Raw genomic sequence first — 288,358 nt, forward strand, 5'->3', positions numbered from 1 at the left:
TGGAAACAGACTTTTGCAAAGAGCTGGAAGGATGGTTTGAGAGGGCTGAGCAAATCCGAATGGAACAGGGGCCGATTTCAGGGGGTGGCAGCAGCCCTGGAACGGAAAGATTTTTAATATCCAGACTCCGAGGTGGCAGCCCGGGGTCGAGGGACATAGAATTAAGATTTCTACAAGAAGAAGAAGTATGGCACAAAGGCACGGAGAAACTCAGAATGGAGAGGATGAACATCTTGGAGCTCGATGCAGGGTTTGTTGTGGTTGCAACCTGGATCTGTGGACATTTAGAAGAATATAATAGGAGATTCGGTTCTGGTGAAAGACAGGAGAAGATAATGGACAGAAGGGGAGTGGGTTGAACTAATTAATGTATAATATAGATGGTCTGCCATGGCATCCGAAATCGGAGTGTGAAGTCTGTTAATTATAAGTTTATTTTATATAAGTAAGGAGATATTGAATTTAAGTTAAAAGCAGCATGATAAATGATAGAAGAAATAAGTTTAGCTGTAAGAATATTTGGTTAAGTTTTAGGTTACAATGCAAAGATTAAGATAAAGGTGTTTTTGTGTTTTTAAGTAAAGTTAAATTTTTATAGAGAAAAGTTGTTAAGCAAATAGTGTATTGTTTTAAAACCGAAGGTGTATAGGCGGGGGAAGTCAAACGTCAAGATTTGGAACTAGAATTTTTTTTTTTTCAGTAAGGTATACAGATAAGAAGAAGAATCCTGACATTATATGTATTTGTATTTGTTTTGATATTTGTAGGTGTGGGGGTTGGGTTTGTGTTATTTTGTGAAAATGTCAATAAATTCTGCTTAAAAAAAAATAAAATGTAATTTTGTGTTGTGAACCACCCTGAGATCTATGGACGAAGGGCAGTATACAAATTTAATAAATAATAATAATAATATATCCTTTTGGGTATATCTTTAATCCATGCACGATGGCCAAAATACAATCCTAAATTGAGAATATGAATATGCTCAATGTGTGTAAATGTATGCAAAACTATCACATATTGGTAGACACAAAAACTCAATCATGTAAATAGAACAAGATCTAAATAGATGAGGAATGCATACTAAATATAACCATAGACTGGGAACGCAGCCCTCTTCAGGGAGCCCTCATTATGGATGGGCCAATCAGTCGATTTCATTTTCTCTCAATTTTGCATTTTTCAAGTCTCAAATTCACTTCTCCACATTTTCACACCAGCTTGTGAACTTTTTTGGGGGGAAAGTCCTCATGAAAATTCATCAGCATTTAATGCAAATTTCTCCTAATAGTTGGTATGCAATTTTGACTAATATATACATTTTGCAAAACAATTTCTCCTAAAAGGGAGTTCAGTGTTATTTTCACTGATATGTGCATTTTTATGGATGTTGTAACCCCAGTAAATGCAATTCACATTAGGTTGGTGTCAAGTATTATCTCTTCCTGACTCCTCGCAATGCACAAGATACTCACCTTCACTTGTGCTGCTATTGCCACTTCTTAGATCTTGTTGCAAATGTGGAGAAGAGCCAAAGGGGAAAGAGAAGGCCGCTTGCATGTCCCGTATGGCAGGTGTTGTTGTGCATGTCCCACCAGCCCCGGAATAACCCAAGACCTTATTTCCAGGCATGAACTAAAACATCTATTTCCATGAGCTGAAAGGTGACAGAAATGGCGATGAAGCCTGTGTGTTTCGACCTACATTCTCTCCTTGCCGTTGCCATCCCTCATGTGTTTAGTTTTGCTTTTGGAAAGCCCGGCAAGGGCTTTAGAAATGTAAAGTTCTAAAACAAGGTGAAGATGTGGGACTATTTAAAAGGGCTCAGTTCAATGGTAGAGCACCTGCTTTCTATGCAGAAGGTCCAAGGTTCAATCTCCCAGCATCTCCAGGTAGAGATGAGAGAAGCTCTCATCTGAAATCCACTGACAATCAGTTGATAATACTGAGTTGAATGAACCAGTAGGTCTGGCTATCAGGCAACAAACTGGACACTTAACTTGGTTTAAAGTTTAAATTTAAATTCTGGTTCATAGTACCACTTAACATCTGGGGGGGGGGAGATATAAAATGCCACAAACTTAGGCATCTCATATGGAAAAAACTAAAATGTACAATAAAACAAAGTGGCATGAAATAATAAGACGTTAATGTTTACAGGAAATAATTCAGCAGAATAAGAATAATTTCTCTTAAACCCTAAATCTGTAAAAGTTTGACATCTCAAACTTTTATGTTCTATGAGACAAAAACCTCCTCTAGCAATACACATTCAACACCAATAAGTATAAACTGTTAAATCATAAACAAGATCTTTTTAACAATGACACAACAAAGTAATTCCTACGTACACAGATTTACATTCAAAAGTACGTATGTTGAAATTAAGCCAATCCTAACAGTAAAAGCTATTTAAAAACTAATATTGGTGAACAAAACCTTTTAAAGAATCACCGCCTCACTTTTGTTTAGGAGGAATTTGCTTCCATGACACCTCTATTTCAGATTTGAGGCGATCATCTCTTTGCTTGAGATACAAGCCTTATACATTGCCAGAAATGAGATATTGTGTGAAAACCAAATCATGGCACAATGGACTGGAAATTTTAGATTAATAAACCTCTTTCTGTGGAAAACTAAATAACTTTTACAGTTTTATCTGGGGCTATTCGTTTCTTTGAAGATTTATGGTTCTTCCCACTGATAGGCATCCTATGTCTCACTTTTTCAGATTAAAGAAAGATGATTTTAAACAGGCTTCTGAGTGGCATAATCTGGAATCAGCAATGATCTAGGCTTTCCTATTAGAGAGAGAGAGGGCGAGGGAGAGAGAGAGCGCCAAGTTAAATAAGAATACCCTTGACGGCTCACGTCAGAACAATTTGAGGAAGATCTGCATATGCTTAAATAAATCTAGTAACTTGTTATCAATAGGATGCCAATATGCTTGCCCAATGTTTTCATCAGGCAGGCCTCAGCAGCGACACATCCTTTACGAGGAATTAAAGCTCCTCTTGCTTAAGGCTGCTTTAATTGATTGATGCTCAAAGTTTGGAAACTAAAATCCCATCCTGCTATTACAAAGCTCCTTTAACCAAGCCTTTCCCTTTGAAAGCAGGATGCTCAATTGAAAGTGGCAGCCCACGTTTTTAGGTTTCAGGCAGCTCTGTCATCCTACAAGGAATGTGCCTGCCACTTCACACGATAGGTTGAGCTGAAAGACATGTACTTTGAATCAGGGAATCAATAGAACACTTAATGGACAATTAGGAGAACAGCTGTAGGACTGTCAGAGACCCATCTGTACACTACTCAAACAGCCTCTGCCTGGACAGGGCACGGAAAACAAAGTATACTGCTGCAGGGCATTAGCTTCTATTACAAAACATCACTTTCATTCCCCATTGAATGTTAATATAGTGCTCTCTCTCGCCCGCTCTCTTCTTTTCCCCCATTACAAATTTTAACACATGTAGAAAATTATGGAAATTGCCCGGGCCATTTGTCAACTTATATCATGTGAATTGATCAATAAATTTTACCACTTTGTTGTTAATGTAGATAAATTTTGGCATTTAATTAAGCAATCGCAAAAATGTGGCCGCTTTCAATTTCAGCAGATGCTACCTTTGCATCTCGAATGCGGGAGCCGCGCAGGAAAAGGCAAGCCAGTTGCTAAATATTTATAGACAACATGACAATACAGGAAAGAGTTATCATCGGTGATTTTGATGCAGAAACAATTAACATGGTTAGAAAAGGAGCCCATGTGTGATGATGAAGTGAAATGATTCTTCTAGGAAATATATTATCATGATGTCTGAAACCGGGGGATGGGGGAGACGGGACGACAACACTCATGCTCCAATGCACATTGCATGCAACACACTAATGAACCCGTGACATTTTTTTTAAAACCTTTCTTATTTCCTACAAAAATAAAATGGGTAGTATGCATGTACGCTCATATGCACATATGCAAAAATAAATGTAACATCTACATGAATCCATATAACTATAATGCTGTGATTCAAAGAGCTTCTCTAGGCATACCAAATGGATTTCTTGTATAGTTGAGCCTGTGCCATGTTGGTTGCTGTTTTTGAAACTCCTGCTAGGTTCATAGGTGAATTGATGTGGGTGAGTGGTTGACAGTTGGTCTAAGGGCAGTCTAAAGTCCCCTTTGGGCCATGGAAGCGGAAGTGCTTTCCTGCCTTCTTCTTTCTCCCTCCCTCCTCGGTGGGCAGTGTTGCCTTCACACTGCCTCCATCTCAGCCGGTCCAGGGCAGGGCATGTACAGGTGTCCCTTCGCCAGCCACGAGAAGGAAGAGGAGGTGGCACCCCAGCTCCAAAGACCTGGTCTTGGTCTGGCTTGCCTCCCTGTGGCTCCAGCCTCGATGAGGGAGCCTGTCTTGGGGGGGGGGCTGGTTGCGTCTCCTCAGAAATTTGCGACCAGGGCCACGGCCCCCATGGAATCACAACATTATTGGATCATTTTTGACAAATATGTTGAAGTGTCACTGTCACCTGAGTAACAGACTGACAAAAAGCATATGAGCTACTCTCTAGGTCAGGGGTTGGCAAGGTTTACCTCATCTGGGCCGGTTCACTCTAGCAGAGATCCCTCCGTGGGTCAGATTGTGCATGCGCACACGTGCGCCCCCCGCGATTTCCAGCGCCTGTATCTGTGCAGATGCGATTTCCGGCATCTGTGTCTGCACAGACATGATTTTCAGCGTATGTGCATGTTCAGGGGCAGCTCATGGGCTGGTTAAACAACCCCCATGGGCCGCTTGTGGCCCATGAGCCTTAGGTTGTCTACCCCTGCTCTAGGTAGTTGCACATAGGTGATAAAACTGGCATGAAATTATGGAGAAGTCTGGCTGAATAAAAGATCCTGATTACTGCAAGTAGATATTAAGAGTCTGAATTATTCACGCACCCATTCACACATACATTTTCCGACATTTTCATTCAGCTGGAAACAACAGGGTCTATGTATCAATAAGCCAAATGATGAACGTGAGTTACCATCTAGAGTGTGTGGTCTTTATCACTGGTTTGTCTTTACCTCCTAACCCACTGGGTTGCTGAAGTGCAAATCTGAGCCCAGATTAGATCACCAGATTAACACAGGAAACTTTCTGTGCAAGTCACCACTTCAAAAGCAAAAAACACCACCACCACACCATTAAATTAACTTGCTTGGTTGGGGATTTGTATGCATCTCTTCACCTCTTTGAAGATGAGCCCTGAAAACTTGCAAAGCACACACAGATGTGGTCAGACAATAGGCAACACAAATGAACATTTTAGGACTTCTTGATGGCCCCAGGGACCATAAGATGAACTCCTGCCTTTGTCAGCCAGAGGCCCTAAACATAGCACTCAGCAGTATGGGCTGACATGATTAACTGCAGTAGCTCATGGGAGTGGGTAAGGAAATTGTCTGCCTCTTGGTGCATTTGCTGGTGCCTCTAGAGAAGGAAAGGGCTTAAAATCACACTGTGGTCTTTATCATGATCACCCGGGACAAGTAGATTCCCCACACAGCCTGTATCCTTTCCACACAGCATTGCCAGTTAGAGGACAAAGGAACGGACAGGATCAATTTCCATTTGAAGAGCAGAGATATTCTTCATCAATGAAATCTGGTTGGGCTTCTGCATTCATAATCCTTCTGCAGAATTTTCCAAGTAACACGCTTTTGTATATTGTGGGTGACCAGAGTGATCTTCAGTGGACAAATGAAGCTGATCCCTTCTCATGGATATAGAAAGGGGTGAGGAGATTATACAGAGGACAAAGTTATTCACCTCTCCCTGCACACTCTGTACAAGGACAAGGGGTGGGATAGGAACCACCAAGCACATTTTCAATAGCTACTGGAAAGCCTGGTCTTAGCTTAATTGTATGTCCATGTACAGGGCTTTTGCACAGGCAGAAGTCTTGAGCGTTAACAGATAACACCAGAGGCAGAGCAGCATTGATAGCCATGCCAGGGCTAAAGGAAAGGGAGAGAGGAAGAAAGGAAGGAAGGAAGGAAGGAAGGAAGGGAGGGAGAGGAGGCTTCCTTCCTTCCTTCCTTCCTTCCTTCCTTCCTTCCTTTCTCCCTATTTGTTGATCTTGGATAAATTATTTCTTGATGGCAAAAGTTAAATAAAAGTTATTGCTAAATTGTCATCCAAAACTGGTGAGGACTGCCTCTTTCTTTCCAATCCTAATCAATTTATGCATTTCTACAGCCAAGTGATGGATGCCTAGACAGAGTCGGGTCTGCTATGATACCAGATTTTTTGTATGGCCAGAGTGAGCTTCTTTTGAAACAAAATTCTACTGTTCTTCAAAGGGAAAAAGTGGACTTGGTGCAATTCACACTTTGCATTAATGCTGGTCTTTTAATTTTTACAACATAGGTAGGTCCAGACCTGTGGTTCCCAACATGGGGCACACGCCCCACAGGGGGGGCAATTTGATTTTTAAGGAGGGCAATTTGAGAATGACTTATTAACAGTTAATGGCCTTTAGTCTTCCTCCACGTGAATAGTTCACTTTTTGAATAATAAGGATTTTATGTCACAGGAAGTGGGGGGCATGAGGATTTTAGAGATGCTTAGGTGGGACATAGCCACAAAATGGTTGGGAACCACTGGTCTAAACAAAACAAACATGAAACACATGGGACTGTCTAATACTGACCCCAAACTATGGGTCCATCTAGTCCAGCAGGTCTCCAAGGTCTAAGGCACAGGCAGGGGTTTTTCCCAGCCCCTACTAGCCAACATGCTTAAGGCAAGATTCACCGAACTAACTGCATCAGCAGAAGCCCTGTGCAATTGCTTCCACTTGTGCAAAGAGGCTGTCTTCTGCCCTCCATATGCCCTCCACACTGCCTGAAATTGGCTCTGGGGAAGTCAGGAGAACCCCCGGAATAGCACTGGGGAGAGAGGGGAATCATTCCACTGGACAAACTGATATGCATGCACAGATGGAATGTTTATTTACTGTATTTATATTCCAGCTTTTTTTCCAAGGAGCTCAAGGTGGCGTACATTGTTTTCTTCCTCATTTAACTCTCACAACAACCCTGTGAGGTAGTTGGTTGCTAAGGTGATACTGGAAGGAATTTTTTTATTTTTTATTTTGTTTTGACTATGGCAGACCAACACGGCTACCTACCTGTACCTGTGAGGTAGGTTAGGCTGAGAGGAAGTGACTGACCCAAGGTCACTCAGTGAGTGTCATGGCCACGTGGGGACTTGAACACTGGTCTCCCAGGTCCTAGTCCACTTAATATCCCTTTACCTTATTTCTCTAACCACTATGCCAACATTTATAATAGTGCAATGTTGAATTCCACTCTTAGTGACTGAGATTTAAATCTGCATGCATTGTAAGTGAAGCAATAAGTGAAGCAATAAGAATGAACAGTTTAGCATCAGTTAAGTGAGGTTTACAGATTAGAGCCACTTCCAGGCAGTACCACTTACCACTTTTATTGAGAAAAGAAATGGGAAAGTGGGTTCTAGAGAATATGCGAAGAAGATTGTTTTGGGAACATGTACAATTAGGGAAGGAAATTTGGAAAGGAAATTTCCAACACCCCAGGACATTGTGATATTTGGGGAAACGGCCATTGGAAAAAGCTAGATTTGAGCTCCCCAGCCATCTGGGAAGAGCATCACATAATTGTCCCATTCCTGGATCACTGGGAGTGGTCTTTGTGGCCCAGCACAGACGTGTGTGTGATGGGGGAGGCGGGGAAGGATGGGAAGCTTTAGGAAGCTTCTGCCCCAAGTGAGACACTCTTTCTGCTGGGTGGAGGGCTGTGTCTGTAGGCAGAGCTGTGAGCCAATCTGCCTCCCAGGCGACAGGGCTTTGGGGGCAAAAGCAGCACCAGGCTAAATCCTTAGAGGGGAGAGGTAGGGTACTTAATTTCTAACTTGCTGTGATTCTGAAGGATCACAACCAATGGATCTTCACTTTTCTTTTAATTTTTAGTACAGGGCACTTATTTATATGATTTATTAGAGGTGCTCCATTGAGACATGGAAGCATTTTCCTAATAAACCGAGAGGTTAGCACCATTGTTTTCAGTACAACTGACCCTTGGCTTTGCTGTAAAACCAGGATCATTAGAAATGGTCCATTGATTATACTGGAGCATTTCTAATGAACCAAAGGGTCAACTCTATGGAAATAATGTAAAATATCCAGATTCATGATGAAAAACTCCATTGAAATGCATGAAACGTTTCTAATAAATCTAGATTTTAGTGGAGCTCAGCCCTGAGCCCATTAAAACGTTATGAAAAAAATAGTCACTGAGCATGCATCTTAAGTACTTCTTCCTACGTTAATCTCTCATTTATTTTAAAATGTGCTGTAAAAATAGCAAAAGGCACCCATGAAAATTTGTTAAAAGTTTGCCTATTTCCCCCCACTTATACATATGAGCATCATTTAGAAAAGAGTTCTATTCCTAGTCCAAAAATCTTGTGTTTAAAAAAGCATTTTTTAAAGAAATATTTTCTTTGCCTGGTATCACAATCTGTGCAAAAAGAAAGAAAGGAAGGAGGGGGGATTTATATAGTCCATAAATTTTGAAGCTATAAGCATCTACTTCACTGAATGCCTCCATTATCACAGCTAGCCCTAGAGGGCAACCTGCCTGCCCCCCCCCCATGGTATTGGCTTTCCACAGTTATTCGCATATTCTGCTAGCGGTTAACTGTACCAAAGCTCCAAAGTTCATAAAGTAAATATTTACAAAGTAAAGCAAAATGACAGCTTTGGGGTGTTGAAGTGCTCACTACCCATCCCACAAACTCCTAAGAACTGGTAGTTTTCGTGGTTTTTTTAATCTGATTTTTTTGCATCTGATGGCATCTTCAGTGCCATTTTGATTTTTCCAAATGTTGCAATTTTCCTGCTGGCAATATTATCCCAAACAGTCAGGGGCCACTTTGCCCATGTGATTACACTATGATACCAATTACTTTTGGTTTCATGATAACCATGACGCCAAGGGGAGTTTCAGTAAACAGGTGAAGACCTTATTGTTTTCGGATATGTTTTAAATTCTTAGACTCTTGTTAAGAATGCTTTTAACAAAGTAATTAGGCCAAGTCTTCCTGCCCTCATTCTGAATGGGCATCAGGAAACTACTACTCTGCAGTAAGCACTTTCGCCCTTGTTTTCACAACCCAAAAGAAATCACCAAACATGGTGCCATTTCAGTTTTCAGTGGGATAAACAAAAATAAGGTGCATGCAGATTCACAGCAAAGCTTACAGTGTAATTTATACATGGCTGCTTGGGGCGGAGCAGGGTGGGGGAGTCCCATTGGGTTAAACAGGGATTTACACCAGGTCAATGGGATATATATATTGATATATTCGGGATTAAACTGCAAAACAACAACAAAAACCCAAAACACTTTTTTGCACCTCACCATAACAAGAAATATGGGTGCTACAGTGAAGTCTTCTCTAAACAGGGAACCTTGTGTAGGAAGGCAAAGATAAGATAGAGAAGAAAAGGTATGATATTGCTCCATACAGATTATATGCCTTAGGATTTCACAACCTAAGCCAAACTACCATTTCTTGTTTTAAGAGATCAGTATGCCTGGATGTTAACTAGAAGGCTGGTGGTTCGAGCCCACTCAGGGATGGCTGTGGGCAGGATTCCTGCATTGCAGGGGGTTAGGCCAGAGGACTCTCGGGGTCCCTTTCGACTCTCTGATTCTAATTTTCTTCACAGGAAGTTACACATTGTGCTAATTACCTTACTGGCAATCATCTTATTCATTTTTCAAAATTAAATACCTGGTGTGTGGGGATTGTGATCAGCACTGCAGTTTGAGGGGAGAGGAGGTTTAAGCCTGCCCTCCCTGGCTGTGATCTCCTCCACCTCATATGGAAACGAGGGAAAACCCATTAGCGCACATTGGGGGCAATTTTTACCAGCACTGCATCTGAAGAGGGATGTTACATCTCCCCATCTCATGTGCTGCACGTACTGATCACAATTCACCTATGCCTAGTACAACACTGAAAAAACTAACGATATGATTACTAATTCTGTCATAACATATACTTAGGTCCTTACTCTATCTCTTAACAAGCCATAGATTCAAAACTTTAGTTCCCTTTAGATTATGGCTCACTAGTTGACAAAAATCAGAAACACGGCTTTGAATATTGGCAGTGTTGAAAAGAAATACCTCCATAGTAATTTCTACTGAACATGTTCAAGGGAGAATTCTGACAGAATGTGTTGGTCAATACCCATTGGAAATCTATTTCTTCTCTAGGGCAGAGAAAACTTCCATTTTGTAAGACATGAACGCTAAATCTCATGGGAGCTACATTTACCACACAAACATAAAAGGAGAGTTGACCTTGACAGAAGTTTGACCTTGATTCTCTACTCAAGGAGCTAATTGCTTTATTGTGAGTTTAGTTCTGTAAAATGTTTTTTTTTAGAACTACTTAGGCATTAACCCATAGTCTCAGCCAACACACTTCTGTTAATTCTGTTAAGACTTCAAAGATACTGTCCAGGATGAAAACCATTATTATGAGTCTTTCTATGTACATCATATAAGGCCCATTTTCAATCCCTTACAATGTGTGAAATTACTGAGAATTCAAAGAACAGCCATTTCTGTGTTGGTCAGAAAAGCACTTAAGAGTTCCAGGGTTGGGTAAAGGAAAAAAGTTCTTGTGCACAGCATAAGTTAGGATATAAATAAATAGAAATACCCTCTGCAGAAATTAATTAATGTCAAAGAAAGGACAGAGTCAAACAACCTTGAAATGTCTTAACTGGGGCAGATTATTCCACAGTTGCACTATGGGTGTCAATACTAGACCCCCTTCCCCCCAAAGTAACTTATCACTTTTGCTAAAGGATGATGGAGAATGAAGTAAAGGAGAAAAAATTGCAATACTAGGTGACTTCAATTGCTCTCACATAGACACAGAAAATGTGTGTTCCAGTCATAACAACATGGATGAATGTTTTAGATTTTCTAAATGACTGTCCCCTCAAAGAGTTGGTCATGGAACCAACCAGAGAGGAGGTGGCACTGGACTTAAACTGAAATGGCACCAGGACCCAATGTGAGACCTAAGTGCTGAGAGACAACCAACTAAAAACAGGGACTACAGTGCTATAAAATTAAATATATATGCAAGTGGACAATTGCCAAGGGAGTCCCATGCAGTCACATTTGACATTGAAACAGGAAACTTCCAAAATAAAAATAAAAATGGGAGTAGTAAAAAGGATGTGTACATTTGTGTGATGATTTGATTGCTAAATTCTACTCAGGAACTTGTTGGGTGGGGAGGATTTGTCAAAAGCTTTTTTCTTTTTCTTTTTGAAATCCAAATGTATAATGCATATAACAAAAATTAGAAATTTAAACTGAACGAGGTTGGGAAAGGTTTCCCCCTATTTCATGCCTCATGTCCTCTTTGGAGCAACATGGCTATAACTTTCTACACTTGTGAACAAGGCATATATTTAGTCTATAAGGCCCATTGCATTAAAAGAAAAACCTCATAAAGTATCTATTCTAATAAGACCTACAAAGCAACTTTCAGGTCTGTTGCATCTTCAATGATTATATGGCTTTGCATTATATTTTAAATCACAAGAGCCAAGTCCTAGGGGCTAAAGGGTCTTTGCCCCCCACCAAAAATAAAATATTTGAGGGGCATCCGCCCCCCCCCCCAGTTGATGGCCATTCAAATGGTGTGTGTGCACCACATCATGTCATTGATTCTGTGGGGTGGGGCTTATCTGCCCCCCCCCATATTTTATTTGAGTTGGCACCCCTGCTTTAAATACATATTCAGCACAATGTGCTTAAAACTGTCCAGAAATCACACTGGACCTCTTCTACAAGGCTGCTAGAGGGCTCAGTATGGTTTGTGTGGTGCAGTTTTATAGCAGAGGGCTTTATATGGGTCCCTTTGTTAATAGCCAAGGAGACGGCTTGCAGCACAGATGTTGGACAACACCTAACTGTTTAAACATAGGAAGAAATGTTCGCTGTTTCAGTGGTTGTTGGATAATAGCTCTGCTGCTCACATCAGCTGTGCATACCCAAATGTGTGTGTGTGTGTAAAAGCATATTAATAGAATTCTATCTCAACAGATTTAATTCTTAAATGCTACACATACTTGTTTAATCTCTCATTTTAAAAGTAGGAAAGGTTAGATTATAACATCAGTTTAGCTCTCTTTGAAGCAGGTAATAATTAAGTTGATTCACTGTTGCAATTACTGTCAAATCCCCCTTAATTACCAGAGATTTTATAGCAGCTTCATTATACGTCTGCTGTAATGCATTGTGGCCCTAAGGAGAAGGAGTTGCAGGAAATTCTGCATAGCATGTATAATTCTAAGCTGCAGTTAAAACTCCCCATGAAAGCCTCTGCACTAAATTTATCTTTTCCTTTTCCTTTCCTTTAGTGTTTCTTCCCATTATTTCAAGTAGTTTAGCTGAAGTAACACCACTAAAATATCTACCTAACTTTCTAAGTGAGAATTGATCCCTTTTCCTAGATATTAGAAATAAAATTGGAGAATGAGCAAATGGGCAGTGAATAATTTCCTGTGGAAATCTCCATACCAAAAAAAAAAGAGCAATACTAGCTTGAAATTAGAAAGACAAAGATTGGTGCTTTTGATTACATGCGTACTGCAGGTGTCTCCCCCGCCCCGCCAGGTTCCACGTTCAATCAATCCCAAGTATTTCCAGGTAAGGCTGGAAAAGAGCCTGCCTGAAATCCTGGAGAGCCACTGCCAGTCAGTGCAGGCATATTGAGCTACATGGACCAATGGTCTGACTTGGTGTGCTGTTTGCTACTGTTAAAACAGGGATGAGGAACCTGAGGCAACCCAGGTAATGCTGAACTGCATCTCCCATCAGCCCTGACATGGGTCTAATGGGAGGTGGAGTCTAGCAACAACTGGAAGACCACAGATTCGCAACTCCTTCATTAAGAGAAGATTAATTTACATGAAAAATACAGACACGATGTGCTTGTGGGTCAAGTGGATCCATGTAAAAGATTACATTGCATTGTTTTCATCCCCTAGATGATAGCTTAGTCCAAATGTACAAACACTCTGTGTGTGAGAGAGAGCAAACTTAAACTAGTCTCCAAAACACACAAATTCAGTGACATAAAACTTTATTATAATGCAGTTAACTTCTCCATACAGAAACTACAAAACTGGGAGAGGGGAAGAGAGAAAAACCTAGGATTTATGCTAAGACAAGCAATAAAGCATAGGTTCCTAGGACAGAAGTGATACGGATGAAATTTTCTCGCAGATTTCTTAAGCCCGAGTTGTCGTTAAATTGATTTCTTTTTTGTTTCCCTATCTTTACCACATTTTATGCTGAACAATCCGAAATAGCTATTCCTCCATCCCAAAACACACACACACACACACACACACACACACACTCCCCCGTAAAGTATCTTAACAAGGCTGCGGGTTTGGATTTGGCTGGGAGGTGCATTGGAGAAATAAATGCAGCACAGTTGCAAACCAGGTTCTTAATGGAATTGCTAGGCTAGATGACACTGCCCTTTTCTGTTTAGTTTTATTATTTATTTATTACATTTATATACCACCTTTATGTTCCAAGGGTCTCAAGGTGGTGTACATGGTTTTCTCTCCCCCCCCCATTTCATCCTCACAACAACATTGTGAGGTAGGTTAGGCTAAGAGATGGCAACTGACCCAAGGTCACCCAGTGAGTTTCATGGCTTACTGGGAATCTGAACCCTGCTCTCTCAGTTCCTAGCCCAACTCTCTAACCATTACAACACCCTGGGTCCCAATAGTTTTTAAAACCCTTGACACCATTCCTGGCCAATATTGACAACTGAATTTACCGATTGCAACCTTATTCAGACACCATGAGCTCCATTTGTCTGTGTTACCAAGGTGAGTCACATGTGTACCAAACCACAGCAATTGTGCTTCAGTTTTCTTTCCCCGCATGTTATCTTAAAAGCTGCAGTCCTACACCTAGCTACCCATTGAAGTTTTCAGAAACACACATAGGGTTATCCCGGAAGCATGGAAAAAAATTACATTATCATTCTAGTACACATGTATGACACCACAATTCTATACAGGTTTGCCCAGAGGTAAGCCCAACTGAGTTCAATGGGACTTACTCTGAGATAAAGATGTATAGGAATGCAGCCTAAGGGACCCAGCTAGCAGCTCCCCTGACGCAGCTTATGAAATTCATTTTGAACTCTTATGTATGCCAACCCAGGACAAGTGCGTTGTTTTTTTGTTTTAACATAGCTCATTTGAGAATGATCTTTCAGATTAGACTAAAGGTGTTGCAAGAACACAAGGGGAACCTCTTTTCCTCTGACATGCTGGAGGACAGGATGTGTCTCTTTGCAACCTGGCCTCCCCATTAAACTTTTGCCAAAACAAGAAAGCTCACATGTCGCAGATTAGTTTCCGCAGGGAAAATCTTTACAAATCTGAGCCAGCAAAGTGAGCTTGCAAAAGTTCAAAATTGGGGAGTGAATAATGTGTCGCCTTGTAATGAAGGAATTTACTTCCCAGCATACATTAGATCCAGAAAGGGCTTCAGTGTCACAGACACCCTTGGCAGCTGTGTTACCAGTAAAGGAGCTGGCTTTGTACAGCAGTAGAGTTATTAAATTTCTCCAGAGACCATGACTCATTAATCAAATATTCATACATCTCTGTAAATACATGCGAAACAGAGAACAGCTTCAGAGTGGAGCATCCCAGCACAAAACCTCTTTCATGTAGGGCTGACAAAAAAAAATCCTAAGAACAAGGGGTCGTGCTGTACATTCCTGGTGCGCTATGTACCCCAATCCCTAAAAAGAGAATCCAAGTAATCTAACCAATAAGTTACAAAATTAACATTTCTCTGCTATTGCTTCATACCATCTTTCTTTTTTAGAAAAAAAAGGAAGACAGAATCAATTCTACTGTTCTTTGTTTACTAGGCAAGTAACTCCACCCCACCTGCCACCCCCCCCCCCAAAAAAAAACTGGATGGAGAAATCCAGGCCATGCTCCTATTAAAACAAGCATTCTCATTCACATGAAAAAATAACACCCCACTGTTTTAAGCTGTGGAGCTCAGAAAGCTCTGTGCAAAGGGGTTCAGATTGCTATCATTTGCAAATGCTACATTTTGCTTCACTTCCACTGATCCAATTCTAGGTTTGTTTGCCTGTCGAGTTGAGAGACTGGGTACAAACACTCGAGTCCTATGCAGGCTTTCCACACAGGGAGATTAAAAAAACAACCACCCTGCACCTGTACTGTAGGAACAATTGCTTTGGCTTTGAGATCTACTCAACCAACTGCCTGAATCAGAAAATTTGGGATCTGCTTGTAACGTGTCACGGCCATGAAAGACTATAAGCAAAGGTCTATCACTCAGAGGGGATATGCCTCTATGTAGAAAACTGCTTGACTTATCCTTGATGGAAAAGGGGCACTTTAACAGCTTTAATCAAACTTTCTGAGAGTACTCATAGCATTGCCCCGCTGCATAGACCGACCAAAAGCAACCTTTTCCAACCTGATGCCTTCCAGAAGTTATGGACTACAACTCCCATCATCTCTTATCACATCGGATCGGCTGGCTGGGGCCTAGTCCAAAACATCTGGAGAGCTCAAGTTTCGCAAAGGCCTCCTTACAGGGATTTGTTGTTTTTCTTCTGGACTCCCAATCCACCAGTGAATTCCAGAATTCCAACTGGCCTGTTTCAAGAAGTTAATGCAAATGCTGCTGGAGTAGCTGTCACAAGAAGCTTTGGATGGTGGGTGGGGGGTGGGATTACATCAAAGTGGTGTTTGTGGGCACTTACTGGTATTATATGTACAAACCCAGCTTACAGATTTCCTGCATCAGATGTCAATGTGCTACATTTTCCTTCTATATGTCCACAATATGAAAAGATAAGGTAGTATTTAGAGTCCCCCTCCAAAAGCAGCTTAGGGCCACAGACACATTGGTTCAGCATTCAGGGCACAGAGTGAAGCAATGCTTCCTTGGCTATATGGAAAAGCTTGGCAGGGGGTGGGGGAACAGTGTTCCTACATGATGATTTATCTTGACGATCATAACTTAAGCAAAAGGGGAGGGCTGGAACTGATTGGCAAGGTTTTCAGGATATAACAGGGATTTTAAAACTCCCCCAGGAGTTTACATTAAATTAAAGAGGTGAGCTTCTGCGCAGGATCTGCGGACAACAAATGCAAAGATGAATATGGGCAGGATCTTTCCGAGGCTACTGTCAACCCTTTGGCTTTGTACAGGAAGAACTACTGTTTCTGCAAAGACCGAGTTAAGCTTTTCAATGAGGGTTGTGATCCCTATTTTAAAATTTTGTTCTCTCCCTTGGAAGGAACAGCTTCATGGCCTATTTAATGGGCAAGAAGTGGTTTCACTGGGAACACCAATGCCTGCCCCAAACTGGTCAGGCTACTAATAAGAGTTCCTCTTTGCACCATTCTTAGAGTTAAGCTATGTTACCTATGCCTCTCAATAAGGTTCTGGTCATTTTAATCCTAGCTGTGTCCACATCTTCATTCAACATATCATGGCATGAAACTAGGGTGTTGATTTATAAGATGCCTTTAAAAAAGAAAAAAAAGAAAAACACCAGGCAAACTGCTGGGTATGTGATAATGAATGCTAGGATGGTTTGTGTTTGAAAGCAGCAGCAGCAACAACAGTAACGACACAAATTAATTGCAGAGATTTCAAGGAGATAATGCAGCAGAGGTAACGAGAATCACCATGTAATTAACGTGGTTTCAAATTAAAGTCCCCTGTAGTTACTGAAAAACATTAATTTATAGTAACTTAGTAATTTAACTTGTCAGTACTGTAACACAAACTTTTAGGACAATCTGTGAATGTCCCAAAGCTAGGATGGGGGCCAGAGCAGGCAGTGACATGATGCAAAACTGACATTCCAAGTTACATGGGAATGCATTGGAGTGTGCTAACCCAGAGAAATATTACAGTAGTTTAGTCAACTTGAACATTAAGCAGAATGGAAAAGATTAATACCAACCTCACCCCAATAGTAGTGCTATTAAGCTTGGTGATCTGATCTGTAAAATTTCAAGACCTTTTGTCAGTTGTTGTGAAGAGATAGAATTATGGCACACCTTGTTTTGGCTACAAGCTGACAGAACAATGTCTAGTTCAAGTGCTCTACATGACAGAGGAGAAAATGTCGTTGATGGTTCTTAAAAGAATGATATTTTAGAATGTTGTGTTTTCTTGATAGAGTGTATAAGGTCTCACTTTCAAAACCTAAGTTGAAAGTCTTACTGATCTGCCATAGAGAACTTTGCTCCTTCATAAACTACAATCTAGTTAAGTTTTATTCCTTTTGGGGGCTAGTCAAATGGCAAAAGTTAAGTTCGTTCTTAAAAAAAAAAAAAAGCAACCGAAGGTATAGAATAAGATAAAGGGAATATGAATGACTTTAGTAGTTTAGAGGCATAGGAGGAGGCAGAAATGCACAAATGGTCTTTTGTACTATTTAGTGAAAAATATACAACTGTATATACAGATATACTACAATTAATACACTACCGTTATTTTCATGTACCAATAAAAAGTTTGTGCATTAGATTTGCTTACTAGAGAATAAGTCACATTTAACACAATGGAACTTACTTCCACAAAAGATTGCACTGCATGACTCCCAAACATTTTGCCACTGAATGAGCCATCATTCTACTTACAAGTTTCCCATTTAGCTGCATTGGGCACAGTTTCAAACAAGTTTGGTGCTATGTCTATAAATTGTCCTTTTGTCATCCTTGTAAAAAGGAGGTACAGTGAGCTTATTATTCAGACAAGACAACTGTAGCAGAATGTTGGGTTACAACAAACAGAACCAATAGCCAGGCCATTTTACATAGCTTGTTTCTTTAGAAAGCAGGGGGGAAATCATCCCAGGAAAAACGATACATTTTTAAAATGAAGGCATGAGCAGTTAATATTTTCACATTTAATAAAGCAACAGTTTTCTTCCCAATATTATTTGTGTGTTGCGCTGAAATTAAGCCTGCTGTTAGAGATTTACATGCTAAGTGACTGGTACTTCTAAATGTACATCAGTGGCTAGAGCTATCACAAACCAGATCATCATCCCCTTGCGTGTCTGCTGTTAACTTCTCACCCTGCAGTTATACGCTTTGATTTACAAGCTACAGTGTTAATATTATAAGCATCCAAATTGTATTTGGAGACAGGAAACAAAACACACAGCACCCGTGTAATAACTGTTTGTGTCTACAATGATTGGTTGCAGATTATTATTGGTAACGTACCTTTTCAAATTGTGGGAGAAGCCAATACTGTATTAGCTCGTCTTATTAAGGTTCCACTATGATCTTAATGACTAGCCATTATAAGGTAATATTGCTAAGCAGCACCTTAATACACTTACATAGCTCAGCTTTCACAATTGCATCCATATTACTGGTTGTTGTTTTTTAAGTAGATGCACATTTGAGCAAGATGCGCACTGGAGGTGGTACTTCATGATTATGTTATTAAACATTATGGGAGTTCAGACAGAGTAACACTAATATTTTTATTTGCTGACTCTTTATCCACATTAATCTTAAATTAAGACAACATCCTAAGTACTTCTTCTCAACGGATTTGAATCCATACTGCAAACTCACCATATAAGTTACCTCACATGTCCGGCTGCCTTTTAGTGGGTTGAATGAAGTTCACCACAGATACTCTGAATCAGGGATCCCCAAAAATATGAAACAAAAACCAAGCCTCAAAAATTGATTTGAATAGGGAATGTTTAGATTACACAGCAAACCATAAAGAGAAAGTAACTCTGGCACATAATCTTCAAATATTCTGCCATATTTGAACTGAAACCATGATTTATTCCTTTACCAGCACATCATTTCATTATTCATCAACTATCAAAGAAAATAATCAATTTACAAAGGGTGTTTTAAAAAACAACATGTTGGCAAAATCTGAAACCTGAAGAATGCAACACATGTACTTTCAAAGGGAAACTGTTATCTTACAGTTCTTTGGAACTGCCACCGCAGGTAAGACTGTGGGATGGCGAGCTTGGTGGACAAATCCAAACCTCTAGAGAGTAAGTCAGCTGCTGAGACCAGGCCAACAACGCCTTTACAGATGTTGGTGTTGCTTTCAGGGCAGGAAGGTACCCCGAGACTTCACACGCAAAAAGACTACTGCTTCCCATCAAGCACAATGCAAACTGATAAACCACAGCTAGATGTACACCTAGGAGCATACATCTGCTTCAGGTAGGGCCACCTCTTGCACCACTGTGGGCTCGCTATGAGAAGGGCTGTCCAAACGATAGTTAAAATATCCCAACTAGATGCCACTTCATACATGAGATGGGATTTGGGGGGGGGGCGGGACTTGCTTCACCTTTCTGCTACTCCCTCAGGCAATTCAGACAGGTAAAGTACAGTACGTATTAGCCCATGTGTGAATCTTCAGCACCTGGAATTCACTGCTAGGAGGTGCAATGGCTTCACTTGAGCCACAGCTAGAAACTCTGCTCTGTCTCCCCTGCCCTGAGAAATGTTGAGAGTAACTATGCAAAGCAGGGTCTTCTTTGTTGTGGTGCCTAGAGTGTGGGATTCTCTTCCAAGAGAGTTTTTTTGTTCTTCCCCCACCTCCCCAACTTTTTGGGATTTAGAAAACGCATTGGTGGAATTGATCATCAGTAGCAGACCTGGATAACTGTATTGCTTTATTTCTATCTTTCTGTGAATTGATGCTTTCGGTTAAGTTATCTAATTGTTTTATCTGTTGTTTTTAATATTAAATGTTAAGCCAAACTATTGATCCTGACAGGTGGAAAGATGGGAGCATAAATATTTCAAATGAATAAATACAATAAAATGTCCTCACAGCAAGACAAAGTCCTCAGTACTAAAACATTTCAACTTTTTGTTTTCATCCTCAGAGAAAAGGGTTCTCTCTTCCAGGACTGGACTCATCAGAAAATCATAGTCTCTAGAATGCCCATTTACAAAGGTAAACAAAGGGTAGTTCTCCTTAGATGAGGATTTCAGGATCTACAATTAAACACAGGATCAGAGAAAAACACTGATTAGAAGACAAAAAAATTGCACTGCTCTTATTCCAACTATGTGTACGTTGACAACTGAGCATTCATTTTTAACACCAAGCAGAAAACACTGCACAAAGGACATGCAAATAATCCCAAATAAATATTTTTCATGTCTGTGGCACACTTCCAAATGCCACATCTCCCAATCAGAGATGTGTGCACACTAGATCTGTACCTAGAACACCCATTTATTTGCATGGTAGAATTACACCCAAAGTGCAACAAATGATAAACAAATCATACCCAGTCAGCTCTCTTGTATAACATCTAAAACCTAGTAAGTTCAAAGCCAAGCTTCACACCAGCTCTTTGAACTGCTATAATTTTAAGCAGCTAAATAACGTATATGGTTACAGCACCATATTAAAAAGCCACGTTAGTCTACAGATTAATCTACATGAGAGACTGGTCAAATCAGAAATTCAAAAATAGTTCTAATTCCACATTTAATCCAAAACAATTTTTAAAAATGTTTAAGCAGAATGAGGTATTAAACAACAACAGTCAGGAGCGGGAAAACCATGCTTGCAGTAAAATCAAATTCCACATTTTTTTACTGTGCTCTGCCGTTTTATACTTTTTTCTACCCCCATTTAATTACATCCTTCTGATAGTATTGTGAAAGAGAAGGGCAAAGAGAACTGAGACACTATCAGTGATGAGCAGAGGAGAGAAGGAAAAAGGAGGCTCGTGTGAAAGGGGAACATTTTAGGAAGGTAGTGCAGGGCAACAGATCTCAAGGGACAAGATAATTGGATACAACCTTTTATCATTTGGCTATTGGATCAATTCAGCCCACATCAGTAACAGAAGTTCACGGCATTCTGATGGCTGTTTGGTAGCCTGTGAAATTAGCTGGCAGGCCTTCCCCTCCTAATTGACAGGTGTCTTGCAACATGACAGCCACCACCATGACTAAGTAAAAGCGGCTCCCCACTTACTCAGTGTCTGATGAGTTTCTTCCCATTATAGATGAAAATATATGTATCCACACACACACACACACACACACACACATATACACACACATAATTTTGCAAGGAGGATATACATTAGTCTAGTGGCTTCATGTTAAATTTGTATGGAGGACACTAGATATAAAAAACCACATGATTCCGTAAATACTGACTGTTAAGGGAATGTAAGGAAACTCAGACCACAGAACTGTGGAAATGATTGCACTAATTTTTTACCCTTCTTAAATCTTTGACACTCAAGACCTACAAGATCGAAATGTGATACAGGAGCTGTGAAGGGCATTGATGGGCTGAAACCCATTTACCAAATGAAGGCCCTCCTTGGTCTGCTTTTTGAGCTATCTTCAGACATTGCCTATATATTTCCAAATTCACATTTAGCCATGAGCTAGAAACTTGCTTGAGAGAGAAAAAAAGATTGCTATCAAAATTCACACCAAATTATCAGATTCTCACAAAATGAAACAGTGTACGCATGTACATGAAAAAAAATACACAGCCATGGCCATTTCAAAGGAGATGAGACTTTTAAAATATCTGGTTCTGTACCACTGCTTGAACAATTCCCCACTTAGGAAGACAATCACACATAACTAGTATACCTCCCTGCTGATACAGGGGCTGACTTCTTTTCAAAAGAATGATGTGGGAATTATTCCTGTAGAAGCATACACATGAAAAATGATACAATGTAATCAGAATCAAAATGATGTTGATTCCCAAGAAAAGTAATTTTGATTGAGGCAGTCTTCTGTACAGAGAATTCTAATCTCCAGAATTCTTAAGAAACAGTGCAATGTATTTAGTGGCTACAAATGTGAGCTATGAGCCAAGAAGTCTAGTTCAAATGCGATTTCTGTCGTGAACCCTATAGCCTTGGACAAGCCACTCTCTAAGCCTTCCCCTCTTCAGAATGCCTCTTACTTTCTAGGATTATTAAATCTGCAGCATATTTTTTCTCTCTCTCTTTTTATGAAGGTTGTGAGCAAAGCTTGGGCCTCCAACATCTATGAATTGTTCAGAAGGTAGATTCAATTATCAAGCAAAATAAAGGAATGGCCAGAAGCAAACTGTGGCTTACTATGAACTGGTGCTGGTGCCTGCTAGTCAATCATGCCTGCTCCATCCTGCCAGCATCTCCAGGAGAAACAAACCACAAAGCTTGGCTTAGCATTACATGCAAACTCAGCAGTGTGCACCAGCGTGTCATTCATTCATGACAAGCCATGGTTTATTTCTGACCATGGCTCACTGCTAGATGCAAACAAGGCCAACAAGTCAATATGACATGGGTTCTTTCTAGATCTTTACTTTTTATTTTTTATCTTCACACTTCCACTTCATAGTACCTAGCAGCTTTAACAGTGCAAATCAGAGTTCAATGGGACTTGCACAGTATAAATAGGACTGCACACTAAGTGCTGTAAGAGTGGTACTAGGAAAGCCTTCTATGCCATCTTTCAGACAATAATTTGTTAAACCACCATAGTGTTAAATGTCTATCGTACTTTTGAGCAAGGCAACGATTTATGTCAGCTTGATGAAAACAAACAGATGAGTAGGTGGGAGTGAGCACGAACAATTAAGGGAAAGTGGTTGTGTTACTGTGCACATATAGTGGCTGTTCCCTTTTTATGTGTTAAATGTAACAATTTTATTTCCTTTTTCTTAGTTTATATCGGATGTAATAAACAACCCTGTGTTTGCTTGTATCTAGGATGTGCTTACTTTCACAGTAAATTCTAAATGGTGCTAACACATAGTAATAATATTTTATCTGTAAATGTAGCAAACATACTTACACTAACAAATAATAATGCACAATTTAGTTTGATTTAATATTTCCATTTAAAGTCATCCCCAAGGAATTGATTGCCTTTTAAAAGATTCTTTTTGTGTAGAAGATCATTCAATGTCTGAAGCTTTCCGCATAAATATTTTCGTTTAAATGCTGCCACCTAGTGGGACAATCCTATACTTGGTCTTGATATAATTGAGAAGGGGGAAATTATCTCAGAGTTAATTTAACTTCTACAATACACATATGCATGCATTGCAAGATCATTTACCCCATGTAATTCAAGTTATACTTGGTCAGTGATCCCCCCCAACTGCCTTTTAAGATGCAGATTATTTTAAAGAAAGGCCATTTTCTCTGGTGATGGGCATATCTGCTGAAAATACTCTTGTGTAAGTAGTTACTGAATCATCTACTTAAGATATTTCTTTATCTAGACTTTACAATTCAATTGTGCTGATGTAATGGGATCACAAAAGACTTCTGATGGGCTTATATATTTATCTTTGCCAGTACATATCAGTGGCTCAAGCCTTGATAATACATCTTGATATTTAAGATGTTCCAAAATAAAATAATATAAAAGTAAAGGACGACAAGGTGAAGTATCAGTTTCATCATGTGGATGCTTACCTTTGTTATTTCTTCAGAAGCCCTTTCAAAGGCTTGCACATTTGGACAATATAACCCTATAGTGCAGCTAGGATCCATTTTTTTAAAAGACATCTTCTTTGGAGAAGGGCAGTGGAATGACTGTAATTATAAGCGGGAGAAAGCACAAGAGAAAATGATTGATATAAGATACAATTACTCATCCTGTTTCCGAATGTTTCATAAAATATTTCCATGAAATTGACTGAGTTTTACCAGTTCAATTAACAAAAAGTACTTTTACATGGTAAAAATGAGAGCTGCTAAAGTCAACTAAATGTTCAAAAAAATCCAAAATTTCCTATTTTTTTCAAGTGGAAAAACATGGGTGTTGCAAGAAAAGGAATTTGGCATAATTTGCAGGTATTTTCAGACAGTGTTGTTTCTTCCTTATTTTTGACACTTCTAAAGCAACAATCACACTTTTCTCTGCACATTTGAATCTGCAAAATGCAAGTCATGAAGGATATTAAGTGACTGTTTCCAGCGGAGGAACTTTATAAAAAGAGAAGTTGACCATTTCATGACCCAGCTGACTTTTTCAGGCCAGCACACAGGCTTTACCTGCAAATAACCACAGGAACAGTCTCTTGCATTGCCAAAGACCGGGAAAGAAAACTTTCTGAAAACCTGGAGACCTACTGCCAGCATCTACTAGCAATAACAATTCCCTGATGGCTGCTCTTGTCTCCCTATTGTTTTGCAGAAATTTGCAAGGGCTTAGAAGAACTAGATGAAGTAATTTTTCATTATACTTCCTTTCCACTAACAAATCTTTTCCATTGCAATGCACTTTTTATTAGTGAGATTCCAACATAATAGATCTACTTTTCTTCAATACAGAGAAAAGTAACCTAGTAGACTATTTTATCCACTTTAGAAAAATAATTCTTATTTTTGAAATTCAGTGATACAATACATTAAACAGAAGTTTCCCAACACACACACACACACACACACACACACACACAAAAGGGGATGGCTCAGCAGCATTTGAAAAGCAGTGCGGCACATCCAGAGTTTTATCTCAATGCTTAGAAAATACACTCTACATGCATAGAACAGCGGTCAGGCTCTTCCAAACAAATAGATTCTGTAGGTTGACTGCAGACTGGATTGATTTTCAACTTAGCCTGGACAGTTTATCAATTCTGAAAACATATGATATGGAGAAATCTAGCAGAACTGTTACCTACAATAAGAAAGCAATTTCTGTTAGTTTTTGACACCCCTAGACAAGGACAGATTATTATTACATGCACTCAACATTAAGGTCTGATCCACAATTCAGTTGTTAAACGAGTGCTTCTTGCAATGTGAGACCACCCAAATCGGCATGTTCTTGTTATGCCGCATATGTTCAGGTAGCCATTTTACCTCGGACACCAGGAAGAATCAGACACTGCTGTTATAAAAAAACGATTATTGAAGAACTGAGCAAACAGATATTACTTTAATAAGAAATTGTTTCCATAAACTATAGTCAACTATAATTCACAGACATCTCTCTATTCCTTTCTCTCTCGACCTGCTGTAACCTAACTTCTCATTCCTTAACTTCTCATCTAGGACTGCTACCTGCTAAAAGTCTTTTAACAACACTACAATGGATATATATATGTGCAAATCTATTTTATTCACTACTAGATCTGAGGATTACACACAAGCTAAAAAGTATTTGCACAATTTAATCCAGATGGAAAAATTCCTGAGCCTGACTGGCAGCAGCTAAACTGTGCACAATTACTGTAAATTGCTCAAGTGGGGTGATAGGAAAGTCCCTTTTGAGTAGATGAGTTGCGCAGACTGTAGGAGTGACTAGGATCTTCATCAGTGCTAGCTCCAAAGCTCTGATTCACACTGCAGCCACTACATTTTAAACACAGCATGGGTGGGGCTGTTGTGCCCTGTCTGTTTGTGAGTTGCTCAAACAGATTTCAAGTTTACCCCCTTGACTGAGGTCTGGAAACTTGCTTTAAAAAAACATGAAGAGGAGAACCTACTGCCCACCAGATGTTGTTGGACTATAGTTCCCATCAACTCTAACCAAGCTGGCTGATGGAAACTGTGGAGTTCAGTATCTGGATGGCCACAGGTTCAACACTCCTGTGCTCCTGAGACCTGGGTTCCTGGGACGCAGACTAGCTGTAAATTGGGGTAGCTGCTAATGGTAGCAAGTACTGAAGCAATTTTTTTTTGGGGGGGGGTTCTTTCTTTGTGCATCATGGTCCATGTTCAGCCTTTGTCATGGGGAAAAGTAAAAGTCTGGAGAAAAAAGCAGATAGCACAGTGGCATGCTGCCTTCTGTTGCATTCAAGTATCATAGGTTTGCATTGCAAGTCAACTTGGGTCAAGTAAAGGCATTCATAATCTCAGAAGGTTTTCCATCTACATGCTTTCAGCTCCGTAAACAGTCCCAGGGGCATAGCAGAGGCATTGCACTCCCCAATGTTTTGTGTGTGGCCGCCATCTAAATCATAGGAACTTAGGAAACTGCTAGGCCACTGGTCCAAACATTTCAGTATTGTCTGCACTGACTGGCAGAGACTCGTCAAGATTCCAGGCAGGTAACATTCCCAGCCCTACCCAGAGATCCCAGTGGTTGAATCTGGGACCTTCTGCATGCCAAGCTGATACCTGCCACAGACATACAGCCCTTCCCCTAGTTCCAAGCCTGGAAAAGTCGTAGGGACCCCCCCACACACATGTGCAGCATCTAGTCTGAGCATAGAGCTGTTCATGTATGAACCACACACACAACTGAGAGAACTCTCCTTCCCAAAGCAGTGAAGCTGGACATTCAGCACTTGAAATTCCTGTAAGTGGGAGGGGAGTAACAAGGAGTGAGGTTATGCTACTCCCGTTGCAAAAGCACCAAAACTAGACTTTGGTTGTCTCAAAGCAAAAATCTGACACACAAACAAATTCACAGGTTATGTATTCCACTGTATACAAAATATCAGCAATGGTTCATTTTTTAGTTTATTCCTTTTTGTGATTCTATGTTGAAAGAAAGAAAGAAAGAAAGAAAGAGAAATGATCTAAGTAATTAGTGTTTGGTTCATATATGAAGCAAACAGTGCTGGCTCTTTATCCATCCTACCTCGAGGGGGAAATCCTTTACGCTGACATCTACAAAAGACTGGCAGTAATGAGGATCCATGTAAATCAAACTGTCATCTACAAGGACAAAACAAAAGACAAGTAATTCAAAAAACACCTTATTATTACACTGCTTACAATCCAATTTCTATGCAGAACCGTGGGGGGAAAGGACACCCCCAGCAAGTAACTGCCTGCCAGGCTGATATTCATTGACTGAAGCGTAGGTTTTCACAGGACAGATTAACTTTTGCATAATCAAATATGCTTGTAGAAGCAGAATTTTGATAAAGTGATGAGACTGTCATTTAATTTTTGGAGATAAAATTACTTTTACAAACACACAATTATATTTCAGGAGTTTGCATATGAAAAATGCATTGTACTCCCTCATCATGACAGGAAGAACATATTTGCTTGTCATTTGGTCATCAACTTGTACCATTTAAACTACTAACGGGTAAATATATAACCAAGATCTGCCAGGTAGTGAGCAGTGAAAGGCTCAGAGAGTTTGATGAAACAGATAAATTATGCCTTGTTTGTGCAACAAAGAAAATTAAATGTACATTTTACAGAATCCAATTACCATATAGGGCAAATGACAAATGACTGGACTTTGGTGAGTCTGATTAATAAAGTACTCATTTTGCTATTTTAATCATTCCACTTCCCAGGGGGTTTCTATTAACTCCAAAGCTTGGCGGGTAGGAAGGGGTGGGGAGGAGAGAAGAGAAGAGGTATACCACACTGAAAAAGACATACCTTATTAAAATACTAACCTTGAAATCCAGCAAAGTAATATGACTGCTTAGGTTTGCCACCAATAATACCAATGCAGTATTCAAGACTCAAAATCCCCTGTCATCACGATAAATAAATGGGGCGGGGAAGAGAGGCAGGATTACCACACAGTAGACTTAATTCAATGCTGGCTAATTTTGTTCAGTACAAGCTGCTTACAAGAGGAAAGCAGAGCTGTATCATTTACCTAAGAATGGCATTCAGAGAAAGTGTGGGGCAGAGGTGAACTGAGCAACCTGTGGGCTGCCTGAATCCCTTGGCCTGGCAGTCCCTGACGTCTCTGGTCGCTCCACCCCTTCCATCTCATGGTGTTCTGCTGGGAAGCAGAAGGCTACAAAAGGGTTGATCTGCTTGGACTGCACTTTCCAAAGGCATCCTCACCGCCCCAGGGAGGAAGTGGCGTCCTCCCCACCTTGGCACAGAGAAAGCACAGCACTTTGGGGTTGCAGGAATCATGGATAAGCCATTCCAGAATACTAACAGCAATGGTGAAAACACCCAGGCACTGAGCCACAATGGGGAGGGAAGGAGCAAACAAGCCTGGCACTCGGGGTGAGTTTGAGACCAAGGAGCATTTGAGAGAGTGGTGTAAGCCTGCTGTGGGATAAAGAATCTAAAGGTTCTCATTTCAAAGGGCTGCATGCTAATGTGCCTGACAAAACCTGTGCAGGTTCCCTGGCATCTACAACTACTTTGACAAGAAAAATCAAACCCATCCTCGTTTTCATTCAACTGGTGCTATCCAATGTGTGTCCATGTACATATGGAGCATGACACTTGTCCTTCCAGACATTGACAAGAAAGCAAATGAGAAGGAAATCCTAACTTGGAGCAGGCTAAACAAATAGCTGCCATATTGTCATTTTATTTCATCTAGCACAGCCTCTGAACCCCTGACTAACCAAGTAGACTTTGCTTCTTAAGAGTACTTGGCGAAAATAGAAGCAGGGCTGGTCCCCTTTTCTTCCCTTTAGGCACAGCTTCCAGTAAATCAGAAGAGCATTTTTACAGGCCCAGGTAAAGTTTTTTTTCTCATAGAGAGGACTAGAAGTGTGTAAAAAAGGCAAGAGGATAGGACAATTTCCAAACTGAGAGATTACAATGAACCTTCTATAGTCCAGCAGCCAATATGGGTACAACAAGCTGCAGCAGCTGATGTTATACTACCCAGTGTCTGAACAAGCTTATTAATTTTGATATCCGAGTGTTTTACAGAAAAAGAGGGTCACAAGAGCACAGACTGAAGGGATGGCACACTATTGCTGATATTTGAAATAGTCATCTTTAGGGCTTCCATGACAGTCTTAAATTGATTATTAGCACCACTGAGACAGAAAACGGATACTGTTAATGTAAATGCCACTAATCAGCTGCTTAAGTGTGGGGAACAGATGAAGATCCTAGGTAACATTTTAAAATCAAGGATGCATGGGGGTGCTCACTGAATGAACCACCAATACAGGTGAAATCAGATCGGTCTTTATTCTGAATTACTGCATCAGCAAGACAGCCATTTAGGGACTGGAATAGTTATAACTGGTTTAACATTGAATATCCTAGCCCTGCAATTATGTCTGCATACTGAAATTTCAAATTTCTGAAGTCAAACTTTATGATCTACTACCGTAAAAATCATAAATACTTTTAATAGATTGAAGATTTCCATCCTTAACTGTCTTTTTATACCATCTAGTGTTACTTTCTGAAAAGTGACACTGAAACTCGTTTCATACCTTCACAAACTCTAGGTATTCCATGTTGGTTCTTTCTCCTCCAAGCCTCACGGGAATTAATATGATGACAGATTTGGCATCCGGTTTTTCAGAATCCGTGAAAGAGCACTGTGTATCGATAACATCGGACTTGTAAACTTGAATGAGGCAACATGAAATATAAGGGAGATTAAAAAATGCATTTTCAAACACATGCTGAATAAACCAAACAAAAAACAAGGTATCTGTTGATTCTAAGGGGGATAGGAGGGAACTGGCACTGTTTGGCCCTCCTCATGGATTCTTGCATCCTCCCACTGAGGGCCAGAAACACAAGCGTGTGAGTGTGCATGCCTAGGTGCAGAAACCAGAGATGCCACAAGCCCTGCACTGCACGAAACCCAACTGCTGTAACATGAACTGATGGGACTGGTGCTTCTTGGCTCACTAGTCATGAATAGGTTTCCACTGCTGTGTCAATATAGCGTGAAGTCCACCCACGCACTGCACCGAGAGCCTCTTGGAGTCCAACAGAAGACAGCACTTTGCTGATTTACAGCATATCTATTCAGTAGTGTGTTGCATTGAATTCAGCGGGGTTCACTCCCAGGCAAATGGGGTTAGGCTCGCCATCTCTCCCTCCTAGGCCACACTGATGCAGATATGTCAAAGCAAGGAATTTCTAGAGGGTTCTGTTAGTCTACTGGAGCATAAACAGCAATTTGTCTTGTGGCAGCTTCAAGACAACCACACTGTATTATGGCATAGTCATGAAACCTGATGCTGTAATGAAATCTGCAAGTCTTTTAAGGTACCACAAGAACTTTTCCTAAGAAAGAAAGCAGCTGAGCCTAGGCAAACCATAGGCATACCTGGTTTGGACATGTCCCACAGACCTTCTAGCTGCTGCTAACATTGTCCTGTTCCAGGGGGTGGAAGGTGCATGGAAGAGAGGGATATTCAAGGCTACTAGCCAGGGTGACTATGCTCTACCTCCAGAGCTGGAGGAAGCAACGCTTCTGAATACCACTTGCTGGAAACCATGGGGGGGAAGTGTTGCCCTTGTGCTCCGTTCCACGCCCTGGCCTCTCACAGGCATCTGGTTGGCCACTGTGAGAACAGGATGCTGGACCAGACGGGCCACTGGCCTGATCCAGAAGGCTATTTTTATGCTCTTACAGCCTGGGTATATCACAGCTTTGGGGCGACCACTCACAGCAGCATCTCTACAAGAAGCGTACTGTTACGCATCTCCCTCTGGTACTCCAGCAAAAGCATTAATATCCAACCTTGCCTGGAATACATAATCAGAGCATTTATGCTGCTTTCATCCAATAAGGAAGCTGAGATTGTGTTTGCTTTATTGCCTGCCTGATATATTTGAGTATTCAATGCAAAGTGAAAACATTCATTATTACTCAAGGGCAGAAGGAAATTAATTTTTTGCATTGATCTAATAGCACAGGAGAGAGAAGATGGCTTTCTTAAACTATACTTTTAATTACTCGGATTTTTTTTCCGTAGAGAAAAAGAATTAATATATCACTTAAAATGGTTTGTGCATGTTGAGAAAGAAGAATGAGTCCAAAACCCTGAGTCAATAAGTTCAGAGGACTTGCTCACAGCAGATGCTACATAAGTGCACAATCCTCTGGTCATATTAGAAAAGAAAAGGCATCAATATTTCAGCATTAGAAAATGTTACTCAAACAAACATTTAAGAGTCAGTGCAGCAACACTGATCCCCAGGAATTCAGTAATTATCATTTGTGATTTACCCTGCACCAACAATATACAATAACACCTTAGAGTAAAACAACAAGAAGCTTTTTGCCCCATGGAGCTTACAATCTAACCCAAATGCTTAATATTAATATTATTTACATATGAAATTTTGCAATATGTAACTTTGTTTGTAAAGTGCTTGATCAGAAGAATGTCAGTGGGTTCTGTTTGCATTGGGGGACTCCCCCACCCAAGCAAAAATAATAATAATCTGGTTGAGAATAAGTAGGTCCTCTGTAATGTTGAGGTCAGGAAGCTATCATGAGGAGTACAAACTGAAATGTTCCTATCCATTTGCAAAATGGATCAAACTCTATGTTTGGTTCAAACTCTTATGTTTTTAGCATCACAAAGAAATGCAAGATTTAACTCTCGCATTGGTCAAGAATACTGCCCAAAATACTCCACTTACCTGTACAGTCTTGAGCAACATAGACAGTTATTCCTTGTAACTCAGGGTCTCTTGACTCTTCGACAGCTTTTCTAAATACAAACAGGCTTACTTTAGGTTCACAATGCACAGAATTAAGGCGCAGAATCATAACTTTGGAGTTGGAAGCAATCCCAAGGATCATCTAGTCCAACCCCCTTCAATGAAATAATCTCAACACATCGTCCCTCATCCAATTTGAAACCCCACCGGACCCTGCTTAGCTTTGCAAATGTGCTAGCAGTTTTATTAGGACACAATCCTCAAATCACCTACTCCAGAGAAATAGACTAGGCAGGAGCATTGAAAAGCACAACCTTAATCTGCCACAAAGATGTACAAGTATAGACTGCAAAATGTGGAAAGCAAGGAAATCAAAACCAAGGAAAACCACGCCAGTCTGTTTTTCATTACGCTTACTTCCAATTAGCAGGTAGCTAATTCACCAAGTTGAAACTGTTTTAGTATAGTTCCCAGCTCGTTTTACTAAAGAAGAAATGCTGAAAAATCTGAGTTAGGGAAACTGCACACATATTTGTTGAAATGTGTGAAGAAAGCTAATTGCCCACTATAATGTGCCAGCATGTTACAAACCTGTTATGATAAAGAGTACACACAGTGGAAATCTGCCATCAGTCATAACCAACCACATACACACGTGGTAAAATAGATTTGGGAGCATGTTATAGTACACAAAGACATAATGGGTTGTCCCTCCACAAGATCTGGCAGAGGGTTTCTGCTGGGGAAAGGGGGCAAAGGCTTTTCTTCACCCTTCATCCTGATTTCCCCCTTGTCCCCGAATCTTCCACCATCACATCTCATACTGTTCTGGAGGGTCCATCAACCCTCCACAAAAGCTTTTCCAGGAGCACAAGGAAAGGACTGTACATCATTACTAGTCTGGATCCAACCCAATCTGTACAGTGGTACCTCGACTTACGACGATAATGCGTTCCAAACGCGCCCTCGTAGGTCAAATTTTTCGTAAGTCGAAAGGCGCTATCTCCGAAGGGAAAGAAATTTCGTGAGTCGAGAAAACCGCATTAAAAAACTCGTAAGTCGAGGTATTGCGCCGCCGCTTTCCCTTCGTAAGTCGAAAAATTCGGATGCGGCGGCCATTTTTTTTCTTCCGGAACTCATTCGGAAATCAAAAACGTCGTAAGTCGAGGAGCTTGTAAGTCGAGGTAGCACTGTTTATGTAATCATTGTATGACCTTAGCTCAAAAGTTAAACGCACAAACCTGTTTACTCAGAAGTAAGGCCCACCAGTTTCAGTGGGATGGGAAATACTCCCATGCAAGTATGCATATTGTTATTGCCCCCAAAGGTTAGCTACTCATGGCCTCAGAGCATTTTGTAGAACAATCAGCTCCAAGTCGTATGGGGGATCCAAGTGGGTGGGGAAGGGGTGTACCATGAAGAGATAAGGTAGCTATACAATGGATACATTTCTGGAGGTATTCGTTTACAGAAAATATTCAAGTTGAACATGAAAACCTTAGAAGCTTCTTTTTCGAAAAGTGTAATGTGAAATTCTAGGAAAATATTAGTAAGTTTTCCGTGTCAATTCCAATTATTTATCTCTGCAAATTCAACTGGATACATAAATAACCTTCACCTCTCAAGACACTGCATTATTTCCCAGTAGTCTCATTCAAGGTGAATATTCTTGCTATACAAGCAGCACGTGACTCCTGCATCTATATAAATGTAAAAATTTACATCTGCACTTTGGCCTCTTGTGCTTAGAAGGTTTAATGATTCAATTTATGACCATATTGGGACCCACCTAGAACATAAGACTATAAAAATACAAAATCAATGGTGTCCAAAAAAATGGCACATAAAGGCACCCTGTACTGAGAAATCTGACTTTCAGCTTTTTTCTTTTTTTCAATCTAGGCTGAATGTCACAGACCCTTTACTTTTACTATTATGTAATTATAATATTAATAGTCCCATACACTTACAATTTCAAAAGAATTTGATGTGTGCAAAGAAATGCTGAAAACATCAATTTTAAACTCTGACAGTTCATTACACTATCAGTACATTACAGCCCCCAGGTTACAGTATTAAAAAAAGAAGTAGTAGTCTATAATGTTATGCATGTTCCAAGGTTAAAAGAGTTGTTGGTTTTTAGAACATTTCATTCAAGATACCCTATGAGAAGTCTAGGTTTGGGACAAATCTTTGCAGTCTAGAATAGCCCAACGGCAATGTTTCAGAATTAAAAGAAACTTTGAACAGAGACCAGTCTTGAAATATGCACTACTGCTTCCTTTCTTCTTTCTGGAACACATCCTATGAATTTGAATCACTAATGACAAGGATATATAGCTAAAGCTTTAATTGTTACTTTCTAATTAGCTGACAATCTCAAGACAGTGCTAAAATGAGCTCTCTCTCCATTGGATACATTAGTGAAAGACAATTTAGTTTGTTTTTACCTCAAAAGGTGTGCTACAACAGCTGGCCCATACCAATCTCCAGCTATTTTCCCAGACTTGTTTCCATATTCTGTTAGGCGATGCAAGCCAAAATTTGCAAGTGGAGAATCACCAAACCACGATATTATTTTTCGATGAAAGTGTTCATCCCTCCTGTCTCTGTTTCCCCAGTTCCCCCTTGGGGCTTGTTTGTGGTGGCTTGACTGGTTCCTGAATTCTTTCTCTCCTGTATGTGATGCTTCAAGGGACGCAGTGATCTTTTTTACGGTGTGACTTGTCCATGATTCAGAGTCTGAATTTTCAATGACAAATGCATCTGGCCATGTCCAGTCTGTGACAGACACAGCATATATTTAATGGTTTGCCTGCTAGCAAACAATTTAAAGATTTTTTTATTCGTTTTAAATTATATATTGAAAAATTAAAGACGTTTAAAGTTGTCTGTTCTCTACACCAAACAACAGAGATTTAGCATCAGCCAGACTATCCCAGAGTTTCCGAATAAAAGTACAACAACACTGATTTTATAATGGCTCCATCACAACATAGAAATCTTTTCACACAGAACAGGATGAATTAAGAAATGTCATTGAATTACACCAAACTTAACTGCTAACTTTTTCAGTTTTATTGTATTTCAGTTTTCCAAGAATTAAGCACGGTTTCCAAGAAGTTAGAATAAATTTTAGTTTAAACTGAATTGTTTTAATTTGTATTTAAAATTATTAAATGAGCAATTTCCTCAAAATGCTTTTACAACTAGGTTGTGAAACTCATTGCCACAAGATATTGCCTTAGCAAGATTTAGGAACAGGCTACATCTCCCTCAAATGCTAAATAAGAAACAAAAGTCAAGGTATCTTTGGGGTAAAAAACATTAGAAGAGCAACATATTTTTCATGCTTGCCAAATACAGGCATTAGAAAGTTGCATCCATTTTGGAAAAGGATTGCATAATTATGGTTTTTACAGAGTTTCACAACATCCACCGATACATCCCCCACACTATTCTTAAAAAATCATTCAAAATAAAAACCAAATAAGCATTGTATGTAACTACTGAATTTGAAAGGCTAACACTCTGGATAACTCAGTTGGTAGAACATAAGTATATTAATCTCAGGGTTGTGGGTTAGACCCTTACGTTGGGCAATAAATTCCAGCACTGCAGGAGTTTGGGCGAGAAGACCCTCGTGGCCCCTTGGAACTCTACAATTATAACACACTTCATTCTCATAAGCACACATGACCCAATTCCTGTGGTTACCTATTCCCTCAAATCAAAAACTAAAAGTCAACTGAATAGGCCAAAAATCTGGGAAACTTGCCTCTCCCAAGAAAGTGAAGAATAAGTCCTTGTGCTAGAAGCATCTGGCCAGTCCTCAGGGTACAGCCCCAGCCACAGTCTGTTGTTAAAGCTGAGCCCTTGATTTGAGGAAATTCTTCTCTGTATGTCAGCCATATTCTGGAAATGAAATCTTTACGGAACTCTTCCACGTTTCTTGAAATCCCCTCGTCTGTTATATCATAATTTGACCCATTTGGTGACGTGTCACTTGACTCTTATAAGAGAGAGACATAACAAGCTTCTTTAAAAAAAAAAAAGTTTACTAGTACTTGTTTTAAATAAGTGACCAGCTGCAAAATCTTGTACAATTTATCAGAATTGTTAACAGTACAAAGCATACTGTGAGAAATCTCTACAAAATAATAAAACAAAAATTGTAACTTTAGCTTACAGGTATTTGCCATAGGGAATGAATATACAGCTAGAGGCTTCACTCCATAGGGAGTAAAGGTAAAGCCAGTGTCTTTAGGTCAGAATATTTAAAGGAAATGTCAAAGAAAAAATTATATAAAAATCAGAAGGCAAACAGAAGCAGTTGCCACTTTGGATTGGTTTTTGTTATATCATTCTCCCATATTACAGAAACAATTAACCTGCATACAACTTTTGCAGAAAGGAAAACTGAAGAAAATACGGTAACTGACATTAACGCAGGGCTGTAATTGACATATAAGCACAATGTTGCCTAGACACAGATGAATTGGCACAGGATTTTACAAAGCCCTGTTTGCCCAGTCTGCACATGCTCACAAGCCACTATAAAGAATTTGAGGCCTATGCATGCCTCTCATTCCCTACCCAACCCTCCAGCTGCACTCATCAAGGTCCTTAACAAAGTAGAGAGGATCTGAGATGTATATGCTGGCTTCACACAGACTAGATTGTGTTAGTAGCTGTCTGTACAACTTTGGGTGCGTTGGAAGTAAGGGTACAGAGCTTGAATATGTCCTATGAAGATCCTTCACACACTGGCGGAGGAAGAGGAGTGCGGAGAGAGCGCAACGCCCCCAGCAGCGCGATCCCGGTGGGGTGCCATCATGGCTGCCCCCCCCAGGTGCCACGCCCCCACAGGCAGGGCGTCAGGCCCCCAGGATGCGTGCCATACCCCTGGGACGCACCAGCCACGCCCCCGCCTGCTCTCCGCCACTGCCTTCACATATGGAATGTAAGACTTTTCCAGCAGCCACTTACGGCAAGTGAGAAGCAGTAATATATATGCATCAATGTCCGTTTGGACTGAAGAGCAATTTACATGCTTGCAGCACATACCTTCAGTCTTGAAATGGTAGCATTTTCCCAGCAAAAAGACAGGAGAATTTCTGCTAAAGTAAGTTTTTGTTTTCAACACCCAGCCTGTAAAGAAGAAGAAAAGCAAAATAAGACATTTAGAAATGATCTCCAGGCCAACTTTAATGAAGTTCACAGAAAGCAAGGAAGAAAATAAGCAGTCTCAGCTTTTATTAAAAACAATTTCTTCTGCTTTGAACAACACAAATAGGGTTTAAGTTATTCCTGTGCTAAATTTGTTAAATAGTTTATGTTGATGTCTGCACTTTTAAAAAAGCATACATAGAAAGTTTCACTTTCCAGGCAGGAGTAACAACTAGTGGAAACACAGTACTGTATTGAGAAATAAATACAATCTTGTTTGATATTGGTAGTATATAAATGTTTCAAATAACTAAACAAACATTTATACAAAATTTCTATCTAGCCCATTTCATCCCTCTGAAAGGCAACTCTCAAAGCAATCAAATACAAAAACATATTCAGTCCTCAACATGGTCATGGGAACTTGTGGGCAGGGGGTGCTCACACTGACTCAGCCCTGACATAGAGGAAGGAAAGACTAAATGGGGCTGAAAAACAACTAGATTAAAGGGTAAAGGCACATTAAAAATAGGGACCAGAAATCCAGGGCAAACAATAAAAATTAAACAGCAACAGAATTAAAGGCTGGTTGTTGTTTTTTTAAAGTCTTCTAATAGTTATGTCTTTTGAGTTTCTCGTTACCGAGAGCAGAAACCTGACAAAAACCTAGCAGAATATTTTAAGCTTTCTTTAAGCTTTAATGGTTTGGAATTAAAAAACAACAGTTGCTCTTTTGGTTATTTCCGCAGAAAGTTTCATAAATATTTTATTTTCTCATGCCATCCTCTTCTTCCCCTTTTCTAGCATCTTCCTCGTGGACTATGATATCAGAAAAGATTTGCATCTGTCATGGATAGCTGATTACATGGAATTCACAGAATGGGGAAATACACTGATTTATCCCCAGCTATTGCTGACTATTTAAGTGCAAGTGATTCTTTTAAAAGTAAGAAAGGAGTAGGTGTCCAAAGAGGTGGAGAAAATTACGAAAGGAAAAAATTGTCAACTGATGGAGAAGTAACACAGCCGCTTTCTTAATCATGGCTATGGCAGATTCATACGTCATCAACCTCCCAGCCTGCAAGATGGCAAGTAGGTCTATCTACAAATGCCTTCCAAGGGAAAGGCTGGGTTTCACAAGCTAAATCATCAGTCTTCAGCTGGGACCTATCACCAGGTCATGGCCTGATTTAAGACAGGTCATACTACCAACATACAAATACTGGTATATGGTAAAAAAAAAAAAAGAAATTATTTCTCATATACATATTTGGGTTGAAAGTGGGTTCTGGGTCCAAAAACATTGAAGACTACTCAGCTAAACCATGTTTTAACCATACAGTTGAGATCTTAAGTAAGAATACAGCAACAATATTTCATTAGCACTAAACATACCCTAGTTGCTATCTTACTGGCTTGATTCAGACACAGTACTAAACTGTGATTCATGCATTTCCTCCTCTGACACTGCTACAATGAGATCAAAAGCTCTCTTTTCAATCGATGGCAGTCTAGCATTACACCCAAACCCAACACTGTGGTTAATCTTTATTGGTTTATGAAGTTCGTTTATGAAAACAAGCCAACTTCATAAACCATGGCTTATAGCTGGCTTGTTTCCATAAACTACAGTGGTGCCCCGCTAGACGAATGCCTCGCTAGACGAAAAACTCGCTAGACGAACGGCATTCGCTAGCAGAAGGCTGCCCCGCAAGACGAAAAAGTAAATGGGGCTGCCTCGCAAGACAATTTTTTTTTTTTTAGCGAAAACTAGCAGTTTACATTGGTGCTTCGCAAGACGAAAAAATCGCTCTACGAAGACACTCACAGAACGAATTATTTTCGTCTAGCGAGGCACCACTGTACAGGTAAAATAGTTTGCTTTGGACATAATGCTAAACAAATAGAAGTGCTAGAAATAGCTAAAAATAGAAGTGAATGCTTCCCATCTCCTTTCTGCAGCTGCACTGAGAGAAGAGAGATGAGGAGGAAGTTGACAAACCCAAGTCTCTTTCACATAATGCAAAATGGCTTAGCATTACATCTGAAAGAGTCCACTGGGCCTCAAGAATTCAAAAAACGACTCATGCTCTCTCTTGTGCAAATTTCCACTTCCTTCCCTTGTAGTATTAGCTTTACATCTGCACCAGCACTAACAACAGTTAACATTAACTGGGAACAGCAAACCAGCTTCAGTCATTTGAGACAATGCACAATCCATTTTCAAAGACGAGGTTGCATTCTTCCATTAATTGTTTTAAGCAATGCAATTTATCATGTTTCACTTACTGTATTTCATATTATGCCATGCAGACATAAACTTTGATTTTATTTTTTCTACTTCATCTGTCCCTGTGGCCTCCATGTTCAGATTCAAGAGGAAAAGCCATCACTGTCTCAAAAGACACTAATCTGTGCTACTGCAAAAGGAAAAGGAATAAACACATCCATGAACACTCGGGGCATAGCTAAGCATGCTTGTGTTATTAGGTGGTTAAACATATTGTGACTAGGAAGAGCAATAAAATCTCAGAATCCTCCACTTGCAGAGAGAAAAGCAATTGTAACTTCTATGAATAAATAATAAAAACATTTTGTTCCAAATATACAACAGTAAAATTATCATCCAATGCTAAATAAAACATAATGTCCTCCAAATGCTCTCTATTTCACAGTAAACTGTCCTGTGTACATAGAATACATTGGTGTACATCTGAGAACACCTAAACACTAATTGGAAGACAGAGAAAAATATTTGAATTGCTGCAAAAGGGACACAGTTTTATATTATGTCTATTCTGTTCAGAAGCAGGACTCTAGGCTCATGAATATTAATGCTCTATTTAAGAGAGTTGGGTTCTATCCCAGTCCAAAATGTATTAAAAGAGAAGAAATCTGGGTTGCAAACAAAAAAGAGGTCTATGCTTAAAAATAAAAATAAATTACCAAAACCAAGTCTCCTGTAATATGTTAGATTATTCTTGCAAAAGAGCTACTTTAAAAATTCACTAGAAAATTTATATGTTGCATGGCTGTCAATTATAAAATGAAGAATACAAGTAAAGTTCAGATGTGCTGGCTCATTGAAATCTGTATTAAGGCAATACCTTTAACAGGCTAACCAAAATGTCACCAAATAGTGTGCCAAGTCAAGCCATATGATATTGAGTGTTTGATGTAAGATTACCATGAAAGCATGTAACAGAACTTAACAGGTATTTCAATTACATTATGTATAGTGGCCTTACATTATACATTCTATATCATAGAGTGGGTGATTATATATATATATATATATATATATATATATATATATATATATAATAATAATAATATGTTTTCTGGGTCTGTATTGACGTTAATGAGAAAGGAAGAAAAACACCAAAGAATGAGGGCAGTGAGGGCTGCCATTCATACATGCTCTCTGTTAGTTGAAAAAGCATGAAATGAGTTTTAATCATGGAAATTTTACTTCAAATTGATTGGGGAATTGTCTATTTGTAGTGTACTGTTTAAATAATTTCAATGGCTTGTATATGGTTCACATTGTTTGTTATTATATAATGACCATGATACGTCAGGTTTCTATTTGCTTGTTCACATACTATACTAATCTATTCATTTGACTTTGTCTTTTTACTGCTAGTAACGATATTGCTGTGATATGGATTTTGGTTGGATACAGATGGAGCAACCATTGTTGAGTGTTAACCTTCCTTTTTACTTCTGTAAATATTTGCATTGGAAAACAGCTAAGCAAACAAAACAAGGTTAGCAAAGCAAGAATTTCTTCACAAGATTAGTACTTCATTTTGAACAGACATCTTATTACATAAACAATGCTGCATGGATATAAGTGTATCAGCATTCATTTTAACAATCACAGGTTGTGTTTACATAACTTCAGAAAGAAGGAGTTAGTTTGCATATGCTCCATCAGATTTTATGTCAGTGTAAATGGCAGAAGAAAAGCAGCTTCTGGGGGTCTGATTTCTTTCATTGCCTTCTTAAGATCAAGGACATTCATAAAGCTAAAATTGATCTGCAAGTCTGCAGCTCTGAAAGTTTTCCCTGGCTATTTCAGGGATAAAATAAGCCCAAGTAACCTATTAAGAGTCACCAATATGGTGCCCTCCAGATATTAATAATAATAATAATAACAACAACAATTTTATTATTTATACCCCTGTTGTCAGCCCCAAGCATGGCCAATAGCAAGGAATGATGGGATTTTGAATCCAACAACATCTAGAGGGCATTACATTAACTAGCCCTGCCCTAGTTGAATCTCAAAGAACACTATTTTTATTTCTTATGCAACGACAAGCTATCAATCCAAAGCACTCTTTGAAATCTTCCCATATGGAACATACAAAATATAAATTATTGAGACAATATAGGAAACTACATTAGAGCTTATTCAATTGCCATACTGATGACAATCAGCAAGATTCTAAATTCATTTGGGTGGTTTTGTGCATAATGTTTCCAACTCTTCAAACAATGTTTTGGAGAATTGGAAACAAGCCTGTAATGTAGTGGCTAACGATGGAACGCTTCCCTCTTTTCAGTAAGAAAGTGAGGCAAAAGTTTCCTTAGTGCCTGGACATCATGTATGATACAGCAGCCAAACCCGCAACTCCTTGCAGCTCTTTTGAGCTCCAGATTTGAAGCTAGGGAGGGCACAAGAAGACAGTCCTTGACTATGTGCAGGGGCGCAGGGTGAAGTGACAAGGAAAGGGGAAGAGTCCTTAAAATCACAATTTTAGCTTGGCTAACAGGGCTAGCCAAAAATTATAAATTAATTTTTAGATACCAGAAAACTCAAAGCTGCTTCCAAGACTCTGTTGTTTGAAAGCACTGAATCATTTGCAGGCTAAGATCATGGAGAATAAGGAGAAAGCATGTTAGAGGACAGGGGCTTCCCTTGGGGACTGAATGTGTGTGTTAAGGAGAAAGATTGGGACTAGATGTAGAAGGGAAAGACTCAGGATAAAAGGGTGTGCAATGCTGGTCTGATGGGGATGCGTATATTAAGCAGGACAAATTTCTCCAGAGGTAGCTTTAACCAATTTAGATTTTTCTGAAGACAAGAGGTTATTCTCACATCATACTGCCCTGAGCCATTAGTAAAAAATAAGTTCACACCTTTAGCAGATGAAAAAGAGCAGACTGTCACTGCCAAGGTGTCCTAAATGGGGTTGGCACACATTCACACTGTTTCTTTTAGAAAGCTGTTTAAAAAACCACTAAGTTCACAATCCTGTACCTACATACCTGAAGTAACACCCACTGAACTCCATGCGACTTCCTCATGTGCCGACATGCACAGGGCTGCAGCCTAAGTATCAATAAGCAACCAAACTGAATGGATTTTACTACTTAGGTATGACATTTGTATGCCACCCTATAACATAAAGTTGCTTGGGTGGCTTATATACTTAAATACTTATTTATATTTATATATTATATACTTAAATAAGTATAAACAAACAAACGTACAAACCCTGAAATACTAAGTTCTCTAAACAGCTGTAGTCTGAAACGCCTTGTTTCGACAGATGTCAGACCAAAATGGTAATCTGTGGCATCTCAGCACCCAGATGGAGCAACTGAGGGAGGTCCTTGGCTTGCAGGTGGGACAAGATAAATTTGCGAACGGAAACCTTATTCAGGGACGTGCCTTTTTTGCCATGACCCAAAATGTGCCCTTATTGCAAAACCTCCAGATAAAGTACAAAAAGCAGAGGCCGTTATTTCCCAAAATCACTGGGTAATATAGGATGAAATGGCTGTGTATGTCTCTCAACGTCCCATTTAAAAAATCCCCTCCTTCTTCAACAAGACAGGGATGCTCCCCGTCCGTTACCAAGCCCCAAAGGATTTCCAGAGGAAACCCAAAGACACACTAGGGACAGGGTCCCCCTGCCTTGAAATGCTAGTCCGCCCACTGAAAGCGGCCCCGAGGAACCCGAAATCCTCATTTCCCCAACCCGACCCCAAAAGTTCACGCTCACCAAGGACGCCGGAGTCACAAGGAGACGAGAAAGGGGAGGGGGGATGGCCCTCCTGTTTTAAAACTCTTTTTCTTTTTTTTAAACTTTCCGATCTTCACCACCGACTCTTTTGACCCACTCCGGCTACCATAAGCGCCAGTCGGCGCCGTTACCAATCCCCCAGTGGCGCCGCTTCCGGGACTGGGGGAGGAAACCAAATCTGCCTACACAGCAGAGGGTCACCACCGGCACGAGCGGGGGGCGGGAATTCAAAACTGCGACTCTTCTCATTTGCTAGCTGCCCAGACACTACAAGTCCCAGAATGCACTGCTCCCGCGGCGTAAGAGGGTTCCCCTGCGCTGAGAAAGAAGTGCGCTCTGGGAGATGTAGTCTCCGAAGTTTGAAGAACTTTGGGAGTTCAGACCCAGAGCAAACGAAACCGTTGGACACCTCAATTTCCTAGTATTTTCTTCTTTGGCCAATAATAATAATAATGATAATGAATAATGATTATAATGATAATGATACCCCGCCCATCCGGCTGGGTTGCCCCAGCCACCCTGTACCCTTTGAATACTGTACAAAATAAATTCTTCTCCTTCTAACTTAACCACGTATTTTATTTCCTAATAAAGCAGATGACAACCCTAAAAATACTTTGCAACTAGCCATAGAGTGCTTGCACCCTGTCTTCGGCCCGTCAGTTATATGAGGATTAAGCTGTAGCCAGGTAAACGTTGCGTAGGCCTATCTCTATATGCAAACAACTACCAGCTTAACATCCATTTTCTAAATAAGAATACACTGTGACTGTTAAGTATTAAAATTAAGTGCATTTTCATAATTTATGTATGCAGGGCTTTTTTTCAGTTCCGGCACCTCTCAGGTGGGCACCATTGCCATTCTAAGAGAATGAGGGAGGCATTCATGGTGAGTTCTAGCACCTTTTTTTCTAGAAAAATAGCTCAGTACGAATGTATGTATAAATATGTATGTACAGTATGTAGAAATAAGAGAAAACATAACCTCCAGTCAACTCTACAGTGTATTTCACACACACACACATATATATACATTTAAAATCATTATAATGTATAAATCACTTTAAAATGATAAAATAAAAGTAAAATATTATCAGAAATTTCTAAGATATAACGAAAACTAACTGTATAAAACTGTGCCCCTCAAAGGTCAGTACTGCACCCCTCTGATGTCTGTGCCCTAGATAGCTGCCTAGCTGGCCTAATGGTAACTGAGACCCACACAGAAAGATTTGCTTTTCTTGTAGTTGTCCTGCACTGACCCAAGTAGCCTTGGACACAGGGAGAATTTGGACTTGATATTATTTAGCAGATATAACTAGTCGCCAGCAGATGGCCCTCTTAATGTAAGGTTCTAATTAATTTGCATAATGTAGATCCTCCCAATCAATGGAAAGGCTGTTTTATTTAAAGTTTCTGAGAGAAAAAGGTAAGTTACAGAAAGCAAAACAGGCATGTGTATACCAGTAGTTCATGGGTCTTCATCTGGGTCGGAAGCCACTACCAGGCCATAATGTAAGGTGGATCTCAAGCAGCAGCACCATACAAATGTATGGTAAAGAAAAAAATCAAGAAATGAGCCTCCAGATCCAGAAATGTCTTAAAAGTGGGTCAGAAAAAGTTGAAAACCAATGTACTAATTGAAAGATAAAACCAAATAAAAGCATACGTTAAAAAACTTAGCAGCCACATTTGTCTGTATTATTTTAAAAACATACGTCAGGCATGGTACCCACATAATTATAATTTCAATTTGGCCAGGTTTCCCACTTCACAATAATATGTATGCCTTACTACACTATGCACCATATTTTAACTATAATTCTTCTAATGGTATCTTCATCCAAAATTATTTTATACCTTTGCACTATGTGTGTCTTATTTAAAGATACACTTGTGGTTGCTCACTGCTTTTAAGCTAAAATATCTACCTTTGGAATTTCTTTCTCATTTCCACTTAACATAGGGAGACACCCATTGCAGAACTGGCTTTTTCTTTGTTTTGATTATAGAACACTTTTGTGTTTAGAAATTGAAACTCACAATTTTGAAAAGAGGTAAATATCCTGCAAATGCAGTCAGGTTGTTTGTGGCCAATTACAGTTACTACACAGTCATTTACTTTATAACCATTGGTTTAAAAGCTAACATAAATAACTGTATATACTTTGTAACAATTCCTCCTTTCCAAAAATAACATCGCCCATGACAATGAAATGGCCAAAATAACTGCACCTTGACTGAAGATCTTCAACTTGCAGGATAAAAATGTAACGATAACCATAACTGGTCCTCTATTGAAATACCAAGGTCAAATAAATGCTGGAGTAGCTCATAATCAGACCAAGATTTGTGATAAAAGAAGTAACTGAATTATAAGGAAAGTGAATGATTAAGGAAAGTATTAACTTGCAAGTTTTCTAAGAGCTATATTCTTACTGTGAAGAGTCAAAGTCTTTAAAGTCAGCATGCTTGCGCCCTTCATTCTCAGCTAAGTTTGTCATGTGGCCCCCAAAAGATTATCGATTATGAAGTGTGAGACCGAAAAGGGTTCTTCACCCCAGGTTAAGATGTATAGTATATATAAGCTAATACAGTAAACATTTAAAATGCAAAAAGAACAAATCCACATATGTAATTGTGTTCTTTGGAACTCTGTTAGAAAGGATAAATTCTTCCAGTTAAATAGGGTCAGTGGCCCATTCAGTGATTGCACTAATTTAATGTTCCTTGTTGATGGGTATTCATTTCTATTCACAGTGCTGCACTTAGTGCTATCTGCATCCAGGCCCAAACAGGGAAGGGGGGTGTCATATGGGCCACTTGGCCCAGACCTCCGATTCCAAAGGGGGCCTCGGTCAGCATATTCACAATCGCTGACCATTATTTAAATGTAAATACTTAAAATAATCCTTTTCCCTATGTATTTTTTAAAAAGCACTATTGTATATCTATACTTTCCATTTTGTCTTTATATGCAGATACAGTTCAAGCGTTGAAATAGAAAAGGGGGGGGGGGCTCATTATCTACCTGGCCTGGGCCTCTGCCTGGCTCTGCAAGGGCCTGTCTGCATCTAAATGCAGTCATTTCCCCCTTCCTTTTACAACAGCACTTTTTGGTTAGTGTCTGATTATGCAAACATTTTAATAGTTCACATAGATATTTTTCCATATCAGTATACAGCTACTACTTGCTTTCAGGTCATTTTTGTCAGGTGAATAAATACTTGCGCAATGTTTCACCTCAATCTGCAGTCTAATTTTCCCTTTTAATTTGAAACTCAGTCTTCACTACACAGCAGGGTGGGAAACACGTGGCCCTCCATCTGTTGGACTACAACTCTCATTCACCCTGACCATTAACCATGCTGGCTGGGGCTGATGCATAGCTGTCAACTTTTTCCTTTTCTTGTGAGGAATCCTATTTGGAATAAGGGAATTTCCCTTAAAAAAGAGGGGAAAGTTGACAGCTATGGGCTGATGTGAGTTTGAGTCTAACAACTTCTGGACAGACAAAAGTTTCCCATTTCTGCCCTACAGTATTCACAGTTTTATAATTTGGCAGAGCCGGCCCACTCATGAGGCAAGTTGGGGCCACCACCTCAGGCAGCAGGAACCACAGGGGCAGCAGATCTGGCCTCCAAGGAATGCATCACTTCCTGCCGTGGTGGTGGCAACAGCTGTTGTGCGCTCCTTGGAGGCTGGATCTGCCATCTCAGCAGCTCCTTGCAATGGCATCTCTGCAGCACCCTCTTGGTGAATAGGAGGAGCTGCTGGTCTCCTCTCTCACTTGTTCCCAATATACATTTTCTTCCTGGGTGTGGAGGCACCATTTTGTGGTTCGCCTCAGGTGCCAAAATGTCTTGGGCTGGTCCTGTAACTAGATGTCCTAGCAGTGCTCCCTGTATTTCATAAGCATCTACATGCATGCACCTGCATACACATGCACAAAGAAATACACACACCTTGATATTAAATTCTGTCTTTCCCAAAGCGTAGATCATTAGCTGCAAGCCATTTCCTCAATTTCCAGATAGTGACAGATATAATAAACGTTCATATTAACAACTAACCTCATAGGAAGCTAATGGTCAGAAGTCAATTGTTTAGAAGCATCCTGTACATGAGGAAATGGGAAAACAAAAGGGGCAATACTAAGTCACAGTTTTGTCTAGAATTCTGTGGAGCCAAATAGGAAGTTGCATGGAAGCCAATGAAGTTCTTACTTCAGAAAAGTTCTATAAAGCAGTATTGAAATGAAATGAATAAATAGCATTCGTGTATACATGTGCTTTCCCTTGATTCTCTCTTCCTCTCCATTGAGGATGAATTCTCCCACCCACCCAGAGGTGTGCCTGGCATCTTCTTCATTATAGTTTCCATCAAATGGAGAATATGCACCTCTTTATCCTGGGCTTTGCCAACTGAGATATGTGGTTTTTTAATCCACCCTATTTGTGCAACTTTGGACTCCCAGCTCCCATCAGCCTCAGTCTGTATGGCCAGTGCTCAGGGATAATGGGAACTGGAGTCCAGCAACACAGGTTCCCTGCCAGAGACACCACATAATATACCGTATTTTCCCATCTATAGGACGCCCCCATGTATAAGACCCCCCCCCATTTTGGGGGATTAAATTTTAAGAAAATGAGGGGAGATGGCCCAAAGTTGTTGAGCCTCTCCCCCCAGGCAGCTGCGGGCTGGAAACACTCCCTAGATCATTTCCTGCACACAACGGCATTGGGGGAATTTGAGCTCCGGCCAGCCATCTGGTGGGCAGGAATGCAACCTTCCCTGATGCCGCCGCGTGCAGGAAACGACTCAGGGAGTGCCCACTGTGCACAGTGGCATCGAGGGAAGTTGCGCTCCTGCCAATGAGCTGGCTGACGACGGGAAGATTCTCCCTCCCATGCAGCTGCGGGCAGGAAACACCCCCCCCCCCAGATCACTCCCTGCTCACTGCGGCATGGGGGAAGCCATGCTCCCGCCAACCGGATGTCTGGCGGCCCCCCGCTTCTCCCCTGCCCCCATGCCACTATCTGTGTATTAGATGACCCCTGTTTTTATGTGATTTTTGAGTAAAAAATCCTTGTCCAATACATGGAAAAATACGGTAGGTTAATTGTCATATGCTCCCATTATGTAAATATTGTCTTTAAGAGGACATGCAAAAGAGTACCTGAGTGATGCAGTGATAAAGCAAAAAGAAGAGACTGAGTGATACAGGGCCTAGGTGACAAATGCTCCAATAGCAGCCTTTTTTGAGCAATGCAGAACAATAATTATTTAGGACTAATTAACTTGATGCTATAGTATATAGGAATTCTGTAAATAATTAAACAAATGTACATATGCAGATAAGCAGGTTTTATAATGAAGAGAGAAAGGTTAGAAAACAGGTGGAATGTACCGGTAGCTGGGGAATCACAGTGGGGCAAGTATGTGGGACTTTATAGCTCTCAGAAATGCTGCCTGTCAGCACTGGAGAGACAAGATTTGTTGTTCATGCGAATTTTAGTGGATAGTGTTATTTGAAGCGTATGAGGAGCAGGGAGGCAACTCTGGCCCTTTTCATATACTAATTCAGTTTTTCCTTCACTTCCTTTGGTTAATGTTCCATGCACTGAAAATTTTTGAGTCAGACAGTCTGTGATATCTGTTGGTCTTCCTTACAAGGTCATGTATACATATCAACTAGCCTCACCCATCTGTTATGATTTAAGTTCATTGGCACAGATGTACTGTAGTAGCTTGTTACTGAGCTGCAGCTATATTGGAAAATGTAACCTGAAATACTCCCCCCCCCTCCCCGTTTGCTTGTTGAGATTCAGTGAAGTGAAAGATTTTATTTAGCTTTTTACAGTAGTTGTATAGAGAAGGTCCTTCAATCTACATTGTAGAACACTGGGTAAACAAGTAGTAGTAGTTGTAGTATCAGCAGCAGCAGCAGCAGCCTAACTAGAGTTAGAATTTAAAAGGTATACAAATTATGTACTTTAGAGGCTGACATACACTTATTTATGCTGTTTTCATCATATATTGGATAAGAATGTTGAGATTATTTGTTACTGCCCATGATTCTCAGCATTTCTCTACATTGTAATTTGCAAAAAATGATTTTTAGTGCTTGTAACAATTTTCTGGTGAAATAAAAATAAAAGGTAGCTTTATCCTGAGACTTCTCTGTGCATTTTTCCAATGCAGCATGTGCCAGGGTCATACTGTTATTAGATCCTCAACTCATGAATGTTACTCACCAACCTCAGGATTTATTGAGACGTGTTGCATTTAAAACTGATACATACTCTTGATTTTGCTTGTCTGGGGGTTCCAGGCCAAGAACAAAGGCAATGTTTCAATGTCACTCACCCACATAACAGGTTGAGCAAACCATCAGAAGTCTAGCAGGTAAGCAAGTGCAAACTGAAGACCAAGGCATGCATCTGGTATGGTAGGTCATTCTGTATTTTAAATTTGTGAAACAAGCAATTAGCCTGTCCAGGAAGTCAGGACAGAGTGAAGACAGACACACCATAAATGCAATGAATAAGAAATGAACATTCCCTGCCCTGAAAACAAATGCCCCAGCATGCAGCAAATGGGTGTTCAAGCCACTTCCATCAGACTTTACAATATCTATCTTCATCCTTAGAATCCAAGATCACAGATGATAGAGCAAGATGGGGGACAAATGCAACAGGCAAAGTGTTAGGCACTGCATAATTTCTGCAGTGAGGGGCATCAAAGGTAGCACTCCTGTGTAAATAGCCTCTTGTGACTCCAAGTGCTCTTACAATCCCAGATGTAGGCATTGCTTGAGCTTACGCAGGCAGTGGTAAGATACAGGATTTTTTTGACATGCTCAGAGTTACTCTTCACATTCTCAGGACTGAGTCATAGCACTGAAAACAGACTGTGTGGCTATTCAGGTCCTTAGGAAGGCCAGAATAGTTAGATGACTAGAAAAGGAAGCCAAGGCAATCTGCTTGTAAGTAAAGTAATAATGTACAATTCCATTAAACTGTCTGCTCCACAGAGGGCGAAAATGAATACATTTAGATTACAGTCTCAGAAGGCTAGAAATAGAAATAAGATGGTTTTTTTTAAAAAAGCAGAAAAGAGTCAGATTAATTAATAGTGCCTATTCTGGACACTTCCCATATTACTATTAATAGTTTCCTTTTAGAAATGTAATTGTTCACCACGTGCTCAGCATGCAGTATTAAAATTATATTATGCCTGATACATTTTGTAATTTGATTTTAAAAGCATCAAAAATAATTATTTACCAATTTCTTCTTCCTTAACTACTGTGATTGTTATATACTGCACACATATTAATATGATACCGGCTACATTTACATACAAGTCGCAAGATTAGGCTACAATTTTAAAACACAACTCACCTGAGTGAGTGTTGGTTTCACTGCTACATTGCAATTATATGCAGGTCTGCTCAGAAGTAAGTCCCACTGGGTTCAATGAGACCTACTCCCAGGTAAATGTGTATAAAATTGTGCCCTTAACAACAATTTATTGATCACCTTCTAAACAACCGTCTCAAGGCAATTTACACTGAAGGTAATTAAAAGCTGTTAAAAATACATAAAGAATAAATACATTTGAAACAAGCCTAAACTGTACAAAGTAGACCCTTGCAAAACACCTATTTATCCAGCTGGGAAATCTGGTTGGAACCAAAATATCTTCAATTGTTTCAGGAAAGTGCAGATATTGAGTGCCTATCATATCTTGACAGGAATACCGTTCCACAAAATAGCGGCAGCCACACTAAAAACCCTGCAAAGCAGGCTTCTGAGCTCTTCAGAAAACCACTGCAGAGTGTATAAAACAACCTGGGCCTGAGCTGCATAAATCTTACTCCTATTCATATGTTGCAGATAAAGGGAATGTTTTTAAAAATGGAAGGAAAACAAGGACAGAAAAGAAAGCAGGGAATGTTTCAGTGTGAGCCTAGAAGTTTACATCTTGCCCACTACGTCTTTGTTTAGTCTGCTTTTCCAAGATATAACATTTATTTTAAAATGTTAGCTTTCAGATACAGTGAGTTATACAACCTGAACACCTTAGCATATATTATAACAAGACTTTGGCCAACATACCTATTTGGTTTAAATTTACTGGAAGAGGCTTTGTGTGAATCTGTTGTGCTAAAATCATGCGGATAGTGCTAGCTTCTAGGATTTGTGACTAACATGACACCTAAGTTGGAAGTTATGGTACATTGGGCCTCAAATTCTGCACAGTAGTCTAAACAGTGCAATCCTATACATCAAAAGTCCCACTGAGTTTATCAATTCTTCCAGATGTATGTAGACGTGTTTAGGATTGTAGTCTAAATAATGTGGCAATCAATAGATTGAAAACAGGGCTGTTGCAGACCAGGTCTCAAAACAGCTTGTTAGAAATGAGGACTGTGGATTATTTATTTTTGTAGCCTATTATCACAAACAAGACACATTTTTCTGCTGACAGCATAATTTTGTTTCACTTTCCTAAGAAAAAAGAATAGGTTGGCTCTTTTAAGTTTTAACATGGGCCACAAGGGCCAAGGTATTGGTTATTTAAATGATCCCAGAGTGGGGACAGCACACTCATATATACATAGCAAAATATGACAAAATACTTGATAAGCACCAAATTAATGAGTCACTACAGTGTTGCATGAAATAGCTGTTTTTTGTTTTACTGTTGGCAGCATTACAGTACTGAAATCATATGTGCTTCATACTAGCAAATAATGAAGGCAGCCCTGTGCCTAACTCCATATATTTTAGCAATTTAATTTTATAGATTTATCCCCATGTGAAATACTGTGTGCTTTAATGGAATTATTCAGTGTGCACTGTTAATACCAAGTCAAATCAAAGCAGGACTGAAACCTAGCAATCAAGACAGGATATGACAAAGCAGAGGAAATGAGATAAGCAACATTTCAAAGCAATTTACTGTATTAATGAAAACTGAGCACTGACATTTTAAATGTGAGATATTTCAATGTGAATATAAAATAATAATTAACAATTAATGAAAAAAAGTTTAAATTTGTTACCAGATCAAATATATAAACTAAGTAACACCGCAGCATTTATTATATGGACTTCGTATAGGAATAATATTATGGAATAAACATCTGTTGTTTTCTGCAGATTGTAACCTTCTGTTTTACAATCAGAAGCACCTCTAGCTACCTTATAGAAGCAGAACAAATAATACAAGTCACATATACGAATACCAGTTTTGCAGTTGTTTGTCCTGATAATTTAAGATCAGTCAATAACCCTCTCTCCTGCAGTGACAAATTCCAGATACCATACTCCTCAAAATTCAACACAAGGCACTTCTGTTCTGCGAAGCTACCTGCCATCCTTTTAAACTGTAGGACCATTCTAAACATCCAGGGATGTCCTGAGCCTTGTACCTGGCAGCCATGGGCGTAGCCAGGATTATTGTGGGAGGTGGGCAGGACTTTTGTTGGGGGTGTGTGTGTGTGGAATCGACATGATTGGTCCGTTACTTAAGTATTTCTATTCTTTTACGTATTTATCTACTTGCACTGGCATGCTTTCCAACTGAAGGCTCCCCCCTTGGCTATGCCCATGCGGGCAGCTACTGAATTTCTCAACTTCCATGAATTATAGTAAGGCTGCGATTTCAGTGGAGCAGGCTCTCTGACATTTCAGTTAATGCCAGTGATGCTGTCAGCCAGGGCAGAACTTTGGGACACATGTACAGGACCCCAACATAGAAGAATGAGCAGGGCAGGCCTGTACAGAGCTTGCCTGATGCCGAGGGTGGGTGTCTTGTTAGAATCAAATTATAAACTCAAAAAAGCATCCAGTCCTTGGCAAGGCCCCCAGCTGGCTTAGACCTCCGAGGCCCAGTGCAAGTGTACCTGTCTGTCTCCCCTTCTGTACAGCTGGGAGCAAGGGGTTCCCAAATGGCTGGCTTACCACACTGTAAAGTAAGTGATTACCATCTAAAGAAAAGGACTCATAAAGAGCATTAAGGCCAAATTCCCTAACTGTACCACTGATTTATGGACAGTAAATGTGATAATTCCTTTGCATTGATTTTGGGGACAGGACAACCCCTACCATTTTCCTTTCCCCTCCTTATAGTGATGAAGAAGAGCATGTACAGGTGATACTCAAAAAATTAGAATATTGTGGAAAAGTTCATTTATTTCAGGAATTCAACTTAAAATGTGAAACTAACATATGAGATAGACTCATGACATGCAAAGCTAGAGATGTCAAGCCTTTATTTGTCATAATTGTGATGATTGTGGCGTACAGCTGATGAAAACCCCAAATTCACAATCTCAGAAAATTAGAATATTAAATGAAATCATCAAAACAAGGATTGCAAATAGAACAATAGTGGACCTCTGAAAAGTAGAAGCATGCATATATACTCAGTACTTGGTTTGGGCCCCTTTTGCATCCATTACTGTCGCAATGCGGCGTGGCATGGATGCTATCAGGCTATGGCACTGCTGAGGTGTTATGGAAGACCAGGATGCTTCAATAGCGGCCTTCAGCTCTTCTGCATTGCTCGGTCTCATATCTCTCATCTTTCTCTTGACAATGCCCCATAGATTCTCCATGGGGTTCAGGTCAGGTGAGTTTGCTGTCCAATCAAGCACAGCAATCCCATGGGCATTAAACCAGGTTTTGGTACTTTTGGCAGTGTGGGCAGATGCCAAGTCCTGCAGGAAAATGAAGTCAGCATCCCCATAAACTCTGCGGAAGAAAGCATGAAATGCTCCAAAATCTCCTGGTAGATGGCTGCGTTGACCCTGGACTTAATGAAGCACAGTGGACCAACACCAGCAGATGACATGGCTCCCCAAATCAACACAGACTGTGGAAACTTCACACTGGACTTCAAGCATCTGGCATTGTGTGCCTCCCCATTCTTCCTCCAGACTCTGGGTCCTTGGTTTCCAAATGAGATGCAAAAGTTGCTCTCATCAGAAAAGAGGACATGAGACCACTGAACAACAGACCAGTTCTTTTTTTTTTCTGTAGCCCAGGTAAGATGCTTCTGACGTTGTTTCTTGTTCCGGAGTGGCTTGACAAGAGGAATACGACACCTGAAGCCCATCTCCAGGATCCGTCTGTGTGTGGTGGCTCTGGATGCACTAACTCCAGCCTCAGTCCACTCCTTGTGAAAGTCCCCAATACATTTGAATGGTCCTTTCCTGACAATCCTCTCCAGGCTGCGGTCATCCCTGCTGCTTGTGCACCTTTTTCTTCCACGTTTTCCCCTTCTGCAGTTACCTTTTGAGGCTTTCCCTCCTTATGGAGGGTCTCAATGATGGTTTTCTGCACAGCTGTCAGGTCAGCAGCCTTCCCCATGATTGTGATTCCTACTGACCCAGACTGGGAGACCATTTAAAGGCTCAGGAACCCTTTGCAGGTGTTATGGATTGAGTAGCTACTGCACCTTTTCACAATATTCTAATTTTCTGACATTGTGAATTTGGGGTTTTCATCAGCTGGACGCCACAATCATGACAAATAAAGGCTTGACATCTCTCGCTTTGCATGTCATGAGTCTATCTCATATGTTAGTTTCACCTTTTAAGTTGAATTCCTGAAATAAATGATTTTTTTCACGATATTCTAATTTTTCGAGTATCACCTGTATTTGTTTGTTTGTCATATTTATGGTGGAACCTAAAGGCTGTTTTCCCCCTTCAAATCACATAATTCTAAAATAAAATGACCCCAATCAGGCCTGGGTCTGATCAGTGCTTGCACCAGAAATTGCCTGGGAACCCAATGTACACCACCTTGAGTTCCATAATGGAAGAAATGTGGAATATAAATATATAACCCTAATAACAATAACTTCTCTGTTATCTAGGGCAGCTTTCTGCAGAAAGCAAGGATGCAGACAGTTAAAATCACAGTGGAATAAAGAGAGCCCTTTCACTTTCTGTTCTATCAGACTTCAGTCACTGAAGGGAGGCTGCAAAGATGTAATGGTAACCAAACACTTCACGTGGTCCTCCTCATCGATGGTAAGCTAAGCTTGAAAAGCATGAAAAGTCTGGCGAGGAAAGGGAGCTAGGGGGTTGGACTAGATGACCCTAGTGGTCCCTTCCAACTCTACGATTCTATGTAAGGAAGAGGTGGGTGGTTTGGGAAAAGTCAGGAATAACAAGTAGATGTTTGTCCCAAGTGGGGTCAACAGCAGAGTTACTGAGAAAGGGGAAGTGGCAGAGGGAACTGGGCAAATCCCCCCTCTATATTATGATTATGCAGCACTGGCCCTTATGACACAAAACCAAAGCCACTCCCGAAAAGAGGCGCAGCTTAGAACGTGGCGAAAAACAAACCAACGAAACTTCAGTATTCATGCTTGTTTTAAAGTTTCCAGCCTTAAAACCCCCAAACCTGAGATAGCGTGCAACTAGTCAAAATAACACAAGACTCGCCAGGCACCAACCATTTCATTTTTAATGACGGGCGGGGGCGGGGGGAAGATGGGTCCCCTCTCAATCCTCCTTCCACGCCTCCGCAGGTTCTTTTTGGACGCGAGTTTCCACAACCCCACAAACCCGGATCCCTTCCTCCCTCCGTCTTCCTTATGGGCGGAGCAGGAGCCCGAAAGCCCGGCCAGGAATTCAAGAGGGAGGCTCCCAGCTTTTGGAAGCGGAATCACGGCTCTGCCCCCGCCCTTTGCCCCATCTCTTTCCCTGGAGCTGGGCGGAGGCGCGCCCTCCCTTCCCCTCTCTGCCGTCGATGACTCGTCCCCTTCGCGAGGCGGAATGAGCCCGGATCCCAGCCACTCCCCCCGCCCACGAGAGATTTGGGGGCGAGCGGGACCACCCCTCCTCAGCCTCTCCTCCTCCCGTTTGCCTTTGCCGGGCCATATATACACGACGAGAGGCGCACTCTCCCCTTTTCCCTTGGAAAGGGACGCCTAGCGCCGGCGGGCGGGGACGCGCAACGACGTGTGGGCTGCGCGGCGCTCCTGAGCATTACGGCGCCCATTCCTGGCTCCTTTGACTTGTTCTCCAGCGGCGGCGGCGGCGGCGGCGGCGAGGGAAGCTGGAAGCGCTTTTGCTTTTGTCGATCCTGAGCAGCCATGGCCGAGCGCCGCGCCTTCGCTCAGAAGATCAGCAGGTAAGGCGGGCGGCGCGCAGGCGGCGCGACCAACCTGCGGGCCTCGCGGGCTTTGCTGCCGGAGGAGCTGCAACTTGGGTTCTGTAGGCGAAGCGCCAGGGGCCTAAGATGCCGCCTGTCTCCGCGCGCCTCTCCCCGAGGCAGCCTGCGGGTGGCCGGGTTGCGCTTGGGGCGGGGAAGTGCTCGCCCGGCGGGTGCTGCTGCGCGCTCCTGGCTGGCCCTGGTCCTGCGAGCAGTCACACCCTCTAGGTCCTCGGGTGCCCCGCGTTTCCCTCCGCGCCAGCCCGGAGGCTGGGAGCATTGTGTGCTCGCGTGTTATCGCAAAGGGCGTTACGCTCTCTGCGTGACCCCGATCTGCAGGCACCTTCTGTCTGCCGAACACCCTGCGCTCCGGCGAGTGGGCGGGGCGCCTGGTGGAGTTTCTCCCAGATCTGGCAGAAAAAGCGTGCGAGGGTTGTCCCAGGGCTTTGCCATACTCTGCGTTCTGCGTCGGAGGGAGGTGGCTGCATTGTGTGATTGCGCCGTGCTTTGTGAGCTGCTTGCAAGTGCACGGTAGCAAACCGCAAGCATGCTGTTCGTTTATGCGCTGGCTTAAGAGCTGACATGCATGCATTGTCCTTTCCCCCCCTCTTTATCTTTGCATTCGGTGAATCGTGTGCAGGGCCCTTTTGCCATGCATTGTTCTCCAGATTCGTGTAGCAGGCTGGTGTATTTTACTCCCACTGTCCTTATGCCTGTGAATTGTCTTTCTCAGAGTGTGGTTCTAAGCTGCCTACTGTGCTTGATCTGGTGAGGTGCGCCATGGCTTTGCATTCAAGGTTGTGATGTATGTGCCTGAGGGAGCTGGTGATGCATGTGTTATACACAAAGGGGAATCTGGGATGGGTTCTTGGTCATGTGCAGAACACACAATGATGTTTTCTTGTCTGCTATACAGCATGGCACGCATATCTCATTCCACGGAATAAGGTGGAGAGCAGAACTCAGGTCTGATGTTCAGGGGATGCAAAACCCTCTGATTTTTTTTTGCTGTCTTGCAACTGTCAACCTGCTCCGGAATTATAGGGTCCCTTTCCTTAAGTTCTTTCTTCACTGGAAGGAATGCTCTTTCTCCATGTAAGATATGTAGAAGTTCAGACTCTTAGAATAAATTCCAGGTTCTGCATTATTCATTTTTTGCTCCTCTCCTTTTAGAGAGACTTGCCTTTTTAAAGTAAAGAACAAGCCTTTGATTTGAGAAAGAAGTTCTCCCAAAAATATTCCTGCCATTTTTTCTTTAACAATATTGCCTGCCTTTATGAAATGATGTTAAGCTACTATTTCCATCCAATGTGTTGGCCCAGTCTGGTATTCTCCAAAGCTAAACACAGTTCACAAAGCAGAAAACCCCCAAACTCTGGATGTTTCTTAGTATTGGGTTTTCACATCTTGGACAGGGGGAGGCTTCTTTGCAAATCACTGTGGATTGATGCTAGGTTGGTCAGGACTGATGAAAGCACATTTTACGTGCCCCCAAGTTTTTCTTGCAGGGATGCCAACTTAAATAAACCCCACCCCACATAATTGATCACAAGATGCAATGTGCACACACCATTAGAATGGCAATGCCCACCAAGGGGGGGCTCGGTCCCCTCAAATATTTTATTGGGAGGGTTTGAAGGGAACTCAGCCCCTAGGAGATGGCTCCTATGCTTCCATGGGACATTAATTTGGCACCTTCCATTTTTTGTTTCCACTGCTTAGTGATTACCATTTTGTTTAGGGAATCTTTTAATTTTTCTTGTATTTTTCTGAGTTTTAATCTCTCTGCCATATATGGGTCTATTTTTCATTGAAAAATGCTTTATCCAATTTATTATAACTCAGGTACATTGCTAGCCACTTTATTTTATAGTGACTAAGGTATATAAAGTTTAGGTATATAAACTTTAATGAATTCAAATCTTGGAGAACTTGTTAAGGACAATTATAGGAAAAACTAGCAACAGAATTCACATACAAGGGTAGACAAAACAACTGGGTAGACAAAACAATAAAAATGAGGGAATAGCTGTACTTGTTCAAAAACCGAAAGGATTTAATCTTCAAATCTGAGTTCTTTCTTAGTTGTGACTATAAATGTGTCAAGGTCTTGATTTCCTGCTAGCTTCCCTGCAAGATGGTAAAGAGTTTGTATATTCTTCACTTTCTTTTTTATGAGGAAATACTTTCTATATACCTGAGGGGTCATTTTAGTGAAGTCCAGTTTGCAAGTTAGATTTAGTCCAAGGAAAGTGTTGCAGTGAGCAGTATATTGGGGTGGGTATTTATATGGAGTAGTCGTGCCACTGCCATATTCTCTATGCTAAAGTTCACTACTCCACCTATACACAGTGTGCTGCCTCAGAAACTTTACAGCTGTTCCATCTGTGCTTCTTTGAACTACTGGTATGTTATTGACACATTTACAGTGCATTCCTTTGCATATTTACTCAGAGGTGAATCCCTTTCTCTTGACTAAGTGTGTTTTAGACCACAAAAGTGGCATCATACCACTTTAACAGTCCTGGCTTCTCCTGGGAATTGTACTTTGAACAATTCCCAGAACCCTTAACAGAGACCCTTCTTCCTTTTACAGAGGTACAATTCTCAGAGTTCCCTGTGTTAAATGAATAGAGCTCATGTGGCCTAGATTACAGCTGTAAATTGAGTAATGGGGAGATTTTAAGGATAATAATTCTCCCTACATGCATGTATGTTTGGGTAGGTGATGCTAATCCACATTATTGGCTTTCAGTTCATGACTAAGGAAATAGTAATAATTCCAGATTAAAGGATTATGACATTGTTCACTGCTCCCTTAGCTTTCCCCACCCTGCTAGATATTATTCAGGCACCCCCAAACTCAGGTCTCCAGCTGTTTTGGGACTACAACTCCCATCATCCCTAGCTAACAGAGTCAGTGGTCAGGGATGATGGCAATTGTAGTCCCAGAACAGCTGGAGGTCTGAGTTTGGGGATGCCTGTTACATGTGTGACCAGTAACACAATGTTGCAGAGTAAATTGCACTTTTTTCCAGTTCACCATGCCCTCTTCCAAAACATCCATTCCACCCCCTCCTCAGATATCCTGTGGCTACTGAGCATGCTCATTTCTCTTTGCGCTGCTTTGGTGGGGGGGGGGTGTTGTCCCAATATCCCCCCTAGACTTACTTACTTTCTTTTACTAAATATTTTTGTATTCCTGCAGACTGTTAGGTTCCCCCAAGCATTTTTTTTAAAAAAATCTATCTCTTGTTTCTCATGGTCTTTGTTTGGGCTACAACACTCCCCAGCTGAGTTCCCTATTAGAGGGACAGATAGTGATAAAGGATTGGGGGTATGATGCAATTAAGAAAAAGCTTCCTCCCTGGTGCATTTTGCCATGGGAGATGATTGTTCCATGGGAGCAACTCTAAAGGAAAGTGAGTTCCATTTGAAATCAAATAGATTTCCACTTAGGCTCCCAAGCAACTTATTATTAGTCTCTCTCTTCCTCACCTTCCCCAACAACTGGAAATAACCACTGTGTTTAAGAATCTGGGGACCACAGGTTGCAATTCTAAGCATGCATACCAAAGAGGAAGTCCCATTGAAATCAATTAATATGTTTGCAGTGATGGAACTTTATTTCATTCCTCACCAGGGGAACGAAAAGAATCTGTTTTGCTTATTAGAATCACAGTGATTGATCAAGTGCTCTTGCTAATACTCTTGACTACTTCTCTTAAGTAGTGGCTGCATCAGATTGACATTGACCGGTTCAATTGTAGCTATTCAGAAGGCAGGAGCCAGAAGAATGTTACTTTCACCCCTTGTGAATGGCAGGCCCTGGCAGCAGTGACTGAATCTATTCATGGCAGAGGACCACTCCAAAAGAAAAATGGGGGGGGGGGGAGAGAGAAGAAGAGTGTCAGCCTTTCTTGTCCTTATCTTTGTTTATAGGGAAAGGGGAAATGCTGGAAGAGACCAGAAGTGATGAACTGTCTGTTTTTTTTGATCCCTGTGTATTTACTTTGCAACAGCAACAATAAGAGAAATATATTCAGGTATATCCGTAAGAAGTGGCGATGCATCAGCAGGTAGAAGGCTCTACAACCAATTTTGGAATTTATTTTCATGCATTTTATTTTTTTCATTTATGAATTGCTTCCCATGAAAACACCCTGAAGTGTTTAATAATTAAAAAACATCAGTAATAAAGACATATACAAAGCATTTTCAAATCCAGTTCAGATGCAGACTGGGATAAGAACCTCTTTATAGAAGGCTTGCTGAAAAAGAAAGGTTTTCAGTACGCCCTAATAGGAGGGTGCTGCACTAAAGGCCTGATACATACTGGTAAGGATTTCTGTTTCAGCACTGAATCCCCCTCTTAAACATGGTGCCTTAAAACATCTTTGAGACTCCTGGTGAAAACTGTTTATTCAAGTTTTTTTTTGTTTTTGTTTTAAAAACAATCATTTAGAAGCCATGAAAAGTTTTCATTGTTTTTGAAATACTGATATCTCAGAAGTTGAAATTTTAAGTCTTAGGCCCCATGCAAGCCATTTATAGTCTCAGGTTTTCTTCACGCTGTGAACAGCTGCTCATGTTGTACAATTAAACCATTCCGCAAAAAACTTAGATATTCTCGGTAGTAAAATTAGATTCTTATGGGTCTGAACAACAGTTCAAAATGCAAAGCCTTTCTGTCACATTGTGTTGCTTGGTTCTTATGTAAAGTGGCAAAATTCACAATGATTTTTAGCGGTGGTAAGGTCTCACTGCAGTCTGCAACTGGTTATATGTTGGCTCAGTGCAAAGCCTGAATTGCTTTTCTTTTTGGCCGCTTGTTCAGCTGATGTAACCAAAAAGAGAGCTTTATTACATTTCTTTTTACTTCTTAAGAGCTACTTTTCACATAACTTTTTAAAAACTTGGGCGTACTTGAAAGCCACATCTGTACCTACGGATATATGGAAAATGTAATTTGGAAAACACTAGGTCAGAAATCCAAAGGTCTTACGGGTGTCAATGGCTCAGTTGCTCAGAGGTTACAGACTCCACTGTTGGCTCTTTGGGGCCAGGTGAAACAAAGATCCCATGATCTATGGGCAACTTTGAGCAAAACTGAGGAATGATGGACGGTATTTTGATGAAAATATTGCTGGTGCAGATTGGGCCAACATTGTCAGGGCTTTTCACAAGAAACAGCTTATAGCTGGCTGCTATAGAACAGGAATGATGGGGAGTGTAGTCTGTAACAGTGGAGGGCACCGTGTTGGCTGTCCCTGAAAAACAATATACAATATACCTTGGTTCTCAAACTTAATCCGTTCCAAAACCAAAGTGTTCCAAAACCAAGGCACGCTTTCCCATAGAAAGTAATGCAAAATGGATTAATCCGTTCCAGACTTTTAAAAACAACCCCTAAAACAGCAATTTAACATGAATTTTACTATCTATCTAATGAGACCGTTGATCCATAAAAAGTAAACAATAAACAATGTACTGCAGTCACAAAATCAATCAGTAGCTGAACTGGGTTCCACACAGTCACAAAACAAAATAACCCACAACAAAACAACCCCCCCCCCCGCAGAAACAAAATAAATAGCAAAAACAAACAGACCTCAGCGTAACTTTCAAAACGGATGTGTAGCACTCAAATTGGAAGCATAACACTCAAAACGGAGCACATTCGGCTTCCAAAAAAAGTTCACAAGCAGGAACACTTACTTCTGGGTTTGCAGTGTTTGGGTTCCAAGTTGTTTGAGTACCAATGCATTTGAGAACCAAGGTAACACTGTAATCATAATTCTAAACATAGTGCACATACTTGAATTGTGCATATAAAGACAATAGGGGTGTTTTGTTTTTGTTTTTTTAAAAAAACACCTTTCATTTTTTAAAAATACTGAGAGTCTGCAGGTGCAGACTTTCAAAAGCAGTTTCCAAAATTTACATTTGGTCTTTTTTGGTCTGAATTTTGCATATTCTCTCAATAAACCTTTGTTTCAGAAAAAACCCTCTCTGCACATAATGATCTCATTGAATCACAAATGTGGTAGAATATTTGGTTAATTATTTTTCTCCTTTGTGACAGTCTTTGAAAACTAATTCCATATCCTTTGGTAACATAAACAGTTCCATCATTTGATAATATTAGAAGCTACGTTTTCTCATGGTGAAGGATTGTCAGTTTGTGGCTTGTGGTTGCATCCTGGTAACAATTTGTAGACAAATTCCAGAGGCTTAATTTTTTCCCGGCTGCCCATGAATTCCTAGAAATGAATATATGCATCCCACAATAAAAGGTTACACACATTCCATTAATAGACTCAAAGTGCTTTTAAGGCAAATGGCTGTAAAGTTAACTCATTCAGGGTTTGCCCACTTTTTGGGCCAGTGGGCACATTTTGAATTTTGAGAGAGTGCTGAGGGTACCAGTCACAAAATAGCTGCTGCTGGGATGGGGGGGGGGGGCGGACAGTTGTGGCCCAACATGAAATGGCTGCCATGAGGGGCATGACATAACACAAAGTGAGAGAAAAAGCCACTTTTTTTGCTGACTTCCTTGAACTGCAAAAATGAGAGGAGGTCAACCAAATGCATAGCTAGTGAGCTCTCTTTGTTGGTGGGTCTGAAGCCTAGTTTAGTATATGAGCAGGAATGGGGAAGCAACAGCCCTCCAGATTTTGTTGGACCACAACTTCCATCATATCTGACCATTGGTGATGCTGACTGGGGCTGTTGGGCATTGTAGTTCAACACCTGGAGGCTGCAGTTTCTCCATCTTACCTAAAGGAATAATACAGAAGAATTTGCCACCACCTTTCTTCACTGCTGAAATACATGGAATTTCAGTTTACAGCCAGACTCTGTTAAAGAAAAGGAGGTCTCCCTGTGAACAAGATCTAACATATGATAGTGAGAGTTGGATGAACCAAAATCTACTACTCCTTATAGTTACTAGATACCATGCTGTTGCAGACAGTTCTATTCAGGGGGCTAAGGAAACATCTGCCCTCCCTATGAGGACACAGCAATGAAGAACACAAGAAGAGCCCTTGTACCCCATCTCACTGATCATCCTGTTTTCTCACAGATCAGATGTCTCCAGGAAGCTCACATATAGGGTGTGAAGGCAACAGTCTTTCCTGCTCTTGTGTCTGTACCCCATCTTTGAAACTTGGAAGTTCTCCTTGGTTACTGTGGGGAAATAGCCACTGATAGGTCCATAATAATAACAGCCCTGAACTCCTGTATAGCTATTTCAAGTGTTCAGAGTGCTTCTCAAACATGTATTCATTATCCACACAACAACCAGTGATGGGGGACCTTTGGCCCTCCAGATGTTGATCTCCAACTCCAGTCAGCCACCATCTGCACAGTCAGGGATTTATCAAATCCTATTTTAAACCCATCTGAGCTTAAGGGCCATTACCACATCTTGTAACAATGAATTTTATACATGTAAATATGATTTTAATGAAATATTGCTCCTGTTTGTCAGTGCTGCATCTCCTGCCAATTTCAATGGGTAACCATGAGTTCTTGTGTTATGAACATACTTCTTACTCTTAACAATTTATCTCCTGTACTCACTCATGTCTATTCTCTTTCTGGTAAACAATTACCTCCATTGCTGGCCTAGCATTTCTTTTACATTGCTGGCTTCTTTGATGATCCCCGTGATGAAGGTGTTGTCAATTTCATGCTTTAAAGGCTTTTAAAGCCTCCTCTCAAACATCTGATGGACTCTGAAGAGGCTATCAAACTCTGGCAGTCTGTATGCTGATTATTAAGATTTAAAGCAGCGATGGTTTGGAGAGGCAGTGCAAGAATTTATGGACCCATGTTACTTGGTAACTAATCCTTCATAGGTCCTATGCCTAGTCTTGTTTCTGCATAGGGCTTTGCGTAGTCAGACATTTTCTTAGTGAGGGCTTTGGGTCAAACTACAGAAGAAGGGCTTGTGATCTGTACAGTACAAGTTATTTACAAGTTTGCAGTGCATATATTTATTTCATGGACAAGAGGGTAATCCTTGCCTTCATGTTATCAATGAAAGGTAATACTTTAGCATTCAGAAGGAAATTACTTTCTGAATCATGAGGTAAAGTGAAAATGTGTAAAGAGCAATCCACCCCACCTCTGCCACGTCAATTTGGGAGGAGGTTTGGATTACTGTAGGCTGAGGTGTCCCTCATCCTAGCTCTCATGCCTTAGCTGGCCTTCTGTTGTCCACTAAATGTGAGTGTGGGAGCCAATGGAAAGCCCTGAAAATGGGACATTTTGAGAGACGGGGTAGAGTTAAGCCAGTCTTGCTACCATTGTAATAGCATTGGGGATCAGGGCTCATCCTGCCTTCCAGCCACCATGAACAGATGTGACTGTGGTTCCAACTCTTTCCAAAGCTCTGCCATCAGGAAAAGGGAGTTAGGATTTCTCTCACCATATTGCTTGCTACTCCTTGGAAGCTTCAGAAGTGGGAAGGTCTGTAGGACAAGAATGGGCTGGGCTCTCCTGACTGATTTAAAACAAACAGAAACTAAACCACTAAAGCACTGTCATTTAATATGAAGAAAGACCCTGATAAATTTAAATAAATACAGAAGAACATTTCTACTCTCTGTTCCCCATCTGTTTTCCCTCTCTAATTTTCTTCCATATTATCTTCTTGGTGTAAACTGAGTTGTTGGGGGTTGATACAGGCTCATGTACCGGTAGTTCAGTTGATAATCTAAAACCTTTAAAGAATAAATTAACAAAAAATAAAAATAATGAAATTTGACTTGCATACATACAATCTAATACATGCAAAGGCCACATGGCAATGTATTATGGATGGAGCCCTAATGCTCTGCAAATATTGGCATTTTTAAAATGCTGTCACTAAAAGCAGTGTTCTATCACATTTTGAATAAAATTACCTTTTAATTCTAGAACTGTGGCAGCTGAAGTCCGGAAGCAGATTTCAGGACAATATGGTGGATCACCGCAGCTTCTCAAGAACCTTAATATTGGAGGCAGCATTTCCCATCACACAACTGTAAGTAATTTTTTATATGCATAAGAAAGCTGAACTGGTGCAGAACACAAACTGCTTTAATCTGGCTTTCCTGTATGTAAAAGCAAGCACGCTTGCTGGTTTCTAGATTGCACTCTTAGCTATGGATGCTGATTGTGTGGATACCCAAATCTGTCTTCAAGTGTGAAGGGCATGTCCAAGAAAACCGAGGGCATACCCTTTTGCAATACTTGGAATTGGCAAGGAGGTTTGGCCCTTTTCTGAGTACCTTAAAGGAGCATATCTGTACCCAGTTTCTAAATTTGGTCTTCAAATGTGGTGGGCATGTCTAGGAAACGAATGTGCCTGGATGTATTATTAATTACACAAAGGAGACTGGGATGTGTGAGTTCTTGTGCCAGATTTTGTGTATGTAGCGTCCCCGAGAACAGCAGCATAACTAGGGTGAGCAATATGGATTTTTGCCCAGATGCAGCTACTTGCAGTAGGGTGTGGGATTTGCTCGGCTGCAGAGTTGGATACCGCTCAGAATACAAAACTGGCCAGGTAAAGCTCTCTTTTAAGAGATACATATAAAGGGTTGCATTCAAGAGTTCTTTCTGCATATTCAAGACACCTGGGATAGCTCAGTCGATAGAGCACGAGTCTTTAATCTCAAGGTCATTGGCTTGAGGCCCAGGCTGGGCAAAATATCTCTGCATTGGACTCGACCCTCGTGGGCCCTTCCAACTCAGCAAAGTCTAAGATTCTAAGGCATCTCCCCTGTATTCTGACATTCCCCTCCTCCTGCTGATGCAGCCACTATGTCTGTGTCTAGCAGAATTTTGGAGAGCTGCAGGGACTGCAGTGGGAAGAAGTAACAGGTAAAATCCTGTTGGACTTCCTCTTTCTTAATTCTGGATGCTTCCCTTCCATAGTTAAGTGTTTTTGCTATATTTTTGTGGATACAAACTTAGGGATGTATCCAGCATCGCATGAACGGAGTTCTGCTTCCACAATGAGACTTCCCTTTCATAACCTTTCCCAGTGTGCACCCAAATCTGTACTAGAGTGTTTCCTGGCCCTTTATAGCAAATCTTGACGATGCACTGGGAGCTGCAGAGGAGAGAAGGGAAAAGCTGCTTTGCACAATTGGAAGTATGTGAACGACAACACTGAATCCCTTATCAATCCCCATGCATGACATCAGTCTCTACTAAAATATTTAAGATATTGGAAACAACTTTTGATTGTGTAATTATACCTACACAAATTTCACAATAGCTACATGTTTCTTGGATATTATTAATCTAAAAAGATTAAAAACAAGCAGCTGGTTCTTCAAGATGTTCTGAACTAACTTTAGATTAAACAGGATTGGCTGTGAGGAAGAGTTGGAGATGTATTTTAAAAATTAAAAATAGCTGCATATTCAAGAGAGTGTTGCTAGTTTCCAGAATGCCAGCACTGTTGGTTTGCTGCCTCACTTCCTCGGAAAATTAACAGGAGGAGATAGCTAATGTACCCCTGACATTTCTTGTTGAGATATTCAGCAATAAATATTAAGATAGAGCCAAGGAGGATTTAGGAGAATGGAAAACAGTGTTGTTAAACTCACCCCAAGCTGTTATAGGTGCTAGTTCACATCTTGAATACTCCCACTTAAAAGTATTCCCAATGAATGTGGTGGCAGCAATGCAGCATAAGGTTTTTGCATTGCAGCCAGTTGCCTCCCAGCGCGGAGTACCTTTAATTATTGGCAATTGTGTTGTGTATTCACGCTCAGCTCGTGCAATCTATGACAGGGCAGTAACTCTAATGAATTATCTGACTATGCAGTGATACGCTAGACTGCAAATCACCTGACAGGTAATGTAAAAGTCATGTTGAAATTAAATAAAAGGTAGTGCATTTGTTAAATCTTGTTTCATTTAAATATGAAAAGGTCAACGACTCTTACTCTTTCCTTTCATTTCTGAGACATTTCTTTGAACGTTTGCCATTGCCCAATGGGGCACTAGAATTAGAGCAAGATTTATCAAGAGGGCTGGTGAGAATTCATTCTGCCATCTTGTGGCACCGTCTAGAAAAAGAAACCGCTCTCTCCTTTCTGTACACCTCCAACAGCTATACTGATAGAGAAAAGATCAGTTGACTGGATGAGTGAGACCCAGTTAGGTCTGCAAGACAGATAGCAATCACATCCCTAGGCATTTCTGCAACAAGCACAACCTGTGGAGATAGAAGCCTTGCTGACTGATCATGAATTAATTAAATAACAAAAGTCCTTATCAGGACTAGATCTTTCAGCACTGATGTAAAATATTTTTTGCACTCAGCTTAGACAAATCTTTATAAGATAGTTCCAGTTTAAATGCATCAGTAAAAGCAAATATGCTTCTTATGAACACACGCTTGCCATTCAGAATACTGCTGATTGCTGAAAGATAGGATACAGCCAATCTGCATATTTAATCTTTGCTGGTTAGTTATATATTCAATGTGTGTGTGCATTGCATATAAGCAGGTCGGTTAATTTCACCTTTAGGCAAGCATCCTCATTTCTGAGCTACCAGAGAAAAATAGGAGGCATATTTTCTATGTCTTCTTCATACTAAGTTTCCTTCCAGCTCCTAGAACAGGTTTTTCACTCCATGGCTGTCTCCCTCTGTGCCTTGCCTGACATTTCATTTTCAGAAGAAAAAAACCCTCAGAATTTTGGAATTGTGACAGCTTTTTCTCATCAGCTGAGTTCTTCAACCATTTTAAATTGCCAAGAAACTAGCACTGTTAAACCTAAAGGCACAAATTTATGAGTTGGCTGCTCAGAATAAAAATTAAAGTGCTTTGATAACACAGTCTTCTAGACCTCATTCCATACTTCCATGGCTTGTTTGGTTGGCAAACTCCTGCTGAATGTGCAGTCCAGAGACAATGATGACTGGTTACATTTTTCTTCCATGCTGCCTTCCAAAGGGCTCTATCATATGAGATAGTGACTGACTCAGAGTCAACTAGTCTTCGTCATGGATATGCAGGAATGCAACCCTGAGCTTCCTCTCCACTGAAGTTCAACACTGTATGTAGACCTTCCCAACCTGGACTTTAATTCAGCTGAACCCCATCCATCATGGCAAGCGGCCAGGGGAGATGGGAATTGCTGTTCTTTTAACAATGTGGAGGGCACCAGGTTGGAGAAGTCTGATCTGTCACATGCCTAGGTCTATTGCTGTCCTTCCAGAAATACTTATGGAGACTTGGAGGAGGAGTTTCAACAGCCCCCAAGTGAAAAGTTACTAGCATTATTGTCTTTGTGGTTAATAGTGGCTGTGTGGTTTTTTGTTTTGTGATGGTCTTTGGCTCATTTATATGTTTTGTTTTTTCTTACGTTGCGTTGCTTGGGTTGTTTAAGATTATAATGCTGAATTTACTGAACAGGTGGTGACCATTTCGTGCGTGGGTTCTGTTCCTGCCCCCATGTATGTTGGTGGAGCACGTCTAAGCTCCACCGTTAACCCTTCTTTCATGTCCAAAGGGACCCTTGTGTTAGCAATCGCGCATCAATTGGACGTGCCTAAAATGGTCGCTGCCTCTATTTTGATCTGTATGTTGCCTAAGGTAATTTTTAAAGCAATTACTAAATGAAGTTACAAATTTATACTTGTCATGTTTATCAGTCCTACTGTTTTAGTGCAGGCAAGACCAGAGTCTCACTAGAAAAACTTAAATGCCCTTATTTCTCTGGGAAAAATGGAATTTAGCACATGAGAATCTATGCCTTTAAGAAAAACAAATCCAGTTAAAAAGCGAGAATTCTAGAGGAATTCTGGCAGGGTAAATGGATGTTCATCAACTTACCGTATTTTTCGCTCCATAGGACGCACTGGACCATAGGGCGCACCTCATTTTTAGAGGAGGAAACCCAGGAAAAAAACATTTTTCTGGTTTTCCTCCTCTAAAAGCCCTGTTTGTTTGTTGTTATTTTTTTGAGGATCAGCTAAAAGTTTTGCAGCTTTTTTGCAAAGGGAAAAGCCCTGGCTTTTTTGAGGATCAGCTGAAAGTTTTGCAGCTGTTTTTGCAAAGGCAAAAGGCCTTTTTTTAGGATCAGCTAAAGGCTTTGCAGCTTTTTTGCAAAGGGAAAAGCCCTGGTTTGTTTGTTTTTTGGTTTTTTTTGAGGATCAGCTAAAGGTTTTGCAGCTTTTTTTGCAAAGGGAGAAAAGCAAAGCTCCTTTTGCAAAGGGGGAAAAACAAAGAGGAAAAGCCCCATTTTTATGGGGTTTAACTCACATTTCTGAAAAATCTTAAGGAAAAGGAGCCATTTCTACTGTTTCCAGACAGATAATCTAATCAGCCAGTCACATGTCCTGGGGAAACAAACAACCTCCCTCTGCAGCACATTCAACAAAGGAGGGCGGGGCTGAAAGGGAGCCGGGACTCTTATCTCTCTCCCGATCTATTTCTGATCAGCTGCTGAGCGGGGTCCTTTCAACACTCCCTTTTCTCTTTGTAAAATAAAAAGCACAATCTGCTTTTGGCTCCTGGGCAATTCAGCTCCAGGGACCACCACTCGCTCCATAAGACGCACAGGTATTTCTCCTTACTTTTTAGGAGGAAAAAAGTGCGTCTTATGGAGCAAAAAATACGGTAATTTTACTGTATTCCCTGCTGTCATTTTGTTTTCTTAGAAAAAGCCTTCAGTAAAAGGTGTTCTTAGCATCATTTACCAAAGCATTAGGAAATCCCACCACACCCAGGAACATTCTCCTGTATATTAAAAGCGGTTAGTAACGTTTCCTCCTGTGTGTTAATCCCCACAGCCCCACTGTGGTGAGGTTCTTATAAGTTACCAGTTTCCTTTCTTCACAGTAACTCCTATGAGTTTACCAGGGAGATCTTCAAAGGCTACACCTTTTCCCATTTGGAAGCAGCTGAATACTGTATCTTACATTTATCAATGTTATGCAGATAATATAGACACAAGTGTCTTTTCTAGCCTTGGCTACATGGCCACTTAAATAAACACCTGAAATTTGATTTGCCTTCCTGTAAATGTATGAGTAGACAGCAGCTGTAGGGTTAAATTTACTGTCTGTCTTCGCTGCTTAAGAACTTTATCTGTCTTTGAATATAGTAGAGCAGACTTTGATCTTCTTCATCTAATGCCTTAGATTTCCCCCCTCCTTCCCTTGCATGGCAGCACAAATGCTGTCTTGCTGATTGAGCCAAGTAGGTCAAGCACCCATTGTTGTTATTTCTCTTTGACTGGCATGTTTGCTATTGTTCTTTAATAGAGAACGAAACATGATTTCAAGGGTCTGAAAGCCACTGGTAAATAGAAAGATTTCCACTCCCAAATTTTGTTCTTTTTCTGTGTCAGCACAGGTCCCTTGTATGGGTAAGAGCACACTTAGGTGCTTTCACAATTAGCAGTTTAATCCTTGGCATTTCAAATTCAAAGGATTTTGGTTGCAGAACTAGAAAATACTTTTTCTTGGCACCTTTAGAGAGCTGTTGCCAAATCAGCATAGGATTAGAATAGAACAGATAGTCACATGACCCAACTCCGTATAGGGTAGTTCCTTATGTTCATACACACTGTTTGAAGATACTTGCATTTTCAGTATGAGTTTGTTACTAGATATTGGAGATTTTGTGATATGTGCAAATTCCATCAAAGATAACTCACCCTAGGCATCACCGTATAGGACTTTTGTAATAGTAACTTGGAAACTTGGAAAGCTGCAGGGCAGTTACTTTTAAAAAACACTCCTGTTTGATTTAAATCTCAGTTGTGCATAAGGTATAAATTTAAAAAGTGAAGACAACTCATTTTTAAAAAGTAAATATTTTATTTTTTAAAAAAGCTTGGTTTAGAATGAAATCTGTTATATGTTGTCGGTTTTTTGTTTGTTTGTTTGTTTTTGGCACAGATTCCAGTATTCTGTGAATGCCCCTTTTTGCTACAATGCATTAGGAATGATCAACACAGAATAAAAGTCACTGAAAATAGAATGCAGGTTGGAGCGTTTGAGATGTTCACAGAACAAAAGGCTCTTAGACCTGCTCTTTTGATTCACTTGCAGCACATTTGGTTCCGTCTTGACAAAATAGCTTGTGCATCAAATCCCAAGACACTTTAAAAATGAAACTGCACTAAGAAATACAACAGTGTTGTATAGATGGAATAACAGATAGACATGCTTAGCTAACACATTGCTCATGTTGTAGCAGATGATACTGCAGAGATACAGGTAGGAGAGCAAATGGAAACAAGTGTTGGCTGGCTGAGGGAAGCACTAAAATACTGCAAAATACTGTGTTTGACATCCAGGGAAGGACAAAGTCGATAGGAAGCAGAGTTTTATTTTCGAGCTAGTAAGGGGACATAACAGTGAAGAATAACAGAGCCTTAAAGACAAAACGCTTGAGCGTCCTTGTAACAGTCCAGTTATAAACATTTGAGACAGGGTTTTATAATGCAAGCACTCACAACCTTAACTCTACCTGTGCACACTTCCCAACGGAGCCGGGTGAAGGATAATAGTTTATATAAACTCAATCTATCAAGCTGGTATCTTACTTTAGTTAAGGGCTGTGTGCTCATTTATATAGATATAATATACAGGTATGTATATCTTTAGGATGGCAGTTCCCTCATAAGAGGTGTGAACCGCTGAAGAAGGCAGAATGTTTATTGCCAAAGGTAGTCATGATGAGTGGCTCTTTGTTCTGGTGCTGCTGATGGAGCTCTTTCCCAGTTATTTTAATACAGCTGTAGAAAAATACACAGAGCCAGTCTGGTGTGCCTGCACAGCCCTGATGTCGTTGCTCCCCTGTCCACATCCACGTAAGCTGTAGTGACTGGTGTTGGTGGGGTGGCTCCACAGCTCTGCCACACCACACCATCCACTGGTGACCATTGCCTAATACATGTGTGGGGGAAATAAGTTGGAATCAGTTGTCAGTTAAAGTTCAACATGATCTTGGCTGTCAACATGACCTCCAGTGCTAGGCTATTGCAAAGTTATACCTGATAGATGTCCCTCTTCAACCCTATGAAAGTCTCCTCTGAAATAAGTCCTATTTAGTGTGTTAAGACTTGATCTCAGGTAAGCGAGTGTAGGATTTCAGCCTTAGGAGTTTAGGAAATTTCCAAACTTAATGGCCGTCGCTTCTGTATTTTGTAATTCTTGCCCAGCTTGTTTACCTTGTGGTAACTGTACCTTGGCTAGTTAATTTTACTGTACCTCGACTAGTTAATTTTAACGAGGACAACTTGAAGGTGTTCCAACTACTCCAGTTTCTTCCTAGGGGTGCTATATAGAAATACTTTGACATTTAAACCAGGCTTTTCAAGAAAGGAGAACTAAGCTTTCAAGGCAGCTTGTTCGCATGTCTAGGCTAAATTGTGTTTACACTTACAATTTAAATGCATTTTTGCCCTGCTCTTTGCAATACAGTGGTACATTGGTTGTCTAATTTAATCCGTTCTGGGAGTCCGTTTGACTTCTGGAACTGTTCGAAAACCAAGGCACAACTTCCAATTGGCTGCAGGAGCTTCCTGCACTCAATCAGAAGCCGCGTCAGACGTTCAGCTTCCAAAAAACGTTTGCAAACCAGAACACTTAAAACTCCCAGGTTTGCGGTGTTCAGGAGCCAAGCCATTTGACAACCAAGGTACCAATGTACAAAGTGTGTACTGAGATTCAAACTGATAGAGCTGCAGAAGGGTTTGCCCAATTGTATGCTGGCAGGGTGGCACCTTGTCTCCTGTAGTTTCTGAAACTTTTGTTGAGTTAGATGTTTAGCCAGAAACACAAAGCATACTTAATAGTATTGCAGGAAGTTAATGCACCAAACAAATAACAATTGTTTGAAATATAAAGTAAAATGTTACTTACAGAAATAACAAACTATTTTCCATAGCAAGAATCAGAATGTTGTCAAAACTTACATCCTATCTGAAACAATATTTGGTAGGGATAAATTTGCTGTGTTCACTGATGATAATAAAGACCAGAAATGGTTAGACGTTATTGATGCTATAACTATTCTCCATGATCCATTGACAGAATGTTAACAAAAATAGGGTGTGGTTGGAATTGCATAACAAGAGAATGACTAATTTTGAAGATCAAAACAGAAGAAAAAATACTTAAGAGGAAGAAATTGTTGACCACAACTCATTATCTGAGTTCATGTGACCTTTGGGTGTGTAGTAGCTACAAAAGAAAATATTTTAAAATATTCTGTCTCTTGGTGAGGCTGGTAGGTTGTATGCATCTGCTGTGATGTTCAAAAGCCAACTTTTGGCATACCTTCATAAATGCTTATTTTCGGTGGCATCCTAAGAGCTGGATTTTCTGATGTATGACAGCGGATGCACTGTTGATTGTATAATGACATAGGTGAGCGTGTGCCAGATTTTCTTGTAGCAGGAAATGTTGGTATGAATAGGCCCTGCAACTGAAACTATGAGAATCTAACTCATAGAATCAATTTAACCTTCTTCTTCTTCTTCTATAGCTTGCCTGGGAGCATTGTTGCCTCTAACACATTAGTCTTGTTTCTCTGCTTTTATATGGGCTTTCAATTTTTACAGTGAAAATAATGATACCTTCCCCAATGTTCCTTTGAAAAAGCACTTGAAAGCTTGACTGGCACAATATCCCATGTCCTGATATGGCTTATTGAGGAAAGGTCATAACATTGTTTTCTTAATAGGAGCTGGCAACCTGTTCATCAGGAGGGCGGTGCCAACAAACCCCTTATAGCCAGAAAGGAGATAGGTTGACCTTCCAAAGCTTGCTTTCTCCGCCTCTCCACCATAAAAAGCCAGAGTTTAAAATAATGCGTTTGTCTTTCATCTGCCAATAAGCTGACACAAACTAGTTCCTCTTCATAACCAAGAATTTATGTTTTGCCTGTTTACTCAGGTGTTAGGCAGTATTTCTGACTGCACAGATGGCGAGGCTAATGTTGGCTTCTGGGTTTGACATTTATGTTTGTTTACATCTTCATGCTATAATAGTCAACTGAAGAGGTGTAGGCACAAAAATGTGAATGCCTTACCTGATTCTGGATGATGACGAGCTCCTGTACCAATTGTTGACATCAGTTCTCATTATGAAGTTCCTGGAATTTTTTTTACTTCCATTTCATAAAAGGAAAGACATTACTTGAATAAGGACGTTTGTGAACACACTGAACCTAAAATAGAAACATTGTTTTAACTCTTATTGTTCTAACATTATTGCTCTAATCATGTCTACATCGGCTCCCAGTACTTTCCCCCCACAAACAGTTCTAGCCTTTTTGAGTCATACTCTCTTTCCCTGTAAGCAAATCAAAAATTGAATATGTGCATTTTATATACTGTGTCCTCTCCAGATGTTTTGACCTACAATTTCCACCAGTGGCCAATGCCATACTGGCTGGTGAGGGTGAATAATGGAAGTTGTGGTCCAAAACATCTGGAGGGTACCAGATCAGATCAGGGCAGTCTGTACAATGTCATGAGAACATATGCATTGTAGTGTATAAAGCAGTGGTGGGAGGGGCTGCACTGCTTAGCTGACCTCCTGTCACTGCCATTGGTCTGGCATATCAGGAGCATGAAGGGAGAGCTTGGCATGATGCAAATGCACTAACAGGAGCTCTGGATTGGCGCTGCTGCTGCGTTTGCACCCCACCAGCCTTGCTGCCTCCTCACCCCTTGCCTTCCCAGCACACTGCAGGAATGGCAGTGTTGGGAGGTCAGGTAAGAAGCTGAGCAAGCCTCTACTGCTCTCAGCCTATCATTCTTCACCTATCATATTTTGTTGTAAAATAAGGCACCCTATATATGGTAGTTTTCTTGGCAGGAATTGATTCAAATTGATGGAGAAATAATAAATACAGTTGCCCAATGATCACTGTGATGCGTGATGATAATTTATACTTTATTTTGTGAAGGATGACGGTGTGCTAGGAGGGGCAGCCAGTCTTTAATTAGAAATATCTTTTCCTCTTTTAGTGAAGATAGAGGATTAGAAAAAAACAAATACAGCACATTCCCTGCCACATCAGTTTGTACTCAGTTTAAAAGTTTGTCCCGTTTATTTTCTTCCCTGTCTGTGCAGCTGATTATCTCTGTGTTTCTTTCACATACAGTTTAACACTTAGGTCTTCGTAGGATTGTAGGTTACCCTTTTGCTTTGCAGCACCACAGTGACACACCAATTTTGTGCTTTCCCTCCAGCTTTCTTAAACGTCAGAACCTAGCAATTTACAGGGCTGGGATGCTACTGATTATGGTGATCACATGTTGTGGAGAGGGAGGGAGAGTGTTCCTGTTGGGAGTAATGTTTTTGCATGGGAAAAGAGGGGGGCGGGCATTTCAGATGTTGAAATCACATGGTGAATTTGGGCAAAGGCAACAGAATCTATCCCACAGGAAATGTATGTCACCATATCACCAGTTCAGAATGAATATATCCATTCAGTGTTTCTGGGAGGCAGGGCAAATGTTGTTGTTTTTTTCACTTCAAGCACATCAGCAGCTTACTCTCTAGTCTCAGATGACCAAGAATTGGCACCTAAAAGTATTTTTAGCATTCTAATCTTTGACATGATTGAACTGGAAATATTGTATTTACAGAACTCCTGACCTTCTGGCCTCTCTCCTTAGGGAGTGTATCTATTGCCTCTATTCTTCTCTCTTTAAAGTGTTGCACTGAAGCTGCTCCTATAAAGTGTTTGTCTGTCTCAAATCTCTTAGAGACCAGTGCTATGCTTATTTGAGAATATGGTCACACTAAATCTTGATTTATGTAAACAAATGCAGAGGCCGCATTTTGACATCATGGTTGACAGAATGTGAATGGAGCTAGGAATGTGTTGGGTTTGTGCTCTCTGCCATCCCATTCTCATTGACAAACTGTGCCTACGGGTTAAGTATGGTTTGTGTGAAACAAGCCAACTTGAATTGTCTGTTTGGAGGAAAAAAACAGAAGCTTCCAAGCTGCTCCTTGCAGCCATGCCCAGAGCACTATGGTTTAGCATGACATTCAAGCACAGTTGCAGATTGGTATATCAAACCCCTTGACCTAGGACCAAATCCTGACTTTCTAAGGGGCAACCAAACTTTATGCATTGTTTGGTCAGCCATCCCTTCTTGGCTTAAGGTGATTCTCTTCAGAATTCCAGCATCATATGAAGAGTATTGCTGTTTCCCACATTCACTGCTTGACCGTGACTGGGAGGTCTGTATTGTTTATATTGTTTATTTATATGTGTATTCGGCTTTGTAGGGTTTATGTTGAAGTCTTCAGCCACTCAATAACCAGCCTATCAATCTGAACCATTTTGCTTGATCACCTTTCCCCCTTTGTTTTGCAAAAAGCTAGTTTACTAATTCAGACTTAACTTTGCAGCCCTGTATGAGAAGGAAGGTCAGATCAAAGGCTTTGAATTGCATTTGGAATTGATTTTGAAAGTAATGGAGGTGCTGCCTTGGAGGCTTTGCTAAATGCTGACATAGCAGCTAAGGTAGTACTCAGGTTTTCATGACTTGGTGATGCCTAAGGGTGGAAATGTCTCTCTCCTGAGTCACCTTGATGATTTTTGTCTAGGCTTGTAGTATAATGGAAAGCGACACAGTCCCAGAAATAAAAGTATCAAACCAGTGCATTTGCAGCACTCAGTGAAAATTTGCTAGAAATGGATTGAGTGTGGCATTGCTTTGTTTCAAGAAAAGGAAAGACTCAGAATAAGAAGGCATTTATTTTTGGCCTACTCCTGTAATACTGTACTTAAGTTCCATAGAGTTTGTTTTGGAACAGAATGTAGGGTTTGGGTCAGCAGAACCTGGGCATGTGCAACATAAGAAGATGCCTTATAAAGAATCTGACCATCGGCCCATCAAACTTAGTAATGTCTACTCTGACTGGCAGCTGCACTCTAGCATTTCAGCATTTCAGGTGGAGGCCTTTCCCAGGTGGGGATTGAACCTGGGACCTTGTGCATTCAAAAAGCATGTGCTCTGCCACTGAGCTACAGCCTTTCCTGTGAACAGAATTTGTTTAATTCACTTCTATGCAACCCTTCAGTAGAAATATTCTCAGGGTGCCTCACATACTTCACAAAAGTGAAAGATTAAAGCAACAACGAAGCTAAATAGGTTAAGGCAGTGAATAAAACAAGCAATAGTAAAAACAAAAACAAAAAACCATCACTGTTTAGATTTCTGAGTAGGTGGCAGTCAAATCTCCCTAGGAAGACAGTTCCATTGAGGAGGTGATGCAAGTTCCCACCCCAGTCATATCACCTGGATGAGGGTTTCCGATAATGATTCTTAGGGAGATTGGTGTGGAAGTAGGCATTCCTTCAGGTACTTAGACCCAATTCCTGGGCCAAAGAGTAATCTCCCTGTAGCTGTCTTGTGAATATTATGTTCCAATTGGCATGACCCTCGTGAAGTTTGGACCATCTGTTTCCTTTCACCAGTCAGAAGATGATACTGTATTATAGTGCACACCAAGTGTTGGACCAGGACCTCCAGATTCCTTGCATAATTGTAGCCCGTGTTTCCTCTGTCCCCAGAATGAGCCATTAAGTTATGATGATGATGGGCGCGAGCTTCAATAAAATTAGGTGCTGGCTTTCACAGGGTCTGTTATCCATCATGAGCCAGGCATAATAATAAGACTTGAGAATATTCAAAGAGTTCTGTATATGTGTATTATTACCCCCAGATTGCAGACAGGGGTGGGACTGTGACTGAGAGGATAATGGTCTGTGAAAGGTCACCTAGCAAATTCATGGCTGATCGGAGACCTGAACCAACTACTCCCCAGCTCATATCTCACTCCTCTTAGCCACTGTGCTACATCACACCACATTTGGGAGGAGAGGAAAGGACTCCTGGAACTAGACACATTAGCCTCTATAAGAAGAGTAAACTCTGACACTGGAAACCCTTTATTCGGTGAGGCTGATCCACCGTCTGCTGAATCCTCTGCTCTGACATTGCACTGCTCCTGCTGGTAGACTACTTTAAAAAAATCTCTTAAATTCACAAGAAAGTGGGAAGCTGGGGCTCATCAACCTGGGAAGGTAGCCCATCCTGGAGAAGGAAGACTCTTATCCTAAACCTCTGCTGCCTTGTGGGATATCTTCCAAAGAAGAAAAGGCTGAGGAATAAAGCCTACTACAAAAATCCAGAGGGGAGTGCCTAAGTTGGTGCCTTGTACCCCTCCTTTCAGCAACTTCTGCAGCCAAGCCGGTGCCAAACGTATTGCTCTGCTTGCCTTTGGGCCACATCAGCAAGGCCAAATGGTGTGTGTGTCTTGTTTTCTGGGCAGCCCAGGACCTCCATACATACTGCCCAGGCTAGATGCTTGCATGATGCATCTTCAGAACAGACTCTGAGATTTTAATTTGCTGCTGTTGATATCCCATCTTCTAGTCCATGTGCTTTTATGGGGATGACTATTGAGCCTAGCAAGGACTTGATGGTCTACATGGCTGTCTGGCTGTTTTCTGTGGGGTGGTGGCTGAGGGCTCTTACTACAGGAGATAAATGTTTTTCCCAGTGAGGGAACAAAGCAGTTACCATCTGGATGTGTCTGTATTTGTGATTTTGGCCTGGAAACCTTAACATCTAATGAAATTGGCAGTCCTGTGTATTGCTGGGCAGTCTTAGATATTGATATTTTTCAGCTGCAGAGGAAAACAAATATGCAGTGCGGGAAATTAAGTACAGATATATTTATTTTAAAATAGCCAAATGTTGACACTTTAGTATAACTTTTCTTTATCTTCATAGGTGCCTCTCACCGAGCCTGTGGATCCAGTGGATTTGGAAGAATACCTCCTTACGCATCCACTTGCAGTGGATTGCGGCCCTTTGAGAGACTTGCTTGAATTTCCTTCTGACGATATTGAAGTTATCTACAGTCCTCGAGAATGCAGAACGCTTGTGTCAGCAGTACCTGAAGAGAGGTAAGGGCTAGCCAACAGGTATGGGGTTGGGAGATGGCCTGGCTGAAGCCATTAACAGGAGCTGGACTTTTTTATCCCCATATTCTTCTCTTCCTTCACCATTCAAAACCATACACTGGAGCCAGGGCAGCTTTGAGAGCAAAGAAAGCACAAGTTATACAGGTACAGAGAGATAGCAGTGGTGGCAGAATCAGAGTGTGGGGCTTCGGAGAAGGGAACTGTATCCCTTGAAATTCTAGGTTGACCTGAGAAGCAAAGGGAAAGACAGTGAATTGACTGTAAGTCTAAAAAGCAGAGGCTCTGTGTCACATGTAACTTATGGCATAAAGGAGGAGGAAGTACATTAATAAACATTGAATGAAGGAAAGTGGGGCAACCTGTATGCACTTGTGATGACTGGAAATGTAGTAGATGTTTACAGAATGCAAGCTATATTTATTACAGTGGTACCTTGCTTCCCGAACTTAATACGTTCCAAGAGTCCATTCAACTCCTGAAACCATTCAAAAACCAAGGCGTGGCTTCCGATTGGCTGCGGGAACTTCATGCACTCAAGCAGAAGCTGCGCTGGACGTTCGGCTTCCGAAAAACTGGACAAACTGGAACACTTACTTCCAGGATTGCGGTGTTTGGGAGCCAATTTGTTAGGCAACTAAGCCGTTTGGGAACCAAGGTTCCACTGTACTGGGGTATTAAATGGTAGTTTGGCCTGTCAGTCTAAAATGAAGAAAGATGTTTGTGATTTGAAGAGACTATTTAGAGCTATTTTCCCTCTCTATAGTGAAATGGACCCTCACGTGAGGGATTGCGTAAGAAGTTACACAGAAGACTGGGCCATTGTGAACAGAAAGTAAGTTGTGTATTTAAAGTTATATATTTGAAGAGATGCCCTTCAACTGTGATTGTTGAGGGGAGGGGGACTGATTTTCAGAATGCAGTTGCTGTAGCTATCAATAATTATTCAGAGCCGATGTAAGACCGTACTGCTATTTTACAGTTATCACTTTTAGGCAGGTGCCCTTAAGGATAACTTCCTGAAAAGGGGGATACAACTTTCTGAATGCGTTGGAGGGAATAATGGAGAAAGCATGGGTCACCTATTCATATTCTTTCCACCCCACCTTTTTTTTTGCTGTGGATACTTACAGGAAGCAAGTTAGATGAAAGAGCTTGCCGTATGCAGTCGAGAGATTGTTTGCAATGGAGCAGTTCAGCAGTCAGTGGGATGATTCATAAATCGTGTCAGAATAGAGCCTTTTTGTGCGAGACTAAAGTATATGCCAAGCTCACTGTCCTCCCAGAGCTTTTGTAATCATCTGGTAAAACCACCATTAACTACTACTCAAAGGATTTATATAATTAGGTAGAAAAGAAAATGCCAAGATGAGGAATAAAAAGAAGAAGAAAATAATAATAGTGGAAAAGGTTGATAACAAGAAATGGAAGGTGGTAGGAAATAACCCTCTTTCGATGGTGCAGGAGTGTCAATTTCTCTGTGTCCAGGTTCAGATTATCATTCACAACTTTATGAACTGTGGTTTATGAGTCCAGGAATAGGCATTGGGGCAGAGGGCTCTTCGCTCACCCCTCCTCCCCTCCCCTTGTGTGACAACTTTGTGACACTTGATCCCTGGCTTTGTGTTAAGCCACAGTTCCCTTTATATCTGAACTGGGGAAATTCTGGCTGAACGTCAGTTAACAAACCAGGCTAGCAGGTCAGTTTCAGAAGGAGGTAGACAAGATGGTGTTTGCCAGTTTTGGCAGCCGCTGTTTCTCATCTAGTTCTGCCTTTATAGTCGAGCAGAATATTTGTACACTGCCTAGAGAAATTTTGCCCTCCATGCTGGCTGGGACTGAGGGGAAGTTGTATTCCAGTACATCTGAAGGGCACCAGGAAGGTGAAGGCTGACACAGAGCGACACTGATAAATATGGAATGTTTTAAAAGTAAAATTATCTAGTAGCAATGTTAAATATGTTAATGTTATTGGGCCTTCTCAGGCATATCAGGCAATCCTAGCCAGACAGCCCTATTACGAGCAATCTATTCAATTTGGCAACCCCTTGTGTTCCATGTCATGTCTGGTTCCACCCATAAGCTTTTTGTCACCCACCCTTCTTTGCAGTCAGAATGGAGACTGCAGTGAGACGGGAGAGTGCTGTCAGCTTCTCAGGAGACCAGAATAATGTACATATTTCCCAAGAGTAGTCCAATGATACCCTCTTCAGATGTGCAGGTGAAAAAGAGAAGGTAGAAGGGCAGAGAGGTGTCACTTACCCATCAAGATCACATACAGACAGAATAATTTTAATTTGGCTTCTGGGAAAATGGTAACACCAACACCTTGGGCTAGATAATAGGCTAGAATGATTGCAATATTGCAACTGCCTTGATTGTCAGAACGCATATGGGTTTATCCCAATATAGCCAGCACTGCTGACAGACACTATTGTCTGCTATAATAATGGTGGATCCTGAACATTTACCTTTGGAGCATTCTGATTTATATAGTAGAGCAGGGTGTGAGAATTTGTGTTCCTCCAGATGTTATTGGACTTCAACTCCATTAAGCCCCATCAAGCATGGCCAGTAGTCAGGAGTGATGGGAGTTGTAATTCAGCAACATACATAGTAGGCATGGAAACCTTTGGTGCTCCAGATGTTGCTGGACTACAACTCCCATCACCCCTAGCAAGCACAGCCAGGGATGATGGGAGTTGTAGTCCAGCAATATCTGGAGAGCCAGAGATTACCCTCACCTGCTCCAAAGTATCAACAGCCTTTGTCAGATGATATGTACCAATATTACTGAGAGCCAGTTCATGCACAATGCCTGTGTAGATAGATTAGACATTTTTAATGGTGTGGAGAAAGTGAGCCGATCTCATAAAAAAAAGAATTATATGGGCCTTTGGTCTCGTCCACCAGGGCTCTTCCTGTATTCTGATTAAAAGCCATTGAGTTGCGATGATAGAATACGGTAGATGGACTAAACATCAAATTGATACAGTAGCCTTTATAATAGTCAAAGATAGTGGTTCCCAATTGGTGGTCCATGGAACCCAGGGGGTCTGTGGCACCATTCACGTAACAAAAACTACCATAGAGGTATCACAAATTTCAAAAGTAGAGGGTCCATGGTCTTGGCTTTTGAAAAACGGGGTCCGCAGTAGTTAGATAATTGGGAACCACTGGTCAAGGAGACCCTGAAAGCAGCCACGCTAAAACAAGCAAATAAAACAAAAGAAATTGGATTGCTTTTAAAAAATATTTGGTGATTTAATGAGGTGAAGGATACAGTCTACAGTCGTACCTCGTGTTATGAACGCTGTGTGTTGCGTTCAACACGGGTTACGGACGCACCGAACCTGGAAGTACCGGAACGGGTTACTTCTGGGTTCAGCGGTTCGCGCATGCGCAGACATGCAAAATGACGTCATGCGCAGAAGCACTGAATTGCGTCGCGCACATGCGCAGAAGCGGCACTTCAGGATGCAGACCTTTCAGGTTACGAACGGGGCTCTGGAATGGATCCCGTTCGTAACCAGAGGTAAGGTACCACTGTACTAGGACAAATTGTTTGCATTTAGCTACATCATAGTACACTTCAGGTATTCCATTGCTGATCGACGGTGCTTATGCTTATATGGTCACAGCAGCAGTAGTTTCTTACTGCAACCAGGAAAAGTAACAAATATGAGTTGATTTTTAAGGCTGCAAGTCTAAATATCCTACACTGGAATCAACACCTGCAGTCAAAGAAGAGAAAATGCTGTTTTCAAAAATTCCTGTTACAGAACATGATGGACAGCATGATGCTGTCTAGAGTAGCAAAAATTATTTTCTGGGGAGGGCATTAAGCTTTCAGATGTTGCTCGCCATTTCTGCTTGGTTATGTAGAGGAGAGACATTGCTTAATACGATCTGTTTTTGAATAGATATCACAAACTGGGAACAGGATTTAACCCCAACACATTAGACAAACAGAAGGAGAGGCAAAAAGGCCTACCCAAACAGATATTTGAGTCTGATGAAGCTCCGGATGGCAACAATTACCAGGATGAACAAGTAGGTGCTTTATGAAGCCTGCATCTTTAAAAAAAAATCACTGTGTTAAAAATACATGTGACATTTTCCATATTTCACTTTACATGCTTCGTTTAATTTCTTCAATCTCAGGATGATCTGAAAAGACGGTCCATGTCAATCGATGACACACCACGTGGCAGTTGGGCTTGCAGTATTTTTGACTTGAAAAACTCCCTCCCGGATGCTTTGCTTCCAAATCTTCTGGATCGGACCCCAAATGAAGAAATCGACCATCAAAATGATGAACAGAGAAAGTCCAGCAGACACAAGGAACTTTTTGCGTTGCATCCAGCCCCAGATGAGGTATTGTGAGGTTAACTGAGACCAGTTAATACTAGCACAAAGCACACACAAGTGCCAGGTCCACCTCTGTAGCCAGATAGTGAGTGCTGGTCTGTTATAGTAGGAATATATATATATTTGACTTGAATTTCAGAAGTCATTAAAATGAGATGGGGAGGGAGAAGAGAGAGGCAAAATAGCATGAAGATCTGCCATAACTTGTTGGGTTTGTAGGCCTGTAGGGCCATAGCCGTCTTAAGTAGGATGAATTTGATGAGTCTACTTTGTTTATGACTAATGTTGAATACCAGTCCTAGGTTTTCGACAGTGGTGTTTGCCAGCTCTTGTAGAAAGTATAGAAAGGAGTGGAGGAGCCAAAGATTTTAAAGGGATTGACCCTAAGATTGTATTTGCTTTTGTTTCCATGCGACTGCTGCCAAAGCAACATGTGATTAAAGCACAAATCTGGATTTTTGGATCATCGCTTTCCAAGGAATTTTCTTACAGAACTCCAATCCGTTATTCAGTAGCTCTCCTAAATTAAACCCCTTCAGTGTTATTTATAGTTGCAGAAAAAGCCACACGCTGTTAAGCTTGAAGATTAAATTGTATTGAATAGGAGGGGAGGAAATCTACTTTGCCTTCTTTAGCCATTTAACAATACACTTTGTTTGTGGAAGGAGTGCATGCATTACCTGATGGATTTGTGCCCGATTGCAGGAAGAACCAATAGAAAGACTGGGCATCCCTGAAATCCCGAAGGAACACTTTGGTCAGAGGCTTCTTGTGAAGTGTTTGTCTTTAAAGTAAGTAATAAGGTGGTTATTTTTTAAAAATATATATGCATGCTTACATTTGATCTGTCAGATCAATGCACCTTGTATGATAATAATTGGAACTGATAGAACTACCAAGACACAATTAATTTTGCAAATTCTACATTGAGCACCTTAATGTGCAAAGAGGGCAGTAAGTCAATTAAATATTCCCATCGTACATTAAAAACGCTGGAAATAATTATAAAATAAGCTTGCTACAATATTCAAACTTAGCCATGCTTTTGTAAAATGGTATGTACTATTGAATCATAGAATTGTAGAGTTGGAAGGGGCCATGAGGGTAATTTAGTTCAATCCCCTGCAAAGCAGGGAACTTTTGCCCAACATGGGGGTCAAACCCACGGCCCTGAGATTTAAGAGTCTCATGCTCTGCCAATTGAGCTACAAAGCAACAAGCCCGTACATTAAAGTGGTATTGAGTGGAAGAAAGTGAAGTGCTAATTTAATGAAGGGATGTGGGATTTTGAGGTCCATTAAAATGAATAAATAAAGATGGGGCCAGATGTATTTCCCCTGGGAGAAAATTTAACAGGATCATCACCCCTTGAAAGGTCCTATTGCTAGTGCTCACCAATTTTGATGGGAGGCCTACTAATTGAACTTGCACCTTTGAGGGTGATGTTAAGGCCCGGGTAAGTTTGTATGAGTTCAGGTCGTCTTTAATGTAACCTGTCCCTAAACTGTAGGGCTTTAAAAGTCAACACTAGCACTTTCAATTGATCCAGAAACACGCAGGCAGCCAATGCAATTGGTATAATAAAGATGTAATGTCTGCAAAGTCTTACTTCATAGCAGAGACAATTCTTTCCCTCATCCTGTTTATATCTGGCTTTTATCCCACAAACAAAGGACAGTTGGCTAAAAACAATATGATTGATGTAGCCTTTTTTTTTTTTGAGATGAGATTTTACACCACCAGTCAGATAACAGATTCAGTAAGACAAAGTTGAGTCTTTAAATCCATGGCTGCCTCTTTAAGACTTGAGACTTGAGGCAGTTAGCAAAGCTTTCACTGGGGAGAAGAGAAACCTGTTAAACAAGTTTAATGAAGTGGAGCTCCTGAATGTAGGGTTACCTGCAGCTGGTTCATTGCCTATAACTCTTCTCTAATAACACGAGGTAAAATTTTACTGGTATTCCCTTAGAGAAATAAAGCACAAAACTGATTTTCCACATGGCTGTATTCATCTTGTGTGTCCTCACTTAGGTCAACCCTTCTTGTTAGGGAGCTCCAGTTAGACTAGAGTGCCTCTCGTAACTGAGATATATGTTGGAATTGCCTCCTAGAGGAGAGCTGCTTTTAAGTCCTGACACTAATCCAGATGATTCCATGGCATAGCCTTTTACAGGCTGTTGTACCAGAATGCAGTTCCCAGGAGAACTCTTGTGCAGTGAATGGCTATATAAAAAATTACAGCAGTTAATTAAGATTTTCCTTTTACAGAAATCTCTTCATATTAGATCTGAGGAAATGGTGTTTGTCTTAATTGTACAGAGTTCATGTTTATCTTGTGCTTTTTTTTTTTTTTAAAGAAAGAATGAGAATTGTGTTTAGTGCCTGGAAGGACAAATATGTACATAGTTTTAATAGTTTTAGGGACTTTAAGCCCACATACTCAAAACTGAATTCTGATGTTTTATTTGCTTCTGAGATGCTAGTCCTGCATCATTTAACAAAGTCCATTATAAATGAAGTAATATAAAAATACAATAATTAGCTATAATAATAGCATTTATTATAAAACAACAAAGAACATTACAGGTATTGATCAACAAACTAGCAGTAACAAGACAGTGAAGAGTCATACACACCACCAGATTCTTCCAGGTGTTAGAGAAAAATATCCCAGACAAGGTCAGAGTATATCACAATGTCTAAAATTTGTCATAAATGCAAGGGTGTTCTGCCATCTGTTCAAAAAATTGTGGTGAGCAATTATTGAAATAAATGGGACTTGCTTTTGAGCAGAAGTGTTTTGAAGGCAGTCTTTATTAGCTAATAGCCATTATGTAACTGGCAATAGGTACCATTAGTGGTAAGAGAGGGACAGTTTTGAGACTTACGGTTCTTTTCTTTGTTCTCTGCTGCCAGTGATAGAAAGATAGAAGCCATGGTGAACAGCTGATTGATACAAAAGACACAATCTCATTGATCTCCATGGAGTAAATTCATTAATTCTGGTATTGGCAGCTTTGGAGAGCCGCATTTAAACGAGATAAAGCTATTTGTGATTAACACCCTGCTCCTAAACACTTTATGCAGAAGGACTGTTGATTTTAGCTCAACAGTTGCAAATAATGGGCTTAGGGTAGGGCTTTGACCCAGTTTGCTGACCATTCCCATTCACGCCTAAGTGCTAAACAACTTCTCCCACTGATTTTATTAGAAGTCTGTTTAAGATTATGACCTGAGATCTCGTAATACACAGCAGATTTTAAAAGGTTCATGAATAGCAATATACAAAAGTGCATAAGCTGCTTCTACGCAATCAAACTGGCTGACAACCTGTTTTAAACACCAGCATATTTCGGATGAGGTACATCAGCTGGTGCTGCTGATTAGGCCCCATGCAGGATCTGATCAGGGGAACTTGTCGCAGGTTGGGGTTTTGCTGGACTGCCTCTAGATGGCACAACTGTTAAGTAGAGTCAGCAGTATGTGTTTCCCAGAAGTTGTGAACTGCCCTGTGATCTTCCGATGAAGGGCGGCATACAAATTCAAAAAATCATCATCGCCATCATCTGACAATTGGTTTGTCTAGTGCAGTATTGTCAAAAGTGGCAGATAGTGACTCTCCAGGGCTTCAGACAGGAATCTTTCTGAGTCATACCATGCCGGGATTGAACCTGTGCCCTTTTTGTATGCAGAACATGTATTTTACCCCAGAGCTATGGCATCCTAAAGATATTTTTTAGGGAGCCACACAGCTGCAGTAGTGCAGTTTCAGTTGGGAAATAACCTTGTTGCTGTTTGGTTGTGTATAAAACTGAAAAATCGTAAGAAATAGAGCTAAACTTTCTTTCTCCTTTAAGATTTGAAATTGAAATAGAGCCGATTTTTGCAAGTTTGGCATTGTACGACGTTAAGGAAAAGAAAAAGGTGAGTTATCTGCTTGATGCTTGCTTCCTTTGCATGGTGTTTGAACCGCATGCAGCAAGACGTAGGTGGTAACAGCACCTCTCTGCTTAAGAGCACTTGAAGTCTTCACTGGAATACTGTGTTTTTCATCCCTGTTATTCAAAATTACATTGAGAAACAGAAAGTAGAACAGAAGGAGGTGAAAGTACTAAAAATAGCAAACCCTGTAAAGAGTGGTAGATGTTGCTGGATACAATAAACTATTCTACAGGTTGCCTGATTATTTTGTTTATTTAGTTACATTATTTAGGATATTTCTAGAATGCCCTTTTTTAAAAAAAAGAGCTCAGGGTGGTATACATCAGCCCAAATAGGCAAAACGCAGTGAACATAACTAAAAACATCTGATTCCAGCAGGGAGAGTGAAACTTGATGCGCCCCTGAGTTTGTTCCACTTCTATATTTTTTATGATTGCAATAGAAAAATAAATGAATTAAACCAAATAAAGTTCAGGAAGCAATGTAAAACAGCAAGGAAGTGAAGAAATAATGAGAAGCAGCAAATGGAGAGGGAGGGCTTGTGTGTTTTTTTTAATGCCTCAGTGGATGAAAAGAAAACATGAAGAAAGCAAATGAAGACAACGTAACACAATGCAAAGAAGGAAGAGTACAAAGAGAAATAATGAAAGAAAACTTAACTGAATATAAGGGAAACAGTGAGAACTTTTTTTGGGGGGGGGAGCGAACTGCTCCGTCAAGGCAGGAGGAAAAGTCTGAGGAGATTCAGCCTGCCTCCCACAATTCTTTGCTCCTGCCTCAGTCACGTGCAGAGGAACTACACAATACCATTTTAAGAAGCTAGATTTATGGATGGAAAGTTCCCACTTCAATCCAAATTATATTTCCTTTTGAGAGGGCTTCATTGACATACCTGACAGCTGTTGGGTACTAGTATCTGCTATTTTGGGCCTGAGGTGAGAAGGGTGTTGGAGCAGGACCATTCATCCTTGCCAAAAAGAGGATCTATCTGTCTATCTCTAGGTTGCCTCTAGAGGGTGATGATGATGTTCCCCATAGCTGCATTCAGCTATCTCAAATTAGCAAAGCTATACTGGAATGCTTTCCACTCTGTTAGGGAGGTCCCTAGTTAGGGAGGAAGGCTGGGGCTCTCTTGTCATACTTGATGGAAGGCAATGAAGGATGTACCAAGGAGAGGGTGATGAGTGGAGAAGTGGATCCGTGGCTGTGCATGCTGTTTTGAGTTTATTGGTTTCAAAGCCATTGCCTTGCTTATTTGTTTGAAAGCTTATACTTCTCTACAGTATCATTGTTGGGCTGCAGAAGTTTTTTTGTGTGGTGGTGGTTTATTTTTAAATAAGCCCAAATCATACTGGGACAAATAGCTATATTGCCTGTTAAGAAATGAACAATTCAGCTAGCTAATAGGTTTTTTTTCTGCTGTTAAAAGCTAACCACAGTTGGCATGAAAGTGAAATTAACATATGTGCGCTAACATTTTTAAAAAACATTTTGTGTGTGTGTGTGTGTGTGTGTGTGTGTGTGTAGCCTTTGGATATGTTTCAGTGTAATTAGCTATTGTTTTCTTTTAGATTTCAGAGAACTTCTACTTTGATTTAAACTCTGAACAAATGAAAGGGATGCTGCGTCCTCATGTCCCACCTGCTGCCATAACCACGCTGGCCCGGTCAGCCATTTTTTCTATTACATATCCCTCTCAGGATGTCTTTCTGGTAATAAAGGTAAGAAATATTTATTTTCCTTTATGAATCTTTAACTTGGAAAAGTGTATTTTCTCTTGCCACGAATAAGCTAAAGTTTCTGTGCCCATATAACAATATATTAACAAAAACATACCATCTGGTTGCATTTTGCTGGTACTGTGTTTGTTTATTTTAGCCTTCCTCAAAAGGGAAAACTGAAAGGAAAGCCACAAATCTTGTAAAAATCAGATTCCAGCATGATCCTGCTTAGTGTTGCCATTTCCTTTATCTGACTGAATTTAGTCATTCTCAAATTGAAGAGTTCAATCTCCAGCAGTTTGATTTTTGATACTAAGAAATAGACTCTGCCTGAAGACAATGCTTGCTTTGACCTTTCTTGCCTTAGGCTTGTAACATTTCTGAACTCGGAAAGCAGATAGGGCAATAGAACTATGCCTTAGCCTGAGGGGTGGGGAGGCACTTCAGATAGGCACTATGCAATAGAATTTTTGAAGAAGGAAAAAAAAAGCTTCCTAATGCCATGGGAAATATGTTAAGATTGAGATTCACGTTGCATTGTCCCAAATTGCTGAAGCAAGAGGGAAGCCTCATTGACAGCAGCGTTAAGAGGAGTTTCTGTTCTCAAATTTTGCACACGTCTCATTGCATACCTTCTGAAGCCAGAATCTGCATATATTCACAGTAGTTGATTTTTACAAGAAAAGAGAAAAAGATTAACACCATGCAATCTACCTAAAAGAGCTTGCACTTGCACATTAATGCTTGTAAACTCAATGAGATGAGCCTAGCTAGCAGTCATTTGTTGAAAATAGTGCTAAGTTTTTGGTCTGTGAGAAGGAAAAGGACATGAGCAAGATAAATAAGCCAGAAAAATAGCTTGTCATATGTCACAGGCCAGGTGTCATCATATATTGTGCTCCTTTTTAGATCATTCCCCTGCCAGTTACCCGGTAGTTTGTGAAATGGCTGTTTGCAATGTAATCTGGGCCCAAATGAGATTTGGGCAGTGTGAGAAGAATTATTTTTTAAAGAAAATTTCCTGCTTCCAAAACCCAACCACACTAGCTATGACATCCTATGCAACCTTCCTCAACCCATTTCCTTGGTTCCTGGGGATAATGGGAATTGCATTCCAGAACACCTGAAGGATACCAGGTTGAGGTTAGCTGATCTGCATACAGGTGCTTAGCTGCCCAGCAAATGTTTGAAACTGTCAGCCTTGTGCTTTTGAAAGAGCGGGAGGAGGGACTTTGGTTCCAAGCCAACCTTAACCCTCACCCCGCCCCATCCACCCCAATTGAGAAGATGTAGAACTCGGGCTAAGTTTAGCACCTTCCACCTCCTCACAGATTATCAGTATTGTCCAAACTGATGGTGGGTGCCTACCTTTTTGAGTCATAGAAACATGCCTATGTGCTAGGTGAAGACACCCAGTAGTATAAATTGCTCATGCAGCAACCTTTTGCATAAGTATTTCCAGATCCAGCAAGAGTAGCACATGGAAAAACCTGTTTCCATGGCCATATCATTGTATCAGATTAGGGTGAATGAATATATGAATATGGTTAGTTGCTGGGAACAAGCGTATTTCCTTAATGTTGTCCCCCCCTCCCCCGCCCTCCTGCCTCTTCCTTCAGCTTGTTTGCTCTCGTCATCCACATATGATATCTATGAAGGAGTGAACTTTTCTTGTTTATAGCAGAGCCTGGGTTTCCCCACCAGCAATGCGATAAGAAAGCCTCTCTAAATGAATGCCATGTTATTAACCTCTCTCGGTGACATTTGAATTGAGCTGTGCAAAAGGATTTTTAGAAATATAAATGCCAAAAGATAAGAAACTATCTGGGTAAAACTGTCCATCATAAACTCTCTGCCTTGCTTCAAGGCTTGATTCTTTCACTTAAAGAGAGACAGCTAAATAAAACATTTATGGAGAATGTTCACAGCTCCCCTACATGTTTTCCCCCAAATTCTCCTTGAAGAAAGTAATAATACTTTCAGAAAGTCTTGCTTAGCTGTGTCTCCTTTTTAAATTTCCATATATATTCAACAGTAAATTAGTTAGGTAGCTATATGTAGCCACAATGGCAGCACCCACACAGAAGATGTAGGTGGAGGTATCAGCAGGCTTTGGGAAAATATCAAGATTTGCAGAAGTACAAAAACGGAGGGGGGGGGGCAACCAATGAGGATTGAACATGCTCAGTGGCTACGGAGTGCTGGCCAACTGCTTGGTGGGGATAATGGAATGGAGTGGCAGGAAACTTGAACAGGAAGACTCCACACTGCATTTTTTTTCTTCTTCCCTTGTCTGGTCTCACTTGTAATTAGATGTTCCAGTGCATGGCACATTCAACAACAATGCCTTGGTTTGGCTTTCAACCAATCAAAGCCCCAAAGCCAAAACTTTAGGCAGGGGCTCCTCTGTGACTTCTGCAGGGGCATTAAATATGCAGTTGAAATTGAAATCTGGTTGTTCCTGCCTGCACATACATAGCTGAAGCCTCTCTTTACCTTTTATAGTTGCAATTTATCTTGCTGGTGCAAAAGAGGAAGGGCAGTCTACCTGATGGTGTGGGTGGGTGTCTGGGTGGGCGGGTAGCTTAAACTGTGCTGGCTAGTCAGTTCATTGTGTATGTGTGTGATGTACATATCTCCAACATCATGCTTGCCTCTTCCTTTCCTTCTTCAATCCCATCCCACTTCCCATCCCCACAGCTGGAAAAGGTACTACAACAGGGAGATATTGGGGAGTGTGCAGAGCCATATATGATTTTAAAAGAAGCAGATGCTGCAAAGGTAAGCAGTTTTCAATGGGTTTCAACCTAAATGCAGGTGGTGTCTTTTTTTTAATAGTTCTGAAGCCCTTAAAACAGTTGCAAGTTTCTCATATTTTTTAAAAAATCATACGTTATTGAAACAGTACTTCCTTCTATTGAAAATCCAGCATTTATTTATAGCAGAGGAAGTATGAATAAATTCAGAAATGTTTCAATTTTGTAAGTTTTGGTATTTTACCTCTGCAGAACAAGGAAAAGCTAGAAAAACTGAAAAGTCAATCAGAACAATTTTGCCAAAGGCTTGGCAGATATCGGATGCCTTTTGCATGGACGGCCATTCATTTAATGAACATAGTCAGCAGTGCTGGAAGTTTGGAGAGGGACTCTACAGAAGTGGAAATTGCTGCAGGAGGTAGGTATCTAGATAATTACAAAGTGATTCTTAATCTTAACACAAACTGAATCATGTCATTTACGCTTTTGAAACAGTATGTTTAAAATGGCTACTTCTATTTTGAAGAAAAACCAGCTGCAGGGCCTTGATCCAGAACATCTTTCTGTTTTGGACTGGGGCTTTCTAGCAGCTTTTCCTTCAAAATAAAAGTGGCCCGTTCCAGGGGGTGGTACAGTTCTATAGAAGATGGTAGTATGTGTGCCATTCCTAACTTTGGAGTCTTCTCTAATTGAATGTCAGGGGCTAACATTCTCTGCTGCTTTCAGCGGCTCTCCTTCCTTGTCCCATTCTTCTGCCACGCTGCTCTATGTATCTTCTACGGCCTCCTCTTATTTATCAATCATGCTTTCTTGCTATCTCTTTTAAAGTTTTGTTTAAAGCTGCTGCTTCAGTAAAAGCTTTTCCTGGGTTGCCATTAGCCTCCCCTGTTTTGCCCCATCTTTGTGGCACCTTGAATTTCGCTCAGTCCTTGGAGAAAGGATGCCACATTTTCGATGGATCACTACTCTGATCCAACAAAATAGTTATTTTGGTGTTGTTGTTGTTTTTTGAATGCCTCAGGGTTTGCATTTGGGCCTGGTGCACAATATGTTTTATCAGCTTGCTTTGCCTATTTTTTTCCCTTGCCCAAGCCTCGGTAATGGGGTGAAAGGAAAAAGGACAAGCCTGTAATAACAAATAGGTTTATCTTTCAAGGATTTTCCTCGTAAACCATCTGTTATGCTCTCTAGAACTAAGTCTGAGAGAGTGTTTCAGGCTGATGAGCATTTTCCAAAGGAGTGGATTAATCGTTGTGAGCCGCACAGCTCATCTGAAACCACTGTTCAGCATCTTCCTCATCCCCTCCACCCTCCCAAAACTGCCAACTTCATCATTTTTTGCAGTAGGAGAAAAACATAATTCTCCACATGATAAAGACTTTCATAATAGGCACAAGGCACTGGGGTATGGTTGATGTGAGAGGAGCAGAGGTATTCAGCTGTGCTTCATTGTTTCCTAATGCCTCAGGAGTGTGATTGTCTTAGCATTAACCACCCATTCTGTCTTGCTTTTCTCATGATTTCAAGCAACTGCCGTTCTCCTCACATGCTGGCTCCTAAAACAAATGTAGTTATTTGACTTTATTTTGGCTCTGGTTTTTTCCTGCTTTCTTTCTTAAAGAGCGCAAAGGGTCGTGGTCAGAGAGGAGGAATTCTAGCATTGTCGGCAGACGTTCCTTGGAAAGGACGACGAGTGGGGATGAGGCCTGCAACCTGACTAACTTTAGACCAGCTACCCTCACGGTGACAAACTTCTTTAAACAGGTATTACACGATTCATTCTCACGGTAACATTACATCACTGTCTTCACACTTTAGGGATTGGCACAGGAGTTTTTAGCCGTAGACTAGTGGTTCCCAAACTTTTCCCTTTGTGAACCACTTGAAAATTGCTGATGGCCGTGGAATACCACTTAATGATTTTCGTTCCAGTTGCAGAAGTTGTAATGCTCTGTGCTAGATGCAGTATGCTTTTAAATAGCAATTTTATTGCTTCTCGCATTGTATTACAATTCAACTATTTTAAAGCAATAAGTTTCGTAACACTGAGCTTTCAGAACGGACAGGCTAAAAATCCAAAATAAATAAGAGAAGTTTATAACCAGGGTCAGTGAATCACTTAGTCGGGTTCTTGGGATGGTGCAAAGCAGTGTTTGAAACTCCCATTGTTCTAGGCGCATTTTGCAACAGGGAATTTAATTAGCCCGAGCAGTTTCTGAGCTCTGGGTGCAGTACTGTGCCTAAGATTTCAGATTTAAACTGCAGCTTGGAAGGAAATGAGGACCTTTTTCTGCCTCTCCACTTCCAGCTACTCTGAAGACTAGAGAAGAGACCCTCTTAAGAATATTAGGGGAGTGGGTAGGGGGAGGATTAGACCATGTGAAAAATGAACATAATATTTCAGCTGCAGTTCATTCATTTTCAGCTTTGTATTCTTGTTATTAAAAAAACACCTAGACATTCCGTTGTTGCACCCACAACCTAGGTTTAAGGTGCCATTTAGCTCCTAGCTTTTGTATCTCAGTTTCTAACACTGGTGCAAGGATACAGGTAAATTTGAACCGCGTGTTATGGGCAACAAGTAAAGGGTATTGGGAGAAGATATGCCAGCTCACAAAAATTCAGGACATTTTAGATAGGCTCTGCAGAGATTATGCAAAATTGGTGCTTCTTTATGTCAACACCACAATACCAGCAAAGGTGGTCAGCACCTTGGTCTTCTGATCTGGAAGAACCCAGATTAATACTCCCACTACACCTTGGCTTTTGCCAAAGAGGCAGATTAAGAGATTTATAAAACAAGGACTTGGAGATTCTGGGTCATGCCAGGATTCCCATAAGCAGCATGCTAGGATTAAGAAAGAGAAATCTAGAATATTTGTGTGCATTTCTAGTTGAAAGTTCAGATGCAGTTTTCAAAACTGTTTCTATATTAACAAAGAACTGAGAATACCGTATTTTAACACCAAGATTATGTTGGCAACTGTTAAATAAAGTATATCAACCAAGGTTTTTATTTTTACTTAACTAGCACTCTTGTTAGCTGCTGAAGTAATTACATTTGACCTAAATTCTATATTCTCAGCATTATATTCTAATTCCCACCATCCCATAACAGTGCATTATACTGGAAATCCCCTTTAATCATGTGCACTGTCTAGTAGGTTGCAGGGAATGAAATTGTTCACACTGGGCAATTTTTCCATTACTAGCAAATAGCAAACTAATTAGCAACTTGACTAGCATAAGCTGCAGTGGTTCAGGGCAGTGTGACACAAGCTCATTTCTGATGAGAAAAGTAGAGCAGATATTTCTGCCCTGCAACCTGGGAACCTCAGCCCTTCATTATTATCACTTAAGTTTGCCACTTTGCACCGGTCTAGAGAAAACAGATTGGATGCACCGGTCTCTAGAAAACAGATTTCATGCATAGAAAGGGCTGCAGGGCCCAGCCATGAGTTTGTTGTGGATGTCTGCAAGGGAAGCCTAGTTGTGCATGGCCACAGCTTGAATAGAGGTCTACCCATGTAAGCTGTTGCCTACCGGCACCAACAGTTAACATAGGATGGGGCTAGGGGAAGCTGCACAACCTTGAGGTGGACTTTAATAGCATATGTCCTTTCTATGTGTAGAACACATAGGAAGCTGCCTTCAGACTAGTGGTCCATCTACCTCCATATGGTCTACACTGGCTGGCAGCTGCTCTCCAAAGGGCATTACCAGGCTTCCCTGGAGATACTGGGGCTTGAAACTGGGACCCACTGCATGCAAAGCAGAGAGCTGTGGCCCTTCCCCTATGATTCACGTGCAAAGGGAGTATGAATGGCCTGTAGCAAAACTATTGGTGTTCTTACCTTCAATCAAGATGGATATCATACTGCAGCTTTTAAGACCAGTGCAGTCTAAATGAACACCCAGTGAAATCTTTCTGTAATGTGGTCTGATTATTGCAATGTAAAGGAAGAAATACTGTAGTTTTGCTGCTAGAGACTCTGCAGTGCATTTGTAGGCTCTATGGTTCTGATGTTCTTCCTGGACAGATAGGAGTATAACTACTAAGTCAAAGGAAGTTGCTCTGATCAGTTGAATAGAAAAGTCAGAGCTATATGCCTTGCTTAGCTTTTAAAATGAGAATAAAATGAACATTAGTGGTTCCCTCCATCCTGAAATCATTCTGACCTTTTTTTTTTATAATTGGAGGCCTACTGTAATTACTCCTGATTGCAATTAAAAAGAGAATCTCATCTAGTTATCGATATATTATAATTTAAATAGAGAAGAGCTATTTAAACAATTCATCACAAACATAACACTTTAGTGGTTATTTGATTATAAAGGCAGTTCTTTGAAAACTTGGAATATAATGAAAGGCAACAAAGAATGCAAAAGGAAATGTTTTTTTCTACCTAAGAACACAGTTGAAAGTTACTGCATGCTTTTATTTTTGATTAACAATAGGAAGGTGACCGCCTGAGTGATGAAGACCTGTACAAGTTTCTTGCGGATATGAGAAGGCCATCTTCTGTTCTACGGAGGTTGAGACCTATCACAGGTATTTTTGGTGATCTTTCTGAGAAGGCTGAGGCCTTTTTTGGTTTAGTAGCCACTGGCACCTTGAATGGCTTCAATTTTGGTTCTGTATCTGCTTAAGTATTTGTTATTCAGTAACAGTATGTGGGTCCAGTAACCCATTTTATAACGCATGGGTAGCTTCCATTAGATTAAAACATTGGACAGAGAGCTAATTCCTTATTTTTCCATAGCTCATCAGTGCTGAACTAGAAAAGTAATATTACAAATTAATCTCATTTTTCCCCACTATTCCTCTGAAACTGTTGTTTCTGTGGCTGGCTCCCTTTGTTTGTTTGTTTTTGGATCTGAACGACTCAGATTTGGGCCCCCAGGAGGAACAAAGTCTGAGAGGTCTTATGAGTCATTCTTGATAGCAGCCTTCTTGAGCAGACTCATTCTTGAGTCATTCTTGATTATTTTTCCAACAATGCCTTAAGCAAGTAAAACCCCTTCTGGGGATTGACAATCCTAACCTCCCAGTATATTATTTGCTATCGCATCACATTGCTTCTTTTGGAAAATAATTGTGAATATTTAATTTCTTGCCTTTTGACTATTAAACTCAAATAGGTATTACAAGTAAAGCCCCCAAACTGATCAGATCATAAAACATTTTTACTAACCTTTTGACACAAGGCTGGGTGTTGATCTTGGAAAGTTATTTCTCCTCTTCTTTCTGACTTAGCACCTGGCTGTGGCAGGCTGCTAGATAGACCAGTGATCAGATAGGCTGCTAGTGGATCCGTGATCAGACTCGACATAAGGCCTGTGTTCCTAATAAAAACATATACGAGCAAGTGGTCTTTCAGAAAGAGCGAAACTCTTACTTTTTTAATGCAGAACAAGACAAATATTTAAAGGCACACTTTTAAAATAAATAAATAAATAAAAAGAAGGGTGTTAACACTGTTTTCTTGCCACTGTATCCTGATGCCTGCCTACCTATGCAAAGCAGCATTAGAACTTTGTGGCTAAAAGGGGAAAAAAGGGCCATATTTTGTAAAGTTTTCCTGATTCACCACCTGGTGATGATTGTTACTCATCATGGGCAGCCAGGCAAATGGTTGCTTACCAGATTGGTTATACTGCTAATTTTTCTCCACATAGCTCAGTTGAAGATAGACATTTCTCCAGCCCCAGAAAACCCACATTATTGTCTAACGCCAGAGTTGCTGCAAGTCAAACTTTACCCTGATAGCAGAGTACGACCAACAAGAGAGATCCTGGAGTTTCCTGCAAGGGATGTTTATATTCCAAATACAACATACAGGTAAGAGTGGAATTTAAATTTTAATTAGTTTACATGGTACTCTCTTTCATCTAGATGTAGTGATTGAGGCAGATCACACAGAGATTGCTAAGTCTGTTCAGGATAATCACACTTTCAGTAATCAGGTAATTGCTCGGAGAACAAAGAGTCTTCAGGGGAGGCTTTTTAATTTCTCGTTTAGTAAATCCGTTATAGCCTGTATCCTCTGGATTTTGTTTTCATATTTCTGGAAGCTGATTAAAGTTACCTGTCAGGGAGGTTCCCCCCCCGGAACGACAGGAAAGCTTTGGGAAATATAGAGAAGTGGCTCCTCTTCTCAGCAGCAGTGATACTGGCTCGGATTCCCCGAATTCCAGCGAGGGGGACGAAAAAGGGGGGGAAGCTAAGAGCACAGTTTCACAGCGGCAGCTTAGAGCTGAGAACTGGGACAGAGGTCAAAATCTTTCGTTGGCTGACAAGAGAAGGGGAGGGGGACGAAGGGGCTGGAAATTTCCCAGGATGCTTTGCTGGAAGGGGAATAGGAGGAGCCCAGTGCGGGCATCTGATTTGAAATGAACAGACGTGTTTTAGCTTCGCTCTTGTAAATAGCTTGCTCAATAAATTAGCTTAGTTCTTTGAAGCTGCCTGCCTCCGGAGCGTTCTTTCTCATGAGCATCAATCAAGCCCTACCTGACAGCATGCCCGCACTCCTTGCCTGTTGCTTGTGAGAGTTATCTTTTGGATCGGCTGTGAAGAGGCAAAATGAGCTCGGAGGAGGCGCGATTGCTTGCTGCTGGGGAGCAGCTGAACGCTCTCCAGAGACGTGTGGAGGCTTTGGAGACATTAATTGGGCAAAGAGACGAGGAGCTGAAAGGAACCCGGCAGCAATTGGCAGCGGTCCAGGCACGGAACGGTGAGCTGGAGGGCCATGTGAAACTGCTCAATGCCCGGTTGGAGGAGCGACGGCAATTGGAGCAGCATGGGCAGCCAGGGGCCGTGGGGAGGAAGCTGAGCGGATTGGTGAGCAGATTTGGGGGCAACCCCAGTGAATATTTGGATTTTAAGACTGAGATGCAGTATGCCTTGAAACTGCAGGAGGGGGATTTCACCCACGACAGGGAGAGGATTGCGTACGTAATTACTCATCTGGAGGCGGGGGCCAAGGCGTGGGTTCGGCCTTTAATAGCCTCAAAGAATAAATGTTTGGAAGATGTCACGCAATTTTTTCAAGCTATGGATGCGATGTATGTGTCTTCGGTCCAGAAGGACGTGGCTCAGCAGGAGCTGCTGACGCTTAAGCAGGGAGCCATGACGGTGCGCGATTATTGGGCCCGATTCTCGATGCTGATCCATAGCGTGGGATGGGACTTGATGGGAGAACAGACTCAAGCTATGTTCATGGGGGGCCTCAATGAAGAGGTGAAGGACGAGCTGGCCCGTTGCCCGCGCCCTCAGGACATGAATGAACTGGCGCGAGTCTGCCTCTCCATTGGGGTCAGGTTGGAGGAGTGCGCTCGGCTGAAGGGGGCGCAAAGGGCGGAGCGTTACTTCAGCAACCGCGTTCCAGGCGGTGGTGGGAATGTACAAAGGATACAGTCTCAGCCAGAGCCCATGGAGATTGGAGGAGCACCGGCCAAGCTGCTGCAGGCGCCAGGGAGCGGGCGAAAGGTGGAAAGCAAGGCTCCTAAGACGGGACTCAGGTGCTATGTGTGTTCCCAGACAGGACATTTTGCTCGGGCGTGTCCCCAGAGGAGGGGATGGCAGGGCATGGCGGGGACGGTTCAGCCTGAACAGGTCAAGGCGGATCCGCAGGGAAACGAGGCAGCCTGGCTGGAGAGAGGAGGGGCCAGCAGTCAGGCGGAACAGCAGTGAAAGTGCCCCGACCAGAGGCGCCCAAGCCTAGCATCGTGGTCAGAGTGACTCTCGAGCTCCCTAATGGCCATCCATTGGAGGTCCAGGCCTTGTTAGACTCGGGGGCAAGTGCGGATTTTTTCAGTAGGGATTTCGCGCTGGAGCACCAGCTGCATTTGCTCCCGTTGGACTTTCCCCTCCAGGTGTCGACGATTGATGGGAGAAAGCTGCTGGGGGGTGAAATCACCCATCAAACCCCGCCGATGCGCATGAAAATTGGGGGGCATGCGGAGGTCATAGCGTTTAACGTCACAACCTTGGCAGGGCCGCCCATCGTGTTGGGAATGAGCTGGCTAAACCGACATGACCCTGTGGTGGCCTGGCATCAGAGGTCCTTGACGTTTGGTTCCGCCCACTGCGTGGAACACTGTCTGGGTGGGAGGAGCAGCGAGAGCCGGAAGGTGGTGGCGGCGGCAGTCCAAGTCGAAAAGAGGGGCCAGTTGCCAGAGATTTACGCGGAATTTACCGAGGTGTTCAGTGAAAGGGAGGCTGACCGTTTGCCCCCCCACAGGTCCTACGACTGTCAAATCAACTTGGTGCCAGGGGCGAGGTTGCCGACGGGGAAGCTGTACGCTATGTCGGACAAGGAGATGGAAGACCTCAAGGAGTTTATCGACAAGAATCTGGAGCGTGGTTTCATACGAGAATCGCGAGCAGTGGGAGGTAGTCCCGTTTTCTTCGTGGGTAAGAGGGACTCCTCCCAGCCTAGGTTGGTCGTGGACTTCAGAAGGATCAACTCCCTGACGCAGCCGGTGACGTTTCCCATGCCGCGGATTGACGATCTGCTGACGAGGGTGCGCAAGGGCAAGATTTTCACCAAGTTGGACTTACGGGGAGCCTACAATTTGATCCGAGTGAGAGAGGGGGACGAATGGAAGACAACCATGTTTACCCCCCTGGGCAGTTATGAATATTTAGTGATGCCCTTCGGATTACAAGCGGGAAGCGCCTGTTTCCAGGCCTTCATGCACCACGTGCTGGGTCCCCTCTTGTACAAGAGTTGTGTCTGCTATTTGGACGACGTGCTCATCTACTCAAGCAATGAGGAGGAGCATGTGCGGCACGTTGAGGTGCTGAGGAGACTGCAGGAGCATCGATTGTACGCTAAGCTGGAGAAGTGTCAGTTTCACGCCAAGGAAGTGGACTTTCTGGGCTATCGCTTGACCGACAGAGGTCTGGCCATGGACGGGGAGAAGGTGAAGGCGGTGTTGGAGTGGAAGAGCCCCAGGAACAAAAAAGATGTGCAAAGGTTCCTTGGTTTCAGCAACTTCTACCGCAAGTTCATCCCTAACTTTGCCAAGGTAGCGGGGCCCATAACTGACTGCTTAAGTGGCAAGAAGAAGTTCATGTGGTCAGAGGAGGCCCAAAGGGCTTTCGAGCGTCTGAAGCAGGTGTTTGCATCGGAAGAACAGCTGATGCATGTGAACGCACGAGCTCCGCTCAGGGTGGAGACAGATGCGTCTGATCGAGCAATTGGTGCAGTGCTTTTGCAGCAGGACAATGCAGGTGATTGGAGGCCGTGTGCCTTTTTCTCTAGGAAGCTGAACAAGTCAGAGCGTAACTACACGGTGTGGGACAAGGAGCTGTTGGCCATTTATGCCGCTTTCAAGCAATGGAGGCACTTTTTGGTGGGGGCCAAGCATCAGATACAGGTCTGCACCGACCACAAAAACTTGGAATATTGGCGCACGGCGAGAGTGTTGAACCAACGGCAAATTCGTTGGGCGGAGTTTTTTGCTGACTTCTACTTCAAGATCCAGTACGTTCCGGGGGAGCAGAACGTCAGAGCGGACGCCCTGTCACGGAAGCCCGAGTACCTGGAGGATGAGGGTCCTCCGGAGCCAAGGCACATTTTCAACCAGCAGCAGTGGGCCTGCGGGGGGATTCTGGATCTCCGGGGGGAGATTGCCAGACTGATCAAAAATGACAGCTTTGCCAACAAGCAACTTCAAGACATCAAGGGGGGTAACTCGAAAGGGGATTTCGTTGAGAAGGAGGGGTTACTCTATCGCAGGGGTGTGTTATATGTACCTGAGGGGGAGTTGAGGGCCAAGGTACTTAAGCAGGTCCATGACACGCCCACGGCAGGACATTTTGGTCAGCGCAAGACCATGGACCTGGTCACGAGGGACTTTTGGTGGCCAGGAGTGGGGGAGGACGTGAAGGAGTATGTGCAGGGGTGTGACATGTGTCAAAGGGCCAAGGGGGAGAGGGCGGCACCAGCGGGGCTTCTGGAACCGTTACCCACACCCAATGGGCCTTGGGAGGTAATTTCGGTGGATTTTATCACTGATTTGCCGCGTTCCCAGGGGCAGACGGCAGTATTGGTGGTGGTGGACTTGTTCACCAAGATGTGTCATTTCGTGGCATGCCCAAGGGCCGTCTCGGCGGAGGAAACAGCCAAGTTGTTTCTCAAGCATGTATTTCGCTTGCACGGTCTGCCCTTGCGGGTGATTTCGGACCGTGGACGGCAATTCACCTCTCGGTTTTGGCGCAAGCTCATGGACTTGCTGCAAGTAGAGGTGGCGCTATCCACGGCCAGGCACCCTCAGACCAATGGCCAGGCAGAAAGGGCAAATGGGGTGTTGCAGCAATATCTGCGTTGCTATGTGAATCAGAGGCAGACGGACTGGGTGGACAAGTTGCCACTGGCCGAGTTTGCATATAACAACGCAGAGCACGTCACCACGGGGATGAGTCCTTTCATGGCCAATTATGGGAGACATCCAAGGGCCTTTCCGGGAAGGGAGGAGGAGGTCTTAGAGGTGCCAGCGGCACAGGAGCTGGTGGGAGAAATGGTGAGAGTACACCAGCAGCTGGTGGAAACATTGGAGAAGGCCAAGGAGGACTACAAGAGGGATGCAGACAGGCACAGAAGGGAAGGGGAAAGCATCCAGGTAGGTGATCGAGTATGGCTGTCTTCGAGAGGTCTGCCCATAAGGGAAGGGTGCAAGAAGTTGGCGCACCGCAGGCTGGGTCCGTTTGAGGTTATCCAGCAAGTCAATCCCGTCACCTTCCGGCTGCGGTTGCCGGAGGTTATGCGGATTCATCCGGTGTTTCATAGGGCACTCCTATCCAAATACAGGGAGGGGAGTCGCTTCCATGGGGGGGCCCAGGGGGAGGTGCCAATCCCGAGGTTGGGAGAGGAGGAAACGTGCAACGAGGTCACCGAAATCCTGGACTCCAGGTGGAAGGGAGGTAATCTGGAATATTTGGTGGCTTGGGAGGGGCAGCCGGAGTCGGAGAATGCGTGGGTCCCAGCTGATACCATCACGGAGGAGTATCTGATACACGAGTTCCATGCATTGTTCCCGCACAAGCCCAGACTGATGCGGAGTGCTTTGGAGGAGGTTTTTGCCCCCACTGACGACAGCGAGGAGGAGTTCTGGGGTTTCAGATCGGGGGGTAGGTCAGACAGTGAGGAGGAGGAGGTAACAGGTGGGATACCCGCAGGGTTTGAGGACATCTTCGCTCCTACTGATGATGAAGAGGAGGAGGACTTCCGGGGTTTTCCCGCGTCCCCCTCCAGTCGGGAGGAGAGGGAGTTGGGAGAGACGGGAGGAGGCGCAGAAGGTGAAGATAAGAGCCCGACCTCGGGGGAGGAGGGGGGCTTTGAGGGGGGGGTGGATGTCAGGGAGGTTCCCCCCCCGGAACGACAGGAAAGCTTTGGGAAATATAGAGAAGTGGCTCCTCTTCTCAGCAGCAGTGATACTGGCTCGGATTCCCCGAATTCCAGCGAGGGGGACGAAAAAGGGGGGGGAAGCTAAGAGCACAGTTTCACAGCGGCAGCTTAGAACTGAGAACTGGGACAGAGGTCAAAATCTTTCGTTGGCTGACAAGAGAAGGGGAGGGGGACGAAGGGGCTGGAAATTTCCCAGGATGCTTTGCTGGAAGGGGAATAGGAGGAGCCCAGTGCGGGCATCTGATTTGAAATGAACAGACGTGTTTTAGCTTCGCTCTTGTAAATAGCTTGCTCAATAAATTAGCTTAGTTCTTTGAAGCTGCCTGCCTCCGGAGCGTTCTTTCTCATGAGCATCAATCAAGCCCTACCTGACAGTTACCACTTCTTAGTTTAGTGCATGTTCAGAGGATTACATAAGATATACTAGTTCACAGACTGGTTGTTATCCTGTTGTTCATACAATCTGGTAAAAAATGAAGTAAATGTAGATGCCCTAAGTCTTTTAATGTTCTTCTGTTGTTGTATTCATCTTTGCTTTGTTTAATTCTAAATTTTATCTGTCATGTTCTCATAATTGGTATTTAGAATTTTATATTTTAAAAATTCATCCATTTTCCTAATTTATCTGACTGTGGCTACAATCTTATGCTCTTAAGCCCTGTTGAATCCATAAGGACACAGGCTTGTACCTAGTGCAGGGCTAAGTAACTGTCCCATCAGCATAAGGATTTACACTTGGATAACAAGACTCTCACCTTCTCCCGCCATATGTGCCACCACTCTCCCCAAAACCCCAGAGGGTTGGAGAAATCCCCAGAACAGTTTTAGTGTGCATGGGGGGGGGGAGAGAAAGGGGAGGACAGTCCCATTGCACAAGTGGAATTACTTACACTCACGAGAGGTTGTTGTTGTTGTTGTTGTTCAGTCGTTCAGTCGTGTCCGACTCTTCGTGACCCCATGGACCAGAGCACGCCAGGCACGCCTATCCTTCACTGCCTCTCGCAGTTTGGCCAAACACATGTTAGTAGCTTCGAGAACACTGTCCAACCATCTCATCCTCTGTCGTCCCCTTCTCCTTGTAACCTCTCCACGAGAGGTTACTTACCGGTAATGCTGCATTGAATATAGATCCTGAGATTCCCTTTCAGGTGTCCGCCCTTGAGGTGGTAGAATAGATGTTGGATTGTTCGGCATAAGATTATTTCACCTGATAGTTTATATGAAAATACGTACATCAAACTCTTCCCTCAAGTAGCATATATAATGCTGTGTAATATGGACATTTCCTTCCCAATATATTAGCCCTCTAGACAAGTATCTGATTCCATCTTTGCGAGAGTTTCTTTCCTTTCACAGTTGCTCCCCACTGAACTTTCAGAATCAATACACTCCGCAATCATCTGACTCCTTCCTTGGAAGTCCTTCTTTCTTCTGTTTAGCTGATCTAGTGCTAGGGTAGTCTGAAGCAGCTTTTTTCATTTGGGGAACCTCTTGTAACAAGAAAACTGAGGCCAGATTCACATTTAGCCACTTGCACATAGGAGACGTCTCTGTGGTCTGCTCTGGTCTGATGCCATTTGCAAGAATACCTGGATGGAGGTATATCATAAGAGCAGGGTAAAGCACATGGTTTCATGGCATGCCACCATCCATTTTGGTTATTGATGCTATAAAAATCAAGACTGAACTTCAGTTTATTAGGCACTGTGAAGTTACACCATCTATAATTGTTTCTTTACATTGGGATGATATCGTTTTGTAAACAAGGTTATTAAGCCTCTCCAGAGCTGACATGCTTCCAAAAGCTTTGCTGCATAATTTACTGCAGGGATGGGGAAGCTATGGCCCTCCAGATGTGGTTGGATTTCAGCTTCCATTATTATTATTATTATTATTATTATTATTATTATTATTAAAATTCTATACCACCATTCATCCAAAGATCACAGGGTGGTTTACAATATAAGAACCAATATAAATACATAACATTATTCCTGACCATTGGTCATGCTGACTGGCCCAATGGAAATCGGAGTCTTAACAATATTGGAAGTTGGAATGGAAGAGGTTCTCCAAATCTGATTTACCGCAGCACAAAACTCTAGGCCTAAAAAACAAACAAGCAACAACCCCCAGTAGCTTAACTGAGCTGAAAAGTGATTTCTCCCAAATTTGGTTTTATGTGGAGAGTCTTAATTTTATTCAATAGATGAAGGCTGGAAAGAGTTATATTTCTGAAAACTGTATTTAGCCATCACATATGAATAACTGAAAATTGTTTTATCGCAGAAAGAGCTTTCTCTAAAACCTGACTGTTCTTCTGGGAACAGGCCAAATTTCTTGTTTCTCAAGGAGAAATTTAATTAACTTCAATGCCAAATCAGGAAGAGAATTTGGAAGGCAATTCCATGTCTCTTTTCAACTAAGTATATTTTTAGGGATTAGGGCAGAGGGATAATAATTGTGGTCAGCCAACCATCAGGGAGTGTGCAATAAATCAAGGCAGGTAAAAGTCTTCCCAAGGACACAGTGCTACCAAATAATATATGTATAAAACAGTCATGTAATCTTTACACAGTGCCTTGTTGTATAACTGGGATGAAAGATACTTTGCTTTTTCTTGGAGAGGTGGTGGGCCACTGAAGAGGGAAATCTATCTCTAAAAGTGATGGGTGTGGATCCTTATTTTACATTACTAAAAAGTGAAAATTTCCTTATTAGAAATGGGTCATCAGTTTGCTAACGAAAATGATAGCAGATTTGTTTATTTAGCAAATGTCATTGAGCCAAGCAGAGGATGAGCGTAAAGATTTTCAAAGCTTTGAGGCCTGTAGCAGATCTAATATGAATTTGCAATAATGACATTTTATTTGAGGTACTCCACAGCAGCTGTGGAGATACTTTACTGTGTCTTCAGTAATAAAATTCAAAGGGTTAAATACTGGATTTCAAAAGAAGAAGAAGAAATAGAGACACAGCTGCATGCCTGCATTAAGTGTAACATGTAAAAGAGAGATTAAACTTGACAGTTCTCCCAACTACATGGTAGGAGGAAAGGGGAGAACACAACCCTAATACTTTGCTCGAGCTCATTGATTCTTGTCCACATGGCTTAGCTTGATGTGCAAGTGGCGTCATTTCCTTTCCCTTCTCTCAGCAGAGGCTAGTGCAAGGAATTGTGGGACTGGGAGGCTGCAATCACCATAGTGGTACCCTAAATTCTGGAGGGGTGAATGGCAGACATTCTTCTATAGAGAAGATGCTAAGGGGGTGCACTTTCTATGTCACTAGGGTGAGGGCAGCTACTAGGCAAGAATCGAATTTTACACTTCACTTGAATGAAATCCAGAATGGAGCCGATTTATTTTGTGCCATCCAGTTCAGTGGAATCTCTTGTATAGGTAGAGGTGTGTACCAGCTATAGTAGGTCACAGGTGTTATGTAGTAAAAAGCATGCCTGTTCTCCCTCAACTTCAGCCTTCATTCAAAGAGACAGGCCTTGCTCCCCCTAAGCTGTGAACTGCATTGCACCCTGTTTATTTTATTCCACAGAGATCCATGAAAGCTGTTGATTTGAACAGAGAACAGTGACATTTTCCTCTAAAGGGCAAAGCCTTCCCCTATGCCTATGGTGACATTGAGATCCGCGGTTATACCTCCCTAAATGTGTCCTGAAAGCAGTAGCTTATTTTCTGCTATCAAAATGAAGTGGCTGAATTCTCTTCTATGGTGATACAGGCTGGGCCAGGCTAGGAAAACCAGGTGGGCTGGTGAGCTGCTGTCCTGTGCATCATATTTCCTTTCTGCCCCAAGATTTCTCCTTGCCACACTTCTTCCCTGCAATGTTGGCTTCTCCTGACTCTCCTGTAGTACAAGTTCTGCTGCTGAGAGAAAGGAGGGAAGGTAGGGAAGCTCAAGCCCAACCTGGGGCAAGCTTTTTCCTTCCCTTCTTCCTTCCCATTGGTATGGTAAACATCTTCAGATATAGCTATCCTTAGGAAAGCTAAGGAAAGCTTGCTAGCAGTGGGTTTCGAGAGCCAGTAACAATCCTAAAAAACTGGCTGCATTTGTCTGTTTCCATTACTCTGCCCATCTTTTGACCATACTGTGTTTTTGTATATGGTCGCCACAGAAACAAAATATATCATTAAGGTACAATGGAATTCTTTTGTCTGAGTACTGAAAAGTGCCTTCATTTGGCTCTGACAGAGGTAACGTGTGCTTTATTAGATAGACTCCAAATGGCTATGCTCAGTCAACATTTTCAAAATCTGTAGAATGTATCATCAGTTTGGTTGATTTGATAAAATAGGGTCTTCCTTTCTGAGGCTTCCAATAGAGTACTCTCTTTTTCCTTTCCAGTTTTCCTCTTGAACTTGACTTGATGTATTTTCCATTCAAGTTTGTTTCTTCACATGCAGTGTGCCACCAACCACCTGAAGATGAAATTATAAGCACCATTTAATTGATAGTGACAACACTGTAGTACAATCATATGGACTAAGGCAGGGGTCAGCAAACTTTCAGCAGGGGGCCGGTCCACTGTCCCTCAGACCTTGTAGGGGCCAGACTATATTTTTTAAAAAATAAATAAAATGAATGAATTCCTATGCCCCCACAAATAATCCAGAGATGCATTTTAAATAAAAGCACACATTCTGCTCATGTAAAAATACACTGATTCCCAGACCGTCCGCGGGCCACATTTAGAAGGCGATTGGGCCGCATCCGGCCCCCAGGCCTTAGTTGGGGGACCCCTGGACTAAGGGCATGCTTCATAGACCCCCTTTAGGCACCAGAAGGGGCTTCCATCTGTGGAGGGGGATTTCTCACATTTCTTCTCATGCTGTGTTTGATGTCACTTCTCAAAATGCTTGGTAGCATCAACAGTAGCTGCCTGGTATGAGGAGTTGCTTATCGGGGGGAAGGGAACTCAGAAGAACTGTACATCTATGAAGCTTGTCATAACATCCCCCAGATTGGGTCACAAATACTCAATGTCCACCACCCCTCTCTCTAAGAACATAGGAAGCTGCCCTATGCTGAGTTGTCTACATTGGCATTGCCTCTCCAGAGTTTCAGTAGGAGATATTCTCAGCTCTACCTGGAAATGCCAGGGATTGAATTTGGTATCTTCTGCATACAATGGCCCCTACCCCCCCTCTCTCTTTTTAAAGGACTCCTTCTATTTTAACTTAATTACCCAGTGTCGGGTTTAAAAAAAACCCACAGCACTCCTATCTCAAACACTTATATTCTCTGTAAAACTGACACTCAGAAGTGAACTTTATATGGTTTCATAGTTATCTACATTTATTAGCAGAAGTAAAATAAATAGGATTGAACTGCAAATGAATTAAAATAACTTACTGATTCATGCTGCAAATTTGAATTTTCCACATTGGAGGGGGCAGAAAAGGGAATTTCAGAATAACATTTTTGCCTGGTTTAAGGAGAAAGTGTATAGAATACCAGCACTTCTTGCGGATTTACTTGGAGGTGCTCTACAGGAAATCATGCCACCAATTTATTATTCCTGTGTGCTACGCTCTCTCTTTTTAGATCTTTGCCAGATCACTTCACTTTTTAGTTTTATTTCTGTTCCCTAAAGTTCTGCCTAATGTTCAGTTGGGGACTAGAAATATATGGGAGGGAAACTCTAAACCAAGGATGGGGGAACCTGTGCCACTGCAGATGTTCTTGGTCTCCAACACCCAGCCAGCATGGCCAATAGAGAGGATGGGAGTTGCACCAACATCTGGAGGGCCACAGGTTATCCATCCCTGCTCTAGAGAGTGAGTCACATGTTCAGAGATTGATGAGATGTAGCCTTCCAAGATAGTACAGAATGCATATGGAAAATTACACAACTGGATACTCCTCCATATTAAATATACAGTTATAAAATACCATATTGGGGCAAAAGGTTAGAGTGTCTATGACATGCTAGCTACTGAGTGCAGATAAGTTTGTTTCTAAACAAGTTTGATCACTCAGATTTGCAGTCCCTCACCCAACATACACAGTTGTTCTTCAGAATTTGCTTCTGGTTCCTAATGCTTCATTTTTCAGAACAGGGAATATATAAGTTTTGTAGACAAAGTTGCAGCTATATCTTCCACAACGTATCCCCCCCCCCCCGATTTATGAGGAGAAGCTAAAGCAGCAGCTTGTACTGAAAAAGAGTACCTGAATGGTTTTCTGGACAGTTGACTTTTCTTTCAGTGTTGCTGTTGTGATCTTTTGTAGAGAACTTCACTTCTTTCTGTTCAGGCAGAACATTAGGGATATTCCCAGTAATCCTGGAGAGAAGAGCAGTGTAGTCTGTTTCTGAACCTCCCATTGTGAATGTGTATTCAATATAACGTTGGTTAGCTCTTGAGTCCTCCAGCTCAATACGCAGGATGTGGTCACCTTGGTTTACAATGGAATAGATCTTTTGTAGGCCCAGCCAAAATTCTCCTGAAAATGCAAGTTGCACAGACTGAACTATTAGGGTAGGCTGATAGCAAGACATAAGCAAGTTAGAGTTACTAATTTGGTTAATTAAGCAGACAACCTGAGTCTTGGGAACCCTTGAACTTTTCAGATAATCTCTCTTGGAGATCTCTCTTTTTTGTTTACAACTTTTAGATTATGCACTAATGATCAATTAAAACGGGAAACTAAAACTAAATATGAATAGAATGGAACTTTGCAGCTTGCCAGAGTCTGCCAGGGATAATGCAAGGCATACTTTACAAAAGTGTGTGAATGAATCTCTCTGATAAGTGAAGCGAGTGGCATATATAAAATTTAATTGCAATGGAAATGGAGTGTCAGCCATGAGAAAGGAATGCACTCTTAATAGGCATTTAGGTAGTGTCATTTACCACAGCACATTTAAATTGAACATTCTAAGTGAATTACATGGAGTGCAAAACTAAGCATGTTTTCTTAGAAGTAAGTGTACATTGGATTCTACTTTTAAAAAATAGTTGTATTTTCTTCTACCTTTTTCCCAGAATAACTACATTAAGGCACCTTTTCACTAAAGTTGTTGGTATCCTGGGCCAATGGAGTCATTCCAAGTTGGCAAAGATAAATGAGAGAGGACATTATTTGAACAAGAAATAGCGGAAAAGATAAAACGTACCCTTTTAAAACAAACATGTGATTTTGCATTTATGTTTCAGATTTCACCACCAGGCAAACTTTATACAGTGTAATGATGAAATCTCAGTTTCAACTTTGATTTTGCTGCTGTGGGAAAGTATTACCAATTTTCTCCCCAAGTCAGCGATTCTTAAAGCTCTGATTTCAAAAGTATTGAAAACTTCACCTTATGAACTCTTTTTTTTTTAAAGGAAGATTCGCTCTTGAACCACATGTTGGCTTCCTGTGTCATGTGAACCAGGTTCTTGAGCTTTATGTAGGGGGCAGTGAAGGAGCATCAGTATTTTTTAACGAAGACCATTATTGTAAAAACAAAAAATGCATAATTTCATATTGGGAGCAATATTGTTGTGGGGACTTTCATACATCATAGACAATCCAATCTCATGTCATAAATGGAGCTACCATAGTTTCCAATTAATATAAGAAGGACTGAAAATACCTGTAACAAGCTATGGGAATGCCAAACCAATTTGTAGCTATATTAGGAGAAAATGAAATTGCACAGAGCTTGTTTGTGTCTTCAGTGCAAATTATATAACACAGGTCCCAGCTGGGGGGAAACAGGGGGATGGCACTTTAACAGCTTTTTGAGCTAATCTACATGTGCAGTTTTTCCTTAAGAAGACCTTGTGATTGTTCAGAGATTTTTTGCAGTGTCGCACATGCTAAATTTATTTGGATATTCCCTACCTCTTTTTGGAACAAATTGTCCATGAGTTCAAGTGAACTGTAAAACCATCAAACTCATGGTGGGCCACATTTTGTGGAAATATTTTCTATGTAATGAATTTTAGGGCAGGGGTGGGAAACCCCTGGCCCTCCAGATGTTGCTGAATGATATTTGGGACTGATGGTAGTTGGAATCCAGTAACATTTGGATGGAATCCAAATAGCACTCTCGTTTAAGAAGAGAGTCTTTGATGTTAGACATGTCTGCTCTACATATCAAATAACAGCTACTAAAGCCCATAATTTACTGATAACAGCATTTCCTTAGCATGTTTAACATCCTGAGCTCAGTCCCCAGCAGTTTTTAGTAATAAGGATCTTGGATGGCAATAGTAGGAAATGGCTCTTTGCCTGAGATCTTGGAGACCCATTGCTGGATGGGCCAGTGATTTGACTCTGTATTATTCAACTTCATGTAAGTAATATAATAATAGGTGTTTTGAGACATCCCTAGATGCTAGGGGTAGAATTGAAGGCTATTCTATCACAACTGTTCTGTTAGCACAAACATTTCTGCATTCCAGGCAGAATGATCTCCCCTCTCCTCTGCTTGCACACTATTCTGGGATTTCTCCTGACCCCCCAGAGCAGATTGAGGAGGAGGAGGAGGAGGCCCATTATGCCATGAGTTCTTTCACTGGCTTCCACTAGCGCACCAGGTTAGTTTAATCCAGCTCCAGGCGTATAAAATTTACTTTGCAATCTTGAAATTACTGTTTTGCAAGTAATGACAATGAAGCCAATTAAACTACTTATGGACTAAAATATTTCAGGACTTCACTAGGTGATTTCAGGATAATTGCTAATATATGTTGCTCCCTGTCCTGGTGGCCAAACAGGGTTGCCACTTCAGTTCTTGCCCCCCTTTAGCACTTCTGTAGAAGCAGCTTGGAACATACCTTTAGCAAAGTGTGCTGGATGATGTGTCTGTTAGCATGCACCATGTGTCCCAAGTGGATGATTAACCAGTGCAAATAAGGGTGGTTTCTTTCTGCCTGGTCCTCTGATGGGATGATTGGCTGGTTAAGTTTAGAAACCAGGGTTTTGTTTCATCGGAAGCCCATTGAGCTTTATGTTGACCCAGTGCTATTCATTGTGTGATATGCATGAAAACTGCCTGTTGTATCAGTCACTACATGGCAACTTTTCCACTGTATACTATGAAGTTTAATTCTAATATGATGTAAAGGTTCTTGAGTATTTTCTGGCCTCATTTGGTCCAATATTTTCTGCAAATAACATTGAGATAATAGAAATACCTTTTTGTATGCACTGCTATGTTTACAGATCTTTAGTACTTTAGTATAGTATTTTAGACACCTAGAAAGTGCCTCCTTACATACTTCCTCACTCAACTTGGAAAGTTTTTGAAGTAACAAAAGTAGGAAGCAGGCACTACCTCTTGATAATGGCACAGCAGCTGTCAGTGCTGCTTTGCCAGTGCCAGGAAAAAGCTTCACACTAAGAACACTGAGGTGAGTCTTGTGCCTGCAAAAGGGTGCAGTAAATTGTGAAAGTTGAAGAGGGTGATTCTGTGAAATGGGCAGGATGAGTCCTGCCCTTCTTGCATTGCATTGCATTGCATTGCATTGCATTGCATTGCATTGCATTGCATTGCATTGCATGGAACTGCAGCTGTTGCCCTGCTAACCTCTGCTTGTGTTATATGGTTATAGTGGGATGAGGGCAGGCTAGAAGAAGGTAGTGATTGGGATTGTCAAGCGGTGCATAAATCAACTAAATTCTTGCATTCATCCACATGAACTGTACATCTCATCTGCATCAGTCATATGCCTGATAGACTCAGTCTACGGTTTTAAGCCCTAAGCAAAAATGTTCTGTACATGTAAACATGAAGGTGGATATGTATCGGAAGTGCAGGGTATATTATTCTTAATCTACATTGTGTATGTATTTCAAACATCTGAGTGGTGGATGTATTAGGATCTATCCATAAAACCCAGTTTTGACAGGTTGTCCATTCCGATTAACTTCTTTTCTGTTAACCCATCCTGTATGTGCTTTTAGCAAACTGGTGTTTAGAGGGGCATCCTGCCTTTGATGCTCTGTGGGTTAAAGTCACATTAATACCCAATCCAAGGGTAGTTTAAATCTCAGTCTGTTCACCATGCACCAATTCAGACCAAAACAATGGGGTGAAGAAAGCTAACCTGTTTAAAACATGCCCAAAATAGCATCCCTTATTCTCCCAAAGGTATTTTTCACTTACTTTAATGTGTTGGTGTTTGCATAAACCACAGTCAACTACTATTTTAGCACATAAAAATGCTTAATTATTTAGGGAAATGTAAGAGAATGTATTTACCATCCAGGTTGCCAAATCCATTCATATAGTTCTCCCAGGTTTGGTTGAAATCTAGTGATCCATCAAATCTGTTTTGAATAACTGTCCATGCACTTTCTGTGTATGAAAAAAGATAAACAAAGTAGAAATATTACCTGCTTTATTGCCCCCCCCTCCCCAGTTTTGGACTGCAGCAAACATAGGCCCAGTTCATATTGTGCCCCCAATGAATGCTTTTTTATGCAGTTAAATATAGAAAAAAAGCAGGGGTGTGCGCACATGCGCGCACACACAATATTTGTAAAGTATTCATTGAATTTACTCCCATGTGAATTTTCATGGATGGGTGTGAAAGTTGTCCATGCCACTTGTCCACTGCTGGAAGAGGTTTAGTTGTGATGATTATTCAGTCGTGGCATCCTCATCTGACCCAGTTGGAACATAAATAATTGATCCTACTGACTGCACCATTTTTTAATTTGGTAATCCTAGTTAACTATTGACCAACTGTAGTTAAACTGGTACTGAGCTAGATGGGCCAGTAGTCTGACTGAGTATAAGGTAACTTCCTATGTTTCACTAATGGAACACTTAACATCATTCAGGGCAGAAAATGAAGTCCATAATGATTTTTAGCAGGAGAATTAGATGGTCCCTGGTGTAGCTGGACTTACCTGCTTTCATTTCACAGTAGACGTTAAAAGCCTCAGATCCTCTGGGTTTAATAGAATAAATGCCACTAGATCTTTCACCTCTGCTGTATATCCACATGCAATCAGTAGCATTTCCTAAGAACAACAATATTTTAAAAGTTACAAATGCATGACTAAAGTTGTGCAGGGTGAGTTTAAGGCACACTGAAATGCACTCAGTATTGTGGCAGGGACTTGGGTGATGATATTGTATGAAAGAATGCTGTGAATCATTCCTTTGATTGTTATTATTTTTAATATGTCACATTATCTCATCCAGTTGGTGAGCACTGACAAAATGGTAGTCAAAATGGGTACTGAGAAACAAGAAGGAAGTACTGGCATGCTTGGGGGAAACTTGTGGCTTGTAGAAATAAGCTTTTAAAAATAAAACAATCCTAAATGGACAAACTCCATCTAAGCAGCCAAATGAGCATGTTCATTAACAACAGAATGAACAGCGACTCTTGAAAAAATAATTGAGAGCAGGGAGTGGGGAGGAGAAAGAGTAGAATGTCCTACTTGTAGAGAATGGATGACTGGAAGCCTGAACAGGAGCTTTCCTTTTTTGGAGGGAGGATGCACTGCAACATGTTGTGGAAGGCCACACTTGTTTTTCCAACAACAGTAGTAAAGAGAATTTAACAGTGTGGCGTTCAAAGATGTATACCCATAGAAAAATGTATACTAGAACAGTATTCACAGATGACAGTGTACACAAGGATTACTTGTTACCTTTGTAATCTTGAACTTTAGCTGTTGTATTAAGTTTAGTTTGCCTTCTTTCATTTTCTTCTCTCAAGGGGAATAAAGTCTTTGTGTTGTCTTGAAAACCAGGGCTGCTTAGCTGGAGAGAGAGAAAATTATTTATTATTGTTATTATTATTAATCTGTTTATTGTTAGTAAAGTTCGTCATTCATCTACTGATATTTTGGAGCCCAGGTATATTGAGATGACAAAATGGGGAGTAGTGGTTTACTGATGGTAGAGACCTCTTATCTTTACAAGAGAATTCCTGAGAATGAAGCATTCCCCCTCCCCATTACCTTTCTACAGTCATGTGTGGGGCATGCCCAATTTCTTTTACCACAAAAGTATTCTCCATGATGGGAAGATTGTTAGCTGAAGGAAGTGTTTTCAGAATTTTTCAAGTTGAAATACAATAAGGAAATGTAATTTTTCCATTCCAATCCTGGAGCTACATTGGGAATACAAAGCGAAGACACATAGTGTCCACAAATTATCTTAGAGCATGATGGAAATATATTGAAATTATTAAATCTTCATATAAAATTAGTTATTCCCTGTCCACTTTGCTGTTTATTCAGTAGTTTGTACTTTTTCCATTAGTTCTTTATTTCTCCCAATTTCTGCACCCTGTACCTCTTTCTCAGTTCGCAGCTGTCTCAAAAATCACCTAATATCACTGAAAGGGCTGCCCTGAATTGGAGGAGGTAATTGGTAAAGCAGCAATGTTACCTTCTCTTCCAGGTCTTCTATTTGTTCTTGTTGTTTGCCAATTTGAACATGCTGCGCTTGAACTATTTTGAGAAGGGATCTGAGGTGGTTGTCCTGCTGCTCAACGAAGTTCTGCAGGGAGAGCATAAACAATGGCTTGGTTTCAAAGGACCATGAAACAGAAGGAGAGAATTTAATAGTGCAGGTCCATGAACTCTCAAGCAAGCTCTGGCTGATATATTCCTGCAGTGCAGAGTCAGTGTTTTACAGCATGAGATATATGCAGAGTATGGAGGATCTAGGCCAAGGATGGGGAATTTGTTGCCTTCCAGATTTTGGTGGACTACAACTTGCATCAGCCATGCTGGCTGTGGCTGAGAGATATTGGAGTTTATTTCATAAAATGTGTATACTGCTTTATTGTAGAAAAAACTCTCAAAGCAGCTTGTGAGTAAGTTCACCAACATCTGAAGGGTCACAGGTTTTCCATCCCTGATTTGGATTTGTAACTTATGTGCTCTAAAGGTAAAGGTACCCCGGCGGTTAGGTCCAGTCGCAGACGACTCTGGGGTTGCGTGCCCATCTCGCTCTATAGGCTGAGGGAGCCGGCGTTTGTCCGCAGACAGCTTCCGGGTCATGTGGCCAGCATGACTAAGCCGCTTCTGGTGAACCAGAGCAGCACACGGAAACACCGCTTATCTTCCCGCTGGAGCGGTACCTATTTATCTACTTGCACTTTTTGGCATGCTTTTGAACTGCTAGGTGGGCAGAAGCTGGGACCGAGCAACGGGAGCTCACCCCGTCGTGGGGATTCAGACCGCCGACCTTCTGATCGGCAAGCCCTAAGCTCTGTGGTTTAGACCACAGTGCTACCCGTGTCCCACATGTGCTCTAGTAGGCTACCAAAAGAGAGTTTATGTAAAATATTGCTGATAGAAGAGCTTCTTTGGATTTAGGGTCCTTGTAGGAGGCTTTCCACTGGGAGAAGGGCACCTCTCAGTGCAAGCCAATTTCACCAAAGTCTTACCATGCTAAACAGAAGTAGAAGGTATATCCTCAATCTTATTTGGAGGGATGGTTTTGTATAGTCAAATCATGCAACAATCCTGTTTTGCTTCATAATCTATGGATCCTGTACTCTGTCCTTAAAAAATGATGGATTAAGAGCTGGTTTCTTGGAACTGAAGCAAAGCTACTGTCTGGTGGCTGGGACTTGCTTTTATTATCTGTTTTGGCATCCCACCCTACCCCCACTCCCTATAAAAGCAGTCATTTTCCTAGAAAGGACCTTTGATATCCAAAGGGAAGTTTAAGGAATTCAGTCTTTGAGAATTCCAGTACAAACACACCTGATGCATCCCTCTCATACTGGTGGGTGCACCACTGCTGGCCATCATGGAGAAACTCTTAATTAATTCCTACCCTTTGAGTCCTGATTGTCTACTATTTCCTTTCCCCTGGCTGGCTGGAAGAATTCATAAGCCAGTTCCTTCTACTTCAGCAACAACTCATACAAACCTGACCATCTTGTACAAAGTCACTCAGTGAACTGTCATCAGAGAGGCCCTGCTCCAACTGCTCTTAGTAGTTGTGCCATATCTTGGAAACATCCTGCCCCCCAAAATGTATGCTTTGTGCTTGTGCTTTTATTGTTTGGGCAGCAGCTGAACACCATTTCATTTTCCTAGGCTTTTTGCTTATAATTATTTCATGATATTTTGCCGCTTTGCTGATGTTGCTTTTGGCAATTGGTTGATACATTATCAATTGCAGCTGTGTTGCTTGTTGTGTTGCTTGTGGAATTGTTATTTTTAAAGCAGCAGTCTGTTTTAAATTTTGTAAGGACAAGCTGTGAAAAGTACAAATATTTAAAAATAAATGAGCCTTTCCTATGTCATAGTCTTACGTTATGAAAGGGAAGCGGTTCCAGCCACCCAGGGTACTCTGATTATCCTCCTTTACGGACTGTCCAGAAAAAAAATTCTAGGTGCAAAAGCATGTGGCTTACATGTTTAGAACACTGACCATCCCTGGCCTTTCTTAAAATAATTCATCTTGTTGTGTTGCTTTTTGGTAAAGCACAGAGCATACTTGAGCCATTGTTTAGTTCTCTAGATATTCCGTGCAGTTTGCTGTTGATCCAAAACTATCCTCCTTAAAAAAAAACTAATTTAAAAATAAAAAAGTCATGAAGTATCCTTGTACCACAAGGATACGTTTTACATAAACGCATAACAAATGTTTAGAAACAAATTTACAATAAAGAACCAGTTGTTACTTTCTTGATAACTACGTTCATTTCATTCCTCAAAATACATTGATGTGGCTTTCCTGGAAATGTTTGAAGTGGAAAACATTCCTGTGCAAAAACAAGGGTAGTTTGCATCGGAAATGTTTGCACTGGAAAACCCAGCCAGATGGACGGGGTATAAATAATAAAATTATCATCATCATAGCAGGGGTATCCAACATGGTGCCTGCAGATATTGTTGGTCTCCTAACTGCCATCAGCCCCAGCAAGTATAGCCAATAGTCAAGGTGATGGGAGTTAGAGTCTAGCAACATCTGGAGAGTACCGCTCTAAGGCATCAGAACATTTTCCTATACTGCAGTGTACTTTCCAATACCCTTATACTTGAACACAAATTGACCTGATTTGCAAAGGAATTTTTGGCTATTCCTTCCCCAAAGAGTGATCTAATTTAGCATCTTATTTTTTTAACATTTTAGCATCTTAATTTTATTTACCACTGGAAAACAAAGCAAAACTGTATGAAACAGCCGCTAGATAAAGTCTATCTTACATCACTGATATTAATGCAACAAGGTCATCATTGACTTTGGAGCTTTGGATTCTATCAGTAGCCCGAAAACCATTTCAGGTGACTTTGGCAATATTAAATCTATTCCATACCTGCTACTTACTTTAAGTGATGCAATTTCTTCAGGCTCCTGATTTTCAATCTGGGTCTGAAACAATTTGGTTATTTTTTCTTCCAGCTTCCCTACTTTATCCTGAAGCTGAATCTTCTCCTGTGAAAGTATTTCTATCTTGGAATTTAGCTCCACAGAGATGTTCCTTATCTCTTCGTTATTGACTTGCAATATGGAAGTAGCGTTTTTTAGCTGTTCCTCGTCTTCTTTTATCTCATTGGCTTGTTTCGAGATCTCATTAAAAGATTGGTCAAAAAGGTGAAGTTTCTGAAAGATGTCATCCATTTGACCTTTGGTCTTGATGGCAAAGTCTTTAAGGCCACGCCCAAGCTGGAGCAGCCCGGTGGCTAGTAATTGCACATCATGTAACATAGCAAACCTTGGCTCAGGAGGTTCTGGTACAAAGGAAAACTCATCTCCATCTATTCTAGTTGCAGCGACTAGAGAAATTACAAAGAGTAATGCTAGTATTGTTTTCATTTTCTTTCTGCTTATGATAGCCTCTGGAAAATAAAAGTGTTCCCAAGCTGCTGTTAGTCTTTCTATGTGATAGTTTTTGCAACTTAGTTTGCCTATAAATATATGCTGCTCAGACCTGAAAAATCAAGTTGAGGTAGTTGATCATTAAACTTAAATGAGTGTAACCTGTGTCCTCGTTAGGCTTTTTGGACATCGAAACAGACAAACCCACCTGACGATCCATTTATGACAGACTTTTTTCTGATCAGCTGTGAGGAGAGATGAGCTGGAGGCAGTATTTAAGTGGTGAGGCTTCTAGTCAATGACTGCCTAGCCCTCCTATAAAACTTGACCAGTTGCTCAAGGACCTTGCTGAGACAACTTGTATGTTTTGGCCTCAGCTACAGGAGTGAAGGGACACGGGTGGCGCTGTGGGTTAAACCACAGAGCCTAGGGCTTGCTGATCAGAAGGTCGGCGGCTCAAATCCCCACGACGGGGTGAGCTCCCATTGCTTGGTCCCAGTTCCTGCTAGCCTAGCAGTTCGAAAGCACGTCAAAGTGCAAGTAGATAAATAGGTACCGCTCTGGCGGGAAGGTAAATGTTGTTTCCGTGTGCTGCTCTGGTTCACCAGAAGCGGCTTAGTCATGCTTGCCACATGACCCGGAAGGTGTACGCCGGCTCCCTCAGCCAGTAACGCGAGATGAGCACCACAACCCCAGAGTCAGACACGACTGGACCTAATGGTCAGGAGTACTGTGCATGGTACTGAACCTCCACCTTGATCTCTGTCAATGGTGCATAGTCTTGTTTTGCCCTGGCTGCCTGGGGAGCCTGGAACTACTGATCTCTTCTTGCTTGGCCCATCATTTCTTCTTGGTGGTTGGTATCCCTGTGGATCACAGTAAAGGCTGAAAAGGGAGAATAGATGGAAATTATAAAGGGGGCCACCATGTTGTTCAAACAGAAGTGATTTCCTCCATAATTTAGGACACAATTGAACCCCAAAGGGGATATAAAGCTGTAAGGGATTTATAAGACTCTGAAAAGTTTGTACACTATAAGAAGCTTGTGCCTATGACAAATATACCATGCACTGGCAAAATGCTATATGAGGAGTGTAGAGTTTAAAAGAGATAATTCATTGCAAAGACAACGAAAGACACATAGCCTGGAAGGGAGAAAGAGGATCACTTCCAGGATCGTTATGAGAAAGTATGATGGCATTTGTCCTATTGGATGCAAGTTGTGGAGTTTTAACTCTTTCTTTCTCTACCTCTTGCAACACTGTCAACCCCAGGGCAGGATTCTATTTGCTGAGCTTTTTAAAGCAAATAGATGCATGTTGAACAGAAGGAGAAACTTTTAACCTTCTAACCAAAACAGTTTCACTTTGGATGGAAAGGTTCCTCACCTGTACTTGAGAGAAAATATCACCAAAGAAGAGTGCAAAGGGCACAAGTCCTTTTTTTTTTAATGGCCAGTACCAATATGAGTCCCCAGAAGAACACTGTGTTTAATATAGGGATCACACAGCTTGGCTTCGCAAATACATTTAAATCCCTCTCTAAAGCTACTAATAACACTTAATGAAAATTTTATGAGAAAAGTACATTTTAAAGTAAATTTTCATATCCATTTTTATTTGAAAAAGCACATTGAGGAGCAAATGTATTCATGCCAGAACGAGGTAATTTAGGAGAGCCACAAAAAGGGGGGGGGGGAGAAATCTTTCAGCAGCCGCCTACAGAAATAATAAAGAGAACATTGATTAAGCAAGATGACCAATGGGGATGAAATTCCGGCGCTTAATTCAGCATGAAGGTCTTCCTTTGAAACAGAAAGAATGCCCTATCTGCTCACTTCAGCTTGCTGCAGTGTATGGAACGCAGAAAGATAATGTGGCTCTATAGCCCACCATTCTGTGTAGCACAAGAACAGTGCAAAGTCTGTTAGGTTTGATACAAAGGTATGTCTACTACTGACAACAGAAGGTGCCTTCCTCTGACAGTGGGAGATTCTGTCTTTTTGGAGAATATGAGCCTTTGGAAGCAACCCATTGATAATAGATTGTTGTGGTGGAGCAGCATCATGAGTCAGCTAAGTTGTGGCTTAGTGGAATATGGAATATGGTATATACCAAACCATTGGTGGAGGATCTGTAGCCAGCGATCCAGTGGTGTTCTGTGTTTGGGAGTTTGTGAAAAGCCAAATGGTAAAACTTAGACGCGTCATGTCAAAATGGGCAAAGATATATTGAGAAATAATGCGTTCTGACTCTCGTTTTCCCTTGCTGTTTGCAGGCTACTTCTCTTACATTATTTTTATTTGCATTTTTTATGTTTCAGAATTGTAAGAAAGCAGGCAGAGAAGATGCAGTAATGTGCATCCTTGGCCTCACACAACACACTGCTACATTGCTCCAAAGTTTATAACTGATGCCCAAGACACTTTGGTATATCTTCATTGTTGTATGATGCGGCATTCATTATGTAATATTCCTTTATTTTACAGAAACCTTCTGTATGTCTATCCTCAAAGCCTTAATTTTGCTAACCGTCAAGGATCTGCTCGGAACATCACTGTAAAAGTCCAATTTATGTTTGGGGAGGATCCAAGTAACGCAATGCCGGTATGGTGTGTGTGTGTGTGTGTGTATGTTTGTGTTTGCTTTTGACTGGTGCCCCGATTGTTTTTAAGGTGTTGGATGCGTGCTACATGTGGCGTTCTGTGGATCTAGCCTGAGTAGTCTGCTTGGGACTCAATGTTGCTTCCTACCCTCTCTGCAGGCCCAACAGGAATAGAGCACAGTTCATATTAAATTTAAATATTTATGACATGTTATTTTATGACATCTTGTGTCCTCCAATTTATTTATTAATTGAAAAAAATCATACCCCACTTTTTCAGAAGTCTTCTCTACAAAGTGGCTTCCACAGCATCTAAGATTGTTTTATACACATTATAATATACAAATAAAAGATAAGAATTGGAGGGAAAATGCTCCATGCATTTCAAATGAGAAAAGCAGCATTAAAATCCAAGGACCCACAGCACAAAATCCTCAAGATAATGTTACCCACTAACACTGGTGAGGAAAGAGCTGTCTTCACAGGTCTTTTATACATTGTAAAGGACCCTCAACTGGACAGTCTCACAATTGAGTGACCATTGCTGAGAAAACTTCTTTTATGGAGGCCATCATCATGAGCCCCTACACAAGCCTGATCTAACCTTCCAAACTTCATGGTGCGTTTGGGCTTGTGCTTATGTAGTTCTTGCTATTTCTTTTCTATGATGCTCATACAACCAACATTGCTTAATATGCAGTAGAGAAATGGAATCGCCTCTCTCATGAAATCGTAGCAACCATCATTCCAGCCAAATCACCTCCTGCCCGTTTCCCATTTGTAATCATTGTTTAAACTGACGTGCGTCATAATTATATAAAATGCAGTCAACCAGTAGAGGTTCTGTTGTTCATTTTGCCTTGGCAAAATTGACCGACATTTCACTGACGTTGGTAAAGGCTCTTGGCTCTTAGCCTAACTTCCAGAACTCAGAAGCAATGCTAAATCATCTTGTTTTATTTCCTTTTGCAGGTAATATTTGGAAAATCCAGCTGTGCTGAATTTTCAAAAGAAGCATATACAGCTGTTGTGTATCATAACAGGTAAAATGTAAAAGACATCATGTGACACTATGTGCATAATGCAATTAAAACCAGAAGCAAGACAGTTGATTATAAGTATAAAGCAAAACAGTATTGATCCTATGATTGGCAGCTGGTGCAAAACATGGCATTTAGATTTCTTTTAGAATCTTATGGGGATATATACTTTTAAAATAGGAGTATTGTACTATCATGCACAAAATATTTTGGATGAAGAATCTGACATTTTTGTTTCATTGAAATTTACGCTTTGGAATGCCAAATTCAAAAAGTCCTGGCAATAGATAACCTTGCAATATGGTCTGTCTTCTAAAAGGCACTGAGCTTGCTTGCTTGCTTGTTTGTTTGTTTATTTATTAAATCAGATATTCAGTACATCTAAAAATTAAATCCTGCAGTTGGTGGACATTCCATTCATAAATGGAACTTGACCCAGTGCTCAGTTTATTTGTGTTTAAAGTTTATTTCATTTGTGAGGAATATTTTTTTCTTGTAATTATGTCCAGAATTTTTGTCTTCCTCTTCAAGCTATTAATAGTGGAATATATTGGATGGAGCCCAATGAAGGGTAAAAGTGGTTTAGGACTGAGGCCAAAGTGCCCAAATCCTATTAAGGTTTAAAGTGTCCAAATCTCATTTATATGTTATTTGGCTTTTTCAGGGATTTGTCATTCTTTTGACTTTCAAATCGCATGCAGCTTGATCCTGGTAGCATGCCAAAACATTCTAGCAAAACACTTAGAAAAAGGGTCAATAAATTTTGGCTGGTTTAGGTAGCCAAAGGGCTGAGCAAACAGCAAAAATTGGAGGCTCCCAGGACCCTGTCGCTCCCCACTGGGAGCAGGGGAAGGCTTCAAAGGTGCTCATCTGCACAATGTGAGACTGGCTGAGCTCCAGTCTTGACAGAAGAATTTGGGTTCATCTATTTTCTACTGCATTTCTGAACATTTGCACTTTTTCCAAAGTGGTGTTCATCACATTTACAGCTCTCTTCCTTGAGCTCGTAGCTGATGCTGTTGGGGAGCAGGGCAAGGAATTTTCCAGACTGCTGTGATACGCTTTGAAGGTGCTCAAAGCACTTCTGACATTATCTGAGTCATGAGTACATTTATCTAACTGTAATGCAGTGTTATTTTTTTTTAAAAAAAAAGTACTGTACTGGTTTACCATTTCTCAAGCTTGTCCCTGTCTGTAACTCGCTAAGAGAGAACAAACAGGCCATTAAATATTAAAAGAATAGCATTCCTGTATCATTAAACCAAGATTTGATCGTGCAAATTTGCCTCTTATCTTAGAACTGCTAAATTCATCTGAAGGTCTTAATAGAATTTGGTTTTCTGGAATTAGGAAACTAAGTGGAAATTATTAATTCTTCTTTTTTTCCTTTATGTTTCTTGCATCAGAAGATTCTGTTTACACGCAGAGGAGCAGCAGGTTGTATTCTAGGTTTCAAAAGCTTTATACTTACAGATTATTTTTTTTATCTCAAAACAGATCTCCTGATTTTCACGAAGAAATCAAGATTAAACTCCCTGCTACTTTAACTGACCACCACCACCTGCTTTTCACTTTTTATCATGTCAGTTGCCAACAAAAACAAAATACTCCTCTGGAGACGCCTGTTGGATACACGGTAAAAACACACAGAGAAACAAACCATTTATCCCACAAATCTTCTCTCTCCCTTTTATTCCCCACTCCTTTCATTTTTCATCTGGGAGCAGGAAGGGAGGAGGAGAGCCACAGAATATTTTTTTATTTTGTTTGGTTCAGGTTATTTCTGTATTCTAGTAATTTCTGTCTCTTTGATGTCACTGAGAGCTCAGCGTTATGTGACTAGGTTGAAAGTGACCACCCAATGTGGTACTCAGAATTGGAAACAAGAACAGAGGCAAGCTGCTGGTAGACAGAAAGATATATTCTTGTGGATTGCAAATAATACAATTTGGGTTTATTCTGAGTTTCGTTCTATAAAAATGAACCTTTGTGTTCCCACTTTTGTTTGAAGCGTTCCTTTCATGCTTTCCATTTTCTAGTCTTATATTTCCTTCCGCCTCTTCCTTTTAGAGCAGTGGTAGGGAACCTGTTTCAAACCAAGGGCCACATTACCTCATGGACAGCCTTCGGGGGGGGGGGTGCATGCATGGGGCCAGGGCCAAATGTTTCTGGAGCAACAGGTGTTTCTTGCCTTTGTCCAGTAGACTCCGTTCCAGCCCAGCAAAAATCAGAGCACCATACAGGCATTATCACCATTCAGAGACTAATATGAGCAACGCAAAGGCACTTAAGAGGGATGCAGGGCAGGGCCAGTGAGGGGCACTGCCTGGGGAAAGGGTGTGTGGCCTGGGGAGAGCCTGGGGGCCTCTGGGATTGTGGCCCACAACCCTGTTTTGGAGAAAGAATTGGAGCATATACCACTCAACACAAAGTCCATGCACTCTTGAAACCAAATCCTTGTGATTCTGATAGTGTGTTGTTCTTATCCTGTACCTTCAGATAAGTTTTATTATTATTACATTGGATGAATTGGACATACCCTGTGTACAGATGAGATATTTTGCCTTCTTTCCCCTGTTACAGTGGATACCAATGCTTCAGAATGGACGGTTGAAAACCGGTCAGTTCCTTCTCCCTGTTTCGCTAGAGAAACCACCTCAGGCATACTCTGTGCTCTCTCCAGAGGTCAGTAGTTCCTTGTGCTAATGACAATTTAAGCAGTAGGCATCTGAAATATTCTGATCCCTTACTTAGACAGCAAGCTTTAAAAGATGTTCATATCTTCCATGTCTAATACTGAATGGAGTGCCTGCTTTTGCTAGACCTATCTGTAATTGATATTTCTGCTTTGTCATTGTAATCAGACTCCTGAATGCTTTTATTATTTGCTTCCTCCCCAACCTCAGGTGCCCCTGCCTGGAATGAAGTGGGTAGATAATCATAAGGGAGTTTTTAATGTAGAAATAGTTGCTGTGTCATCTATTCATACACAGGTATGTATTAATAGCAGTCCCTACATGAGAAAGGCTTGAATCCAATCTAGATATAAATGGATATAATTTCTCCTATCTCTCTCACACACAGAGAAATGTGTTTTTCGTTTAGATAGAAGATATAATTCGCTTTTAAAGTAACGCGGCTTAGTATATTTTGTTGGGACTTTTGTCTATGCAGGACCCTTACCTTGACAAGTTCTTTGCCCTTGTTCATGCCTTGGATGAACACATGTTCCCTGTGCGGATAGGCGACATGAGAATTATGGAAAACAACTTGGAGAACGAACTGAAGAGCAGCATTTTGGCACTGAATTCCTCTCAGCTGGAGCCTGTGGTGCGATTTCTCCATCTCTTGCTTGACAAGCTGATCCTCTTGGTTGTACGACCTCCTATAATTGCTGGCCAAATAGGTATTTTATTTAGGCTTGGGTTTTTAAAAACATGATAGACCTTGGAGTGAACCCTCCCTGCTGCATTAATTCACCCACACTTTAAACTGCCATAATCACATGTAGATGTTTTGTTCTTCGTGGACATGTTCAATGATGTTTTCATTGTTCACCTGTAACATTTGGGGGCCATCATTGATTGGAAGTCTTGATGAATGGAATTGGGAGATGTTTGGAGTTCACCATGTATGTGTTTCTGTGTTACTCTCAATAGAGTACGCCAGAGCTGGCTTGACCTTCAGTGCCTTTTCCTTTGTACTGTAGTGCGGATAATTTAAATTACTATGAAGTCATCCCAGGGACAACAGTGTAGTATATTTGGCCAGTTATGATACATGTAACACTTCCTCATCCATCTCAATACCTTTTCATATGTATCCCTTATGCATACTTGTTAGCTGTGGTAGAGGATTGAAATGGAAGAGAGCTAAACATTTTGACTGTGACAGTTAGTGAATTCCAGATGGTGTCCTTTGATCAGTGGGGGTGTCCATTAATGGATGAGAAGAGGCTATTTCTTTCCTTTTGCCACTCCTAGCACCTTAAAAAAATCAGCTTCAGGCAGTTGAGAGATCTTCCAGAACAGGGTGGAAGGTGGAATGGGGGGAAGTGTAGGGGAAGGAAGAAGTGACAAAAATTATCTCTCTTCCTATTCCGTTAGCAGACACCTCTGCCGCATCTAAAACCTTTTTGTGACCACAGTGCACCAATTTGGATTCCACTCTTTCTGGCTGGCATGCTGCCTGAACCATTTCTTACCCAATTCCTTGTTGGAACTTACAATTTATGCTATATAAACTATTCAGCATCCTAGAAAGACTTAATAATTCAAGTGCTTGCTCTCCCCACTAAGGGTTAAATTTCATAATACTTAAGCTACTCTGGAATTGTTTTTCATGAGAAATGAATGTGGGCTTAGCTTTTTTAAAAAAGCTGTTGTGATAGTGAGGTTACCTATATTGATAAATGCTGAACTGCTTGATTTATTTATTTTTAGTAAATCTGGGTCAAGCGTCTTTTGAAGCCATGGCCTCTATTGTAAACAGACTCCACAAAAACCTTGAAGGAAACCAAGACCAGCATGGCAGAAACAACCTCCTCACCTCATATATTTATTACGTTTTTCGCTTGCCAAACACCTCTCCCAATTCGCCATCTTCAGGTAGGTTCTCTTTTTGGGGGGTAAAGGTTGGAACTGAGGGGCATGCTTCTCCAGGTGTTAGTCGTCTTGGGGTTTGTCAGAGGCTGAACCTAGTTTTAGCAAGAGAATGTGTGAGTTAGTTGACAAAAAGGGCGGTGCACACAACCTTCGCTTGGATGCACCAGAGTCTCTAATGCATCCCAGTTTCCACCTCCACATGGTTGCTCCCCATCTCCTGTCCACCCATGCTGAGTGGTCCCACAACCTCAAGGAACATATTTCTATGGGATACAAGCAGCTTCAGCTGGAGTGGGTGGTGTCAGAACATCCCCCTTCCCTTGCGGTTTGTTGAATCAAGGCTCATCTGTTCAGGCTCTTTCCCTCACCACTGAGTAGGTGCAGGCATCTTGATGAAGGCACTCCATGAATTCCAGACCAGCTGGGGCTTCCATCGCCTCCTTTGAAAGCTTCAAAGGCAATCATTTTCAGAGACCGATGGGAAAGTGAAGGCAACACAAAGGATGACTTGAACCCAAGGGATCTGCCAACAGCGCCATTGAGGAAGCTGTGGAAGCGGCTGGTACTTGAAGTGGAACTAGTGTTGGTTTGGTACACGGTATTCTGCCTCATGCTACCTTGTTGAGTTATATTGTGCTTCATTGTTTTAGGTTCAGGTGGCTTGGGAGGATCAGTCCATTACGCCACCATGGCTCGTTCTGCTGTCAGACCAGCGAGCCTAAACTTGAATCGCTCCAGGAGCCTTAGCAACAGCAACCCAGATATCTCTGGCACTCCAACCTCGCCCGATGATGAAGTCCGATCAATCATTGGGAGTAAGGTAAGATTGCACTTAGCTGAGGGTGATAGCCCAATATTTTTAATTCCTAAACCCTATTCAGGTAGTTAATCTCTTACATTTTCAAACCCCGCTGAGGTCCAGGCAGTGTTATCCGCCCTAAATTGGATGCAGCTTGTACTCTAAAATGTGCCGCCATGTCCTTGCTTGTTCAGGAAGGCAGCTCTCAAAGGGTGTTTGCAGTCGTAAGCAGGTTACTTTTCAAGGTGCTCTACCTGTACAAGGACAAAGGCAACGAAAGAGCAGACTCTTTTATTGTGGAGTTCTGACCTTTACTTTTTCCTTTCGGTCCAAATTATTTTATGAGCCACTTTAAAAGCGTTTTACACCCAGTTACATGAAAAATCAGTCAAAGGCACTTTATTTTTTTAAGTCATTGCCCCGTTTGTATAAAAGGGCAAGGTGGAAATGGAAGGACCAAGGAATTTAATAATTTTTGAATGATTAAAAAAAAATCATTTCACCCCAAAAAGCGACACATGTTGTTCTTATTAAACATTAAAGGTTTTGACTGGGAGAGCTCAGAATATTTAAGTATCCATTTGATGGTCTTTGCTAATTAAACCACCTTGACCTTTTTGTGAAATGCCTGAGGGAGTGATGTGCACATGGAATTTACCTTGGATATGATAAGTTTTATGTGAGCTGCCTGGCCTTGAGTAATTTGGCAATAAAAATGGATAGAAGCTTTCTTACAGAAACATATTCTGCTTTTTAATAAGCTGGAAGGAGTAATGCGACAGCCTGGCAGAGATATTGTAAAACTCTGGGTACATCAAAATCAGTGGAGACCCTCAATTTTGCTTTGGAAGTGTCATGATTTCTTTCTCCGACCAAAATCTGATTTGGGGCTTTTTGCTATGCTTCTGAAATCCTGTTTTGCTTTAGAAAAAAATATAGTTTGGGTCCAAATTATGGATTGGATTATTCCAGTTCCTGCCCTGCACCCAGGGGGTGAGGGAGTGTGAGGTGGGAGCTGGGGAAGAGGAAGGAGGAATACAATACAAGGACATGATTGGCACTCAGACTGGCCAATGGATTTTTAAAAGGCAGGTGGTACACCAATCAACCACAAACTGCCTCTTACAGAAATTTTGATTGCAGGACTGTTCTTGCCCCAGCTGTTGAACTTTATTTACTGTGAGTTTCTAAACTCCTAAGAGTGCTTTCATATTGCTTCATGGTTTATAAATTTTGACTCTGAGACCTGGATTGTTTATTCATTATTTATCTGCCAATGTTTGGTTCAGGGACCTTTGGTCCAACTATACAGTGCCAACAGGATGGCTGTAGCAATTTACAGGAGACTAGGAAACTTTTGAAACAGCAATTTGGGTGCATCTGTGTGCAGATACCGATTTTTGTGTGTGCCCAGAAATGTATGTGGACAGGTTTCATTACTCTGAGGTGGTGAAGAGAGGCCTGATGAGGCTACTTTCTTTGAAGTAATAAGATAAAATCCTTGTTATACCAACCGCTCAGTAGTCTCAGTGGAGAGGTTATGTTAAGTAATATGTTTGATCATTGAATATGTAAGTTTATGTCTAAAGTCAATGGCTAGAACAAACACCATTAGATGTACTGCTGGATAAATGTTTAATGGTTCTTGTATTTGTTTAAAAACCCACAAAAATGGTTTCTTTAAGATGTAACCAATGACCCAAATTCAGGCAAAATTAGCTGCTCCTGAATCTCACTGAAATTTATAAGACAAGTTTAACTGCAACTCATTTATAAGTTTCACTAATTTCAGTGTCACTGACTTTATTTGGATCTGGGCCTATAGTTACAACATCATACACATATTTATGAGAGTGCTTTTCTTATATATTTTTTAAAATCAATAAAAATAGGGAAATTTTATAAGATGCGCTTTATTGAAGACATCCATCTTTTTAGCATGTGAGTGTGCGTGTGATGGGGAAATGAGAGCAATAACCCGTTGGACTAAAACGTAGGTAGTTTTAACAGTACTAATTGTATGGAATACACTCTGCGTTTCTTTGAAGGAATTGATTTTCTCTGCATTTTCCTATACTGTGTGGCATGCAACATGTAACATTTCTTTCCTCTCCCTGCTGCTTTCTGTTATATGCCCAGGGCTTAGACCGCTCCAATTCCTGGGTAAACACTGGTGCTCCAAAAGCTGCCCCATGGGGATCCAACCCCAGTCCAAGTGCAGAGACTACACAGGTGGTGTCTACATTAGAGCTTTCTTCTTGCCTCGGCTAATATTACCTTATAGAACATCTTATCCTCCCAAGTTCACACTGTGGTCTTCTTGACTTGCCTTTATCTATTTTGAAGAGTTCCATGTCCTCATTCCCCACCCCACCACCGCCACACTGCATGAAAAACCACCCACTTGCCACCACTGTTTGTCCCCGCTTTGTGTTTCAGTTGTTTATGGGTTTGTGAAATGATAATGCTATATAATTCATTTTTATTTCCTTCTCCCCTTTCTTTATAATCTAAAGAAAGGGGAGAAGGAAATAAAAATGAATTAAATGAACAGTTCTGACTGTTAGGTGACACATATTCCTAATGGAAACATGTATTCAGAATCCCCTCCCCCACATATAAGTTCTTGTTGTTGTTGTTGTTTGGGGAACATGCCACTTTTCCTTTTTACCATTTTCATAATGCATTTTTCTTCCTCATCCATCCCTCCTCCTTTTGTCATGTGAATAGGTGACTGCAATTAAAACAGCATTGTTGTATATGTTAAATCTTAATATCAGCTAATAACATTTGGATACTGTGGGGGGGGGGGGTGTCATAAGAGATACCTTTGCTGTAAAGTATGAAATATGTAGGGTCTTGACACTATAACCATAGCTGCTTGCTTCTTAACACTGCATGATTATTGATTTATTGGATATTTGTACCAACAAATGAATGGGTTGAAGTCAGTTGAACATACCTCTCAGCTTTATCTACAAAAGCAAAACAACATTTTTTCAACCCCAAACAAATCTGATAGAAATGAACATCATTCTAGTCAAAAAGCCATCAAAATTAAAACCAAATTTAAGAATAAAAATGTCACGTTTAGTGCAATAACCACTGGTATTGGATTATACTTTGGAGGTAAGAACCCTGCATTTGTTTAAGCTGGAAGGAATGGCGCTGATACCTTAAAGCATACTGTTTTCTTGATATACACGTCAACAATATAATGCTGCTACACACCAGTTTCATGCTTTGCAACAATACATACCTTTATGCAAAGACTTTGCACTTGATTTTAAAGAAGCCTGAGCCCTAAACTCTGCAGATGTTTTGCTACACAAATTGCATTTGAGACTTCGTAAGCCATGGCTTATGAAGTCAGGGTCAAGCTCTCCTTCTCCTCCTCATGCTGCATGACAGCTTTGGTATAAAGATCCTGGTTTTTGCATCCAAACTGAGGAACTCTGTCTTAATGTCGGTTAACGAACAAGGAAAATAAGCCGGGATTAGATCACATCCTGACTTAGTTCCTGATTTGTTAATGAACATTAAGCCAGAATTCCACAGCGTGGATGTTCATTCAATGGTTTCCATGCCCAAATTGGATGGAGGTGGAAGGGAAGGATGCTTGGCCCCAGCACTCATTTCCAGCTTCATAAATCTTGGTTTATGATTCCTCAAATGATTGTCCGGACTGGGCCTTTATTTGAACGAGATGCACAAAAGAATTTGATACCAGGACGTTTCTGTTTACTTTGTTGATGTGTGTAGTCCCCAAACTGCAAATGTCACCCGCAACCAACTTTAATGTGCTGTCATCATTCATTCATTTTCCACTCTGTAGGCTACAGACCGAAGTTGTAATCGTATGTCTTCGCACACAGAGACGTCAAGTTTCTTACAAACATTAACAGGACGGTTGCCAACTAAAAAGGTAGATTTTAGTGAAGACAATTTAAACATTGTATGGAAGGCAGGGAAGTTTTAAGTCATTATAAACCATTAAAGCCACCATACTTTAGTGGGTTCCCTGCCTTTGTGTCTTGATTTTGAGAGTGCTGAGTCAGCTTAGAGCCAAGGTTGCTCAGTTCTTTTTAAAAACCAGGGCTTCAGGCTGTCATAAAATGTTTCAGAAGATTCACTTATGGTTTCAAAAGAGTTCCCTTCTCTGGTTTTAAACAATTCTCTCAAGAATAGTACAAAGATTTAAGCAGATGCACAAGAAATGTGGGCTCTGCAGTGGCTCCCACTAGCCATTTTCTGTCTTGGTTTTTCACAAGTTTTGGAGTGAATAAATGAGAGCCAGAAAAAAACTCCTGCCATCTTTTCCATCATCCTTCCCATTCATTGTTTACTTCTTCTAAGGGAGGGGAAGAGATAATAGCACTGCTAAACTTTTATCCTGCTAGGAACCTCCCCAAGCAGGTCTTATCCACCTACCACAACAGAAGGTAGGGGAGGAACAAACAGGAGCTCCTTCTTGTCAAGTACCCTCCAGGGATGAACTGTTTCCCTCCTCTGCCTCCTATCTTCTTCCGGGAGGCTGTTTGTGCTTCAGAACTGTATCTTACATTTAGCTTCAGCAGCACTCTACCCTCATGCCAAAGCATAAATTGCATTTTTAACACCTCTGAGGGAAGTGTTCTAATGTTGCAGGGGGCTCACGGTTTCATAGAATAACAGAATTGTAGAATTGGAAGGGGACCCTGAGGGTCACCTAGTCCAACTCCCTGCAATGCAGGGATCTCAACTAAATCATACATGTCAAATGGCCAGCCAACCTCTGCTTAAAGACCTCTGTTGTTCTGTCTTATGCCCCTCTGGTAAGATCAAAATGTGAGAGAGGAGCATGTTGTCAGAAGCAACTGGGAAAGCATGTACAAGTAGGTAGCCGTGTTGGTCTGCCATAGTCAAAACAAAATAAAAAATTCCTTCCAGTAGCACAAAACAAAAAATAAATAAATAAAAACCCTTCCAGTAGCACCTTAGAGACCAACTAAGTTTGTTCTTGGTATGAGCTTTTGTGTGCATGCACACTTCTTCACACGAAAACTCATACCAAGAACAAACTTAGTTGGTCTCTAAGGTGCTACTGGAAGGAATTTTTTTATTTTGTTGTGATAGCATGATTATGTTCACTCCAGTAGTGTCCCTCTCATCTCCCCTAGTCTTAGGAATAAACCACTTCCTTATGAAAACCTAATTTTTAAAAATGAAACAAAACATCCATACATAATTAGCTTTCAATTATGCCCCTTTGTGGTGCCAAGATAAGAAAAAACAAGAGGGAAGGCAGCAATTCACGAACCAGAAGAGAGAAGCTTGTGATGATTTATTCAGCCTAATGCCTTATGTTTATAATCTTTGCCAGAAGCACAGAGTAAATTATAATTTGCTATGGTAAAGTATCATCCTATGTACCTTAGAGGTTCTCCTCTTCTTGATTCTGTAAAGAAAAGGCTGGGCAAAATGTTTAAAACTAAAGCAAGCATTTTGAGGGAAAGAGTGATTTAAAAAAAACAACAACAACACATCCACTGATAATAAAATTCTGGACCAAGGTGGTGTGAAATATTTCTCACACACAGTACACACTGTGGTCTGATGTTGTTCCCCAAGTATTTCATCAAAGCACATTTACCATTGCTGTTCCCTTCACACTCATTGTTTTGCTTACTCTCATCCTTCACTGTGACTGTGTTCGGACATAAATGCTTAACCATGATTTAGCTTTATGAGAATGAGCTTGGCCTCCCCCTGGACTCGCCACTTCTCCACTATGCCTGTGAAGAGGAGACTAGAAGCTTCCACTTTCTAGATTAAGTATAGTTTAATACGTCATTCAAACCTTAAACTGGTTAATCTTAACTAGGGTTAGGGAAAAGAAGCCAACTTCATATTTGTTTCTATCAACCATAGTTAAGACTTAACCACAGTTCATCCATGTTTGAATGACACAACAAGCTTTGCTTAATAATAATAATAATAATAATAATAAACAGAATCAAAAGCTTCCAGACTCCTCTGTATATCTGCATTGGGGAAGGAGAGAGAGATCATATGAGCTAAGGGAAGCTAGACTTGTTCTCTTAAGTCTAATAATGCTTTAGTATTATGTCCACACCAACCCTGCATGTCCATTGTTACTGTTGTGGTTTTTTTTTAAATGGATTGTGTGTTTGAAAATTACTATGCAACTGATACCAGATGTGAATTTGAATCTGGCTAGCTTTTTCATGAAGAACTGGCCTTACAGTGGGTTGTCTGCAGTGGGAGTGTACGCGAGGCAGCTCTCCAGCAAGCGTGGTTCTTCTTCGAACTTATGGTAAGAGAACAAGAAAATCTGCTTAATTTTCTCTCTCTTCTGTTTCACATTAATTCCACTGATTTCCCAGGTGCTTGAGCTAGTGCAACGCTTGAAATGCCCTTGAATAATTCTGCTAGGTAGTGTGAATTAGAGATGAGACAGGACCTTGGAGGGGAGGGTGGCAGCCGCCTTCTCAAAAACAGTTTTGCAGAGTCTGCTCAGTGATCAGAAGGGGCTCAGAAGAGTGTAGGGAAATGTTTGTGGGGGCACCCCCATTGCGAAGGCAGCTGTGAGAATGCTCCATGACTTGGCCTTCTGTGCTGCAGCCATCTTGTTCAAGGTGCTGTGGGTGATGGTGGTCAGCATGGTTGGGTTCCGCCAAGGACTACATTCCAGGAGGGGGCCTATTGCCCAGTCCCTGTTATTTACTATCTGTTTATGTTCACTTGCTTTCCCCCGAGTGGGCAGTGCCATGAGCCTTCATCTTCCTTCTGGCCAGTGGTTCAGATTGGGCCCAGAGTGAGAGGAGGAGTGAATGGGGAGAAGAAAGACCACCCAGGAAGGAGATACCACAGAAAGGCTCTTATTCAAGGGCCCCACAAAATTTGGCCCCAGCACCGGGTTTCATTGCTCACTCTTGCATTGTGGCAAGGCAGGGAACAGGTCTTCTGATTGGGTATGTGGGAGTTTGACTTCACCATGTAGGAAGCTTGTCTTATATTGTGTCGGGCCTTTGGTCTGTCTAGCTCAGTATTGCATACACTGACTGGCAGCAGTTCTCCAGGATTCCAGACTGGGTACATACCAAGCCCTACCTGGGGACCCTGGGGGTTGAACCTGGGACCTTCTGCATGCAAATCAGATGCTGTACCATTGAGCTATGGCCCTACTTTACTGTAATTTTAAGAAGAAATAAATAAAAAGGGCAAGCATAGCGAAGAAGAAGAAGAAGAAGAAGAAGAAGAAGAAGAAGAAGAAGAAGAAGAAGTTTGGGCTGGGAGCAGGGACACACACAAAAAAAGAAATTTGAAAGGAGAGGACAGGATGTATTTTGCCCCACTTGAAACACCTGGAAATGTTTAGAGGTGAAAATTCTGCCCCTCACCAAACAGGATGGATCTGTAGCTATTGCTGTGACTGGTTTGTTTTAAGGAAAGGCATCAAATCACAGTGCTATCTATCCATGGCTGATTTTTTTCTCTCCCCACCCTCTCCCCTTGCAACTGACTGCAACTTATAATATATGTTCCCTCCAGGTAAAAAGTATGGTGCATCATTTGTATTTTGCTGACAAACTCGATGCTCCAAGGAAGAATCGTTTTCCGGAGCGCTTCATGGATGACATAGCTGCTCTGGTCAGCACAATTGCCAGTGATATAGTCTCCCGATTTCAGAAGGTAATGGAAGAAGTTCAGCCGTACTCTTGTCGAAATTTTAACCGCTGATTCTGAACGATAACTTCCAGATGATGCAGGACAGATTGTTGGATCAGGGCCTTAGCATGAAGCCTCAGTGTTTATCTCTGTTCCTTTCCTTTCATTCCCTTCTGCCCCACCCCAATGCAGGACACTGAAATGATTGAAAGGCTCAACACTAGCTTAGCCTTCTTCCTAAACGATCTACTCACTGTTATGGACAGAGGATTTGTTTTCAGCCTTACTAAGGTGTACTACAAACAGGTAAAGTCTCCATATAAAAAAGGTGGGGTGGGGTAGCTTGAGGTGAAAGCAGAGAATCTTTGGAAACTGCAGCAGGAAAGGGGAAAGAAGGAGAGTAGAAGCAGAAGGAAGGTTCATCTTTGGAGCAGAATTCGTAAGAGCAGATGGCTGGTGGAGTGACAGGAGCTTCACTTTCAGTTGTCAATTTGAGGCTGGTTCCATGCCATTTTCAGGAGAGACCAGGGCACTGGGCCAGTTTGACATCTGATGGGAGGGCATTCCACAGGGTGGGTGGTGCGACTACCAAAATACCTTCTGTCTGGTTCCCTGTAGCTTCACTTCTCGCAGTGAAGTGACCACCAAAAGGCCCTTGGAGCTGGACCTCAGTTTCCGGGCTGAATGATGGGGGTGGAGATGCTCCTTCAGGTATACATGGCTGAAACCATGTAGGGCTTTAAAGGTCAGCACCAACACTAACACTTTGAATTGTGCACAGAAATGTACTGGGAGCCAATGTAGGTCTTTCAGGACATGTTATGTGGTCCTGTCAGCTGTTGCCAGTCATCAGTCTATCAGCCGCATGCAGGATTTAATGTAGTTGTAATTTTTGTGCGGCAGTGGCTTCTAGTGGCCTGTAACTCTTTAACTGTGCTTTCCCCATTTTACAAGGTGTCATCCAAGCTTTATTCCTTACCCAACCCGAGCACCCTTGTGTCCTTGAGGTTGGATTTCCTCCGCATCGTCTGCAGCCATGAACACTATGTTACTCTGAATTTACCGTGCAGCCTGTTGACACCCCCGGCATCCCCATCACCTTCCGTGTCTTCCGCAACATCTCAGGTGAGCAGGGTGCCTAGAAAAGACATTGCTTGCCTTGGGGAAAGAACAACCCAGTGAGCGGTGGCAGCACTTGTAGAATGAGGTACCTTTTCCAAGTACTGTTCTGCTTTGAATGTAGGTTATCCTTTGGTGCTCATTTGTGTAAATTGTATTTGCTCATTTGCTTTAAATTATATGGGTGCTGGACAACCAGGAGAACAGAGAGTCCTCTAGGGAAAGGCAAGCATCATTTTTGCACATAGCACCTCTATCTTTACTGGATAAAGCCAGCCAGGTTGACTGGCAGAGGACTAGATAGTACAGCACTCACCAAGCATTCTAAGGTCAGTGTCCACCACAATAATTAAGAGCCAGTCACCTTTTTTCCACTTGTGGTACTCATGTCTTGTTGTGATCAACTATTGCGTAAGAAGAATAATTGTGTGGTTTTTTTACACAAAATAGAGGGAATTTGTCTCATGTGGTTGTTGCAGCATGAATGCTCTATGCAAAATGCTCAGATAATTCCAATTTTTGGAAGAATTGTGAACCGCATGCAATTCATGACCAAGCTTACCTTTTGCATACAAATTAAACAAGGTGAACGGAAAGCAAATCTATATTTCACATTTTAATATTGCACATTATTGGAACAGTAAAACATAACTCACAGCAGGTATACTATATGTACTGAAGATAATTTAAGCTGTGTGTAACTGTGTATACTGTTTGTATATTTCATGCTCCTTGACTTTGTATTTAAGTTGTTAGGAGGAGGAGGAGGAGGAGGAGGAGGAGGATGGGGAAAAAATTATCCTAGGGATGTGAGTCTATATTCAGAGGTGTAGCTCATGAATTGGGAAAATTCTGGCTTCACTTACTGGAAATACAGAAAAATAGAAAGCAGTGTTTGTGAGAGCTTAGCAGAGTGTATGTGGACAGAGTCTTTCGGAGTTCTGTAAATAAAAGTCTTAAATATGTTATACAAGACACTTGTTTATGGTTGCTCCAAATTACTCCATTTGGATTACCCAAATGGTCTGTTTGTAAAATGTAACCTGTCCAGAGGACAGTGAAGTCTACACGTTGCAGTCTGAAATATATACAGTAAAACTTCACAAAGGTTGGTGTTTGTTTCCATAACAGAGTTCTGGTTTCTCGACGAACGTCCAGGACCAGAAGATTGCAAATATGTTTGAACTGTCCGTGCCTTTCCGCCAGCAGCACTACTTGTCAGGCCTGGTGCTTACTGAGCTGACTGTCATTTTGGATCCTGACGCAGAAGGGTGAGTTCCACAATTCTTTTTGGCGGGATGGAACAATTCAAAGGAGATAAAATGCTTCACAAGCAGGGCTGCATTCAAATGTCGTCATCATCAAACCTTTTATTGGCACCATGTACAAACATCCAAAACAAATCAATACAGAATTACCACTTCCCCAGTGGCACAAGACATTTGCTAAAAGAAAGGAGGCAGAGCAGTCTATCATCACATCTCTAGGTCTCCAGGGAGAACAGATGTCTGCAGTGTATTTTGATGACAAAAAACCAAATAGAGATATTTAGCCACTAACTTAGTGAGCTCTTGATCATTCCCCATTAACAGGAAATGTATGACCTCCAACTCTGGTTTCCATTTGGGGATACAGAGTTGATCTAGAAATTGCTGACGGAGATCTGCATATAGTTTACAATTAAGAACCATATGTGTAAGGGTTTCCACCAGGTGGTCTTCACATGGGCAAGTTCTTTCTCCTTCCACCCTGCCTGAGAACCTTCCCCAAAGGAGGTTTGATGCGTTCAAATGTGATATTAGAGGGAAAAGAAAGGAAACAGGCTCTTTCTCACATCCCAGCCACTCTCAAGCTCAGCACCTCTGCTTTGATTGCTATCCAAAGACATTTCCTACCAGAGCAGCCTTTTTATATCAGTATTATGAGGCAGCCATGTATATATACAGGGTGAGAGTATGGGCTTCTCCATAAACATAGTCACTTTCATGGTGTTCCATCTACCACAAGATTGTATTCAGTGCTAGTTCTGCTGAGCATAGACCCACTGAAGCTGATGGACATGGCTAATTTAGGTTTATTAATTTCAGTAGGTTACAACCCATAGAGTCAATGAGAACCCTATTGATGCATGGAGCTCTGGATCACAGCCAAAGAGTGGTAATACTAAGATTTGATTGCCATAGACCTGGACACCAATTTCCACTTTGAAACTAATTGTGTTCATGCAGGTTATTAAAAATCCAACCGTTTCCGTTAACCCCAGCTACACAGGAGTGTTTGGTCCCTGCCCTCAAATCTTCAACTCTGTAATTGGCTTACATTTATGTTATAGATAATCCCATCTGGCAAATAAGAGGTCTGTGTTTTTAATGTGGTTTCCAGTTCCCCAGGGAGCCTGTTGTGGTGCCTTGTAAATAAAAACACCTCTTTGCATGTGTGTAGTCTCCAGCATGTGGACATTTAGGTTGCAAGCCACATTTTCAGATCATCACAAGTTATGGTGGCCACCAGGGATTCTGGATGCAGCAACTAAGGCAAAGATGCAGAAGTCTGATAAGAAATTTACAAAATGGAGCAAAGAGGCAGGAAGTGTTAAGGAAGCCATAACAACTAAGTATAGCCAGCAGGAGAAAAAGAAAAAGGAACAGTAGGGGCACCGATAAGCAACCCCTGCTCCCATTGCTTTGGGGGAACCACCATCGGTCGTCCTTCTGCTTATTGACCCATTACTTTCACTATGCTGGTTGACTGAAAAGCATTTGACCTGTGTGGAGACAGGAGAGAAAGAAGCATCTGTAAAATTTGTTCACACCTTTAGCTGCTGCAAAGGTGGTGGGAGCTGAATACATGTTTGAGGACCACTTGGCTAATGTTAAAGGGTTTGCATATGAACCAGGGGCCATGAAATTGCCAGCTCCATGACCGTGATTCATTTACCACTTTACTGCAGGTGACAAAACGCTGGCATCTTTTAATACAGGTGTGCAACTGTAAAACACACTGCACACACAGACAAATGCGGTATCGGTGAGCGTGTTGGTGTAGGTGTGTGTTTACCAAGTCTTATCTGCTCTAAAACTATTAACTAATCCTTCCAACCCTACTCGTATCTTAACAGTTTGTTTGGATTGCACAAGAAAGTCATCAACATGGTACACAACTTGCTGTCCAGCCATGACTCCGACCCACGGTACTCTGACCCACAGGTAAAGGCCCGGGTGGCTACACTGTACCTGCCTCTGATTGGTGTGATCATGGAGAGTGTGCCCCAGCTGTATGATTTCACAGGTATTTCGTATGCTATTTTTTCCCTTTTGCATTAAGAAAAATGGCAGATTAACTGCCAGTCATGTTGTGTTGCTGCCTGAGTGCTGTCTTTCACTTGAAAAAGTAACTTAAAAAAACAACCCAAGGGATTCGTAAGTGACATCCAGGAAATGAGTGCTTGAATCTTCAGGAGTTTGCATCAGCGATAAAATTTTGCACGTAGTCCCAAAGCTACACAGAACAGGATGTGTGCCAGTGTCTTCTCCACTGACCTGTTGCTATCACTGTTGAGTTCTTACTTATTTTATTTAAAAGATTTCTAACACACACACCCCTTTTCATCAAAATGTAATGTCAAGTTGGAATACAATCACATAATAATAAAGCACAACAAAAAGTAAAACCCACAACAATTGAGCTTTAATGGCAGATGCAGTCAGATCTGGGCCAATTAATCAGATCCCCTCGAAGCCTTGCTGAAAAAGATATTTAGTGGATAGTGTGCCTCATACAAGATGGTAATTGATTGGGCTCACTGACTGAAATGTTGGGTTTGTCTGTACACCAGTATTTTAACAGTCTGAGAATGCAAGATACAGTTCTGCTGTTTAAGCTAAGCATATCTAACCTTACAAATTGTCTGTATGGAATCAGTGTTGGTCCCAGATTTTGAAAGGCCCTTGAGCAAGAAGTCCACTTTCCTGCCACTGTGTCCATCCCCTGTCCATTTGCCTTAGATCTCTGGGCCCAGTTTGTACCATAGCACAGGAGTATACTTTTCCTTCTCCTTGCTCTTGTTGCTGTTGGCATGCCTGAGGAGGCCAGGGGAACAGGCAACAGCAACAAGGAAAAGGAGGAGAACTAGGGTGTCAGAGTAGAGTTAGAAAGAGAGTTAGAATGTTCACAGAGGCAAGGGTTAAGTTATGACTCCAACTCGGGGGAGGGGAGGTACAAGCCAGTCCTCACGAGGAGGTTAGAAAAAGAGCGGGAAAAGCCTTTTGAGAGTTGCTGGTCAGGGGAGAAGCAGAGCTCAGAAGGTATCTGAACTGAATGACTCTGTGGAGTGATAGTTGAAGTTAAGAACTATTTATAAATACTGTTTGTGAATTCTTAATAAAAATGATAAAGACCAAGAGACGTTTGTGTGGTAATGTGAAGAGGAATCGACCAGCCCTGACATAGGGATCTCTAGGGGTCACAGTGGGGCACCAGCTAGAACGCGAGCCTTGGGAGCTGTCTGACAATACCAACTCCTGACAATAAACCTACAGTGCTGGACTGCATAGAATGAGGCAGGTTCATATGTTTCTACTGGCAAACTGTTTGCATGGTTGGTATCCTAAACCCAGGGAAAGAGGCAATGCTACACTTTCATCCAGATAATTTATGAGTGTACCTTGGACACTTTACCTGCTTTACCTGCTCGCTTGCAGTCCAGTGTGAAAGGTGTTATTACAGTCATACCTCTGGTTGCGAATGGGATCTGTTCCGGAGCCCCGTTCGTAACATAAGCAGTGCACAACCTGAAGCGCCGCTTCTGCGCATGTGTGAACCACCAAACCCGGAAATAACCCGTTCCGGTACTTCCGGGTTCGGCGCGTTCGCAACCCATGATGAACAACACGCAGCGTTCGTATCTAGAGGTATGACTGTACTGCTTAGCCTCCGAGTTAAACAATACTTAAGGGACAAATATGGGAGGATGGTAGCGGAGTGGGGTAGCCTTGTTGCAGGGGTGCTTCATTGGGACTGGCTTGTTTCTCTACAGAAAACCACAACCAGCGTGGACGGCCAAGCTGCACAGCACTGGAGGACTATGAGAGCGAGGGTGGAAGCATGATAAGCCAGACGGTTGCCATGGCTATTGCAGGAACCTCCGTCCCACAACTCACCCGTCCCAGCAGTTTTCTCCTAACGTCATCGGTACAGAGAAGTGTTCTTCCTCTAGAACGCCTGTGAACAGACAAATATGCATGTCCCATGTTTGCAAGGCTGCAAGAGTGGGTGGCAGTCCTGATCATGGAACAGATGGCACTACTCTCTCTCGGAACATAGAGAGTGGGTGGGAGGAGGTGACAGATAGATTGCGATGCAGCAAAATTATCTCTGTTCCTGGGAGATAGTGGTGTAATAATAAACTCTTTGGCTGCACATCAAGATTTTAAACCTCGCTTCTCCATTGTGAAACACATGGGGGGGGATGTATTTTTAGTTAAAATTCAGAGGACTTGCATTAGGTCTGCTCAATCAGTTTGAGTATCCCTAATTTTGGTGCCTACTGATGTCTATCCTGTGTGGATATTGTGTGCTCCTTTAGATGACACACACAAACACACACACACACACACACACACACACATACACAGATGAAACTCGAAAAATTAGAATATCGTGGAAAGATTAATTTCTTTCAGTAATTCAACTTAAAAGGTATAATTAATATATGAGATAGACTCATGACATGCAAAGCAAGATATGTCAAGCCTTTATTTGTCATAATTGTGATGATTATGGCGTACAGCTGGTTAAAACCCGAAATTAACAATTTCAACTTTGGGGTTTTAACCAGCTGTACGCCATAATCATCACAATTATAAGAAACAAAGGCTTTGACATATCTCGCTTTGCATGTCATGAGTCTATCTCATATATTAAACTCCAGTAACTAATGAAAACAATTGCTTACATAAATGGACTTTTCCACGATATTCTAATATTTCGAGTTTCACCTGTGTGTGTGTGTTTTACACTTCATTATTGCAAATCACTTCAGGATAGCAGTGTGAAGCAATGGTTACAATGTAGCAAGCTAACTAAACTATTTAATTAATTAATTTTTAAATGGATTTCTATTCCATTTTTAAATATATTTCTCAAGAAAGTAGATTATAGATAGATAGATAGATAGATAGATAGATAGATAGATAGATAGAATTGAAGTGATTTATAGTTCACAGTGATCCACTTCATGGCTATGCCAGGACTTAAAACCAGTGTAATAATTACAATAATTTTATTATTTATATAACTTGGCTTCCCCATAGAATATTAAAAGCACAATAAAACATACTACTACTACTACCACAACTACAAATAAATAAATAAATAAATAAATAAATAAATAAATAAATAAATAAATAAATAAAAAAAATTCAACCAGACTCCTTCCAGAAGAGTAGCTGGTTGAGTAATATTCCCAAACAGAAGAAGTGGTCTCGATTCTAACTGGTTCTTCCTGTGTCTTCAGACAAATAGGCAGCATTCAACATTTTCAGCCGAGTCAAGTCGGAACCTTCTGATCTGCCTCTTGTGGGTCCTGAAAAACGCTGATGAAAGTGTCCTACAAAAATGGTTCACGGACCTTTCTGTGCTGCAGCTTAATCGTTTACTGGATTTGCTCTATCTCTGTGTTTCTTGCTTCGAATACAAGGTATAGTAGCAGCGAGACAATTACGCTCACACGTTTTTCTGATAAGTGAAGTTTATATGTTTCCGATTGATGCGTGATCATGCACATGCTCGTCACTGCCAGCCTAGAAGTGGCAGGAAAATGGGGCAGGGCGAGGTAGGCTTATGCATGCTCCACCAACATGCGCGGGGGTCAGGAACAGCACCCTCACACAAAATGGTTGCCGCGTGAATTCAGAACCACACAACCATTACTCAGTTAAAAGTGGATCCCATCAGAAAGGGAAACTAAATTCCTGTTTTCGAGCTTCTGGAGTCTTTGCCCCTGCTTTGCTCAGCATACAATCCTTGGTTGGGATTGTACCCACTGAACATTCTTGAGAGCCAGTGAGTTAGTACCATCTCCTCCCTGTTTGCTTGGAATGGTCTTTCTCTGCTTTACTGAAGGAACAACTGATTGATTCACATTTCTCCATGATTCACAATTCTCTAATTAGCCAAGTATAGGCAAGAAAGCAAATGTGGGATGAATCAACACTACCAGTGCTATTTTTTTTTAGGAAAACGAGGTGCCGGAACTCACCATGAATGTTTCCCTCGTTCTTTTAGAATGACAGTGGCACCCATCCGAGAAGTTCTGAAACTGAGTTCCGGCAAGTTCCAACTGGAAAAAAAGCCCTGAACGCTAGAAATATATACGATTTTGTAGCAAGTTTAATTGCCTTAGCTTCCCCCAAAAGAAAGATTAAAAGTAGAATTTGTGGATACTGCGAATTCTGTGTTAGAGATAAGAAGCTGCCTTATAGAGTCGTACCTCCGCTTACATATCCCTCCGGTTACGTAAACTTTGGGATACGTAAGCAGCAAACCCGGATGTATATTTCCGGGTTTTTGCCACGTGTGTATGTGCAGAAGCGGTCCCTCTGGTCGCGGAAACCTCGGGATCCGAACAGAGCTCCAGAACAGATCCCATCCACAACCGGAGGTACCACTGTACTGCATTCTAAATAATTTGCTTTATTTGTATATTAGATTATAATGGGCTTTCTATGTTTTTAAAAACGGCTGACTCTTGTTTCATGTTCTATCCTCTTTCTTGTGAACTGTTCAGGGTAAGAAAGTGTTTGAAAGAATGAACAGCCTGACGTTTAAGAAGTCAAAAGACATGAGAGCCAAGCTTGAAGAGGCTATACTTGGCAGCATCGGGGCGAGGCAAGAAATGGTGCGGCGAAGCAGGGGACAGCTGGGTAAGTTGACGCTTTCCCCTGACAGAAGGGGCTGAAATGGTAAGCCCCCTTCATGCACTATGCTAAGGCGGCTCTGTGTGATGGATAGGGAGAGCGGCCGCAGTCCTGCTGCAAGCATTGACCTCTGCAGTGAGAAGGCAGGCCAAGCAAAGCAAATCTGCCTTGTGCAGGCTCAGGCTGAATGCCAGAAGGAGGCAGAGCTTGGATGTTGCTTCAGCAGCAGTCAGCCTCCGACTGAGTCCTGCATAGGAGCAGTGATTCAGTCCACTTTTCATGAAAGCTGCCCCATGCCAGCAGTCCTTGACTCTGACACAGCAGGGGAAACATTGGTTGTACTGGGCCCTCTGCAATGGAGCCCTCTGGAGTCAACGATGCAACATTCCTTGATACTGAGCTAGTCTTGAATTTATGAATAGTAAACTATCCTGAACTGCAAGAAGATCAAACCTATCCATTCTCAAAGAAATCAGCCCTGAGTACTCACTAGAAGGACAGATCCTGAAGTTGAGGCTCCAGTACTTTGGCCACCTCATGAGAAGAGAAGAATCCCTAGAAAAGACCCTGATGTTGGGAAAGATGGAGGGCACAAGGAGAAGGGGACGACAGAGGATGAGATGGTTGGACAGTGTTCTTGAAGCTACTAACATGAGTTTGGCCAAACTGCGAGAGGCAGTGAAGGATAGGCGTGCCTGGCGTACTCTGGTCCATGGGGTCACGAAGAGTCGGACACGACTGAACGACTGAACAACAACAACAACAACAACAAACTATCCTGATAGTGTTAATAAGATAGAACAAACCTCAGACTCGAGGGCCAAATATAGCTCTTCAAACCTGTATATTTGGCCCTCAAGACTCTCTCCAGGTGATGCCCCTTTCAGGACCCCGGCCCTCACTGACTGTACTCCACACCTCATTGAGTGTCCTTGCATTTTGATGGTTCCTCTTACTATTTGGATGGAGGTGTGTATGTGTAAAACCAGCGTCTCTCCTCCACATTTTGTGTGCGTGTGACTGAAATGTAGCCTAATGTACAAAGGGAAATGTTACATCTGTTGCCCAGCCCCCTTTTTTCTCAGGCCCCTGGTACGCCCCTGGTGTGTGGCCCCTGGAAGGGTGTTTATGGAGGAATGTAGCCCTCCAGTTGAAAAAGGTTTCCTTCTCCTGTTTTGGTAGATAGTGTTGATTTACTCACACGTTTGCTTGGAAGCTGGTTCATTTTGTATTGAAAGGATTAGTCAACACTGATGATAATTAATTTTGAAGTGCGATAATCATTTAATGTGAGGTTAAACCATTCCTTGTGTGCGAAGGGTGTAGTCATGATACCTCATTTAATTCGTCAAACACAGCAGTCATAGATAAAAAAAGAAGTTAAAAGCAATTTTTTAAAACCTTTGCTTGGCAGAAAGAAGTCCTTCCGGGAGTGCCTTTGGAAGTCAAGAGAACCTGAGATGGAGAAAGGATATGACTCACTGGCGACAGAACACGGAAAAACTTGACAAGTAATGCTACCTTACCCAAACATTTTAACGTTGGAATGGCCAAGATAGGGACTGCCTTGCTCCTTTGAAGCTTAGCAGGCCACAGTATGAGCAGGTCTGGACCTGAACTGAGAGAGGACTAACCTCATAAGAGTAGCACTATCACACACATGTGTTGTTTATTTAAAAGAAAAGGAGGTTGCAATCCTACACCCACTTCCCTGGTAGTAAGTGTCATTAAACTCAACGGGACTTGCTCCTGACTAGACTTGTATAGGATTGTGTTGTAAGGGGAAGATGACCTATGCACTGATAAAGACTGCTATAGGATGCTTTAAGTTGCAGCCAAGAGTAAGTAGGTGTAATTGCATACGTGCCATCGGTCACTTACTCCATTAGAGCATTCTGGAGTTCTCCAAGCTGACTCCTCTCCTACCCTAATCCATCACTTTGATTATTTTTCCCACATGTGCTGTGTTTTTAGAAGCCACAAACCAGCCAGGTACTGTAGCACTGGTGTACTGCTGTGTTTAATTCCCCCCGTTGTGCGTTTGTACTTTTGCTATTGCAATTCTGGCTTTTGGCGCTTGGCAGCAGCTTTGTATGCCTTCCTGTGACTTCAGTGGTTCCTTTTGTTGTATGAGTGCCTGCTGGGGTTTGAAGTGGTTGGGGTGGGGTGTTGGTTAGGTGTAGGACTTACGGTTGCAGCTTTGCTTGGCATGCTTTTTGTCTTTTAATAAGGCTCTGAGTGCAGGTTTTGTTTGTCTGAGGTGCTTTGCAGAAGGTCTGTGGGTTTGTTTGTTTTTTGCAACATGACTTGGCTGTGAAGTGTGAAGGTGTGTGTGTATATGCTGCTCCCATAGCGCTGGGCACGTCTGAACTTTGGTGTGAAAATTGCAGTTCCCTGACAGTCCAAAACGTTGCAAAAGAATTGTGTCTTTTTGATGTAGTCTTAATTTGGTCCGGGTAAAAAAAAAGCAGCCGAAATGCAAGAAGGTCACATGGTGTATAAACTGGAGGAAGGAACAACCTAGAGATCTGTAGAACTCCTTTTAAGAATTCTAGAGCACTCTCCTTTTCAAAAGCTTTGCAGCACAGACCAGGGCATTCACTGCCTTCTGTACAATTCACTTTTGCCTAGAACAGTGTGAGCGTATGGACAGTGCCCTTAATACAGATTTAGCCCTGGAGATGTTCATCCTTGTGCAAGATCTCAGTCCAGCCTGCTGATGCATCACCATGTTTTGGGCTCCTGGACAGCTTTCTCCTTTTCTGCCAAAGGCTCTGTCTGGCTCAGAAATAAATGTGGTAAAATATGGGAAAGGCATGACTCAGTGGTAATGCATATGCTTTGCATGTAGTAAGGTCCCAGGTACAAGCCCTGCCATCTCCAGGCTCTACAGAAGCTTTCTCTTCATGCAAGGACTGCAATAGAAGTTGCCCTTGCGCGTGCGCGCGCACACACACACACACACACACACATCCCACACAGAACTGGAGGGGAGGAGGAGCTTGATGCTCCTAGTAGGATTTTTAGCAGGCAGCTAGTATTGACAGAATGAATTATTATTATTAGTTTATTATCATTCCCTGCCCATTTGGTTGGGTGGCCCCAGCCACTCTGGGCAGCTTCCAACACATACTTCAATGGAAGTCAAGTGGAATAATTAGGACTAAATTCCACTTTTTCAGCAATGTCCCCCCCCACACACACACACTGCACCAGTAAAAATGATGTTAGTTGGTCTGTTGCTAGCAGTGCATATTGTCTGCTCCAGATTGGTGCATACGGTAGCATGTACTGCTACCATTTATGACAGATCATTGCTGGCTTTTGGGAAGCATTATGGTGCAGTATAGCACAGCAGGACATCAGCAGGACGTTTCATACATCACATATAGACATTTCCACTGGTACCTACTACCTAGTAATGTTGGCCAGAAATTTATTCTCTTAGCGCCACCATGTGTTCACATTATAAAGTGCCATGCTGTCTTCACTGATGTAAAGATGAATAAAAAGATACTCATTTTCTTCAGTGTAGCCCTAGTTCTCCTTACCAAACTGTGTTTCTGCTGCACACTTTGTAATTTTGATCCTTTGGCTTTCATGAAGAAACTGTGGGCACCATTTGGCTAAGCAGGGAAAGAACCCATAATTTTATGAAAGGGAGGATATATACAAATCATGTTAGTTAGGGTTAAAAGAACTACTTCAGTTGCGCAAACTCAGACATGTCCAGGAGGAGCCACAGATCAGCGATAGTGCACATATTTTGCCTGGAAGAAAGTCCCTGGTTATATTCTTGGTTTCTTGAGAGAAGAGGGCTTCCTGAGACCTGGTCTCAGTTTGTCCATCCAGTGGGCTAGTTTTCTTTGAAGAGCAGCCCCATTCCACATCACAAAATGCTGTTGAAAGTCTCTTCTTTTTTAGTAGGCTTTTGCCTCATGCCACAGTAGGGACCCAAGCAACCTTCTGAATAGAAGATTTGGGGAGAACATAATTTCCTACAAACTCAGCAAGTGCAACAATCCCACTGAAAAATTTTAACAGTGCCGTGGTTTCAGTTTATCTTCAGGCTTCTCATCAGATTCCTGTAAAATACAAACACACACACACATATATATTTCTGACACCCACACTATCTCAGCTGTTAAAGTAACATCTCTTTAAACAAGTGATGGGGAAACTGTGGTCCTTCGTATGTCAGTGGATCCCAACTCCCATTGGATTCGGCCACTATGACTAACAGTTAGGGATGATGGGAGTTGTAGTCCAACAACATTGGGAGTGCCATGGGTCCCTCACAGCTGTTTTTTCTCTCACTGTACTCCAAGCTTATCAATAACATGCTAATGTGGTTTCCCTTTTTCCCTTTATCTTTTATTACTCTGTGTGCTCCTTATTCTGTTGCAAGCATTATTAGCTTTATTACATCTTAAAGTTCATGTAAGCCATTGGTCCATCCAGCCCAGTAATATCTGCTTTGATTGGCGGTGGATCTCTAGGATCACAGGCAGGGGCCCTTGACCATTGGCCATGCTGCCTGGGCTCTGATAGGAGCTGGAGTCTGCTTTAGCTGGTGATGCCAGGTTTTGAGCCTGTTTTTGGTGGTTCCCACTGCTAAAGTGTTATGTTAGAGCATGATGATTATCTGATAAGCAATCTTATTTATCCAGCTGCAACAAAAAAGTTTCTTTTCCTTGCTTCTCTAAAGAAAATTTATGTGTAATGCTTTTTTAGATCACGGGCTGAGATAGAACACGAGGCTCTTATCGATGGCAACTTGGCAACCGAAGCAAATCTGATCATTTTGGATACTTTGGAGATAGTAGTCCAGGTGAGGATGATAAAAGGCCATTTTACAACCTTCCCATTGCTCTGAATGCCTGAAGAACGGATAGTAGGCAGGACTAGCAGTGCCCCCTGTAGAAAGTGTATTCTGAAATGGCCATTCTCTCTCCATTGCACATGTTCGCAGTGCTTCCATTTGCTGTGGCCTCTGTCCGCAACAGCCCTAAAGTTGTCTTCCCTGCCTCTCTTTTTCCCATTGTCTTTGGTTACAGACGGTCTCTGTGACCGAGTCCAAGGAAAGCATTCTCGGCGGAGTGCTGAAGGTTCTTTTACACAGCATGGCTTGCAACCAGAGCGCTCTTTACCTGCAGCATTGCTTTGCTACGCAGAGGGCCTTGGTGTCAAAGGTGAGTGTCCTGAGGGTGGGAGGGCAGCACGGAGTTAGAATTTCACTTCAGTATTCAGCTTGTTTTCTGATTGGAAAGTGTTGGACCTCCACAGTGGTGGCCGGGAAACTGCGGCTGATGATAGCCTCCTTTACTGGGAGCGGGCGCGCAACTGGGTCAAGTTGAGCCCATGATGATTGTGGTGCAATTAATTTAACATTGTGTTGGCGTTTGGGGTGCAGCCACGACTGCTGAATGCTTGTCTCTTGCGCTGTCCTTCTAGTTCCCAGAACTGCTCTTTGAAGAGGAGACGGAGCAGTGTGCTGACCTATGCCTCCGACTCCTGCGCCACTGTAGCAGTAGCATCGGCACCATACGCTCGCATGCCAGCGCCTCCCTGTACCTCCTCATGAGGCAGAACTTTGAGATTGGGAATGTAAGTAAAGCACAGGAGCAGGAAAGCCCTTTCGCAGCCGAAGGGCCACATTTTCTTCTGGGCAGCATTTTGAGGGCCGCATGCCAGTGGTGGGCAGGGCGAGAGGCAAAAGTGGGTGGAGCAACGAATCTAAATTTTAGATTTGTACAGTAGGCTAGCTTTTGCACACACTTGCACACCCCTTTCTGTCCTCCATCCAGACACAAGGACACATTCCATCCAAGTCAAAATACGCAGGGGGTGATGCAGGGCCAGTGAGGGCCTGGGGAGAGTTTGGAGGACCAGATAGAGAGGGCTGGAGGTCCGCATTGTGGCCTCAGGCCTGAAGATACCCACCCCTCGTATAGTGTTTCTGCAAGCATGGGGTGCTATGCCTATCCAAACTGGCGCAAGAGAGGACAAATGAGGAACACTGATTTTTTGAGGGAGATATATTTTATTTTATTTTTATTTTTTTTAAAGGTTTTTTATTATTTTCCAATAAACAAAGTAAGAAAAACAACATTACGCAGACATAAACACAATAGAAACATAATACATGATAAACAATAAACAAAATAGAAAATAACAAACAAACAAAGAAAAATCACATACAAACCTTACTCAACACCTATCTTTGTTTTTTCTCTTGTCTTTAACTTCAGGGGACTTCCCCTGTTCCCTCCACTGCCTTTAAAATCATATATATTCTTTAGGTAGCTTTGTTTCTTTTTCAATTAACCTTTACCAACTCTCTTAATAATCTTTAAATTTACTTATCCAATATAAATCTTCCCTTATATTCTATATCTTAAAAAAAACTTATATCCTTAAATCATTCACATCCCCAATTTCTTCTAAGCAATTATATCTTTCATTAATCTGCTAAAGCCATTTCTTCTAATTAATTCTGCTCAAATACTCAAACATTCAATTTTACACATTTAAGTAAGTAGTCCTTAAATTTCTTCCAATCTTGCGACACCGTCTCCTCCCTCTGGTCTCGGATTCTTGCGGTCAGTTCAGCGAGTTCCATATAGTCCATTAACTTCATCTGCCATTCTTCCACTGTTGGAATCTCTTCACCCTTCCAGGTTCTTGCCAATAAAATTCTAGCCGCTGTTGTGGCATACATAAAAAATACTCTATCCTGACTGGGAATCTCTTCATTGGTCATGCTCAAAAGGAATGCCTCTGGTTTCTTACTAAAGGTAACTTTCATTACCTTTTTAAGCTCATTATAAATCTTATCCCAGAAAGCATTTACTCCTGGACATGTCCACCACATATGAAAAAGGTACCTTTCGTAGACTTACATTTCCAACACACATCAGACATTTTAGAATTCATCTTGGCTATCTTAACTGGTGTTAGATACCATCTGTATAACATTTTCATTATGTTTTCTCTTAAACTATTACAAGTGGTAAATTTGATACCTTTCTGCCACAATCTCTCCCAGTCATCCATCATAATATTATGTCCCACATCTTTCGCCCAATCTATCATTTTCGATTTAACCAGTTCGTCTTTCGTATGCCACTCTAGCAACAAATTATACATCTTGGAAAGGTTTTTAGAGTTCGATTCTATCAGTTCTGTTTCCAGTTTTGATTTTTCCATTTGAAAACCAATTTTCTTGTGTAATTTATTGAGGGACATATATTTTAAATGGGAATAGTCACACATGGGCCAAAGGGCTTGTGTCGTCTTTAAAGGAGAACACTATTCTGGAGTTAAACAACTCAGCCATAAGTTAACCATATTGATGGATGGATGGAGTTCTGACCAGACCCCTTCAGGAAAATCAAACATGTTTGCTGTACTTTTGGTTTGGGACTGTGATGCCTATTAAGCTGGTGTTGTCACCTGACGTTATTGGCGCAGTAACAATTTTTTGTTTGTTTGTTTGTTTCAGAACTTTGCCAGAGTGAAAATGCAGGTGACCATGTCACTCTCATCTTTAGTAGGAACATCTCAGAATTTTAATGAGGAGTTTCTGAGACGTTCTCTGAAAACCATTTTGACCTATGCTGAAGAGGACCTGGAACTAAGGGAAACAACATTCCCTGATCAGGTTAGGAGGAATAGTACTTGACATAGATAAGTATGGGTTATTTTATTTCCTTATGACCCACAATTTTCAGCTTACTTGCTTTTAGATTCAATAGGATGTTGAATTTCTGATGATGCAAAACCTGAATGTGAACATGGAGTGATACATGAAAATGTAATCAGATTTGGGGGGGGGGGGGCTTCAAGGCCCATAATCCTTGTATTGTATTGTGTTGTACTCTGCACCACTCTGAAATCCAATCTGATGAAGTTGGTCTAAAAATGTCTCACATAAAATAAAATAAAAAATAGATAATTGAGTTAAGGTTCTAAACCAGACTTGATTAAATGGTGAAATGAACCCCCCCCCCCCCAAAATGAAGTCTTACTGGACATTTCTAAGAAACTGCTCATCCACTCAAATAATTCAGTCCAACTTTGCTGGATGAATGAATAAGAACACAGAATTAACAAATATTGACTGGCGGCGAATGCAAAATAGAAATACTGGAGGGAAACATGAAGTCTCCCTGGCAGGATTCATTTAAAAAAAACAAAAAAAATGGCAAGCAGTTTTTGCATTTGAATTCCTGTCATGAAAATTTGAAGTAACCAACAAATACTTGTTTTGCACAGAATATTTGTTTCAGATACTTTTCCTGCCCTCTCCATTTCAGGTCCAAGATCTTGTGTTCAACCTCCATATGATCCTGTCTGATACAGTTAAGATGAAGGAGCACCAAGAAGACCCAGAGATGCTGGTGGACTTGATGTACAGGTACAGTTTTACTGGATATTCTGCTGCCTAAAGAAAATGTGAGTAAGTAAACGTACACTGATGTGACTCTCCTGGGTTTTTGAAAACTAGAATTGCCAAGGGATACCAGAATTCCCCAGACCTACGACTCACCTGGCTACAGAACATGGCTGGGAAACACTCAGAGAGAAGCAATCACGCAGAATCTGCACAGTGTTTGGTCCACTCTGCAGGGCTCGTTGCTGAATACTTGAGCATGCTTGAGGATCGGAAATATCTCCCCGTAGGATGTGTTACATTTCAGGTAATGCTGTTTGTTTACAAAACTGCACAGCTGGGCTTCTTGCCTTTCCACAAAGCAATGATGTAAGCTCCCCCCCCCCAAAAAAAAACATAGCGTTGTTTATATTAAAAGAACATTTTCCAAAAATCCATGTGATATAATTGCATTGCTCCACTTTGGCTGCTGGTACAATACATTGGAGGTACATTAGCTAAAAGCTCTTTCTATTATTAATTCTGGCCATGTACAAAGGAATTTGCCATACTTGCTTAAAGGTAAAGGGACCCCTGACCATTAGGTCCAGTCGCAGACAACTCTGGGGTTGCGGCGCTCATCTCGTGTTACTGGCCGAGGGAGCCGGCGTACAGCTTCCGGGTCATGTGGCCAGCATGACAAAGCCGCTTCTGGCGAACCAGAGCAGTGCACAGAAAAACCATTTACCTTCCTGCCAGAGCGGTACCTATTTATCTACTTGCACTTTTGACGTGCTTTCGAACTGCTAGGTGGGCAGGAGTTGGGACCGAGCAATAGGAGCTCACCCCATTGCGGGGATTCGAACCGCTGACCTTCTGATCAGCAAGCCCTAGGCTCTGTGATTTAACCCACAGTGCCACCTGCATCCCTCCTACTTGCTTACTTGCCCAATAATTCCTAAAGTAAGAATTATCCTCAAAGAGGATGGGTCTTTGGTACAGTGGCTCCCCCCCCCCAAAAAAAGAACATCTTGTGGGTAAACATATATTTCAAATTAACATTCTGCATAGCAAAAACAAAAAGCTAAAGTTTAATTACACGTTACTATGTTTCATTAGAGTAGGACTTCGGCAGAATGGAAGCTACTTTGGTTTCAGACTTTGCAGCGGAGCATTGCCTGAACCTGGTGACGAATGAATTTTAAATAGTTGTTTTTTCAGTGTTTCTGCAACTGTAACTGCTGAAAGTAAACGTTATATATTTCCTCAGAACATCTCCTCAAACGTCCTGGAAGAATCTGCAGTTTCTGATGATGTCGTATCGCCAGATGAAGAAGGAATATGCTCTGGAAAGTATTTTACTGAAGCAGGTCTGGTTGGATTGCTGGAGCAAGCTGCAGCCTCTTTCTCCATGGTAGAAGAGTTTAATACATGTATTTAGTACAGTACTCCCTTATGGTTGCATAGTACAGTGTTTTTCAACCACTATATTGACTATATATAAAGTAATTTTTCCATTTTTCCCACGGCACACCAGGCAACATCTCGCGGCACACTAGTGTGCCGCGGTACAGTGCTTTTCAACCACTGTTCCGCGGCACACTAGTGTGCCGCGAGATGTTGCCTGGTGTGCCGTGGGAAAAATGGAAAAATTACTTTATATATAGTCAATATAGGCACAGAGTTAAATTTTTTAACATTTTCTAATGGTGGTGTGCCTCGTAATTTTTTTCATGAAACAAGTGTGCCTTTGCCCAAAAAAGGTTGAAAAACACTGGCATAGTATATACAATCAGTGCCCTGCATTGGGGTGAGGAACCACAGGCCTGAGGGCCAAATGCAGGCCTCTGGATTCTCCCCAGGCCACGCCCGTTATCATGCCGTGGCCCCTCCCCCTGGACTCCACCTCTCACCTGCTCTGCTTGGCATTCTTCTCAAGTGTTCTTGAGCTGTGATAAAGCCTCTTGTTTGTTTGAATGGAGAGAGAGGGAGGGATGTGGACATAGAAACCTCTGGCTTGAATACACTGGGCGCAACTCAAATGCACGATCCAAAGTATAGAAGCTTCAGTATTTGCATTTCAGCTGCTTAGCTGCACTGAATTCAGTTGTTTAAGTGGCAGCAGCATTGCCTCAAGTTGCTTGTGAACCAGCCCACATATTTTGTGCCATTGTGATCATGGCTGAGCTGGTTCTCCAACATGCTGTGCTAAGTCATGATCCAATTGGAATGTGCATTCAGAAGTTGCTATGAAACCTTGTTCAGCGCTACAGTTCCTCAAATTTCTGTGTCATCAAGGTTGGCCTTTACCATGTAGTTTTAGGAAGCTTCTGTCTCTGGATTGGAACACAGTTTTATATAATCTTTAAAAAGGCTCTCATTCCATGGGCTGGAGCAAACATGCTGGCATCCCAGCACAGCTGCTACATAGGCTGTTAGCTGCTTCCTTCATACATGGACCAGCGCATGAGCCGGCAGTCTTATATCAGTGTTCATCAAGTTAAATTGGCCTTTGATGCACGGAGTCTTGCAAACTTTTGGCAAAATGTACATTTGCACAGGTCTAACACATGACTAATACTTATATCATGCATTACTTATTCCACATCAGTAACCAAATAATCCCAAGCAAGTGTTTTAATTTCATTATTGTAATATAAGCATTTTAATAACATATTGTACTCAGGCTGCTGCATGTCTGGTTTTTTTTTTTTTTTTTTGATGAATTGATAGAACTGCCTGACATTGACACTGTTTTGTAGGCTGGCATGTACGAAGCAGTCAACGAGGTTTACAAAATCCTCATTCCAATTCATGAAGCTAACAGAGATGCCAAGAAGCTAGCCACAATTCACGGTAAACTCCAGGAAGCATTCACCAAAATAGTTCATCAGGTAATGACTTGGGCTCTTGCTTACAGCGCGGAGATCCTTAAAAGTATTTGTGTCATTTCCCCTTCAAGTTACATTGAAACCTCAATGGCAGCTAATTTCCAGGTCACCAAAGCATTCAAAATATGGAGACCTTGTGGACAATATTGCAAAGTGTAAAAAAAACAGCAAAACTTGGAAAAGAGAGCAGTCAGATCAGTCCTAATTTTTCCAGAGCCTTTCACCTAAGTCAAGTCCCTATCATGTAGTGTACTACAAATTCATTCCCTACTTGTGTTTTCCAGGCTAGAGACTGACTTCACAACATGTGAAAGTGTAGTTAAGGTGTTTTTATACTGCAGTCCTGTTTACTCCCATTGAGTTATTTAGCTGTAAGTAAGCAGGTATAAGATTGCAGCCCAAAGCTATATATAGCTGGACAGCCTGGGGATTTAATTTTACTCTTTTGCATTTTGAGCTACCTGTTTGGCAGGTGTCTCTTTTTTGGTGCTGCAACATCTCTCTGCTTGTGCAAACCGTGACCTGCATTGTAGAGGCTGTGTAGTGATGGATGATCCTACTTTTGGGTGTGGAGAAGTGGGCTGGAAGTGTCACTGAAAGATGGCTCCATGGGCCAAGAGAAGAGCCCAGTGGAGGCATTAAAGCTCCCATGTTCATCAAGAAGGGAAGAAAAAGTGAGGCTGCTGCAAGCAGCGCTCTCCCATCTCACACACTCCAGTCTGTGCCCTACCATGTTGTCTGCATCTACAGCACGAATGTTGGGGTGGGACGGGGTTTCCGCATGTATAGCTATAGAGACGAAGGACCCCTCTCTACAGACATTCATGCAGCACACCGGGATACCGAGAGAAGAGCATGTGACTCAATGCGGTCTGGCTTCTTCCATGTTGATGAACGCAACAGCTAAATTTTCTGTGGTGTGGGGGGGGGGGCCAAAACAAGGGCAAGTTGACCCCACAGCAGCTGGGATAAGATTAGACTCTAAACAAAACCAAGGCATATTCCCAGGCAGTTCAGGCTAACGCCAGCTGAATTTAACCATGGTTAATTAACATGAAAGGTAATGTTAAGCATTCTCACTTAAGCATTTGAAACCAGGATTTGAAGCTGAACAGTGGGTGGCTGGGCACAAAATTGCAGCCAGCTCTTGGTCATATCCTGATAAATGAGGGCATTTGCATCTGTGCAGGACCTCCAGAGGCTCTGCTAGATTAAGGCTATTATTTTCCATTTTGGTTACATTTTTACTTCCTGAATTTAGCAGGGAAATACTGTTTGGACAACTGGTTGTGCCATGTGATTATTTTTAACTGGAGCTCAAGCACAAATGAAGAATGGTTTGCATTTTGCTTTATGGATATAAGCAACAATGACACAAAATGAACATTGCCATCCATTACTTGGGAACTGAAATTCCTCCAGCAGGACTAACCTGGGTTTCAGTGGCTGAACTTCAGGCTGGAATGGTGAATGCAATGTAATAATTTCCGATTGCCAGAGGATTTGCATTTACGTTTGATTTCCAACGCCCGATAATGGAGCTTCTTTTGGGCCATGAAACGAAAGGCTAACTTAAATGTGTGGCAGCTAAGCCATTTCAAGTGGATAGCAACTTATTGTTGATGGTTGTGTTTTGGCCTTTGAAAAGGAGTTCTGGTCTTGTTCCTGTGACATACCTTTTTGTTTTTTGTTTTTTTGTTTTACTTTTTATTACACAGAGTACTGGCTGGGAGGTAGGTAATGTTTTAGTTAGTAAAGAACACTAATAGATTGGTCTGATGATGACTCCTGCCAATGCTTTGCCCACATGTGCTAGCTGTGGGTATTTCTGTTGCTGTCTGCTATTGACCTTGTTTAATTAACCAAAGAAATATCAGTAAAATTGTTGTGGTCATTTTAGACAATTTAGGTAGTGCATGAATGCATTTGTATTACGACACTAATGAGGTTCTTTGGTGAATGAGCCACTTTTTACCATCACTAGTTTGTTATTTTTGAATTCCATTTCTCATCAATATTGACACAGAATACCATTTCTTCCTACCATATTTTCACCCCCCAACACAGGGGTCGATTTAAGTTCTAATGCTCAAAGACCTTGAATGCAAAAAACTGTTTCCCGTTACAAAGACGTTCCCTCGTACCCTAACGTATAAGTGTAGTATTAATACTCTTCTGCTACATTAAACTCTGAGCAAGAGTGAAATGAACTTCAGTTTAGTCCCAGCTCTCAGATCTCTTAAGAATTAGGTCATGGGCTTCAACTGTGTGCCAATATAGAGTCCTTTGTTTTGATTCTGTGGTGTACAAAATTCAAATTCCTCTGCAGCTTTTCAGTGACCTAATACAGCTGATTCTGATGTATGTCTGAACCCAAACCATGAAAATAATCATTGAAGATCTTGTGGGAGATACAACCCACCAACCTTGCCCTGGCTTGTATAAGAATGCCAGTTTCATCATCCCATGGACAGGGGGAGGGTTTACAGAGAATTATATGAAATAGGGACTCTGCCTCAGCCTTTGTTTGGCTGGGAAGATTTCCTAAGCTTCATGAAGCAAACTTAGAGGTTGTACAGTTCCCTTGCTTCCTGGACTGTGCACTACCTCCCGAAACCTTAGAACTCTGCCTTTGAGAGTTGTGGTTAGTGCCCAGACTTTGACAAAAAGCAGAAAGACCCATTTTGTGTTATTTGATTAGCTGTTTGGAAGTTAATGATATGGTTCTAATATGGCCCATCATACTGAGCAAATTTCCAGCCCAACTGCCTTTTAGATGATCATGCCCCTTAAAGACTTGCACATATATTTTTCAGACGTCTCAAGATTCTTTGTTCTTTTTGCTGCAACAGCCAAAGATGGCTATCTGTTGGGAATTGTTATAATGGAAAATACTGCGACAAATATCCAAGACTATAAATAGATAAGTTTGACCGCTGACACCTTCATTTTTTGCCGCAGGACAGGCACATTTTTGAGAGTGGCATGGTTTGCGCATAACACTAAGACATTTTCTCGCCTGAACCCCGCCCAGCAGCTTAATCATGGTTTATTAACCACAAGCAAAATATGCTAATAAGCCATGGTGTGCTTTTGGTTTAGAAACCCTGGCTTATGTTAACCATGGGATAAAGCTCTGTCTGAACTCATCCAAACTCAGATTCCCATTGAAATAATTGGTGGTACAGGACACTTAAGTATGTAAGCCCTTCTGAATTCAGTGGGACTCGAGTACCTCTAATTTCCTTACAGTTGTGTCTAATATGTACCAATCAAACCTCCATCCTCATTTAAAAACAATAGAAGTGTCTCCAAATACATATATTTTATATACACCAACGCAGACCAATTTTGTAAGGAATTTTAAGAATTCGGTACGTAGCTGAAATGTGTGTGTTTTGCATTCTGTTGTTGTTGGTAAATATGTGAATAGTTTTTGGATTCCACCTCACCAAAAGCTGTACAAGTGCTGATTTCTGCTTCTGATTTTCTCTGACTATGTTGCTCTATCAGATAAGAGTCCGGCTCTCTTGTTTAGAGCTTTGGCTCAGAAGAGCAATTACAGACAAGTCAAAACATCATCAAGGCATGTAATATCAAGAGTGCTAATTCCATGACCTGCCATCTGCAACGAGAGGCTTGGGGACCCAAAATCAGTTTTGGTGCCGGTGTGCATTTTTGTACCATCTGGGAGCAGGCCCAAGCATGTGCAGCCTTTTACAATGCCCACTTTAACTGAAAGGCAAAGTTCATGTCACATAGACTCTCCATTTAGCTCAAGCACTTGCTTGAAGTGGCACCCATACAGTTTGGTTGCTTCTGTCAACTGCACCATGATTCACCTCCCCCCAAAAGGTTTCCCTGGTGGTGTTAAAATTGGCACAAAACCATGGCAAAAGGCAGTTTGTGGCTGTTCCATTAATGGGACGACAGCCTGTGAGCATCTTTTCTGATCAATGTGTGTGATGCTAAATCGACCCCTGAAGTATATCCTGTCATCAGTTACAATTTTAACATTATTCAGTAATGTTCTATTGCATGGTAAAACACACCCATGGTTTATGTTCTTGTCCACTGCTTTGCACTTGAACTTTCCTCTTGCTGGACATTTTCCTTCTGTGTGGCCTTTTAATACCCATTGCATGTTATTTACCCAGTTCCAGTTTTTAAAATACTTTTTTGTTTTGTTTATTTGCTGCCAAATGCTGCTTATTTGTTTTGGATTTTCCCTAATCAAAATACTTTCTGTTTTCTCCTCTATTGCCCTGGTTGCTGATCCTCCTCCCCACTTTTACTATTGTCTGTTGTGGTAAGTTCCTACTAAGTTGTTGGTGTTTGGTTTTTTTTAAACTCCCATGGCATCCCCCAATAATTTCATTTTACCAATGACTTATGCCAGCTCAGAGGTTTATGAAACGCCACACAAATCAATCCCAATTAGGTTTGTATGGAAAAAACTTCCCAGCTAACACCTAAAGTTAAATGTTCTTGGTTTTTCCTCATGAAAAGGGGGTTGAACTTAGGCCTTATGGCTTCTTCAACTCTGATGTTACGAATTCAAATGCTGGGTTAGCCATTTCACTGCAATGAAAAACGTGGCATTATTGACTCTGATCAGATGGCCTTGGGCATATTTGCACTTCTCTGTGGATAACAGCAGGGCCAAATTTTGTGACCATTTTTGTTGTTTTTGGCTAAGTAAATCCAGTTGGCAAAGGTTTTGGTTCATGTGCAGAAGGAGCCTCTTAAAACTTTGTACCCAACAGATATTTACCATGCATAACAACATATTATGAACCCTTCATAAGTCATGATGGCTGTTATACCTGCTCTGCCAGTTCTGTAATGACTCTACAGTGTTCACCTTCATTCTCTTTGCCTACCAAGGAGCTATTATTTTTTCCTCAAAATAATAGATTTAAATGCTTTATAATAACTTCCTTTCTCATAACTGCATTTTAGCACCTCTCAGAAACAAAGACCATGGAGTTTTAATTTGTTTTGTTTGCTTGAAAGCAAGGGTTTTGATTTCTGTGAAAACCTTTGGGCAAAATTATAGAGCCTTCATGTATTCAGAACATACTTGGAACAATAACATGATGACATATGATGTTATTGATGTCCCCATCTTTTGCCTGTTGTTAATGGAACTTCGTGCTTTGGTTCTTGTGTTGCACACATTCCAGCATGCTCTGGGTTGACATTTCCCCGAAATGATCCTAGGCATTGATCCATCAACACCCCCCCCATTCCCCTCCCCACAAATTAATGGAAGCTAAATGGAAAGAACCTTCGTTATAAACACCACCTCCTAATTTGTCTTAGGTGACCATTGTTAAAGCTTAGAATGATGCTTATTTATTTGAAACTCCTGTCATAATAGTACTTCTGATTCATTACATAAGTTTCCTTAAGTGTCTCATGATGTTGCCAAGATTATTAACGAAAGTTAGAGCAGTTAGCAGACAATGTTGCCTAAGCCAAACAGCTTACCTTTCCTACTACAAAAATCAAGGATAACCCTAAAGTTTGTGGGGTATGTGGAGGGGGAGCCTCCAGGAGAGCAAATTGGGTACTCTAAAGCCTGGAGAGAGTTGCAGAGATTTAGAAGGTGCCTGCTCATGTGTGGACAAGCACTGTCAGCCATAAAATTACCTGTTGTCCTTCAGTCCTTTTTATCAAGTTCACTGTCGCTTTTACGGAACATTGCATACTTTACATTTTCCTACAAGGTTCTTACGGTGCACATAATTCATAAGTGAATTATGCACATGTTGTCCATTTTGCCACATGTTGTGTGTGTTCAGAAGCAGCTGTGATTCCCACTGCATGTGCCAAGCTAAGTATGTGTGTTTTCTGCCAATGACGGTCAGTGTTACATGCCTTTCCCCCCCAAATGGAAGCAATATCACTGTCTGGGAAACATCATGTACACAGTGGCCCTGAGTGACTTCTAATGCTTTGGATTGTCATTGGGAATAATAGTAAGTGGATTTATGTGGATGAAAGACATACAGTACAAGTGTTCAGAGAGAGAGAAGAGTGTTCCACAGATGTAGGATACACATATAATTATGAATACAGTATAGGCTTAAATGCAACCCAGGCACTTAACTTAGAGATGACATCAGAGTGGCTGAAATGTATTTGAGGATCTTTCTCAATTTTCATGGAACACTTGATACCATCCACTGGTACAGAGGATATGCTGAGGGACGTCAACTCTGGTAGCTTACTTGTGTCAACCTTGTTTTTATATAGGCCAGTTGGGATTAACACAGGCTGAAGTTGTCTATGCTACTATTCCAAGACGGGGGGAATTAATCTGTAGTCTTCCCAACACTGACTCCCTGCCCATTCTGCAACTTCTACTTTTTTCCTTAGGGTTGTGTAAGTACCATATTTTTCGCTCCATAAGACACACTTTTTTCCTCCTAAAAAGTAAGGGGAAATACCTGTGCGTCTTATGGAGCAAATGGTGGTCCCTGGATCTGAATTGCCCAGGGGCCAAAAGCAGATTGTGCTTTTTATTTTACAAAGAGAAAAGGGGGTGTTGAAAGGACCCCGCTCAGCAGCTGATCAGCAAGAGATCGGGAGAGAGATAAGAGTCCCGGCTCCCTTTCGGCCCGCCCCCTTGCCCAGGTCTCCTTTGTTGAATGTGCTGCAGAGGGAGGTTGTTTCTTTCCCCAGCAACATGTAACTGTCTGACTGTCTGGAAACAGTAGAAACGGCTCCCTTTCCTTAAGATTTTTCAGAAATGTGAGTCGAACCCCATAAAAACAGGGCTTTTCCTCTTTGCTTTTCCCCCTTTGCAAAAGGAGCTTTGCTTTTTCCCCTTTGCAAAAAAAGCTGCAAAACTTTTAGCTGATCCTCAAAAAAACAGGGCTTTTCCCTTTGCAAAAAAAGCTGCAAAACTTTTAGCTGATCCTCAAAAAAACAAACAAAAAAACAGGGCTTTTAGAGGAGGAAAACCAGAAAAAAAATTTTTTTTCTTGTTTCTTCCTCTAAAAACGAGGTGCACCCTATGGTCCGGTGCGCCCTATGGAGCGAAAAATACGGCAGCCTGTTAGCTGTTTCCACCTCCCTTGGGCAGTTCATGGGCCTGCTCTAGTCTCTGTCCGGGGTATTGAGCAATCTAGTTAACTATCAGAATCTTTGTTTATGGCCACAGCAGATTACCTGTGGTTGAAGAGCAATGTCACATGAGAGGTTGGCGTTATTGCAAGAGTAGGCAGGTGTTCGCAGGACTGCTCTTCAGTCCAGGCTAGGCAGTCAGTGGTAAGGGGTGGTGACTCCTCATCTTCTCAGGACCTTTTCTATAAGGTCCAGTAGCATTCTACTCTGTCCTATTCTGCTGGATATATGGGGCAACATCATGAAAATATATGGAGTGTCCTGATGGCATTATTTATTTCTCTCTCTAATCAACCTGGGTCCTAAAATTCTGGTTTGTCAGTGTCTGTCCATGATATAGGGAAGGTGTTTGAATCCAGAAAAGACTGAGTTGATTGGTAGGCCCTATGATCTGGGAGGGTCAGAAATATCTTCTATTAATAATTTTGGCTTCCTAAAGCCCAGTGAGGTGTAGTGGTTAGAGTGTCAGACTAGGACCTGGAAGACCAGGGTTCAAATCCCCACTTGGCCATGAAGCTCACTGGGTGACTCTGGGCCATTCTCTGCCTTTTAGCCTGGAGCTCCTTGGAGGGAAAAGTGGCATATAAATGCAACACATAATAAATAAATAAAGTCTGCAGACTTTTGCTGGACTGGTGGACTCAAGAGTACAGTGGTACCTTGGTTCTCAAACTTAATCTCTTCCAGGAGTTCGTTCGATTCCTGAAACCGTTCAAAAACCAAGGTGTAGGTTCCGATTGGCTGCAGGAGCTTCCAGCACTCAAGCAGAAGCCACGCCGGACGTTCGGCTTCCAAAAAAGGTTCGCAAACCAGAACACCTCTGGGTTTGCAGCGTTCAGGAGCCGATTCGTTCGGCAACTAATCTGTTTGGGCTTCCACTGTACTTGATAACTCCATTTAGAGAAGGTGCACTGTTTTCTCAGGTTACGAACTAACAACCACAAGAAATGTCTTTGTGCTCTCCAAGTTTGACTGTAGTAATAATGCACGCTACGTGAGACCTGAGGATTCATTGTCACCTGGGAATGATGAAGATGAAGATTACTACTACTTGATAGGAATGGGCTGCTGTTGCTGCCAGACCTACACCAACATTTTGATATTTCAGTAATAATTAGAGACACAGATTATGGCTTACGAGGCCCTAAAGAGTTTTATCCTTGCATGTTCTTAGAGCTTTCCTTTCTCTTTTGTGTGCCCATCACACAACACATAGGTGGACAATTTCTTCTTGCACGGTCTTCCTGGATGACGTTTCCCCCAGGCCCAGGCCCCAGAGCATTATCCCGAATCGCTGTCCATCCTTTCTGTTCAAGCTAGAATTGGAAGCTAGTGAGAGAGGCTTTGTTTATCTATTTTAATCCTCTTCTTTTTTCCTGTTAAGCATCTTTTGAAACGTGTTACTGGCCCAGAGACACCAAGGATAGGGTGGGATGCAAAGTTCAACAGCTAGTGCATCACATTGCTCCTTTTTTATATATAATTCTGAGTGCTGCAGCATAACTGTGCCATGAGAGTAAAGGTGAACATTTGGAGTACTTTTCTCAGCTTATATTTGTGAATATGTGCATGCAGTGTGAATTCTTTCAGTTGTGACTTGGTGGAAAGAAACTGCAGATTTGGTGGCTTCCATTTCAAACAATTTGCTGCTCTCTTATCTTTCAGTTTACATTTTTGCCTTCCACATAAGTGTGCACCACCTCCCAGTTTTATTGCCGCAAGTGTTGGGTGTGTTAAGACGGCTCAGTTTACCACTGAGCCAAGTGGAAGCAGCTGCTTGGAATCTTAATACAGGAGCATCTGTACATGCCAGAAGAATGCAGTTTAGCACTAAGGTTCACCACAGAAATGATGTGCTCAAAACAACTTGTCTGTTTTGAATCGCTGCAAAGTCACTTCCCCTACTATAGGGGGGGGTGAATAGGTGGAGAGTTGACACACGGCTCTGCATCTCAAAAGACTCCCAAAACAAAAGTGGGAGAGGAACCTGGGAGGCTTTCCTAGCAGAAAGGATGGATTGGCATTCGAAAACTTGTGAATTGTCAGAGTGATCCATGCAATTGCATGGAGAGCAATGCGATACCAGGTCTCCTTTCCAGGAAAAACGTGATCCCAGTGGCACTAACATTTTACGGCAGCATGCACAAGATGTTCTCATGGACTGTGGCTACAGGAAAGTTTAGTGGTGAAGCGTTTTTCTAAGTTGCTGCCTGATCCTGCTTTCAGCTCTATTAGAGAACAGAACGAAACATATGGTAGTCTAGTAGTTTCCATAGCACTACTAGACATAACACTACGATGCCTTCACATATAGAAGAAACCACAAGAGGGCATGATGTGGTGACAATATAATGCTAGACCACTGTGCAGTCTCTCACAGCCCACACACCAAATGCGGGGGGAAATTATTTCAGCCAAGGCACCGTCTCCGCCCCTTATACCCATTTTATTCCCATTTTCTTAAATGATGAGCTGCAAAGAGCAAATCAGATAACGCCAGTTATTCCCCACATTTATTATTTCAGCATTCTGCTCTGGTGATGACATAGTCCATGCCACATTTTAGGCCACAGTCCCAGAGAACGGAAGCATGCAAGTAAACTGTGAAGTCCAGCAAGAATCCCTAATGATTCTTGAGTGATCCAAACCTGCAAGGTGCTGGAAATTTGGCTTGGTCCAAACTCAGAATGACACCAACCTAACCAGTGGTAAATCTGTGCTGCTCCACCAGTGTCAAGAAAGAAAATAGCCATGACAACGTTCCTTTTTGTAAGGTTGCTTTCTTGACAATTGCCAGCATTGCTTTCTAAACCTATTAGGCTAGCTAAAGTGGTCCCGTTCTTATGCCGAGCTACTGATTTTTAATCCCATTGCATGATTGAGGCTAGCTTTCCCATAAATCTCGTAAGTGTCAATTTTAGTGTGCTCCCCCCTTTTTTTGCTGTAACTGGTTTACAATTCTCTTTAGTCCTACTTGTTGGTTGGTTTGTTCCTGCATGGCATTGTGTTCAAAGGGAGTGTTAAAAGCAATGAAAAGATGTGAAGGGGCTTTTGTATTGAAATGCTATTCGTCTTTCTGCACCTAGGATGGTAAGCGGATGTTTGGTACATACTTCCGTGTTGGTTTTTATGGGACTAAATTTGGAGACCTCGATGAACAAGAGTTCGTTTACAAGGAACCGGCCATAACAAAATTGGCTGAAATTTCTCATCGGTTAGAGGTGAGATGGTCTCAGCAAGTCTAAAATATAATCCTGTAGTTACATGGGCTTTCAGGGAGCTCCCAGTGCATTTCCAAACGCAATTCAAAGTGTTGGTGCTGACCTTTAAAACCCTCGCCCTGTATACCTGAAGGAGCACCTCCACCCCCATTGTTAACACCAGACACTGAAGTCCAGCTCTGAGGGCCTTCTGGCGGTTCCCTCATCGTGAGAAGCGAAGTTACAGGGAACCAGGCATAGGGCCTTCTTGGTAGTGGCCCTTTCCCTGTGGAATGCCTTCCTGTCAGATGTCAAATAAATAAATAATTACAAAACTTTATGGAGGCAGCCCTGTATCAGGAAGTTTTTTATGTTTGATGTCTCACTGTGTTGGAAGCTGCCCAGAGTGGCTGGGGCAACCCAGTTGGATGGGTGGGGTATAAGTAATAAATAATTATAATTGTAATTATAGAGTCTGCCTGTGCTTTTGTTCTGTTAGGTTTGGGAGCTTAGTCAGACAAGTTCAGGGATTACTTGACTCCCTCCCCCAGCAAAAAAAAAAAAAAAAAAAGTTTGTGTTCACCTGACCTGTGCTCCTGTCCACATAAGCTGCAGCATTCACATACGCAACACAGCCATGAATAGGATTATGGCTCCGTGCATGGATGAAAAGGACCCTTCAGGCCAAGTAATTTCCATTCATTCACAAAGAGCAATCAAAGATAGGAGCCCTGTTTACTTTACTCACAAGGTAAATGTAGGCTCAGGTTTATCTTGTACCAAGATAAGCCCAGTTCTGAGCCATGGGGTTGCATTCAGACAACCATACATTGGCTTAAAAAGCTGAGATGTGAATGGGCCTTATGCACCCACAGGCAGCTGCTTCACTTTTTGCTTCGGTTCGAGCTTCCAAACAAGCCAGAATACAAAGCCTTGGTTTAACGTTGGCTTAGGACCCTGACAAGATTAGGAATCATTAACTATAGTTTCCCAGCTTGAACAGAGAGTTACATAGTTTATTAAGTACAGTTAATTGAGACTAAATTACAGGTAGGTAGCCGTGTTGGTCTGCCATAGTCAAAACAAAATAAAAAATTCCTTCCAGTAGCACCTTAGAGACCAACTAAGTTTGTTCTTGGTATCTGAAGAAGTGTGCATGCACACGAAAGCTCATACCAAGAACAAACTTAGTTGGTCTCTAAGGTGCTACTGGAAGGAATTTTTTATTTTATTTTGTTGAGACTAAATTGTTACACTCATGAATGAAAGAACAAAACAGTTGCACTCGGGGAACGAAGCTCACTCATATATTGACTTAGTGTGTGCTTTGGTGTGTAATGTGTGGTCTTTTAAACTTGTTTTGCTGCACACACTGTCCAGTGTATGATAAAATGATGGGATTTCCCCACATTGACAAAATACTTTGAGGCAGACCCCCCCAATTATTATATTTCTTCCCCCCCAAAAAAAATTGGTTCTCCAAAGTTATGCCGGCATAGCCCACACCACAGCCATAGTCCTAACTGTATTTCATGTGGTTCTGCTAACATTGTGTGCCAACTCTTCCTTTAAAACTTTGCTCCAGATTGCACTTGTTGATCATTATCTTGTTGATCATTTTCAGGGTTTTTATGGAGAAAGGTTTGGTGAAGATGTTGTCGAAGTAATTAAGGACTCTAACCCTGTCGACAAATGTAAATTAGATGCCAACAAGGTAAGACATCAATACAGGCATCAGGTAGCAGTTTTTAGACAATTCTGGTTTATGATTTATAGGAAGTTGGGGCCAAATTTCATGCTGGTTAGTACTGCTGATAAGTAATTCCATTCTAAGCAATCAAAGGCTTTGAGAATGTCTAGGGACATAATTGTCAGTGGGAGTTTAGTTGCCTTGCTGTGTTCGATTAGGTTTAGCAGTTTCCTGATGGGATCTGTAATGTTGCGACCAGGGACAAAGTTTGGTCTGGGGCTATTAGCTTGGATAGGATTTTTTTCAGGCGGTTGGCCAAGATTGATGTAAATATTTTGTAGTCTTGGTTTATTAATGAGATTGGGTGGTAAGATTCTACCTTGAGGCTGTCCTTTAATGGTTTTGGGATGGAGACTATTTTGGAGAGGGTCCAGGTTTTGGGAATGGGCCCTCCTTTTATGATGTCATTAAACAGGCGTGTCATGTAGGGCATCAGGGGTTCTTTGAATTTCTTGTAGAATTCTGCTGTGAAGCCATCTGGGCCTGGGGCTTTGTGTGGTTTTAAGTTTTTGAGGATTGTGTCTATTTCCTCTGGGGTGATAGGACTGTCCATGAGTTCTTGTTCCTTGCTAGTTAGGGTAGGCATGTTCATTTCTGTTAGGAATTCTCTGATTTTCTCCTCGGGTGGGTTACGGGAGGTGTATAGGTTGGAGTAGAATTCTGCAAATTCTGAAGTTATTTCTTTGACAATTCTGGTTTAGAGTATAATTGATGTATGGTATCACTTCATAAAATATTTTCACCAGGGAGACTGGGGCAAGAGTTGCCTGCTTTCACCGACTTCTGTATCTTTGTAACTGGCTCTGAAAGATAAGTGCAGAGGACAAAATGATGGCAAGCTTGTGCTGTCCACTGGTGTGGGCCTCATTTTGTCTCTTGGTTAACGCTCCTTGCTGCTCACTCACAAACATAAAAATTCTGCAGCAGTAGCAGTGTCACGAGTGAATGAGGGCCATGTGCGGTTGCTAGTTGGCTGGTGACTATTCTGCAGTGTATTCCTACTAGTCTGTTTTTCTGCCCCAGGCCTATATACAGATAACTTACGTGGAGCCTTATTTTGACACATACGAAATGAAGGACCGGATAACCTATTTTGACAAAAACTACAACTTGCGGCGATTCATGTACTGTACACCCTTCACGTTGGATGGCAGAGCTCATGGTGAGCTGCATGAACAGTTCAAGAGGAAGACCATCCTCACAACATCACATGCATTCCCTTACATTAAAACCCGGATTAATGTCATTCACAAGGAGGAGGTAAGCCCTGAACAGTGATGGTACTGTACATTTAAGAGGGAGAAATGCCAGAAATAGAGGGGGAATGATTAACATAAAAATAATGTGTTCAGTAAAGTTTCAGCTTGCTGATTATTGATTGGCATGTCTTTTCAGGTGTCAGATTTTGATACTGACGATTACTATTGCTATTGTTACCATTATTATTGGTATTATCATGTGCAACACCACTTTCTGACGGATATATTGGTTTAGTGCCTGCCCTCCACAGACCAAACTCTTTCTTTTATTGGCATCCCTGCATAAATAACATATTATGCTTTTGACAGTCTATTGCAACACCACATGCTTGCCCTTTGCACTTCAGGAAACCCTAGTCAGTTCATGGAAAGAACCACCTTCTCCCAGCTTAATTGTACTATTTTGCAGTCAGGTCACTTTGTAGACTTTGTATTTTTCACAAATTATTGCGTTCGGGTTGCCTGTTGCAGAAGCCTGATGCTCAGATCACTTGCTTTTTGGGAACTCAGTAAGTTCCAGAATGGACTCACTGGGAAATGTAGGCAGAAGTGATTATCTGTCTACATAACACCAGACTGGAAACTGCTCTAATTTTTTCAGTAGTACTTTGCATCTAGCAACTGGGGAGAGGAAAAATCAACACACCTGTATAGCTCAGTTGGTTAGAGGGTGGTGCTGATAACACAAAGGTTGCAGGTTTGATCCCCGTATGGGACAGTTGCATATTCCTCCATTGTAGGGGGTTGGACTAGATGATCCTCAGTGGCCCTTCCAACTCTACAATTCTATGATTCTCCCTTTCCTTATTTAGGAGTCTAAATTATATTTTCTCGTAATCACAGTGAAAAGGGAAATCCCTAATGTTCTTCCTAAATTTTCCTGTGTTCGTTTCTTTAGATAATTTTGACACCAATTGAAGTTGCCATTGAGGATATGCAAAAGAAAACCCAAGAGTTGGCTTTTGCAACACATCAAGATCCAGCAGATCCCAAAATGCTCCAGATGGTGCTTCAGGGTTCAGTAGGCACAACGGTAAATCAGGTAAGGATACAGAACTTGTATGCCCCGTCAGTATCTTGATCACAAAGGTCTATGAGTACAATCATTAAAACTTGCTTATTTAAAAAAATGTTGCCAAAATGGGTTCTGAATATATATTGCATATAAACAGTAATAATAGTATATATAAATAACTTGTTTTGTATTGAAGAAATAAGAGAACCGTATTATTGAAGTAGTGGCTAACAGAGTGTGTGCAAATGCATGTAATTTGAATGTGTAGAAGCACATTTGCCGCGTTTTACTCTCTGAAGCAAAGTGGTTCTGTGAGTTAACAGCAGAAGCAAGAGGTGCACACATTTGATTGAATGGAACATGTGATGTAATATTCTCCCCTTCACAGGACAGAACATTTCTAAAAAACGATTCACTTAAAAAAAAAAGTAGACATTTCACTGAATAGCAGCACATAATACATGTTTGCTCCAAAGAATGCCCTGTTGAGTTCAATGGGACTTATTCCTAGGTAAACATATGTGATACCTGAAAACTAGAGGTCAGTGGCCCACCAACAAGTAGGGGTAGGTGTCAGACTGAATCAGTATTTGAATCTTTGCTAAGTACAACTGTCAACTGCATTGTGTGCAGGGAGCCACACATATTTCATGAGAGTGTGTGGTGGGTCCTATTTTGAGATCTGTTTGTATGCATCCTTAGAGCTGTTATAGGCAACATTTGAAAGCAATCCTTGTGCAGCTCTGCCTTCTCCTTGACAGTTGCATAAATATCCACGTAGATAGGAAGAGAAGGGAGATTGTAGAGTGTGGTCCTAGTGGGGAGACAGCCTAAAGAAATTCTATGGAGTCTTCCATGTATGTGAAATGATTGCAGTAGCCAGCCTTGCAGAAGTATCTCACTACCTGCCTCTTCTTTAAAGGGACCACTAGAGGTTGCACAGGTTTTCTTATCAGAGATACCCAACGATCCTAAGCTCTTCCGTCACCATAATAAACTACGGCTTTGTTTCAAAGACTTCACAAAAAGGTATTGTGTTTCAATGAACATCTCTTTTTTCCCATTTTAATTGTGCTAAAAAAGATCATGATGTTGCTTGTTCCCTGCTCCTGCCAACCTAGCAATTCGAAAGCATGTCAAAGTGCAAGTAGATAAATAGGTACCGCTCCAGCAGGAAGGTAAACGGCGTTTCTGTGTGCTTCTCTGGTTTGCCAGAAGTGGCTTAGTCATGCTGGCCACATGACCCAGAAACTGTACACCGGCTCCCTCGGCCAGTAAAGCGAAATGAGCACCGCAACCCCTTGTCATCCGCGACTGGACCTAAAGGTCATGGGTCCCTTTACCTTAAGGCGTACAACAGATTTGGCATTATTAAGTGGCACTGATGTTCTTCCAGCACATGTTGGCCTTGATCCATGAATGCTGATGCACTTCTGCATCCTTTCAGGAGCAGTCCCCTTTTTTCTTGTCTAAGCAAGGGGCATTCTGGACATGTATGGTGAGCGTTTTCCTGCTGTTAAACAAGGAAACACAGAAGACCTCACAGTGCTTTGGCTTATGCTCCGTATTTACCTTTTATATAAACGTTGGGGAATCATGTATAGCCAGCTGCTTGGGCACAGAAGCAGTAGCTTCATTTTTTTTTAAATGCTGTTTGACAGCTTTAGATAAATCAGATTTCTAGGATGACTTGGAGACATCTACTCCAAGGAACAGAAAGACTGATGTTTTATTGTGCGAAAGCCAATTTTGGCATTGCAGTCATGCTGTGTTGGAAGTTTCAGATGTTTCCAAATGAGTGCAATTAGTGTTGTGACCCAAGGAGTGTACGCAAAGGAGACAGAAACAATGCTGCTGGCTGGCTCCAAGTGGGTAGGCTACGTTCCTTTTCCTATTGTCTGAATTTTTTTGTTTTCTAGGTGTGAAGATGCACTGCGCAAGAACAAGAGCCTGATTGGTCCAGATCAAAAAGAGTATCAGCGGGAGCTTGAAAGAAATTACCACCGTCTCAAAGAAGCCCTTCAGCCTCTGATCAATAGAAAAATTCCCCAGTTATACAAGACGGTCCTTCCTGCTGCTTGCCACAGGTCATTCTTATATATGTTAACATCTCTTCTTTATGTTTCTTTAAAAGGTCTCCTGGATAGGAAAAGTACATAGGAAGGCAAATTGAACGTTCCTATCTGTAGAGTAATAAAATCCTGATAATTACTTTATTAATTAATTAATACCCCTATATCTGTGGCACTTCAGAAGACCGGAGCCTTAGGCTTCTAGTCACCCCTGAGATAGGAGTGGTCAGTCTTCCAGCACCAGCTATAAGTTGATCCAACTCATGAGTATTTCAGGCACAAGCTTATCTAAGAAGGCTGACAACGGATTTTGGATACAAAATAGATTTGAGGAAGAATTGTTAGGTTGTATAATACATTGTTCTTGCGTTCTTTTAAAATAATAGTGTTGTGAACCACTTTAGGCATGATCCAGTTAAGGGAAAGCACCATATAAACTGAATGCAGTGAAACCTAAGAATTCAGAAGAGGGTCTTTTGGCTAGACAGCTGCTAATCTACTTTCACAGGATGATATTCAACTAGGCACTCAGGCATCCAGAAAAAATATTTTCAGGATGGGGTTGCAGACCTGCTTGACTTTGTACACAGCTTTTATACCTTGCTAAAACTTAACTACTGATTTAAGAATCAGATACTCATTTACAATAGTCATACCTCGCGTTGCGTTTGCTGTGGGTTGTGAATGCGACAAACCCGGAAGTACTGGAACGGGTTACTTCCGGGTTCGGCAGGTCGCGCATGCGCAGAATAGGCACTGCAGGATGCGAACGGGGCTCCCGAACGGATCCCACTCGCATCTAGAGGTACCACTATATGTTATCGTGCAGGATCAGCTACATTGGATGTTGATTCAACTTGCTAATGTTGCTTTTTTTCCTAACAGCAACAAAATGAAAATGTGGCTCCTCAATACAGATTTAAGATTGTTTTCTGAGTCAGAAAAATGGTTCATCTACACCAGGCAAAGGCAAACTCTGCCCTTCCGATGTTTTGGAACTACAACTCCCATCATCCCTGGGCTAACAGGACCAGTGGTCAGGGATGATGGGAATTGTAGTCCCAAAACATCGGGAGGGCAGAGTTTGGGGATGCCTGATCTACACTAACCCACGATAACACTAAAATGAAGCACTTTCAAGTCTCCATTTATTTCAGTGGAGAAATTTAGCATGTGCTGAAATCCTTTTCAGTTATCAGTATATAACTTTAACTGCATGTTGCCCATCGTCTCTGATAGTGGAAACTGAAGGAAAAGTGCACACAATTGAGAGTGCTGCATTCTCTGTTTGCAGCTTCCAGCAGAATCAAGAAAACTGTTGACATTTGAGGCAGGTTTGCATGAATTCTATAATCACTGACCATCTCACAGAGCCCCAATTATCAGTCCTTGTCATGGCTTGGGACTAGTTAATTTTAATAGCTGCACATGCAAACACTTTTTGTAGCAGAATATATTACTTAACACCAGACTCTGGTGTTCAGCTTGGGAAGTAGAAGCTTATCTCATTGTTTTTTCCTCCCCAGAGATTCCTTCAGCAGAATGAGCCTTCGCAAAATGGACATCTGAGCACCTTAAAATACACTTAAGAATTTTAAGGTACTGAACAAACGAGTGCAGTGTCAGCAACACCAGGAATTTTTTATAAGTTTTATTTGGAAATAAAACTTTGGACTTTGTTCAGGACACCCTGCACACATTTTACCAACTTACATGGAAATGTTAAGTGGCCAAATTTCCCTTCTGAATTATTATATAGACTCCAAACCTTTTTTAACCCCCTGGCAACAGTATACAAACTACTGGCGAGACTGTAAACACAACTGTTTTTTAAGACATTTTTAATATTCAGAGGTACTCCAAATGCATCAACCATTATTTATAGCATTCTTTAATGTTAATTTTGTTTTAGTTCATATATTTATTTTATATTAGGAGCATTTGCAAATGCATTTAAACCATTTTTAATGCAGTGTTTATTTTAATGGTACCATTAAATATTTGAATGTTTACACTTTATTTCTTGGTGTACCAGCTTTTAAAATTCATCTTTGTGTGAAAAAAAAGATCCTAGAGAAAGGTAAGTACAAAATGCTTTGTAGGAATGCTTTCATTTTTAAACTTCTGTGTTACATGGTTACAGTTACATTGGGCTTATGCCTCAAATTTCTGGGATGACCTTGGGGTATGGGGATCCACAAAAGCCAACCTGTTTCTAAAGTGCTAATTTCCAGGTTCAAGTACTGTTTTGGGTCACTGAAAGTGAAGTGGGGACTTTTGGCTTTCAAGCAGACAAGAGGTGATAAGTAGCTCATCTCTTTCATTCCTGCTGTGAAGCTAAACTGGCTTCAGCAAAGGTTGCTGCACAGGATGCTGGGTATTCACATGTATTCATTACATAACACTACTACCGCTTCAGCGATGCCTGTTTTTTGCAAACTGCTAGTTCAGCATCAAAGCTGCAATCCTAACCCCTTATTTGAGAGTAAGCCCCAATTCAATTCAGTTGATTTACGAACATTTGTAAACCACTTAATACTGAGAAAAAACTCTAAACCAGTGACTATAAGTTCTCAGTAGATATGCCTAGTGCAAAATTTTATGATTCTCTTGAAAACTAGACCGGCATACTGGAAAATGTGGTAACTGCCTTTAGCCAAAAATACCTTTAGTCCACCTTGTGTTTAATTACAAATCATATTTGAAAGGGATGAAATCTGTAAAAGCCACTACTGTTAGAATAGTGTTAAGGTAAATGGAGTACATTGCAAATTCAGTTCACAGATTACACAAAAGCAAACCTAGTTTTAGCATCACATGTACATTCAATAGAAAGTACCAACCAATCAAACCTCCCTTATGCAACCCATGCATGCAAACACATTTGTTGCCTTCAAAAGTACTGCATGCCTAAAATGTGAAGTGGTCCTTAGAAACTGAAACCCTCTGTATTGGTACCTAGCTATGAGGCACCTCTTATCATTAATCCAATATGCTTACCTTTTAAAGAAAAAATTCAGTAGTTTAAATATTTATACTAAATAGGCTGAAACACCAAGTCATGTATACATTCCTACCGTGAAACTGAGATGAGCATCCCACGACATATTTTGACTATATGAGCAACAATGGAGAAGGGTAAGGGCACAAAAGAAGCAATTACCTTTTCAGGTCCTATGGCTTTAGAAATAAAGAAAAAATATTTTTCATTTGCAAAAGCAATTGTATTTATTTATATCAACTATACACTCTAGAATGTGAGTACAAATAACTTTATTTTTAAAGAGAGCAAATATGAGTACAGTAGTGTGAAGAAAATAGAATCACCTTTAAATGCTACTGTGCTCTTAAAAGCATTTTATTCAACAGACTATATATACAGGTTTGTATTGCTATGATCTGTATATAATCTATAAAGATAATTACCCACTTTAAAAAATCATCTCATTTTTACAGAATCTTAGTCTGGTGAATCCTTCTGTAGCTTCATAGGTGCTCTTCAGTGCTGATCAGATGCTAAACTTATTTACATAGTTAAAATACAACCTCACTCTACAATTTTCTTATAAAACAGCAGGTAAGGAGTAGATGTAGATGAGGAAATGGGGGACAGAAGGTTGAGAAAGTCTTTTTCCTCTGTAACTTTCACTTCGGAATCATCAAAAAGTAGCCATTTCCCCTCATACTCTTTCAAGCTCTGCATTATATGCATTGCTTTATTTTCTAGTCCAATAGCAGGATCAGTTTGCTCACAGTGTTCAAACTCCACAACTCCTTTAGCATGGCTATGCTCTGCATTTTTAGTTTCAGTGACTATGTTAGCCATCATCTCAGAATGGGCTGCTTTGTTGCTTGGCAAATCACAGTTCAGCTTGCTTTTCTGTCCTCCAAGAAGCCCCACAGCTTCTATATTCTTTTTGTTCAGTCCTTTGTTAGGCTGAGCACTTCCACTGACTCTAAAGGAGACCTCACCGTCATCATAGTCCTCAGTGACAGCTCTTGCTTCTTGTTCATTCAGTGGCTCTGGGTGAATTTTACAAAATGGATCGCTTGTTAAATTGTCCTTGTCCAATTCCAAGCTATCCAAATTTGTAATTTTAACAGAGGCTGTGTAGTGCCCACTGCTGATTGTAATACCACTGTGCATCACTACAGCAAACAGTCCATATATTTCGTTGCCTGGGTTTATGCTCCAGTCATCCAAAGACAGCTTGAGAGGTGTCTGTAAAGGAGTATTTATCTTGGACAGCCCACCATAACAATCAAACCTTGGGGAGAAATGTAATAAATAGATTATGTTGTCACTTTGCACAGCTCCTTAAAAAAATAAAACTTTTAAATTTTAAAATTCAGCTAATTTGTTTTCCTGTTGCTCTAGGATATCAGTCACTCTTAAAATTGGATTCTTTTAAATTTGCATTATCACCAAGTATTAAGATTTAAATTGCAAACATTGAGCTAAAAGGAGGTACTCTAGTGCTTAGCTTTGAGATCTCCAACATATTAAGATATTGTACTTAATTTCTTGCTGTAACTTATCAAGTGACTGAACAACAGCAACTTTTTTTCATTTTTTTAACTATTACAAAGGTAAATTAATTTTTTTGACAAGACAGGTGTTTCAAAAGACAGCCCAATAGCTAAGCAATTTGCATAGGTATTTCTGAATAAGCACTACAAGACACCAGCTAATTTCCCCTTGTCCTTGCATTTACAAATTGTAAAATAATTTCATGTTTGGCAACAATCAAATTCACATTTGGGACAGTTGAGTTGATTTAATCCACTTGTTTATTTGAGCAACATTTCAAATAGATAATTTAATTTCAGATATGCCTTTAATTTACACTTAAACTTCCAGTAAAGTAACAGCAGGAACTGTTGGTTGCCTTGTTTTTATTACAATCCACTGGTTTTTGCCTGAGGTATCTAATGTTTGAAAGCTTACAAAAGATAAAGTCTATAATTATATGCTGATTGGTGTTTAAATAGCAAGAAAAGCCATACAACAGTGGAAAATTAAGAATAGGGGTTATTTGGCAATATATTTTATGCATTATGAATATATATAATGTGGGACTACAGTGGAAGAGATACTTGTTTTAAAATATTTGTTAAGAACTTCCAAGAGATACAAGAAACGGTGGGAAGAATAGGAAACATATTCTAAAACACATTTATTAATGGATAGATCTTAATCATTTAAGTCTTTTGAGAGTTTGCAACTGGTGAAAAAATAATGGCACATAAGCAAAGATAATTGGTTCTCACCTTGCTTAGAAGCAATCAAGGAAGTTACCTAGCAGTTTTTCCTGGCTAATGGGGTGCTTGCTAGTTTAGGCACACTCACATAAAATACTACCGGTATTATTGTACTATTGCCTAATTTATTTTTATTTCTCTAGACAACTGTCCACTTTGTAGTATTTAGGTCTGCTTTAGCACAGTCTACCTGTTGAAGAAAATATTCATCACCAGGTGAGTAGAATTTAATATTGGCTGCTTTCCCAACAAAGTGTGAGTTACAAGAAAGTACTTGGCTGTGAGCAAAGTAATGACAATGAAGCACATTACTTTCATTCTAGAAGAGGATTTTGCTTAAAGGTCCATGCACACCAAGGGAGCAATCCGCTGGAAGCATGCTGATGTAAATTAAGCCACTGTAAAATTACCAGATTCGAACTCCATTAAGCAGCAGGGCTGCTACTTCCAAATCTGGTAGAGGGAAAACAAGCCTTTAAAAGTAGTGTTCTACACTAGGTTGCCAGGTCATGTGACTGAGCTGAATGAGCTTAGAATCCAGCCTTCCCTAGTCCTGCCCCACCACACCCCGTTTTGAGGACCAACACTAGCTTCAGCAATTTACACCATCATATCTTTGGCTAAACTGGGATTGGCAGATCTTGCCATAGAAGGGATATTTGCAGGCATATGAGCTGGAACCCCTTATGGTCTGACTAGAAAAAAAAATATTTCAAAAGTAGCAGGAAGAACAAATAATTTTAGACACACCATTTCTGGAAATCTATGTGCACCTGTATGTATCTGCCCTCCCTGCATTCAGAAACACTGATCACACTAGATCCTCATGAGTGTATATCTTTCAGTTGTATGGAAGCTGCAGGATATGTCCCACTGCTCTCTTCCTTCATTCATAGAGTAGAGGAACTGAGTATGGGAAGCACAATCTTAACAGTATATTTTGGGATACCTAAAATATAGTTCATGGTCTTCTTTCCAGAAGTTAAATTCACTTGATGTGGGTTCCATTTTATTTTATAAAGTGGACGCTCGGGTTGCAAACGTGATCCGTGCGGGAGGCGCGTTCGCAACCCGCGCCGCTGTGTCTGTGCACACGCGTGACGCAATTTGGCACTTCTGCATGAGCACCGAAACCGGAAGTAACCCGTTCTGTTACTTCCAGGTTTGGCACGGTGCACAACCCAAAATCGTGCAACCTGAAGCGGCCGTAACCCAAGGTATGACTGTATTTGTGTGAAGTTTTACTTCCAGTAGTCAGGTGGTTCATTGTGGTTTATTCACTATACTCACTCTAATCCTCGAGCTGTGAAGCACTTCAAGTGGATGGTTATAACTTCAGGCATTTTATCAAATAGAAGACTGCGTTCAGCTTCTGTGTAATGACGACAGTTTTCACAAAAATATTTATCTTCTCCCACAATCCTCTCCACTGAAGCAAACTGTGAAATTGCCCACTTCAGAGTCTTCACTTCTGATTTGGGATCTGGAGAAACTACAAAAGAAAGTTGCTTATATTTAGTTTGCCCAATACTGTAAACAGTTAAATACAAATCAGGTTGTTGACCACAATAATATGAGTGCAGGACATGCGAGCAAATGTTTTGAAAAGTGCCAAAATCCTAAAGAATTACACATCAGGGTTCCAAAGCCTATGCTCTGCTGTGATCTCATGACTCTCCAAAGCCAATTCCTAATCTCCATACTAAACCAGAACCACTTCAGCACAACTAAACAGAAGGCAGTTTCTTTAAGGTGGGGAAGGGGTTTAACACCATCCTAGAAACTTGCAGAATCCTAGAGCCATGCACCCTTCCATATACCAAGACCTGTATTATAGGAAGTACTGTCTTACGTAGATTGCCATGCTTCATTTCAGCATGTTATAGACTGGTATGATCACACATTTCTAAGCAACCAGAACGGGGACATTTTATAGCAGGCATAGGAAACTCGGCCCTCCAGATGTTTTGAGACTACAATTCCCATCATCCCTGACCACTAGTCCTGTTTGCTAGGGATGATTGGAGTTGTAGTCCCAAAACCGAGGGCCAAGTTAACCTATGCCTGTTTTACAGGATAACAATATTAACCAACTGAAATACCATACTGAGCACATTCACACCAACCACCCCTCTGGCACACACCTATTTCTTCTCTCAGAAGGTTTGATCAGTGTGGTACAACTGCAAAAAGGCTAATGCAATTTTGGGGCTGTATTCAAAGAATCCTAGTTTCTAAATAACAGTGTCACCTTATTCTTTACATCCGAGGTACTGTGTCCAGTTTTGAGTGTTGTGCTTTTAAAGGGGATATAAACAAATTGGAATTGGTTCAGTGGAGGATAATGAAATATGGAAAACAAGGCCTATGAGAAAAAGTTGGAGAAACTAGGTATGTTTCACCTGGAGAAAAGACTTGAGGAAGGGAAATCTTATGCCGTACCCTTCCAATGCCATGAAAAAAATTAAAAATCACAGAAATGCAACCAAATCAGCAGATGAAAACATTCTAAGAAAAATGTAACAACCCAACCAGCCACTCCTCAGATGCTTGAAGGGCTGTCATTCAGAAGAGGGCAAAGACTTGTTTCCTAAAATAGTGACCTTAAGTTACAAGAGTTACCGTACATTTAAGCTTGACAGTGGAACAAAATTACTGGGAAGGGGCCCCTGCTCTTGAGAGCTGAATAGCAATCTCTGCTGGGGGAAAGCTTAGCTCTGAATTTCCTTCATCGAGCAGAGGGTTCATTAGCTGGTCTACAGCAGAGAAGGGGAGCTCCAGCCCATGGGACTGATTAGGCCTAGCATGGATCCTAACTTCACTCAATACTGTTTTCCCCAAACCATGCCCACCTGGCCAACCCTTGGCATCAAGTATAAGCTGGGAAAAAGCTGTTTCCAAGGAAATGGTTAAATATGTACTTTAAAAGGTAATGTCTGTCAGCACCCATCAGGTGACAAGTTGTCAGGATACAACTTAAAAAGAAATAACTATATATAGAAATGTACACCCAGAATTTAACTACAGTTGGCAAGGAAAGTATGCATACTCCTACCAAACACAGGCATGTGAATCACAGGCAAACTTAAATTTTACTGTGGTTTATACTTACTTTCAGAACTCTCTTCCGTTTTCGAGAGCTCATCTTTTTGCACTGGCACACTAATATCTTGAAAGTCTTCTCTTCTCTCAGTGAAACTCTCACACTCTAAACATCTTGTTCGTAACACCAACTGACCCTGGAAGAGTCTCTCCACTAAATCGAAGACAGCTAACTCTGAACCTAAGGTACAGCACATACCAGGTTAGGTTAAACACTTTTCCTGAATAGATATTATCAGAGTTCTCTTAATGTCATCATCTTACTGCAGTTCCTCATACTGCATCTGACACTACTCCTCTAAATCCCGCATCTTTGAGCAGCTGAAACAGCAAGAGGAAATGCTCCAAAGTATAGTTCAAAAACTGTATGCCAAGGCAGGAAGTTGCATTCACAGCTCTTTGCATCTCTTTAGATCCCACTCCATATGAGCAATGTAGTTCTTATTAGGAACTTCAATTATTAGGCACTACACTGGAGGTATATTCTTGATATTAAACCCGCTAATGTCATTACAGCCCTATCTTTCAGATGCAACTAGCACACCCCTAAGCATGTTTACTCAAAAAGGAGTATGAGAAGAAGAATCATTCATTATGTAGGAAACAGTTTTCCATAGGGCAAGATAAAAGATCCTTTAGCATACAGTCTTAACCATTCCAGGCAGCTTCTTACATCTAAAAAAGAACTTTACCAATCTACCCCTACAAAGAAATCCCAGTATTTTCAGTTTTTGTTTTTAAAAATACTAAAACTATTGATTTAATTTTCATTAAGTTAAATCCAGAAGTATTAGAAATGTTAAAACACTGACCTTAACCCAGGCCTGCAATATGCCACCATCTTTGCTTTGCCCTGCAAGAAAGCTACACTGCTGGAACTAAACATATACAGTGGTGCCTCGCTAGACGAAAGGCATTCGCTAGCGGAAGGCTGCCCCGCAAGACGAAAAAAAGTTTTTTTATCGCGAAAACCGCTATTCTGCCTTGGTGCTTCACTAGACGAAAAAATCGCTAGACGAAGACACTCGCAGAACGAATTATTTTCGTCTAGCGAGGCACCACTGTATCTCAATCTCTTTCCACCCTGTGTCCCACCATGCATAGTTAATGCCAGGAGAAAGTGAGACACAAAACCCAGCCATGAAACATGGTTGGGTTAGTAGTCTTTCTCCTAGGTTTACAGCGCTATCCTAAAATATCTACTCAGAAGTAAACCCATTGAGTTCAATTATGCTTATTTCCTAGTATATAATATACAACTGTAGTCTTAATGAGCCACAAAACATGTACAGCCCTCATAGCTTGACTGTGGTAAAAAAAAGAAAAGAGCCAAACCAAGGAGGCAATTCACGTGACTTGTTCCATCTCTTCTACCACTATGAAAGCACAAAAATGTGGCCAGGTGACCTCAGCAAACTGGGCACACACACAAGTTACTTGTAAGGCTAACCTCTCTGGCATCTTTTTTCAATTTCTTTTTCGACAGGGCTTTCAATAGATAAATCACAGTAGTCTTCCGTTCCTTGGCTGCCATTTTCACACTTGCGGAAACTGTCTGTGAACCCAGTGTTTTCTGTTTCTTTAACAGGCTCTTTGAACCCCAAGTTTGTTGTCAGCTTTCCCAAACTACAAAATTTGGACAGAATGCTAGGTTGCTTGCTTGAAGATTTTAACCAATTTAACCGAAGCCTGGATTTTTTATGGGTTGGTTTTCTATTTCCATTTTCAATGCAATGCTTAATGGTTGCTTCAGAGTGATTTTCTAGTTTTTCCTCCAGGGCTTTTCTCTTTGACCTGGTCCGTCTCTGATTCTCTTGTATTCCATTTTTCTCTTTGGAAACTTTGGATTTTTTCTTTTCATTGCCATCCTCTGTATCATTTTTTCTTTTTGCATTTCCGTTAGTTTTATCTTCACCATCCTCAATAGCTTGGTCAGAGATCAAACTAACATCTTCCTCAACAATACAAGTACTGCCAATATCCTGATTGGTTGATTTATTTAGTTCAGCTGTGGGCTCTTCTAGTGATCCAGGTTTCAGTTGTTCCTTCAACAGATGACATGTTTCTTGGATGTGTCCCAATATACACTGCAATACTTCTTGGGCATCATGTTGCAAGTATCCCTCATACATGGGATTCAGTTCCCTTAAAAAAAATGCAACACATTACCTAATATACATAGTCAAAAATAGCTTAATGAAACAGTTTATACAGGGATTCATGAGCATAACCAAAATCGGCAGGTGCTCTTCTTGGGAACACATTTTAAGTACAATTCAAGTTACTACGCTACGTTTTGGGGATCTAAAGAAGAAGAAGAGTTTGGATTTGATATCCCGCTTTTTACTACCCGAAGGAGTCTCAAAGCGGCTAACATTCTCCTTTCCCTTCCTCCCCCACAACAAACACTCTGTGAGGTGAGTGGGGCTGAGAGACTTCAGAGAAGTGTGACTAGCCCAAGGTCACCCAGCAGCTGCATGTGGAGGAGTGCAGACACGAACCCGGTTCCCCAGATTACGAGTCTGCCGCTCTTAACCACTACACCAAACTGGCTCTAAAATTAAAATGAGGTAGATGTACAGCTTCATGAAGTTGCTCAGTTTTGCAGACTATTATATTTAGAATTATGGATATATATTTTGTAAAAACTAGTATATTACAGACAATTTATTGTTTTTGCCTATCAGTCATTTAAATTTGACTGATTTGAGAGATCACAGAACAGGTTCAAACTCTAATCTGCATTGTTGCTGAGCTACCTCACATTATCAAGTGACTAGAAATGAACACATCTGTAAGAAGGTGAATAGGAATAATTCAATAAATTTAAAAGGCTGTCTTCCTGTAGAAAATTACAATATTCCATATCATTTGCTTCAGAAATAGTTAGAAACACATCTTTTGTACCTAAGTGTATTTAGTAGTCTTCTTGGCTGAGTTGCAAGTTCATCTGTGTATTTATCGGAATTTAAGAGAAAGCTGGCCTGAAGCTGTTCAACTGAAACAATCAAGGAGTGTAAACTGCAGACCAATTCATAGCTTGCAAGAGAATCTTCTTTAATTCCCCCCTGTAAAGACAGAAAATAAGTGTTTGCATTTGGAAGTTAATTTTCTTGCCTTCTTTTTAGCTAGTTACATAATTTTATAGTCCTTTTTCATAATATTGATGTGTTTAATTTCATTTTGCACATCAGCTCAAGCTATTATGATTCTGTGATACAAAATTTCAAATGTATGTTATCACCATTGTACCGGTATTAGGTTGTTATTTACTAAATGCCAAAGACTGATGTCAATTAAATGACCCTTTTACTGTCTGAAAGTGACCCTAACAAACGTATTTTCATTGTGCTTCAGTCCTAATTCTATGCCATACCATATAAAAAGATACCATATAAGGAATCATCTGTCTATATTGGAACACATTTCACTAGTTCTAAAACAAGGGTGAGGAACAACCAGCATGCAGGTGTCCTACTTTGACCCACAAGGTCATTTCCTGCAAACCACCTTCGCCTGCCCCACATCTGACATAAGACACCAGGTATAGACAGCTACTATGGAACAATCAGAATCCTAAAGTGAGTTCCCCAAAACGCCTTTGCAAGCAGGGCTGCCTGTTAGCATCAATAAGCTGATGGAGGTTTAGTGCTCTTTCAGAGGGGCTCACTCCATTACATAAAAGTGGTTTGCATTCAAACCACTTAAAACTGAGTTCCCACCCACCTTACAGCAAGTGGTTTCAATGCAAACTGCTTTATGCTAATGGGGCAAGCACTTCTAAAGGCATGCCGAGTCTAAATTACCCTGCTACAGAAGTGACATCTTTCATAATAAACTTTCTTCCAAAGAAAGGAGCAAAAGTGATTTGTTTATATTGAACCCACGATATACTAAATTTTGTTATGTACAATATGCCAAATAATAGACAATATGTTCTCACCTTATCAGTGTCACCTTTTAAGCTTTCCTTCTTGTTTGTAATTATATTAAATAGTTGTTTCACTCCAGTCTTAAAGCCAGGGCAAAAATAAAGCACCTAAAATAGGAACAAGACATGCAGTACAATGAAGGAACACATAATTTGTGAAACACATATTTAGCTATATATTTGTGTGATGTAGCAGAATGAGTATTTCACTTAGATCAGGGAGGCCTGTTTTCAAATCCCTGCTAAATCATGAAGGACACTGGTTGACCTTGGACCAACCACTAGATGGCCTGATTCACACAAATCATATCCTGGCTTATGGGTGTATAAAACACCTTTGTAATCAAGCCAAGATAATAAGCTAACTTTAAACCATAGCTTAATATCCTCACAAGTCATTAACCATATGTTAACCATGGGTACAGCAAAAGGGCATGGAAGGGGTTACGCCACTCATTAATAAACTAGCTTATTAAGCCATAATTTGTGCAGTTTTACCCAATCTTGCAGAAAAAGCAAGATAATAAATGTAGGATGAGCCAATGCATGTGCCACTTTGAGTTCCTTGGAGGGATGGGATACAAATTTAATTTTAGAAGTTGGCATTAACAGATGTAATTGTAGATTAACAGAAGTTAATAAATAAGTCTAAATATATATCTGTTGCAAAATAAGACAAGACCAAACTGTCATGATAAATCTTAAACATATGTCTCTATGATGAACAAGTGTCAGGCCTTAATAAACTGCTGAGTATATAAGGTGTTAACAGTAAAAGAAGGTGGTCATAACTATATCTGATTATTCTGAAATCTGATTATACTGTTACTTTAAGAAGTGTTTTACATTGGTTCTTAAGAACTTTCTCCCTGCCCCGCTGTTTCATTCATGTTGTTTGAGTATTATTTCTAAATGCCATATACCGGCTTCAAAGTTCTCATATTATCTTAATTTTTTTTTTAAGGTTACATCAGATACAAAAACAAAAAAACAAAACCTCAAACAGAAATAAAGCTATGCTAAATAGCTTGTGTATCCAAGTGTTCTCAATCACTTTGCTTCCATTTTGGAACTCCAATCTCCTGACAAGGCCTGGTTATCAATAGGCAGGTGAAACTGTTTTGATCTAGCAGACATTTGGACAAAGGAGGCATAGTGGGTCAAGCTGCTGCAGGTTTTATCAGTACTGTGGTTTTACTGTTGTTTTCATGTTTAGTTTTCCTTTTCAGCTAGGGAAAGCAAGTATTTTTAAAGCACTTCCACCAAAAATGTTAAGTAAAAGACAATGGCTTGACTTTTGATGGGTTATACTCATAGTACAGCCTCTTCAAATACACCTCATTTTAATATTTTGCAAACCATACTAAGAAAACAATATCCTAGAGCCTGCCACATACCTTCAATGTTTGTGCAATGCATTTGTTACACAACACTTTACATCAGGACATAAGATGGAAAAGGACGATTATAACAAAAGCTAATTGCCCAACTTATGAGTATGTGCTGAAACCTGGTCAGTGCCTGCATGGGAGACCGCCTGGGAACCACCAGTATGCTGCCATGAGTTCCATGACAAAAGATGGAATATATATGGAATAAAATAAATTTTAATATTGTGCAATGGGTCTCTAATAAGAAAAAAGGTAAAAATCTTGCCCTCTACAGCCTCTTCCCTGTTGCTTCCTTCATGCAGCACACGTAAATACCTACCAAGTAAGCTTTTAATTCCATTAATTCACATAAAATTACTTTAGACAACACTATTATTTTTAACCTGTTATGAATTTACCTGAAGTATACTGTTAAGGTAACACGTGTTACCAAGATTGTTCAAGCCCACGAAAGGTAGCATGTTGTCTTTCTTCTCACAGCAGATAGGTGATGGTGAAAGTGGCTGTGTTGCAGGAACTACCTGGTCACTGTCATACAAAAAAAGATATTTTATTCCAAAATACACTTGTGCAAGATGCCTTCTAAGTTTACTAAAATACTGTTTCTTAATCCCTGCTCTATGTAGTAAGGTAAAAGGTAAAGGACCCCTGGACAGTTAAGTACAGTTAAAGGTGACTATGGGGTTGCGGCGCTCATCTCGCTTTCAGGCCAAGGGAGCCGGCATTTGTCCAGCTTTCTGGGTCATGTGGCCAGCATGACTAAAATGCTTCCGGCACAACAGAACACCATGATGGAAACCAGAGCACACAGAAACACCATTTACCTTCCCGCTGCAGTGGTACCTATTCATCTACTTGCACTGGTGTGCTTTTGAACTAAGTTGGCAGGAGCTGGGACAGAGCAAGGGACGTGGGTGGTGCTGTGGTCTAAACCACTGAGCCTCTTGGGCTTGCTGATCAGTAGTTTGGCGGTTTGAATCCCTGCGATGGGGTGAGCTCTAAGTAGTACCACTATTGAGGTACCACATAAAAACCACACTCCAAAAATAATGAATTAGTCTCTAACTGTACAATAAGATAATTATAAGTACAAAAATGGTATTGTTAACTCTTGTGTTTTCCTTGACAACATAACAGATTTCTTTCTGGCCAGTAATTCTTCAATTGCTAAAGTATTCTTATCCCACACAAGCTCCCGTTTTCACAGGAGTACTAGGCAAACAATATACTGTATGGCCATAATCAGACCAGGATTTAAAGTTTATTCCCAGTGCAGCCTATTGAATTAGTTTTCCATTTTGACACCTGAATCTATTAAATAAATAAATAAAAATATTTTCTCATATGGAAACAAACTGGTGAAGTGCAAGAAACCTGCATTCAAGAATGAAGGTGTGCAACACAATCTTGTGTGTAGAAGTTAATCGCACAGAATACAGTAGTTCTTACTTCCCATTACATATTTTTAGGACTGTGTCCTTTAAAACCTTTCTACCAAATTTAATATTTTAAACAAACAGTTCACTTTTTGATATTCCATCCAAAGCAGGGTATGGAGGGTACTCTCTATCCAACTCTGCTAAGTCCTTTGACAGAAAAAAGTTCAAGGTCTAGTGCATTTCTAAATCTCTTCCACTGGGCTCAATGGAGTTTTGAAAACTTAAATTTGGGTTGTACTATGCCTGCTCTACCTTCAATTAGCATAGAATGTATGTAATGCCACCTATATACAAAACAAATTGTAACCAAGATAGAATACCAGTAATCAAACTGATTTCAGTCATAATCCATGTTAACAGCTTACTATTAGTCTTCTGTTAGAAAACATTGAAAACCAACTGAAGGCTGGAGTACATAAGTCAGTGCAAATATGTGTAGTTACAGTAATTAAGCACAGCCAGTAAGATTTTGCATTACTGATACAGTAAGATACAGAACTTTAAGCATACGCTAACACAAATATAGAAATGAAGATCCACCAAAATGCCTTTAAAAGTTCTCTGCACATTGTGATGAGTTACTGAAAAATAAACGCTTACATACATTTCAGAACATTCATATTCTGAAGTCTTTTGCTCATTTTCTGCCGTTTCTGCAAAATCCAGAGCTCTTTTTGTTTCCCTTTTCTGAAAGAATTTCAGTGAAAGTCTGCTTTTTTTCGTGGGGGTGCCTCTTGAAAGCCCGCTACTGTCACTGGGCAGCACGCCTGGCATTTTCTCCCCTCACCAGAACGCCGAGGGACGAACGCGACAAAACTGCAACCTGTAGTCATGCCTGTCAAAAGCATATAAAACACCACGTTTGCATGTTTTGTAAGCGGCAGCATGTATTGTGACGACACAGCTTCACAAGAGCAACCGGAGCACACGCCGAAGTGGGCCGGTAAACACAACTGCGCTTTTATTAGCGCGCGATGTAACTCAAAAGACTGCTGCGACCGCTTAATACAAGGCTCCCGTTGACCTAGACTTTAAAAGCCGGCGGCTTCTGAACTTTTTTTTGGTTAAGGAGAAGCGAAACAGTGCTACCGGCCAGGGCGGAAATCCTATTTACTGGAGAGTTAAGCCCCAAAATCGCCCCACGTACTTTACTTAAGAACGTCGGGATGTCGTTACTTTTCCGGTACACAACCCCGCGGCATCTCCCCCGCCGCCCCGCCCTAAGATCTGATGGCAGCTCGAGAAACGACCCCTCAAAAAGTACTCTCGGCCCGTTACTTTCCAAGCCCGGCACTTGCTGCGACAAGGATGAAAACCGAAAGCCAAGAAAACCTTTCATAAGGAGGGGAAGCAGGCAGGCACACGCTCCCCCTGCACAGGCACTATGGACGGAGATAAGGGGAAGGGGGGGGAGGGCAGCTGCCCCCCCCCAATCAATAAAAATACTTAACTGAGGTTTCTCATCCTCCCCCCCTTTCAACACGAAGCCTGGCTCCACCCGTGACAGACAGACCGACCAAATCAAAAGAAACCGCAGCAGAGAGTTCCGTAGCGCGCCTCGCACTTCGCAACTAATTTCCGCCTCATCGGTGAAAAGGAGGGAGAGCGAAATATTCTGAAGCTCCCCGCAGGCAGGGCAGGGGCTCACAAGCGCCAGAGAACCAGCAGCGTCCCGCAGTCGTTCCCTCGGAAAACCCACCCGGGGAACGAGACGGCGGTAAAAGCAGGCAGAGTTGCCCACTCGTCGCATGGAAAGAAACGCGCGCCCCCGCCCGCTCCGCTGCTCCTGCCGGCTCTCAGGCTTGCTAATGGTGGCGCGGCCGCCGCATCTCCTCACCCGACGCCGCTACATCTCCTCGTCCTGGCCAGGTCCCCGTGGGCGAGGCGCGGGAGGGCGCTGCCCCGGAACAGCCCCTTCCTCAGCTGCTCTATTCACTGAGGGGATCTGGGGTCCCTCCAGTCACACACCCACGACGGGAAAGTTGGCGCGTTTTGCACACAGCCAGGACCCCTCTTTCCCCCACCGCTTTTCTCGGGCCGGGCGACTCTGGGGTAGCCCTGAACGGATGCCGGTTTGATAAAAGCCGCGATCACCGTCCGCTGAGGTGGTGAAAAGTTCGGCAAACTGCCTCCCTAGCTGGGTTGGGGAACTCCCCCGCTTCTGGTGCAAGCAAAATCACTGCCTCCCTGCCTCCCTGATCTTTTAGGCTCAGGCGGATGGCTTGGACAACTCGGAAGGGTCCTCGCGGAAACGCGCGCGTGCAACGGTAGAGGCCTGGCTGGAAAACTTAAAGCCCGCCGCCGCCAGGAGACGGACAGAAGAAAAGGAAATACGAATTGGCCCCACCCTGCTCCGTCGCTTGACCAATCGTGGCCTGCTTTGACTAGCCAATTACTTTACTCGCAAGGCCAGAAGAAAAGCAGTGTGCTGTTTTAAAAGTGACAGCGTAACGGTTGCTGGGACGCAGAGGCCTGAAGGAACGTAGGGGAGAAAAAAAGGCGCGAAAGGGGAAAGTATGTGGAGTCGTAGATCTATTTTTAAAAGTGTAGACTCACACGCTTTGGCGATTTCCGTTTTGACTTTTAATCCTAGTTTTGGGCTTCTCGGAAATGAAGGCGAGAATTATCTGCATCAAGTTGACACTAGAGCACCTGCAATGCAATTGACTACAGTAACTTTGCTGCACCCTTGGGTGCTGGAAAGCCAAACCAGTAATGTTCAGAAAACAAGCAGCGAGGAGGAGCTGGGAGTCACCAACTTGGCAAATCTGCTGTCCTACAAATGTTGCAACTCCTATCAGCCCCAGCCAGCATAGCCAAATACCAGGGGGTAATAACATCTGGATGGTCACAGGTTCCCTATCCCTTCCCTAAGCCTTTCACCTATCCCTGCCCTAAAAATTACACCGTCACAACAATTAAAAGAAGAGATCAAACCACTTTTTCCTTAATGGAGACTTGTTGAAGGAGGCTGTGACATTGGTAGTAACACTGAAAGATCCCCGTGGACTGGAATATGTCCTCTCATGAAACTGCTTTGGGGTCAGGGAGGAAAGAGGAAAGCAGGATTAGGGCGATGGCTTTGATTACAAAACTTGCCTCCGGTGCAAACAGCTACTCCTTCCACCAGGGCTTCTGCTATGATCAGCTTTGCAAGCCCTTCACCCATTGTTGCCTTTATACCACCAGGGAGTCAAAGGGACTTCAACACTACTACTTTGCAGGATTGTTGTACTGTAAATCCCTCTTTCGGTCTCAGCAATTAATCTGCAGTATTAATCGGATTTTGTTCATGACTAGCCATTCCATGGGCGTACCCAGGGGGCGCAGCTGCCCCCCCCCAGCAAAAAATAATAATTAAATGGTTATCGGCAGCCTAAAAGGAAAAAAGCTCTCCTCCTGAATGAAAACTCAACGGCTGGTCTTTCTCCCCCTCCCAAAATCTCAATAACAATTGAGCTCTTGCCCTCTTGCTGAGGCACAGTTGGCCACTGTGTGTGTGTGTTGCACCAGCTGTTTTCCCCTCCCTCATGCCGACAAAGAGCTGGCGTGCCTATCAGAGACCGGATCCTAGCCTGCACCCTGTTTGGTCAAATGGGGATGCAGGCTGAGACTTGGGCAGTGTCAGGGGGCGAATCCGAGGGCTGACCATGGTCTTAGCCTGGGTTCTCATCCTTCCTCGTCTGCCTGCTTTTACTATCCACGCTACATCGTGCTGGCAAGAGAGGAACAGTTTCTGAATTTGCTAGGATTCATCATTGCAAGGGAGCTTGGGAAACTAAGGTCCCTTGCATGGTGAGTAGTTCCTTTGCGAGGACTGAGGATCCTGGGAAACTGAGTTTTTCAGCCATTTGGGGCTTTCTGTTTGGGGGGGGGGGGTTTCTGTTTTTTGAAGCTGTTTTTGTTTTTGAACGACCATGGCTTGCCCCCCTAGTTTTGATCCTGGGTACGCCCCTGAGCCATTCCCTCACAGGTCTCCACATTCAGGCCCCAGCAATAGGGAGATAACAGTGTCCTGACCTGTATTTGCAATTGGATTGGCAGGATAAGTGTTTAGAATCAAAGACCCCCAACCTTCTCACCTTTTAGAAGATCAGCAATTTCACATTTAAGTTATTTGAGAACTCTCAGGTGGATGGCATTGGACCCCATATATCCAAGGATACCCTTCATCCTCTAAAGAAAATGAATGTATAGTAAGTCCCAATATTTCCCTTTCACAGCTGCCTTGTGGGGAATGTCCAGTTGGCCATTTTTTGCCATGTAGACTGTTAAGGCATAGAAACTTTAATGAGGAACGCTGCTGGGACAAACAGTTGATATAATAGTGGGAAGATCAACAGAATAGTTTGGTCAATATAGGTTCAGGTGGGGACTGATATCAGAATTGAATAGGAAAGCTTTTTCAAAAGGTAAATAGAAAATTATCTGATAACACTGCCTTATACTATTTTCAAAATGTTGACTTGAGCTTGTATTTCGCCAAATCAAGGGACGGCGGGTGAATTTGATAACTGGAGTACTGCAGCACCAACTGAGAATCCCTTTGCTTTGGTGCACTGATGAAGTTGCTTTGGTCTAGGGTGGCCTTCCCCAACCTGGTGCCCTCCAGATGTCTTGGACTACAAGTCGCATCAACCTCAGCAAATTGGAGGGCACCAGGATGAGGAAAGCTGCTCAGTGTTAGAACACATGATGTGTAGTCATAACCTGTTTTGTTCCATTTTAAGCAAAACATGAATCTAATGGGCCCCTATTTTGGGGGTTTTTTTTGGGGGGGGTCTTTTATGCCCCAGTCATTTCTGACAAGTATAGACTCCAATATCATGCATCAAGAAAATAGTATATCCTTTGTGGTGGGTTCTTTGAATAGGAAGAATGGTAAAGGTAAAGGACCCCTGACAGTTAAGTCCAGTCGTGAACGACTCTGGGGTTGCAGCACTCATCTTGCTTTACAGGCCGAGGGAGCCGGCGTTTGTCTGCTTCCGCAGACGGTTTTTCCGGGTCATGTGGCCAGCATCACTAAGCCGCATCTGGTGAAACCAGAGCAGCGCATGGAAAAACCATCTACCTACCCGCCGGAGTGGTACCTATTTATCTACTTGCACTTTTTGGTGTGCTTTTGAACTGCTAGGTTGGCAGGAGAGGAAGAATGGTACAGTATATCAAAGACAAAAAGGTAGAAACGGGATATGGGAGTGTGTTTAAACAGATATTCACTGTCTCCACTAGATGGTGCTCATATTGTGTGTGTACTGTATTTAAAACACAGCAGCCAGAATCATCCCTCTATGTTCCTCAGCTTACTATTCCGCCCCGCCCCCCCCCCCCCCCCCCCCCCCCGGAACTAAACGTTGTGGAACAGGGAAAGTTGAAAGGGGGTATCTATCCTGCGCCTCAGGACTTACTTTCTTTTTTCTCATTCATACCTAACATACACTAAAAGCGTAGATCACAAACCTGGATGAGCACCTGGAACCCTCTGGAATTTTGCTACCATTCAGCATAGATTGGGAGTGGCATATAGACACGTGTATGGTTGAAACAGAGGAATTCATTGTTTTTAAATGAGACACTCATGAGGGGATTGGGGTAGTCATACAAACCTATTGTGCTACCAACTTTACTGTACGCTTGTGAAACATGAACAACTTACGAACCCATCTCCAACTCCTTGAAAGATTCCATCAACGGTGTCTCCGAAAAATTAACACATCACGTGGGAAGACAGGTGAACTAATGCCAGTGTACTGGAAGAAGCAAGTATCACCAGTGTTGAAGCAATGATGCTTCAACATCAACTTTGTTGGGCTGGTCATGTTGTGCGGCTGCCTGATTATCGTCTTCCAAAGCAACTACTCTATTCCCAACTCAAGAATGGAAAGCGAAATACCTGTGGACAACAAAAGAGGTTTAAAGACGATTTCAAGGCACATCTAAAAAAATGTAACGTAAGCACTGATAACTGGGAAACACTGGCCTGCAAGTGCTCCAATTGGAGAACAACCTTTACCAAAGGTGTCATGGACTTTGAAGGAGCATGAACTCAAGGCAAAAAAGAGAAACGAGCTAAGAGGAAGGCACGTTTGGCAAACCCTCAACTCCTGCCTGGAAACCTATGTCCCCACTGTGGAAGGATGTGTGGATCTAGAAGTGGCCTCCAGAGTCACTTGCGGACTCACTGTTAAGACCATGTTCTTGGAGGACAATCTTACTCGGCTACGAGTGATCACCAAAGAAGGAGGAAGAAGACGGGGTAGTCATTAAAAAGTTATAGTATCAGAATCATTGCAGGGGACACAGGAGTGGTCAGTAAATGTAATTTTGGCATCACAACGGGGCAATCACATGAGAGCAATCGGAAAGAAACAATTTAATAGACAAGTTAGGGTGGGGGCCTTGGAGGGCCACAAAAAAACTTTTGACGTAACAGGATGGGACATATAGGAGCATTCAGTAGGCCTACATTAACAAAAATACAGACTTTTTTTGGAGTGCCCTTGGCATCGCAGCATATAACCCACTAAAGCAGTTGCAGCATTATTATTAATTATTATTATTATTGGGGTTTTTTAAATGACAGATTGAGGAGTCACAAAAAAAACTTTTGGGACTGGATAGTCACAGGCTGTGCATTAGATACCCCTAGAATGTTCACTGGGAAAAACACTGTGTAAATAGTGAATTGGCCCTCCAGAGTTCTGGAAGAGATAAGTTATTCCTTTCAGAACATGGCTTGCTGAAGGTCTTCAGGGACTTCTCTGCCATTCTGTGCTTTTAAAGAGTTCTACACAGCATAACGGAGTGATGAAATGGCACCTTTATTTTACAATAGAATATAAGAACTAAATACAGTATTGTAAACCTGTCAAAGGCAAGACAAAGTGAACACCTGGGAGACACAGGCTTGTTCCATTTAAGATGGACCACACACACACAGACACACACTTCAGAAGCCCTGAGTTATGTTTTCCCCAACTTTACTCATAAGATGGCTTTCATATTACGCAGACATTGTTTCTTATAAGGGCTTCTGTTTTTTGCAACTCCTTTTCACTGACAGGATTTATATAAGGAAAATGAAATCCCCCATAAGATGAGGATGTAGCTTTGTAAATATTTCATATTCAATATGAAACAGATACATCAGATTCACATACCATCATGCTACACAATGTAAGACTGATTCTGAATGTCAATTTCATTTTTTAAATACAGAAGCTAAGAACTAAAATGCTTACCTTGTGTGCAGTTTGTAGAAAAAAAAATGTAAAGGTATATCAGGGGTTTCTTGACCTTGTATTTGCAGTTTAGTTAGGAAAAAATGGTTCAAAGTAAACCCTAAAACGTGCTTCAAGGTGATATACTTAAGTAAGAAGGTAGTACCAATGGTAATATATACAATTGTGTGCTATAGAACTAGACATATCAATCTATTTCTGGTCTATGTTAGTTTCACATGTGTTCATTCAGGTTGCATGCATATATTTTATTCCAGAATCAATTGAAACAGAGTACTTATATGCGGCCACCTACACATCACCCCAAAAGATGTAGTTTCGAATACAATTTGCATATACCAATTTACTTATTGAGAGATCCAAATGCAGAAATAATTTCTGTAATAGAAACAGAGTAGATCTCACCATGACTGACAAGGTGACCTGCTCTGTTGGCTGTCCAGGTGCTAACCACTAAGGCTTCCCTTCTTATAATTGTCTATAAACCACATTTGGGCTAGAGAACCTTTCAAACAGAGAACTTTCCCGACAGTCTTTCAAATAGAGGGCTTGTCCTGTGTAAAAAAGTTCATTTGGCTATCCTAAGCCTATACACTAGAAGCTGCAGGACAGAGATTTCAGTTAAAATATAAGAAAATATCAGCATTTTCAGATATGAAATTATTCCTGATACAATATACATATAAGGTGGAATCCCATGTAGTGCTAAGTCACCCATTCTGACAGTGCAAGGATTTTTGCTTGTGTATCCCCTAAATCTGTTCTAGGAGTTCCCCCAACCCTCTGAGGAGGGTGTGATGCATGTGTGGGGAGTCCCATTGCACAAGCAGAAATTGTTGCACAGCTTCAGAAAGCAGGTGGTGGAGGGAGCAAACCTGCATATGGTATGTGCAATGAAAAATGTTTGGATGGATAAGATTAAACCAGCTCTAATTCTATAAACTTTATAACTGCAGTCTGCAAAAATAACTGCACTTGGAAAACCAAAAGCTCCCCATATACTTTGCCAAAAATAACCACACACAGCACTTGAAAAGCAGAGCTTTCCGGGAGGCAGAATCTTTAAAGAGCTCAAAGGAGTCTCCATTACAAAGCATTACCCCTGCAAGAAAGTCTCCTGCAACCTTTAGTTGTTTCTGTGCTACACATAAACCATGGAGACCCCAGCCTATTTAAAATCCTGCTTCGGCCCCAGGGTATTTCAACATTAAACCTATAAATCTAATAGGCTTCCTGCATTGTCAAAATTATGGTGCAAGTTTTGTGGACACTGTGCAAATTGTACACATAGGCCTACCATATGTTCCTTTATTAACCTCCCTTCTGAGGCCTCAACACTAGGTAGAGACCGCACAGCTGGAAAGATTGCAAAATGCTCTGATTTTCCTGAAGTGCCAGAGTGACAAAATCCATTTGTCTTTGGCAGAGTAGCCTAATTTCTGATCAAATGCCTTCAGATCGTTTTGCTCCTAGAGTTCTGCTAATGCAGGAAGTTTTGTTTCATGAAGTAGTCTACAATTTATAAGAAAAGAACCAGCTGTTAAATAGTATGCATGGTGGTAAAACAAAATAGTAAGGGCACTTGCCTAATTTGCAATACTAATACTACAGAACAGCATTTTTCAAACTGGATACCTGCAGCATAGTCCTTGCATTTAAGTAAATTAGAGGCACACTTCAGTCTTACATCAAAAAAAGATACACACATTTTCTCAGTACCGGTAATCTCTCAGATGAATCAAGTGCATGATAGCCAGGAATGGGAAAATAGGTAAGGTTGGGTTTCTATGAGTTTTTCATTTTTCCCGCTTTGCAAAGTTTAGTTCTCCACATTTCTCCATCAGTTTGCAAAGTGTTTTGATAAAAAGTCCTCGTGAAAACCCATCAGCATTTTAGTGTTGAATTTCTCCTGCCAGATGTCAAGTAAATAAACAACTTTCTGACTTTTAGAAGCCATGTATAGGGAAGTTTTTAATGGTTGGGTTTTTTTAAATAATTTGTTGAAAGGTGCCCAGAGTGGCTGGGGAAGATGGGCAGCATATAAATATTATTATTATTATTATTATTATTATTATTATTATTATTATTATTATTATTAGCACATTTTAGTATACAGTTTCCCCAATATAATGCATTTTTGTATGTTCTTCTCAATAATACATGGCTTTTGTTTCAGCCCTTACCATGTTATGTTCATTTTTGTACGCATGACTTTGCTGGAGGACTGTATTGCAAAATTCAGAGCTATGCAAATTTTGAGGGATTCAATCTTATCCCCATGTAGTAGCACAAACTGCTTCAGCAAGGCCCTTCAATTTTAAATGTAGTTTGTCATGTGGTATTAGGGGCTGCGGTTTCAAAAGAAGCAAGTGAAAAGGCAACCTGGCTTAAGGAATTGGTTTTGGATCCTGGCCCACTGCCTCTTGGCATACTGCTCTTCCCCCTTGCCCAGTCAGGGTTCTGCTTTCTGAGTGATGGAGGTGCTCCTGGGATTCCCTACACATGACAGCTGAGAGTTCACAACGTGAAGAAATCCTGGTGCGCCTTGACTCTTTATTGCCAGTAATAAGGAACATTTTTTTCTCCCCCATTTCTGGGCCTAGGATAGAAAGACCCCCACAAATAATCATCTTAATGGGAAACAATTTTACTGGAACTTTCATGAATATATGCCCAGAATAGCAGGAGTATTCCCCCCCCCATTTCACTTTTGTTAAGTTGTGGGTGGACACAGCAGATGACACAGTGATTTCCAAGCAGCTCTTGTTTATTCTCAGGCTGGAACAGAAGTGAGCTGAAGGGCGAAGCAGCCTGCTTATATAGAACTCAGCTACAATGCAACAGTAACAACTTTCTGTAGTTACCCAATCCCTGAACGTCACTTTTCAATCCTTCATTTGCATGTGCGGACCTGAGTGAAAACTGCAGCAGAATGAACTATATACACACACCCCTAGTGGCCTAGGGTGAGAACTTCAATACATAACAACTTTTGGGAATATGGCAACCCTAAGCAGGACACAAATTTGTTCCACAAACAGAAGTACAAATCATCAAGTAAACAGTGTTGGCTGACTATAAACACATTTTAAATAATTTAAATAGAGTACGCTATCATGACTGTATTTTATTACTAGGTTACTGTATTTTAATATTTTGTTGGACGCCGCCCAGAGTGGCTGGGGAAACCCAGCCAGATGGGCGGGGTATAAATAATAATAATAATTATTATTATGTCCTCAAATTTGAGACTGATGAGAATTCCTCTGTTAGGACAAAAGCAACAATGACAAAAGATGCTGTTGGGAAAGTGACATCTAAAAAAACAACACCTGGAACTACACTGGCATTTTGAAATGAGGCCTAAGCAGAATTCACAGACAAATAAAACTTTTGTGGCCAATAGGGGGAAATGTATTTTTGCAGTGGTGGTTTTTTTTTAAAGGGTTATTATTTTTTATAACCTCCCTTACAGCAGAAGGGTTGGGCTTGAGGCTACATTATTTAGGAATAAATGTCCTGCAAGTTTTAAATGCCAAGCATTTGTATAGTCAAGATCATCAGAGAGGAAGAAAAACAAGTTGATTGCTGAATGCCCCGATACACACACACACACACACACACACACACAGGCCTACATATTTAAAGTGACACTAATTTCTCTTTGAATGCTTGCCTTACTTGTTAGTGAAACTCCATTCATTTTAGAAAATTGATGAAATAATGAGGAGAGCCCATTGTCACAGAAATTCAAATTTATGTTGGTGAGTGACAGAATAGAAACTTGCTATCTGAAGAAAAATCGATCTTGTGCAAGCATGTACCCGAGTTTGGGGCAACAGCTTTGTGTAAGGGGTACATGCTGTCTTTCATTCACTAAAGGGAATCTGACCTGAAGGAAGAGAAACACATTTCGATGAGTTGTCTGAACTGTCACATGATGGTTGTCAGAGACTTGACTTAAGAACCTAATAGGGTTGGAATCTGAGATAGCACAGTGCAAGGATTGTGCTAGGTAAAATAAAGCATTTTGCATTTTGAATTTTGAGAAGAAGCAGCCGGAGTTAGCTAAACAGAGGTGTTGCAGCCTTGGAGAGGGCAGCAGCAGCAGCAGCTGCTCTCTGGGAATCATGCAGAATTAGCAGCTGTGTTGCCTGCTAAAGGAGCACCTGTCTGCCTCTGCTGCGTTCTGCTTGTATATTTATAATTGGAAGGAATACTACAAAGGCACCATTTGTCTGCAGTGGTCTCTTGTCAAAAGAAAAATGAATCCCATAGTGCTGCCCCTGGAACTTCTCACCACTCAAGAAAGCAGGAGAAGAAAGTAACACTAGTTTGTCCTTCTGCTAATTTTGTCACACATCTTTTTGTATTTGCTACTGTTATTCTCCATATATTTTATAAGCTGTTGGTTTTATAAGTTTTGTATTTATCAACTATATAAAATGTAAAAAAGCACAAAGATAGGAAAGCATTGACCAAAGTACTGGTAGCTAGCCATGACTCTTAGACTAAGGGCAGGAATGGGAAAGCTGTGGCCAGATGTTGTTGGGCTATAACTCCTATTATCCCCGATCATCGACCATGCTTCAAAAAGGATGTTGTACCATGTAACAAGGAATACCACAAACTTGAACCTACAAATTGCACCAGCAAGGGCCTTAGCTTCAATCTGGGAAGTACTTCCAGATAAACTGTGTAGACCAGGGGTTGGCAAGGTTTACCTCGCCTGGGCCGGTGTACTCCTGCGGAGATCGCTCCGTGAGCCGGATTGCATCTGCGCAGGTGCAATTTTTGGCGTCTATGCAGATGCGATTTCCGGCGCTGTGGAAGCGAGTCCCATCTCTGCGCTGCGCCGGTTTAGCACAGCTCGCGAGGACTCGCCAAGCGGGCGGCTCGGGGGCCGTTAAACGACCCCCGTGGGCCACAGGTTGCTGACCCTGTGGTAGACTTATGTAGTCAATGATCTCTATTAAAGCATCATATATACTACCAATATGATATCTCAGTGGTTTCAAAGCATCAACCCAACTCTCCTATCTTGTTTTGCTCAATGGCTTAACTGTTATGCCTAAGTCTGATACATGACTAGCCAGAATTTGCCAACAAAGAATCAATGCAAAGAAATAATTATATTGTAGATCTGTTGAATCAAACTGAAGAAACTAGTTGCTTCTAGATAACACCTAGTGTTAAAAAGTGTGCATTGCAGGGCACAAAAAGCCACGTGGGTTTATATCCAGGACTCTGGACGCCATTCCCCCCCCCCTTTCATTTTACTCCTATTATCATAACCTTGACCATACAGATTTCAATTGGCAATGCTATTTACTGAAGCTGTCCGAGAAGAATTTCTGTCATAAAGGCACCTGTAGTCTCCTTTAGTGGAACAAATCCCAATAAATGTTCTCTTACAATAACCTCAGGCTCAGTCATCTCATCTGATGGCTTGATTATGTCAGCATAACATACAATCATTGTCACTTTGTGTGCGTTTTGTGTGTGTAACCTCTGATCAACTCTATGGTCTATTTCATATACAGTATACATAAACCATTCTAATGTATGGATTCAAAACTGATAAAGTTCTTCAGAATATAACAAAAACTAATATTTATAAAACTGTTTCCCTCAAAGGCCAGTACTGCACTCCTCTGAGGTCAGCATCCTAGGTCCTAGTTAACCTAATGATACTACCATCTCTGCTTGTGTGTATTTACTCAGAAGTCCTACCGTCTTCAGTGGAAGTTATTCCCTAACAAGTACATTTAAGTTTGCAGCTCACAATGTGTAATCTTAAATGCATTTTAACTGGTTAAAGTTCTACTAAAATTAGTGGGACTTGCTTATAAATGCACTTCGGATTCTTCAGCCAATTCTGAACGGTGCAGCCATGTGTTCAGTTTAATACATGCTCCTCATGAAATTGCTTTTTATAACAAATATAAATATCACTGTCTGACAGAGGTACAACATGCTGGTTTCTAATTTCTCTGAAACATCTATCAATAGCTACGTCTGCCTGCAAAATATTGCTAAATTTTTCATTCTATTTTTAGACAGAAATATGCACTGCCTTAATCTTAAACCTCTGCACGCTGAGCACCAGATTTTAAAGTGAAAATAAACTGCGAGCCAGAAAACGGAACTAAAACAAGGGCAATTGAAAATGACTTTGGGAGAAAAATAAACTCACTTTTCCACAAGAAGGATTTTAAAACATAGTATTGAAACACTTGGTCTGAATTAATCCCACTGAAGTATATGCAAAAGTTTGGAGGCTGAGGGTTGCAAATACAGTTGTACCTCGGAAGTCCTGCAGCCAATCGGAAGCCACGTTGGATGTTCGGGTTCCAAGGAACGTTTACAAACTGGAACACTCACTTCCGGGTTTGCGGTGTTCAGGAGCCAAAATGTTCGAATCGGAAGGCGTTTGGGATCCAAGGTACGACTGTATAGGAAAGAACTCTCACATTCCAGAGTTACACTGCATTCTTCTAAGTGCATAGCACTATTTGTATGTTGTTTACATGGCTGATGGCTGCATAAGTTACACACATTTAAAGCAAGCACCTCAAGAATCTTGGGAACTGTAGTTTAAGGGTGCTGATTACTATAGCTCTGTGAGGGGTAAACTACAGTTCCTGGCATTCTTTTTCAGGGTAATGTGCTTTAAATGTATGGTGTATACACATATAATGTGTGATGTATACACAATTGGTGTATACACACAACAGCTCACATGGTTTTTAAAGCTTGGCAACTGTAGGTAAATTGGTTTGGCAGTAAGTTACATGAAGAACTTCCCAATGCTTTAAAAGCTATCCAAGTCCACAAGCGGAAGGAAAAAGAAAATTATTGATTGCAAGGCTTACCTAGAATACATAAAGTTAGACAGTTTCTGGTCTTTTGAGTGTTGGCTTGTGAATGTTTTCACACAAGACTGGATTGCTGGAAGTATATCCCTTACAAGACTGGGGCACTATTCCCGCTTAAATCCACTTACACATGCAGACCAGAGTCTTCCAGAGTCAGAGAGAGAACACAGATGTGCCAAGAAAACATCCTACAAATTAAATATTACCAGATATTCAAATATGCAAGTCAAATTGAAAATCCTTCAGGGTTACCAGCCAATCTGACCTGGAGTAAGAAAAAGTATTAGCTCTAAATATGATAGTCAGTAGCTCCCTTTTCAGTGTTCTGTATATTATTTTGGTTTTAATAATAATAAAAATCTACCCGACTTTGATTTGAATGGCCCTCAAACACAACTTTTAAAGCAAAAATAGATCGGGTTTGTTCCCAACTGCATTCACGATGGGAAAAGTACATTCTTCATGTCAATGCATTATAGAGGAAAATGATTGTGTGGAACAAAAACAGCAGTTAAACAGACAAAGGCACCCCTCCAATCCTTGTCTATTTGAAAAACGGAAGGATTGATTAGTCTATTTTAGTTCCCATTACTTGTGCTCTTTGCATTTCTGATTGCCTGATATCATATTCATAGCTGGCCAAGTCTGCGTTGGTTGCGTATCGTACAAGCAAATTTGCTGCAGACAATCTCACAAGAGCTGGACACCCCATATAGATACAGGCAACGCTTGAAGCACAACAGCAAGCCACCCCACATGTTTACAGACGGATCCTACTTCTTTTTATGCACAATCTATCCTAATCAACCCACTTCCTTCCCTTTTTCCTCCCACATTCAAAACATCCAGCCTCATCCCACTTCCATTCCTTTCTTTTTAAAACTTCCTTCTCCCCCTCTCCACCAGCTAAGATGCTGAAAATACCGGGGGGGGGGGGGTTGCATACATATTCTCAAGCAAGGTTTACCATTGAGCCTCAATTTTTCTCTTCACAGTAATGGGCTTGCAGCCTAAGCTGTGCTCCCCTAGAACTTGGTAGAGCATCCCCATTTTCTATCACCCTACTCTGCATCTGGGGCCCTGAGCCACACAATCTGCTCATGGTGATATAAGAGCTTTTGCTTCCACATCTGCTGTCAGTTCCCCTAGACATACAAGGTCAAAGGACACATTCTGGATCTTCACATGTCAAGACAATAAGAATCAATTTTAATTTTCAAAAGACAGAGCTATCGCTGAAGAAGATCACTAAATGCTACTAATTTCTTTAGGCCCCAGGGGTCTTGGAAGGTAATCTCATTAAGATGAAATACTGCCTAAGTGCAGGCATGGGACTCAGCCTTAACCTTCAATTCACATTACAATGCCTGCTAGCATTGTTTGATTAAATACCGGTACTGCTTTATCTGACTCATGGATTAATACTCATCTCAGATCTATCATGAACTATAATGTAAGGATGGCCTCGTGAGAAGGTGTACTGTACTGCCGCCACCCTCCCCGCGCTCTCTCCCATCGGCTCAACATGACAAGTTCTCAATGCATGTTTCAGAAGGAAAATAATCACTTGCGTTATTCTTCCCACCTTTGTTCTATATTGGAAAAGGATGCCTGAGAATCTGCCCTCGAGGACGTATGTGGAAGTTGTAAAATAAGGACAATTAGGCTGTGCTACACACACCCATTCTCCTCATATGAAGTGACTCAGAACCTGTGGCCATCATCTGAAGCCCCTCTTTGTGTGCCTCTTCCACGAGAAGTCTGCAGGGTGGCAACATGAGAACGGGCCTTTTCTGTGGTGGCTCCCCACTTGTGGAATGCTCTCCCAAGGGAGGTTCACCTGACAGCATTGTTACATATATTTAGGTAGAGTTGCCATATTTTGAAGAGTAAAAAAAAGAGGGACACCTTTGCTGACTTCTACTTTTAACTCTGGATCGCTACGGTGACTCTCATTTTACATACCCATGAGAAAGAGGACATATGGCAGCCCTAATTTTAAGCGCCAGGCAAAAACCTTCTTCTTCTCCCAGGCCTTTGGCTAATTAAACAATCTATGGCCTTTTAAACTGGGAGGGGGAAAAGAGAGAATCTTGTTTTTGTTGGTTACTATGGTATGCATTTTTGTGTTCTTGTGATCTTTGGATGAGGGGGTGGTATAGAAATTTAATAAATAAATATTTTTTAAAAAATTGAAAATCAATGTTAATCACAACCCATAGCTATCCTGTATCTACCTTGTAGTTTATTTTGAAATGCTGACTGAGCACACGTTACTGGCTTAAAACACAGTGAAGTCAGTATGGTTGTATTTCTAAGTCACCTGATGACTGCCCACACCAGTGGGTGGAGGGGGGTATGGATGTCCTTATATGGCTTAAGTTTTCAAATCAGATCAAAGCTGGTTTGGGGGGAAATTCATCAGAATATAGTATTTTCCAAGAAACTACAGGATAGATGTGGATTGCAGCTAACTGTGTGTACAGAGCTTCACAATCTAATGTTGGGAGTATGGATGCATTCGCCACCCCCAACCAAATTGTGAAATAAAGGGCTAGCTGCATTTTAAGCCACTATCACATACACAGCAACCTGAGTAACTGTAGGTGTAGTCAGAAAATGTTATTGATGTCAAATGTTTGTCAGTGCTTCAGTTCAAATTTACACCTCTGCTGCTGCTATTTCTCCAGACTAGAAGTGAAAATCAGTGTTAAATTCAGCCAGCTTGAGATGTATGAAACATCCACTATATCTTCTCAAGCAATGCTCACTTTTTGTTTTCTCCATTAACATTTCAGATTGTAATATTTTTTTCCTTTTTTGCACATTCACCAAGCAGCAGAGGTGGTGGCTCAAATCCTTTGATCTTATCCTTGAATAAATATAAATCTCAGATAGCCAAAAGCGGGAGATAAACCACACAAATTATATTGCATACTACCTCTGAAGCATCTGGAATTGGCTGTATATTTAAAAAACTGAAAAATGCCCATTGGTCATTGCAAGTGTATCGCTCATAGCTTGAAAAATGAAACAGCTTTTTAATTGTATTTTTTAAAAAAACAACAACACATGAATATCCAATGTTATTCTCTGTTGTAAGTAAACCCCTGTATGATTCACTCCCAAACTGACAATATTCCTTCTCTCTCTGAATATAATACTAGGGTGGTCATTTATGTCTAAGGGGGGAAAAATGACACAGATTTGAATACAATTAGCATATACCATATAGCATATAGATAGACAAACTGCCTGCCTGTTCAGTTTGCTGTCTAGGTGCCGGCTGTTGATGGACAACTTCAATGATCCTGCTCTCCTTTCTTCTGGTGCATTATATTTAAACCAGACTTGGGTCAGACAATCCTTCAGTAACCCTGTCCTCTGCAAACTAGTGCAAATGGCTACTTTATTCTCAATCCTAAACTCTCACTTTCTTGCATTAAAAAAATATATGTAATGATAGCTCAGTCGGTAAAGCACCAGACTCTTAATCTGTGTCTTGAACCCCTGGCCTACCTGGCAGCAAGTCAAAATGTTGCATCCAAAGTCCAAAATCCGGGGGTCATGCAGCCACACAAGCAAAGTCCAGGAAACACAGTCCAGGTCCAAGTAGCCAAGTCTGAAGTCCCACAATCAGCATACAGTTCAGAGTCAAACCCAAAGCAGAATCCCATAGAAACCTAGAAGCATCCATGCCAAAGTCCCTCAACATGGGCAGCTGAGCAGACACAGCAGTCACCCCTGCTTCCCTCTTTGCACTTTGCATGCTGATTGCAGCATCTGGGCTTGATGAGGCTTGTGGCCCTCACCTGTTCTGAGCCTACTCTGGCTGAGGATCACACACTTCCTCCCAGTTAGCGAGCCCCACCTGGCCAGCTAGGGAGCTGGGTTGTGGGCTATTGCCTACCTCAGCGCCACTCCTGCTGCTCCCTACACCTCAGAGCCCACTGTGTTCATGATGGGTCCTCCTGCTCCGGTTCTTGTGCATTGACAGCCAACCCACATCACCTTGTGAGTACAGTACTTCCTTCCCTATCCCCTGCTTGCTCTGGTTTGACCCAGTCCCAGCCTCACCCCTCGCCAGGATATTCTTTTTCCTCCTCCTCACCACCGTCCTGCCAGTTCATGGCAATCTGAGGGTTGTAGGTTCAAGAGCCTCAGGTTCTACTATCTTTGGTTTGTGTTTTGTTAAGTTTAACTGATCAGAGACTTTAGGTTATACCTGTTGTTGCTGGCCAATATCTGTGCTCTTGGATTCCTGCAGCTTGCATAGCAATCTAACCTCACATGTTAAATTTGCAAGAATACCAGCAACACCTAAGTCTAGGAAATATTACTTTTGTTGCATAACTGGGCCAACCAATGCTGTATATCTTGTGACACTGTATTGGGTGGATTGATTCAGAAGCGCATTTCCAGAAGAGAAAAGAAAACATCTTTCTAGCCATAAATAGTTTATTGCTGAGAAACAAATTGGGAAGGATGAATTTCCCCCTTCTAGGGCAATTTGCACTTACCACCGGAGTAGCATTGCATTGCCGGTTTCAGTATAAGGAGAAAGATTGATGAGTGGGACTTGGTGTCTGGGAACCTGATCTTGCATTAATGAGAGCACTGCTGTGCAACTGCCAAGTGTCTCCTGTCCAGGAGCAGACAGAAGGCCAAAGAGCAGAGCAGAGTGCATACCTATCAGTCTCATTTGCATTGCTGGAACAACACAAGCCCAAGCAAGGCCATGTCTTGTCAGATTCTCAGTGTAAGTGTGTGAACCGTGTGTTGTGTTGGGTGCGAACAGTGCTTGTTTTCATATTCTAATTTATTTAAGTGTGTACTATTGCCTAGTAATAAGACAGATTTTTTGATGGTGTTTCCTGCTTGGCAGCGGGTTGGACTGCATGGCCCTTGTGGTCTCTTCCAACTCTATGATTCTATGATTCCAACCCAGAAGCAGCAGCAGCTGAAATAATCACTGATTTAGAAATGGCAAGAGGCAACTGTGAGAGACCCTTCGTTTCCCACCAAGAGCCCTCACAACTGTAAAACGTTTCCGCTGACTGTGTCTCTCCCTAGGGTTCACCGACGACTAAAATGAATCCCAAAATGATGTTATGAGAGATGTCCTAGGGGTACCTCAGTGCTCCACGTTCTTAAAATGAAACTCCTGCCACCTTGGGATCTCCCGCCCTGGGTTCCCAAACTGCTGCAGCTTGCCTGTCCTTCTGGCAACTGCGTGGCACCTTTGGCTTCTCTGCCCAGTCCTCTGTGTGTTAGGAAGATAAGCCACCCGTTCCCTTTCCACGGGAAACCCTTTTGAGCTTTTCCCCTCAACCACACCTCTAGAGGTACTGACGCACCGCCAGAGTCCACGAACGTTTGAAAAACAAAATATGTTTATTGAGGTAACTTAAATATCTTGGATGTTAAGGTAGAATGCGGTTACAATGTTTTATCTATTAGGTACATAAGCTTGGTTACAACATGAAACAGGATAAAAGCTTTCCTTTCCTAACCTAAGCCTAACCTCCAACCCGCTCTCCCTCTCACCCTGACCCACAACCACCGCCCAACTGCCATTCTCTCCCTTTTAAAAGGTAGAAAAGACCCGCCTCTGCGATTGAGCTGCCAGTCATCTAGAGTGGGTGTTAACTCTTCGCGTGCTGGGCACCTGCTCACACCCAGGCACAGGGTTGGTCCGTTACAGCAACTATCTCAAGTTGTTTTCCACTCCTGTCATGTTTGGCAATGATAGCTTGGGTCCATGTTCCAGTCTATTAAAGCCTAGAGGCTACTGAAAGGGTAGATAGACTAGAGGGCATTTTTTAGGACCCCACCACCACCTCACAGTGGCCACTGAAAAGATCTGTGGTAGCTCTGTTCTCCCCTCTGCTCATGGAGAAAGGACATAGCTGGGCAAATATCTGGATATTTCCTCAACATTGAGAAGACTGTCTTGTGATGACTTCTGGAATTCCAGTTCTGCACATGGAAAGGGAGTCAGATGGCCCACTGTTCACCACAAAGGCAGCTGCACACGCTGGCTCTAAGCTTCCTGGTCATAGCATGCAGATGAACCTCTGTATTGGGGCCCAGAGATACGCTAGGCTAATACACCATGGCATTAAGCTTTTGCACCAACCACTTTTCTGGTACGTGGCACAATACTTATGAAATGACAACATTGTGACCTACGCGGGTCATGCAATTCTCTGAAAGCCTCCTGGAAATGGATGGTGCTACTTTACATTACCATGTATTAACAAAGCTTGTTGTTTCACAGGCTTCTTTTGGGCATCCCACTATATTCTGGGATATTTTTATGATCAAGCAGTTTATACATTTTCATATATATAAAATAATTAAGAATAGTCATATACATAATTGGTCATAACCATAGAAGCATATTCCTAGTGTACTCTTACAGGGTCAGCATCCATTGTAGTTTTATTCTGCAACATTCATCAGTGAATGGCTGTGTGCAAACTATACCTTTAAAGCACATTCAAAACCCATTTCCTTCCTCAAAGAATTCTGGGCATTGTAGTTTGTTAAGGGTTGCTGGAATGCTGCATTCAGATTGCTTATAACGCTAGAGCTTCTGTCTTGATTTCTCATGTTCCTTTTACACTGCAGTATCTGCTGTGGGTTAAACCACAGAGCCTAGGGCTTGCTAGGTCGGTGGTTCGAATTCCCGCGACGGGGTGAGCTCCCGTTGCTCGGTCCCAGCTCCTGCCAACCTTGCAGTTTGAAAGCATGTCAAAGTGCAAGTAGATAAATAGGTACCGCTCTGGCAGGAAGGTAAACGGCGTTTCTGTGTGCTGCTCTGGTTCGCCAGAAGTGGCTTAGTCATGCTGGCCACATGACCCAGAAGCTGTACGCTGGCTCCCTCAGCTAGTAAAGCGAGATGAGCGCCGCAACCCGAGTCGTCCGCGACTGGACCTAATGGTCAGGGGTCCCTTTACCTTTACCTGTTGGGTTATGGAACTGTGGTTTCTGAGTGATTTACCATGTCAGACTAAGTTTTAAATGGCAGGAAGGAATGCAACGTTAGGATACCTCCCCAACTTTCATTATGTGATGTCGTTGTTGTTCAGTCGTTCAGTTGTGTCCGACTCTTCGTGACCCCATGGACCAGAGCACGCCAGGCACGCCTATCCTTCACTGCCTCTCGCAGTTTGGCCAAACTCATGTTAGTAGCTTCGAGAGCACTGTCCAACCATCTCATCCTCTGTCGTCCCCTTCTCCTTGTGCCCTCCATCTTTCCCAACATCAGGGTCTTTTCTAGGAAGTCTTCTCTTCTCATGAGGTATCATGTGATATTGCACTACAAAACTTCAAGGATTTTCCAAGTTAACAAGGTTGCAAACGGATGAAACAAATAACACAGAAAAAAGTGTCAAGCTTCCACTAGATTCCAAGAAGTGGCTTTTAGATCCTGGAAAGTTTACATTAAACCTGAAAATTATCAGGTAAGGAAATTTTAGGATAACGGAGTAAGTGTGGTCTGAACGCAGCCAGGGTCACAATTAGCAGAAACCCTTAACAAACAACAGTGCCCAAAATTATTTGAGGGAAATAATGTGCTTTGAATGCACTTTTAGCATGTGCAAACCTGCAGCTTGACAATAATGTAAAAAAGGTAAAGCGACCCCTGACTGTTAGGTCCAGTTGCGGACAACTCTGGGGTTGCGGCACTCACCCTCCTTTACTGGCTGAGGGAGCTGGCGTACAGCTTCCGGGTCATGTGGCCAGCATGATTAAGCCGCTTCTGGCGAACCAGAGCAGCGCACAGAAACGCCGTTTACCTTCCCGTTTACCTATTTATCTACTTGCACTTGATGTGCTTTCGAACTGACAATCATGTACTGGAATGGAAAAAGAAGCAGGCTTAGAGCACCGTCCTGTGTATGTCTACTCAGAAGCCAATCCTACTACATTCAATAGGACACACTTCAAAGTATAGTGTGTACAGGACTGCAACTTAACTCAGTTTTTTTTTGTAAACTAAATCTTGAAAAAAGTACATTGTGTTCTGTACATATCCCATTATTCCTGCACAATGCCACACACACAGAGAGAGAGAGAGAGTATAAAGGTGAGATCTGAAATTTTCTCAGACATATTTTATCCTCTCCAAATATTTACATACACAGATACCAAGTTTCCCTGCTCTGGCAAGATTATGAGCTTTGAAGCTGGTAGGTTAAGGCACTATTGTTCTATGGTAAGAAGTGCTTATCCGTGAGCATATTGTTTCAGATGGAATATATATATATATAAATAATATTGTTTGCTGAAGTCTTTTCTGTAACTTCAGAACTTGCATACTTAGATGCCAAAAGGTTTTTGTCCCATAAAAGATATTAACTGGTTTAATTTCCACTTTTGCTGGCAAGAAGCCAGTTCGCACTATATGAAAAGGTGTGTGAAAATCCCAAAGTAGGTGGACCTAGATATGGGCACTGTTCATGCTGAAAAGCATTGTCGTGATATTTATTACACCTTCCAAGAATGAACCCCAGTATTCCAAACAATTGACTTCTGGATCACAATAGAGCTCTGTTTGCTGCAATTAAGGTCTTGCAGTCACGGTCACCGTTTGAAATATTCCGAAGCTTTGCATGCAAATTACAGCCTCTAGATAGAAATTATCTCCAGAATGCACTTTGAAAACGAGCAGGAAGAAAGGGCAGCAATGCGGTTCAAACCCCCTTAGGCGCAAAAACCACTGGATGACCTTGGCTCGGTCACCGTCTCTCAGCCTACTACCCTACATCACAAGGTTGTTGTTGCAATAGGGTTAAAAATGCGAGGAATGAAGAGGCGACCCTGAAGTCCTTGGGGCGAAGAAGGGCGGGATAGAAATACTAGAAAGAAAAGGAGAGGTCAGAGGGAACGATCTGCGAAACCCGCCCCGCCCCAATAACTCTGCCCTAACTACCTTTGCTCTCACGGCTTTTCGCGGGGCTCACTTCGAAATAAGCACATGTGAGTCCAACGGCCACGAAGGAGATGCGTGCACACATATAGGACACTCGAATGCTTCCTTTTAACGTGATCACGAGAGGTGGCTCTCTGTGCGCGCCAGCCGAAGCAGCGCAAGGGGAGGGGGCAGCCTCTCTCTCTCTCTTTTGCAACGCCAGAGCATTGTGGGCAGATTTTCCCCTGCAGCGAGCAAGGAGGCTCATAAACTCTGCAAAGAAGCCCCGCTTGCTTCTCCAGCACCTCGCCGGACTCCAGAGAGCGCTGTGCTGCCGGCCCAGGGAGGGGAGCTGCAGGAGCAGCAGCAGCCCCAACCCCGGCCGGCGCAGGAGGGCAAAGGAGCCCCGGGCGGACACCTCCTCGGCGCGGCCGGTGGGCTCACTCCGGCCAGCTGCAGTCCCAGCCACGGGGCCCAGGTAAAGGAAACTTGCCTCCTTCTTTGTGCGCCTTCGCTTCCGCGCCGGCAGAGCTCAAGGGCTGGGCTGCCGCCGCCGCCGCCTCCCTATTGCAAAGGACCAATAGGACTTTTAAAAAACATTTTGCTCCTGGGGCTCGATCGCCAAGAGATCGGGATCTCAGAACAGGCTGGCAAGAAATAAGGGGGGGGGGAGAGAGAGCAAGAGGCTCAGAGGGGGTGTGGGTGCGGCGAAGAAATTTGGGGGAGAGTCGATGGTGGCGGGACTGAAGCTGCGCAGCGCGAGAACGCAGCTTCGAGTCGGTTTATCCGGAGAAATGCGAACTGAGGCTCTATCATTATTATTATTATTATTATTATTATTAATTTATTTATTTATCATCATCATCATGATGAATGGTGATGATAAGGACTCTTTTTCCTTGGGCAGTTTGCTGCTTCCCAAAGTGCTCGCTTCCTGGCATGGAGCGACTGCCCCCTACAGGATCATGCTCAAAGGGAAGAAATGTACCGGTAATCTCCCTGCCGTGTTGTAAACCAAGGACAGGAAAAGCCCGACGCTTTAAGAGAAGCGCAGCTCAGCGCCACTGATGGGTCCTTGTTGTCACTTGCTGAGTTCAGCAGATCTCCCGTTGTCGGTGCCCTTCTTTTTTACCTTGCTCGGCTCGTTTGTCTGCTGGTGAGATTCGGGTTCTCCTCCCAATCGGTTTAAACAGGGTAGAGACTCAGACCTCAGATGCATGAAAGGAGAAAGATAGAAAGAGTGCTCCTGAGCAAAAGGCACAAAGTGCTTTCTCCTCAGCAAGTCACCCCACCCATTAAACGTCTGCGTCTTTAAAGTGTCTGTTGTGGGGAGAGGCGCAGGTTCTGTTGTACTGTATTTAGAATACAAGTGATTTTGTGTTGGGAAGGCTCCAGAAGAGTATCTGATTTAAATAATTTCTAAAGTCCGGGCTACATCACATGTCTTGATTTTTGACATAGAATCATAGACATGTCAGAAACAACTTCACAATCCCCTTCCCTTGATGTAATTGCTGTTTTATTTGAATTGAAAGCACAGGTATTATGTGATTGGACTCGTTCGTGGAGAGCAAACTCTTACAAATATTGATGGTCAGACACGCCTCCTCAGTTCATCCCATCTGATAGCATCCTGGCATTTATTTATGTGAATGTATAGATTACCTGTTCCAGGGGCAGAGAGCGACTTACATACCTGCTTCATACAAAGAACAGACAGGTGCCAAGGGACTCACAATTCCCTTCCGGTTCTCTTTTTAACTCCTTTGTCCAAAACCAAGGGGTTTCTTTTCCCAGCCTAATGTATTCTGCAGATGTGCAGAGGGACGGCAAGTTTCCTCTTAGTATTACGGCTGTTTCGCGGAAGCCTGATTCCTCTTTTACTAATTTATTTAGTGCGCTCCTGCACTGGTGGGGCAAGGGAAGCACACACTTCCCTTTAAAGAATGAAATACGGAAGGAAAACAAAAAAAGATGTTCTTAAATGGCTAGCTATTGCTGCAGGAGAAGGAAAAGCTTCCTTGAGTTTCCAGCTTTTTTACCTTTTAAAGCAAGGGCGGCTAAACTCAGGCCTGAGGGCTGAATATGGTCCTGCAAACTGCTCTGTCCAGCTTGAGGGCCTGTTTCGAGATAAAAGTAGATGGAACACTGGATGTGACTCTTATCTTTCTGCCATAGGCTGCATTCCAGCTATGCGAAATTCAGGTATTTCTATACTCATACCCATATACACATATCTCCCAAGCAGTAGGCATATGCCAGGCAAAAGCACTCAAAGAGGGTTTATTGTAGGGCTGGTAAGGACACGGCCTGGGAAGATTCCTAAGGGCTACAGCAGTAGGTCTGGTGGGCCACATTGGCCTCTGGGCATGAGGTTCCCCACCCTTGATTTAGTGCTGTTGTTCCAAAATGTCCAGGTTCCCACTAGTCGACGCAGGACTTGGGAGTCTTTGCTTGGTTACTACTAAGGGTGTTATTCCAAAGATGGTTGCGCTGCACAGTCCAAACATAGATCAGGTTACAGGCAATGTTTCGAAACTCCCATTGTTCTAGGAGCATTTTGCGACAGGGAATTTCATTAGCGCGAGCGGTTTTTGAGCTCTGGGCACAGTACTGCGCCTAAGATTTCAGAATAAAACTGCATAATGGAAGAAAAGGAGGACCTTTTTCTGCCTCCCCGCTTCCAGCTACTCTCTGAAGACTGGAGAAGAAACCTTCTTAAGAATATTAGGGGGGTGGGCAGGGAAAGGACTAGACGATGTGAAAAATGAACATAGTATTTTAGCTGCAGTTCCTTCATTTTCAGCTTTGTATTCTTGTTATATATAAAAAAGTGTGCCTAGACATTCTGTTGTTGCAGCCATAACCGAGGTTTAAGGTGCCATTTAGCTCCTAGCTTTCATAGCTCAGTTTCTAAAACTTATTACAAGGTGTGCAAATCAGCCGCTTAAATCAGAGTTCTAAGTTACAAAGATTGGCATAAATTACGAAGATACCATCCCAGCACTTGGCATTTCCCCTGCTTTTGCAGAGTGGGATAGGCACAGCCATTTATGTGTTTTACATACTGAGGCATTGGGTTGGGCCAGCAAGCGGGCACTCCTGTCAGGAGGCTGGGTCCACTTGTGCTGGCGCAACCAGTGATGCATTCTTGGAGATGGGAGCAGTTGATGGCTCACTATCTGCTCTAGGCTCAGGTGCTTCCCTGGGGGTGGGAAGTGCTTCACTGACCACAAGTGGAGCTGAGGCCTAGTTAGGTGGCTCTCCCTCAACGCTTGGGGGGGGAGGTGCTTTCTCCGAACATGTGCCTCTCCACGATCTGGGTCAGCACCTCCCAGACCACTGGGTCCCTCCCCAGAATCAGGTCCCACTCTTCCCATTCCTTCTCTGAAGTCAAGAAGTCTCCACAGGAGTCAAAACGGCTTCATAAAAATATAGTTGGCAAATAATCTGTAGTCTGAAACCTAAATGCATTCTTATGAACAGAGAGTAATCCTCTCGCTGCCTTTCATTGCTATATTGCAGGCAGCATTTAGAAGAGGAATGACTGTACCATTCCCCCCCCCCCTTTCTCTTGTTTGTGAGAGAAGTAGTTTGGTTAGATTGCATAGAGACTTGTTTGTACAAGTGAGCCTGGGTGGGTGTGAACAAACTGAGGGGAGCAGAACTGAAGCACACGAAGTCCGAATTGGGTCACTAAATTCTGTAGAGTTCAGAGTTGAGAAATTCAAATTCCTACGAAGGTTTACCTCCCACACTCTCGGGCCTATGAGAGCCTGTTCATCCAAAATATTTAGGTGCAGTTATCTGCCAAATGAGGGAATAAACAATTTACTTCAAAGCATTGTGTAGGACCAGCATAATTCTGGGGAATTAAGAAATTTCTCAGAATTAAGAGATTAAGAGTATGCTTACAAATCAATATTTTCTTCTTCTTCACTGCCTTGTTTTCATATTCTCCCTGGTACAATGTCCCCCCTGATACAATTCTAGGAGCTCAAAGTGGCGTACCTGGTTCTCCCCCTCTGCAATTAACTCCCCACAACAACCCTGTGAGGTAGGTCAGCTGATAGACAATGACTGGCCCAAGGTCATCCAATGAGCTTCATGGCTGAGTAGGGATTTGAACCCTGGTCTCCCAGGTCCCTGTCCAACACTTTAACCACTACACCACACGGGCTCTGTCATGTGTCATAATATTCCTGTAAACACATCAGAACAAATGGAAATGGCCTTTGCTGATATTTGGTGTGGGCTGGGTTTTGTCTTTTAACCTTTATCTCTTGGTGATGTCTGTTTGACACCATTTTGGTTACAAGACAAGGAAATGTTGGCTGGTGAGTCGAATACCGATAAAGAATAAGCAAAGCGCAGCCTCCTTAAGTGGCAGTCTCCACTTGGCAGAGCAGGATATATGTGGCTCCTATCCCAAACCAATTGGGCAATTAATCATCATGAAACATGTAGGGTGAGCTAAAGACTAGGCACTTAATTCTGGTCACAGATTAGTCTAAAACCTGTGTGATAGCACCAGCTCAAATGGAGTCACCTTAGCATTTAAATGTCGATAGCAGAAACAGGTGTTAGATTCTCAAAACCTCTTCGCAGAGGTTATAAAATATGCCCACGTTAAATCAAACACTCGTTTCAGTTTTTAATAATTTCACAGGTCCAGGCTGAACTGTCTGTGGAGACTTTTTCGGGTCACAAGTGACTCCTTAAGAAAACCCACCACGGTTACTGTTTGCAGGCCTGTTTCCCCACCCCCTCAACCTCCACTATTCCACATGATGAACATGCCTTTCTGCTTTTGTCTTGTTCCACAATCACATGGAAATTATGAAGAGAAGTCATACCCATCAAACCACTAATTTTCATAGAAAGCAGGAGCCCACTTCTCAAAAGGTGTTCACATACTGTAACTGAGGCTGATGGGGACAGAAAACTGTCTCACAGATAGAGAGTCATTCCAGACAAGTGTTCACCAGCTTGGTGCCCACTAGATATTTGGGACTCCAGTCCCCCTCAGCCCAAGCCAACAGCCAGGATGATGGAAGCTGTAGCTAGAAACATCAGTTGGTGGGGGGGAGCACAAGGTTACAGAAGGCTGTTCTACTTGTTGGTCTTAACTTTGCTGGATTGCCATATGTAGGACATAGAACAATGTGCATGATGGACAGCAGAATCTAAGTATCAACCACACAAAGCAAGCTCATTGGAAACCACTCAGCATTGCATATTTATTATAGACATTGTTCTCCAGTTGTCTACATAACAGAACTTCTACTGTGCCATCAGTTCACAGTGTGAACAAAATAGCGTTTTGTCTAGCTTTGTAAAAACATAATTCTCTCAGCATTTGGTGTGTTGGTAGGTGTTGACCTGCACTCAAGGCTACATATGGCTAAAGGATAAGCTAGTTTGGGAGAGGCAAGGTTGCCTTTGTCTGACATCCAAGTTCTTATCCCAGAGAAGTAAATGGGAGCTTTGTCGTTGACTTCAGTGGGTTAATGATTTACTCTTTAGAAAATGACTTGCTTTTTCTCTTTGCCAGAACCTGTTAAAGGATGCTGCAACAGAATGAAATATAGAAATGATTCTGCAAACTATATCCTAATGGGAGATAGGTCAGGGTTTTGTTTGTTTCTACAAAACATTTAGCCACACTTGCCCCTCAGAATTTTGGAGAGGGGCATTATACGCCTGAGAATCTGCTCAGAAGACAAATCAAAGCAGTCCTCCGTAAAAGGAGAAAATGGCATTTTAAGTAAAAAATGGCTGTGTGTAGTCATTATTGCCATCTTGTTAAATGGCTATTTAACTGCCTACGGACTCAGTGGAAGTTTTGCCAATTATTTTGAAAGTAATTGAGTTCACATTAAGGTATTCCGAGTTAATTACACAGCAGCCAGCTTTGTTTATCCAAGTCTCATAAGGTCCATAGACAAACAACAACAACAACAACGATTAAAAAAATTAAGGAGTGCCCTGTGTTAAATATAGCTTGCCACCGGGGGCTGATATTTTTAAATCACCAGCTTGTCATGTTCAATAGTGTATTTACTAGTCGCAACTGAGAAGTCTCATGGTGCAGGTTGCACATGCTGCAATTGTGTGGGTTGAATAGGAGTATGGAAGTAAGCACACAGGCAGTAGTCGATCACAGCAACACCAGTTCCATTCCTTGGAAATCTCTTCCACTGTTTGCTTCCCAGTGCTTCTCACTATCAGTGTCCCGTCTTGCACATGGCTGTGACATATGTTTCATGACTAATTTCCAAACAGTTCAGTACTCAAAACGGTACACGCGGCGAAGGATTTGCCTTCTCATAGCTATGTGGAAGCTTCTTGCAGGAGCTGTCTAATAACTGTATGGAGGTTTCTTTCTAAACCTTTACTTCTCAAGTATATCAGTAGGGGCCATAGGAAGGAGGTTTCTCAAGTCACCTTTGCTCTAGGGTCCAGTTCAGGTGTTGCGCTGAGTCCAAGGAACTTCAGAATAGTATTAGTCAAGGAGAGTGGGCCTTCTAACACAGAACTTTGTATGGAATAATTGCTCACAGATTATCTGATTTATTTAATTTTGTCTAATCTCTTTATAATGGCAGAAACTAAAGGGCATCTTTGCCCAAGGAAATTTATTACATGGGTTAATAAAGCACGAAGTCCATGCAGTGCAAGGAGTCTCCTGGGGGAGTCTCAAATTCAGGAACCCTTCTATGCCTCCAAGAGTTTTGTTAGTCTAGAGTTTAACTGGAACATTAGAGGTGGTGTATTTAACCTTATGTGGCAGAAGAAAGGAATAATTTGTGGTGTATGCTCTGTATAAAAAATACTCTCAAGTTGAAACACTGGTGAAATTATGATGGGCAGAAGCTTTAACTAATGTGCCTAAAGTCTCTGAAATGCTGTGTTTGTTTTGCAATATCATATGGGTGGTATTCAAACTAACTTTTATACAGAGTAGACCCATTAAAATTAATGCCCCGGCTTAGTTATGCTCATTTAATTTCAGTGGGTCTGCTGTGAATGAACCCTAGCTGAATAATACCGTATGTGTTTTCATATTTATGAAACTAATCAAAATTATTAAGTAAACCGCCCTGAGATCTTATGATGAAGTGCGGTATATACATCTAATAGATAAATAAATTACCCCCTCCCAAAAAAACCCCCACCAATGTCCTATTGAACAGGTGAGTTTTAATTTTGGATAAGTACACATAAGATTACTCAGTAAATCTATAAATAAGTTTTTAAAAACCAAATCCATCTCTCATGTTAGCTTATTGAAAGGGTGGGGAACTTTAAGCCTGGGGGCCAAATCCAGCCCTCCTGACTCTGCTCAGCCATCCCTCTGCCCCAGGCCATATCCCTCACTGCTCCCAATACATGCCCTTAATTGTGTTTTGTTTTTTGTTTTTTTTGCCAGGCTTGACTATATCTTGCCTGTAATAATGCCACAAGTGCTGCCTTCCCTGCTTTTGGCCACACCTACCACTAGGGTATGCCCCTCAGAAGATTGCCCATCAGGGAATGCAGACCTGGAGCTGGAAAAGTTCCCTATCCCTATCAGCGCTTTCATTACGCTGATTGCAAATTTTCAACTCGAGAGAGACAGATGAACTCCTGTGGAGAAAATGCCAAGCAACAGCTCATATCTCTTAGCAAATACTTTCTTTTGATGTGAGACAAGATAGTAGCTATTACAGCATTCAAAATCAGAAGTCATTTAAAGAGGAAAAGAAAAATATGATCTCTTTGCAAATTTCAGTTGCGGGCTGACTGACCTCTACATTGTTTGTACACTTCTTCACCTCTCAGGATTTAATTAAAACTTTCCTACATGGATAACAAGTTTAAGAAAAAGGACCAGCACTGTGAAGTTGAATCCAAATGCACCAGAGGAGGTTGTTCTGCACCAAAGGATTTGCTTCATATTCCTGAATACCTGATAGCTTGTACTGCCTTTAGAAAACAGCTCTTATATTATTAGTGATCCTCCCAGCAATGTCACGGTTCCACTTGACTGAAACAGAGATCTGATTTTAAAAGCAAAGTATGTGCAAAGTTCTGTCAAAACACCTGAGAGTTTTGAGTTTATCATTACAGCTGGTAGATATATGCCTTTTTACAGTCTGATGCTGTAGGATTGGTGTGTGTGTGTGTGTGTGTGTGTAAAGGCTTCCAACTGTTAAGAAGATGAGCTATCCCCTCACTCCAGTGCTGACAGCCTTCCTCTTTGAAAGGATTGCAACAGCTGTCAGTCAGGCAAGCAGTTTTGCACGGCAGAGGTGAGAGACTGTTATGTGTGTTTTGTCATTGATCTTATACAGTGGTACCTCGGGTTACAGACGCTTCAGGTTACAGACTCCGTTAACCCAGAAATAGTACCTCAGGTTAAGAACTTTGCTTCAGGATGAGAACAGAAATTGCGCGGCGGCGTGGTGGCAGCGGGAGACCCCATTAGCTAAAGTGGTACCTCAGGTTAAGAACAGACCTCTAGAACGAATTAAGTTCTTAACCTGAGGTACCACTGTACTTTTAAGCCACTTACAAACCACCTTGGCAATGAAGCAGTATATAAATAAAAAGCCCCAGCCTCCAGTTCTGTATCCTAAAGGCTTTGGGGAGCCTTTCTCTGCCTGGCACCAGAACAGTATTTGACCAGTAAAATGTCGTTGTATGGAAGGACTTGAAATGTAGGATTCTAAAATGGCAGATTGTGCAGAGTGGCCTAGCTCTCTCCCACATGCTTGGGAGGAAATGATGCTTCGCTGCAGGTCTTGGTTTCAACAACAGCTGCTCAAATGAGAGAGGATGGTTGGGCTAACTGACAACATATGGTTTCTGGATGCAGTGGGATATCTAGGTCTTGCAATGTGTTATTTACTGAGAATGTTGGCCTAGGTTCTCAAGCCTAATGGGTGAGTGTGAGTGGCTTTATTTTCCCAGATTTTTGCTCCTAGACATCATGCAAATCCAGGATTGTGATGTGGCACTACAGATCATCCAATGGAGACTTCATGATGACATTTTTATTATACCGTACAGAGAGAAAATATTTTCATTTAAATGTTTTTGAATGTCTAAATCTTTTATTTTTTTATGTTTCTGCACATATTATTGGATAGTACATAAAAGGGTGATTAATCAAATGCCAATGCAGAATTTCAGCCTGTGCTGCTCCTCCATCATTCAGCCAATGGAAACATGAAAGCATCTCACACAGCTGTCTCCCTATGTAGTGTATAGTAGCGTCCCTGGGAAAAAGTACTTGCTATTTCCCCAGGGCATGGGAAATTACTATCTGAATGCTGTGCTGTCATTCCTCCGCCTTGAAATTCTAGGTGCATGTACACATTACAGCGAATAGTCTGGTATTCTGTGGATTTTCTATAACTGTGAATATGCAGCATCCTGTAGAAGTTTATCAAGTAAACTAGTTATTGTTGGCCTGTGCAGTCAGTTGAACCCAATTCTTTAAGGTACTGGAGCCAAAAAGCATTCAGTTTTCTATCCAGGCCCATTTGTAAATCATATAATGGTATATTCTAATAGTCAACCCTTTGCTGTATAATAAGTAGTTTAGTTGAGCAAAGTATCGCACCATGAGAGTCAGGTCCATAAATGTGCAGGCAGACAGAAGTAACACAATGTCATCTAGTTCAAGCTTTTAATTCTGGTCACTGAAGTCAATGTGCATGGCTGGTGCCAGCAATTTTAGATTTCTGTAAAGCCTAAACTAGCTCTCAGCACTTTGCTTCTTTGCATGAAATCCCATCTTTAGTCTTAGTGTGTGCATTTTTCATGCATCCTGTATCATTTGAGTCCTTTCCTGCATAACTAATTCTTCTCCCTGTTCTTCACTTGACAGACTGAAAACTCATTATGTACGCATCTGTATATCCAAACAGATTTCAAAAGTATGTACCGCATATATTCCCCGAGAGTCCACATTTACATTTGATAGGTTGCTTTTACTGACAATTCTGCTTCACTGCTCTGTGTTCATTTGGACCACCTACCCAGACGAGCTCTTTGGAGAGCCTTTAAACAGGAGGTGCTAGATCACACATGGATAGCTGGCAAAGGAGGATGAGGGCGTAAATGCTATCTCATGACAAAAGGCATGGTTAGCATAAAGGAGACCATGGGGTCCTTCCACTGCCAGCTCACTAGTTGATGCCCACAAGGAAGAAGTTCTTCATTAGCTCCTGTTGAGATGCTGCAATCCTGCTCCCGAAGGGAATTTGTTGATTCAGTATCTTAATCCTGCATGGGATGGGTGTACCTGACCCAGCCTAAAGCTCAGTCGGCCATTTAGGTCAGATTAGGATTGCCGAGTTTAGTTTTAAACTTCAAGTGTTTTGGCAGCTGGCTTTCTATTTGTTTGTGTGGGGTTTTTCCCCCTTACTTAAGTAATTCATCTTGCAAAATAGACAATGATCAATCTGCAAATGTGTACTCACACTTGGTGCTGTGTGTGTTATCTCCTTGCAGAATTTGCAGTAGGGAAAGAAGATCAAGGAATCATGGATGGACTAGGTGAGAGGTCAGATTACAGTGGGTAAGGGCTGAGGTAGCTGTGTTTCCAGGTGCCTAAGATTTCTTTCTAGGGCCTGTCCAGCTATAACATTCCTTTCGTAGGATCCCTGAACCTCAGCTCCTGTAGCCAGATGGACTACATTAAACCAACAGTACATTTTAATACCGTACATCTAGAATTTCAATCCAAAATGACAATATGCCTTGGGAGAGCCATTTCCCTTGTTGCTTTCGTTTGTACTACTACAAAGCAACTTTGAGGGCTCAAATTTTAATCGGAGCCGTGGCACCAAAGGAGGAGGTGCTTAATCCTCCACTTCCTGCCCCACAACCTTTTCGTGATCCAAAAGAGGTGTACTTTTAAAATAAATAGGACATGACTGGATAACTAAATCAGAAAGTTGTGGGTTCAGTTTCACCTCGGAAGCCTTTTGACAGAACTCTGGCAGACCTCCTGTTGCAATATTCTCTCAGGTCACAATCGAAGCATTATCTAGACCTTGGCGAGTTTTATTAGCTATTATGAAATCTTTCCCCTTCTAATGAGATCTCCCCCACCGTCCCCAACAATAAGCCTCAAAAACTGGCAGCTGACTTGAGTGTGCTTTGCAGCTTGGAAGCGGTGTGGTGACACTTTGACGTTGTTTGTTCAGTTTCTTCACTCAAAGCTCCATTGCCGATAGTCAAGTCTTGGGTCTCAGATATGGCATGTTCATGTTTTCCTTGATTTTGTTAATCTAGCCTGTTTTGTGGTTTGGCAGAGCCTACTCTTGCTCAGGGGCAGCAGTGTGGTACAGTACCCCTTTCTCCCTGCTACCTCTCGCTGCTGTAAGCTACAGCTGCCATCACTGGAGGAAGGTCCAGCAGATTGAATGGAGATACTGCCCCACCAACCTCAGCCAACTCCACCCCACCTGCCTGCCTGCCTCCTTGCTTACAACTAGTCAAGGGGTAGCTAGTGAACAACTAGTCAGTAGGGTTTTAAGTGGGTCTCCTTAAACCACAGGATCACTCTGAAAAGGGCTTTCCTCCCACTTCTGCCTGCTGTTACAGTTGCTACTCATTGAACTGCAGCTGAGGTATAAAATCAATCGTGCTGAATGCTCAATAATGACAACAGATGCATTGCTGATTTTTCAGGTCTTTCTGCATAGATTCAGTGTCTTCACTGGTTCTTTGTAGACTGGTGGTATAACAAGGAAGATATGAAGCCTCAGCCAAAATAACCTCTTCAGAATGGGACACTGCTCTTTTGATTTAGCATCTCTGCTAGGTATGGTACCTTCCAGGTGCTGTTATAGACTACAGCAGGCACGTCCAACAGGTAGATTGTGAACTACCGGTAGATCACTGGACACCTGTGGTAGATCACTGGCTCCCCCCAAAGAAGCTCAACAACTATGGCTCCCTTAAAAAAAGCTCAATATTTTTGCCCTGTACCTCTAATAACTGGGGATTTCCTTCTCCCTAAAAAAAAAGCTGAACAACTTTGATCTGAATGCCTAAAAAACAGGCCTTCCTCCTCCCCCCAAAAGCTGAACAACTTTGACCTGAACCCCAAAAAAGGGGGTAGATCACTGCCAGTTTTTAACTCTGTAAGTAGATCGCAGTCTCTTGGGAGTCGGCCACCCCTGGACTACAGCTTCTCCCAGCCCTGTGCTTGGCCATGCTGGCTGGGGCTGTTGAAAGCTGAAACTAGCAACGTATGGTGGTCAGTGCATTGAATAAACTCTTGGGCTCCCAATTCACTTCTACGCAAACAACGATCTTTGCTGTGGCATCTGTTAACACTCAGAATCGCCCATGATGTTGTAGCATAAGACAGTCAAAGCTGTTTCACTTTGCTTTCCATTCACACTGTTTAAAAAAACAACCCCCAAAAGTGTAGTCAGTGTGACTTTAAAATGCAAATGTGGTTGTTACTTTTATTTAGTAGCATGAACAAACTTGATTTTGTTTGGAATCAGGGAGTTTGGCAGTTGGGTATGTGAGAAACAGAGTTTGGGGGTGATCATGAGAGAGATAGAGAGATACTGTGATTTTATTTGTGTGTTGGAGATCAGAGCCCATCTCCGCCATTGGACTTGGGTTCTGGGACAAGTTATTTTAGCTTCACCACTTTTCCTCCTGTGAAATGGGTTTCTGTTGCTTTGAAAGGATGGTTTTGCGTGTTCCTTTCTGCCTTGTGCTCAGGTTCTGGGGCAAGTTGTCTTTTGCCATCACAAGTTTGCTTCCTGTGAAATGGTTTTCTGAACAAGCAGATGATTGTGGCTTCAGAAAGTGGCTTTGTGTATTGGGGATCATTGCCTTGTGCTCAGGTTCTGGAGCAAGTGTACCTGTCTTTTAGCATCTCCAATTTGCCTCCTATGGGTTGGTTTTTTGTTGGAGCAGAAATCTGCCACTTAAGATGCATGGTTTGATATTTGGGCCTGAAAGCCAACCTCTGCGTTGTACAAAGGTTGAGATCACTTTTCCCCATCTAGTCCAAAGAGCTGTCTTGGCCAGTAGTGATAGCAGGGAAATTTGTTCAGGTAACCTACCCAGTTTGCAACCCCCACATAAGTGGTGGGCTTACTGTATACAGTGAAGCACACCTATCCTTCAAAATTTCCACTTCTCTGATTTTTTGCAGTGCAGTTGCCCAACCCAACATGCATCCCCCCAAAAAAGGCATACGTTAAGGAAAAGTGCGCACAAAAATTCTTGTTTTAGTGAAAATAGTGTTCCAAAATTGGGGGAAGCTGATTGGAAATAAAATGTACATTTTAGGCAAAATTGTAGAGTAATGTTAGGTGAAATGGACATGAATTTTCATACAGTATTTAAAAGAAGATTGCAAACTAAGGTGGAAATGGGGGGAATCAAACTGAAGATTGGAAAAAAGAGAGAAACAAATAGAAACCAAAACGGACCAATTTATCTGTGCCTTTGAAAAGGTTAAAAGCAGCCAGCCATGAGGACAAGGGCATTCCCCTTTTTGTCAGCATCATTTACCGGTAGTATTCGGGGGGTGGGGGTGGGAGAGAGAGAAGAGGTGTCCTATATGCCTCTTTTATACCCTGCTCATTTGACAAGTTTTTCAGTATCCCTCTCTGTAAAGTGCTTGCAGTCTAGTGATTTAGTATGGATGGAATAAACATGATGATAACTGAAAACTGTACTGGAACCCCTTTCCCTCCCAGTTTGTTTGTTTGTTTTGTTTTTTTGAAATGTGCATTTAGTTCCTTCAAAGAGAGGAGCTGTATAGCAGGACCAGGTGGAGGAGGCAGTGATGACCATTTGCCTCACAAGTTGCGTTTTCTTTCTCACACATGAGGTCATGTCTTCTAATAACATCTATGAGAGGGGAAGGATCCCAGTCCCAGCAGTGGTGAACACACTGTATTGCTTTCCCAAGGCATCAATGGCTATATACTACCTCTAAATACCAGTTTCTGAGGATCAGAAGGAAGAGAGAGCTCTTGTCCTGATGCCCGGTATGTGGACTTCTCATAGCCATCTGCTTGACCGCTGTGAGAACAGAATGCTGGGCCTTTGGCTTGATCCGTAGGAACGTAGGAAACTGCCTTATACGTACAGGTAGGTAGCCGTGTTGGTCTGCCATAGTCAAAACAAAATATATATTTTTTAAAAAGCTCATACCAAGAACAAACTTAGTTGGTCTCTAAGGTGCTACTGGAAGGATTTTTTTTTATTTTTTGTTTGTTTTGCCTTATACATAGTGAGACCATTGGCCCATCTAGCTCAGTACAGTACTGTCTACACTGACTGGCAGCAGCTTTCCAGGGCTTCAAGTAAGGGACATTCCCTGCCTTAGCAGGAGATGCTGGGGATAGGACCTGGTGCCTTCTGAGTGCACAACCTATGTTGTAACAATAAGCTACAGTCGTACCTTGGTTGTCAAATGCCTTGGTACTCGGACTTTTTGGCTCCCAAATGCCGCAAACCCAGAAGTGAGTTTTCCGGTTTGTGGATATTTTTGGGAAGCCAAATGTCCAGCGTGGCTTCCGATTGAGTGCAGGAAGCTCCTGCAGCCAATCGGAAGCCATGCCGTGGTTTTCGAACAGTTCCAGAATTCAAACGGACTCCCAGAACGGGTCATTTTGACAACCAAGGTACCACTGTATTGCCCTTCTTCCACTGAGCTATAGCCTTTTCCAGCAGGGCTGCTTTTACTTTCTTATGCCATTACTTGGCATTTTTTCCTGCCTGCTCTCCTGTACCTTTTGACAGCAGCATATCAAGCAGAAGCCCAGCAGGTGAAACAGTTCCATGCTGGGAAAAGCTCCTGTTGAATGCCTGCCATGCAGCTGTTAAAACAAACCTTTCTACCTACATAAGACCTATGGCTACAAGGCAGATCAGTGTGGCATCTATCATTGTTCTTAATTCAGAAAATAAAACTTGCCATTTTAGCTGTACTCGCAGACTACAAGTAAATCAGACACTAAGCCGAACATGTAATTAAGGCTGCAATCCGTAACTTTTTATTAGAATATAAAACTTACTGAAATCCACAGTGTCTGAATTCTGAGGAAATATGAATGCACAATATAATCATGTTTCTGTTTGGGAAGGTTTGTGATATGAGGTAGAACTAGGCCTTGCTTATCTTACCCTAAATATTTTTTATGTTTCTGCCACTGTTAATTATTGGCAGCCTCTTAAATAACCCTTTTAAAAAAAATAAGATACATACTTTCACAACTTGGTTCAGGCATTTCCTCTTGGGAGTTAATCAGATGGTTTTTTTTTTCTCTTGGAGTTTCAAAAATAAGACAATCCTTCTTTGGAAAGTATATGAAGATTCTTGCAAATGCCATGTTTTTACCATGCCTGAACATGAATTCTATTTGCACCCTTCTGTGTTATCACAGCAAAGGTTGTATTTGCTTTTCAAGCAAGGTCATTAGTCAGCTGACCAACTCTTTAGCAGCTGGAGTGACTACATGTTTTGCCAGTGTAACTCTGGACTTTTCAGGAGTGTTTGGAGCGCTTCCTAGAAAGAGAAGGCTTGTCTGGGTTTCTTTTCTTCCTTTTGATTTGGCAGCTGGGAGGATATGAAGGTAACCTGGCCAAATACTTCTGTTAACTACCAGTTTGAACTCCAATAATGAAATGCCGAGTTAAATTGCTGCAATGCAGTTGCAAATGATAGGCAGTATCAGAAAGCTGTTGCAATAGTTCTTAATGAGAATGCATTAACTTGTCGTCCCACTGGGGAGAAATGATATTGGTTTCAAAATACCGTATTTAAATGCTTCTAAATGATCAAAGGGTCCTTCCTTGCAGGGAATGCCACAGGCATTTACCTTAGTGACTCTATGCATTGTCATTTCGGAAGTGTGCATTGTCATTTCGGAAGTGGCAGTGGAACTTATTTTGGAAGCTCAGTGGAACTTAATCCTGCACATGCATAGGTGAGAGTTAGTAGCAATGAATAATACGGTGCTTACTTCTGAGTAAACATGCACAGGATTCCACTGTAGTTTGACATGGTGTTGAATGTTTTTGGATCTTTAGATTCAGTTTACCTGTTGTTCTTCAGTTGATGCATATATAATGCAAACTACAGCTGTCTCTATAAACCATGTCCCTTGTGAATGAGAAACGAAGGCAAATAAAGAAAGCTTGTTTGATCTTGACAATTTCCACATCTAATTGATACATATATTCTACATCTTTATTATATTATTTTCTGTATATATACTTATTTTATAGAACATATTTTCAAATGGATACATCCACTAAAATTAAAGATGTCACTTGTGCTTACACAAAGATTGTCTAGAATTTAAACAGAAGGTTTCCTGGTTCTACTGACACACCGTTCAGATAATCCTGTGCAGAAAGTTGTTTCTACTGATGTATATTATTTATGGAACCTAGCAGTACTGCTGAAAACATGACTACTAAGTGGAGACAACATCACAGAAACGTTTCTAAATCTTTTGAATAATCGTTGACAAGCATGGGGGCTTGTTTTATGGCAAAAGTCAGGTAGCCACAGTCTGTTGTATTGACATAGGTATGTGTGCTTTGTTAGAATATATATATATACACACACCGGTATATATGTAAGCAGTAACGGTCATGTCTAAGGACTGATTTATATGATGTTGTTGTTCTATGCTTGCTTGCTTATTTCCCCCAAACTTGGCAGCCTTCTCCAACCTTAAGATATTTTGGATTACAGTTCCCATCAGCGCCAGCCAGCACAGCTGATGGGAATTGTAATCCAAAACATTGGGCAGGCATCAAGTTAGCGAAGGCTGAATTATGCTTAACTGTGACATGTGAACTGGTTCTTTGTATCCAGACCTACCTATTAATATGTACAAAAAAGGGAGCCATTTATTCTACAAAACTACCTACATCAGCTTTCATATCAGCTAATACATATCCGTGGATTTTCATCTATAAATGGGAATTGGAAATATCTGTGAGTTTGCTGCCCTTTAGAGGTGTCTATAATCTGCTAATTAAGGCAGAACCCTAGGGAAATGCCCTGGCAATATCTTGTCATGTCTATTATTAGTTTCTCTCCCCCCACCCCAAACTTGCTTTTTAAACTAGGAAAGCTGTAGTACACAGCACATTAATTATAGGCCATGTCCCAGAGTAATCAATGCTTCCAACAGCAATAAGATGAGTGATTACTTATCACCTCAACTTCTACTCAACATGCATCTCTTCAGCATTTCTTCCTGTCCTCCATCTTCCCCTCCCTTCCCCTCCCCAATTTCCTTCTGAATTTCTTTTGGTCTTGTGTGTTGTTGCTTAGCAGTGAAAAATGATCTGATAGCGATACGTCCGTCCGTGTCTTCAGAGCAGGAACTCTTACAGTTAGAAGAGAAAACATTGATTTAAAAGATGCCTGGAAGTGCTTACTGGATAAGGGCTCAAAGGATAATAGTTTCACTCCATGCAGACGGAAACCGTCTTAATAGCTCTGTGTTTAAAAATAGATTATTCTGGTGAAGTGAGCAGTTTGTACATAAAGAAGTAATCGAAAGGAAGTGTGATGCTTAGGTTTTGAAATAACTATAATTGTATTGTTTAACAGTTTCCACCCCCCCCCCTTTTTTAAGGTGGACTACATGTCTTCAGATGATGTTTCACTAATGGCTTGACATCTGTGGTCTGGACAGCAAGCGTCATTATGGAGAATACAGATGGTATGGATACAGAATTTAACCTTAATTGAGAGGCAAAAACTTTATACTGTTTATTTTTCTTTTAATTGCTAAATGATTAAAGAACTCATGCTTTCTGAATTAGACTTTTTAAAATGTTCAGGCCCTGGTTTTGAATACTCACCCAATCTCTGTTCAAAATCTGTAAGTGCAAAGGGAAAACAGAGTTGTTGCAGGAGGGGTCTGCTTCTGGACCTTATGCCTGCAGAGAGAAGCTGATGGCCTTTCCCCCTAAAAATAAAAGGTAAAGGACCCCTGCATGGTTAAGTCTGGTCAAAGGCAACAATGGGGTGTGGTGCTCATCTCGCTTTTCAGGCCGAGGGAGTTGGTGTTTGTCCACAGACAGTTTTCTAGGTCATGTGGCCAGCATGACTAAATCACTACTGGCACACAGAGGACCATGACGAGTGCCAGAGCACACAGAAATAGCCTACCTATTTATCTACTTGCACTGGTATACTTTTGAATTGCTAGGCTGGCAGAAGCTGGGACAGAGCAGCGGGAGCTCACCCCGTCATGTGGATTCAAACTACTGACCTTCTGATTGGCAAGCCCAAGAGGCTCAGTGGTTTAGACCACAGCACCACCCCTTAAAAATAAGAGGAAGTAGGAGGAGTATTTCAGTACTTTGGGGCTGAGGGATAACTTCCTCGGTTGGAGAGAGGCCTTTGCTCAGTGGGAGAGTGCATGTTTTGCAAGCATAAGTTCCCAACTGCAATCCCAGACATTTCTAGTTATGAAAACTGAGGTAGCAGGGCTGAAAAAGACCTCTGCCACAGATATTGGAGAGCTGTTGCACTTCAGAGCAGGCAGAACTGGCCTACATGGTCCTGTACTCTTAAGGCCAAAATACATGCCATGTTATTCAAATCAATTGATGCCAAGGGTCAACTTTCCTCAAACTGTGAACAGCAATTTAGGGAGTCCCAATTCAGACCCAGACAGTGGTGGGGTCAAAGGATAAAAAGCCTTCCTTATATACCACAGTCCTGACTGTCATTGCTGACTACCATGGAAGGCCAAACAGTGTCAATAATGTCACATCTTGTTTGCCTGAGACAACATGTATTCAGGCCACTCCTCACTTTTTGCTCAAGGGTCCTATGCATACCTAAGCATGAAAAGTAAAGTGAGCCATGAGGTCTGTTGAGCAGGAGTTGCACTTTGAGCTCCACTCAAGAAGATAGCTGCTTTTCCTGATTCCCTTCCATCCGGTTTTGTGCAAAAGCACCAAGCTCTTAGCCTGGGAACAAGCTGTCTTGTGTGCACACAGAGGCATTTTTTATATTTAAGGGAGATCAAGGCTGACTCCCAGGAACCAATCTGTTCAGTTTGCTCTTTTTCCGGATCAACCTTGTATGCATGTCTTAAAGCATTTGACATGGTTTGAAAGCCAGTGCTGAATATATTAGTGATGCTGAGTGTAATGGTAAAGGTTTATTATACATTAGGATCATGCAGATTTAAAAGCAAATATGCTGTGTGGATTGCGAAAGCTGTCATTTACATAATTACCAAGTAGAGTGATTATTTAGCAAATTCTTGATGACTTTCGGTGGTACAATTACATGATACAGCCCTTGAAAACTAGATTATACATTTGCCCATGCCTCTTCGGGACTATATATCTAAGCTGACTGTACAGAGACGTCTCAGATGACAAATTGCCAGCCATATTTTTCCCTGTTTTTGCCTTTTGGATAGAGGCTAACTGCATAGTGATTTAGTGAAACTGCCTTGCAGTTGCCAGCATTTCAATAAAAAATGGGGGGGGGGGATTATGCATGCTGATATAGGCTGATTTTTAGCAATACTGCAGTGGCTCTATGTTTTTGCAGCCTTAGCGACAGCTGGGAGAGGGTTTGGGGAAGTCCATAGGGACCTCACCATAGAATATTGGGCCCTCCTTATCTGGCATTCATGTTTCTTTCATATCCTTTATTCACAACTCCTCATCCTAATGATAGAGGGTTATGCTGATGAAACACAGCGAATGGGAAACAGGCACAATGCATTTCCATATAGTCACTGTGATGTGCTCTGGAAGAGATGGGCACAGGGCTAAAAGAAGCCCTCTTCCCTCCTTTCTTGCCCTGTCCTTAGTATGTACATTATGCTATACAGAACTGGAGGCTTGTGAGTGGAGCACCTTGGGCATTAGGACCCCGGGTCAGAAAGTGGATGAGTCTGTGGGACTCTGTGTTATGACCAGATGGCCAGCCAGAAAAGGAGGAACATAGGAAGCTGCATTATACTGAGTCAGACCATTAGTCCATCTAGCTACTCTGTTTGGTCTACTCTGACTGGCAGAGGCCTGGCAGAGTGTCAGGCAGGGACTTTTCCCAGTCCAACCTGGTGCTCTGCCACTGAGCTACAGTCTTCTAATGAGACTGTGCTGCTTCCTATTTTCAAGCACATGGCTGCGTCACTGCAGGACGCATCATGCCCTCATAGTTTCTAGTTAGTTAGACCTTAGCAGATTGTCTTTTTCCATCATGAGAACTAAGTGGCTAAAGACTGCTGTCAGGGGCATGAGCTAGGAACTTGAGTCATAAGTGGTTTCAGACATCAGGCTTTCTTAATATTATAGCTGTTTGTAGATTATCATACTGTTTTAATTTTTTTATTTTATGTCAGCAGATGAATGGGCGTCCAAACCAGAGGATAAAGATCCACCCCATAGCCCCTATTCTCTTGAAACACCCTATGGCTTCCACTTAGATCTTGACTTCCTGAAGTACGTAGATGACATCGAGAAAGGAAATACTATCAAGAGGATTCCTATTCACAGGAAGGCAAAGCACCCAAAATTCAGCACGCTGCCTCGCAATTTCAGCCTTCCAGAAAATGGATCAAGGGCCTACTCCTCAGCCCCAAACAAGAGCTTCCTTACACAGAGGAAGGCCTCCCTAGGGGCAGAGGAAAGCAGCCCTGTTGTCACATCGACTGACTCATTGCCCTTAGCCACCCGTCCAAATGAGCCAAGCTACAGAAAAAGGGCCCTTTTAATAGAGACTGTCAAGCAAGATGCCGTGCACCTTGAAGAGGAGACTGGCAACTGTAGAGGGAGGCCTCAGCTTTTGAGGGCATCCAGTATGCCTGCCACACTGCCACCAAGCCAGGATTCAGAAGTAGAAACCCAGCCAGAAGCTTTCCCACCATTGCCATTCCTTCAATCTTCCGATGGGAAAGGCTTGGAAATTGATTTTGGTCCCGTAAAGGGAACACTGGATTCAGATTGGTCCAAGGGATCTCCTGAAAATCTGAAAAATGTAAAGGAGCAAATCAGTCAGGCCGTCCAGGATACTGAGAAGCTTACGAGGCAACAGGAAGAAGCTAAGCTTGTGCTAGACCAGGGACAACCAGAGTTTACAAAGGAGAGAATACAACCCAGTGCTTCATGGCAAAGCCAGCATTTAGTATCTCAGGAACTGCTTGCAGTTGCTGAGAGCAGAGAAGAGGAATGTGATGCAACAGAGACAGATGTTTGTCGGCCATCCGTCCAAAGTGAATTGACCGCTTTCAGAGCCTTGGAATACAACCCTGAGAGCCAGACCCAGGAAGACATAGAACTCAACATAACTGAGACAGTTACAGCAGGACTACAGGAGGGGGATGAAGTTACAAGTCCTGGCACTGGAGAGATGAAAGGAAATGTAAACCTCAAGCCTTTGCTCTCTGAAGAACCTAGCAAGATAACGGCCTTAAAGCAGCATATTGCTATTCTGGAGGAACAGCTGAACAACAAGACAGAAGAACTTGAGCAGATTCGAATAGTTTTGAAGCAGCAGGATAAGGAAATCAAGGCAAAGCAGAGAAGCATTGAAATGTTGGCAAGTTCCAAAGCTCAACTGGAAGAGAAACTCTGTGGGGAGAGTACCAAAGAAATTACATCATGCAAGGAGGACAAAATTGCCCTCCAGTACCATGATGCTGCTGTGAATACTGAACGGGCAGCTAAGGAGGCATCTGACAAAGGGGTTAATGTAAGCATCACTGTGCCTGTGGAAACAATAGGGTGTGATGCCTGTGAAATTGATAATAAGAATCTGCAGATAAAGGAAGGGCATAGGAAGCTATTCCATATCCACCATGAGATGACAAGCGTTGATGTTGGAGAAAAAGACCGTCCATCTTTCCAGAGACAGAAAGAAATGAAACCGGAAAATGATAGTTCCCCTCTTGAGCTAAGTTACAATGAACTGAAGATTGATGAACACATTGATAATGACAACTACCAGAAGGGAGTGTGCAACTATGGCACACAGTTCTCTGCTGCTAGTGAAGAAAGCTGCTCAGGTGTTGAGGTGGTTGGTTCAAAGGCAGGAGGAAATGAAGGCCTTTTTGAAGAAGATTTTAAGCAGGAGCTGAATGAGGAGGAAACCCGCCCAGAACCAAAGAATTCGCCTGCAGATCCCATTGTAGGCCAATACGTTAAAAAAATCCAGGATCTGTTGCAAGAGCAGTGGACATGCCTAGAACACGGGTACCCAGAACTCGCCAGCGCCATTAAGCAGCCGGCCTCAAAGCTCAGCTCCATCCAGAACCAGCTTGTTAATTCCTTGAACTTGCTGCTCTCTGCCTACTCAACACAAACGCCGACAGACAAGGAGAATTCCAACACACAGTATCAACAGTTGGGTAAATAATAATGGCAAAGCCAGTCTTTCCTTTCCACTTACATTGCAGCTAGTCAGGAATATCACCTGAGATATTTTGAATGAAATAAACACGTTTCCTGTTTCAAAATAATAATAAAAATGTTCATTTTACAAAAACAAACAAGGAAAACTAAAAAAAAAATATTCTTGTGACATTTCCATGTTGTTGAAAAGCACTATTTTTCATTGAAACTAATGTAAACAGAACTTAATGTGGCAGTTAAGGAAATATGAAAGTTTAGAAACCAAATGCATTCTTTATGTCTTAAAAAATATCATCCGACATCACTTAAATGCATGGCATCATATTAATACAACCGATTTCATAGTGATAGTAAGAGATACTGGGTATGGACAGGCATGGATGACATCCTCTCAACTGATGAACAGGGATGGCTGGAATAGGTTTGTGAAAAGCACTCCTACAATCTAGCTCCATGTTGCTCATAAGAAGGTGCATAGGGCTTCTATGAATAGTGTCAACCAGTTTTTTCAGCCCAAACCCAGAACAGCAAATATTCACGTTGCTGTATCAACATAGTTCCCTTTTTTCATTTCTCTGCCACTCACACCACTTACTAAGGGTGGGAAAAACCAGGGATGAACCTCTTTGTAGAATTTATCAGCCATTTATATGATACATGCTGTGGTGGAGGAAAAGGTTGCCATTGCTGTGGCACAGCTGCAACTGGTCAGCTCTGTCATAAGGTAAGTGCCATTAATGTCAACTGTCCTCTTTCAACAACCTCAGTTCCTCATTGCGTGAAGACTTCTATTCCCACATTAGTTATAGGGAACTCTTAGACACAACTATTTTGAGCCATTTCACAATTTATAAAACTGCTAACACATTTGCAAAGCTAAGAAGGGTCCACTATGGTTTCATATTGGATGGGAGACCCATGTGTTGAGATTCCTGCATTGCAGGGAGTTGGACCAGATAACCCTTGATATCTCTTCTAGCTCTATGATTCTGTGATTCTATCCTGTGATCAGAAGAGTAGCACAAAGTATGCCCACCAGAATGTTTTGGGATCCACTCAGTTTCTAGGGCCAAATCAACCTAACAGACTAATCCAAGCTATCAATATTTTGAAATGACCAATTACAGTTGTGCCTTTTTCAAAATGCACAGCACTTGTTTCCATTCAATTGGAAAACATTAAATCCACCCTCAATCCTATTTTTATGTCATAGAAGCAATGGGTTGGTGACCTTTAAGCTGGACCAGTTCAGCTAGCTCAGACTGGAAGTCTAGTTGGAGGGTGGAGTCAGAAGGTATGGAACCATACAGTAGAATGAGTTGAACATCACTGACATATAACATGGGCCAAGGGAATGTCACAAACCTAATGGAAATGTCCTCCGCAAACACCAACAAGGACCCCAAGGTGGTTGAGAAAAAGTCCTATCCACTTCTACAAATTCCTGTTGCCCTCTTACACAGCGAAGGAGAACTGACATACCCCTCTTCTTTTGCTCCATCTTTCACATTATTCTATCATGTTCCCTTAACTCCACTGACCGTTAATTCCATCTTCACACTCAACAAAATAGAAGCACCAACAAAATGGGTGTAGCTTGGGAAGGGGATGGGTCTTTGTAATGATGAATAAATAAATGTTGTTGCAGTTATGCGTATGGCATTGCTCAGTTTTGGGCCTTAAAGCTGGGTTGAGGGATCTGTGTCTGCAACTCCCATAATGCCTGACTATTGACCATACTGATGGAAACTGGAATCCAACAACATCTAGGGACCCAAGATTGGGGGGGGGGGAGCCTCCTCTGGCTGCTGCATCATACCAACCACTGGTGTGTGTTCTCCCCCCCCCCTTGCCCAACTAGGCCAGGGTAGGTAAGTCTATGAAGCTATCCAACAGAAGAACTACCAGACAAGATAGGCCTCTTAAAAACAGCCACATTGTGAACCGCTTTTGAGTTTTTGTTTTTACAATCAAGCAGTGTATAAATTTTAGTATTAGTTAAAAAAAAAAAACCAACCCACTGCTGTAGGAGTTGTGAAGTGTTGGGATAAGTCATTCAATAGGGTGACTTATTTACCATGTTCAGTTTGTTAAAGGTATATGATAAAGTTGAGTAAGTCAACACTATTATAACATTTCTGATGTTCTGTGTTTTCAATATTTGTATTAGAAATTTCTCCAAGCACAAGCCTTAAATCTATAATGAAAAAGAAAGACACTGGTTTCCATGCAGGAGGTAACGGCACCAAAAAGAACCTTCAGTTTGTTGGGGTAAATGGTGGGTAAGCATCAATGGAAGAAGCAAAACTGCCTTGTCATTTATAATGCTACTTTTTAATGTATGCCAAAAGAAAAGATTGATGTATTAAACACAGACTCACTTAATTCCTTCTCCGTTCTGATGTTGGCAAGATTGCTGCAAAAGGCTGGAGGGAGAAGCATTAGGACGTAGGTCGTTAGCAGAAGTATTGAATAGTACTACGCTAATATAAACGAAAGCTGAAAATCACCGCAAACTTCACAGAAGGAATGGTAACCTTAGTACTGAGTGAGTAGGCTAGGAAACAGACATAAGCAGTGACACCAAAAGCCAGGAAATCATTGGAACTAGCTTGCAATTTGGAGTTCTCTCGGTTTCTGGAGAAAGAACGAAACAATCTGAACTTAGATATTTTTTCACTCTCTTTTACAAATACTTTTTAAAAAAAAGCCAGTGAACCTTTTATTCAAAAGACTGCAGCTTCCCATTACTAGAATGTTGTTTGCCACACCATCTTAAATAACTACTGCCATGGTTGGCTGTGGTGTAAAGGCACTGTGCTCATTTCAGCTTCCATATACCTAGGCAACCCCACAGCCCTTGGCTTCTGGTGCAGAAGGCAAGTTGGTTTTAAGAAAGATTCATCAACTTTGCCCACCTTCCCCTGTAAACCAGATCCTCTGCCATGTGCCTAGCGCATCTCTCCTCACCAGTTCCAAATCCAAGTGGACTGGCTGTTTGCTGTGTAGTAGTTGCTTGTAAACTCACAGAGACATGACAGAAACCATGTAGGAAGCCAGACATTTGTAGCTGTAGATTAATGCTGCAATCTCTTGCAACTTCCTTGAAAGGTGGAACATTGGAATCAAAGGTAGATTGTGGCCATGTGTTTAAATACATTAATTTATTTGCAAAAACTTCTATACTACCACTTATTTATTTGTTTTTTACAAGGTGAACAGCTCAATATCAGTGATACAACATTCCTAAAATAAATGCAAAATATATCACAAATCATTAAAACAGATTATTAGCATGTCTACATGTTGCTATCAGTCCACATGCACATGGACATCTGTACCTGCCCAAACTTCACTACAAACATTGCAATACTTGTTTGGTGTCTGGGCCCTGTATATTTCACAGTCTATCCTCCCCCTTTCAGGTCAAAATCTTGAGAGTGAGGACTAACACCTTTTCTTCCCTAAGCATCTGATAAAGTAGTAGTTTTAAAGGAACAACCCTTAGAAGTGATTTAGCTAACAGTCACCATTGGCTTCTAAGTGCTTTGATATATATAGGTGGTTACTTTATCATTTTACTTTGAAAATGCACTAATGCTAGTAAAATGTTTTCAGTTCTAGATAACAGAAAATGTATTTTAATAAAATAGGAAAGCAATGTAATTCATCATTAAAGGGATGACCCCCAATCTGTAGTACTAACAGAATACCTAGCTGAACCTTAGCAAACCCACTGGTTTTTGTTGTTGTTGTTGTTGTTTTTGTACATAATAGCCATGCAACAACCTCCAACGCAACCTTTGACCACTTACAACAGTCTCACCAGCCAGGTACAGATAGAGATGAATGAATCTTTAATTTTGATTTCTTTCAGTTTCTCATTTTTCCAGTCTTAAGGGACAGTTCTCCATATTTCTGAATCAGTGTGCAATTAAAAACAATAGTAAACCAGCATTTTTATTGTGTATTTCTCCCAATATACACATTTTGGTGTACAATTTCCCCTAATATAAGGCATTTTTTGTGTGCTATTTTCAGTAATATATTTTCAGGTGCTTTCCCAAATATTTGCATTTTTGTACACAGAGAGTTGGAGAATTGAATAGTAAAAGTCAAAGAAGCACAAATTTGGTGGATAGCTGCATTTTGATTTGTGTACTGTATTGTTTATAGAGGTGAAAATGACATATTTTTGCATTAAAATGTAAACAACACTAAATATATCACTCATCCCTAGGTACAGTGGCTATCTGCTTCCAGTTTTGTCCAGGAGCTGTTGTGGCTGCTTTAACTGTTATTTCACAGCTGCTGGGCGATGTGGAAGCAGAACTTCAAATGTGTTGGAGCTTAGCAGAGAGTGAAAAGGTTGTGGAGCTCTCAGTAGAGCTGAAGTTTGTGGATCATTCCCTGAATTAGGGACAAGGCTTTCCAAAACAATGCAAAGTAGAATTCAGATATATGCTCCTAATTGTAATGGAAGCATTAAACATGAGTGTCAGAGCTGGGGACGTAAATCAGAAAACTAAGAATTGTTATGATACCAATATTACTTTGGTATTGGTTCTAAATATTAGTCTTGCAGTGAGAAAGATGTCAATGATATGTGCATAGTTGTCATGTAGAATTGTTCGCCAGGTTCTTCCCTTGGCATCAGTGCCTATAATCTCCATTCTGGAAATTATGCAATGTCACCTCACCTTTATGGCACAGAGTCATAAAAGTATTATTATGAATGAGCCACGTCATGGTAGTTAGAAAGCAAGCAATAATACTGTAACTGAAACCACCACTCCTACAAGAGGCCAATTCCTTTTGAATTAGCAAAAACTTGCATGCTTCTAAGATTACTTACTGTATGTCCCAGCGAATAAAAATAAAAATCCATGGCTTGCACAGCCTGGGATTTCAAATTTAAGAGGGTTTTGGGCCTAGGGCCCACCAATTTTGCTTATAGCTCTCTGGTTCTCGGACAGAAGGAACGCTGAATAATGCCTGCTGTCCTCACCCAGTTACGAAACCACATCCAGTGAAGATTCAAGTTGTGAAGAAAGCTCCTCAGAAGGGAATTCAGATAGTGAGACTGAGAGAAAGTGTGGCAATGATGAGCATAGATGGGGTGAAGATGGCAATGAAAGTGAACAAAGAGCTTCTGGAACTGCCCATTACACAAGGAAAGAAGACCCAGAAGAGCAAGAGGGAACCACACGACCAAGCACACAGCACAAGGCAGACAGGTAATGAAGAGGTTCTTGTTATTTATTTAGAGCATTTGTACCCCACTTTTCAGCTTTAAAAGCTCCCAGAGTAGCTTACATGGAATCAATTAACTGCCCCTGCCTGCAAGCTTAAAATCTAAATAAAAAATGACAGAGAGAGAGAGAGACAGGAAGGGAAGAGGGAAAATCAAACTCTGGCCCCAATTCTTAAACAGTTGCTTTTGTAATGACCAGCTGGCACAGTTTAGGGGTAGGAGGTGCCTGATGCAGCTGGTGTTTCAGCAAAGCTGCTGGAACGTTATGTGAACATGTGCAATTCCTGCAGACAACCAGTAGTGGTTTCTGATCCATTCTGCTTTCAGCAGGTGTAATAATATATTTGAGAGAAACAATAATAAAACCCAAGTTATTATGAGCTATAAGGCATTTGAATTAACACTGAAGGGGGTAGAGGAGCAGTTTTGCTATAAGGTCCTCCCCCCCCATCAGTATTCATTTATTTTTCCTAATCTTATTCTTAAAAAAGAGAAGAAGCTGTGTTTTTTGCACTCCCCCCCCCAGTGAATCCACAAAGATGTTTTTTTTTCTTTTTCAGATTTAAACCCTCTACAGATTTTCTGAAAGGATGTCAGATCTTGAGCAAACACCTGCCAGAAATAAGAACCACAAAGGACAAATTACTGGTACTAATATTTTTTCATGTTGTATTTTGAGCACCTCTCTGTTTCAGCTTAATTTAAGAACCTTCTCAGTGATTATTTTTGGTTAATGGTCGACTCAGAGAATAATAGAATTGTAAAGTTGGAAGGGACCATGAGGGTAATCTGGTCTGCAATGCAGGAATCTTTTGCCTAATTTGGGGCTGAGACCCACAACCTTGAGATTAAGAGTCTCATGCTCTACCGACTGAGCTGTCCCTGGCATACCTGTACTAGCACCAGCTTTTCACCGATGTGTTATGGTTAACTTTGAATTCCCTATTTTCAAAACCTAAATTAATGAAATGCTAGCTTTGATAAATGGTATAGGGAAGTAAAAGATGCATTTACCCAAATAAAGTTTGTTTTGTATAGTTTATTCATTTGCAGCAATCAACCATAAGAAAACGCATTGCATTTATCATCACAAAGCAGATGTCAGGGTAGAACTTGGGGAGGGGGGAGGTTGCATCTGTGGGCATCTGAGGAGACTGAGCTTGAACCTGTGGGCTTCTAGATTTTAGTCCTCTCTGTACTACATGTTTGGCTCCCATTCATTTGGAGTGGCTGTGAATCCCTTGTACAACATTTGTGTATTAATACTCTTTGCTAGATTGTATCCAGTGTTACTAACTGGGTTGTATTCAACATTACCTATTCTCAGAGTAAGCCCATTTGTACTAATGGATATGACTACCTTCAGTTGGGTATTTCAATGGGTCTACACTTAGTTGGCCACGACACTGCATCTCTCAAAACTCAAATCAGTCCAGTAGTTACTGAAAAGATGTTGTGCTGGTCTGCTACCATAGCAGGATTTCATAACAAGGCAAGTTTAAATATGCATAGATTTATTTATTATGTCTCAGTTATATATTGCTTTTTGCACCCCGCCCAAGTAGTGGAACAGCACATTAAACTATAATAGAATTAAGATTCAACAAGGCTGGAGAACATGCAGCCATCCAGATGTTGTTGAACTCTCAGTCTCCCATCAGCTCTAGCAGAGGTGCTCTGGCAATAGCTATCATCTCATCTTTGCATCTCACAGTTCCATGGAGGAAGTTTGTACATAGAGCAGTAAGTTACTATATAGACTGAAGTCTGATAACTTTCTTGGTCCCCAGAGGTGAATGGGAGGCACTAATAGTTTGGCTGTGAGTTTCAAGCGCAAAAACGTTGTTAAAGAGTTTGGAATACCCTCATTGTTGGACTACATCAGCTGTCGGTCTTTTTTTTAGAGGCACGTTTTAAGCACCATCTGCCAGGAGTGGTTCCGAATCTCAAGCAGGAAATCCTCCAGCCCTGAAATTGTGGCAGCTTACCTCCAAGAGGTTGAGGCAATTCATCCACAGTTAGAGAATATAATTGTGAACTTGGCTGATGGGAATGGCAACACAGCACTTCATTACAGTGTTTCTCATTCCAACTTTCGGATTGTGAAGCTCCTTTTAGAGACAGGTAAGAATCCCTTAATTGCTTTTTCGGAGCTGAAAATTATGTCCATTTGTTCTGCTTTCAACACTCTCCCTGAAACTGCTTTTTCAATCTCAGTTCTTACGGCCCAACTGGGTACTTGTTTTCTTGTCCCTTAATTGCGATAATCTTCTCTCTGGCTTTCCTGTATTATGCTTTGATCTTGTCCACACTCTGCAGCAAAGGGGGAGCTGGCATTGTGTCCTGATTTACTGCTCTCTGCTTATTTTCCTTTTATATACCATTATTCCTTTTAAAATATCATAGTGATTGACAACAATCATATATAAAACCATATAAAAAATGTAAAATCAGAATTTGGTGATTACAGAAGGATAGCTTCTTAATGGCCGGCATAAGCTTGGCAGTATTCTTGAAGGAGTCCTCTGTTTGAAGGCCTGTTCAAACCAAATTAGGTTGAAAGATAAAGAGCGTTAGAGGAAGGGATAACAGGGGCCTTGAAATTGCCCGTCAACAGTTAGCCCCTAGGTAGCACACTGAGCAGGCACACAGGTCTCACTATGCTGGGATGTGCTGTATTTCCATTTACGTAGTTAGATCTAAATTATGTATGCGTTAGATATATTTACTATATAAAGGGTGAATCAGCCCTCAAATATAGATATGGCTGGCTTCTATTTATTTATTTAGGATGCTTATAGATGCAACCTTCCTCAAAAAGAACTCGGGGTGATGCACATTAAAAAAAATATCTAGGCAAAATGCATCCAAACATTGCTAAAAATGTGTACAAACTAAAAACAACAACACCTACTATAGAAAGTAATTCAAACACAGTTACATGCATTGCTGCTAAGGAAGTAATCTTCTATTTATCAGAGTTACAAAAGTGTTTTCTGTTGACACCTGAAACCCAAAAATTGTGGTAGAAAATGACACACCTCTAAGGCGCGAGAGCATACCAGAGTTAGGCCCTGCAACACAGGCTCTTCTACACATCCCCTCACCCCAAATTTTGGGGGAAACTGTGAAATATTCTATGCTGTAACATTCACAGTAGGCATGACTGTACTTCATAATGGAGGGTTGCTACTTATAAACTGAAATGGGAAGCCAGAGTTCAGCAGTAAAAACTGCATTCTAAACGGTTGGCCTGTTAGGTCAGATGTGAAAGAGTAAAATGTCCTACAAGATTTTTATCCAGTAAACATGCATGTATTTTCCAGCAAGAAGAAAGAAGCTCTTTGATTTCCTGGTTGGCATGACAACCTGTAAAATGTTAGAAGAATGGCATATTATCATATGTGTCTATAAATCAATTGTTGCACTAAGACTTCCAAGCCACCCCAGAATATTGAAACAAGGTTGTTTTGTTCTCTTGGTAGATTCCCCCGGGCAATTATATTCAAAGCTACACATTGAGCTTTAAATACTAACTCATTTCAAGTCTATGAAAGAAGGAAAATAATAGCATGCCCTGGAGTTCTAGCAATGATGCAAACCTTAAGAAAAACCTTGGTACTGTCTGCTCTGCTTGGGCACAACTCTCCAAACAGAGGTCTTTGCCAACCCTGCTGCTTGAGATCTTTTGTTTGGAGAAGCCTGAGACTGAACCTGGGGCTTTGTACATGTGAAGTATGTGCTCTACCATTGAACTTCCTTCTTCCACTTTCTTCCCCATCCTTTAGTCACCTATTTCCTTTTGCGCGCCTACATCTTCCTTTGAAGTTAAGACAGCCAAGGTCTGATGCCAAGGAGTATGAGGAAAACTCTCACAATAAGCCAGACACAATAGCCTTATTCATCAGCCATGGAACCAGGGGCGGGGAATGCTTTTAGCCCCGCCTTGAGGAATTCTTCCAGAAGCAACCGTGCATTGCCCTATGTGTGTGTAGAGCCTCTGCATGAACAGAGGACACCTGCTTGTTCTGGTGTCCTGATAATGCAGAGGCCCCACGCAGGAGCAAGAGCTTGAACACTGTGGTTTCTCTTCAGACAAGTGTGGGTGACGCACATGGCTATTTGAGGAAGAGCAAGCAACATCAATGGCAGCATGAAAGGCACAACCCCACCCCAAGTAATCATGCTAATGCCCTGCATGTGAGCAATCTATGAATAGGGCTAATCAATGTGTATTTCCCTATTTCTCCCAAGTAAGGTAGCCATATGCCTTTCTAGCAAATCCAACACATAGTGTACATATTCAGTACAAGGCATATTCCCCATAACCAAGGTATTTCACGCCTATCCCCTTATAAACTGTCTTGGGTCATATACAGGCCACCAAATTTCTCTAGGGATGAGAGGAAAGTGTTGTTGGGACCAATTTGCACCTTCCGATACTGGCGTAGGGATCTTTCCTGATGCAGTATCAGTAAAGTATTGGTGAAATTGGTTCATGAGGGGCCCAATGACCTCCCCCCCCCCAGTGTTGTCAGTGAATGTAGAATGGACCTTGTTCTGGTGTGATAGTGAGCTGAATCGAGGAGCCCCTGATTTTGCCGCTCATCCCATTTGAGCTTTTGAGTCTGTCCCCTTAAACTGTCCAAAGAAGTCAAAAGCTGAAGTGAGTGGAATGATCATTATTCCAGCATAACGAATTGTGCAAATGGGGTAGTGCTTACAGAAGGCATGCATGGTCCTGACTATATTCCGAGAAGCTCTAGAAAATGCAAGGAGTGTGTTCCCTTCTGTCACCGTAACTTCTCTATTTTTTGTTTCCAGAGTCTTTGCCCTAACAGGAAGCTTGCGTAGCTCTGGAAAATACATCCCTCCGAATTTAAAATTCAGTGTGTTAAAGCCTAAGGAACATGAATCAAAGTCTTGGTCTTCACAGTTATCTGTACAATCTGTTGCTGATTGTCTTTTTAAAAAAACAGATTTGTGATAAACATTTACGTGTTTAATGTACGCATTTACATGGGAGTAAATACCAGTGAAAACAATGGGGCATACTTCTAAGTAGACACATATAGGATTGCACTGTAAGGCACTGTCTATGGTAACATTTTGCCAGCCCGGCGTCCTCCAAATGCTTTGGAGGACAGCTCTCATCAGCCCTAGCCAGCTAATTTCCATTCATTGTGGAGCTAATTGTAATCTGGAGGATTACACGTTGGTGAAGGCTGATCTCTGAGATACAAGTAAATTAAATAAGAATATTGCTTCACGTGTCTTGTGCTTCATTGACTCCTGGTAGATATGGATAGATGAAAAATGTTGCCTCTTGTTTAGGTGTCTGTGATGTGGACCATCAAAACAAAGCTGGGTATACAGCAGTAATGATCACACCACTTGCATCAGCAGAAACCGATGAAGAAATGGACGTGGTCACGAAGCTCTTGAAAGAAGGCAATGTTAATATACGGGCAAGTCAGGTATGCTGAAATGTGTCACTACATTTTGTTTTGAGTTACAGATACCAAAAGGCTTTTTTAAAAATAAAGTGATCATGGGTATCTGGACACATAAAACGTTAATTTCACGCTATCATGCTGAAATGTCAGTCTTTGCTTACATGATCAAGATGCCACAATATTTGTAATAGTACATAAGAATGTAAGCAGAGCCTGCTGGATCAGACCAGTGACTGATGCAGTCCAGCATCCTCATCTCACGGTGGTTGAACATTTGCCTGTGGGAAACCAGCAAGCAGGATTCGAGCACAACAGAACGTTCTCCTCCCGTGGTTTCCAGCATCTGATCAGAAGCATTGTTGCCTCCAATTGTGGAGGCAAGCATAGTCATCATGGCTAGTATGCATGTATTTGATTTACATACAGTCCTTCATCATAAGATCTCAGTAGCCATTGGTATCCCTGTCCTCCATGAATTCATCTAATCCTCTTTTCCAGACCTCTGCTTACCCTCAAAATCTGCTTCAGAAGGTTGGTGCTGTAAACAAGGTCTCCTGTATCAGACTTGGCTAAATTATTTTGCTCATATCTACAGACCAACTAAATTTCACCAGCTTATCTTACATTGCTATCTTAGAGTTGCTACATATATTTATCAGCAGGGAGATTATGAGCTTTTTTTCTAATCCTTTCCCTTCCCATAATTAGACAAAATGGCAGCCACACTCTGAAGCTTCATCAGAGATTGGGCAACACAAAAAATAGCTTTGAGAGAATGAAGAGATGGAATTACAACATTTACTAAAGAATCGGAGTGCACCATGTTTTCATGTCTTTGCCATCTTGGACCATTTTTCTCCTTAAAGAATGGGCTACAAATATTGGTGATTTTCTTCACTGAGAGAATAAGAAATAGTATACAAAGACTAATTTTCTCTCTCTATTGCTTCTGATTTTTTCTAGGGAGGCCAGACTGCCTTAATTCTGGGAGTGAGCCATGATAGAGAAGATATGGTGAAAGCCTTGTTGTCATGTGGCGCTGATGTAAACCTTCAGGATGATGCTGGTTTGTCACCACTGATGGTTGCTTCTCAGTATGGCAACATCGAAATTGTGAAGCTTCTCTTGACCCATCCAAGCTGTGATGCTGCATTGATTGACAAGGTGAGAGAAATAAACGCTTGCCAAATTATAAGGACCCGCAATATCAAACCATGTTAAAACTAAGCTTGCTGTTAAATACTATCTCAAATAGGTTTTAACATAAAATTTAACGTAAAATTTAACATAATTTAACATAAAATTTGGGAACCAATAATTAGGTTTTCCCCCCTGAAATTGCTATCAATCTTATTGTTTCTTCTGACAGAGCTGCTCTTGACCTGACTGTCAGAGCTGTACAAGGGTCCTTGTTAAACAGTGTAGTTCCTAACCTAACTTTTGCTCATTGTCACACAGCATTGAGTTTTTTTAGATGTAGCGTGCATGCACAGGCCAACAGTATGTGCTTCTGTAAGAATACAGATCCCATGGTGCAGTACAACAGTGAGCAAAAAGTGCTTGAGAACAATGTATGTAGTGACTGTTGACTACAAAACTCATGATAAAACAAGACTGATGTACAGGGACGCATGCTCTGGTCTGGGAAAACAAATTTCAAGGTGAAATTTAAGGTAAAGGTAAAGGGACCCCTGACCATCAGGTCCAGTCGTGTCCGACTCTGGGGTTGCAGCGCTCATCTTGCTCTATAGGCTGAGGGAGCCGACGTTTGTCCGCAGACAGCTTCCGGGTCATGTGGCCAGCATGACTAAGCCGCTTCTGGCAAACCAGAGGTGAAATTTACCGCTCCTTAAAAGGCAAATGAGATTCCTGTCTCATTTTCCTTATAAATTGAGCAAAGGTTAACAGGCTGCTGCTTCACACACAGGCAGAGGTTTACTGATGGAGGACCTAGTTTTGAATGATACCATTTATTATGATTGGCCGAGCTGTGCACTTTTCTACAGGTCAACCAGTTAAGTTGCTATTGGGACTGGATCTCTTGGGATTCATAAGCCTGTGCCCACCTTTCCTCCTACCCTTGCCAATAGCATTCCAGTTTTTGCCACCCACTCTTAAAACCTAACCTCGTGAGCTGTTGCTAGCTGCTGCTTCCTTGCAGGGCTGTGAAAGAAAATACCTCTGTCAATGATTGGCCTATTTTTAGCCAAGATAGATGTATTCTGTTTGCCACAACTCTTGGGCACAGAGCTGAGGATACAGCAAATTGTATCCAAACTGGATAGAGCAATTTTAGATCAATCTTAATTAAGGCAAGTAGCAATATGGCATAAACATATTATTTTCAACTTAAGGGGTGTGAGATGGGCTTCAAATGGCTCTAGGGGTTCTTTGGATTCTTCAAGACTCAAGCTGGGATTCTCCTTTTACCCACTATCCATTAATACGCTACTAAACATTGAGGTCTCAGTTTTGAGAAGAGTCAATTTGCGTTAGTTTTCAGCTTGCCCTATGTATGATTTACACAGGCCAACTTGTGGTTATACAGCAAGTTGGTTTGGTTGACCTCCCTGACCCAATTGGTTTGTATGCCCTTTCAACAAAAGAAGTGGCCTGTTTAAGATTTATTTTGCGTGTACTGGTCTCCCTTCTACTTCTGCAACATGGCCACAGTTCTCCTGTTGTTACTACTTCTTAACAGCCACTTCTTTAAATTAGTGTAGGCTTAAAAAAGAACACTTTGGTCATTTGAGGAAGTTTTTGATAAATACTAACAGCAACAGATAGGCTCTCCATTCCTGTATTTCTGCAGGGCTTTCAGAACTTCCATTGTCTCTGAAATTCTATGGCTTAGCAAGAATTTGAATCAAAGTTTAGATCAGTGCGGATCAGTCTGGCTTTCACTTCCTTCTGTATTATAGGGGGTGGCTGCCCTGCCATGTTAATAAAATCCAACTAGGAATTTAGGCTTTTTTAATGTTTAGATTGGGGGTGGAGAACCTATGTCCCTGCAGATGTTGACTGCAGTTTCCATCAACCTGACCAAGCATGCCCAGTTGGCCATAGGTTCTTCACCTGACCTCTAGATTCTTAGGGAAGTGTCAGTAAAAACCTACCAAGCTGATCTCTAGGTAATTTATCCTGAGTTGATCTGATGTGGCGTGAATTCGAATCATATGAAAAGTACCCCAGGTAGACTAAATCTGCAGCCGTTTGTCTCTTTCCATTGTTTAGTTTACATCACAGGAAGAAAGGTTTACTTATGCTGGCAGAAACTAGAGAAAATGCTATAATTAATTGGATCCAGATGTGTCCCATCAAGCTTTGCCTCACAGTGAAACGGCCTGGTATTTAAGCAGAATTTCCAAGCCAAACAACTCTTGAGGCAGGGCTGTGACTTACAATAAGCTTTTAACTGCATGTACACTGATGCAACTGGAGACCATCAACATCATGTTGATTCCACATGAAATTTAGTGCTAATATGCTATTATAAAGGACTTGCTCTGTTAATGAGCAATTCACTCTGCTGTACTGTTAGAAGACCCGGGGATTTTCGTATTTGGTTTTTGTTTGTTTTCTGCAAAATGAGACTTGCTTTGTGTTCTGTCTGCCAAAAAGTGGGGTCAATAAAGTGAAATGTGATTGTTTGCAATACTTCAAATACCTAATCCGGAAGGCTGTCATTGAAAGATGCTGATTCATAATTGCTACAAAATCTCATCCAATGGGCTGGGAGTCTTTATGTCAAAGTCTGCCATTGTTGGCATCCGTCTGTCTCAGGAGACAATGGAGTGCACCTCTAGAGGTGAAGTCAAACTACTGGAGAATCACAGCACCTGCTGTGGCTGCAGAGAGCAATAAATCTTAATTGCTGCTTTCCACATTGTTTTTGCTACATTAGCAGCACCAAAGTGACCTCTCTGGGTGCAAGCCTGGGCAGTGTGTAGGCCATAGCTTAGAAAAAATAATGTGCTTGCTCCTTCGGAGAAGGTGCTCTGTTATAAATGTGGGTGGTGGTTTCTTTTCTTCTTTATTTAACAGCATGTACAGCTTTAGACTTAACGCATTTTTCTGTGTATAAGACGCTCCCTATTTTGGGGGACTAAATTTAAAGAAAATGAGGGGAGGTGCCCAAAGTTGTTGAGCTTTTTAAAGGGGGAATTGCACGCGCGCCATCACCCCAGCAGGACCATTGCTGGGGGTTGGCAAAGTGGGCAGCGGCTCCCCCCATGCCACTGTGGGCGGGAAGCTCCCTAGAGCACGGGTGCCAACCAGCTGGCTGGCAGCTTCTCCTCCATGCCGCTGTGAGAAACGCTCCCTAGAGTGTGTGCTTCCCGCAGCTGCATGGGGGGGGGGAGTTGTGCACCCGCTAACCACATGGCTGGCAACCCGCAGCTCTCCCCCCTTCTCGCCACTATCTGCGTATAGGACAACCTGTTTTTTGACATAATTGTTGAGTCAAAAAAACTTTGTCTAATACATGGGAAAATATGGTAAGTCTAAACATAGGGTGCTGGCATAATAATAATCTCCTTTTTCTCTCTCCTTCATGTAGGCTGGTAATTCTGCTTTGTCCATAGCTTTGAAATCTGCCCACATGGAAATTGCAGAGTTCCTTCGGAGCCACATACAGCACAGTCGGTCTCTGAATACATAAAGTGATGAATGGGAAACCGATAACAAAAGACTCATTATTTTACCCAGCTCTGTAACCAATTTATATGCCCATGATCATAGCTGATAACTGCTGATTTCTCTACTTATGGAAAGGCGGAACTATGTCAGCTATTTGCATACATTTCTAAAGAATGAGTCACTCCCTTAAACCTGCTTTTATAGCCTTAACCTCTGACCAGTGGCACAAATAATGGTTAGATTATTTCATTGCCTTTTCTTAATAGTAATTACTTCCACAAGTCAAGTTGTCTTGTCTCTTCTTCAGCAGCAGCTGCTTTGAGCTTACCTTTTTTGTTTTGTTTCTCAAAGCGTGAATAACTACAGGGAAGCAACTAGGTTGGCCCTGGGCATAGTTTTAAATTTTCGAAGACCAAGGACATAAGGATAATGTGCTTTCAGATATGACACCACCACACCATAGCTGCCCAGGTTCAGTGAAGGTACAAGTAATATGGAGCAATTCTGAGATACTTTAAATATATTGATAGCCTGATGCTGTGTCAACTTGTACTAACTTCAAATATACTCTCTGTACCTTGTGAATAAGGTAACACTAGGAAGCCTTCCTTCCTGCCCAGTAAATCTTCCTCTGATTCACTTATTTTTGTTCTAAGCCTGTTGCTGCTGCACAGCCCATTGACTGCTCTGTAAGAAAGTACCAGTCTCCCCCAACTGCATCAGAGCATCACATCAGGGACAATTCCGAGTGCAGTAGCACTGATGGTTGCTGTTGGGCTAAGGCTATGGTTTGGGCCTGATCCCAGTACAAGGGCACAAATTAGTACCAATTCTTAGTACCTCAGCAGTTATTACAAGAGACATTAGTTTGGATGTGTTTGTCAAAAGGGCTTGGATCCTACCACAGCAGAACTTGAGAGTTGAGACTCAACAGATCCCCATTGCATGAGCAGAACTTCATCTACAGAACTTTGGATCCAACCATGCTGTTGCCATCACACCATGCTTTTCCAGGAATGCCTCATTCTATGCGATATGTGACCTTGTATCACCGCCCTATCTGTTTCTCCCTGTCGCCCACCACTACGGATAGCAGATGTTCTGAGACAAAGAAGAAGAAATGCACAGCATGACAGCGTCACGTATAGGGTAAAACTAGACATTACTGAGGAGAAAGGAAACAAAGATATGGAGTTAAAGAATACTTGATTGTCATTGATTTGGCATTGGTATCACATCTTTGAGTTGGGCTGTGAAAACAGATACTACTTTTCAAATGAAAGTCCAGCATATCTCTCTTTAAGCACATGATGTTTCCAGTTTGTCTATAAGCACAGCAGTAAAGCAATACTTTTTGGGGTTAACTTTAGATAATGAATGTTGTTTGTAACCAGCTATCTTAACGCATGTCTCAGTTAACTTGTAAGTTGTACTGTGCTATTTATTACTATTGATTTCTATAAGTACCGGCAGTCAACATTTACTCAGCATACAGCTACAAATATAGATTATATACAATATATATATCTTGGTTGTGTTTGGTTTCTATGGCTCTGATGCAAGAAGTCATAGCTAATTATTTACAGAAATAGTTGAATGTATTAGATCCAAACACACACACACATCCTGTATATTCACAAAGCACAACCATCTTGTTTTTTATCCCTTTGGAATTATCATATATATGGCTTTCCTACATTTTTTAAATTGAATTTGAATTAACCAGCCAAGAGAAAGCTTTGAAGTATATTTCTCACTGTAAGTTTGGGCACAATTAAGATAGTGTGCTTTTTCATTTTCTAACCAAGCTAAGTATGTAGAACAAAATGACTTGATCATAAACTTCCTCATGAGAATTATTATTGTTTGAGATATTTTCATAATTAGGTTCTGTAGAGCTATTTCTGATTATGGCTTCATATGGAAGGTGCCTTTTGGGCAAACATCTGTTCTCATCCGTTTCATCAGGCTAAAATGCTGGAAATCCCAAACTTGGTAGATTGAAATCTGTTGTACTAATTTATCTGCCATATTGTTTCATTTATTGAGTAACCTTCCACCCACAGGGTAGGCAGAGTTCTTCTGTGGGCTCTGGCACCCTTCCAGAACTCACTACAATGCACACATATGAAGATCTCGCTCAAATTCCCATTGCTCAACCACAATGAATAACAAAAATACCTTCCATAATCCAGAAATGGTCAACCAGTTCCTCATTTCCAGTGGAGCCTCCTCTTTTGAACAGCAGCTTTGTCAAAGTGATAATTTAAAGTTCATCCTCATTAACTGCTGTAATATGCATCTGCTTAGCTTCTCTGCCTCAAATTTATCCTGCAAATGTTATGCTGGAAACTAGTTAAACTGGGGTGCATGCATATCAGATCACTCTTGCTTAACTATTTGGGCTGTCTCTGCTATGAGCAATGTTTTGCAATGACCCATCATTTTAAGCAAATAAATGGAACTGTAAAAAAGCAGTCTTCTATGCTGCATGATGAACTACGTTTGAAAATTGGGTGTGTTATGTTAACAGTGTGGGATGAAACATAGGGTTCCTTTCTGCAAAGAAGAAAGTTCACAGAGCTCTCAGTGCATGCACACATTTCTTTAGGGCGAAGCTAAAGAAAATTTCATGATGTGGTCATAGCAAGTGCAGGAAGCATTAGGGATTCTCTGAGGACAAAAAGGCAGCACTGAGGAGCTTCCCTCAGCACTATTTCCCTGATCAAATTGGCAGTTTTGAATGATTAAACCAAATGCAGTGGTCCTGATCATTGATCTCTTGCGTCATGATTAATTTGGCCCCATAACAACACCATTTATGGTACTCATTGGCTGGGTCCAGATATAATGGGAAATTATGGTTTCCCATTATGTGCATGTGTTGTAGCAATCACAACCTCGGCTTTGTGTGCTCGTCCCTCATCTCTCACATACCAGAAGAGGAGCTACTTCTTATTTTAAAGTAAACATTGTTCCCTGTGACATTCAAACCCAGAGAACTGCAAAGGCTTTTTAATACTATGTTTAGTGAGAGCAATTCAGAATCAAGCTATACTTTCAGAGAGTGGCTTGTTTTCAAACTATCTTTTCAACAAACCCATAACCTGTATTAGGTTTCCTTATTAACAGATCTGAAATTTGACAAATCATAGTTTCCCAGGTTTGAACATCACAACAAACAATGATTAGGATAAAACTGTAAGTGGCGGCTCCTCTGCCAGGTGAAAGGGGAGATGGGAAAAGTTGAAACCCCAAGACTTAGCCTTGCAGGACATTACTTGCAAACCCAACCAGTATTACATATTCGACATGTACCTAGTAATTCTATCCAACTTTTAAAAAACGAATACTTTCATAATAGGGCCTCTATTTTTCTCTGTCATGACATAAGCTCTCTTGGCATGGTGGTCATAAATGCAACAAAGCTACACTTGTTCGATTCTGCATGCATGCACCTGTTAAGGCACAGCTTTTGTAAGAAAATAGGCAGCAATTTATTCTTAGCAATGGGATGGAGAGGGGATGCTGCAAAGTGAGACACATCACATTTGAGCAGCTTGAGTGGATCTCTCTCTCTCTCTCTCTCTCTCTCTCTCTCTCACACACACACACACACACACAAAACAAAGGAGCTTCCATCTAAAATAAACCTTGAAAGTAATTTGGGGTTTTTAAAAACTCTTTTGCGTCTGGCTTTCAATGCTTTAAATGAACTGACATTATCATTTATAGTAACCTTCCAGGAAAAATAGAATGAGACTTGTGTGAACTTTGTTGTACATTACTATTAAAATTAGCCATATAACAAGTTGACAGAGCCTCTTTTTAAATCTGTTTAAGTCTGTCGTGATTGCACTGATGGGAAACTTTATAAAATGGTTAAGTAATGCCAGGTTTGATAAAAGCAGTCATGGGCTTTGAGAGGTAATCAATTAATGGTCTAGCTCTGTAGGGCTGAAACAAGCACAAAATCAATTTGAGAATCCAGCTGAGCTGTCGAAATAAACTTATATGCAGTGCATTCTGAGGTAAAATAATGGTGACCAAAGCAGAGTGAATAGATGCTTTAAAAAAATTAAGACTCTTATTAAACAGCCCTCGTTAAAAATAAAATGGGCCTCCATTAGTCACACAATCTCTACAAAGAACTTGTAAGAAAATTAAAATGCTCTTGACAACTGAATGGACTTTTCCATCTGCTCATTATTTACCTCCTCTTTCTTCACTTTCCTCCACACCTTCAGTCGGAAGTGATCCCACAAAAATACTTGTTTCAGCACCAAGTATGGAGCTAATGGTTGCAGTTGATTCTGTTGTTCAGGGGCAAAAATATTTGACTCTTCACATAAGACATCGGTTGCACAACTCCCAAATACCCTCAAGAAAACAGGACCTTCATGACTTGCCCTTTTTTTAAGGGCTCAAACTGAGCATTCCTTTCATTACTGTCCTCCAGGAAAAACACAGACACACACATATATTTCACCCTTGGAAACTTGAGAGATCCAAAAACTTCCTGAAAGAGACCTTTAAAAAAAAAGTGTTGTAATCATTAAAGCAACAGGAGGTCATTGTACCTCACATTCCATTATTAATAGCAAGGCCTGGGCTTCTTGTAGGAGGCACACACAAAACCTGGGACCCTCAAAGCTGGATACTGTATAGCCTACAAACACCATATGAGGATCTAACACAATCAAGCAAAAGAAATGAGACAGAGAGGCAGCTAAAGTGATATTCCATTTCATAATGAATAAACGAGAGAGAGAGAGAGAAAATCGAAGATCCTCTCAAATTCACAAATGGCAAATTTGTGAATGGGTCTACTCGGAGTCTGATTAAAGGCATAGGGTTTTATCAAGCTTCAATTGTACTCTGAGTAGACCGCTGAAATTAGTGGGCATGACTAACTGGGATCCATTCTGAGCAGAACTTTGTTGGTTACAACCTACAATTCATAAAACTACATAATGCCATCAGATAAATGAAAAAGTATGCTATGTAAAAACAAAACAGGGCTGAAAATGCCACGTTTGGAAAGGCCACGGCTCAATGGTAGCTAATATGCTTTGAAAGCGGAAGGTGCCAGGTTGAATCCCTCACCTTTCCAGCTAAGGCCAGGAGACACTCCTGCTGGAAACCCTGGACAGATGCCACCAGCCAGCTGGATGGACCAATGGCGGCTTCACTTCACAAAAGTGAAACATCAACATCAACCTGGTTCCAGATTGATCAGGAGTCTGTGAATTTGCACAGCATATCTGACTGTTAAATCCTGGTAGAAACTCAGTTCATTTGTCCATTTTGGTTCAACCTTATTTACTGGAAACATTAAAATAGAAAAACAACATCTATTTGTTCTGGTTATGATGGATGAATGCTGCCAATGGCTCGATTCTAAAGCTGTAGATGTATGAGTGGGAGTTGCTTCTGTTCATGCAAGGATGGGTCCCCAGGTTTTTTGCAACCTCCCTGCACCCACTGCTTTGAATCCCTCCTATGCAATCTACCATGCTGTTCCAGATGCACCTGCCAGCCCTCAAGAGTAGATTTTCAGGGAGCCCAAGGTCACTGCAGATAGAAGGAGGAAGCAGGAAAGCCTTGCTCCATTCAAGGAATGGAAGTTCAAGTTCTAGCAATGTCTTCCATTTCCCCTGGAATGGTAAAAAACAGGGAAGCCAAATTCGCTGTTAGTGAAAGTGACTGACAATTCAAAATACACCATCGTTCACTTTATTCAGATAAATAAATTCCTTGCTTGCAAATGAATATAATCTGTTTACAGTCCACCAACCACAAATGCTTTACTTGTGAATAGTAGCCAAATTCCCCTGTCAAAATCCACTGATAGCGAACTCCTGATGCAATTTCTCTGGAGTCACTAAAGGGAAAAAAATAAATTCTAATTTAAATATAAAGAATCCATCTGATTGTATCCCTATATATAATGGCTAAACTTAGGGTGGTTGCCATCTCTAAATAAATATTAATTCTGCAAAGGCCTACATACCTAAAATGCACCCACCAGGCACAATTCTGTTTTTTAAAAAAACCTACAGGACTGATTCCCAAAAACAAAAGCATTAAAACCTAGTCTCTCATCGAGACCCTGTGGTTATACACATGTTTAATGTAAAAAACAACAAGCTTCATGTTGCAATAGAAAGTTATCCATTACTGGCCCCTCTGTGAATGTGCCTGTACTTGTTTGAGTGCTAGAATTCTAAAACATCTTAATGTTTGCATTTCACAAGCTAAGGAACATCTAATGCAAGCTTTCAAATTTTACTTTAGTGTTCTAAAACCTGAACCTACAAGTGAATTCCGTGTTGCGCCCATGTGAAAAATGTAACATTTGCTTGTTTTCAGATATTTTCAGGAAGCAATTAGTAAAAGTACTTAAAATATACTTCTTGCCATCCTGGTTATTTATTATACTCTGAAATGCCTGTGGGCAGCAAACAGAATTATAGCATTTGCACTCATATAAAATTATACAGTCTATAATATGATGATTAACAACATCTGAATGACCTCCTTCAATTTTGCATTATTGTAGCACAACCTAATATTCTAACCAGGACTTTTTCAGGGGGAACTCAGTCCTGGGACCTCTCAGATGGGCGCCATTGCCTTTCCAAGAGAACAGGGGAACTCTGCAGATGTCAATTGGAGTTGCTACAATTCTTTATAATGATCTTACATTTGCAGTTTTTATTTGCACTTCAGAGATACTATTTAACCTTTTGTTGTCTAGAGAAGTGCTAACCTAAAGTATTTTTCTACACATCATTTACTTAGTTTGATTTACTGTTTGAAAAGAACTGAAAGGAACTGTCTAAAATCCCAGTTATTGTCTTAAGACAGTGTAAACACTCAAGTTTGGCAAGTTCAGAAAAAGGCTGTTGATTGTTAAAGAAACAGATGGTTTAATACTGTGCTGTATAGCAACAACTATTTAGACACTGGATGGGAAGGAGCTCATTGAATGTTATTTATAGGCCCATCAGTCCTGTAGATTAACTTCTCTGTGCAGTGAGGAGCAGAAGTAATTTATAAGTTTTAAATGTATCTTTATGATGACTTGCTCACCACATAGCCTTCACCAGTTCAAATGGCTCAGCAACAACATTACGTACTGTGGATTCATAATAGTCACACTGATACAATCACACATTAATTTATACATCTATTCCATGCTACAAATATCTAAAGGGCTGTCACATGAAAGATGGAGCAAGCTTGTCTTCTATCCAAAAGCGATTTTGGTTTTAAACGCAGTGTAAGGCAGTCTCTAAGGGATTATCTGTATTTAGTTGTGGGGCATCAAAGTTTTTAGGGGGCTAACCAGGTAGGGTATTAAAGTTTAGGAGGTAAATTATGCATAGGCGGGAAGGGGAATGAGTCGATAGGCTTTTTCAGGATAGTAGCCTTGTCGGTTTTTGCATGTCTGATGTAGATTTTTCAATTTCGTTGTTCTGTATGGGACAATGACAATAAAGATTATCGCATCGTATCCTGTTCCAGAGAGTAGGATTCGAACCAATGGATTCAAGTTACAAGAAAGGAGACTCCAACTAGACATCAGGAAGAACTTTCTGACAAAGCTGTTTGATAGTGGGAGAGACTCCCTTGGGAAGTGGTGGACTCTCCTTCCTTGGAGGTTTTTAAGCAGAGGTTGGGTGGCCCTCTGTCATGGATGCTTTTAGTTGAGATTGGACCTCGGAACTCTACCATTCTATGAAATCTAAATGTTACAGAATCATAACTGTGAAGGATAACAAATAACTTGATCCAATAATAGAAACATGTGCAGGGACAAATAGATGACTAGTTGCACAAGAATGTAAATGGTTGGTAGGTAGGCACATTTAAACAGGATGCTGACAATGCCTTCCACTCAAAGCAATGGAGATATATTATATCCACCCAGATGCACATCTGTATAGTAAGTACTGTAATAGGAACATTCAATTCTGTTTATGTGCAGATCTCTGGTGCTGGACTGGTCGCAAAACAAGTAGTACTTGGAATAAAATGTTGCACTGTGAAGTGTGTTCCTGTTACGGCTTGTTAACCAGAACTTGCCCTCTTCCCAAGTACTCTGTTCCATTCCCCTCCGTTATGTGTGGGAATACACTCCGTGGGTGTCTTTGCACCCGTGATTATTTGTATCTGGTTAATGTCAATTATGTGCACTATTTAACGTATACTTCCGAGTAAAAGCGAAAGTGAAAGCAGGACTCAGTAGGCGTCTTGCAACTGAGATCCCTCCGCTTAGACTTTTCGGCTCCAAAGGTTTAAACTTGTTAATGGTCAGTTAATCTGCTTCCTGCCCTTTTCAAGGGCAGCAACAGTGTTCTGACTGGTAAAAGTATTGATCATGACGTTGCTTGTTCGTTGTCAATAAAAGGCTGCGGCTCCCCGTTTTGGGCAGATAGTCAGGATTGATCAGTCGTTCAGGTAGTCGGGGTTTTGGGAACGGGTTGGTTGGGTTGGAAGCGCGTGCAGGAGGTAGAGAGGTTAGCTTGCGGAAGAATTGGCGGTAAAGGTTTAGCTAGCTTTAGCTTTAGTAAAGGTTAGCTTGCGGAAGAATTGGCGGTAAAGGTTTAGTTAGCCTATAGATTGCGGAAGAATTGGCGGTACAGGGTCAGCTAGCTTAGATAGTCTTAGAACAGTCGAGGCATAGAGAGAAGTAATAGCCTATGCGGGTCAGCCAAAGCCATCAAAAGAAACAATGGTTGTCTGTCTTTATTTCGTCTTAATTTAATTTTTTGTAGTCTATTAGCGCTCTTGCTTGGCCGTAGTTTTGGCCACCTTTTATTTGGGTACGTTACTTAAGGGAACAACTTAGGAGGTCGCAAGTGCTTGCAGGTACATTTACGAGGCACTTTTTCATCCGAACTACTCACGCACCCTTCAGATTCAGCCTGGCGGACAACGGTGCGGTGTGAGTTAAGCGGCCGTCCCGTTCGCAGGCTTGGCCGGCGCCCGTGCAAGGACGCACATGAGACGCTGGCCGCAGATCCCCAGCAACTGGTATCCCGTGTGCAGTTGACCTTGTCCTGCACGCGGGAGGTTCCAGCAAAGAATCCCCGCAGTTATGGTTTTACATCTCTCCCCCAACCCCCCTCACCCCTCTACCTCCAACAGCCAATCAGCATTTTGTGGCAACTGGGCTCCTTGGTCTGCTTTCACGAGAGGGGATGTATGCCTCTCTTGAGGTGCTTTTCTAAATACTCTGTATTCCTGCACAGTGCTATTTTTCTAGAAAAAAAGAGGTGCTGGAACTCACCATGAATGGCTCCCTTGTTCTCTTATAATGGCAATGGCACCCACCTGAGAGGTGCCCGGAACTGGGTTCCAGCTGAAGAAAAGCCCTGCTCCTTCACCCAAACCCTGTCAATACCTCCTTTTGTGGTTAGGCATGTTTATTGGGAAAAATCACAGAATGTTCTGGTAATTAAAATGGTTTTTTTTCTTAGACTTTAAAATTGTATGGTGTGTGTGTTGTTTGTACACACACCCACACACACCCCTACACAGAGATATAGTGAATTGTCTTGTGTATTTTTGTTCCTTTTAGGAAGGAAAGTTATATGTATTAACATCCATTTTGATAAGGATGAGTGGACACCATAAATTAAAATCATATTTACTCTCCCCCCTCCAAAAAAGAATAATGGTGAAAGTAGTTTGTGAAGGGTGATGGGAACTTTAACTCAGTGAGGGGGGAAACTACATTTCCCAGTATTCTTGCAGGATGGGGTGTATGGTGTGTATGCAGCCAAGGTCATAGCTATGGGCTGCTCTACTTCACTTCAAAATCACCACAAGCAGCTTTTCACTTGCCAATATTTCGAAAAGAAAACCTGTCATTTATACATGCACACTTCGTAGCTGACAAAACATGTATGCATTCTTGGACATCCTAAAACTGTGTACAAAATGTCTCATGTGAAGTAGCCCTGAGATCAACAGAACACGTTTCAGCCACATTGTCCAGAAGGCCCCCCTATCTGCTTTGCTGAAAGGGGTTAGGGGGTGGAAGCACCAGACCCAGACGCCCTCCTTAAAAGCAGGCAGGGTGGTTGGGGGCAGACTGAAATGGAAGAGCTCTCCTCCAGCAAGCTGTCATGATATAAACTCAAAGATATGCCAAGAATGTGAACGTCCAATCCACGGCTTACTGTGCGGTCTCCCTGAGTCTTAGACTCCACGGAAAAGGCAAGAATGGCAGGGCCTCTGACTTAAAAATAAACAACAGAAACTGGCCCCTTCTCTTCCCAGTGTATTTTAAAGCATAACAACAGCATTCTTTCCACTCAGGAAATAACAGCAAAAATGACAGGGGAGAAGAAACAACTTTCTAGCACCACCTAAGCAACGGCAACGCTCAAGCCACAATCCTTGCCAGTGGCTTTGTGCGTCAAGGCCCATTGATAGAATAGGACGATACAGCATCTGGTGGTTTTTTTCTACTTCAGTTCACAATTTAACCAGCTCTTTTGTAGAGACATATCACATAAATGAGAGTCTTGGCATCCACAAACAGACAGAAAACACACAGATATTCTAGATTATAAAGTGAGCTTCTTTCCACTTGATGACTGCCATCTCAAGTGGTAGATGGCATGTGTCTGTGTGTGAACCTCCTAAAGCTATACTACCGCAAGCAGATCCTGTGCACCACATCACATCACCACAAACACGATGTCTTCAATGGGAGTCAATTCATACATGATGAAGTCATCAAGCGCTTAGTGACCAGGTGATGTGACATCACATGGACATACAAAGCTCCCTTATCTTGAGGCAGACCATAGGTTCATCCATCACAGCAAGGCCTACACTAGAGGTGGGCATGTTGTGGCCCTCAGCCTAATCTCATATGACTTGGGCTAATTTAAAAAGTCCTCTACAAAGAATCAGTTCAGACCCCCAGCAAGAGTGATCTGACCCTTCCTTGGCATTTTGCTGGGTACAAAGGGGTGGAGGGAGGGAGGGCACACCCACTTTCAGGTCTGGCTCCACCCACCACTAGCATGCAGTCTCTGATTGATTACCACCAAGGACATGTGGCTCTTCACAGAAGGAAAAAAAAATGATTGCCCACCCCGGCCCTCCACTTCCTTTAAGCAAGTTGCCAAGGTCTTCCATCAGGATCTTTCCCAGTCCTGTGGCTCAGCTACATACTAGAGAAGGGGGAGTAATTCCATTCAGTTTGCATTTAAAGCCAAATCTGTCAAATTTGCACAGCCAACCTTTGAAATTTGTACTTATCCAAATTTTCTGATGCAGTTTCCCAGCCAAACAGTGTTTACAGGAATGCATATACTGTAATAGGGATGCATGTGCATAATTTTTTTTTACATTAGTGATAATAACATACAAAAATGCAATACATTAGGAGACAATGCTTGCAAAAATGTGCACATTAGTCAAAACTGCATACAAAAATGTGTTTATCGGGAGAAATTAGCACTAAAATGCTGAGGATTTTTTTTTTTAAATCAAAACGCTTTGGAAACTGAATCAGAAATGTGGAAAACTGAATTTCAGAATGAGAAACTTAGAGAACCGAAATTGACAGATCCTGCCATCCCCACCAAGGATTGAACCTTGGCAAGAAACCAAGTACTTTGCTCTGGCACTGTGCTACGGGTCCTCTTCCTGAACTTACACATCAAATAATTTCCATGCATGTGGAAACAAGCCTCATCTTATAATAAAAAGTGGAGCAATGACTGCTTCTAACAGGCACCTGAATGTATGCAATATAAGGTGCATACCAAAGTCAGGGTACATGCCAAGATCATGAGGCCGTCCATGAAAAAGGAGGTTATTAATGTTTTTCAAGATCTAAAGAGGTCAATAGCAATGATGAAAATATCTCAGGATGGTGTATGCTGCCTGGCAACCACACCACACACTGGGGTCTTAAATAAGATAATAGTGAGATGGAGAGGTGATAATTATAAATCTCTCCAGGTCCTATCACAGAACCACGAACAAAACGTTATCATTTAATATCTCTTGGCTTCTCCCATCTGCAGAAATCAATGTTTATTGGCTTACAGCGCAGAAATATATTTAGTCAGCAGGATTTTGTTGTTGTTTTTTTATAAATCTAAGTCTGCAGCTGACATCATCATCTAAATTGTTGAATAAAGCTGTCCACTATGCAAGAGGGAAGGGGAAGTCCTTGAAAGTGAAAACTGAACATGCACTTTGACAACACACCATGCAACTAAAACACATTTCCAAAGTTTCCCCATTTAATTAATAAACTGATTTGGAGCAAAACAATAACTATTGCAGAAGTAGCCAAAACACATTGTGGAGTTATGAGTTTATTGTTACCAAGCATTAAGTATTAATTTAGAAACCCTGCATCACCAAAGGTGGCTGATATACTCTATGAGGACAATTGAGAAAAAGTCAGATGAGACTGAGATCCATTGAAACCGTTTGGACCTATTCACTTAGCTATTTCTGAATTGTGCTGTTGTGAATACCCACACAGAATTTTCACAACAAAATCCCATCCCCTGTAGCTGGTTTTTTTGGGGGGGGAGGGGTGTAGCCAGGACTGGGACACACCGGGGCAAGCAGAGGATGGGGAAATCATAGAATTGTAGAGTTGGAAGGGAGCATGAGGATCATCTATTCCAACCCCCTGCAATGCAGGAATCTTTTGTCCTATGTGGGCCTTGAACCCACAATCCTGAGATTAAGAGTCTTATGCTCTACTGACTGAGCTATTTCAGATGCTTTGGGAAGGAAGTACTCACAGGCTGACAGACGATGGTGAGGGGACGGAGGTCAATGCACAGGAACCAGAGCAGCAAGACCCACCACCAGAGTAAGAGGGGCCCCTGTCTCCTCAAACAAGGCTGGCTCTGAAGCGTAGGGAGCAGCAGAAGAGACTCTCTAGGAGGCTGGGGCAGACAATAACCCACAACCCAGCTCCCTAGCTGGCCAGGTGGGGCTCGCTATGTGATTCCTTAGCTGGAGCAGATTCAGAACAGGTGAAGGTCACAAGCCTCATCAAACCCAGATGCTGCAATCAGCATACAAAGAGGGAAGCAGAGCTGAGGTGCTGTGTCTGCTCTACTGCCCCTGTTGATAGACATTGGCTTGGATGCGCCTGAACCTCTATGGGACTGTGCTTTGGGGTTAACTCTGGGCTGTATCCTGACTGCTGGACTTCAGATTTGGCCACTTGGATTGACCCTGGACTGTGTTTCCAGACCGTTGGACTTGCTTGCATGGATTGACTCCTGGACTTTGAACTTGCTGCCAGGTAGGCCAGGGGTTCTTAATCTTCATAGTCCATAATCCTGAAAAAGAACATCCAATCTCCAGAAATAGTGTCATGTAGATGTGCACTTTGGTTACTAAAGCATTATTGACACAGATTTTAATTAAGCTAAAACTTGGTGCTTTGGTCTTTGTCAAAAAGGGGTGAATGCTTATTTTTATTGGACTTGCTTTGTTAAAAAGCAAAGTGTTGGCCATTAATAAAAAGTCCAAAATCTGCATTAGGCCAATCAAATTGCACACAAAAGGAGTGTGCAAGTTTCCAAGTCCACCAAAACCCTTCATCAAATTAGAGGGTAAAGAAAACCCCGGGGTGGCATTGTTTTACTTTGGTAAGCATGTGCGGTCTTCATATAATTTGACCAGCAAACACTAGTCCAAGAAGAAAACAAACTATGATTTCAGTTTATCCGTTTAATTCACCAGGCAGAGGATGCTTTTTGTATGCAATTGTTTTGTGTGGCTTGTCTATACTAAATGGTGAGTGTTGTGTAAAATGTTGTCAATTGCTCCACCTACTGAAATTTCCGAAGAATGAGATGCAGGGCTAAAAGGTTATTACAGTGCAAGCCTATGCTGGTCTACTAAAAAGGAGCCCCATTCGATTCAATTAGATTTACTCCCACAAAATTATTCTAGGATTGCAGTCTTAATAGGATATGGATTTCTATCTATACAGTTATATGCAGCCTCTTTAGGCATAGCCCTTACAAGGTTACTTATATGATCACAAAATATATTTGTTACACTAGATGAGCCTTGTGGTGCCTTCCAGCTCTACAATTCTGTTTCTTTCTTTCTTTTTTTTAGTGCTACAAAACAGATAAACAGGGAAAGGTACATCTATTGTGTTCACTTTCCATTCATAGTCTTTTTCACAGTTCGTTTACATTTAGTGAGAGACACTTTTGTCATAGATATCTTGCATTTGTGGGGAGAGAGATGGGGGTATTGTTTTTTGTTGTTGTTCTGTTGCCTAGTGTTAGTGTAGGGGTTTGTCAGCTTCACACAGGCAGGTCCTTTGTTCATATATTTATATATTGTTGTTGCTATTGCAAGAGATTAGGGGGTCCTGAGCTTGGTTGGTAGAGTTCAGTTGATTGCAGTGTGACATGTTTGTAAATAGGGGGGTAGGTTGTTGGGTCTGGTTAGCCATATTGAGTTGTATGCTTGGGGGGGGTCATTGTCCTGATGTGCTGTGTATGTGATAAAGGGGAACCATACTGGGGTGCAGGCATCTTCAACCAGGGTAGACAATACTCGGCTAGATGGGGAAATGAGCTGACTCCATATGTCAGCTTCCAATTTTCCTAATAAAGGCAGCTGTGTCATTTTTTTAAAAAAATAAAAAGTTAGTTCAAAAAACAACAGCAGCAGCATGGAATGGCTCAGTCATCTTAAATCATCTGGAAATGTAGGAAATATAATTTAAAGCAACCCCAAATAAGTTATAAAAACTAGCTAAAAGTGTGCAACATTGGGACCCTTCAGTGGAGAGGAAGTTCCATATCCCAGAGGCCACCACTGAAAAGGCCCCATCTCCTGTGCATGGGCTGTCTCTGAAACAGATTTTAATGCTGTGTTTCCATGGCTGGTGGCAATATGTTTCTGAATACCAGTTTCTGGAAACCACAGGAGGAAAAAATTTTCAGGTCCTGCTTGCGGGTTTCGCACAAGCATCTGGATGACCACCGTGAGGAATGGATGCTAGACTAGATGACCTGATACAGCAGGCCCTTACATTCTTATGTTCCCAGGCAGGTTCGTATTGGGTGGTTCTCCTGGTAGCCTGGTTCCAAACTATATTTGGGGTTTAAAATTTAAAGGTCCAAACTAGAACTTTTGGTTCATGTTTCAGTTCGGTGTCTCACATAAAAGCCCACACACACATCAACTTTCCTCAGCCATTTGCTAAGCATGGAATTCAATGAACAAGAATGAACAAAACACCAAACAATGATTGACAACAGACAATGCTGAAGTCTTTCCTCCGTCTTACAGGAGGATTGTTTTGAAAGAGCATTCTCACTAAATTTTAGCTGGCACTCTGCTGGAATCCGACATTTGTTGAATTCCTTTCTGTTCACACATTTGGTTAAATGGCCTGGGAAAACAACACCTTATTATTCCAACTGACAAAAACCTGCTATCCACAATTCGTTGAAATTATGTTCAATTGTGGATAAAGTTTACACACCCAAATGCATACCTTTGACTTTCAGGCAGTACCAGTCTGATTTAGTATTTATTCATAACGCCTTCCGGATTTCTCAGTCCAGTTAGGTAATTATATTTATTTTGCAAATAGATATAGTTGTGTAAGCCACTTTGAGACCTTCATGGCAAAAAGCAGAATATACTTATTAAAATAAAATATGCCAGTGGGTTCTTGCAGCACTGTTCAAACTATTTTCAGTAAAAGTAATTCAATATAAAATGATCAAGAACCATTTTCCCCAGGCACTAAAATATAGCAATTGCTATCCATACAACCCATACAGAAGCCAACTGACACTCAGTAAGAAAAAACTCCAGCTCAGCAGCCAACCGCAAACACATTTCCTAAAGGGCAAGAGGAATTGATTGTTCTCCTTGGTAGAGCGTTTCACAAGGGCACCATTACCAAGAATGCCCTTGCTTTGCTGTTAGTCTCTGTCTATGTACACTTTGCCATTTACTTTGGGTCAAGCGTGCTCCCACTGCTGGCTTTCGAGGCCATGTACCCATGACATTACTCCCAATGTTTCAGAGCCGCCTTGTAGTTTCACGGCTGCTTGATGCGTTTCCCCTCAAAGAAGCTTCAATCAGAAAGGAAAACGTAAAGCCACGTTGACTGTGCAGTTAAGCTGAGGTGTGTAAATTTGAGACAGCCATTGTGCGTGTGTGGATCACAGCCACAGCTTTTTTTCAGCCGGAACCATCCGGGACCCAGTTCTGGCGCTTCTCAGGTGGGCGCCATTGCCATTGTAAGAGAACCAGGGAGGCACTCATAGTGAGTTCCAGCACCTCTTTTTCTAGAAAAATAGCACTGATGACAGCATATGTGCAGATGACAGCCTAATGAACCAGAGTTTGGTGGGAAGGTGTGTTTTGGGCATAGAAAGCCAAACAGGTAATGTGCATTGGGTGAAGGCATCTCTGCCTCCTCTCTGGTGTTCACAACAGCATGCTTTAGGGTTCTTGTCCCTAATAACTCAAAACATGCTTCCTTTTGCTGGGCATGTCTAGAATCTGATCAGAGTAAGCACTCCCCTGCCTCCATTTTTTTTGTTAGCGTTTTTAATGGATGCTCATTACGGACAAAACCTGATAGCTTTTCTTAGCCTGCACCAAGTTTAACACCCTCACAGATGGCTCTATAATAAAAGCCAAAACTGCATAACAATAAGGCCTTCACAGATATAGAACACTACAAGGTTTGATGCCTGGGCAGTGTCTGAGGCACAAGTGTGTTTAGCAAGAGGCAGTATGGCAGTCAGCGAGAACTTGAAAGTGACACATATATTTTGCTTTTAACAGATTCATTTTCCTAACCTGAGCGAAAATATGGGCAATTTTTATATCACACTGTGAATAACATCTGAGATAGCTGAAAGTGCCTGATGATGATGATGATTGATGATAATAATAATAATAATAAATAATGTAAAGGACCCCTGGACGGTTAAATCCAGTCAAAGGCGACTATGGGGTTGCTGTGCTCATCTCGCTTTTTAGGCCAAGGGAGTCAAGTGTTGGTCTACAGACAGCTTTCTGGGTCATGGGGGCAGCATGACTAAACCACTACTGGCGCACAGAGTACTGTGACAAAAACCAGAGGGCATGGAAATACCGTTTACCTTCCCGCCACAGTGGTACCTATTTATCTACTTGCACTGGCGTGCTTTTGAACTGCTAGGTTGGCAGGAGCTGGGACAGAGCATCTAGAGCTTGCCCTGTTGCACAGATTCGAACTGCCGACCTTCTGATTGGCAAGCCCAAGAGGTTCAGTGGTTTAGACTACAGCACCACCCACATCCTAATAATAACAACAACAATGTTTGTGGGATGTATCCAGCCTGCATATGAGCCACTCTTGCTTATTTAATTAATGTAATATCATTCATTAATTCATTCATTTAAAATGGTTATATACTGATCTTTACCAAAACTGAGCTGAAGGCCAAAGCAGCAGCTAACTGTTATGTAGGGGTAATGACAGCTGCAAAGGTGGAATGCTTCTACTTACTGTCCAAACCTGACACCATATTAGTCAATAAAAGCACATCAGCCGCTAGTGTCTGTTAGGTCATGGCTGATATTAAGGAAGCCACACCACTGACCAGGCCTGAGGTACCTAGAGGCAAGGAGACTGAAGTTCACTTCATTATTTTCTAAGAGCCTCTGCTCTATACTGAATAAATTCGATACACAAATTTTCATAATGGATACCTGGCACTAGAGGGCACCAAACATACAAGACGCATACCAGTTCACTGATTATGCCGCCTTTTGTATAATACTGAAACAATTACTTCCTTCAATTAGCTTTTGAGGGATTACCCAGATATTCGTGGGAAACCTAGGGACTTCAAGCAAGACTTGCTGCTCTTGAATATAATCCTAAAATAATCTTAAAGTACATCCGCCCTATGACACATCCAGGAATCGGTCTGAAAAAATGGCATTGGGGTGGATTTTTGCTAAATCGACAGAATGTCTGGAAAACCCAGACATATGGCAAGTAGGGCCATTTAAAAAAATGCTTTAAAAACCCCTCAAAACTTTAATTTTGGGGGGAGATGTTCCCAGAAAAAGCTCAACAAGGGGGAGCGCATGAAGAGGGGGCAGGGGAGCAAGGAGCACTGAGGCACACCTTGTGGGGCAGCTGTTGCCTCCCCTCCCTCTCCACTTGGGAGGGCAAGCGCCGCTTCTTGTCTCTGAGGCAAAGCCAAGCCAGAGGCTCCTTCTCCTGCCGACCCCACTCCTCTCACTCAGTGCATTGGGTTTTAGTGGCAGACACCTCCACACAGCGCCAGGCTACCGCCCTCTCGGCCAGGGGTCACTCCTTCTTCCCTGAGGAAGGGCACCAGGCGGTTTCCCTTGCTTTGCCCCTTTGGCACCATGGGGCATTTGTGTTTTCACCCCCTTTTCAGTGACAGAGGAGAAGGGAGGCTCCCTCCGCCACCTCAGTCAGAGAGCTCCTTGTGGCCAACCGCCATGACAGCAATGTGAGGCAGCCAGGGCTGGATTTAGGTTTGATGAGGCCCTAAGCTACTGAAGGTAATGGGGCCCTTTATATGTCCAGCTGTCCTTTGTCAACAACAAATTGTCGCTGTTTTTGTGTTCAGTATATGCTATATGGTAAATTATGGACCTAATAGGTATCTAAAGCCATTTATTTGCACATGTTGCCATGCAACCAATCCATGCAGAATGTAGGCAACCTATATATAGAAATGAGCAAACCAGTGATATTTCAGGGAGCAGGCTAGCAGGCGGGGCCCATTACTTGTATCATAGGAGCCTACACAACACAAAACACTGTTGCTGTATGTAGGTTTTTATTTGTTTTTTATATTATATTTTGGAAATGTACATCATTTTTCCCTTTAATTTTTTTGGGGGCCCCCAAGAGAGTGGGGCCCTAAGCTATAGCTTGTTTAGGCAGCCCTTGTGGAGTCTCGCTCCTGTGTGCTGCTCTGGCAGATGCACCGGGGGTAGGGGGTGGTTTGAGGTAGCCCCCGATTTATTTTCATCACTGCATATGTGGCTGAGGCGGCACTGGTGAGAGCCCCTTTTTCTTCGCTTGCCACCTCGGTCCTAAAGGATTTACTGGACAAAGAGCTTGCCTTTTGGGTGGTTGTCTTGGGAGACTGGCAATATGGGAATGTGGCCACCCTAATCTACCCACATGGAATTTGCAAACTTCCAACACTTTAATTGTAAAGCAATGGGCTTATTGACAGGGTTCCTGGCAGTGGTGATTATATTTGATTTGCCAGTAAAGAAAGATATCTTTCCAAGACCATTTTGTGCTGCAATAATAATATATTCACTTTTTACCTGCCCTCCAAGATAGAGAGGATAGACCCGCAGAGAACATTAATGGCTCATAACTGGAGAGTTATGGGTAGATTTCCTGCTTATCTGGCAAGAATGCGAAAGCCCAGAGCTATAAAGACAGATAAAATTGTCTCAGCTGAGCATGCTCTTCCAACTCAATTTCATAGAATAAGATTGCTTTAACAATAAGAAGTTGAAGATAATAGAGAAGTCGTCCCACTTTGTGAACTTAAAGAGAGGTAGGTCAATGTGGAAAATATCTCTAAGGGTGTGTTTTTGAAGCAGGAACTCAGCTTGGAGAGCCTATGATATGCCCATCAAATGGCACCAAGTCCCCCTTTGATATAGACTTGGGGCTTGCACTGCAAGCTTCTGCTTCTGAAGCCACATAGTGGAAATAATTGCTTCTTGACATTGAAATTCTTGCCATCCTCCTTACCTGTTCTTGGTTTGTATTGTTCCATTCCTTCTATCAAACTCATTGTAGCTATGGGCTGTAGGTGAAGGGGATTAGAAAGGAGCTAGGAAAAACAGGCACACTCTTACCCCCACCCCACCCCATTTTGTTTTCCTGAAAAAGCAGCTCCAAAAGTCAACCTAAGGATGTGGAGATAGCTGGAGCATAAGCTATATAGGTGTGACTGTTGAGCATGCCAGTGTCACTCCGGGCAGCCCCACTTGGTCACATGAATAGGGCTTTTCACACTTGAAAAATGAATTTTAAAATGGGCACTGATGGACCCTGCTGCTCAGAAAACTATCAATAGTAGATGCTTTTTAACATTATACACCTGGTCTCTGAGATATTTCGGCAGGCAGAAGTTCCTTGCGGGGGGGGGGGTGCTTATTACCTAATGAGGAGTCATACTGCTGATCTTGAAATTGTCCAGAGGCCTCATTTCAACAGATTAAATGCTTAATCTGTTCTGCATTAAACCGTTCCTATTGCCATTGGCTGCAGGATAACATTGAAAACAGAAGAAAGCTAAAACAGCTTTGCAGGCAAATGTTATTTCCAAGGGTCCAACATATGTGACTGGATATGCCCTAGAACAGATTGATAATACAGTGGTATCCTGGTTTACGAACTTAATCTATTCCAGAAGTCCGTTCTTAAACCAAAGCCATTCTTAAACCAAGGCACGCTTTCCTTAATGAGGCCGCTGGTGCCCTTCCACTGTTCGGCTTCTGTCTGTAGACCGAGGTAAAGTTCGCTAACCAGAACACTACTTCTGGTTTCGCAGAGTTCTTATACTGAATAGTTTGTAAACGGCTGTTCTTAAACCGAGGTATCACTGTATTATTGCTGTGTTGAGGATGGACAATCCCATGGTGAGATTTGGGCTGAATATAGCTAGCCTACTCTGTAATGGTGGGGAATCCACTGAGATGGTCTCTACCCTCAAAGATGGATGGATGGATTCCTGAATGCCCTGGGCGATTTCCCGGCTAATGTGGCTGGCACTCCTGTTAAGGCTCTTGTCTCACTGTGGGATGGGCTGACTGGCCTTGCTTTCACTGTGGAGCATGTAGGTCACCTTGGTACGGCAGTGACCTGCAAGCAATGAAATGACAAAAGTTGATGGCTAGATTGCAAGTGGCTTAAGGCCTGGCCAAGAGAGCATTGCTTTGATGCCCTCACAGGCCTGCTATAACAACCTGATACAATATTGTTTTTAATCTTGTGGTTTAAAACAACAGAGCCTATGGCTTGCTGATCAGAAGGTCGGCGGTTCAAATTCCCACGATGGGGTGAGCTCCCGTTGCTCGGTCCCAGCTCCTGCCCACCTAGCAGTTTGAAAGCACGTCAAAGTGCAAGTAGATAAATAGGTACCGCTCCGGCGGGAAGGTAAACGGTGTTTCCGTGCGCTGCTCTGGTTTGCCAGAAGCGGCTTTGTCATGCTGGCCACATGACCCGGAAGCTGTATGCTGGCTCCCTCGACCAGTAATGTGAGATGAGCGCCGCAACCCCAGAGTCAGCCACGACTGGACCTAATGGTCAGGGGTCCCTTTACCTGTACCTTAATGCTATATAACCCACCCTGGGACCTTAGTGTGAAGTGAGGGTAATAAGTAACAACTTTGCGAGGGACAAAATTGCTAAGAATCAACAGTCCTTAGCCCATGCTCCCAAATGATACTCATTTTTAAGCATTTGTTCCAGGAGTCTGTTATGCTTTTTAAGGAATAATGTTATCGGGGATGTATCTGTTCTCTTCTAAAATAAAGTCAGGCTTCTGTGCATTGGTGCAATATTGACTCTGCTCCAGTATTCCTCCAACCTTTTGCAAGTGAATTTTATTTCAAATCTTTGGAATTCATAAAACAACTTATTTTACTGCCATACATAAATGAACAAATATGTTCTGTTACCTCCCACCCCCACTTCACAGAAAGCAGCATTATTAAACAAACCATACTAAAAAAAAAAGCATAATGCAGACTTCATTAAAAGAATTGAGGCACAATCCATTGGGAGGTTTTCCTGCCTTAAGCCCTGCCCACACCATGTTCATACAGTTCCCATTCATCTCAATGGGGCTCAATGCAAGGAGAACTTCCTAGCAGATTGTGCCTTTTTATCTTTTACATATAGCACTTACTTCCCTACCAGCTCAGTTGCAGGTTGCAATGCAGTTTTTGGCAGTACTATATGTGGCACATAGAAGAGTGCAAATTACAAGGAGCAATCATGTGATCTCTGCCTTGAGCCACAGGGAGTGCAAAATATCTCAGCATAGAAGCTCAACATTCTTTATATCAGAAACATATGCATAAAAGGGCAAAAGCTGGGGTCAAATTCAAAAGAATGGTTACCAACTGTCTAAATTACACATTTTTGGTCAAAACTAAACTAGAACAATCAATAGATTTTGGTCACAATCCTTAAACAAGTCTAAAATGCTTTTTCAAGTTTAATTACGGGTGTGCAGTGTGAACTTCAGCATATTTTATCAAACAGAATGCCTCCAGCCTTTAAAGTGTTCTTCAGTTTTCTTCCTGGGACATTTTCTTAGCATTTCTTAGAAATATTACTAGCATTAATCTGCACACTGATGTGTAGAAATCCTTTAAAATCCTCTTCCAGGCACTATTCACGGAACACTCATGAAAGTATTCCAATAGCTTAAAGCACTTTGTGATTAGCTAGATCCAAACATAGCACATAAAACAAAGACAATAATCTTAATGAGACAAAATCACATTTTGTTTTGATTACTGGTTCACCTTTGACCAATTTAGCACATATACAATCAACATCAATCTTATTGCATTCTAATTGTATCATACAGTTTACATACATTCTACAGAAATTGCAGACTTTAGATAGAAAATTGTCACTTTGTTTACTGATGACAATGACATTGTACTACATAAATTTAACTTGAGCCACCAGGTTTATTTTGCTATATTATCATTATAAATAATGCGTAGCCCTATTTCAAGTTAAGGTGCTTCCTTCTGCCTCTGTGCAATTAAGCTTTATACTGTACAAACCATCCCTATCACTGAACCAGCTCCCTCGAGACAGCCCCTTTAAAAGGCTCATGCCAGTCCATCTCAAGAATTTTTGGGAGCCAGCCTTTAAAACAATGGCACACCTAAACTAAGGAGAGGCTAAAATTGAGTTGTCATGATTGCCACTAACTTACAAATATCTATCCAGAGAGATTAGACAGGGAGGGTTGACATTTCATGATCAGAACACAGTTTACAATTAATTTCCCATGGGAGAATCTGATATTTCATTGTTTAGAACAGCAGTAATTGAATTACATTTTTAATGTTTTCTGGAATGGTTGAAAAAAAGAATTAACGTAAGTAAACCATGAATGAGATGAAAAGCCACTGTAGTTATTTCTGTTCATGAGATGGGATCCAACAATAAGCTAATTTCTTTCTTGTGTATAAGCTAATTCTTGTTTCAGTGAGTTTACTTCCTATTGGTTGATGACAGCTCTGGGCAAAGCAGGAGCCAGGAAGCACATTCAAAGGAAACCAGGGATGAATGGGGTGGGTGGGCTTAAGGATTTCACAATTAGTTTCAATGACTAGGCAAAACGAACATCTACAATGGATGTAAACAGCACAGGCAACATGATTAATGGTGTGCTAAATTTAGACAGAGTTGGGTTTTCATCCCGCACAGGATTGTTTTATAGCAGCTCTAGCAATGCTCAGAAAAAAATTGCATCCAGCCCAGATTGCATTTGTAGCAAAATCTCATGACAACACTGTTAGTGTTACAGTCCCTTTTTGGCGCTTCAGAATTGCTACAGCTTGCTCGTGAGTCACGCCTTCCAGAGTCTCTCCATTAACTGCTAAAATCTGATCGCCACGCTTCAGTCTGCTGTCATCTGCAGCTGCTCCCTGAAAAAAAAACAAAAAACCAGAAATGGCATATCAGAGGCCAAGCAATTTGATGGGGTTTAATTAAAGAAGAAGAAGATGAAGAGACATACACAAACCACCCTCAACAGTGACAGTCCATTATCATTACTAATGCTTCTTGGAGCATTTGTGGCCATTAACGCTTCAAACACTTCACAGACGATGAGGAAAAGGGGTGGAGAGAAGATTCTATTCTAGACCAGACCGCCCCCACCTCCAAGATTAGCAGTGTCAATGGTACTCCCTGCCATTTTTATTTTTATTAAACCAAACGGAACAAGATCAAATCAATTGAATACTGATTATTGACTGTAGTAGAGATTGAAGAGGAAATCATGTGCACATGTAGGTGTGTGTGTGTGTGTCCATATGCCATCAATGGTTTAGAGGCACACATTCATTGCTCTAGACCTGGTTGGCTGCCAACTGGGCCATGCAATGTTTGCAAATGAGATCTTTCCGTAAGGCCTGATGCACTTCTGGGAGCCTCTCACTGTGTGGGCTAGTTCTTGCATATTGCATAAACGAGTACAGAGTATCCATAAAATTGTCCTTTTGAGCTTCACACACGCACACCACATCTTGTGCTGCTGAATTAGCTTTTCAGAGATTGCTATCGGCCACACAGTGGCTAGCCATCTGCTTTTAAGGAAGGGCAAGGAGGACTTCCTTTGCTGCACTATTTCTCAGCAGGCTGCTGTTAGCAGAAGCACCACTTTTCAAAAGATTTGTACTGATAGCTCACATAAGAACTCTGGAAGGAATAAGTCATGCATCATAGGATAAAGACACATGGCTTCAGATCACAGACACACAGCTTGTTGAAAATTTGAACTGGTGATGTAAAACTGTCCCACTTAAAAAACAACAACACACAATGCTGGCCAAGTAGGTCAGTGTTGCCAGCTTTGCAAGATGAGATAACTGATGTATACTATTTGTGTCAGTTGCTAGGTCACAACAGAAGCCCCACTCAAGCATAGCATTCCAGGTGGCCATGGCAGGACTCCTGATTTTTTTTAATGTCTAAACTAAGTACGTGAAGCTGTTCTAACCTGATTGCAAACAGTGTCCCATTTTCTAATACACCCCTTTTAACTTTTTTCTTTTTCTTTTCTTTTCTTTCCTATAAAAATGCCCACAATCAGTTTTTTTATGTTCTTATAATTTCTGCACACAGACATCTTTTTTTTAATGTCCGTTTCGCATTTCAGATTCTGCACATCTAAGCAAAGATTGAAACAAGATATGCACAACGGGCTGTGCATAAAATTGGATACAAACTTGTCATATAATGCCCAAAACTATTCAATTGGGAGTAAGAAACATGCAAATACGGAAAATAACACAATGAACAAAGAATATGATACACCAGATTAACAAAGAGTAAAAGACCCAGAAACAAGTACCTGCACACTTATTTGAATATTTAAGTGGGAGAGGAACAAAGGATACACCTGATGCCACAGGTATCATGGTGAACTAGGAGTGACAATAAATGTACGGCTGCAATTAAAATGCATGGCTTTGAAAAATCAAAATAGCAGCTGTGGAAACTTCTCTTCTGGGAACAGTAGCTATGGAAGGGATTTGCACTGGCACCAGAGTTAAACCTCCCTTTCCCATGTGCTGAGATCTCAATTCTGATCAGCTCCCACAGCTGTTATTTTAAAAAAAACTTAACATGTTATCACATATTAATTGCGAATTGGCCCTCAGACTGGTGATTTTAAAGGGGCCTTCAGCCTCTAACTTAGGAAAATAACTTGTCTTCATTCAAAAAATGAGAGCTTGAGAGCCCAACAACTTTCTGATGTGATAGAAGCTGAATTTTAAAGGATGACTGTAAACACACCTTACATTTCAAGAACCTTTCCCGCCAAGAACTGTACTTTGTTAAGGGTGTGTGTGTGGGGGGGAGGGAATTGCAGCTCTGTGAGAGGTAAACTAGTTCTCAGTACGCTTGGGGGAGGGAATGTGCTTTAAATGTATGGTGTGTACACAGCTGATGACATTCATTCACCTAGTCCAGTGGTGGCGAACCTACGGCACGCGTGCCCAAGTGGGCACGCAGAGCCCTCTCTGTGGGCACGCACGCCATCGCCCCACTGGTCTAGGCCCTGCGGCGCGAGGGAGCGGGGTCTCCCGAGCAGCGCGGTGTCTCAAAGCGCTTGCCGGGCGGTGGAACCTTGTGGCGCGTGCGGCGGCTTGTTTTGTGATAAATCATTGGGTTTTGGGTTGCAGTTTGGGCACTCTGTCTCTAAAAGGTTCGCCACCACTGACCTAGTCAATAGACAAGTTTTAATTTTTTTTAGCAACAGCCTGCTGGGGGGTGTAGTTCCAATTTTCCAATATATGGAAACTCACAGACCGCCCCCCCACACTTTCCCTATTCAAAGAGTGGCTTTGGTCAAATTAAAATGAAATTAGTTGTTACAAATGTATTTTGAAGCAGCGAAGATACATGCATGGGTTCATCTTTTCTTGTTGATTACCTTTGCAAAAATGGTCTTGACATAAATAGGGAGGTCTCCATGGGGACTTCCATAGCCCCCTACAATACTAAATCCCAATCCATCTGAGCCTTTCTCCAACACAATAATCTTAGGCTGAGGTGACCTGGAAAACACAGCAAATGCCACTTAATACAGAGCTTATTTAATAAGTGGAAAGGTAACCTAATTGAAACGGCTGCACACTGTCAGATCAATGGTGCATATTGATCTAGTTGGCAGTAGCTCTACAGGGTATCAGGCAGAAGAGCCTTTTCAAGCACTGATATTGGAAAGGCCAAGGTCTGAAATTCAGATCTTGTGTACACAAAGGATACGCTCTACCACTGAGCTACTGGGCTTTCTTACGAATGGCTCTAGGTTTTTGAAGGAGCTTTGTAAATATGTCCTCAGTGAGACCCCCTCCTTCTCACTGATGGCCACACTGCCCAATCCTTTGCACTACACTTTCCCTCTGGGCCTAATCCTCTCAACTTCCCAAAGTTGCACTCTAACTAAGGCATATGAAGGATACTGGTCTATCTCCTCAGTTTTCTCACTGCACATGCTGAGAGAGGGCAAATAAATAGACAAGAGGAGAACCATGACATGAAGAAAGCTCACAAAAAGTTGGCAACACTAGGATAGCAGGAGTGCATGAGTGCTTTCCTTTGCTTGATGCATGTACTTTTCAAAAAATTATATCTAGCAGAAACCTCTAATGGTTGTGCTCTGCTTACAGCAGGCAAGGACTAACCTATAGATTGTTCCAGTTACAGGTGGGTAGCCGTGTTGGTCTGCCATAGAAAATTCTTTCCAGTAGCACCTTAGAGACCAACTGAGTTTGTTCTTGGTATGAGCTTTCGTGTGCATGCACACTTCTTCACTTCTTCTGAAGAAGTGTGCATGCACACAAAAGCTCATACCAAGAACAAACTCAGTTGGTCTCTAAGGCGCTACTATAGATTGTTGAATGGTATTGAAGTGAATTGCTACTCAGAAGATCCAGGCTAGAAGGAAAGTGGATGTATGAAAGATGTTCATAGCCCTGTGATTCTACAGTGTGTGTGTGTGTGAAGCTCACTATCTAAGAAGTGAAGCTACTAATGATGGCAGCTACAGATGAGAGAAGACAGTCCCAATATTTGTTTAACCATGACCAGTGTGGAAGAGAATAATCCCAGGGCAGCCCCCTTTGGAGAGGAGCTCAGCAAACCACAAAGTTTTGAGACATGCATCTGACTTGCAATGGAACCAACAGCAGAAATGAGGCCACCCTCTTTAAGGTAATAGATAAAACACCAATTGCTGAGTTGGAATGTTTACAAGAAGACTGGGGAGTCATTTGATAAGAAATAACCCAGCACCATTCAATGAAACAGATGCAAAGAGTAATCTGAACTTGAGTTTTGGTGACTGGTGTTATCATGAATCAAAGGGGAGAAAAGACTAAAAGTAAAGCCAAAGAGAAACTTTATGGAACATGCATCTAGAAGCTTTTTCAGGAAGAGTAGGGAAAGCTGTTCTTCATTTAATTTCTCTAAGGGCAGATCATCTGGAATTGTAGTTGTCATAACTCAGCTCAAGCGAAAACAGTCAGATAGGAGCAGAAGCAACATGACAACACATCAGTGGAGGAAACTCAGGAGGATTGGTTGTCACAAGTCAATCAGAATAATAATAATAATAATAAAACCCTCCAAATCTTCTGGCAGCCTGGAAGATTCACATTTGCATATTTTTGTGTTATTAGCAATTATATTCAAGACTAGCAGCTGAAAACAAAAATGTTTACATAATCTATCAAGGGAAGAGGCTGAGGACAGCCAAGCATTTCAACAGGTGCTGTTGAACAACAAAAGCATATCTAACCCTTGTTCCTAAAATAATAGAGATTGGATGTATCATTGGGTCTACTGACATACAGGCAGGATGCTCCCTACCCAAGTTCTAAAAAGAGCAGCTACCCTACCCAAAGTCTATACTAAGAAAAGGTACAACCCATACCATGTAGGAAATTGCTTATATGTCTAATTTATAGGGCTTCTTTTAGTCATGAAGAAGGGCAAGAAGCAAGGTAGGACACTGAGGTCCAACCCCCCTCCCCCGGCAATGCCACTGAAAACCCCACTTATTTTCTCTTTCTCTTGCTGATATACTCCTCCCCTCCTCTCCTTTCACAAGGTCTAGAAAATGTGATATCACACGTATGAAAAATTCTTCATTGTGCAATGCTTATTCAGAATCACTGGATAAATACAACCCTGACATTATTCAGATTGAAAGATTTCACAAGGAAGCATCAAAAGTAAGATGCATAAGGCAAGAGGTACATTAAGGAAAAAGACTCCCTAAATATTTCAATCAAATGGACTGGGTGGCATTTTACAAGAAAAACTCCAGTGCATTTGTGGATCTTGACTACAGAGAAAATAATCATCTGACCTTGGTGTGATAATCTATTAGATTTATGCATGAAGACTGATACTGCACATGTCTATTCAAATATAAGCCCCAATAAGTTCAATTACTTCCAAGATAGATGATATAGATTGCAGGATAAATCTTTCACCCACCAAATTTGGAAAATCTCACAATGTGTATTAAGCTACAATCCACCCCCCTCCCCTTACAATCAATTTATATGCATCTCCATTATTTCAGACAACATGGGGAAGAACCAAGATTTAGACTACACCACCTCAACTACTTTCTGATTCTCAACATACCATAACGAAATCACCCCAGCTAAACCATTCAGTTGGTTTCACTAGCAGCCATACCATCTGCTGCACCTAACTAATGGCAATTTTTGACCACAGCATGGAATTAAAAATTTTGGAGTTATGGAAGCTCAAATTGTTATAACAATTTAAAAGCCTTTTAGCTACAGAAAACAAGGGACAAATTATAATGCATGCTCAAAAGTCCAGAGTAATTTGTTAAAACTGATCACAAGTCCAAATATCAATGCCATTAAACTGAGAGCATTCTCAGTTTCTCCACAGTAGTGTTTTGCTTCTTCTAGAAAACTTAAGTATCAGCACAACATGTATACTTACTCTGGGTCTTCAGGATGGTTTTCTGTAGGTGGGCTAAAAGTAGTGCTAGCAGTCATGCTCTCTAGCTGGCTGGCGATGGCACTGATGTTGGTGTCAGCTACAACCTGCAAGACAAAGTGAAAAGGAACAAATCTATACATATATCTTAGCTAGCATATTATCAAGCAGCAAATTCTGTATTCTTAGAAAACCACTTTTCCTAATTAAAAGGGGACTTCAACTGATGAGTGAATCGTGGAAGGACTAAAGACTGTAGCATTGTTAAAGCTAAGTGGATAAAGACCTCATTATGTGTGCCTAGATAGAAGGCTAATGAAAGCCATTTATATAACCTGGGACTTAACTACATTAGTAAAGAAAAAGCATTTTATATGCGTTATAACACTGTGACACCAGATGGCGCTGTGGAGTCCCACCTTTAGCCAATGTGATTTCCCATTATGAAGTTTACAACGCGTTTTCCAGAAACACTTTTTGTTGCGTCTAGATTTAGCCCTACTCAGCTTTTCAAAAGAAAAGAAGGTATATTTGCCCAGAAGTAAATCCCCCGAGTTAAATGAGATCTACTTCCAATTAAGCATCCTATAGGACTGCAGCCTGTATAAAGGGACGCGGGTGGTGCTGTGGTCTAAACCACTGAGCCTAGGGCTTGCCGATTGGAAGGTTGGTGGTTCGAATCCCCGCAACAGGGTGAGCTCCCATTGCTTGGTCCCTGTTCCTGTCAACCTAGCAGTTCAAAAGCACGTCACAGTGCAAGTAGATAAATAGGTACTGCTCTGGCGGGAAGGTAAACGGCGTTTCCGTGTGCTGCTCTGGTTTGCCAGAAGTGGCTTTGTCATGCTGGCCACATGACCCGGAAGCTGTACGCCGGCTCCCTCGGCCAATAAAGTGAGATGAGCGCCACAACCCCAGAGTTGTCCACGACTGGACTTAACTGTCAGGGGTCCCTTTACCTTTAAGCATCTATAGGACTGCAGCCTCTTTAAATGCACACATGTATGATGCTTATTTTCTTCTAGACTTGGAAAGCAAGTAGATTAACTTATTAAACTCCTACCCCTTTTGCCTTACCTGTATTCATTGCAAGAATGCATTAAGCTTTTTGCACATGCTATTTTTAGACACAAAGATTAGTGAATCAAGAAGGGGGTCAATAATGCTTACCTCGAAGAAAAGGACAGCATTAGAAAATTTTTCGGCTTCAGGGAGCTGGGTGTCAAATGATAACTACTACAGGAGATTGTCTTGGCCAAAAGTCCTCTGTGGGGGTTTTCTTTGCCTCCCCTCCATATTTTATTCTTTGCATCTGTATTGTTTTGCTGAAGGCTGCTTCCATGAAAACTTTGATTGGTTTGGCCATAAATTGAGCTACTTACCAATTTGGGGGTAATAGGTTGGTTCATTTATAAGATGAACCAATGCAAGAATGCTGAAACATGCTCATCTCTAAAAGAAGCCAGCTTGTCCTTTCACCCAGTTAATATTACTGAGTCAGCTAATAAAAGGCTACATTCTCCTCTGAGTGAAGTTGGTTCACATAAGAGAAGAAACCTAGTGGCATGTTCCAGTTTTGATATCCTAACCCTCAATGCAGCATTTTCTAAATCGTAAGTAGAATAAGGCATGAAAAAGAAGTCTTCTTAAAATAAGTGGTCCAGATTTCAGAATCACAGTGTATTGATCAAACAGCAGATAATATTTTATATGCTTGTTCTGTCTTACTCATAAGGCAGAATAATGCTATGATTTTCCAGTAGGATGGGAAAACAGCTAAAATGCTCGTGCTTTGTGGTTACAAACAACAGCAAAACCTGGCAGGAGGACATATCTATATTCACCCATCTGTGGCTGGCAGTAAGAGCATATCAAAGTTCAACAACCTTGCAAAAAGCTTCCCCTTATCTCATTACTACACCTGCAGACAGCTGATTAAATTAACTAGCAGCATCCAAACAGCCAGGAGGGATGAAATATTCCCCCAGGATCCTAATCTCCCATTTGCAAACAGCATTAACAAACTCCTTTGCCATCCTACCCCAGGACGTATCGACTATAAAGCTTTCCACACCAGTGGATACAATTATCTGACCTTTCATAGCCGGTGACTATGAGGTGGTTTAGCAGATAATAGAATTACTTAATGATGTGTCACTCATGATTATCAAATTGTTAGGATGAGTTCACTTCTGTGGTGTGAATTCATCAATGGGCAAATGAGAAGTGCAGTTGTTTAAAATGAAATGTAATCATTTCCTATTCATCACATCCATTTTTTTTTTGCTGATGTATTTGGATACATGAATGTAAACAAGTTGCACAATGACTCTTAAATGTCTCTTTTTGTAGAAATTTTAATTTTAATGCATATTTAATGCAAAAATTGAAAGTGAATAAATAAAATTCTAACAAACAATTAAAATATGTGCATTGTTTGTAAGAACCATACTGCAGGGGGGGAGAGGTAGCCTTTTAAAAGATGACTAACTGAACAATCTGCTTTTCTGGAAGTGTTGATATAACAGACATGTAATGAGTAACAGACATGTCACGAGCAAGTATATTTAATCTTGTATCCCCACAAAATCTGGTTTCCTGCCATTCTAAAATATTACTGTGCTCATTTTGGGGACAGTGTAGGTATAATCACAATACCTCTGGTTGACAGCAGTAGTATGGTCCTATGCCCAGTTCATGTCAGTGCTATTTTCTATTAACTTTCAAAGATGCAAACAAATGTCACTTCACTGTTTATTAACAACTATGTCATCTGCTCATAAAGTTCACCATTCAACGTCGTCTGGGATTTTTACTCTGGGCTTGTTCATGTGGTGATAATAACGACCTCAGTTGCATTAGATTGGCTCTATCTAACAAAATTATTTTTGTTAATTTGCCAAGTTGCAAAATCTTGCTTAGAACCTGTTACTATTATTAGAACCTGTTGCCCTGAGCACAGGCAGGCCTTACCTGATCAGACTAATTTCAACAAAATCTACATAAAGCAGATATGCTCCCCCAAACTCACTTCTATTTTTCTTTTCCAACTACCATTCTACATTCCATGGCTACTGAGCATGTGAAGCCCTCTTTGGGCTCTTTTCTTAAATGGAGTTTTGACGCTTACATTAAAAAAAATTTTTTTTTTAAAGTTCTGCAAACATTTGGGTTTCCCTGGGAATCCTGATAGATCTCCTTCTCAAGTGGGCCCCATTTTGGCTACAATCATGGCAGCATTCACTATATGGAGTGAGTCTAACATAACCTCAGAGAGCAGCTTTAATTTTCTGTTTGCCATTTATTGCACTAGCAAAGGCATTTATGAATAGGAGGTAGAACAGGGGCAGATTAGGGATGTTATATTTCTCCTGGAATTTGTGGTTTTGCATTCCTCTTTCTTGTGAAGTGGCACCAGTGCATTAGAAATTTGCCTTTCTTCTGTTATGCTTTCGTAACATTTATGGTTCCGTCCCCATATGGGTTATTGCTGAGAATGAGCGCTTGTGTGAATTGCTTAAATCCGGGAGTGGGGGGTGGTGTGGTATTTAAAAGTGTTTAACTCCCTCCCCCATTATTTCCTTCCTTAGGGTAAATGTGTATGATCCCACCCTTTTATCAAGGCAACCCTTTGAAATAAAATAAAAAATAAAAAAAATCCTTCCAGTAGCACCTTAGAGACCAACTAAGTTTGTTCTTGGTATGAGCTTTCATGTGCATGCAACACTTCTTCAGATCAAGAACAAACTTAGTTGGTCTCTAAGGTGCTACTGGAAGGAATTTTTTTATTTTGTTTTGACTATGGCAGACCAACATGGCTACCTACCTGTTCCTTTGAAATAAGTTTGGCTTTATTAAGAGCATGCCCATATTTTTTTTAGATGAGCTGTAAGCATGTTCATTAGCTCTGCTAAGAAAATAATTGCTTTTCCATACCAACACAAAGGGAGTGCATCTTACTAGATACCACACCTTTCCCCTTCCTCCTGCCAAATTAAGATGATAGATCAATTGTACTATCCAAGTACTGCCACTTGGTTGATAACAAGACATATATAGCGGTTCAAAAGAAGCAATGCTGTTTCTCATGCCCCCCTCCTGCTTTGAAGAACAAATAAGGTTAACATGATGGGCAGCTCCATCAAACCTATGTAGCAAGAGGGGGAATTTGTTTTTGTTTCAAAAGTGACAGAAACTGAAAGCCTAGATGATTTTTCATGTACAGCAAGAAGTCGTTCCCTCTCCTCCTCAGAGTTTTATAGGATCATGTTCGCAGTGTGTATGGACAAGAATAAAGCACTCTTGAATGAAGTAATTTCTTGCTTTCATCTTGCATAATTCAAATCAGCAAGAGCCCTGCGCCAGTGATGCTCAGCCTTTTCTTTAGAAACACCATTTATCTATCCTTGTGCAGCTGCATGTTCAATTTATCATTATACCTGCAGGATAATGCTCCCGAAAGCATTCTTCAGTAGATTAACTGCATCAGCGTGAGACAGCCCATCCAAAGGCTGCCCATTAATACTGACAATCCGATCGCCAACCTAAAAGGGGAGAAAGGGAGAAAAGTACAATAGCTACAGAAAAATTGCTGGCATTAAGGAAAATTGGAAGAAAGCTCAACATTTCTTGCAAGTTCTGGCTCTGCATACTCATGCTTCCTGGTTGTAGAAAGACAATAGAGATCTGCTATATTTTCACTAATCATTGAGTACTTTTCATAGGGAGGATAAAAAACTCTTCCTGGAAGTAGCAGCACGCCAACAAAGAGCTCCTACTTCACTGATAAATTTTGGAAGCAGAGAATTACACCAAAACACATCCTAAGTGGCAATAGCCTACAGCGGTCCAAGCACATGCATGCAGTGCACAAAAGCACATTCTTTCAATTTCTCCCATGATGGTGCATATTGAAAGAATGTGCTTTTGTGCACCGCATGCATGTGCTTGGACTGCTGTAGGCTTTTGCCACTTAGGATGTGTTTTGGTGTAATTCTCTGCTTCCAAAATTTACTGGCCGGGATTTGTCTTCTCCTCGCAAGGAGAGCCCGGGGGGAGGTACTACTCATGAGGAGAGCCTGGGCAGGAATACTCCTCACGGAGTACTGTAAATAGTTATGCACAATAAAGTAGTCTTTAGTGTAAGAGGACTCTGCCGTTTCTCATGAGCAACACCATGGTGTACCCTGACACTTACTATTGAAGATATAGGGTTTAGTATTAATTTTCTGCAACGGCCTTTTTAATTTTCCATTTGTCTCAATTAAATAAAGCGTGACATAAATGGCACGACAGTTATCGCTGGCCTCATCACCTCCACACAGAGTCCTAACATTCACCTAAAGAAGCAGCTCGACCCAAACAGTCTTACAGCAGATCCAGAGAAGTTCAGTCTTGAGGCCAGTTCACACAGTGAAAAGGCAGTTTCCCCACACAATCTTCTTCCTATACACAACTTCATCCCTGACATGTGGTATGGAGTAGAGTAGTACTGCTATCATGGAAATTGCTGTAGGGTATATATGTGTACCAGTGGTGCACACAATATGGCTCCCCGTGTACCCAGGATAAGTTGTTGTTGTTTTCTGAGTGCGAAGAATTCCAGAGCTGTGTAGTAAACAGTTGAAATGCCTTTCAGCAAGCTCTTTCTGTTTTAGCAAAAGTGCATAAACAGTTCAGGAAAGAAGGCACTTATATCTTATCTTACTGTTTTTAGGCGACCATAATCTTTATGGTACTTATACTTGCATCTTTACATCACTACGGTTAAGTATATTGATACAAAAGCTACAAAGATATTCTACCTTCAAAAAATAAAAATAAAAAATGATGGTACAATTAACCAAATAGTAGGCACTAAATCTCAGAGCCATTTCAGGCATTCAAAACATGCTTCGGCTTTCCACGGGATATTTTTTTTTTAAAGAGGTTTTGGAGTACGCAAAGTTATTTCTATGCGTATCTTTCCTGAATACCCTAAACATTTAGGGTCAAGTAAGACATTCAGGATCTTTGCCACCCAATGTATTCTGTGGAGTCCCTGGGGACTTGGGCTGTTTGCCAAAACAGCTGCTGGCACTTGGAGAGGGTTCCTATGATTGCAGAAGTTGAAAAATACATGGTGGCAATGACAGAAATAACTGCTCTGAACCTATGGCTGTACCAGGTCACAATTTAAGTTCTTTACACATATGTTTCAACAGGAAAGTCAAATAACATAGTGTTGAGCACATTTTAAGTGTCTGAAGTGGCTGATCAATCACCAAATACTTTGTTAAATAGCAATCATATTTCTTAGAGTTAGGCAGGGATGAAGGTACATAGAAGACACACATGGCCCAGTTCGCAGATCATCTTAAAACAGAGTTTAAAACTAACTATAATTTAATGTGAGTGGAACAAGCTGCCAAGTCACAAGCGGCCAGCCAAGAACATCAGTCAAGAACAATGCTTGTTTTTTTTGTTTGGAGGAAACATGAGCCATGTGACATGACAAGCCAGGCTTTGGCTTTTGCTGTGCCTGCAGTGCAGGATCAGGGGTGCAACACTATGGGAACTTCTGAGCAGTGTGCACCAGCAAACTGCTTGTTCACATGACATCACAGTTTGCTTTGAACTATAGTTTAATGTGAAGCACAAACCAGGGCAATGGATCTAGCATAAGACAATCCATTTGGGTTTAAAGTAAATTCATAGAGACAATTTGTGTTCTTTCAGCTTTCTTGCTTTGTTGAAATGGCAGATAACATGACATGACTCACACCCTTGGTTCCAGAAACCAGAGTCCATTTAAAAGCCAATTTTCTATTATTACTGTTATGCAATCACTCACAGTAGTTGACACAGGTGGTTTTGCTAATCAGAAGTAAGAAAGAAGCACATTTCACAGTTGGAAATAAAATGGAAATGCCTGTCTGAGTATATCCAACAAGATACAACCATTGCAGTTTTATTGGAGGTGGGGGGATAAAATCAGCAACAAGAAAATAAAGACAATATATATGGATAATTTTATCTTTTTTCACTTACTTTTAGTTTGTGTGTACGTGCTGCTACTCCACTGGCTTGAATCATGGCGATGAAGATTGGAATGTCTCCCAATGGGCTTCCTTTGCCCCCAGCTATACTGATACCAAGAGCATCATTTGGACCCTTAACAGAGAGGTTAGCAACATAACCATTTGTGTTGACATCATTCAAGACATTTAACACATGGGGCTTAGTAACATATAAAACCAAGCATGACAGTGATGCGAAATTTCTAGCAATTTCCTGTGCATTATTCAATATTGATTTAGCAACAACTAAGTACAGGAGACAATCCTTATGCGTGTATGGAAAGCCTGTTCAATTGGAGAAATAAAACACAACCTAAAGGCAGCCAATGGTTCTTTTATACGAGACTCATATTGATCCACAGAACCCTTAATTTGGTAGCAACTCATGCACATAAGCTGTGGCAAGATGATGGCAAAAAGTGAGGCATGATTTTGAAGAATATCTCACTCACAAAGGCCAGAACAAATAAAACTATACAATCTGACTACTACACCCCTGTAGGTATTAATATAATTTTACTAAGGATGGGTGAGCAAAATGGCCAAACTCTGTTTTGGTCCCATGTTCACATACAGCCCAAAGCAAGTACATCATCTCTCATTTTTTTTAAAAAAATCTGCAAATAAAACCGAACATTAACTTTTTTTAGAATCCAACGCGGCTAACTTTCACACACGGGAATAACCTTATGTAGCACCTTTCACTTAAAATAAGAACTAAATGCTTTGAAAGGTAAGAAAAGCCACTCACTCTTGTTATTTCCACAGTCCTCGGGCTCATATCTGTCCCAACTAATAAAGAAATGAACAATTAGTTTCTGTAATAAAGAGATAGTGCCATCAGGAGATTATAGTCCCTGGATGCCATTTCAAAATTATTACTGATGAAAAACTTGTTTATGCCAGAGGAAGAAAGACATTATGGTATGCAACTGGAAAAGGACTTGGCGCCTGCCATTCACCAAGCATGGAAGTGGCAAATCCATTATCCACTGAAGTGTGTTCAAGTGTATACCCCCAATAGACACAAGGTGACTGTTGGATATATTTGCCCAGAAATAGTGATACAATATGGGTGTCATTTGCCTAACTTTTGCTTTATTAGGTTTATTGCAAATGACATAAATACTAGGAGTGTGCAACCACAAGCCTTGGTTTGGAACCTAATTCAGTGCTTTGGAAAACAGCAACCCCTGATCTTAAGTGTTTTGTAGGCTGGCCCCAAACAGTTTGAGGTCTGTTTGAATTTGTACTCCGCCCTGATCATTATTGGGAGATTAAAAATTAGCTATACCTTTTCTTGACAGTGTGTGAAATGTGCAAGCATAGTAGCCCTTGCAAAGTGCATAAAGCCTGCTACCATATAAGCAAATATTTTGGTCAGTGAACACCCCAAATAAATACCTTACAATGCTTAACTACATACAATAAAATGTTCATAACTAGAATTAATTGCAGATATATTGGGGGGGGGAGGGAAAACCATATAGCTGAAAAATTAAAGTCTGGTTGGGCTTTCCCTTCAGTATATAGAAATGAGTTGGATATGCCAGTTTCCTGTTACAAATTAAGTAGTTTATTGGGCCCTGAACCTTAGTAGGCAACGGCCAACTTTAGACGTTGCATGAAGTGGACTCAGAAAAGGAAAAACAGGACCTGGGCCACTTCAAATACAATGTGAGAAACTGTAATTAGCACATTAGAAACTCCTAATCATCTGCTCCATATTTCACAGGACTATTTCATATTTAGGAGTTATTGCTAAGAATTGCTTCATCGCTACATACAAAAGTAAATACCTAACTAGGCTTTATAAATAAACAGAATAAGATGGCAGTGAACATTCAGCATAATTCACAGGGTTGTATTGGCTTGCAGGTTCTGTCCCATACCTGAGTTTCTGTGAGAGGAATCAGCAGACGACCTCTTAGTGCTGACAAAATTCTGTAAAGTGGAGATAACTGGAGCAAATGTTGGGTGAAAGTGGCTATGAACACTGTGTTGGCTTATCTGAAATGCAAAGGCAAAACCAGTAAGGATGAAGGAAGGAACCAAGTTGTATTTTGTACCTGCAGAAGCTTCCAGTCCACTGGAAGGCCACCCCCCCCCCACAATGTATTACAGAAATCCAAAATGGAAGTTATCAGAGTTTTTCTTATCCAGTATCCATCCACGGTCTCACTAAAGAACGAATATATAACACCTGCAACCTGCTTCCCTCACTACGACATTGGGTGAGAACTTCCAGAAGCACTGACAGATTGTGCTACTCTCAGACAGCTGCTGACACTAATGTTAAACAGAGAAGTCACATGATCACATGGAAGCATTTGTTTTTCTTTTACATATGGATGCCCAACATCTGTGTTTTAAAAAGGTTCAAAGAGACTGGATGGAACCATGGGTAGATAGACAACACAATTCTGCTTCGCTTCTTAACTAGACCAAGTAAGAGAAGTTTTTTAGTATAACCTCCAGGAAAGCTTTGAGAGATTAGAACTCCTATGTGTTCTAATACAGCAAGAGTATTTCACCGAAACATTTCATTTGCCAACCAAATCCGGTGCCCAGCTGCCAAAGTTTTAGCTGTGCAGTCTTGTGTGTGAAAAAATCGAAAACCACCTCTAGCTAAACAGATTTTTAGGCCACAGAGTGCTAATGAAATTTCTGCAGGATCTGGATTAGTGTTCCTCAGGGTGCATGGAGAATTCATTAGCAGTAGCTGTCAGCTCTCTAGAGTTCTCTTCAAACTAGCAGGGAATAAGGCAAAGGAATAATACACATGTTGACTGGGAAGGTTGCAGTGCAGCAGTTCAGGTGAAGCAAAATTAGAGCTTGGCACCTGGGTGTCTGCGACAGAAGGGCACACAGGCTGGAAAATGACAGCAAGCGGAAACAGGAACTGGTGATAAATGACTTTGTTAACAATCTCCATGCTTTCCTGTGAAAATCCTAGCGATTGCTGGCCAGCTCTCTTAAGTCAGAATACAATGCAGCCTTTTCTTTATTATTGGCACATGTTATTTGCATAATGTTGATACATGACTTTTTTCAACTGTTTCCCACATATTTTATTGCCGAAAAGCTTGCCAGGCACATTGGTGGCTCCAAGTGGGCCGAAGGGCAAGATAAAAGTGAAAACAAAATCTATTGTTCTCAGGCTGTCGGTGCAGTTCTTGATTTCATTAAAAAAAAGTACAAGTGCACAGTAAAAATGCCCATGTATTATGAAATGGAATGCCAAGCCATTTTCAGTCTCTTAAGGTGGCTGCATTGTCCAATGGTGAATACACAGACATCTGGCTCACCCAAAATTTTGAAACAACAAGCTTGACTCCCAGGGTTGCAAGACCAATTTCCAGAATTACATCCGACAAGGTCAAATTTTCACATCCTGAGTATTATATCATCAGCTTCCCATTTCCTATTAATGCACCACCATCTGCCACTAACCTGACTGTTTTGAGATGTCTTCCGTGATGACAGCCAAGATCCAGCTTTCAGTCGTCCAATCTCTAGTTGTACAAGCCCTTGGGCGCACTTTGGATATGCAAAGAAACGTACAGCATTTATACCCTGGTGGCTTTTTAAATTCCCCCACTATATATATTACCCCCACCCCCGTGCAAACAATCATACTTTTGTATAAACCACAACCATATGGTAACGTAAAAAAAATAGGTTTCCAGAAACCGTGCAAGCATGATTTAGTGCTCAAGAATACACTATGCACTTACCTTAAGAATTGTAGCAACCACCTCCTGTGAAGCATGCCTTACATCCTCCCCATTGACAGACAAGATCTGATCCC

At 41.6% G+C, this 288,358-nt stretch overlaps 6 protein-coding genes and 1 long non-coding RNA gene across 27 annotated transcripts in view; 3 read left to right on the forward strand and 4 right to left on the reverse strand.

The window, feature by feature from the left end:
- Nucleotides 1-17,592: 17,592 nt before the first annotated feature.
- ATG4C (autophagy related 4C cysteine peptidase) lies at nucleotides 17,593-42,877 on the reverse strand. Of its 3 annotated transcripts, XM_033151915.1 has the most exons (12): nucleotides 42,674-42,875; nucleotides 41,936-41,997; nucleotides 38,946-39,079; nucleotides 36,555-36,638; nucleotides 35,266-35,499; nucleotides 33,938-34,268; nucleotides 31,467-31,537; nucleotides 29,291-29,427; nucleotides 27,536-27,614; nucleotides 26,755-26,831; nucleotides 23,634-23,753; nucleotides 17,593-20,169 (listed from the first exon to the last, which is right to left on the reverse strand). In XM_033151915.1, exons 3-12 carry the CDS (start codon nucleotides 39,019-39,021, stop codon nucleotides 19,999-20,001), a joined length of 1,380 nt encoding a protein of 459 aa, XP_033007806.1. In that variant the 5' UTR covers nucleotides 39,022-39,079; nucleotides 41,936-41,997; nucleotides 42,674-42,875; the 3' UTR covers nucleotides 17,593-19,998. The 3 variants fall into 3 exon arrangements, with proteins under 3 accessions (XP_033007806.1, XP_033007805.1, XP_033007808.1); XM_033151914.1 differs by lacking the exon at nucleotides 41,936-41,997 and having other exon boundaries at nucleotides 38,946-39,076; XM_033151917.1 differs by lacking the exons at nucleotides 17,593-20,169; nucleotides 23,634-23,753; nucleotides 41,936-41,997 and adding an exon at nucleotides 24,614-24,843 and having other exon boundaries at nucleotides 38,946-39,076; nucleotides 42,674-42,877.
- Nucleotides 42,878-55,694: 12,817 nt separating this feature from the next.
- On the forward strand, nucleotides 55,695-174,296 carry DOCK7 (dedicator of cytokinesis 7). 10 transcript variants are annotated; one of them, XM_033151918.1, is made up of 51 exons: nucleotides 55,695-55,854; nucleotides 64,804-64,909; nucleotides 78,675-78,850; nucleotides 79,632-79,700; nucleotides 82,789-82,918; nucleotides 83,030-83,242; nucleotides 83,942-84,027; nucleotides 87,094-87,160; nucleotides 88,750-88,899; nucleotides 91,600-91,680; nucleotides 91,908-92,073; nucleotides 93,277-93,419; nucleotides 96,114-96,207; nucleotides 97,335-97,497; nucleotides 121,318-121,435; nucleotides 122,406-122,476; nucleotides 123,971-124,109; nucleotides 125,057-125,158; nucleotides 125,380-125,466; nucleotides 125,648-125,879; nucleotides 126,916-127,080; nucleotides 127,728-127,897; nucleotides 130,016-130,108; nucleotides 131,712-131,801; nucleotides 134,097-134,192; nucleotides 135,431-135,571; nucleotides 135,740-135,853; nucleotides 136,502-136,672; nucleotides 137,798-137,937; nucleotides 139,785-139,954; nucleotides 141,702-141,856; nucleotides 143,181-143,363; nucleotides 144,453-144,588; nucleotides 145,997-146,093; nucleotides 146,557-146,574; nucleotides 149,317-149,413; nucleotides 149,640-149,774; nucleotides 150,037-150,189; nucleotides 152,087-152,245; nucleotides 152,901-153,001; nucleotides 153,092-153,284; nucleotides 154,227-154,370; nucleotides 155,719-155,850; nucleotides 157,566-157,580; nucleotides 166,077-166,202; nucleotides 167,806-167,895; nucleotides 168,955-169,191; nucleotides 170,089-170,232; nucleotides 171,128-171,234; nucleotides 172,125-172,292; nucleotides 173,804-174,296. In XM_033151918.1, exons 1-51 carry the CDS (start codon nucleotides 55,817-55,819, stop codon nucleotides 173,844-173,846), a joined length of 6,414 nt encoding a protein of 2,137 aa, XP_033007809.1. In that variant the 5' UTR covers nucleotides 55,695-55,816; the 3' UTR covers nucleotides 173,847-174,296. The 10 variants fall into 10 exon arrangements, with proteins under 10 accessions (XP_033007809.1, XP_033007810.1, XP_033007811.1 ...); XM_033151919.1 differs by lacking the exon at nucleotides 157,566-157,580 and having other exon boundaries at nucleotides 166,068-166,202; XM_033151920.1 differs by lacking the exon at nucleotides 157,566-157,580.
- Nucleotides 107,277-118,869, reverse strand: ANGPTL3 (angiopoietin like 3). Its single transcript, XM_033151930.1, has 7 exons — nucleotides 118,338-118,869; nucleotides 115,434-115,544; nucleotides 114,689-114,800; nucleotides 113,936-114,049; nucleotides 113,283-113,378; nucleotides 109,259-109,531; nucleotides 107,277-107,505 (listed from the first exon to the last, which is right to left on the reverse strand). Exons 1-7 carry the CDS (start codon nucleotides 118,824-118,826, stop codon nucleotides 107,321-107,323), a joined length of 1,380 nt encoding a protein of 459 aa, XP_033007821.1. The 5' UTR covers nucleotides 118,827-118,869; the 3' UTR covers nucleotides 107,277-107,320.
- A 1,309-nt stretch (nucleotides 174,297-175,605) lies between the features above and the next one.
- On the reverse strand, nucleotides 175,606-189,375 carry USP1 (ubiquitin specific peptidase 1). Its single transcript, XM_033151929.1, has 9 exons — nucleotides 189,240-189,375; nucleotides 188,007-188,237; nucleotides 186,362-186,491; nucleotides 184,585-184,680; nucleotides 183,549-183,709; nucleotides 182,092-182,786; nucleotides 180,652-180,822; nucleotides 178,830-179,031; nucleotides 175,606-176,545 (listed from the first exon to the last, which is right to left on the reverse strand). The coding sequence occupies exons 2-9, from the start codon at nucleotides 188,174-188,176 to the stop codon at nucleotides 175,825-175,827; spliced, it is 2,346 nt and encodes a 781-aa protein (XP_033007820.1). The 5' UTR covers nucleotides 188,177-188,237; nucleotides 189,240-189,375; the 3' UTR covers nucleotides 175,606-175,824.
- A 21,064-nt stretch (nucleotides 189,376-210,439) lies between these two features.
- Nucleotides 210,440-250,650, forward strand: KANK4 (KN motif and ankyrin repeat domains 4). 4 transcript variants are annotated; one of them, XM_033151931.1, is made up of 10 exons: nucleotides 210,440-210,919; nucleotides 228,081-228,167; nucleotides 230,823-232,826; nucleotides 235,001-235,112; nucleotides 237,843-238,067; nucleotides 238,645-238,732; nucleotides 239,989-240,208; nucleotides 243,419-243,561; nucleotides 244,504-244,704; nucleotides 248,099-250,650. In XM_033151931.1, exons 2-10 carry the CDS (start codon nucleotides 228,152-228,154, stop codon nucleotides 248,198-248,200), a joined length of 3,111 nt encoding a protein of 1,036 aa, XP_033007822.1. In that variant the 5' UTR covers nucleotides 210,440-210,919; nucleotides 228,081-228,151; the 3' UTR covers nucleotides 248,201-250,650. The 4 variants fall into 4 exon arrangements, with proteins under 4 accessions (XP_033007822.1, XP_033007824.1, XP_033007823.1 ...); XM_033151933.1 differs by having other exon boundaries at nucleotides 230,826-232,826; XM_033151932.1 differs by lacking the exon at nucleotides 210,440-210,919 and adding an exon at nucleotides 225,922-226,055.
- LOC117048288 lies at nucleotides 244,945-247,197 on the forward strand. Its single transcript, XR_004426823.1, has 2 exons — nucleotides 244,945-245,201; nucleotides 245,373-247,197. It is a non-coding gene; the product is annotated as an uncharacterized LOC117048288 (long non-coding RNA).
- Nucleotides 250,651-270,131: 19,481 nt separating the features above from the next.
- PATJ (PATJ crumbs cell polarity complex component) overlaps nucleotides 270,132-288,358 on the reverse strand; it is a 161,153-nt gene continuing 142,926 nt past the window's right edge. For 6 of the 7 annotated variants that reach the window (XM_033151940.1, XM_033151941.1, XM_033151938.1 and 3 more), the window contains 9 exons: nucleotides 288,285-288,358; nucleotides 288,001-288,087; nucleotides 286,440-286,557; nucleotides 285,299-285,339; nucleotides 284,519-284,641; nucleotides 281,929-282,033; nucleotides 277,496-277,599; nucleotides 274,437-274,560; nucleotides 270,132-271,920 (listed from right to left, as the gene is read on the reverse strand). The exon at nucleotides 288,285-288,358 is cut by the window's right edge and continues 74 nt beyond it. In XM_033151940.1, the coding sequence (XP_033007831.1) occupies nucleotides 271,774-271,920; nucleotides 274,437-274,560; nucleotides 277,496-277,599; nucleotides 281,929-282,033; nucleotides 284,519-284,641; nucleotides 285,299-285,339; nucleotides 286,440-286,557; nucleotides 288,001-288,087; nucleotides 288,285-288,358 (923 nt within the window). In that variant the 3' untranslated portion in view covers nucleotides 270,132-271,773. The remainder of the gene's footprint in view (nucleotides 271,921-274,436; nucleotides 274,561-277,495; nucleotides 277,600-281,928; nucleotides 282,034-284,518; nucleotides 284,642-285,298; nucleotides 285,340-286,439; nucleotides 286,558-288,000; nucleotides 288,088-288,284) is intronic. The other variant, XM_033151942.1, reaches the window with a different exon arrangement.

Source organism: Lacerta agilis, chromosome 6, assembly GCF_009819535.1.
Source record: "Lacerta agilis isolate rLacAgi1 chromosome 6, rLacAgi1.pri, whole genome shotgun sequence".
In the NCBI taxonomy this organism is placed as follows: domain Eukaryota; kingdom Metazoa; phylum Chordata; class Lepidosauria; order Squamata; family Lacertidae; genus Lacerta; species Lacerta agilis.

Coding starts and splice junctions, on each gene's coding strand:
- ANGPTL3 (XM_033151930.1), bottom strand. CDS start 118,826: ATGAAAACAATACTAGCATTACTCTTTGTAATTTCTCTAGTCGCTGCA. Junction 114,050..114,688: donor TAAAGTTCAAGATTACAAAG/GTAACAAGTAAT, acceptor TGTTGTTCTTAG/GAAATGCTACTGATTGCATG. Junction 113,379..113,935: donor CTACTGTGAAATGAAAGCAG/GTAAGTCCAGCT, acceptor TTTCATACACAG/AAAGTGCATGGACAGTTATT.
- USP1 (XM_033151929.1), bottom strand. CDS start 188,176: ATGCCAGGCGTGCTGCCCAGTGACAGTAGCGGGCTTTCAAGAGGCACC. Junction 183,710..184,584: donor TAAAAGGTGACACTGATAAG/GTGAGAACATAT, acceptor CTGTCTTTACAG/GGGGGAATTAAAGAAGATTC. Junction 182,787..183,548: donor AGACTACTAAATACACTTAG/GTACAAAAGATG, acceptor ATTTTTTTTAAG/GGAACTGAATCCCATGTATG.
- KANK4 (XM_033151931.1), top strand. Junction 243,562..244,503: donor TTAATATACGGGCAAGTCAG/GTATGCTGAAAT, acceptor GATTTTTTCTAG/GGAGGCCAGACTGCCTTAAT. Junction 244,705..248,098: donor ATGCTGCATTGATTGACAAG/GTGAGAGAAATA, acceptor TCCTTCATGTAG/GCTGGTAATTCTGCTTTGTC.
- ATG4C (XM_033151914.1), bottom strand. CDS start 39,021: ATGGAGGCCACAGGGACAGATGAAGTAGAAAAAATAAAATCAAAGTTT. Junction 27,615..29,290: donor AATACCTAGAGTTTGTGAAG/GTATGAAACGAG, acceptor TCGTGATGACAG/GGGATTTTGAGTCTTGAATA. Junction 26,832..27,535: donor TTACTTTGCTGGATTTCAAG/GTTAGTATTTTA, acceptor TTGTCCTTGTAG/ATGACAGTTTGATTTACATG.
- DOCK7 (XM_033151918.1), top strand. CDS start 55,817: ATGGCCGAGCGCCGCGCCTTCGCTCAGAAGATCAGCAG. Junction 125,467..125,647: donor TGTCATCTATTCATACACAG/GTATGTATTAAT, acceptor TTGTCTATGCAG/GACCCTTACCTTGACAAGTT. Junction 166,203..167,805: donor AAATTTCTCATCGGTTAGAG/GTGAGATGGTCT, acceptor GATCATTTTCAG/GGTTTTTATGGAGAAAGGTT.